The sequence below is a fragment of the Ornithodoros turicata genome, unplaced genomic scaffold (assembly GCF_037126465.1).
Source record: "Ornithodoros turicata isolate Travis unplaced genomic scaffold, ASM3712646v1 ctg00000850.1, whole genome shotgun sequence".
Classification (NCBI taxonomy): domain Eukaryota; kingdom Metazoa; phylum Arthropoda; class Arachnida; order Ixodida; family Argasidae; genus Ornithodoros; species Ornithodoros turicata.
In genome coordinates this window covers 892,136-1,180,493 of record NW_026999405.1, presented here as the reverse complement: position 1 = coordinate 1,180,493, position 288,358 = coordinate 892,136, and the positions used below count along the sequence as shown (strand labels likewise).

General features: G+C 45.9%; 3 protein-coding genes, 3 long non-coding RNA genes, 11 other non-coding genes and 1 pseudogene across 24 annotated transcripts; 4 read left to right on the top strand and 14 right to left on the bottom strand.

Annotated features, from left to right (window-relative positions):
- Positions 1–26,078: 26,078 nt before the first annotated feature.
- LOC135375306 (uncharacterized) lies at positions 26,079–28,996 on the top strand. Its single transcript, XM_064608044.1, has 2 exons — positions 26,079–26,220; positions 26,280–28,996. Coding segments are annotated over exons 1-2 (2,685 nt in total). The 5' UTR covers positions 26,079–26,219; the 3' UTR covers positions 28,964–28,996.
- Positions 28,997–29,369: 373 nt separating this feature from the next.
- On the top strand, positions 29,370–33,565 carry LOC135375307 (uncharacterized). 6 transcript variants are annotated; one of them, XM_064608049.1, is made up of 7 exons: positions 30,041–30,504; positions 30,579–30,740; positions 30,962–31,061; positions 32,232–32,264; positions 32,465–32,593; positions 32,695–32,809; positions 33,303–33,565. In XM_064608049.1, exons 2-6 carry the CDS (start codon positions 30,706–30,708, stop codon positions 32,734–32,736), a joined length of 339 nt encoding a protein of 112 aa, XP_064464119.1. In that variant the 5' UTR covers positions 30,041–30,504; positions 30,579–30,705; the 3' UTR covers positions 32,737–32,809; positions 33,303–33,565. The 6 variants fall into 6 exon arrangements, with proteins under 6 accessions (XP_064464115.1, XP_064464116.1, XP_064464119.1 ...); XM_064608045.1 differs by lacking the exons at positions 32,465–32,593; positions 32,695–32,809 and adding an exon at positions 29,370–29,784 and having other exon boundaries at positions 30,167–30,504; positions 32,232–32,321; XM_064608046.1 differs by lacking the exons at positions 32,465–32,593; positions 32,695–32,809 and having other exon boundaries at positions 30,035–30,121; positions 30,351–30,504; positions 32,232–32,321.
- Positions 32,310–32,795, bottom strand: LOC135375310 (uncharacterized). Its single transcript, XR_010417207.1, has 3 exons — positions 32,756–32,795; positions 32,451–32,585; positions 32,310–32,390 (listed from the first exon to the last, which is right to left on the bottom strand). It is a non-coding gene; the product is annotated as an uncharacterized LOC135375310 (long non-coding RNA).
- Positions 33,275–33,723, bottom strand: LOC135375309 (uncharacterized). The gene is made up of 3 exons (XR_010417206.1): positions 33,562–33,723; positions 33,431–33,493; positions 33,275–33,366 (listed from the first exon to the last, which is right to left on the bottom strand). It is a non-coding gene; the product is annotated as an uncharacterized LOC135375309 (long non-coding RNA).
- A 22,362-nt stretch (positions 33,724–56,085) lies between these two features.
- LOC135375311 (uncharacterized) lies at positions 56,086–192,290 on the bottom strand. Of its 3 annotated transcripts, XM_064608051.1 has the most exons (10): positions 191,975–192,287; positions 182,982–183,148; positions 160,722–160,790; positions 160,512–160,657; positions 147,513–147,547; positions 141,024–141,135; positions 140,564–140,626; positions 127,522–127,666; positions 110,582–110,716; positions 56,086–56,297 (listed from the first exon to the last, which is right to left on the bottom strand). In XM_064608051.1, exons 1-10 carry the CDS (start codon positions 192,060–192,062, stop codon positions 56,169–56,171), a joined length of 1,089 nt encoding a protein of 362 aa, XP_064464121.1. In that variant the 5' UTR covers positions 192,063–192,287; the 3' UTR covers positions 56,086–56,168. The 3 variants fall into 3 exon arrangements, with proteins under 3 accessions (XP_064464121.1, XP_064464123.1, XP_064464122.1); XM_064608052.1 differs by lacking the exons at positions 56,086–56,297; positions 110,582–110,716 and adding an exon at positions 122,646–122,884 and having other exon boundaries at positions 191,975–192,290; XM_064608053.1 differs by lacking the exons at positions 140,564–140,626; positions 141,024–141,135; positions 147,513–147,547 and having other exon boundaries at positions 191,975–192,289.
- On the top strand, positions 96,937–100,066 carry LOC135375304 (uncharacterized). The gene is made up of 3 exons (XR_010417204.1): positions 96,937–97,901; positions 97,975–98,481; positions 99,473–100,066. It is a non-coding gene; the product is annotated as an uncharacterized LOC135375304 (long non-coding RNA).
- Positions 134,032–134,103, bottom strand: Trnas-gga (transfer RNA serine (anticodon GGA)). Its single transcript has one exon. It is a non-coding gene; the product is annotated as a tRNA-Ser (tRNA).
- Positions 135,445–135,516, bottom strand: Trnaf-gaa (transfer RNA phenylalanine (anticodon GAA)). Its single transcript has one exon. It is a non-coding gene; the product is annotated as a tRNA-Phe (tRNA).
- Positions 135,759–135,830, bottom strand: Trnas-gga (transfer RNA serine (anticodon GGA)). Its single transcript has one exon. It is a non-coding gene; the product is annotated as a tRNA-Ser (tRNA).
- Trnas-gga (transfer RNA serine (anticodon GGA)) lies at positions 136,073–136,144 on the bottom strand. Its single transcript has one exon. It is a non-coding gene; the product is annotated as a tRNA-Ser (tRNA).
- Positions 136,387–136,458, bottom strand: Trnas-gga (transfer RNA serine (anticodon GGA)). Its single transcript has one exon. It is a non-coding gene; the product is annotated as a tRNA-Ser (tRNA).
- On the bottom strand, positions 136,701–136,772 carry Trnas-gga (transfer RNA serine (anticodon GGA)). The gene has a single exon. It is a non-coding gene; the product is annotated as a tRNA-Ser (tRNA).
- Trnas-gga (transfer RNA serine (anticodon GGA)) lies at positions 137,015–137,086 on the bottom strand. The gene has a single exon. It is a non-coding gene; the product is annotated as a tRNA-Ser (tRNA).
- On the bottom strand, positions 137,329–137,400 carry Trnas-gga (transfer RNA serine (anticodon GGA)). Its single transcript has one exon. It is a non-coding gene; the product is annotated as a tRNA-Ser (tRNA).
- On the bottom strand, positions 137,643–137,714 carry Trnas-gga (transfer RNA serine (anticodon GGA)). The gene has a single exon. It is a non-coding gene; the product is annotated as a tRNA-Ser (tRNA).
- Positions 137,957–138,028, bottom strand: Trnas-gga (transfer RNA serine (anticodon GGA)). The gene has a single exon. It is a non-coding gene; the product is annotated as a tRNA-Ser (tRNA).
- On the bottom strand, positions 138,271–138,342 carry Trnas-gga (transfer RNA serine (anticodon GGA)). Its single transcript has one exon. It is a non-coding gene; the product is annotated as a tRNA-Ser (tRNA).
- Positions 192,291–194,882: 2,592 nt separating the features above from the next.
- LOC135375317 (glutamate--cysteine ligase catalytic subunit-like) lies at positions 194,883–201,419 on the top strand (annotated as a pseudogene).
- Positions 201,420–288,358: the final 86,939 nt, after the last annotated feature.

Sequence of the window (288,358 nt, the reverse complement as noted above, 5' to 3'; positions counted from 1 at the left end):
CCCCCAAATGTTCAGTGGCACCCCCTAACTTTTTCGCCTGTGTACCCCCTACAGGGGGTGCCCTTGCGATTTCAGTCTTAGACACGTGTCGGTAAGGACATGGTAAGCTATAATGATGTAACCATAATTATGACCTCACATTTTTTTCCTACGGCCCTCTATACTTGGGATTCTGGATAAACCACTGCTTCTCAGACTACCGGGTCATGATGACTCATCATCTGTGATGCTTCGCCTACGTGTGCCGTGCCGTCAACCTGTTCAACCGCTCATGTCAACCACAGTCGCCCTCGATGCCCGCCTCTAGTGAAGTCGTGGGCATCATCTGCTTTATCGCCTGAGGAGGGAGTGATATTGCGGCCTGTGGACAACGACGAGGATGGACACGCGCCTGAAGCACCCCCTTCTCAGTTCTACCGGCGTGGCCATGAGGATAGGCTTGAACATGTCGTGAAAGTGCCAATTGTATTATTCTACACTCTTAAGTGCTAGAGTTTTTGCTGTCCATGATATTTCGAGGCCGCATGAATAACAGCCCTGTGAGGAATGGCGTGCTGCAATATTTAGGAACGGACAGACGAGGACAAAAGGTAAAACACAAGCGTCACTCACAACTGTAGTGTATTGCGGAAAAAAAAGGGAGGCATAAATACACAAACCGGTATCAGGCGACACATGACGACATACAAGACTTCACACATGCGGAGCGACACATCACCCTCAGTAGACAGCAAGGTGTGTAATTATTTCTTCAGGAAGGCAACTTCTTTATCAGACAGTTAAACAGATTGTTGTCGCACCAACTAACCCAAATATTGCACTGTGCTATCCCACCAACTAGTCCAACTTTCTGCACTTGTTCTGTGTGCAATGCCCTGCTGAACAGTCCAAAATGGTACTGTTAGGGACACTTCTAACTTTCTACTCGTTTCCGTGGCCTCGCTCCGATAAGCGTCACGCTAGCGGCCAAGCTCGCAAACAAAAAGTGGACTCGTCAGGGGGTGGCCGGGTACCGACAAGCGATCGCATTGCCGCACGAAGGCGTTGGAAGGACCGATTAAAAAACAATAAAGTAAAACGTAACAAGAGAAAGCAGACGCGATAACAAACCGCAATCTTTTTGCTCCTTACAAAACAGGGCACGGCACGTGACAACAGATTAAGATAGTGATATAATTCCCTCTCACACCGTCTGCTTTCCTTTTGTTACGTTCTTTTTCTTTTTTTTACACGTTCCTTCCAAGGCCTTCGTGCGACAATGCGATACCTCGTCGGCACCCGGCCACCTCCGGAGGAGTCCACTTTTTGTTTGCGACCTTGCCCGCTAGCGTGGCGCTTATCGGAGAGAGACCACGGAAACGAGTAGAAAGTTAGAAGTGTCCCTGACAGTACATATTCAATGCAATAAATCTAGAAAGCATGTGGGGATGAGAAATAGCACTTACCATGCACATAAATGAAACAGAGAGCATAGCAGAGAAGGACAAAAGCACAGAGAGCATAAAAAGGCATATCAGCAGTAGGGAATAGTGGCAGACAATCGAGACTTTTTCTAATCCAATAGAAGCCAATTATAATCCCATTCCAGCCCAACAAAAGCCACTTCTAAGCCAAAATCCAGTTCTACACCATGTGGTTGGACAATCGTTGCTCTGGCCCTTCATGCTAATCAGCTGACTTGGCTTCGCCCCTTAACAATTACTGGCAAACTTCAAACCTACTGATCGATGATTGATTAGCTCGGCTCAGCCCCTTAATGCTGATTGGCCTATTCCAAACCTACTGATCAATGATTGGCTAGCTTAGCTCCACCCTTTCATGCTAATCAGCTGACTTGGCTCCACCCACTTCATGCTGATTGGTCCATACTAAGCCAACTGATTGCTGATGGGTTCCTTCCCTTCATGATCATTAGCTTACACCTCTAGCTACACCTCTGTTCGTCTTTGCTAAGCCCACTGTTTGTGGCTCTACACCATTATGCCAACTAGCTAGCTTAGCTCCGCCCAGTTTTTGCCCACTCCAAGCCTACTAATCATTTATTGGTGTGTCCCACTTTCTAGACTTCTAAGATGCATGATTGGGTGACCCTAACTCCTCACGACCTTCACGTTGGTTGGCCCCGTGCTGAGCCACTCCGATCACTTGACTCCGCCAATTTCACCTCGATTGGATGGTTCTTTCACGTCGCCACATTCCGACACAGCCAGATGGCGCTGGACAGCGGCCCGGCTGCGGCTCTCATGGAGGAAGGAAACTAAGGAGAGGGCTATACGCACGGAGGGCCGTGGGACCCCTCTAGCGGTCGCTCTTGGCAATGCCACGTCCATCTAGTTGCGCGGTCACGTGATCCCAACCTGTTTCTGTTTTATGGCGGTCTGCGCGGAGGCTTGGAAGTTCAGGAAGTTCGCGGCTGCATGAAGCATTAAGACTTTCGGATTTCGATTATGGTGACCTGTTCCTGTCCAGGCTGCATTACCCGTTCATCGAGGAGCAGTGCGAAGGTCCGAATCACATTTCATGAGTAAGTTTTTTTGCAAAGACTGCTGAATTTCGGGAGTGCGTGTATTCGTCTGCGTTGTCGTCGCATCTAGAAACGTAGCTAAGCACCGTGTCGTCCATTTATTCCACGCAGCTTTCCGTCAGATAACACCCAACGAGATGCGTGGGTCTGCGCAATTCGGAGGACTGGCTGGGCACCGAAGCCGAGAACGAGCAAGCTGTGTTCGAAGCACTTTCGTGCTCAGGATTTCGACAGATCGTTGAACCGTGTGCGTCTCCGAGCGGGTGCTGTTCCCCAAATATTCCCTTGGTCTTCTCAGGTAAGTCGGTAACAATTTTGTGCGGTGCTTTGTTAAACGCATATATAATTGTGCCGGCGTATAAATTAAGAGCAAACGTACGACGTCACGTTGTTCAGACGTGGTCATCATCTGAAAATCCTTTAACCATTCGAACCTGCGGAAGTAAACTATATGGCGCTTTCGCATTTGTTCACTATACAATCTGAATTTTTGTGACTCGTTGCCGCAGCAGGAATATGACACCCTCTTCTTTAAATCTGCCTGTTGTGTTTCTGAAAGCAATAAATAAATAAATAAAAGAAGAAGATTTAACTCGCTTATTGAAAAGTATCATGTGACATGCGCTACTAACATTAATCGAGCAGCAGAACAAGAAACATCAAGTAATACATGCATTATGTGAAGTTTCTTGTTCTGCTCAAGGAATTAGACGTTCAAGATTTGAATTCTTTTGCTAAGGTCCTGAAAGTAGTTTTCGAACTCAGTTTAGTCTCAGTATTTATTTTTTTGTGTATTAATTTGGTTTCAACAATTAAAAAAATGAAATATTTCTCCTGTGCCATCTGACAATAGGAAGAACAGCCCACTCAGGAGACGATACATGGGACAAGCCACCCAGGCCCTAGTGTGGAATGCACAGCTGCTCAGGTCCCTGCCACATATGCAATGGAAGTTGATGTGAGTTGTCCTTTCCCATACCTTTTGCTACATTATGGGTTTTTGTATTTGCATTACACACATCAGCCACTCCGTTCTTTCCGGTGAACTGTTAGACTAGCTGTATTGTGGAAGATATTTGACGTCCCAAGCAGCAAAATGTACTGAAAGTCGAGTGCAATAGGGGTGGACGGGTAGGTGGAAGGCCTTGAACAGACTCGTGAAACTAAAGAACATTGATAAGACACATACCGTCCACCCCTATTGCACCCGACTTTCAGTGCATTGTGCTGCTTGGGGTGGTGCACTTGAAAGTACTTAATCTACTTGTAATTTCATCACAACATGGCAGTAAAGCCTAGGCTCAGTGGACCAGTTCAGCTTGTGCACAGAAAATGTGAGCACTTCCTATCCTGCACATGAAGACGACTCTAATGTGAGTGTCATGCTCATTTCCATAGGCACTCCACAGCAATATTTGAAATAAATTCTACAACTCTCTCCTCTATAGAAAACACTAGTAACAAAGTATATTCCTTATTTCTTACCTACATAGGGTAGTGCAGGATTCGACACAAACAACATTGCGCAGAATCCGTTTGAGGAGTATGTAAGTAGATACCTGATGTGATGGCTTCTTGAAATTGCAAGACAGTGGTAACCAAAATGGTTTGTTTATTTATGCATGATTACAGTGTACCCCATGCGAACCTGAGCATGTGTTCTTCATCGACTGTTGGGACAGCAGTGGTGTGTATACATTTGTCTCTCATGGATGGTGTCCATGGTTACATTAATCTATAATAATTTCATTGGTCACAACAGTGCAGTGGGATTATAGTTTAGAAATACATCATGTAGAAACAATATTTTTTTCTAGTCACTGTAATATATAAGCATGTGAAGTAATATAACAGAAGCATTCATCTAAATTGATATTTTCTTTATCTGTACATGTGTTGAAGTGTGACATATTTGTAATTGCCAGTCAGGAATAATTCAGATTTTGTAGCAGTTCATGACCCAGTTGCTGAAATAAATCATCACATAAAAACTATAATCTTTTACATTCAGGATACAAGGCTCTCCACATCAAGCACAAGCATAGTTGCATACAGTATACAGCAGGGGTTCTCAATCTGGACGTACATAGTTTGTTCTGCAGGGTGGGGATGAGGCTCCCTCACATTGACCTCAGCATTATACTGTCCTTATGTAAACATTTTTTCATCATGACAATATGTAGACCATCTCTGTAAAATAGCTACCACTCTCCTTTTTTTTAAATAAGTTCTCACTGGGTTCCTTGTTTCTTCACTGGTGCCAACTTGCTTCCCCGTTACATTCACTCGCCTTGACATCATTACTTAGCGTAACACATGTAGTTACTAACACTTGTTGCTGCACTAATAGTTCATTATCACACAGTTATGGTAACGAGTAAGAAGACAATCAGTGAGGTGACATATTTGAAATTTCAGCAGTGCTGGTAATTACAATCAAACATGTGATAACGACCACCTAAATATTTGACGGTCATATATTTATGCGTGACTTTTTGTAAATACAAATAACCTGAGGCCCAACACTTATGAGTGAATAAAAGCAGGGGTGGTGCAAGCATGTGATACATGATGTAAGTAATGGCTTGCATGCTGTGATTTTCTATATAGACAGGGGCAGTGTCATCACTATGACTAACCATGTGTCTTGCTGAAAATTTGATGAATTTCTGCAGTGGTATGAAAATAAATCTTTATATGGCGTGAATCATGATTTGCATGCTGTGATTTGTGTATGTTCAACTGGAGCAGTATGATTATTTCAACTAACCCCGCATGGCACTGAGAGTTTGATGAATTCCTGCAATTATGTGGAAATAAAGTTTTATATGATGCCGTTCATGAGTTGCATGTGTTCATTTTTGGCATGTTTCGATGTGATTGCTCTGCATAACCTTATGTCACATTGACAATTCAATGAATTTCTGCAGGTGAATACAAATAAAATTTTGACAATCAGCATGTGTGTTGATATCTCCCTGCCCATGTATCCTACTGGTGGGTAAGTGACTCACTTCGAAAGCAGAGACTGTTAACGTCCGACCTAAATGTACGCATGAAGAGGCTCACTGGGTGATAAAAAAGTGGCATAGTCTTGCCTTCAATGTTGCTTCACGAGCGGCAATTGGCATAGTTGATTTATTTGTTGAGGATCAATGTTGTTTGCAAGTTCAACATTTAAAACAAGTGGGTATAACTTTTTTCATATAAGAACAGCTCGAAGCATATCTGAAAATACACATTTGAGTGTTAGTAAGGTCCACGTAAAATGGACTGACTAATGTGTTTTAATTGTTAGAGCTGCAGTACTGTTACTAGGAGCCTCATATTTACTAGCAATCTGCCTACCTATCAGTCATGCTCATACAGAATTGTCTACTGCACTAGGAAACATCCCCAATGAAAGACACACCAGTTAAAGTTTTTTTGAAGCAAGAAGTGAGACAGATTGGAAATCTTCATACTGCGAGCAAAAAAACAATCAAGGCCCTACAAGAGCGACGTACAGCGACGTATGAAGCGGAGAATGGGAAATCTAGAAAATGTCATTCAGAACTTGACGGCTAAAAATATTCTGTTGCAAGAGAATGCGGATGTGTTATCAAATATAGCAGGAGCTAACAAAGATCTACTGCTAAGACAGACAGCTAAAAAGACAAGGCGACCACTCCCTAGAAAGTACAGCCCAGAGCTCCGTGCTTTTGCACTTACACTTTACTTTTATTCTGCAAGGGCGTACAGATATGTGAGAAGGACCTTTGACACTTGTCTGCCCCATCCTCGTACACTCAAAAAATGGTATCAGTCAATTGATAGTCAACCAGGATTTTCCAAAGAAGCCCTGAATGCACTTAAAATGAAGGTAGCAGAGAATCAAATGAAGGAGATTCCAACTCTCTGCAGTGCAATGACCGATGAGATGGCAATTAGGCAACATGTTGAATGGGATGGGAAAAAATCACATGGTTATGTAGACATTGGAATGCGTTCCAGCAGTGATGGCACAATAGCTAAGGCTTTGGTTCTGATGGTCGTCGTTGTAAATGGCAGGTGGAAGCTTCCCTTGGGTTATTTTCTCGTTGGCGGACTGTCTGGAGAACAGAAGGCAAATTTGGTAAAAGAGGGACTTTCACTTGCCCACGAGGCTGAGGCAGAGGTTGTGTCGCTCACATGTGACGGAGCATCTTCAAACGTAGCAATGCTACGAATCCTTGGGTGCTGTCTGGATGTCGATGCTGGGCTCAAGACTACATTTCCACATCCAGTGACCATGAACCCAGTTGCAGTCTTTCTCGATCCGTGCCACGTGTTAAAACTTGTCCGGAATGCCCTTTGTCACAAACAAAGTTTTGTGGATGAGAACGGCGGTAGGATATGCTCTGACCACATTGACAAGCTGCACCTTCTCCAGCAGAAAGAAGGAATTCATGCCGGCAACAGGTTACGTACCGCACATCTCCACTGGCAGAAACAGCCAATGAAAGTCAAACTTGCAGCCCAACTGCTCAGCTCATCAGTTGCAGATGCACTACAGCATTGCCGCGAACTTGATATTCCAGGCTTCAACGATACGGAGCCAACAGAAAAGTTCATTCGTGTCGTGAATAACTGTTTTGACATTTTAAACTCCACAAATATCAGGCAGTACTCATGGAAAAAGCCACTGTGTTCAGAAAACATTATACAAGTCCGGTCATTCCTTACTGATGCATCATCCTATCTGGCGGCACTGCGACTCACCAATAATGGGCAACTGCTCCTAGATAGCAACCGAAGAATAGGATTTATTGGCCTCCTCATTTGTCACCAAAGTGCACTACAACTGTATGAAAATCTCATTGAAAGGACATCGAAGCTGCAATATCTACCCTGTTACAAAGTAAGTCAGGATCATTTAGAATTATTCTGCGGAGCAATCCGTGCCCATGGATCATGTAACAACAACCCAACAGCCAGACAGTTAGCATCGGCATTTAAGGCACTGATAGTTCACAATGAAGTCGGTGATACGACCACAGGTAACTGCGTGCCGCTGGAACGTATCAGGATACTTACTGTGTCCAGTGCAGCATCGCCGCGATCTGAGGACATCATCAACTGGTCTGCAGACCGGCGGCAGCTAACTCTAGGTGAGGAAGATCTGGAACATGAACCCAATTCGGACCACGACTACATACCGGACCCCACAGACTTGTCACCGTAGCCGACACAGTCGTGGCGTACATAGCAGGATTTGTGGTGCGTTATCTGCGAAACCGCTTCAAGTGTGAAGTGTGTGTAGGTGCACTATCTACCCCAGCATCCTGCCTTCCTCAGCATTCACTGATCCGTCTAAAAAGTCTGGGGTGGCTTGTGTATCCATCAGAGGATGTCATCCAAGTATGCAAAAAGACTGAAAAAGTATATAGATCAACTATGCTAGCATCCAGACTGTCAACTGAAGCGCTAATGCAGAAGATGCTAGTGGATGTGCTCGATGTTACTGTTTCCACTAACATATTTTCAACACTTCGAGGATCCCACATGCTTGAACAAGGTCCCTTAGAGAACCATTTTTTCCATCTGATCAAGGGTATTGCACACGAATATCTAGATGTACGTCTTCATCATGCTGCAAGAACTTTAACAGCTGACCGTGATACACAGAGGTGTCGTCAGATGTACACTAAGCTGACATTATTCAAAGGACAGTGAGAGTGTGCTTTTGTAGGAAGCGATACAGTTGCTTTGCAAGGGTTGTAGGCACACTACACATATTAATCTATATTCAGTGTGTTGTCTGTTCCCTCTCAGAAGGGGAGAAGGTATCATCCTGCAAAATGCTCTTGTTTGTCTCTAATCATCATCTATTCTGCAGCCCCATTATACTAATTCATTTTACATATAATCAATGCTACTGCCCCATATGAGCGGGTAAGAACGTCTTTTTTGCAATATCTTAGAGTTGTATTGTTTGTTAACAACGTTATAACGTTATGTCACCTAATTTGAGTATTTACCGTGACATTATGCATACCTATGAACGTTGACGGCTACTCGCCGATACAATATATATATTACAATCCATCTTCATCACACCACTGGCCTTCAAGGAGTCCATTTTCACAACATTTTGAAGGGTATGGGGTATTTAGACATTTGCCACGTAATAAATCACAGTGAAAGTTCTCCAGAACAGAAGAGAAGCCACGATGACGTACGTAGTACTTCTAGCAGTTTGGTGATCCATTGCTTCCACGGTGAGATGTTCTATTTTGTGTTTCGACGGGTATGGTAACTTCTATCTCCAAAGAGGTTTTGAAACTGAAAGGTAGTTATTGGGCCGCTGCTCGCCTCCGTATTCAGGTGTCGATACGCCACGGGCATGGAGGACGCCATGTTTAATGACGTTTTGCAGTGACGTTTATGGGTCACGTGTGTGGGCAACTAACCGCAATGCCTTGCGCCGGGTCAGCACGGCCGCTTGCATTGGGAGAGGCGCTTAGGGCATCTCCTTAGTTTCCTTCCTCTAAGGCGGCTCTATATCTTAGATGTCCAAACTTACCTCCTAAGAGAAAAGACACAACAGAATTTATTTCAAACTTAATCTGGTACAACTGTGACAATTGATTCGGTCTCCTGCTGTTGGTCCAGCTACATCCTAGAGATCATTGGCCCATAATTCTATCAAGCCACTCATGCAACTGCTGATTGCTTGTCGGTCACTCCGCTACCCCATATAGGTTGGTAGACTCCAACTGCTGTCCACCTAACTGCAAGCCACTCATTGGTCACTCCCTGGCAAGCCACTCATTGGTCCATCTAACTGCGAGACACTCACATCTACCCAGCTGCTCATTGGTTCGTACTTCTAACCTGGCGCGTGGCCAACCACGGTGAGTTTTTTAGCCTCGCCATTCAGATTTCTAAGACCCTCATAGCCTCGTAGACCCCAACTGCTATTGATCTAACTGCAAACCACCTTTTTGGTCACTCAACTGCTATTGGTTCATCAAATTGAGAGCCACTCACTGGCCACTTCCACGCATCTCTACCCATCCACTTGTAGCTACCGTGGCTCACCAGCTCCCGTGGCTCAGTGGTTAGCGTGCTAGCCATGTCACGTCGAGACTGGTAGGTACGCGGGTTCGAATCCCGGTGCCGGGTGTGCTGTCTGGGGTTTTTCCTGGGCTTTCCTCAGACGCTTTCAGACATATATCAGGACGCACACTCCCTCAGGGCGTCAGTCGTGACGTTTCCCACCTCTGTGAGGTCGACAACGGCGAGCCCTTTCAACAGCACCCACTTGTTGGTTTATAATCTACCTTTTCAAAAAAAAAAGCTAACTCTCAAAATAAAGTGGTAGGCATGAGCATAGCACGTGTTCTCTTTCTATCCACAATAGACATGGAACGCTATTTTGGTTCTAATATCAAGACCGCGGAGCCCCAGGAAGCGACGGCGTCTACTTAGGCCACTCATTCTTTCGTGACATGCTCGAGGAAGATCGTAAGCAGTTCCCTGTGCCGCAGCAAATACAGGACTTCTTGCCTGCGCCGGATCTGCTACGTTCACGGGAAGCAAAGCAGCAGCATCCACCACTTCCGGAGGGCGGAATACAGTTGCAACATTAATGTCTGCAAGGTGCCAAATAACAGTTTTGTGCGACATTTTAAACCACGCCACTTTTTATGCCTGCTACTGATGAGGAACTGCATAAACCGTACGTTTCATTCAGAAATGAAGCAATGACGTAGGCGGTGAAAAACGACTTTTACGGTGCTGCTAGGGTACATAGCTAAGTACATGGTTTATCAGCTACAGGGGGACAAGAAATGTTTCTTGAATCTTCTGCAGTTTTGTATTATTGTAGTCGTGCCCGGCAGTTTTCAATCGCGGGGGGAAAAAAAGGGACGGAGCAGTATGTTCCATGTCAGCAGGCGAGGAAATGTTATTTGATCTATTTTAATGTGTTATTGTCCGACATATAATAATGTGCGTGTACCGTCAGGAAATAAGATGAAAACATATGTACCGCCTGTGTGTTGCTGAATTAACGCAGGTGTGTAAGGTACCGCAGAACTTCAACAAGATCTTTTGATAAAGCTGTATCACTCGTAAAACTTGTGTACCAGACCGCGGATCATAAATGGGGCACGTTCCCAGACTTAAAAAAAAAAGAAAACAGTGCATGACTCTTATTTTGCGGGCCAGTGCTGTCCGCGACTGGCCTTACTTCGAATGCGAGCTTCTGCTTCACGTGCCTGCCGGCATCGGCACATCGGCAAAACAGCTGCTCCATGCCTACGAGATCGTTTCGACATTTCTGCCGCGTGGTGAGCAGACATTTTTGGAAAAAAAGGCGAACTCTAGCTAGACATCACTGCGCTACAAAACATGTCTACCGAGTGCATTCATGTCAAGTGACCCACACGAATTTCTTGCCTGAGAGAATCCGCTGCTGGACATCTTACATCAACATGGTCCCTGGCGTCAGCCTACATTCTTAAAAATGAACTTCACCACAGAGCACACTCCTAGCCAACCATCAGCCCGAGTGACATCGTTCTCTCCCCTGATTTGTTGAAAACGGGAGGAGTACGATTTTTGCGACTATTATGCAGAAATTTTAATTGTCACAAAAACGCGTACGCCTCCCGTTTTCAACAAATCAGGGGAGAAAACGATGTCACTCCCGTGGCTCAGTGGTTAGCGTGCTGGCCATGTCACGTCGAGACTGGAAGGTACCCGGGTTCGAATCCCGGTGCCGGCTGTGCTGTCTGGGGTTTTTCCTGGGTTTTCCTCAGACGTTTTCAGACATATGTCGGCACAGCTCCCCTAAAAGTCGGCCCAGGACGAACATTTCCCCAGGGCGTCAGTCGTGACGTTGCCCACATACGTGAGGCCGACAACGGCAAGCCCTTGCACCATCACCCCCCCCTCATTTTTAAGAGTGTAGGGCCCATACTATAGCTCCTTCCTGCTTGCAGTGCTAATGAGGACGATGTATACACACACACACTATCCATAGAACATGAGTAAAGTTGTCTTCACCCCATCGCGCGTAAGCATTAGATGAAGCCCATCCCTGGAGATTTTACTAAGCGATGCTATGCAGTGAAGCTAAGAAGCGTTTTTCTCTACACCCGAATGGGAAAAATGATTTCAATATCTATGATCGAGAAGAGTTACTATGCACTGAAGGATAAGAGCGAGTTTTTGCCAATAGCTTCCCTCTAAACAATATACTCACGCTTCTGAGTAACACACACACAGAAATATTGATTCAAAATGCACTAAAGTTGTCGCGTTATGGACATATCCATCATTTAAAAAAAGTACCGAGCTTAAAAGAAAAGTAAGGATGTCAATGACACACAAATTCAAGGCATGCGCGAGCTTGCCACATGTACTTCCTGGGAAACAGCCAGAAACAGCAGAATATGCAGGAAAAAAGAAGAGACTCTAAGAATGCCCGCGATAAAAAGTACGGAATAAAATACTTTCGAAGCGTTGTGAAAGCTACGCCATCTATGCTGCCCCACCATGGGAGCCATCCGCTTTATATCGCAGCTCGCTTCTTCTGCATGTGAAAGCAAGTTGAAGCTTCATCTAGTAGAAAAGAAACTACAGGAGAGAGGCTCCTCAACGGCGCGGCTCGTTTGCGCTCTCTCCGTCGGAGCACTAGTATTCCACTTGAGTTCCCACAACGCACCGCTCTGGGCAGCACACCCTATAGAACTTGACAGTCGAATTACAAAAGGTATTCCGAATTCATCTTCGCCGGGCATGTCTTATCAAAAGCACTATTTTCAGATCGGCGAACGGTTCTCGATATTCTAACGGCGTTTTTCGGTTGGATCCCGGAAGATGCAGTACCGCACCATCGATAGGGCATTCGGTGCTGTGGACGGGATCGTACGAGTATACCACGAAATCGAGGTAGAACAAGGAGATGCGAATCTATTCAGGATATCACGTAATATCGACGAAGTCCTAAGAAGGTACGGCTACAAAGACATCGTGGGCATAGACATTTTTCAGGCTCTCGGTCTGCTGCACGTGTTAGTTTACCTCTGGAATGAATGATGTGGTATGATGTACAAAGCGGATGGCTGTCCTGCAAAGATCGAGAGAAATCCTGACGTCAAATAAAGCTATTTCCCCCGCACAAAAGATTTTTGAATGCATGAACAGACAGTTTCCAACAATCACCTCAATGTGCACGTGCTTACAACAAGGAATAGTGAAGATACTCTGCATAGGCAAGAGCGCTTACCTTCTGAGCTATCCAACGCGAGCACCGTGCTTACTGCACGCTCTAGTATAGCCACCCTCTCACTACCACAAAAGCGCATGCGCCTGGCTAGCCATCCGTTTCATATCATAGCCTAAAAAAATATAGCCAGAGGGATTGCCCTGTCCCATATACATGACTCCTCTGTGGGCCCCTGCATCAGGTCATTCACCTCAACATCTCCGGGATCATGGTGTGCTCGGCATAAATGAATGGCAATGTACGCATGTACGCACTGACCTGGTCACTTCATCTAAAAAGTTCTACGTTGAAATCCACGCAAAAAAATCACGTGTTAATCGAAAGCGGGGGTGATTTCACGTTTGTTCAGCCTACCTCATTCGATTCTTTTTTTTTTTTCATTTTTAATGCATATTGTTAACCTTAGGCATCTCGTCCTGCAGATGATGAAGGCATCTAATCCTTGTGGTGAATCTCTCATAGTAGGCTTGGATTTCGTGAAACACACTTGCTCCAATTAGCCTTTCTTGTTGCAGAAGTTGGAGGTTGCGTCTTCGAAACGACAGCTCTGGCCTCCCTTGCACTGTTCACAGCGAATGCAGGTGTTCCCTGTCCTGTTCGGAAATTGCTGTCTGGACTTCTGTTGCTTAGCTTTAGTTTTCGGATGATTTGAAGTGTAGTTAATACCTCTCGCAGATTCTTTGATCTGAGAAACGTTTTTGTTAGCCGCCTTTGCATAGGGCTAACTTCAAAGCACACTTGAGTGTCAAACGAGGATCTGCGAAGATCGCTTGATCCCTGATGCCGTACACCGGACGATCTCGAAGCATATTATCCAAATCGGTGAAATTGCAAAATTCACTGGGTCTTCGGATTTCGGTGATGTATTTCGTTGTGCTCTCCCCTTCGCGCTGATTTCTCTTGCGAAAATCAAATCGTCGAACAACCTCCAAGGGTTGCCGGGCAAAAGGTTCTGTTAAGTGACTTGTGCACCTCGTTATATGAACATCCCGACAATTTCCGTGGAAGCAGCAGAGATCGAGCCAGGGCGTAAGCCTCAGGTCGACACAGGGTTAAAAAGACTGACCTCCTACAACTTTCCTCCGTGATTCCACTTGCTTCGAAGTAGAGATTCGTGTGTTCCAAGTAGCAGTCCCAGGCGTCAGGCATGTTGGGATCGAACGGCACGATGTGTCCCAGGTACACTGGCGTTGCTCGAATGCCTTGCGAATTGGAATCTCCGGCGGCACAGTGGCTATCGTCGATTGTGGTAGTAACTCCGTATCCGTCGTCGCCAATCGAAGTGATCAGGGGTCCAGCAGGAGTCCAGCGAAAAACTAACCTACCTGTATTAGGTTGCCAATAAAAAGTGATTCTCGTGAATCTTGAACGCGCCACACGCGCTCGCTCCAGCTCTTGCGGTAGTAACCAGCCGCCGGCTCTAAAGCGAAACGCACCGCTTCCAAACTATTTCAGCTGATCTATGTATCCCTAATTGGCTACGTGACATATCTGCAAATATTTGGATGCTCATTGGTTTCCGAGAACTGGCGTCACTCTTCCTTCGCGCTGATTGGGCGAGAGTCATTTGATTGAGGCGCGAGGACCCAAACGGTCGGTCGAACCCTTGTGTTCTTAGACGCTACTGGGTAATTTAGAGGGTTTTGAATGCTTTAGATTTAGATGGTGGCGAACTGCTAATGTGAAAACGGAATGGCACATCCAGCGTTATTGTGATATATTGTGATGCAAGATCACAACAGCGGGAAGACGAACATGACAGGAATCCCTGCACCTCCAAAGGACGAAGAAATCGTTCGTGAGGAAGTCTGCACTCTTTCCGATGTCACGCAGGTGAACGGTAAGACAAGTTTGGTTACTTTCTTGCCGAAGGAAGTAATGTAGGTTTATCACGTTAAGTGTATTACGTACAATAATTACGAGTCACTCGGTACGAGCCCCCCACAGCTCTCGCAAAATCTGTATCAAAATCCGTGTTACTGCGCACGGAGCAATCCGTGCCTCTCCATTGGTCGGACGCCAGAGGCGTGTTCGGATTGGTTGCCGGAATTTGAAGACGGCACTTCGCGCTTCATCGCCAACGTGCTGCCTAAGTCTCGGCGATTTAATTTGAAATTTGCACGGCGGACTCAACACGACACTGTGTCAGTATAATGACTCAAATAAATTACTGTTCATTATTTTTCTACAGTTGTTTCGGAATAGCTTTACGGCATGCATGAGAGCTAGTAGACTTAGAAGTCAGGGGTAGCCGGTACAAGCCAGTATGAAAAGCAGAAGTCAGCAAGAGCCAGAACGGGTCAGGCTGCGAGCCGGACGGAAAGACTTTTGATTGGAGGGTCGAGGCAGCAATTCGCTGCATTCTCATTGGCCGTGTGAACTTCCCTATACACCGTTTTCTCGTGGACGCCGCCATACTGAAAGCGCAGCGCCGTCTAGCCGGGGAAACATGTTGAAAACTGTTTACCGCACAAGAGAGAGAAAGAAAGCACACGTGTCGTATGCTTCCTCCATGGTATCGCTTTCCTCCTTGCTGGAGTGCGCTGGGTGCGAAAGTGCTGGGTGCGAAAGCGCTGGGTGCGAGGCTGGCTGGAAAACGGTGTATACTATGGGCTCTATGGAGAGTTGCAGAGAGCTGGCAGTGCGTTGCCGTCACTTGTGCGTTTTGGATATGCCGCTAATCAAATTATGTGTGGTCGTGTTAGTTGCCCTCATGCACGTCGCAGCCGTTCATTCACTGTGATCTACGAACGTTTGTGACACGTGTGCTTTAGTGTTCAAATACGAAATCGACATTGATTGGCTATTCAGAGTTACGCATCATCAATAAATTGCTTGTATTGTATTTTTCAGTGCTCCCGCAGCCATCAGCAACGACACACCTGGCCCAGCTGTTTTCGAAAACTGTAAACCTGTACATACTGGGTGTGCGAACTGCGATAGGCTTGTGAACTGCCCTTCAGTGTCGAAGCACCTAAAGCTCCAGCGAAGCCCGTTCTAAGAACGGGAAAAGATATGTGCTGTAACTTTTTCGAAACAGTTCGCGAGGACAAATAAACTTGCTTTATCAACCGCTATCGCTTTTTGTTTTTCTGGAACAACACGTACACGTTACTGTACAGCAATCGCGGAAGAAAAACAGACGAAGCTGAGACTGGGGGGGGGGGGGGGGGGCAGATAACAGATGCAGATGCTGAGACTGGGGAGACGGGGACGAGAACAGAGCGACGAAGAACGCGAAGAGAGAAGTGAAAGGAGGTCGGTATGCGCATGCGCACTTGACCCTAGCTTTTTTCCCCCGCTGCTGATCTTAACCGCTGCGAGTGTCTCCCGGAGATCACATGGTTTGGTCACCCGCCATTTTCCCTGGAGTGCCGCGTCTATGGGATCTTTCGGTGGATGGTAGTAACCGTGGGATGTTTGAACACAATGCTGCCACGTATCATCTTTGAAGCGACCACAAGGAACAGTAACAACGGACGGCAAGGCGTCGAGTGGCGTGCTGGGATCCACGACACGCCGCGCTGATTGGCAAGCGATCCTTCTGGAAGCATCAATCTCAAAGACGGGCCGGCGGCCATGGAGAGGCTTCTGTATTTCCTTCTCTCCACCGACGCGTGTTTTCTACAATGTTCACCGCTGTGTATAAAAGCTTGTGAGCTCCCAGTCAGAGCATTATTATTCTTTTACGTTAGTTCTGTTTAAGAGCTATCGCTCTTGTGTTAACCAGCTAAGCAGCTGAATAAAGTGTTCGCCGATTTTTCGCCGTCTCGCTCGTCTGCTTTCACCCGTGACAATACATAACCGTGTGTTTCCACATCTGCTTCCTTAACCACTGAACGCACGCTGTTTTCGTTGCCTTGTAGCTTATTACAGCACGAGCGAAATGAATGTGCATGAGATAATAAAGACCGGAATAAATTAATTTACGGAAAACGTTGCACACGGCAAAAGTGCGTCGTAAAAAGAGTTCACTCTTTCTTCGACAATGCAGGTGGCGGTACACTGCCCTTTCGGAGCGCGACAGATAAATATTGCCACGAATCATCATCGCGAAACTTCCAGGGCAGGCACGAAACGGTATATCTCATCCCGGCGCATGCTGAAGAAGAAGCAAGAAGCTTCCAGACACATCGCCTGCTCTCTGGCAAACGCACGTGCTGTTTCTAGACTTTTCGGCGCGACGCTTAAATGCTTGTGCGCTCCAGGCTGGAGCATTCATTCTTTGGACTCACTTGTATTCAGAGAGCTATCACTCTTGTGCTTTTGCTACCAAGTGGTTAATAAAGCGTTTGCTGTTTATTCGACGATCGCCGGTTCATTTCGCTTCGTGACAATATGTTAATTTTTCGTGACATTTTTGGTGGAGGTGCGGGGCATTCCTTAGTAGTATAGACATAGACTGTATAATTTTCGAGCGGCATAAGAACCGAGCGGCATAAGAACCGAGCGGCATAAGAACCGAGCGGCACAAGAACCGAGCGCTATAACGGCCTCTTTTTTCTAATCCAAGATGGCCGATTCTAAGCCAACACAATCCAGTTCTAAGCCAACACAAGCCAAATCCAAAGCCATCTGATTGGCCGCCATTAGCTCCGCCCACTTCACACGTTGATTGGCCCATGCTAAGCCTACTGATCTTTGATTGGTTGACCGTAGCTCCTTCATGCTAATTAATTGGCTCCGCCCCCACTTCACACGCTGATTGGCTCATGCTAAGCCTTGACTGAGCATTGATTGGTTTATCGTAGCTCCACCCCTTCATGCTAATTACTTGGCTCCGCGCCCCGCGCCCCCCCCCACCGCTACTGATCGCGCGTTGATTGGTTCACCATAGCTCCGCCCCCCGCCCGTTTATGTTCATTACTTGACTCCACCCCGCCCCCCCGGCTTCACGCTGATTGGTGCAGGCGCGGCGGCAGCGACCCCAGCTGTGGCTTTATCTCAGATGTCCAAACTTACCCATCTGATTGGTCCATTCTAAGCCGGTCCGCGCACTCTCCCAGCCCCCCCATCTGATTGGCCGCCGCCACTGCCTTCACCGGCACCCACCAGACGGCCCGTTGCGGCCCTATCTCAGATGTTCAAACTTATACCGATTGGCCCGCCACCAGACGGTGCGCGGCGGCGGCGGCGGCTTCAGATGGTTCTAACCCAATGTCTCTATCTCATACAACCAAACTTACCTCGTGCCACCAGATGGCGCGACTCAGGTGCATCAACTCCACGCGGTTCCGCTTCGAGGCGTCACACGAGCGAGAGAACTTCGTCGAGATGTGCTGCCACATATTGCGCTCCCGTATCACCGCAAGCAAGTTGCGGGAAATCATACGCGAAATCTTGGACGAGTACCTGTCGGCTTACAGGGAGCAATCACTGCGCGAGCTTCAGGAACTATGTCAGGAAGAAATAAGAGTCCTGGAGACGATCATCAATCGCTCTAGGAGCTATGGATGAAAATAAAGATGCATCACACCTCGGTACACAGTCTGCTCGAGTTATTCCACGATGCGCATGCAGTTCCAGCACCCTGCTCGAATTCTCATCTCCGGCGCGTCCATGTGTGGCAAGACGGTGCTCACGCAGAATATAATGAGACACCCCGAATTATTTAGCATTCCACCGCAGAAGATACTCTACGTACGAAAGTATGCAGCCGGCTGGGAAAAGGATTTCGACGGTGTGGAGTTTATGGACAGGATACCCGCAGATTGGGATGAGCGATATCCCACTCTCATAGTTATTGACGATCAAATCACGGAAAAGGGGGTTCTATCGGATGTAGAGTCGCTGTTTGTACGTGGTAGCCACCATAAGAATGCGTCCGTGATCCTGATCACACAAGCCTTGTTCTATCACAATGCCGCTTTTCGAACGATATCGCTGAACGCCAGTTATATCGTATTGTTCCGGAACGCGCGGTCCGTACAACAGATCGAAACCTTCGGACGTCAGGTATTCGGGAAACAGGGGCTCTCCTATTTTCTCGACGCATATAACCAGGCGACGGAGAAGGCGCACGGTTATTTAGTTGTGGATCTGCACGCGCAAACACCTCCCTCTCCTAGCCTGCGAACGGGTATTTTACCGCACGACCGGCAGTTCCTGTTTACGCCCGCGAAATGACTGCCGATCTTAGAAGACATCTCACGCTCCTCAAAGTATTGGCCGCCAGCAAACCGACGCACCGCGCAGAGTTACTTAAAGAGCTCAGCTGCGACGACATTCGAATCCTTTCGGAAATCTGTCTGAACATTCTACGCGGAAATATCCCACTTTCGACGGAACTTCATAAAAACCTGAAGAAACACAAAAAAATCCTCCGCTTCCTCGCCTACAAGTCACTTCATAAGTGCCCCCGGCAGTTGAAGAAATATATTAGGGGACAACGAGGTGGTCTCATTCCCATACTTCCACTGCTCCTCTCAGGGCTATCAAGTCTCGTGGCGGGAGTCGCCGGGCGAGCGATATCCAAAGCCATCGGTCATGGCTCATAGAATAGAAATAGGTGAAGTTCTGAAATCTAACGATTCGGACGATGTAAAAGTGGGCAAAATACTGGAAGCCCTCTATTACTTGCTGAAGCCAGCTCACTATCATCCTCCTCCTCCTCCTCCTCCTCCTCTGGAACCTGTCCATTCGGAGCCCGAACCAGAACCCAATCCATTCGATTTTAATCTTCTACCCTCCGGCGTTGATAAAGCACGCGCGAAATCTGTGCTAAAAGAATTGAAGAAAGTTTTCACCTGGCAGGCGGATAATGTGCTAGTATATAGAGGGAAGCGAATCAATCGCTCAAACATTGTGGCTCTCGTGAGCTACTTAGCACGTCGTAGCGCGCTCATCAAGAAACCCCGCTGGTACAAAAAAGTATCGAAAATTATAAGCGCTCTGAAAATACACCGCATTGCTCGCTGGAGCAAATATGGGGCCCTATAGAAAGATCAAGGAGAAAGGGTTAGGTGGAGTGGATCGGTACCGACGTTATCACAAGCTCACGCGCGCAGAAGCCGTGGAACAGCTGAAAAAAGAAGATGCTTACACCCTTCACAAGCCAGTGAAGAAAAAATTTAAGCGGCGCTCCATCATCGCAACTCACGTGCGGGATTTATATCAGGCAGACCTTCTGGATATGCGCAAATATCAGAAATTTAACAAGGGCTTCAGGTACATCCTAACGGTCATAGATACGCTATCGAGGTACCTGTACATGGTCCCCATTCGCACAAAGCGCCCGCAAGACGTAAAGAAAGCCTTCCAACGAGTTTTCCGTCACGGAATTCCGAAGAATTTGCTCACGGATCGCGGGAGCGAATTTTGGGGTTCCCCAGTTCGTCAGTACTTTCAGTCGCTGCTAAATCACTATAGCACACAAAGCGGAATGAAAGCGGCCTCCTGTGAACGCGTGCAGAGAACAATTAGGGAAAGAATAGCCAGGCATTTCACTAGTACGGGAAGTTTAATTATATCAACGCGCTGCCGAAGATAGTGGCCGACTATAACGACTCGGTACACTCTGTCACGGGCGAAAAGCCGAAAAACGTGAACGCCGGAAATGAAGTAGCTCTGTTCAACAGATTGAATCGTAAGACGACCCCGCGCGAGAGCAAGTATAAATCAGGGGACCAGGTGCGGCTCGCGTTAGACCGCGGCGTGTTCGCCAAAGGCTACGATCAAAGGTGGACGGCCGAAGTGTTCGAGGTGTCGCGAACGAGAAAGACCGATCCGCCCGTAGTGTACATGAAAGATTCGACGGGAAAAGAAATACTGGGATCATTCTACGAGCAGGAGCTGCAGCCAGTCCACCATCTTTCCTCGTACGATAAGCGACTCATATCCGCGGTGATTAGAAAGAAGAAAATTAACGGGGTATTGCACTACTTGGTTCGTTGGTTCGGATACGCCAAAGATCACGATTCTTGGGTGCCCGCCAACGATGTCAGAAAATGAATTTTACGTGTATCTGCTCTCGAACGCCAGCATGGACCTGTACCCGTCCAACACGTTGAATGACTTCACGATCGCGTTAGATAAGCCGCTACACCTGGATGATTCGTACGTCGTCGGTCTAGAGGGATTTTCCATTCCCAACAGCTTCCTGAACGTGAACCAAGCGCCTGATAACCTGATAACGCTATCAACGGAGAAGTGGCAAACGAAACAGCTCACGTTCGAAGACACGGACACGCTACTGAATAAAATATTCCCCGAATATGGGATAGAGTGGACTTACGAGGAAGATCACTACGTGTTTAAGCTACCGTCGCGCGTGCGCTCGGCGAAACTAATCGACAGACCGCTGCATCTCGCCTTTGGAATCGTCGACATCGATGGAGATCACCGGGAGGGCGGTAAAGTACGCGCCGTCCCAAACGTGTTACCGCTCGCGGAGGAAAGAGCCGTTATGATGCGAGTTCGCCGGGTGATAGTGATCAATAACGATCTAATTTTAGAACCCCGATCGCTCATTACCGACACATTGAACGAATTCTTCAGAGCGACGAACGATACAGAATCACGGGTGGAATACAAAGACAACACTTACTCGCTTTCTCTCCCGACGAATTTCAACTTGTCGACCCAGTTCCTGGACCTCATTCAGGTGAAGCACATCCACGTTGAGGGATCCCGAAAGCACATCACGTGTAATCCCATAGTGAAGACGTACCGCATCCACATAAACACTCGAGAGACGGAAAGTCGGCGCATTTCACTTCCACCGAATTACTACGAAACACCCGAAGCTCTCGTGAGCGCCATCCATGAGCGTCTGCAGCCGGAGGCTTCCCTCACGTACGATGCATGGGCGAGGAAGTGTTCGTTGAGCTTGCGGGAAAACGTGTCGCTTACATTATCCGATTACTTTGCGTACCTACTGGGTTTCGGCGCGAAAACCGTATTTACGGAAAACGATACGGGCGTCGACGAAGTGACCATAGATCTTCCCATTAACTGTATTATGATATACACGGATCTCGTCACGCCCTCCGTAGTGGGGAACGGGCGGCATCCGATACTGAAATTAATTCCATTCGTATACGATAGAACGAAAGAACAACTGAGTTTCAGCTTTCTACCCGTTCAGTATTTTAAGTTAGTGCAGCGCGAAATTTCCTCAATCACCGTCTCCATACGCGACGACACCGGTCGCAAGCTACCGCTACAAAATCGCGGTAGATCGACGCTGACGCTGCACTTTAAGCATGTACACTGAAGCGGTACCAATCTACGGGTTTGGCGTTCCGACGGTATACAGGTCGCACCTGTACCAGAGGGGAGGCAATTTCTTTTCTCAGCTCGGGCGTTTCGCTATTCCACTCTTTAAACGCGTATCGCCCTACTTAAAAAAGACGGCTGTTGCGGCCGCTAAGCGCGTGGCCAAAAATCTGTCGGAGGGAGACTCTTTCCGAAGTGCGCTTAAAAGATCGGCGAAAGATACGGGCCGTGAAATTCTCCGCGACCTCGGAGGGGCTGGCGGGCGAAGAAAGAGGAGAAAACCGGACGTCTTCGACGGCATAAATCACGCTGGTTGCGCGGCCACAATTTAGTTGCGAGATGGACACGATTAACGTCGTACATCCCGACACTCCTCTGTTGGATAAGTCGGAAACACAGTTATTTTCCGTGCCGGGAACGCAGTGGCATATACTGAAGGGGGAATATGAGGTATTCTACCCGGTCGCTGACATATCCTCCGTCATAGAGTTCCAGCTTTCGAATTTGGGGCACCACTATCTCGATTTGAACTCCGCGTACATAGTGACGAAAGTCCGCATCGTACGTGACGATGGTTCGCTACGGGAAACACAGGCTGGCGATCGGACGACCTACGACGAGGTCTACCCCGTCAACGCGTTCGCTAGCTCGCTTTTCAAGAACGTAGCCGTCTTCTTGAATCAGACCATGATTACGAATAATGATTTGTATAGCTATAGAAGCTACTTGGATATTTTGCTTCACGCCAGCACCACGGAGCAAAATACCGTGCATAAAGCAGGTCTGTACACGCAAGAAGAAGCGCGTCAAACGGAAAACAACATTCGCGCTCGTGGACCGGCCGAACGATACAACCTCACACGTGGCGGCAAGACCATCGACCTGGTTTCCAAGATCAACTCGGACATTTTCCTGCAGCCTAAGCTACTCATATCGGGAGTGGAAATTAGGCTTGTTTTTTATCAAGGCTCCGACGCGTTCCGCATTATGAAGACCGACCAGGAGCAGCACACGCATAGAGTGGAAATCATGAGTGCCACTTTGTACATAAAGAAAATCACCGTGTCTCCCAGCCTATTCCTCGGACACGAAACGGAATTGCAGAAGCGCAAGGCTCTCTACACACTGGCCGGAAGTGAATCGCGTATTCGTTCGCTACCAGTTGGCAACCTGGATGCATGCCTGGAAGATTTATTTCCTGAGAAGATACCGTCTAAGGTGGTGGTCGCATTCGTGCCCACCCTAGCCTACCAGGGAGCATTCAATCGGGACCCGTACCGATTCGTGAACTGCGACATTGAGTCGGCGACGCTCACCGTGAACGGGACGCAGCGAATAGACACGTTCGACTTCAACAATAACCTGAACCACCGAAGCTACTTCAACCTCCTGGAGCAGCTGTGTGAGAAGCACGTCTCCTACGAATACGACCACTACGTTGGAAACAAGTTCCTACTGTACTACGACCTGGATCCCGATCAATCCTCCGTCCACCTGTCACCGATCAGGCGTGGAAACGTTCGTCTGCAACTCAAGTTCCGACGTGCCTTGGTCGAACCCACGACCGTATTGATACTGTCCGAGAGTGTGCGAATTATGTCCATCGATAAGAACAGGAACGTCACACTGGATTAGCGATGTTCGAGCAAGATATCGAGAGACTCCTGAAGTACAACGATTACACTTCGGCACTCTTCCGCGGTGTATACGCTCGAGACGATCGTCTGCCCGCACTGGATAGACCGGGTATGATCGTGGTGAACACCGATCGGCGACAGCAAGCTGGGGAGCACTGGATTTTGTACGCGAAAATGAAGGATGACCTCATCTACTTTGATTCCTTCGGATTGCCGCCCATCGAACCTGAGCTGAAACGCCTCACCGTCGACGAATATAATGATGTCTGTATCCAAAGCCTGTATTCTCCAATGTGTGGTGTGTACTGTTGTATCGCGGCGACATTGTTGGCGAAAGGGAAATCACTGAAGAGCATTGTATCCCTGTTTTCCGATAATCTCGCCGCTAATGACCTAAAATCAATAAAGCTGCTAGAAAAGTTGTTTGTCGCTTAAAAACGCCTGGCGTCCTTTATTCTCCCCCACGCGAACGCATAGAACACACTGTTTTTACCGTCGTGTTTTATTAACTTTTTGTTTACATGGCGCGTCGCTGGCCTCGACCAGCGACGGCAAATGGTTGCTGTTGGTCGTTCGTTTGCGGCGTGATAGACAGCAACCCACGTCCGCGACCCCTTCCGCGCTGCTCTTCAAAATAGCTAGGTGGAGGCGGTTGTGGTTCACTATAGGGAGGTGGTAATGGAGCCTCCGGGCCTCCCACCACAAGAACACGGATATGCGACCCTTCCGGCAAACGGTGACCACAGGTTGGGCATTGCATCTGAAATATGCGCGCAAGTCTATAGCTATTGGAGTGAAAATAAGTTGGTACTCACTGTTGCTCTTTCGGTGGTGAGACTGCGGCGGGTAACGCGAACCACCCCCACCGAGTATAAAGATTTACAACTTCGCGAGGGGAATTTTCTTTTTTCTTCTTTTTCTTCCGGATAAAGCGCGTCGTTTCACTTAGCGTGAACCCCTCCTCAACAGACAACTACGATTTATAGGCATTGGCTGGAAGCGTTTATTAAGCGGTAGATGATAGCGCGAAAGAAAAAAAAAAAAAAAAAAAAACATACATGGCTACGAAGCGGTGCTCCTCATATGCGGCGTGAGCAAAGCTGTTGGCTGTGATGGCACTCAGTAGAACAAAGAGGAAGGCGTAGAAGCGATGTTATGACCGGTCTATAGTCCAGCTATGGTTGAGCACAGAAGAAGAAGGTAGCACGTGCACTTGATGGCTCAGCTGTGGGGCGGTGTTGGTGGCAGCATCGGCGAGAGCGCATTCAAATCAATGCATATATATTCCGGCTCCGGCGAGGGCTGCAGTGGTGGCTGTGGTGGTGGTGATGTTGCGTCCCGTACCTTAGGTCCGATGACCAAAACGCGGAAGTGCGATCCTTCCGGTAAAGGCCGAGAGCAGGTTGGACAGTTCATCTGAAACACGTGAAAAAAAGCTATACCCATTGAATGACGTGTAATCTATTCAGTACTTACGATTTCAGTCTGGGTGGTTGCAATCGGGTGAGCAGTGGATGAGGTCTGGGCTCACGAGATCGTTTTTGTAGGCAACCCCTCCTTTCCACGCTCGCGCAACCTTGTTTCGTCTGAATGCGCAAACTTGTTTTGAACACGCTGAACGCACAAAGTTCGTGATGGTTGTTTATGTGGTGCCGTGATATAAAAATGTGGATCGTCTGCCGGCCTTCTAGGTTTTGAAACCGAAATCTGTTTACACCGTCTTGACAACATTTTCTGCGACTGAGCTCGCCACGGAGTTTGGTCGTGAAGTACGTTTTGATATTGGACAGGTGGCCCCATGGCGACCCAGTTCCTCGGAGAAACTTTGAAATATTTTTTTTTTTCGCTTGGGTCCGATGCGCGCGCGCGCGAAGGACATTTGGAAACTGCATAAGCGAACCCTTTGTTTTTGGCGCTTGTTTCGGCAATGAGCGGGTGGGCTCGTAGGGATATTTTCCTTCAGATAGACTTGTCTCATCAAGCACAACAGTTTACTTTTGGTTTTAATACGTGTGGCCTCGGAAAACATGATTTTCGAGGTGACCCAGTTTCTCGTTACATCACCTTGACGCAACATTTTTTTCGCTAGGGTCCGCCAGGATGGGTGGAAGTGCGTTTTTGATATTAAACAGATGGCACCGTCGTGTTGGGGCTTGTCTCAAGGTGACCCAATTTCTCGTTACATTACCTTGACGCAACTTCCCCGAGAATAAAACAAAGCTCACCATTCTATAGTATAAACTCATTTCGGCCATGAAGCGCATTTTGATATAAAACAGGCGACCCCAACGTGTTGGAACATGCAACCGACTCAAGGTGACCCAATTTCTCGGAGAAGACCTATTTACATTACCTTGACGCAACATTTTCTTCGACGGTGAATGCTCACCATTGCGACCGCGCGCGCGCGTTCTGATATTAAACAGATGGCCCCCAACGCGGCCTCATCCTCGAGGTGCCACATGATTTACGACCGCGTGGAAACAAGCGAGCCCCGACGTGTTGGCGCATGTAGCGTGGATGCCGGTTTATAAGCCGCGCGATCGCCTCAGGGGGGGAACAGTCTGCTTTCACTCGCTTCACAAGTAAGTTATTCCCTCCTTTACTTGTTGCACGTTTCTTACTGATGCGCGTTTATTTTCAGTGCCTCGGTGTGTGTTCTGCTTTTTTGATCCTCACGATATCGAGGATGAATCGGACGACGACGACGATTCTCGGGACGGCGCACCTCCTACACTGCCTGCTCACGTGATGCGATCTCACCCCGACGTGGATACATCCTTCCTGCCCTTCTTCCAGACTGACGCCGCATTTAGAGGTATCGTCAAAAGATTCACGCTATTGGCATCTGTTCACGATCAGGGAGTAGAGGATTTGCGACAATATTTAATGAGTCACTTTCACGATATGCTCGCCATATTGAGAGCGCAAAGAATACCCTTTAGGTTTTGCATTTGTTCCGATGCTTTAATGGTGAGGGAAACTCGGGGGGAGATAACCGCGCACATAGCCCACTTTATGGCGTTTGCTCGCGAAGTCCACAGCGATGGAGCCGTCGCGAATACCCTAATGGACGCGATTCAGGAGTCCATGGGACGCGTAGAAAATTATCAGCGGGAAGGGAGCGGGTTCGTGTCCACCGACGTCCAAAAGGTTCAAATATGCATTTCCGCGGTGAAAACTAAAAAATTCGGATGCAAAGGGGCACTTCCCGATCATTTGGCTACACGCAGGAACGTGCTGACGAATATTCATTTACCAGCACATAAGGAGGGTGAGTGTTTTAAATACAATACGCTTGCCCTCCTGCACCCGCAGGAAAGTAATTCGTGGAAAAAATGTGAAAACTATGCCGCGGAGTACTGGTGGCCTAGTCGCTTCCCCGTTTCCTACTCTGATCTGGACGAATTCGAAGATAAAAACAAGATATCCGTGTACGTATACGAGTACGTCGATCAGGGAGTGCACGTGTCGCGATCCCCAAAACTCGAGTATGAAAAGAAAATTCACTTATTGGCTGTAGATGAACATTTTTTCGGAATCAAGTCTCTCGAGCGCTTACTGATGAGAGACAACAGGCGTTTCGTATGCGAGCGTTGCACGCGCTCTTTTAACAAGGAAGAGAGCATGGCGAAACATCGTCGCCTGTGCGCGGACGTAAACGAAATCATATTGGAATTTTGCGAACCGGGCAAAAACTTTGTAGAGTTTACTAAAATACAGTACAAGCAGCAGTACAACTACGTCGTCGCGTTGGACACGGAGAGCGTACTCGCGCCCAGTGGTGTTGGCATGCAGCGTCACGTCACCTCGAGCTTTTGTGCCGTGCTCGTACGCACCCACGACTCGAAGGTGATGCGCATCAGGGCGCACCACGGTGAAGATTCCGCGAGGCAGTGCGTCAGAGCTTTGATGGAAATGCGGGACGAGATGATCGCCCTGAACGCCTGCCCCGCGGAAATGGTGCTGAATGATGAGCAACGAGCGCGGCACAGAGCTGCCACCCACTGCGCGTACTGCGGGCGGGAGTTCGCGCAAGATGTATCCCGTGTCCGGCACCACGACCATTCCAAGCGTTGTACTGCCGGCGAGACAAATTACATCGCGACGCTGTGCAACCCCTGTAACGTAGCGTGCACGACGCGGGAAAAACTGCCCATCATGGTGCACAATCTGGCCTACGATTTGGCCGGACTACTGCGGGAATTTCACCTTCTCGGGTGGAAGCGAGCTCCCTTCATCGTGGCCAGTTCCATGGAAAAAATCCGATCGTTCGAAATTGGCACCTTCCTATTCAGAGATACCATGCAGTACCTAAATTCGTCGCTGGGAGAGCTCGTGGAAACCGTCAAATCCATGGGGGGCGCAGAGGCGTTCCAATGCCTGAAGCAGGTATTTGGAGACGACTACGAAATTTTGCTTCGTAAAGGTGTATTCCAGTACAGCCACGTTAGCTCGTTCGCGGTCTATGACGAATTGGCTCTGCCGGCAAAATCCGCCTTCCGAAACGATCTGACGGGGGAGGATATAAGCGACGAAGACTATCAGTACGCGCTGCACGTATTTGAACGTTTTGGATGCTCGAATCTGAGGGATTATAATGCATTGTACCTGAAAACGGATGCCCTGTTACATGCTGACGTAATGCAGCACTTCCGGCGCCTGTGCTACGACGCGCGCGGATTGGAATTCCTTCATTGTGTTTCGCTGGCATCCTATTCGTGGCAATGCGCTCTAAATTACACGCGGGCAAAATTGGAGCTGATCATCGCCGAGGACATGTACCGGACCATCGAATCGGGTGTTAGAGGTGGACTCTGTCAGGCGAGCAGGCGTCATTTACGGGCTAACAACCCGCTGTGCAGTGGCTACGATCCCGATAAAGAGGAGGTGTACATATCGTACATAGATTGCAACAATCTTTACGGATTCAGTATGATAAAGCACCTCCCAGTCGGCGATTTCGAATGGGTCGAGGATTTTAGCTCCGTGGATTTTATGCGTCATCCCACAGATTCCGACGTGGGATACGTGTACGTGTGCGATTTGGAGTATCCAAAATCTATCCACGCGCTGACGCGGTACTTCCCCCTGGCTCCCGAGAAGGCGGTCGTCCCGAAGGAATGGCTCTCACCATTCCAGCGAGGGCTCCTCGAAGAGTTAATGTATCAGCCGGCGAACAGCAAAAAGCTGCTGCTCACGTGCAAGGACAAGGTCGAGTACGTGGTTCATTACGCGCTGCTCGCTCTCTATTGTAGACTGGGCATGCGGGTGACAAAAATTCACAGAATTCTAAAATTTCGTCAGGCACCATTCCTGCGTCCATAGAGATAATATAGGAAGACTCTAGAGAACGGCCGTGGCGCGCGGCCAATGCTTTCTCCCTACCGCGGGGTGTGCCCACCTGCGCGCGGCCAGCGGAGGCATAGACAGCGTTGCCAGACCTCTTTTTGCACGCTAAATGTTAGCGAAGTACTCGTTTTTGAGGGCAACAATGCGGATCTCTATGGCAACGTAAGTGAGAACGCCTCGGGCGTGGCGTTCGTCTGCTCTCATGGCCTCCGCATTGCTCGCCGAGCCGAGCAGGAAATATGTAAGCATACACCTATCAGTTGTTGTTTGCATGCATGATACAGACGTTTGTCGTCGTACCTTTGGGCAATTGCGTTGAACGGCTTCTTTTGGAATAATAGCTTGTATCGTGGCGTAAAAGGATAACGTGTGTCTTGTTGCACACAGTGAGGCCTAGCGAATAGCATGTAATGTGGATATATGACCGTTTAAGTGTTCGAACAAAGAAAGGTGTGTTTCCGAACTGTGCGTTTCCTCGAAAGGCCTTTATTTGCCGTGGTTGTTGGTCATTAACAGGGACAGCAGGCGAAATTCGTGATACATGTTACTGCCTGTGTATCACTCCTACCTTGTTCCGTCGTTTGCGCGTTATAACAATGCAACAATGTAGGAAAGCGTCGTAAACTGTTAGTGTTTTCATCAAGGCACACTGGTATATGTAAGAAGAAAAAATAAATTTTGGGTCGCAGGTCCACTTGGGGCGAGCGAAGACGACGACGATTTAGGGCATCTACTGATTGCGGAACAAGATTTGTTTCGTGAGCATCTGCCTCACTTGGGCACCACGACTTGCTTCTGTAATTCTTCTACTATGTTCTCTTAATCTGATGCCAGCATACTTTTGCAGGATCACTTTTGCCAGTGAAATTATGTGATCAGGCTCCTCTGCATAGTGCTGGGACAGTGGTAGCTTGTCACCGTGTGTTAGGATGAAGTGATTAAACGATTTCAAAACGATCGCCCGAACTACAAGCTTCACAGACCTCAATTTCTCGAGACGAAAGGTCTGCTCAGCGCTACACAGCAGACGTGTAACAAAGCCAGTATGGTTTAACCAGCCCTCCATTGTCCCTGAGCATGATGAGAACACTTGATGTCTCGTCATCTAGGAGTGTGTCCAAACAACCATTACAGGTGAGTTTTGAGGAGACAATTCTAACAACATATCCTCCAATATAGGCAACAATGTCCTCGCTGAACCTGCTGAGTCTGGATGATTCCCCGTAGTCATGGTCAGCACACTGTAGAAGGGCACAGATGTTGTCCTCTGCAGGAACTTCTGCAGTGGGAGTCTCCTCACCTGCACTTTCCTCCCTTCGCGGCTTGCCCTGGTGACCGAGTGTCTCTATGCCTTCCACTGTAGGCGCAACATTCGCAGAGCTTGGGGCCTGAACTTCAGCGTGTATCAGAAGCTTCCTGTAGGCATGACGGAATTGGGAAGCTGATGGGTTATTATTCCATCCTCCTCTTTGCCTGATGCAGCTGAAGAACAGTTCCAAGTGGTCCTGGCTGAGGCGGTACGTAGTGATGTAATTAGGGGAGTGCAAGGGAGTAATATAGTTTGTTCAAACATACTGTTTTCTGATTCTAGACCTCTACATGTTACCTGCATGCGCCCGCCTGGAACAGCGCTTCTGCCAGCTGTGCGACACTTTTTAGCGTAAAGGCCACGCTGATGACTGACATGCGTCTCCCATGCTGAGCAGCTAGCTCCCCGGATGGAAGTCGCAGTGTCATCATTCTTGACGACAATGTAAGCATCGTTTTTCCTTGCTGGGAAATTGTTCCATTGCGAAGTGGTGCCTTAAATCCTTTGCCAATGGGACTGTGCGAATTAAGCAAATCAAATGCTCTGTAAAAGATGTTCATGCTTTAGCTTTAGTGGCCACAGTCATGAAAATGAAAGGCCTACTCATCTACGTCGGCAATGAACGAAGCTGTTGCGTCACTTCCTTCAAATTCGGTCAATCCCAGGAGCCGTGCGTGGGTCAGGGCTTTGCTCACGGATGAACTTCGAGTCTGCGCTGCAAGGCGGACCTTCATGATCTGGCGGCCAAACTCAATATGGGATCTGGTGAGCTTGTTTGCTGCTCTGAGGCCCTCCTTCTCTTGGAGTTGCTGCAGCCTTTCAATAAAGGCCCACCTGATTGTCTAAGAAGGGTGAAAGTATACTTAAATTTGTTGGCAGGCAAGAGAGAAACTGAAATGGAAGCTAGGTGTACTGCATTCAAATGCAGAAAAGTGAGCTCAACTTATGCATAACGCTGGAACGTGGAGGGACCAGAAAAAAACTCGTCCATCCTTGTTCCCACATTATTCACAAGGGACAGTTGGTAGTATTGTCATCCTATTTGCTTACTCCATAGTGGCTGCTCTGTAAACACCTTGTGGTCCCCAAACAGGTTCCTGAGCAGTTTAAGACTGTGTGCAGCATCAAAAATTAGGTGTATGCTCTTGTCAGCATCAGCAGGATGGGAGAAAAATGTCCGAAAGTCCTCTGTGTTGTTGGCATGGATATGGCACCCCAGCAGTCGCCCCATCATAACATTAGACGATAGCCCGTCACAGACGACTGCCACGACTTCGAGCCCACAATTTGTTGGCTGACCATGATGGCTTCTGTCAGTAGTGTCTTCAGTACTTCCCCAGATAGCCCCTTATTTAGAAAATAGCCGAAGGGTATTTTCCATGGTGATGCCACGCCCACAGCCATAAATACCAAAGAGTCACCTGCTAGGGGCGCATCATCCGTGTCATGAGGTGTGTGGTCCTCCCCAAAATCAACGCAACCAATTAGCCGTCCAGTGGCCTTGTCTACTTCACATTTTTTGCGTATGCTCATTCCATCAAGCATGATTGAGCACAGCTTCTCTCTCCTCTCAGTTGTTTCATGCTTTTTCTTCAGGTGGTCTAAGACTTCCTGCGTGAAGCCAGGCCAAGCACCAATAACCTTTGACCATTCGCGGAGTGTGTCTACAGCTGGCATTGGGAATAGTTTTGAGACATATTTGTAGGCACGAGGTGAATAAAAGTGGAGTGTCATTGCAAATCTCCTAGTTTCTGGGGAATATCTACGGCCTGGCTTTTTCTTTCTCACGTTCTTTGCCCATTCCTTAAGTATCTCTTGTGGCAGTTCCCCAAAGGACTCCAGCTTTGTTTGAGCCTCCTCTGCCAACAAGTTCTTTTCCTTCAGTTCAGCAATGAGGCTTTTTAGATTTTTAATTTTCTTTTCTCTCCTTTTCAGGGTCAGTTGCAGCCGTCGACGGACACCACGCAGGTACTGGTTCTTCTCTCGAAGTTGTCTCATTCCTGTTCTTGGCGTTGTTTTGCTGTGGTAGGTGTGCTCCTTGTGACCCTTGGGTGTGATCGGGCTGCCCTCAGTATCTGTGTTGCTCACAGACACCTGCAAAGTTGCTTGTTGGTTAAGGACAGCATTCCCCAATATTTTCCATTTTAAAATTACCGGTTGTCGTGTAGGCGTGGTTTCATTGCATGTTTCCGGTTGTTGCTGCCCTGCTCTGGGGTCAGGGGACAAAACATCTAGAGAAATGTCCTCAAGTCGTTGTGTTTTGGGATCTGGGCTTTCCTGCTGACACTCCTGAAATGGTAGTAGGAACTGTCGCTGCTCACAGGAATTGGAATGCATTGTTTCGCAGTGGGCTATAGTCACAAAAGCAATTTGTCTGTGTTTTCATGTTTTTCAGCAGCAGAAGAACCTGACAGCAGAAAGCAGCAGGAATAAGAAATGACATACAGACATATACTCACTGCTTTCCGCTTTTGTGGCAGCTTACAGTAGGGATGGTCCTCATGGTCAAACACGTTAGCCTAAAAAATGTTTGCATTTATTTCTACAGCTCGGGTTACATGACGTTACACTGCATAGAATTCACGCTTTGAGAATAGTTATTGGAGCCTTAGGCCCACAAATAGGTATTACATTCTTGAGCACTAGTGAGGCATCATCATCATTATTATTATTAAGAAAGCTCATGTGCTCACAGGCAGTAGGATAGCCGGACTAGGGCTGGGGGTCTGGGCCCGTGGAATACTGCTTTCAGGCCCTTCCTTAGAAAAGAATGAAAAAAATCCTACATGGAAGCAGATGTATGACTTATTGACCAAGCCATTCTTACAAGCAGTGAAACAGGTTGAGGGGCGCTGGTAGTCTCTGCTTCCACAGCACTTGCCTCGGGCATCTCCTTGATAGAAAATTAAGACCATTAAAAAGGGAAGGAATCGCACAATCTATAGGCCAAGCCGTCCTACAGGTCTAGTTGTAAAAGCACGTAAGCAAGAATTCATGTCCTTACAGGCAGTGGAACAGCTGGAGAAGGGACGGCGGGCTCTGCTTGCTCAGCACTGGCTTCAAGCATTTCCTGGAAAACATGCAGTGAAGGCAGTCATACAGGGGGGTGGCTGCACAAACTACTATGTACTTACCAGGGAAACTGTGTCAGCACCACTTTCATCTCTTTCATCTGGCTGGCTGGCTGTTACTTGGCTCTAAAAAAGTTCTTCCATTATTATCTCCTTTTGTATCATTTTAAAAGTAATAAAGAATAACCGGATACCTCAGCAGTTCCTGGCCTCACTGTCATAGGGACCGCGTTTGCCTTCAGTTTTGCTGTCTGATGACCAGCGATGAAGCTAGAAGTGTGGAAGTGCCTAGAGCATACTCTCTGACCGCGTGTAGGAACGAGCGATTGCATGTCAAGTGCTTCCAGCCATCGGGAAAGCAGGTGTGGACCCCGCGGAAAACTGCGATAATATGTATCTCAAGATCGTGCCGTAAGTTTCGACAATATTCGTTTAGAGTGAACAACGTTTATAGGCGACTGCGCACGCCACAGAAAATACTTGTGCATGGACCCAGTGGACACTTACTTGTGAAATGACACCCCGCAGGATTTACTCTGCCTCATTTTGCATTTCACACAACAGCTGGGCATCTTTCAAGCTGTGTAACTGCAGCGTCCGCGTCTGACAAGTACAGAGCGATGCGAAAGCGAAACTACATGCCAGTTCCCTGCTGGTGCTCGATTGAGCCAGAGAACGTTGAGATCGCAATTTGACAGCACTCAGCAACTGAACTTGCAGACTTTTATTGACTTTTATCAACACTTTATTTCTCAATTTTGCACATTTCACCAAAACAGTCACAGATTTGTGACATTTAAACGAGTTTTGAAACAAGAGACGAGGAAGTCAAACTTAGCGGTGAAGCGCGCAGCCAAAGGCAACCCTGTTCATGCCTCCCAAAATGTCAGCGCCCTCGGGGGCACACTTTTCTTGCCGAGTCCGACCCCCCTGCCTGCGTCCCTACATTGAGGACAATGTTGCCAGACGCGTCGCATCGAGCACGACGTTCGAGAAAAATTTCTATAAAATCTCAAATAATGCGGTCTTCGGGCGTACGTTGCTAAATAAATTTAATATGCGAGACATTCGAGTAGCCTTCGATGAGGAGACGGCGAGTCGCCTCGGGAGTCAGGCGGAATGCGCGCGAATGGAAATTTTGTCCCCCGATTGTGTCATGTTCGAAATGCGCAAGAGAAAAGTGCGATGCGATTTCCCCCTGCAGTTTGGCTTCACGATTTTAGAACTGAGTAAGTTAACCATGTACTCGTTCTATTATGAAACCCTGCTGAGCAAGCTCACTTGTCCGGTGATTACCTGCTACTTTGACACGGATTCTCTGATCCTCGGCCTATTCTGCAAGGACTACGAAGATCAGTTACGCGCGATCGCCGACGACCATTTAGACTTGTCTTCCTTCGATCGTGATCATCCACTGTACAGCGAGAGGAATCGCGGTAGACTTGGCGCGTTCAAAAGTGAAACGGGTAGCGTACCCATCGAGGAAGTAATATGCCTGAAAGCCAAAATGTACTCCATCAAATTAGCCGGGGGAAAACAAATTGCAAGAGCTAAAGGGGTCAAAAAGAACATTGTGCGCAAACACCTCCTCCATGACACGTACCGCGATACCCTATTCAAGCACGCCAGCATATCGCACGAACAGGTGTCAATAGTGGGAAAGAAACAGTGCATGTACACCATCAGAAATGTGAAGAGAAGTCTGATGGCGTACGACGACAAACGATATCTCTACAATGACGTGGACTCCTACCCGTACGGAAGCTGCGAATATGGTAAGCTCGAGTGGATGACGTAGATAGCGAGATTTCACCTGGCATTCTTTCCCCCGCCGCCGCACAGATAATGCGGTGGATGAGTAGGAGTAGCGTCATTTGACCTGCGTCACTGGAAGGATGTGGTACCTCGTTCTCTTCTCGCTCGTCTCGTGCGCACTGGCGTTGGACGCCGGCAACTGTACGGCGAGCATCAAGCTGGAGAAGGATAAGCACACGTACGCGCACGAATGCCCCGGCGACATCTTGGCCATCAGAGAGTGGCACGTGGTACCTATGCGGTCCGGCATTAACCTGGACAGGAACGCTACTGGATCGTTGCGTACGTGCCTTCACTCGCTGGACGTGAGCGACAGCTACGAAGATATCCAGTGCACGCGGAAGTGCCAACTCACGGAGGACGAAATTTTTCTCAGCCGCTGTCCCGGAGACGTCTACATGATCCGTCACTTCCGTGGAACCATGCCCAGCATCAAGGGAATCAACCTCTCCAAAACTGCCATGCTTTTCCTCAAACATGTACTCAATAAACGTTGAAAGGTATTTTTTTCCCTGTCTGTTCGATCTCATAGAGCTATCTGAGATAGGTTAGAACCATCTGAAGCCGCCGCCGCGCACCATCTGGTGGCGGGCCAATTGGTATAAGTTTGAACATCTGAGATAGGGCCGCAACGGGCCGTCTGGTGGGTGCCGGTGAAGGCAGTGGCGGCGGCCAATCAGATGGGGGGGCTGGGAGAGTGGCTTAGAATGGACCAATCAGATGGGTAAGTTTGGACATCTGAGATAAAGCCGCAGCGGGGTCGCTGCCGCCGTGCCTGGACCAATCAGCGGTCGCGCCGGCCAATCAGAGTTAAGCCCGCTGGGGGGCGGGGTGGAGTCAAGTAATGAACATAAACGGGCGGGGGGGCGGAGCTATGGTGAACCAATCAACGCGCGCGCGATCAGTAGCGGTGGCCAATCAACGGGCGCGCGGAGCCAAGTAATTAGCATGAAGGGGTGGAGCTACGGTAAACCAATCAATGCTCAGTCAAGGCTTAGCATGAGCCAATCAGCGTGTGAAGTGGGGGCGGAGCCAATTAATTAGCATGAAGGAGCTACGGTCAACCAATCAAAGATCAGTAGGCTTAGCATGGGCCAATCAACGTGTGAAGTGGGCGAAGCTAATGGCGGCCAATCAGATGGCTTTGGATTTGGCTTGTGTTGGCTTAGAACTGGATTGTGTTGGCTTAGAATCGGCCATCTTGGATTAGAAAAAAGAGGCCGTTATAGCGCTCGGTTCTTGTGCCGCTCGGTTCTTATGCCGCTCGGTTCTTATGCCGCTTCAAAATTATACAGTCTATGTCTATACTACTAGTGTATTGCGAAAAAAAGGGAGACATAAATGCACAAGCCGGTATCAGGAGACACGTGACGACACACAAGACTTCACACATGCGGAGCGACACATCACCCTCAGTAGACAGCAAGGTGTGTAATTAGGGACGTGATATTTAGGGACGTGACAGACGAGGACAAAAGGTAAAACACAAGCGTCGCTCACAACTGTAGTGTATTGCGAAAAAAAGGGAGACATAAATGCGCAAGCCGGTATCAGGAGATACGTGACGAGACACAAGACTTCACACATGCGGAGCGACACATCACCCTCAGTAGACAGCAAGGTGTGTAATTAGGGACGTGATATTTAGGGACGTGACAGACGAGGACAAAAGGTAAAACACAAGCGTCGCTCACAACTGTAGTGTATTGCGAGAAAAAAGGGAGACATAAATGCACAAGCCGGTATCAGGAGATACGTGACGACACACAAGACTTCACACATGCGGAGCGACACATCACCCTCAGTAGACAGCAAGGTGTGTAATTAGGGACGTGATATTTAGGGACGGGACAGACGAGGACAAAAGGTAAAACGCAAGTGTCGCTCACAACTGTAGTGTATTGCGAAAAAAAAAAGGGAAACATAAATGCACAAGCCGGTATAAGGAGACACGTGACGACACACAAGACTTCACACATGCGGAGCGACACATCACCCTCAGTAGACAGCAAGGTGTGTAATTAGGGACGTGATATTTAGGGACGTGACAGACGAGGACAAAAGGTAAAACACAAGCGTCGCTCACAACTGTAGTGTATTGCGAAAAAAAAAGGGAGACATAAATGCACAAGCCGGTATAAGGAGACACGTGACGACACACAAGACTTCACACATGCGGAGCGACACATCACCCTCAGTAGACAGCAAGGTGTGTAGTTAGGGACGTGATATTTAGGGACGTGACAGACGAGGACAAAAGGTAAAACACAAGCGTCGCTCACAACTGTAGTGTATTGCGAGAAAAAAGGGAGACATAAATGCACAAGCCGGTATCAGGAGATACGTGACGACACACAAGACTTCACACATGCGGAGCGACACATCACCCTCAGTAGACAGCAAGGTGTGCAATTAGGAACGTGATATTTAGGGACGGGACAGACGAGGACAAAAGGTAAAACGCAAGCGTCGCTCACAACTGTAGTGTATTGCGAAAAAAAAAGGGAAACATAAATGCACAAGCCGGTATAACGAGACACGTGACGACACACAAGACTTCACACATGCGGAGCGACACATCACCCTCAGTAGACAGCAAGGTGCGTAATTAGGGACGTGATATTTAGGGACGTGACAGACGAGGACAAAAGGTAAAACACAAGCGTCGCTCACAACTGTAGTGTATTGCGAAAAAAAAGGGAGACATAAATGCACAAGCCGGTATCAGGAGACACGTGACGACACACAAGACTTCACACATGTGGAGCGACACATCACCCTCAGTAGACAGCAAGGTGTGTAATTAGGGACGTGATATTTAGGGACGTGACAGACGAGGACAAAAGGTAAAACACAAGCGTCGCTCACAACTGTAGTGTATTGCGAAAAAAAAGGGAGACATAAATGCACAAGCCGGTATCAGGAGACACGTGACGACACACAAGACTTCACACATGCGGAGCGACACATCACCCTCAGTAGACAGCAAGGTGTGTAATTAGGGACGTGATATTTAGGGACGTGACAGACGAGGACAAAAGGTAAAACACAAGCGTCCCTCACAACTGTAGTGTATTGCGAAAAAAAAGGGAGACATAAATGCTCAAGCCGGTATCAGGAGACACGTGACGACACACAAGACTTCACACATGCGGAGCGACACATCACCCTCAGTAGACAGCAAGGTGTGTAATTACGGACGTGATATTTAGGGACGTGACAGACGAGGACAAAAGGTAAAACACAAGCGTCGCTCACAACTGTAGTGTATTGCGAAAAAAAAGGGAGACATAAATGCACAAGCCGGTATCAGGAGACACGTGACGACACACAAGACTTCACACATGCGGAGCGACACATCACCCTCAGTAGACAGCAAGGTGTGTAATTAGGGACGTGATATTTAGGGACGTGACAGACGAGGACAAAAGGTAAAACACAAGCGTCGCTCACAACTGTAGTGTAATGCGAAAAAAAGGGAGACATAAATGCACAAGCCGGTATCAGGAGACACGTGACGACACACAAGACTTCACACATGCGGAGCGACACATCACCCTCAGTAGACAGCAAGGTGTGTAATTAGAGACGTGATATTTTGGGACGTGACAGACGAGGACAAAAGGTAAAACACAAGCGTCGCTCACAACTGTAGTGTATTGCGAAAAAAAAAGGGAGACATAAATGCACAAGCCGGTATCAGGAGACACGTGACGACACACAAGACTTCACACATGCGGAGCAACACATCACCCTCAGTAGACAGCAAGGTGTGTAATTAGGGACGTGATATTTAGGGACGTGACAGACGAGGACAAAAGGTAAAACACAAGCGTCGCTCACAACTGTAGTGTATTGCGAAAAAAAAAAGGGAGACATAAATGCACAAGCCGGTATCAGGAGACACGTGACGACACACAAGACTTCACACATGCGGAGCGACACATCACCCTCAGTAGACAGCAAGGTGTGTAATTAGGGACGTGATATTTAGGGACGTGACAGACGAGGACAAAAGGTAAAACACAAGCGTCGCTCACAACTGTAGTGTATTGCGAAAAAAAAGGGAGACATAAATGCACAAGCCGGTATCAGGAGACACGTGACGACACACAAGACTTCACACATGCGGAGCGACACATCACCCTCAGTAGACAGCAAGGTGTGTAATTAGGGACGTGATATTTAGGGACGTGACAGACGAGGACAAAAGGTAAAACACAAGCGTCCCTCACAACTGTAGTGTATTGCGAAAAAAAAGGGAGACATAAATGCTCAAGCCGGTATCAGGAGACACGTGACGACACACAAGACTTCACACATGCGGAGCGACACATCACCCTCAGTAGACAGCAAGGTGTGTAATTAGGGACGTGATATTTAGGGACGTGACAGACGAGGACAAAAGGTAAAACACAAGCGTCGCTCACAACTGTAGTGTATTGCGAAAAAAAAGGGAGACATAAATGCACAAGCCGGTATCAGGAGACACGTGACGACACACAAGACTTCACACATGCGGAGCGACACATCACCCTCAGTAGACAGCATGGTGTGTAATTAGGGACGTGATATTTAGGGACGTGACAGACGAGGACAAAAGGTAAAACACAAGCGTCGCTCACAACTGTAGTGTATTGCGAAAAAAAAGGGAGACATAAATGCACAAGCCGGTATCAGGAGACACGTGACGACACACAAGACTTCACACATGCGGAGCGACACATCACCCTCAGTAGACAGCAAGGTGTGTAATTAAGGACGTGATATTTTGGGACGTGACAGACGAGGACAAAAGGTAAAACACAAGCGTCGCTCACAACTGTAGAGTATTGCGAAAAAAAAGGGAGACATAAATGCACAAGCCGGTATCAGGAGACACGTGACGACACACAAGACTTCACACATGCGGAGCGACACATCACCCTCAGTAGACAGCAAGGTGTGTAATTAGGGACGTGATATTTAGGGACGTGACAGACGAGGACAAAAGGTAAAACACAAGCGTCGCTCACAACTGTAGTGTATTGCGAAAAAAAAGGGAGACATAAATGCACAAGCCGGTATCAGGAGACACGTGACGACACACAAGACTTCACACATGCGGAGCGACACACCACCCTCAGTAGACAGCAAGGTGTGTAATTAGGGACGTGATATTTAGGGACGTGACAGACGAGGACAAAAGGTAAAACACAAGCGTCGCTCACAACTGTAGTGTATTGCGAAAAAAAAGGGAGACATAAATGCATAAGCCGGTATCAGGAGACGCGTGACGACACACAAGACTTTACACATGCGGAGCGACACATCACCCTCAGTAGACAGCAAGGTGTGTAATTAGGGACGTGATATTTAGGGACGTGACAGACGAGGACAAAAGGTAAAACACAAGCGTCGCTCACAACTGTAGTGTATTGCGAAAAAAAAGGGAGACATAAATGCACAAGCCGGTATCAGGAGACACGTGACGACACACAAGACTTCACACATGCGGAGCGACACATCACCCTCAGTAGACAGCATGGTGTGTAATTAGGGACGTGATATTTAGGGACGTGACAGACGAGGACAAAAGGTAAAACACAAGCGTGGCTCACAACTGTAGTGTATTGCGAAAAAAAAGGGAGACATAAATGCACAAGCCGGTATCAGGAGACACGTGACGACACACAAGACTTCACACATGCGGAGCGACACATCACCCTCAGTAGACAGCAAGGTGTGTAATTAAGGACGTGATATTTTGGGACGTGACAGACGAGGACAAAAGGTAAAACACAAGCGTCGCTCACAACTGTAGTGTATTGCGAAAAAAAAGGGAGACATAAATGCACAAGCCGGTATCAGGAGACACGTGACGACACACAAGACTTCACACATGCGGAGCGACACATCACCCTCAGTAGACAGCAAGGTGTGTAATTAGGGACGTGATATTTAGGGACGTGACAGACGAGGACAAAAGGTAAAACACAAGCGTCGCTCACAACTGTAGTGTATTGCGAAAAAAAAGGGAGACATAAATGCACAAGCCGGTATCAGGAGACACGTGACGACACACAAGACTTCACACATGCGGAGCGACACATCACCCTCAGTAGACAGCAAGGTGTGTAATTAGGGACGTGATATTTAGGGACGTGACAGACGAGGACAAAAGGTAAAACACAAGCGTCGCTCACAACTGTAGTGTATTGCGAAAAAAAAAGGGAGACATAAATGCACAAGCCGGTATCAGGAGACACGTGACGACACACAAGACTTCACACATGCGGAGCGACACATCACCCTCAGTAGACAGCAAGGTGTGTAATTAGGGACGTGATATTTAGGGACGTGACAGACGAGGACAAAAGGTAAAACACAAGCGTCGCTCACAACTGTAGTGTATTGCGAAAAAAAAGGGAGACATAAATGCACAAGCCGGTATCAGGAGACACGTGACGACACACAAGACTTCACACATGCGGAGCGACACATCACCCTCAGTAGACAGCAAGGTGTGTAATTAGGGACGTGATATTTAGGGACGTGACAGACGAGGACAAAAGGTAAAACACAAGCGTCCCTCACAACTGTAGTGTATTGCGAAAAAAAAGGGAGACATAAATGCTCAAGCCGGTATCAGGAGACACGTGACGACACACAAGACTTCACACATGCGGAGCGACACATCACCCTCAGTAGACAGCAAGGTGTGTAATTACGGACGTGATATTTAGGGACGTGACAGACGAGGACAAAAGGTAAAACACAAGCGTCGCTCACAACTGTAGTGTATTGCGAAAAAAAAGGGAGACATAAATGCACAAGCCGGTATCAGGAGACACGTGACGACACACAAGACTTCACACATGCGGAGCGACACATCACCCTCAGTAGACAGCAAGGTGTGTAATTAGGGACGTGATATTTAGGGACGTGACAGACGAGGACAAAAGGTAAAACACAAGCGTCGCTCACAACTGTAGTGTAATGCGAAAAAAAGGGAGACATAAATGCACAAGCCGGTATCAGGAGACACGTGACGACACACAAGACTTCACACATGCGGAGCGACACATCACCCTCAGTAGACAGCAAGGTGTGTAATTAGAGACGTGATATTTTGGGACGTGACAGACGAGGACAAAAGGTAAAACACAAGCGTCGCTCACAACTGTAGTGTATTGCGAAAAAAAAAGGGAGACATAAATGCACAAGCCGGTATCAGGAGACACGTGACGACACACAAGACTTCACACATGCGGAGCAACACATCACCCTCAGTAGACAGCAAGGTGTGTAATTAGGGACGTGATATTTAGGGACGTGACAGACGAGGACAAAAGGTAAAACACAAGCGTCGCTCACAACTGTAGTGTATTGCGAAAAAAAAAGGGAGACATAAATGCACAAGCCGGTATCAGGAGACACGTGACGACACACAAGACTTCACACATGCGGAGCGACACATCACCCTCAGTAGACAGCAAGGTGTGTAATTAGGGACGTGATATTTAGGGACGTGACAGACGAGGACAAAAGGTAAAACACAAGCGTCGCTCACAACTGTAGTGTATTGCGAAAAAAAAGGGAGACATAAATGCACAAGCCGGTATCAGGAGACACGTGACGACACACAAGACTTCACACATGCGGAGCGACACATCACCCTCAGTAGACAGCAAGGTGTGTAATTAGGGACGTGATATTTAGGGACGTGACAGACGAGGACAAAAGGTAAAACACAAGCGTCCCTCACAACTGTAGTGTATTGCGAAAAAAAAGGGAGACATAAATGCTCAAGCCGGTATCAGGAGACACGTGACGACACACAAGACTTCACACATGCGGAGCGACACATCACCCTCAGTAGACAGCAAGGTGTGTAATTAGGGACGTGATATTTAGGGACGTGACAGACGAGGACAAAAGGTAAAACACAAGCGTCGCTCACAACTGTAGTGTATTGCGAAAAAAAAGGGAGACATAAATGCACAAGCCGGTATCAGGAGACACGTGACGACACACAAGACTTCACACATGCGGAGCGACACATCACCCTCAGTAGACAGCATGGTGTGTAATTAGGGACGTGATATTTAGGGACGTGACAGACGAGGACAAAAGGTAAAACACAAGCGTCGCTCACAACTGTAGTGTATTGCGAAAAAAAAGGGAGACATAAATGCACAAGCCGGTATCAGGAGACACGTGACGACACACAAGACTTCACACATGCGGAGCGACACATCACCCTCAGTAGACAGCAAGGTGTGTAATTAAGGACGTGATATTTTGGGACGTGACAGACGAGGACAAAAGGTAAAACACAAGCGTCGCTCACAACTGTAGAGTATTGCGAAAAAAAAGGGAGACATAAATGCACAAGCCGGTATCAGGAGACACGTGACGACACACAAGACTTCACACATGCGGAGCGACACATCACCCTCAGTAGACAGCAAGGTGTGTAATTAGGGACGTGATATTTAGGGACGTGACAGACGAGGACAAAAGGTAAAACACAAGCGTCGCTCACAACTGTAGTGTATTGCGAAAAAAAAGGGAGACATAAATGCACAAGCCGGTATCAGGAGACACGTGACGACACACAAGACTTCACACATGCGGAGCGACACACCACCCTCAGTAGACAGCAAGGTGTGTAATTAGGGACGTGATATTTAGGGACGTGACAGACGAGGACAAAAGGTAAAACACAAGCGTCGCTCACAACTGTAGTGTATTGCGAAAAAAAAGGGAGACATAAATGCATAAGCCGGTATCAGGAGACGCGTGACGACACACAAGACTTTACACATGCGGAGCGACACATCACCCTCAGTAGACAGCAAGGTGTGTAATTAGGGACGTGATATTTAGGGACGTGACAGACGAGGACAAAAGGTAAAACACAAGCGTCGCTCACAACTGTAGTGTATTGCGAAAAAAAAGGGAGACATAAATGCACAAGCCGGTATCAGGAGACACGTGACGACACACAAGACTTCACACATGCGGAGCGACACATCACCCTCAGTAGACAGCATGGTGTGTAATTAGGGACGTGATATTTAGGGACGTGACAGACGAGGACAAAAGGTAAAACACAAGCGTGGCTCACAACTGTAGTGTATTGCGAAAAAAAAGGGAGACATAAATGCACAAGCCGGTATCAGGAGACACGTGACGACACACAAGACTTCACACATGCGGAGCGACACATCACCCTCAGTAGACAGCAAGGTGTGTAATTAAGGACGTGATATTTTGGGACGTGACAGACGAGGACAAAAGGTAAAACACAAGCGTCGCTCACAACTGTAGTGTATTGCGAAAAAAAAGGGAGACATAAATGCACAAGCCGGTATCAGGAGACACGTGACGACACACAAGACTTCACACATGCGGAGCGACACATCACCCTCAGTAGACAGCAAGGTGTGTAATTAGGGACGTGATATTTAGGGACGTGACAGACGAGGACAAAAGGTAAAACACAAGCGTCGCTCACAACTGTAGTGTATTGCGAAAAAAAAAGGGAGACATAAATGCACAAGCCGGTATCAGGAGACACGTGACGACACACAAGACTTCACACATGCGGAGCGACACATCACCCTCAGTAGACAGCAAGGTGTGTAATTAGGGACGTGATATTTAGGGACGTGACAGACGAGGACAAAAGGTAAAACACAAGCGTCGCTCACAACTGTAGTGTATTGCGAAAAAAAAAGGGAGACATAAATGCACAAGCCGGTATCAGGAGACACGTGACGACACACAAGACTTCACACATGCGGAGCGACACATCACCCTCAGTAGACAGCAAGGTGTGTAATTAGGGACGTGATATTTAGGGACGTGACAGACGAGGACAAAAGGTAAAACACAAGCGTCGCTCACAACTGTAGTGTATTGCGAAAAAAAAAGGGAGACATAAATGCACAAGCCGGTATCAGGAGACACGTGACGACACACAAGACTTCACACATGCGGAGCGACACATCACCCTCAGTAGACAGCAAGGTGTGTAATTAGGGACGTGATATTTCGGGACGTGACAGACGAGGACAAAAGGTAAAACACAAGCGTCGCTCACAACTGTAGTGTATTGCGAAAAAAAGGGAGACATAAATGCACAAGCCGGTATCAGGAGACACGTGACGACACACAAGACTTCACACATGCGGAGCGACACATCACCCTCAGTAGACAGCAAGGTGTGTAATTAGGGACGTGATATTTAGGGACGTGACAGACGAGGACAAAAGGTAAAACACAAGCGTCGCTCACAACTGTAGTGTATTGCGAAAAAAAAGGGAGACATAAATGCACAAGCCGGTATCAGGAGACACGTGACGACACACAAGACTTCACACATGCGGAGCGACACATCAGCCTCAGTAGACAGCAAGGTGTGTAATTAGTTCTTCAGGAAGGCCACTTCTTTATCAGACAGTTAAACAGATTGTTGTCGCACCAACTAACCCAAATATTGCACTGTGCTATCCCACCAACTAGTCCAACTTTCTGCACTTGTTCTGTGTGGAATCCCTGCTGAGCAGTCCAAAATGGTAGATATTCAATGCAATAAATCTAGAAATCATGTGGGGAAGAGAAATAGCACTTACCATGCACATAAATGAAACAGAGAGCATAGCACAGAAGGACAGAAGCACAGAGAGCATAAAAGGCATATCAGCAGTAGGGAATAGTGGCAGGCAATCAAGACTTTTTCTAATCCAACAGAAGCCAATTATAATCCCATTCCAGCCCAACAAAAGCCACTTCTAAGCCAAAATCCAGTTCTACACCATGTGGTTGCTCGGTCGTTGCTCTGGCCCTTCATGCTAATCAGCTAACATAGCTTCGCCGCCTAACGATGACTGGCCTAATCCAAACCTACTGATCAATGATTTACTAGCTTGGCTCCACCCCTTCATGCTAATCAGCTGACTTGGCTCCACCCACTTCATGCTGATTGGTCCATGCTAAGCCAACTCATTACTGAGGGGTTCCATCCCTTCATGATAATTAGCTGGCTCTACACCTCTGTTCGTCCTTGCTAAGCCCACTGTTTGTGGCTCTACACCATTATGCCAATTAGCTAGCTTGGCTCCGCCCAGTTTTTGTCCACTCCAAGCCTACTGATCATTTATTGGTGTGTCCCACTTAACTAGAGTTCTAATATGTATGATTGGGCGACCATAACTCCTCATCACCTTCACGTTGGTTAGCCCCGTGCTAAGCCACTCCGATCACTTGACTCCGCCAATTTCACCTCGATTGGCTGGTTCCTTCACGTCGCCACATTCCGACACAGACAGATGGCGCTGGACAGCGGCCCGGCTGCGGCTCTATCTTAGATGTCCAAACTTACCTCGTAAGACAAAAGACACAACAAAATTTATTTCAAACTTAATTTGTCGGTTACTCCGCTACCTCATATAGGTTGGTGGACTCCAACTGCTGTCTACCTAACTGCAAGCCACTCATTGGTCACTCAAAACCACTCATTGGTCCATCTAACTGCGAGACACTCACATCTACCCAACTGCTCATTGGTTCGTACTTCTAACCTGGCGTGGCCAACCACGGTGAGTTTTTTTAGCCTCGCCATCCAGATTTCTAAGACCCTCATAGGCTCGTAGACCCCAACTGCTATTGATCTAACTGCAAACCACTTTTTGGTCACTCAACTGTTATTGGTTCATCAAACTGAGAGTCAGTCACTGGCCACTTCCACGCATCTCTGCCCATCCACTTGTATAGCTCCCGTGGATCAGTTGTTAGCGTGCTGGCCATGTCACGTCGAGACTGAGAGGCACCCGAGTTCGAATCCCGGTGCCGGCTGTTGCTGCCTGGGGTTTTTCCTGTGTTTTCCTCAGACGCTTTCAGATATATGTCGGCGCAGTTCCCCTTAGAAGTCGGCCCAGGACGCACATTCCCCCCAGAGCGTTAGTCGTAACCCACCTCTGTGAGGCCGACAACGGCGAACCCTTTCACCACCACCCGCTTGTTGGTTTATGATCTACCCTTCAAAAAAAAAAAAAAAAGCTGGCGCGGCTAACCCTCAAAATAAAGTGGTAGGCATGAGCATAGCCAATTCCTCCTGTATCTCTATGTCTGCCAAGTCAGCGGGCTCCCCGTTCTCTGCGTATGTCCGCCTTAGTATGCGGGGCCTCCGTCTGGTGGCGCCAAATCCCTAGGATACGCATACGCACCGAGTGATAAAAACGCAGCAGCGGTAGCTGCAGCAGCCGTCCGCAAGCAGAATTTATCCTCGCGTTGCGAGAAGAAGCCCTTCAATTCGAAGAATTTCGAAAACATTCGAAACGACAGTTCTCGCGACCCTCGGGAACTAGCGCCACCGCTGCATAAAGGGGGTCGCGGGAGAGGAGGAACAGGAAACGGGCGCTGGAGTACGGAGCGACCGTCTTGCCAGGCATTACAGATTTAGGAGGCATTGGCATAGCACGTGAGCATGTTCCAAGGTATATCTAAACTGGTAGCGAAAACAAGCGAAAATACCAAATCAGACCCATCGGCAAGGCCACCAGCAAGAGGCGCGAGCGATCCTGGGTGTTGACAGTAGAGGTACGGTTGTAAACAGAAAAACTTTACAACATGGTCGTGGCTTGTGTGTGTACTAATAGGTTATTCATAATTTCAATGTAGAAAAAGCTTTCTGTTGCCCCGCTCGTGCACATATACGAGATCATCTACCACTCCAGTACATTTCCGTATCCTGCTCCTTTGCGCATGTGTCACAGTTGGGTCTGTTTATCCGTGCGTCTCTGTATCCGTACCGTGTGTCCGTGCATCGTAATACGGAGATCGTACACTGTTTTGGTTAAACAGGAAGCGACGTTCATATCTCCGTGCTGTAAACCAAGATTAACACGAGTGAACAGATGAATACAATGATCCCATGTTGCTGGGCCCGCGAAAAAAAGATTGGACGAGCGGCCATGATGGTGTGAGTGTTAGCAGGAACCAACTATGTACCAACGATGTCGTGTTTTGTTGCAATGGAGCTATAACGGCCACTTATTGAATAAATGCAAACGTCTAATCACTAGGTGTACGTATAGCTGTATAGGTGAGAAATGGGCCTTATGTGAGCCTTCCTAATTTCTCTATGGTCATCACGATGCGTTTCTGCTTGGAGTTGTCAAAATCTGTGATAACTGTGTATTTGGAATTGATATGATTCATTAAATCTGCTATGCTTTATTTTTCTGTGTTCTCGTCTGGTATTGTTGACTGGGCGCGGAAAAGGGAATACAAGGCAAGCGAAGTGGGCCGGGCCAATGTAAACGTGCATGGATAATTATGCACTATTTATTATTCAAACTAGTGACGTCGTCTCTGACGTCATTTATTTACAACCGTAGTAGTCCGCGCAACGGATGGATGGCGCTGACCGTCTCTATCATGGCGTCATTCTGAAGACACAGGGGCCTATGGGAGTTACGCTACCTGTTTAAATATACCTTGCATGTTCTCTTTCTATCCGCAATAGAAATGGAACGCTATTTTGGTTCTAATATGAAGACCGCGGAGCCCCAGGAAGCGACGTCGTTTACTTAGGTCACTCATTCTTTCATGACACGCTCGAGGAAGCAGTTCTCTGTGCCGCAGCATCGAGCAAATACAGGACTTCTTGCATGCGCCGAATCTGCTACGTTCACCTGAAGCGAAGCAGCAACAGTTTCCACTTCCGAAGGGAGGAATACAGTTGCGACATTAATGTCAGCGAGGTGCCAAATAACAGTTTTGTGCGACATTTTAAACCACGCCACTTTTTATGCCTGCTACTGATGAGAAACTGCGTAAACCGTACGTTTCATTCAGACATGAAGCAACGACGTAGACGGTGAAAAACTACTTTTACGGTGCTGCTAGGGTACATAGCTAACTACATGGTTTATCAGCTACAGGGGGACAAGAAATGTTTCTTCACCTTCTGCAGTTTTGTATTAATGTAGTCGTGCCCGGCAGTTTTCAATCGCGGGAAAAAAAAGGGGACGGAGCAGTATGTTCCATGTCAGCAGGCGAGGAAATGTTATTTGATCTATTTTAATGTGACATTGTCCGAGGTATCATAATGTGCGTGTACCGTCAGGAAATAAGATGAAAAAATATGTACCGCCTTTGTGTTGCTGAATTAACGCAGGTGTGTAAGGTACCGCAGAACTTCAACAAGATCTTTTGATAAAGCTGCATCACTCGTAAAACTTGTGTACCAGACTGCGGATCAAAAATGGGGCACGTTCCGATACTTTAAAAAAAGGAAACAGTGCATGACTCTTATTTTGCGAGCCAGTGCTGTCCGCTGCAGCGCCCTACTGGCCTTACTTCGAATGCTAGCTTCTGCTTCACGTGCCTGCCGGCCTCGGCACACCGGCAAAACAGCTGCTCCATGCCTACGAGATCGTTTCGACATTTCTGCCGCGTGGTGCGCAGACGTTTTTGGAAAAGGCGAACTCTAGCTAGACACCACTGCGCCACAAAACATGTCTACCGAGTGCATTCATTTCACGTGATCCACACGTATTTTTGCCTGAGACAATCCGCTGCTGGACATCTTACATCAACATGATCCCTGGGCGTCAGCCTAGGGCGCATACTATAGCTCCTTCCTGCTTGCAGTGCTAATGAGGACGATGTACACACACTCACACTATCCACAGAACATGAGTAAAGTTGTCTTCACCCCATCGCGCATAAGCATTAGATGAAGCCCATCTCTGGAGATTTTACTATGCGAGGATGCGATGCTACGCAGTGTAGCTTAGAAGCGTTTTTCTCTACACCAGAATGGGAAAAATGATTTCAATACCTATGATCGAGAAAACTTGCTATGCACTGAAGCATAAGGGCGATTTTTTTCCAATAGCTTCCCTGTAAACAATATACTCACGCTTCTGAGGAACACACACACAGAAATATTGATTCAACATGCACTATACTTGTCGCGTTTTGGACATATCTATCTAAAAAAAGTACCGAGCTTAAAACAAAGGTAAGGATGACAATGACACACAAATTCAAGGCATGCGCGGGCTTGTCACATGTACTTCCTGGGAAACAGCAGCATATATGCAGGTAAAATGAAGAGACTCCAAGAATGCCCGCGATAAAAAGTACGGAATAAAATACTTTCGAAGCGTTGTGAAAGCTACTTCATCTAGACTGCCCCACCATGGGAGCCATCCGCTTTATATCGCAGCTCGCTTCTTCTGCATGCTGAAGCAAGTTGAAGCTTCATCTAGTGGAAAAGAAACTACAGGAGAGTGGCTCCTCAACCGCGCGGCTCATTTGCGCTCTCTCCGTCGGAGTACTGGTGTTACACTTGAGTTCCCACAACACACTGCTCTGGGCAGCACACCCTATAGAACTTGACAGCCGAATTACAAAAGGTATTCCGAATTTATCCTCGTTGGGCATGTCTTAACAAAAGCACTATTTTAGATCGGCGAACGGTCCTCGATATTCTAACGGCATTTTTCGGTTGGATCCCGGAAGATGCAGTACCGCAGGGCGCTCTGTGAGGATTTCATCGGGCTTAGATTCACCACCATCGATAGGGTATACGATGCTGTGGACGGGGACCTACGAGTATATCACGAAATCGAGCTAGAACAAGGAGATGCGAATCTATTCAGGATATCACGTAATCTCGACGAAGTCCTCTGAAGGTACGGCTACAAAGACATCGTGGGAATAGACATTCTTCAGGCTCTCGGTCTGCTGCACTCTAAAAAATATAAGTCCTTTTTGTGTGTTATTTGACGATACCCTGACTGACTCCCTTTTTGGTGTACATATACACCCTCTGGCAAAACTACACCCCTCAGAAAGGGTGTTGTCTGAACACCTCTTTTGGTGTAATCTAGCTGTACCCTAACTGACTCCTTTTTTGGTGTATGTCTACACCCCCAGGCAAGACAACACCCTTCAGTAAGGGTGTTATGCCGAGGGCAACAGAAACACAACGGTTAAAATAACAGGCATACTATTTATTTGGATTACCTATGATACACTGCATGCACTGCAATAAGAATTACATAGTCACCGCACGATACGAAACATAAAAGTATCCACCAACGTGTCGACCAAGATGAAGGTATTACGGTGAGGCCAAGAGATGTCCTGCCTCCGTAGTGAAAGAAAAAATGAACTGTGAAATGCCTTAATCAAATTAAGGGCGAACCACAAATTACATGACAGTTACGCAGATGGCTGAGGCTAGAGAATTAAGAGTATACACAAACACAGCCCTCGTCAACATGCAAGCAGCTCAAGACAGAAAGTAAAGCAATCGATAAATGATGATTGAATTTTATTGGCGCAAAAGCAACTCAAGCTATAATACGCCAAATCCATGGTAATATTGTGACTAGTTAAAAATAAGACGATTATACTAGAATAACGTAGAAATTAAGAAGCACGCAATCATAGTGTAGTTAAAAGACCAATGTCCCTACAAAGCTGCAATCGGTAAAGGGTCAGCGAAGTGTCGGTAGCGAGACCCGCACCCATACCTCTCTGATTTCTGGTCAAGTGTATTACCGATTACACCATGCTGACATCGCCAAAACACAAACTTGCCAGGGCCTTGTTCAGAAGACGCGCACAGCCATTGACCCAGCACATCTGACCGGAAATCAGAGGGTTGTGGCCTTGTGGTTTCATTGCCCGCTACCTCTTGCCTCTTGAGTTGTTGACTCTTACCCTAGCTGCTTTACTTGCTACCACAAGTTGCACCAACTTCGTTTGTTACGTATACCCCTTGACTTTGCCCAACGGCCACATGTGACCGTTACAACGAGACGCACACTGTTCTCTTATCTAATCTGTGCATTCCACTTAAGGTTCACACACAATCTCAAAATACCCGCTTCAAAGGCACCTTAATCAACCAAACAAGCAGAGAAGACAAAATACACCGACAACACTTACCAAATAGCACGCTGCAGCGAGACGCTCGGACAAGCTACTCGATCCGATGGGCACGGCGCATCTGTTGCTTGCATCCGTTTGAGACGCGGAACCATAATCCTTGCAGTGCATACTAAACTCAGATGGTCAAATGACCTGTAGTTCACCAAACGACCTCCCCAAAGAACACGAAAACTACCACAATCCACAACTCCAACCGCCATAGCAGGAGAAGACAGAGTAAACAGCACATTGTTGCCAGACCTGTCGTAGCGAAGCATTAGAAATTTGATGGCCACTACACCTTTTTCACACCAATTCTCGAAATTACACCGTGCAGAGTGGACATACACATATTACATCCATTTCAGACCAAAAATAGGGTGTATTCTTTTTCTTAAGGGTGTAACAAGGGAGTACAGCAATTGATACACCCCAAATATACCCCAATTACACCTAAAAAGGAGTTTTATTTTTTAGAGTGTGCACGTCTTAGTTTACCACTGGAATAAATGCTGTGGTATGCATGAGCAGAGAACTTCCAACGATCACCTCAATGTGCGCGTGCTTACAACAAGGAATAGTGAAGATTTCGCATACTCTGCATAGGCAAGAGCGCTTACCTTCTGAGTTATCCAAAGCGAGCACCGTGCTTACTGCACGCTCTAATATAGCCACCCCCTCACCACCACGAAAGCGCATGCGCCTGGCTAGCCATCTGTTTTATATCATATAGCCTAAAAAATATAGCCAGGGGGGTTGCCCTGTCCCATATACATCACTCCCCCGTGGGCCCCTGCATCAGGTCATTCACCCCACATCTCCGGGATCATTGTGTGCTCGGCATAAATGAATGGCAATGTACGCAGCTCTTCGAAAATTTCACCAGTCATCTGCTGACCCGGTCACTTCATCTGAAAAGTTCTACGTTGAAATCCACGAAAAAAAATCACGTGTTGATCCAAAGCGGGGGTCACGTTTGTTCAGCCTACCTCATTCGATTCATCTTTTCTTTTTTTTTCTTTTTTGATGCATATTGCCAACCTCAGGCATCTCGTCCTGCAGATGATGTTCTGGTCCTTGTGGTGAAGCTCTCATAGTAGGCTGGAATTTCGTGAAACACACTTGCTCCAATTAGCATTTCTTCTTGCAGAAGTTGGAGGTTGCGTCTTCGAAACGACAGCTCTGGCCTCCTTTACACTGTTCACAGCGAATGGAGGTGTTCCCTGTCCTGTTCGGAAATTGTTATCTGGACATCTCTTGCTTACTTGCTTTAGTTTTCGGATGATTCGAAGTGTAGTTGACACCATACACAGATTCTTTGATATCAGAACGTTTTTGTTAGCCGCCTTTGCAGCTAGGGCTAACTCCAAAGCAGACTTGAGTGTCAAACGAGGATCCGCGAATAATCGGTACTGGATTGCTTGATTCCTCATGCCGTACACCAGACGATCTCGAAGTATATTATCCAAATCGATGAAATTACAGAATTCACTGAGTCTTCGGATTTCAGAGATGTATTTCGTTATGCTCTCCTCTTCGCGCTGATCTCTCTTGCGAAAATCAAATCGTCGAAGAATATCCGAGGGTTGCCGGGCGAAATGTTCTGTAGGTTACTTATGCACCTCGCTATATGAACATTCGGATAACTTCCGTGCAAGCAGCAGAGATCGACCCAGGGCCAGGCCAACACAAGGCTAAAAAGACTGACGTCCTACGACTTTCCTCACCCGGGTCAGCGGTGTCTTTTGTTGGCAGGAAAGTGCGTTCGCCGTTCGCCGTCTTATCCGTGAATTATGGTGTCTTTGGTCGTGTTGTACTGTTTCTGGGCACAAGCATCAGTCCACGAACAGCCATTGGGTTTCAAATTGAAGTGTTGTCGTGAATTCTGGCTGATGAATAGGTCCTGGATTTGTAGACACTAACAGGTGGGCCCTCTTGACCGCATAGCACGCAGTATGTCAATCATCATCGCTGATGATATCACTCTGTCTCACGATAAACTGAGGAATGGGGAGCGCCTCGTTTTCTGTATCATCATTCGTTCCAATTGAGAGATAAAACGATACGATTCTGAAGGTTGGTTGGCCTAGAATTATTTATCCGACGAAGAGCGCTACCTGTTAGCGCCTAAAAATCCGGGCCCTACTGATGAACACGTTCGAGCGCCGTCGGTTGCATAGCGGTGAGAAGAAAACACGAGGAGTGTTCAAGTCATACCAGGACTTTCCTGCTCCTGAGTGTACAAATGGCTCGCGCTACTTCTTTTTCGTCATTTTCACACGCGACAGGCCTCCGCGTTCACCACGTGATAGTCCAATGTTTGTGCACACACAGAAACAGAAGACACGTGTTGGACTAGACGATCGACAACGAGGTGAACGTGCACATCAAACAGGGAATCGTCATGAAGTGTCTCGTGAATTAAGGCGTAAAGTCACCTGAAATTCACGGAAGACTTCAGGCTCAGTATGGCCACGATATACACTTAGCCGCAGCAAGGCATTTGAGTGGTGCAAACGGTTCCGAGACGGCCGTACATCAGTGCAGGACGATCCCGGCCGGGCGGCTCAGATCCCAGTGTCAGAGTTCCTCAGAACATCCAACTTGTGGAGCGCCTGATTCTCAAGGACCGACGGATAACACGTCTCGAACTGGCTCGAAAGACGGACCTTTCTGCGGGAACGTTGAACACTATCATTCATGAACACCTCCAGTTTCGGAAAGTTAGTACCCGTTGGGGTGCAGGCAGCCCTCCGTGTTTCACTGGCACAGAAAGCTGGAAATCTCCCCAGAGCTAAGGTAGCGGTTCGACACTGAAGGACAGCCGTACCACGTGCGATGAAATGTGGGTGCACCATTTCACTCCTGAGTCTAAACGCGCATTAAAACAGTGGATGCATCCGGGCTCGCCAGTTCCTAAGAAGCGGTACCCAGTACCCCTTCTGCGGGTAAGGTCATGGCCACGGTTTCTGTGACAGGGCTGGCGTTGTTCATGTTGATTTTCTGCCCAGTGGTACCACCATCAATATGCATACTACTGCCAGGTTCTCAGGGACGTGCATAAGGCGCTGAAGCAAAAGCGGCCAGGCCCGACCACCAAAGGAGTCCTCCTCCTACAGCACAATGTACGCCCGCATACCGAGCATCTCATGACACGCACCTTATATGAACTTGGCTGGGAATTGCTGCCACATCCCCCTTACAATCCAGACCTCGCCCCCAGGGATATCCATCTCTTTGTTGCCCGTTAATTTTTACCCGTTGCATTTTGTAGCTCACTTTGCGACATCCACGCAGCCTGCAGATATACCATAGAGAAAACCGAAAAAAAGTACCGGTTCAACTGTTTGGTTACTGGCGACCGCAAATATTAAAGCGCTGAATCCCGTAACCGTAACCGAAACTATTTTCAGAATTCTGTCGCTGAACCGTAGCCGTACCCGAACCGATATTTGTTTTAGTTTCAGTCTCTGCATAGAGCCGTTAGTAAGACAAGGTTCACGAGTAACACCAAATTTAGGGAAGTCTAATGCCACTTCAAGTGTTAATTGTCATTGGTGAAAACGCGTATTAACCTCCAAGTCCGACGAATACAGACGGGCGTATACACAGACGAAACATAGGCAAACGAGCCAAGGCGAACAACGTCTAGAGTCAAATACAACACCTGGAGCCTCCGCGCGTTTAAGGGGCAAAGTCAACATGTAACTCACGGAAAACCCAATGTGTGCTCAGCCCCTGGCGCTGGCACTCATTGGCCTTTCCGTATGTCGCGTGTTGACTCTGTTCCGTAGACGTAGCAAAGTGCGCGTCTAGTGGCGCTGCGACAAGGGGCGTTTTGTGGGTTCAGCCCTCGTAGGTTTGGATGTGCATTTTAGAAAGGGAGTATGATCCCCCAGAACCCCTCCCAAAATACTTCTCTCTGCGCGATTGTGCGATTCCTTTTTGTTCTTTTCTTTTTTTTGAAACATACATCATGCTTCAACAATTTCTGTTATGAACGCAATGTGCAAACCTTTATTCTGACTCCTGAAAACAGTGTTCCCTATTGCATGCAGAATGTCACATCTGTTTCTGGAACTTCGTAGTCGTCCAATTCCCACGCATTGATGACTGCCTTTTTGAAATGCTTGTATGTACGATGATGATGATGAGACACATATGTGTTGCAGATCTGTGGGAAACATAAGAGCAATATCAATGAGAATGCATCAAACTGAAATGAGAATGAGAGCACGCAAAACCCTACCCTGGCATATGACAGAACATCGAATGAGCGGTCACAACGAATGCAACAGTTCTGGCACCTTTGCTGTTTATACCTCGATGTGCCTCTTGTTTTCCTACAGGGTGTGAGCGGACAAAGTAGTCCCACATTAACGCAGGTAACACATTGCCTGCTTACTGTACGAGCTGCTGGTGGCGCACGGATGTACGCGTTTTTCGTGCTGACTGATAACAAGCCTCTGACCTTCGCGCTTGCAAGTAACAGTTCCCGGGACATACCTCGCGGACTTCGTCAACTCGCATTCAGGCTAAAGTTCACGACGATCATCCTCCACATCCACGGCAAAGAAAATGTCGTCACGGACGCACTGTCGCGAGCTCACATCAGGGCGTTACAAGTCTCTGGCCTTCTTTTGATCCGGTTCGCGGCCATGGCAGAACATCAACAAAACAATGAGCTAGCGCAATCGCGGTCGTCATCTTTCTTGTGCTTGAAAGACCATTCCGTACCCTATACAGAAGTGAAGCTTCTCTGCGATGTCTCCACAGGTTCTGATCGACCGTACACTCTCGTAAAAAATCGGATAATATTAATAACAGTAAAAAAAAGATGCGTTTTTTTACCCTTATCCAATACGTCAGCGCTGTACGGATAGATACCGTGAGGGATATTAAAGGTAAAAAATCGAACAACTTTTGGGCTCTCATTTTAAGAGCTAACGGTTGATTGTTTTTCCATCCGTCCTAACCTTACCCTTATATTAACGCTTTTTCTGCCTTCCATATGCCTCACAGTAAGAGTAAAAACGAAGGGCGTTGTGAATGACAAAAAGGCTACTTGACTGTCATCTTAATTGTCGTTTGGATAAGGAACAGCCGGGAACGCTGACTTGAGAAGGGGGGGCGGCGATGGCACAAAACAGTTTCACTTCTGTAGCATGAAACTGTTAAGTCATGGCTTGTTGCTGATCTAAAAGTTGTGGCAGTTAACAGTCAGGTACGCCACAATAGCTAGGAATACTGCACTGCAAAATCGTATGACACAGACAAACACGTCCATAACGTGAATAACAGATGTAAAACGCACGTACATACGCAAAGCAAGTAATATACAAGAGTTCTTGCGACGGTCAACAGAACAATAAGAAGCACGAGTGCGTCACTTGAACCGTGTTCACCCTCTCACCATAGCCTGCGTACGCCGCTATCTCATTTAAACCAGAACATCTGGATATATGGAAGTTTTTCTAGCAGCGTTAGTAGCACATATCTAAACCGCAATACAACAACTATTCATGAAATAATCCCGCTTTATTAGAGGAAAGAGCCCACAATAATAGATACATTTGGTTGTAGGATACTGCGCCTATGGCATGCAAGTAATGAAGTATAAGGTGCAGGAGAAAAAAAAAAACAAAGCATACTAGCCATAAACCAACAAACCACAATACCTACAAAACTTTAGACTAGTATGAAATGACATTAGTGTATCTTCACAAAAATTCACACGCAACGAAATATAAATTGTGGACCACCTATATGAGCTAGTAATTGAATTGGTTCACATTCATAGTGTAAAAACATTTAATGAGCGTTGTATCACAGGATCATCAAGGCATCTATAGGGACGCAGAATAGGAGACATATCCACAAAATAAAATCTATAGCAGACAGGTAATAAGCTAATTATTTATAACAGCTGAAGTGTTCAGTGTATTCAGACGTACCATTTATCGAGCAGCGCATCGTATGTAGTATAAGTAGTTACAACTTAACAAAACACTTTTACAGGTGAGTTGTGCTGGCTATACAGTATGCGTGACAGAGTAGTCTTCTGAACTTCTTTCAGCAGAGTGTCGCATAGTAGAAACTTCAGGAGCACGACTTAATGCAGCTGAGCGTGCATGCGGGGTACTGTGCAGTGCAGCATGGCTACGAAGAGCCAGTCCTGTTCCTGGGGATGCTGGAAACAGAAGTTTCTTATGAAAGGCGCAAAATAATGTGCTTGCTGGTATTGTCAAACGGCCAAGCATGTGTGTTCAACAGTAGATTCCAAAGATACGATACTGCTTGAAGTATTTCAATGAGAAAGCTAATCTCGGAAATATGCTAGGACCGTAAGGGATGCCGATAAGGTGTTCTTCGCCAGTCCTGAGTCATCTCCAGGAAATTTCTACATGAAGTAGTCACAAACGTAACATGGACTGTAAAACTATATACCATTCTGGAATCTTTCTCGTCCATTAAATAGCATTCATCTGGATATTGTTAGATGCGTAAATCATTTCATCATGTCATTCATGCGCTCCGTGGTATTGTCAGATGGCTGCAGGTGCCTCTGCAACAGTAAACACAGCGAAACTGCTAGTGTTTCTAGTGCTTAAATGGGAAAGCAGATCTCGAAAATACGGTAACGCCGAAATAAATCATGCTGATAAGGTGCTCTTTGTCAGACCTGAGTCCATCTCCGCAGAGGCCCCTTACACGAAATAGTCATAAGCATAACGCGGACTTAAAAGACCACTTTCCGTACTGGAAACACAATTATCCTTTAACATAACGTTTAGTTGAATATTGTTAAATGCATAAATCATTTAGCTCTCTAAGTGGCATTCTACACGTGTTTTGCATCACAACCACCACCACCATATACAACATCAGGGCCGCTTTTTACAAGTCAGAAAACCCATTTGCTTCCTGTCAACACACCGTGCTGCGCTATTATCAGCAATAATCCTACGAACTGCTATTACAAGAACGGATTGCGGAATCATTAACACACATATGACTTAACGGCGAGAAACGCACATCGGAGAAACGAAAATGAAAACGAAAGCGAAAAGAGTCTCACCTATAACAAAAGTATCTGATCATAGATGACCATCACACATAAGGCACCAGCACGGGGGCCGATGGGCGTATGCATATGAATTAGCAGCATGGAGATAGCTGGGAGAGTCACAACTGTTTAGGCAGCGTCCTCGTCCTCGGTCAACTACATCGTGCGACGTTGTCTCGTTCGATCCGAGTTGTTTCTGCCATACCTGTGACACAAATGAAGTCTGAAATTCAAGGAAACTCAAGATACACAGTCCAAAATGTGACGACTTACATTGCCAGACGGTGCATGATGTGAGATCATGAGACGCCAGGAGCCTGAACCACCGTTAACCAAGCGCAAGAAAAGACGCCTTGCACACGGAACTATGCATGTGTTCTCAGGAGGCAGGGCCCGCATAACAATTGAAAAACAACGAATAGACTCGTACTCCGACGCAGAGCCTCAGTTCATCAGTCAAGACGAAATCTTATGCGGAGGAATATAAGAGTAACTCACGTTTCCCTTGCCATTTACTCATAAATCTCCGCACTTTACGCTTACAGCGGGAGTGTTTACGGGTACTAGGAATAAAACACAGCATGACGGATACGGCGTCAGTCATTTTTGTCGAAATGTTTCTTTCGCGATAGTGTACGTTAGAGTCACTAAATACGCTACGCTTAGCTTATTTAGTGACTCTAGTGTACGTCCCTTTGAGCTTCCCTCGTCAAGTTTGCGACACTCTCCACAGATAATCCCACCTTGACGTTCGGGCTAGTCAGCAGCTCATCGCCACAAGATTTGTCCGGGCCAAGATTAACACTGACATTCGTTGAAAGATGAAAGTCACTGAAAAGGTTAGCCAGCTGTAGGACTCGAACCCACATCTTATCGTATCATTCCAGGCGAAAATTTGAGCTGGGAAGTCAACTGGTACCAGCTCGTTCCCAGTTCGCGCCAACTGGTGGTCAACTGGAACCAACTGGTACCAAACTGGTGGCAACTGGAAAGTAAACTGGTACCAGTTCAAGCTGGGCTGGTGGCAACTGGGCACTTTGTGGCACCAGTTCGAGCTGGACTGGTAGCAACTGGGAAGTGAACAGGTACCAGTTCAAGCTGGGTTAGAGGTAACTGGGAAGTGAACTGGTACCAGTTCAAGCTGGTCTGGTGGCAAGTGGGCACTGTGTGCAACCAGTTCAAGCTGGGCTGGGGGCAACTGGAAAGTGAACTGGTACCAGTTCAAGCTGGACTGGTAGCAACTGGAAGTGAGGTGGTGCCAGTTCGAACTGGACCAGTTTACATATTTGGGGGAAGTTTCGGTTTCAGTGCCAGGACAGGTTAATAAAGATTGCAAGACAAAGTTATAAAACGATCAGAAAGTGACTTTATTAGTAGTAATAATTATGTTTCAATTTTTGGTAAAGTTCCTGTTAACGAAAGTTATTTTGAAACTCTTATATTTGTATTTTGTGCGTTCCTGCTCCCGCGATGAATGATGCGTTTACTGTGCAACGGTCGCTTGCTTATAGCAGCGTGCTTGTACAGCGACTTTTGCCCGTTATGTTCTCAGCGTGATGTGTGACATAGGCGTTGATTTTGTAATCTAAAGGAGTTGTCTGCAAGTTACGACAGTGCGACAGTACAATGAGCGCCAGCGGCCGGGCGGGTGGCTGTTATAGGATTACAGCTTGACTACAACTGTGGAGACCGCTTTATCGTGAGTACTGAGCTTAAGTGCTTTTCCCTTGTGCACCATTTAGAAATATTACTTCCACTAGAACCTCTTCTCTCTGTTCCACGTCACATTCGTGGCATCTGCAAGTGCATGCCGTTTTACGAGTAATATCCGGTTTATGTTAACGTTACCAGCAACTTTTTCCATTCACGTTGTTGTTTTTGCTTTTTTTTCGTTCATTCTCATGTTTTAGACCCTTCACACCACGGATGTTGTCGAACCAGCGTAGCGCGCCAGAGTAGTACCCATTGGCCCCCAAAGCCGGCCAATCTCTTAGTTGAAAGGTCCAATTACTGCACAACGGAAATGTTGAGAGATTCCCGTACTTTCCGGGGCCACGACTGCTCAAATTGAGTGACTGTCCAGGCACACACTACAATTACATGTTGCAATTTAATGCATATTCACTTGTGCCTTTTCAACTTTCCAGAAACCTTAAGCTGCTGGGGCTCAAAGGAAAATACCGATCACTCGTGTGCTATTAAGAACATCTCAATACTTTGATGAATGATTCAAGATGTCCACAAGGCAGTCAAAAGGCAGTCAAGCAAGGGACCAATAAACCATGAAGTATTATCTATTCCATGTAACTCTGTAGTTCATCTACTCCTATAATTTAATTACGTTATAGTTATACTACATGTACATTAGAATATGTGTAATGTTTGACTACAAATAAAACGCAATTTTGCATTGCAGTTCTTTGGGTCTGCCGTTGCTGGGAACAGCGATCCTGCAAAGGGGCATCGGTTACATACAAGCTAACCTCTGTCCGAACAGGCCGCTCTAAGTGAAGCCACTTCAACTGGTCCCAGGTCCAACAATGAGGTTTGCAACCAGTTCCAGTCGAGACTGCGACCGGTTAGAAACCAGTTGTGCCAACTGGTACCAGTTCATCCAACTGGTACCAGTTCATCGAACTGGTCCCTGTTCGATAACACAGTTCGCCCAGTTTCAGTTGAACTGGTCCAGTTGCAACTGAAACTGGGCGAACAGTGTTATCGAACAGGGACCAGTTCGATGAACTGGTACCAGTTGGCCCAACTGGTTTCTAACCGGTCCCAGTCTCAACTGGGACTGGGTGAACTGTGTTATCAAACAGGGACCAGTTGTCCCAATTGGTACCAGTTGATCTGGGACCGGTTGAACTGGTCTCTGTTCAAAAAATTTTCGCCTGGGATTGTATCATCGTATGAATGTGTGTATGAGTGTGCAAAAATGTAAGAGTGAAAGGAGGATGAGTGAGAGAGAGTGACTGGTTTGTCCTTTCAGATGACGCACCCTGAAAGTCGCTGAGAAGGCGTGTTAGCTTAGCTCAATTGGTAGAGCCCTGGACCGGTAATCCAGAAGATGTGGGTTGGAGTCCTACAGCTGGCTAACCTTTTCAGTGACTTTCATCTTTCATCGTTAATTTCTTAGGCAACTTGAGGCCTTGTATGTGATTGTCCCTTCTATGTGGTTCCAGCCTCAGAACATCAGTTCTCTCATGACCGACATTCGTACCTGAGCCTCGTCGTGCGTACACTGCCAGAGAAGCAAAGTTCACCGCAATACCACCACCCCTGTGTCCGACATTCCGCTTCCGTCACGTCGTTTTGACCACGTTCATATTGACCTCATTGATCTGTTACCACCATGGAACGAGTCCACCTACCTCCTCACGTGTGTGAACAGGTTTTATACGCAATCCAGAAGTGATCCGTATAGCAGGCATCATTGCGTTCACCGTTGCCCAAGTTCTCGTCGCCGGATGGATTGCACGTTTCGGCATACCGTTTATCATTACAACGAATCGCAGACGCCAGTTCGAACCCCGACACTTTTCCTACTTGATGAATCTACTTGGCACGCCACGGATCTGCGCGACAGCTGACTATCCTTCGCCCATCGCGTTAGCTGAACGGTTCCATGGCAAGCTGAAGACTTCTCTCCGCAAGTCAGTCCATTAGTGCACCACTGCCGGTCATTTCCATTGACAAGCTGAGTCCTGCCTACAATGCTGACAATCCTGCTTCTACAGTGCAACCCACAATAGCACCATTGTCCCATGCGCCTCCTACCCGAGCCTCAACCCTCCCCGACCCTGGGAAGCGAACAGGGCACGTGGCAGCGAACGCCGTGCGCACTGGTCTCGCTACCTAGTCCCGTCCGTATACGCTTGACATCCTGATTGATACTTCGTCTGTCTAGAGGAGGGAGCCATCTGTAGCGACGACGATGACAGTTGTGATGCAGCTCACGCGCATCAGCATATCGCGCAGTCCACCAGCATTACTACCGCTTGCAACCCTCCGTTTACGGGAAATAGTGTGTCCTCTGAAACAAACACTCGACTTCTTTCATGCAGTAGTACATCAATGAGAAGATCAGTTGGAACTGGGCCGCAGAGGTTGCTACAGAACTCTTGTGTCTAACACTGCATATATACGTGTACGAGACACATGCGTTGAGGCATCTCTTTTGTTCTGCCGTAATCAGATAAAAAATAGAAATGCATGCACGTTCTTGCCACATCCTCGTCTGAAGGGCAAAGTAGAGATCGGGTCTGCGTGGAAAAACACGTCATAAGTCTCAAAATGGCGGCTAACTGGCGAAACATGCCGGAGAGTAACCGAAAGACAGAGGTGCGCACACAAAATTCCCATCCCATTTCCACAGAGAGAATTCTAATCTATTCATTGTGGATCTCTGTTTCTTCTGTCCCTCTGTGCTTACCTCATGGAAACCACGTTCAGTGTCCACACCGAACGACTATTTATTGCGAGTGTGCACGAAGACCACTTCCACCTAAATGCGATTTGATATTACATGCGACCTGTACGCCAGAAAGTTCTCACTCAACAATAAAAACAAGCAGTCTAGCGGTCCATGTGTTCGAAGAATAAGTTACGTATTTTGCATTAATCGCTTATTACTACTACCCGTACAAGTATTAGTCTCGTTGTCTAGTAGAGAATATCCTTATAAATATCCTTATCCTTATAAATCGGTAGCACATTTGCGCGTCATAATCTTTATTTGCTCCTAAATTTTACACTCAGTTTATAGTGGGGTCATTCCACACCAAACGTCCTAGAGGCGACGCTCTACCGTCGGCGATTTTGCTATAAGGACTCGTACGAATTTATTACTTGGAGAAAACCACCACAACAAAGGTTTTTTCTGCCATCGCAGAATAGTTGTCCCTATAGGTGTCCGTTTAAAGTTACGAGGTTAGCCTCTGACCACCCCTGCAGTCTACGCACGGCAAAGTGAAAATCATAGAGATACCGCAACTGTTTTGGTGCCACGGTAATGAAGAAGTGTTCGTCTCTCTATGTGAGCGTCACAAAATATTCTAGTTACTCGCCAGATGTAGCCTGAAGGCCATCCGAAAAATTCTTCGAGAAGCAAAGTTTCGGATTTTCTTTGCGCTACACCATTCGAAGTGAAGAGACACAGCTATATCTAACGTTGAGATAAGAATGGGTACTACAAGCGAAAGGAGTCTCGTTGAGAGGTTAAACAAAATACTAGGAGAAAAATATGCAAAAACGCGACTCTGATGAAAATGAGACTACTTTAACCGTAAATAGCAAAAATGCTGGAGTGCGTAAGATTCAAGATTTCTTTGATCTGTGTCACGTAAATGGTTCAAAATTAATTGGACCGTGAAGGCGAGCCCTGTGATACGGCCCTGTCACACCAACAACGCACTCCCATACACATAAAAAGAAAGAATCGTGCAATAAATGTGCACTTTCAGACCCGAGTTTCGACATCGTTATCCCAATATTAAGATCCGCACAACCGTTTAAATACTGAAAACTTATCAATGGTTCGTACGGCCAATAGGAAGCTCATTCGAGAGACGAGTACCAAAAGACGTCATTGACAAGAATCCAAAATTAGTGCCAAATGTAGGGTACTGAAATAGAACTGGTACATTTCTAAGGCAGTAAGCTGACTGGACATTTGGTAACCCTAGCTTATACAGAGGTGTCCGTGGACCCATAAAAGAAAGTATGCATGAGTAGCGAGATCTTATATTTTAGAAGATCAAACATGCTAAGAACAGGGAATAGACAAAACTCAAATGACACAGAATCTTGGGAATTGATTGAGAGCATAATTCTCGGGGCTCGTTTCTGGGCTAAAGAGAGTGGGTTGTGATGAGAGCTGTACATCAGACCGTACCTCAAGATCATAGTTTATATAAGAATGTACTAAAGCATAATAAAGCTTGAAAAGTGTCGTAGTCGGAACAAAGTTTCTTAATTATGCAGGTGCATATAAAGCCAACCAGACATCTTACTATGTACCAAGCCAACATGTAATTGGCAGTTGAGATTTTCTTGGATAATTACACCCAAAAAGCACACGCGACTGCCGCGACCGGCAGGACGTTTGAGCTAGAATGACCCTTCTACAGTTTTGTGAGGTTATCAATATACGAGACCTTAATGGCTTTAGCACCATCTGTACGCCTCACTTCATACAAACAAATTGATAACCCTTTTCTTTGGCTGAGTGACGGATTTGCCACAACAGTCTTGTTCTCAGCTGTCAGGTTATCGCACAGAAACACTGGACCAGGCCGTGTACTGGATTTCAATCTACTTCTCTGTCCAAGCCAAGCATCACGCGCCTTTCTGTCTTTAAATCGCCCCGTTGCGGACAGTGATTAATGAGCGCCCAGGCAAAAATCTGGACTGGTTCCAGAATGGTTCCATTTGAATGTGGATGGCCCCGGAATGGTTCCAGTTGAATCTTGATGGTCCCAGCTGGATTCGCAAGTGGTGTGGCTGGTTCCACATTGGTGAAATCAATGGTACCACTCTGGCCTCAAATGGTTCCAGAACTTAGACTGGGAGCCTCACAGGTACCATTTTCTTCCCACAATGGTCAATTGAACCACTTGAGATTCCAAGCTCGGCAACTTCACCTTTTGAGATCCGCTAGGGGAAGAAGAGTCCACTCTTGCCATATACCCTTCTGTTTTTTTTAGCCATTATTTCGATGTATTTTAGCACACGTATGATCTATATTTCTTGTTTTTTAACCGTCTACGTCTTCGATAAAATATATGCTGCAACTTCAATTCCTGCTCATATTCTCATCTAAAGGCAAATGTCATAAAAGGTACCAGCAAAATGCCGAAAGACACAATCAAAAGATGACACACTCCGCCAAATAATTAGAAGAACTAAAAACAAAGAGGTAATTGCACGGGCTGACCCAAAGCAGATGCAATAATTATGAGGGCGCCCTGGTGCGGCGGGAGGCCTTCAATTCAAATTCGAACGGTGGGCCGCGGGAGGGCGAGAGGGAGCAGAGAGAGCGTCAGGCGTCAGTTGGAACTTGGACGCGTCGTTGCGAGGTCGTTTTTTCTCTTCGGTTGCTGTGGCAGAGATCGGGCATTTCATTTGCACTATTTAAGTGGTTTTAGTGCGTTTTCTAAGACAACGTGATGACAATGAGTCATGTGAAACATATTGGCGATATCTCGGAGAAGTTTCGACGCTAGGAAGACACAGCGTCCGCAGAAGAACCGGACGATGAAACACCAAACGGACTGCACAGAATGCTTCTTCCGAAGTTAAGAGGTATAAGTGCTTACCGTGGTGCTTCGATTACTACTGATTATGTGTTCTATTTTAGGAGCTAGAGGAACCTGAGAAACATGGTTAAGACGAGTATAAAGATTAGGATCGTTTTGGTGAAGAGGAAAAGGGTACATGTCGCGACCTACATGGACGGAGGCGTCATCTTCTCTGAGAAAATACAGGTGTGAGGTGGTCAAGAAAACGCCATGTACACTGTTGTCCGTGAGTGCATCGCAAATTCAACGCAAGCACATGCCTCGTCTGGACGCAGTGAGTGATTACCCGTGCGGGACTTAGTACGTGAGAGATGTATCGATTATTTCTTTATTCTTAGTGTATGCTCATAGCAGAATAAACAATATTTACTTGAACGGTGTGTGCTTTTCTACGCATTACTTTTGGTCATGCATTCAGTGGTCCCATCTGCTAAGTGGTCGGATCCGAGACCACTTAGCAGAGGGGACCACTGGATAAATTCCATTGGTTCCACTTCAAGGGGCACCACCGTGAAACTGGTTCCACTTTTAACTGGTCCCAGCCAGTGAATGGTTCCACATTCCAAGTGGTTCCTGTCCAATAATCCACTTCGAAGTGGTCCCACTCCAGATTTTTGCCTGGGCGTGATGACTGCAACGATGTAACAGGAAGTTGTATGCATGAAATCAAAGGGAAACGAAGTGATTCTGCAACGATGCAACACGAGCACGTATGCACCAACTGATCGCATGGAACGAAGTGAGTCTGGAAACGATGTAGCTCGAAGTCACATTCATTAGGTGATTACATGGAACGAATTGAGATTATGCTATCGATGAGTTTGAGGAAAAAGTGATCTTCTAATCACTTTTTGGGACCTGAAGAATCACCTTTTAGAATTTGAACACTATAGTGTTCAAATTCCAAAAGGTGATTCTTCAGTATACTGATGAGTTTGAGTTTGAGTCATGTGCATGAACTGATCACGTGGAGATTGTCAGTACCCCAAGAACACAATGACCTCCTGTGTACGTCCGAGGAAAGTCATCAGCGGACAGGGATAACATCCCCAGGACTTCCCTACTAGGTCCTCAATTTGTTAGAAATGTGACAAAGTGAGACTCCCCGTCATATCCTCAGGACCTCCTATGGGAGCTACCAAATGACGCGGCTAGTACAATTCTGGGAGCAAGCAAATACCTTAGTGAATTATTTATTTTGGGAAGTGAGGGCACATTTGCAGCATCCAGTCATCGTGTGTGTGTTTTTATATATTTTCAACCTCGCTCACCAACTACCATTTGAGGTTTCTCATCTGTATTTGTTCAGCGTATTTCTCGTCACAAACAATGAGTGTCACAGTTTAAAAAGCAAAAAAAAAAAAGATGTATATAAAAGGCCCGTAGGCCACTAAGACCACCGAAATCGCTTAGAAAGGCATATGGTGCAGCAGCATTTCCTTTCCAAGACAGAACAGATACAACTTATTGCTTGTCTTGCGAACTTCAGCAGATTCGGGAGTCCTTTTCGCATCTCAGTCAAAACAAAGGGTGAGGTATCTAAGTTTAACTTGATTTTGCACATAACCAATAATGAACTGAGAAATTACTTGGAGTATTAAATCGCTATCAAGGTGTGTTCGTGTTTCTTACTGCTTTGGTTTGAAGCATGCATCGTAAGTGAAGCTTGAGCAGTGAAACGCTATTATTTTTTGTCTCTTCGGAAATAAAATGCTCCGTGCAACCTCCTGCCAGGGACCCTTTGCGGACACTCACGCAACAAGACCGCTGTGAAAGGTCTAGCAAACTGTATTGTACTGCACGTCGAACGCAGCACATGGACGGATTCCTTTAAAATCCGAAGCTCAGTATTTGCACCACTCTATCTGTCTTTATTTTATATTTTTGTTTGTATTTTTTAAATTTATGCATGAGCACTCCTTCTTTGATATTTTATTGGGTAATGAGAAATAAATCGGGAACTTGATAACTGCTAGCAGGTATTAAAATGCACAACGCAGGATTAAAGTTATTTACTTCTCCTGTGCTCGTCCTCCGGTTGGCGACCGCAGGATATACGCAAATGACAGTCACTGGAAGCTCCTATGATGACAGCCTGTGGACCTCCTCCGTTCATACCATCACGGACGAGGACGTGATGGCACTTTGAGAACATCCTGAGGACCGCGTGTGTTCTTGGGGTAAGAGCATGGGAAAAAGCTAAAATAACCTAAGCGGCACAATGTACTGAAAGTCGAGTGCAATAGGGGTGGATGGCCTTGAACAGACTCTTGAAGCTAAGGAACATTGATAAGACACATACCGTCCACCCCTATTGCACTCGACTTTCAGTACATTGTGCTGCTTGGGAAGATGCCGAAACGTGCAACACAAGTCTGGCTCCTAGCACAGCGTCGAATCCAGAAGGGGCCTTATCGCAAGGAATGTAACCTCGTCAGGCGCTCCTCTTTCCGTTGTGCCACCACCCTGGCGTGTCAAGATCCGTTCCGGGTGGTTGTTGCTGCAACAGACACCCCCTGGTTTGTGTATGTGTACTTTGTCTCTTTCCCTCATACCAGATGAGTTCATTGTAGAAGTTTACCAGTTCAGTACTACAGTCCACGATTGTCTTTGTCTCTTCTCATACCACCTGGCTCACTGTAGAAACTTCAGCGGGTATAATCGTCAGCACGAGCATTCACGTGTAGCAGCGACTTCGCTCCGCACCGGACTCTACCGATGCTACCTTCTAAAAGATATCCCCTCTCATGTAATAAGAAAGTCGTCCTATAACTTCCTTCATCAGTCAAGATCTGTCTGTGATGGTGCCCCTTTCTGAGAATCTCGACAAACACAGCCGATCAAATTGCTGGACATTCTGTTCGCTATCGCCTTTGGATATATGAACTCAAACCTCGCTGGTATTTATTTTTCTATTTATGTAATACTGCCAGCCCTTGACAGGCCGAAGCAGGGTGGTATAAGTTTGTAAGAGCAAAATAACAGCACCAGTCACAAATACATACAGAGGACAAAATTAAAAAAATGCTTCTATCTAATATAATACTCCAATCTAATCACTGTACGAACAACAGCACCCCAGGACGTTATAACAAACCTTCGAAGAAGCAGTGACGCTACTTTATCGGTCCAAATAGATTGGTTACAACTAAAAATAAGCTATAGGAAAAATAACAACAAACACTGAACTAGGCTACTACTTCAGTAGAAATCAGACAAACATGGCAATGGCCTTTCTGGATAATACTTATTGTACCAGGTGGTCAATGAGAGCCCAAACAAATCTATCTAATGAACTAGAATTGATTGACGATTCTGGAAGCCCATTCCAACCAAATACATACCTCTAGACAAAAAAAGGAAAAACTAACGAGTACTTGAAAAAGATTGGCATTACGTGTTTTGTTCGCTGAGCACCTGAGGCGCGATATCTTGAGTAAGGCTCAAGGGTGGATTCTACATTACTTGACAAAAAAAAAAAAAAGAAACACTTCAAATGGTTGACAGTAACGTAGTTTTCAAGAGACAGTATGTTTGCGCGCACACTCGGTGCTGAAAGAGACTGGGTATACTTAGCCGGCGTTCACATGGGGCAACTTTTCTCAGCAACTCGAAGCAACTCAAACCAACGTCGAGCAATTTCACACCTAGTAACTTGGTGTGAACACACCGGCGTTCACACCCAGTAACTTGGTAGCTCCACCCACAAGCAACCTTATGGCGGCCGGAGAATGTGGGTTCGAATCGAACTGGTGGAATCTTTTCTTTAGCTGCAGTATATAAAATTTCAGCCAGTTTTATTGCCCCAATAGATCATTATTATCTTCCAAAAATGGCAACTGATATGTTTCCATGAAGTTCGTAAAAAAAGAAGTTATTTCTCAGCTGCACCTGCAGGATTTGAACCCATGAACCCACGAACGAAATCCACAACGCCATCGGGAGTCAAGTGGCAATGCTCCCGTCGCTGATTGACCGGTGCGCGAGCAGCTTCTCAAGGTTTCGGTCCTCAGACGCTTTCAGACATATGTCGGCACAGTCGGCCCAGGACGCACATTCCCCCAGGGCGTCATTCGTGACGTTGCCCAGCTTTGTGAGGCCGACAGCGGCGAGCCCTTTCACCACCAGCACCACCACCTTTCGGTCGGGGAGCGATTCGCAGCAACTGTCAGCAACTCCAAAGTTGCTCAAAGTTGCTGGAAAAAGTTGCCCCGTGTGAACGCTGCCTTATAACAATTATAAGCAAACCTGAGAGCACTATTTTGGTGTGCTCTAGAATTTTAATATGTTGTTTTGTAAATGGAGCCCAAACGGGGCAAGCATAATCAAGGGTAGAACGCACCAGATCTTATAGACCAGTATCTTAACATCGGAGGGTGTTTACCTTTGGGTTATTTGGAACTTCCACAACTTAGGTGAAGCCTTGTTGCGGGTTGTTTCAATGTGTTTGCTCCACGATAAAGCAGAATTAATGTACACTTCTTGAAACTTATTAACTGCTCTCAAAGAATAGCAGTCTATATGCTATACACGTGGGAGCATCACGTCTTTTTCCTCCTCACGTGCAATCTTTACGCCATCTAAAAAACTTTCTCCATGTGATTATTTAATAAGATTTGGTCTTATATACGATTTATTCATGAGTAGATCACCGTGTCATTTAATGTAATCTAATGCCATGTCTAAAAGTGTAACAGGCCATGTCGGTCATTCCCCAGCAATTAACCACCTTAGAACATTACGTCGCCGAGCAGAAAGAACGGCACGTCGGACATGACAACTTACGGACATTGTGGAATACCGCCGGATGAAAGCTAAAGTAACACGAGAACTTAAGAAAGAGGGCAGGAAGCGTTGGCGTAAGTTTTGCCACCATCTTTCACCGTTTATTCCGGCCACGAAGATCTGGCGGACAATCCGATCTCTGAAGGAGGCGCCCCCTCAAAAGGATCCTCTCGCGGCCTTGGCTATCGTTAAGGGCGTAGACGAAAACACGCTATCGACGGACTTCTGTGTGATACTAACGACTCCGGCGGCTGCCTTGACGACGCCACTACACCGCAGTTTTGTCCACATGACGGCTGAACTTCACCAAGACTGGGCCCGTCCCTAGGAAGTTATGGACCACGACTTCACACTAATCGAGCTAAAGGCAGCGCTGAAGCTTGTGAACGCCGGCTCGTCCCCTGCACCCGATAAAATCACCTATGCCGCCCTGCGAAACCTTGACGGGCGGTCACTCCAAGCTCTCCTTCACGCGTATAATACGTCTTGGCAACAAGGACCACATAGATGGAAGGAGGCATTGGTTGTTCCCATCATGAAACCAGGCAAGCCCCCAAATGCCCTATCGTTCTTTCGCCCTGTGAGCCTGACAAGCTGTATGGGGAAACTGATGGAGAGAATGGTTTTGCATCGCCTCGACTGGTGGCTCGAAAAACGTGCGTTCCCTCACGAAATGGCTGGATTTCATCGCCACCGAAGCTCCATGGATCCAGTTCTCGACCTAGTCTCTACAGTTCAACATGCTCGTGCCCATCGACGGATCGTCCTATCGGTTTTCCTCGACATCAAGCGCGCATATGATACCGTCTCGCACATTTGTGCGCTGCACGCCTTGCGCTCGTTTGGGGTATCCGGTCGGCTCTTCATCTGGCTCCAAGACTTCCTTACGGACCGAACTGTCGCTGTTTGTACGTCCCAAGGCCGAAACCCTCAGCATCCTGTTCCTCAAGGAGTCCCCCAAGGAAGTATTCTCAGCCCGACACTCTTTAACGTGGTGATGGCTGGCCTACAATCAGTAATTACTCGCAAATTGTCGTTTTCCGTGTATGCAGATGACGTCGCCCTTTGGACAGTAGGAAAATCACGCCCAGCCATACAGCGCCGCCTGCAGCTCGCTTTAAATAATGTCCACACGTACCTCACGCACCTTGGGATGGACCTTTCACCTGAAAAGTGTGTCGAGATCCCTTTCACGCGCAAAGCTATGGCCAATTTCCCTCTTTGGCTTGGTGCAAAGAAGCTTGAGCCGGTACGCTTCCACCGCTTCCTTGGCGTGGTAATCGACTCGGACTTGCGCTGGGCCCGGCACATTAAACACCTTGAAACTAAAGTGCAGCGATGGCTCCCCGCAATTCAACATCTTTCTGGCTCAGGATGGGGCTGTGATCGGTGTTCCCTGCTCGCGGTTCACGCGGTGTTGGTGAGGGCGACTGTGCTTTACAGCCTTCCTATTCTGCACAGGATATCAACAACATCATTAAATAACCTTCGGTCCCTGTTGGCTCGAAGCCTTCGTCGATGCCTCGGAGTTCCAAGAATGGCTGAAACACGGCAAGTACTCGCTGAAGCTGGTGAGCACCCGATTGAGGTTCTCCGTGAACGTGAAACGGCTCGGCACTTCCTCCGTTTGCGTGCTCACATTCCCCGTCACCCGCTCGTCAGGAAAATTCGATACCGCCCTGAAAGCGACTTCTATCGAGTAGCGCAGAGGACACGCCAGACTCTCACTGGCTTCATAGCTAAGGACATTATACCGCCGGAAGCCCCCTGGTCTCTGCCGGTACCATCGACGTTTGTACGCCTCCCAAACCTTCTGGAAAGAAGAGATCAGGTCCACCCTCAAGTCCTCCGAGCCCATTTTCAGGCTCTGGTAGACGAGAAGTTTTCTACTTTTACGGCAGCATATACCGATGGCGCATCCCGAAACAACAAGTCCGCCTCAGCATTCGTCATACCATCCGAAGGCGTAATGCAGGGACGACGCCTTTCACATCCAACCTCCTCCACAGCTGCGGAACTCTATGCCATCCTTTTCTTTCTACAACACATCGCTGATTTTACACCGCAGGCAGTCTTCACAGACAACAAATCTGCACTTCAAGCAATTGAAAATTCCGGCATACGAGGCCCCTCCGCACCCCTAGTCACAGATGTGTTAATGTCTTACCACACTATCTACGCAGCAGGCCACAGGCTAGTTCTCCAGTGGGTTCCAGCCTATTGTGGTGTCGTGGGGAACGAGCAGGCCGACAGCGCCGCAGAAGCAGCACTCTCGTATCGGAAACGGACCAGTATTGTTATGCTGAGAGGAGACCGCCGTTCCATTCTGCGACGCCTCGTGACACCCCTGGCTTCCCGCCAATGGACAACCGACATTCTCCCCCCTCTATGTTGAGCAGAGTTGATCCAATGCTCGCTTTCCGCATGCCACAAAACACCTCTCGTCAAGATGCTGCATTAACCCACCGAATCCGCCTCGATGTGGCCTTTACAGCTCAGTGGCGTTACCGCTTGAGACAAGTTGACTCTCCCACCTGCTGCCACTGTGGTGCTCTTGAGTATCTAGAGCATACTCTTCTTCATTGCCCCCACTACCAACCTTCCCGAACCACACTCTCCGAGTCTCTTCGTCAGGTGGACTCTCGCCCCTTCTCTCTACCGAAATTGCTTGGTCCTTGGCCCAATCCAGCCCAGCAACGCTCTGCGCTCAAAGCTCTTTTGACATTTCTGGACACCATCAGACTTCGATCGTTATTGTGAAGGGGCTCGTTATTTTATTCCTCACATTCCCACCAGCAATGGGGTAGAGTATCACCTCTGGCAATGAACCTCCCCACTCTCCAAAGTCAAATTAAAGTTGTTGTCACCAGTGATTTTTTTAAAATCCTAACTGGGCTGTAGAAGTTAACGCTCATATCGTTGATAAAAGTACGGGACCTATAACCTAGCCCTGCAGCACCTCCGATAAGACGGAAAGTTATTCCGAGCTAACTTAGTCAATCTGCACAAACTGGTTGCTCTTGAACGAATAGGCCTCAAGCCATTTTGCTATATTTTGGTTTTGGTTTGGTTGGTATATTTTGGTTTGGTAGTGCTCTTTTTTTGTAGTAATCCCTTATGCGGGACTCGGTCGAATGCTGGAGCAAAATATGAGGGCTGAGAGGCTACGGCCTTGAGTTACGTCATATGACCCTGATGACTTCTTGTGTTCCTTGATCATAATGCTTTCTTTTAACTTTCCCTACACTTCTTTCTGCGTTCCATCATTTTTGTTATTTATGGTCAAAGTTGCCGTATTTTCGGCAAAGTCGCATCTTTGTGTATTTCTTTTTTCATCATTTTGTTTAACCTCGCAACCAGACTTCTTTGACTTGTAGTACCCATTCGTATCTCAACGCTAAAAATAGTTTTGTGTCTTTACTTATAGAGATGTAGTCCAGAAGAAACGCGAAATCTTTTTTCTCAAATATTTTTTCATACTGCCTTCAGGATGCATATGGCGAGTAGCCCGAATATTTGCGACCCTCAGATAGGTAAACGAACACTTCTTCGATACCGCGGCACGAACACAGTTGCGGTACTTTCATAATTTTGGCGGCGCCATGCATAGACTGCAGGGCTGGCAAGAGGCTCACCCTGTAACCAGGGGAGAATAACGGACGTATTTTCGTTTCCGTTACTGTTTCCAGTAATTGAACGGCTGTTACAGAGCAGCGGGAGGACAGCCCGTCCGGCTCTATATGCACCTGTTTTGTCCAAGTGCTGCTTCGGTGTCACGTGTACACACTACACAAGTAATTTTGCGTCGCTGGCATGCGCACATTTTGCGAGCCTTAAAATAAATAATGTTAGGACATATCTTTGGTCACTCGAAGTCCAGCAACTCAAGATGGGCGTAACCTTCATCCAATGTCGCGTTCATAGGCGGACGCTCTCAGTAGTAAATAATACTGCCATGGTTACGGTCAAATGACAAAAAAAAAGTACGAAATGAGTAACTAAAAATTGTAGGTTCTCATCCTCGTTCTACGGTGGAGTATAGTAATGTGTTGATGTCATGGAGTTTCGAGGACTGGGACGAGGTAAATGAGGGATGTACCATTGAGATCCATTATTGTGCCTTCTCGTGTACTATGTAGGATTACTGGGAATGGATTCACCAAAATACAAAAACAAAAATGGAAAGTTACTCAAATTCCATCGCACAACAGGAATAGCCATTACCGAATTCAATACCGGACGATAATTTTCGTTTCTGTTTCTGTTTCCGGTAATGGAGGACAGTGGTATGCGTTTCCGTTACCATCTCCAATTTCGGTAATATGCCGTTTCTGTTTCCGTTACCATTACCCTTCCCTGCCTGTGACTTCTTTGAACTTCGTAGTAGTGGTTTTATTGGTTTTATCCAAGTAACAAAATAAATTGTATAAATTGTTGTAACAAAATCAACGACGGTCGAGCGTCACTTCTGGGTCCCTATGCTGCGCTTTGTCGGTAGCGCGCACGTGTCGTTCGGGAGAGAGAGCAATGTGACGCAACGTAACCTCGCAATGGAAATTTGGTATTCCCTGTGCTCCAAACGCATCGTCCATTGACGATGCTGTCGCTCACGGGAACGACAGCTTAGTCCCTGTCGTTATGGTGGGCTATAGTGTCATAAAGCGAAGTGAATGTCTTTTGTCGTAAAGCGAAGCGAGAGCTGCCAAAATGGCTGCAATGCGCGTGGCTCTTATGAACGCCGCCACTGTTTGCGCTGGTGTTTAGATCGTACGACAACGCGTTTCTCAGACGTTTTTCGTGAAACTGTTTGACCGCGGAGTCTATGCATCACTATCATCCATCTCCAGATTATCAGCACAATAAACAAAGGTCTGCCTAAAGCTTACATTTCTCCACTTGTGGACTGTCGTGACAGGTCCTTCGCCGGTAATTTAGTATCGCGACTATTCCGTCCACTTCTTTTGTTTGTCTAGTTGCGTGTAGGCAGCAGGCAAAATGTCCGTGAATAAATTGCGGTGCTCGATCACGAAATGCAGTACCGTTTAATGTTATTCATGCGTCGAGCAAGAAGCGCGAGAGTAGTATACGTAGGGGGCAGGACGACGACATTGTTACCAGGGCCACCACCGTCGCGTCTGGCAGACTTCACCGGCGAATTTTTTCTGGCGCCCGGCGGGCGGCGCGTGGGCGGAGGGTTGTCCGTGCGCTTACCAGCGGGCGGAGGGCTACGTGAGCATATCGTTGCGTATTGTTCAGCCTGGGCCCACTTCTTTTGTGATTTTTCCATCTGGGCCCACTTTGCTCCCAATTTTATTCTGCTACAACAGGTGTACCGTGGACGGTTTACATGCAAGTATAACACATGCAAAGGTTATCCATACACAAAAGTACAAGTGAAAATATATTTAGTAAAGTCGATAGAGCCGGGAATCATGTTGTGTCCCTGTGTGAAGGAGAAAAACCCAGCCAAAAAATATGAAGCAGAAGAAACACAATACGATACACGTAATAAATATTATACTTATTACGCGGCATGATCCAATAGCACTGAAGAGGTATCACACAGGAAGAATCAAACACAATATTTTTTATCAACGTGTGACTACCTTCTCCTGCCCATTCGCCTACCGGAGGAAATACATGCTCCACGTGAAAATGGCTTCGGAGAAGACAGCCTACAACGCTGGGATGAAATAATAAGACGACGTAGAATCCGCATACCGCCGGAGAAACCATAAGGCTGCTGAAAGTTGCGACGCAATTAACAAAAGACGAGACAGCCGCACACTTTCAACCACTTTACTATGAATCGAAGTCAGCGTGAGAGTGACAAGAGCGCATCTCTGTGGTCGCTATACATGGCTTGCACGTGACGTCACACCATAGCTTTCCCAGTGCTTTTTCCCTCTTTCTTTAGGGCCGGTGCAACCCATCTATATGCGCTGCTGCTGCAACTGCGGCCAGCCGGCATAGAGCAGTCATCTCCACGCAGGCGCTCCCCGTTTCGGTTTCACTCTCTCCTTCCACTACGCACACGCAGTCCTAGCAGAAACGGATTGCTTCGTGTTTTGGTTCCTCTCTCATTTTTTGCACGTATTTATTTGAAAACGCTGCATAAAGGAAGCATGCACTGTGCTTACATGACCAGTACGTGGAAATGTTTAACTACCACGCTTTACAAAATTGTCCCCGTATCCACGCTTCTTGGGAAGAAGTGGAGAATGAATGTTTCAACAAGGAGAGTCCCCGTAACGAGCTCGTCATCCCTACTTTCCGCTATGTGATAGACGTGGTGGGCTTCGGCAATATAGGAGAGATCTCACCCGGGGGCGCTGCAAGAGATGGGGAATCGGATCTATGCCCATTACAAGAACGTTTCCATCACGGTTCAGGACAGACCCTTCGGACTGATGAGCAAATTTGTGAGCCCGTTCAACGCCGAATTCAACTACGTCTCTGCAGACATTGTTGACCTTCTTGCTTGTGCCATTGCTCATATTAACTACGCCGTGCGGATGCAGCGACATTTGCAACCAGACTACATTGTGAACTTTGTCATCGACTTACTGAAATACTGTTTGGTGATCAAAACGCAATGCATTAAACAGTCCGAATAACTTTGATGTGTCTGTGTGTTTTTTTTTGTTTTTTTTTCACAAAAACATCTTTATTGAATGCATAGAAAGACGTCTCTTGAGTTGGTTGATAGATGCCTGCACCCTCTCTGAATTGCCAGAACAGAAAAGTTTCGGGGAATCTTCACCGGAGCATTGTCATTGTGTGGGTCACGGCAACAGAATGATGGCGCAATGGTGATTCTTTTCATACATTCATTCCGCTACGACACTGCCACGATGACCCATGCTTCTCCTGTCCGAGAGAGAGAGCAACCCATGTGGACTAGAACTTTTATTCTCGATTATATGCGCGCTCATGAAGGACTTGCTCTTTGTTCCATGGTCATTCGATTCCTGACGATGACGACGCTCTCGGGTTATCTTCAAGATTTTCTGATGCGGCACAAAGAGAGAGTACTACTGTAATCCTATGCACGTCAAAACACTAGCAAAGCTTAACCGCATTTGCAGCTTCCGTAAGGGAAGGCTTGTACGGCATCCACAAGATAGTGCTTGTCATCGTAAGGGACCAAGCTCTTCTTGAGTCTCAAAATGGTGTACATTGTTTGCTTTATACTCTAGACGGTGCACTGCTTCTGAGAGACTGTCCTTTCGTTGAACAGAGAATCTCGGTACACTTCGTGCAATAAATGTTTCCTCAGCACGTCTTTCTTAACTCCTTTCGCTCTCGCGATCTGTTTGTGTATCCCAGCCAAAAGAAGGCTGTACATTTTGGCTTGGATGGATACGACTTCCTGAATAACAACCACCTCCCGTCTCATCTTTAAAGTACCCCACCTGGTTCACGTACTCGTCGTTGAAAAGTGGGTAGTCCTCTGGATAGGAGGACAGATCTAAGTCGTCCTCAATTTTTGTCAGCTGCTCTTCCAGGCTTTCACGTGTGAGAGAAAACTTATGTTGTCTATATCGCTATAGATCAATTACACTGGACACGTCAAGCGAGAAAAGGGTGACTTTTAGACGAAGCTGCACATTCGTTCTTTAGATATCTCTAGTATTGCAAAGCCCACGTAAAGCGGGTGCGTGCACTTGATGCGACGCTGTTTCATTTCGTACAAGATGCGCTTGTCGCTAAGAATGAGAAAATGTTGACTGTCGATGAAGCTAGCTTTTTCGGAGTGCACTTTCTTTGTCGTAGGCTATATGGTACCCTTTCATCTGTCTCACATTTTGTATTGTCCTACCGAACATACTGTTCAACATAGTTTTGTACAGAAGACGCTGGAATTTTGTGGTCGCGGCATTCCTCAACGTGCCATTTCTCTGCATGAAGTTTCGCAAAAAACTGTCTTGGTAGAACGAGTGGATGCTGTGAACACGTTTTGACACTTTTTTTAACACGTTTACAGAGCGAGCAATGCATAATGAACGACGTAGCGTTCTTTGTCGTAGCACATCAGCAAAAGTTTCTTTGAGGGAGGTACATTCAGCGCCAATGCGTGTTTCAAGTGTCGCTGGTGGGGGAGAGTTCGTTCGGGGGAAAATCCCTGGTGAGCGCATGCGCTTTCTCGAGATAGGACAAGTCTCCCACGTACATGTAACCCATTTCCGAATCGTGAGTAATGTTGAGAAAATCGATCTCGCTCCACCTCGAAGGATCGACCCACTCAAAACCACTTGTCGGGGGATGGAAAGTCATTGCGTACAAGTACAAACTGTTAATGTCAAGATACTGGACAAAAGTATTTTCTTTCTGGGATTCGTAATCGTCGCACCCCTCACGATTAGCCCGATCCTATCAGTAGAAGTTCTTACAAATGCCCCCTCTGAGTCCCTTCTCGATCGTTTCGTACATCTCGCGATCGCTCATGAGCTCGAGTTTGACTTTGGTGAGCTAGAGAGCGCTGCCCCACACGTAACTGGTGAAGGACACGATGCATAGGATATCCATCCCATGCGTCTCTAGCGCAATCTTCCTGAAATACAGTACGACGTTGCAGAGCTGACAGGCGTCGAGGGTGACGTAGATACGCGTGTAACCGCCAAGGTTCTTACATTCAAACAATTCGAAAATGTCGAGGGCTTACCGAGAGTCTTTGTCCGTGATCGTTTATGTCACTTTTGAAAGTTCATTTGGCGGTAGTGCGGGCAAATTGTACGCTTTGAAACTATCGACGAAGGTGTACGAATAAATGCTCTTCCTGACGAGGCATGGAAACAGTCACCAAACATTTGACAGTTACAATGAGACGCGCTCTCGCCGGGGAGGGTTCCCACCAGGTTCGACAAGGAGAGGGTGAAACACTGCGTGGTATCATGGAAATTGAGATCGCCAATGTTGAACCCTCTGATCTTTTCAGTACTCGAAGCTAAGATGCATGCTTCACCCAGATTTAGAACGTGCATGTGGCATATTGCAGGTTGTGCACGCACACGACGAGTTATTTGGTGTTACGACACGTACGGCTACACTTATCACACAACGTCGTGACAAAATTTGAACAACCGGGCTCTACAAAGCTAATGTGGTCGTGATGCGACACTTTTCCTGTATGTCAGTTAAATTCGATTCCACTAAATTTGCAGTGCGTTGCGCTCTCCTGTTGAAAGTGGTCTTCCATACTCATGACCAACGGCGAGGGACAGTGGTTCAACCTATTGATTTGATCGCAAAATCCTTTAAGCACGAGCAAGCGTTTTTCTGCCACATAGGGTCACAAATAGCCATCTAGGCCTACTATTTATCCGTCGCAACTTCTCACTACAACGATGCGGAACGAGCCCGTCCTGTGCACACTCGCGGCGTCCTTAACGAGTGCAATCTTTTCCACAACACTCTCCGTATGTAATACCGCGAAATAGGGATAGGGATGCAAGTAATAATCATAATCTTGTTGAAGGAGACGCTCTCCCCCACTTTTGGCTGCTCCAATGCCTCTCTCGTCCCATAACCGCTTATGCATTTCGCGCAATAAAAGTTGTCACTTTGTCCCATGAAAGTGCTAATTTTTTTAATGCCATAGAAATGCTCCCTAACATCGAGCAGATGGACTTTTTCTTTATAGAGCGTACAGGGAACCCGTTCCATCGAACTCGTCTGCTCGTCGAATATGCAGGTGTACACGGAGATTTTGTTTTTTCTCTCCCGTGGGTAATGTCTTCGTGTACGTCTGTAATGTGTCGTGTATACCTTGATTTGGTCCATGTATAGTTTAGGTCCGCCACTCGATTTCAACCTTGAAATCTATATACCTGGATGTAATTATGCATCATAATCATATATGTAATGTGCATCATAATCTTTAATTAATATGTGGTGCTCGGTTCCACAAATCCCTCTAGAGACCTGTGATTCACGGAAAGTTTCGGCAGCGGCGGCCATGCAATCTCCATGCGCCCATTGCTTACCTACTAGTGCCTACGCGCACCTCATCCTCTTCCCAGCATTCTCTTCGCCTGTTCTCTCTCATCCGTCGCTAGGAACGCATACCACTTCCGCTAGCAGACAGCAGCCGCGCGTGCTACGGAAGTGCATTTGATGCTTGTATTTGATTCAGAGTGGCCGCAGATGGACGTTTTTTTTAAGCGTCTACCACCAAAACACAAACACACCTTCTCTTATAGATATCTGAGTCTTTATTGTCCCCGTGAGGCGTTCAGCGTCCTTGCACTGGTGTGTTTGCTGTCAAGTATAGTAGCCCCGTCATTATTTCTTCACGACGTCAATGAAAACTGAGATATCTATAAGAGAAGGCGCGTTTTCGTGGCAGACGCTTCAGAAAAATGCAAAACCTCTATCTGCGGCCACTCTGAATCAAATGCGAGCCTCAAATGCACTTCCATAGCACATGCGGCTGCTGTCTGCTAGCGGAAGTGGTACGCGTTCCTAACGACGGGCGAGAGAGAACAGGCGAAAAGAATGCCGGAAAGAGGGTGAGGGGCGCGTAGGCAGTCGTAATGAAAAAATGGGCGCGTGGAGATGGCATGGCCGCCACTGCCGACTGCCGAGATTTTCCGTGAATCACAGGTCTCGCGAGGAATTTGTGGAACCGAGCGCCGCGCATATTAGTGAGTTTTAGTATACCGTTGATAAGGTTATCGTGCCTATCGGAACCAATCGCAGTGGTGCGTGACTCAGAATCTTATCCACTGATTGGTTCCGGTTGATACGGTTCGACTCAAGCCGCGTTATCAACGGTCTGCTAAAACTCTCTATTAATAACAGATTACGATGCATCTTGCATAATTACATCCAGGTATGTAGATTTCAAGGTTGAAATCGAGTGGCGGACCTAAAGTAGACACGGACCGTGGAAAGCAAAGGGTTGGCGGTGTCGCAGCTAGTCTCATCGATAATATATGATTCACGTTTGATATGGTATAACATTCACTTTGTGATTCCAATACCACTACTCAATTCTGCATGTATCCTGAAGATTCGTGCGTACTCAATGCAATTACACGGCTGGCCTCGCTTCCTACGGTGGACGCCGTTGCCTCCATCGGCTCGTTCCCCCGTTTGTCATCCCACGTGACTGTGCAAGGTTGGCAACAAACGGAGCAGCTCCACTGTAGTTAGGGGCTGAAATTCGTCCACTGACACTGTCCATGACCAACTGATGGCTGCGCCCGGGCGGTCACGCTCGAGGTTTGGAGAAACCCATTGACGGCGTGCCAAGTACGTTCTCTAGAGTCTTCCTATATTAACTCTATGGGAAGCGCAAATGCCTCTCAGCATGAAGGACGCAAGAGGGTTCAGGGACACGAGTTCCAAGGTTTCGGTCTCTACATTTCTATGGCAAGGTCACCGTATGGTCCTTGTCGACGCACATGAGCTTGGGACACTCGGAAATCAAGAGGACGGTGACCGCGTGTGGCAGAGCGTTAGGAAAGCGTAATTGCAGACGTCCGTTTCCCTTTCGCCACTCGTTCAAATGCGAAGGAGAAGAACACTGGTCCAAATCCAAGTTGAAGCAGAGAAAGAATCCGCTCGTTTTAAATCGATCGTATACGATCGATTTAAAACAACTATACCCAGTAAACTATACGCGTCTCAAAAACGTCCACAGGATATCCCACTTGGGATTTTAGGATATCCCAGGGATTAGGCTGAATAGCCCGTTGACGTCTCTGGGACACACAGAGGACCCGTCCCAGTCAACCACATCTGTCCTACGGATGTCCGGTTATTATCCCAGAACGAACTGCCTGAATCGATGTCCTATAGATCTCCGTAGGATACCCTTAAAGGATATCTAATGTCCCAAAATTATACAATGAACTACGGACGTCGGATGGACAGAGGACGTCGTGTGGGCATCCGTGTCAGTAGACTTCGCAGTGAAATTCGATTAGAATTAGTGCTGAGACTTCATTAAGCATTAATCTAGTGTACCTGGCTCGCAAATTTGCTTTGTTGGTGCTCGTGATCCCAAAATGTAGTTCATTACCGCGACGCATTTTTGACTGGGGTAGGAGATCATGCACGAAATCGAGAGCAGCTCACGGCTGGCAACAGTGAGCAGGCGGCCGTGGCGGTTGGTTTTGACCAGTTTGCCCGTCGATGAGTGTGTCAGCTACACAAGTTGGTACTTGTGCACGCTTCAGTTAAAGTATCGCTGAAGCAGCAACGTGTACAGGTAGGCTATGCAAAAACAGAACGGCGAGCAGACGCGGCTCATATTCGTCTTCCACAACAGGTCAGGCAGCAGGGAGCCGGCCGCCATATTGCGGTCTCCAAGTTATCACAGCAGCTGAGAACATCAGCTACGGATATGTCAAGCAACAAACGGTGTTCGCTCAAGCGGTAACATCGGTGATTGAGGTGGGTACTGGGTACACCTGTCCTGTTAGAGTGCCATATATTTCGGATAGCGAAGTGTTTTCAGGTAGTATTTCTGATTTGGATGTAGGTCGTACGGCTGGTTCAGAGGTGCATTTTGCGTTGTGACAAATCTATCTGTGTAGGTCTAGAACGACGCATGGAATTAACTGACGGTGACAAAATAAAGCTATGCTCAGTGTTGTGAAAGCTATAGCTAGGATGCTCCAGAAAAATCTGAAACCTGTTCGTTTGCAGTGAAGAAATGGAAGCTGACTTACACGCGAACTACATTCCTCCAGACTAAGGGACTGTAGCACTCACAGATGTGCCGCTTTGAAGTTTCTTATTGTGTAATAAACGTTCTTTGTTCTGTATATGCTGTCTTTACTGTGTAACCACCACAAGTAAATAAAATAGAGAAATAAAATCAAATCATATAGTACCTGTAGAACCCAATAAAAACCTGCCACAGCGTCCACAGGATAACCACAGAACGGCCCCCTGCATGCCTCAAATTATCCAAAATGTGTCCTCTGTTCGTCGGCCAGGATGTCCTGTAGACCGGTTCGGGCGGTAACATTGAACAAACTATGTTAGTACAATTTCCATCCGTGGGAAGTTTCCCGACGTCCTGAGGACGTCTGGTTATCCGAGGTCGTTAGTCCATGGGACATCCTAAGGTTGTATATGCCTGACTGGGGTATTTCTTCCGCATTTGCTGATCCTGGGAAGGTTCCAGGAATGTCTCTCAGGGATATTTGGACATATAGAGGACATATACAGGACGTATTAATATTATTGTATTTTGTTGCTTTTTGCAGTTTTTACATATTGTACGGAAATAGTACACTGCAATAGAGAACACTGCGTCAACAGACTCTTGTTTATTGAACACAAACCAAGTACACCGATGTTACGTGCACTGTAAAAAACAATGTTTCTAATAGTACAAAATATGATAATACAACATAAATATGCTGATAATTAACAATACAGGGTGACACTGATAAGACGCATAATAAGATGATGATAATGATAATAATAATAAGAAGAAGAATAACGTGATTGCTACGCCTCTTCAGAATCGTCACCCCTAAAGATAACCAATAACATAGTTCATTCAATCTATTGGGATAGCAGCTCAAATAATGCCGTCAATAGGCGTAAAGAACAACAACAAGGGGGAACAAATGCAAGACAATGACTTATCTCAGTTTCTTTCAGAGCATAGATAGTTACATGCCCGATCATTATAATTCCCATGAAAAAGCGAAAATACGTTTTTTTTCTCTTTCGTTATTGACTATGGTATGATACATGATGAGTCGTTACAAATATGATTACCAAATGTATTGGTATGAGAGTATAAAATAAATATTATTATTATGCAGGAATGCGTGAGATAAATACCACATCAAATAGGCCTTACTCTACATGCGAACGGCACATGAACAAATTGGGTGCGCAGTATGTTCAATAAAGACGGCTTTCTCATTCGTGATAAAGTTTGACAATATGTTGAGGGTGCAATGTAGAATCCACATAAATATTTGCTGCGTAACTAGAGTGACTCTTGGAAAATCAACGTTGTTCTCTATGTTCACAATCCACCACTGACCAGGTGCAGTTGAAACAGCGTTATTCAGTACTATCTATCTACATACAACATTAGTCAACAATAGAAAACGTACATTCTACGTTAAATCAACAGTCGGTGTTGGCTGGCAGCTTATTCTGTGAGAGCTTTTTATTTGTTCTGTTGGATATGTCTGAAGTTAGAAGTTATTTAGTTAAATGTAGTTTATAAGATTTTGATAGAAAAAGAATGAAATTGTCACGCATACTGATAATGCTGGAAATCGCTACTATTGATACAAGAAATCTTTACTGTAATGTAAAGAAATATCACAGTTGTGATATTCATAGTATATCCACAGAATATTCACTAGGGGATATTTGTGACGTCTCATTGTGGATACACAGCGGACGTTGTGAGAATACACGTGACATCTGTGACGTGTGAGATCAATTTGGGAGGTCTGTGGGATATTGATGGTTTCTGGGCTCTCTTCTTTCTGGCCAGTGAGCTTGACTAGCTGCCTTGGCAAGGGTTTGGAGCGCATGATCCTCCATAGGATCGACTGATGGCTCGAGAGGCACTCATTCTTCCCGCGTGAAATGAGAGGATTCTGACAGCACAGGTCTTCCATGGACTCCGTTCTTGACCTCATTACGTCGGTGGAAGAAGCAAGGGCGCGTAAGAAGACAGTGATGGCTGCATTTCTTGATGTTAAATGCGCTTACGACACCGTGTGTCACGCCTCCGTACTGCGTCCCTTCACCCAAGCTGTCCTACCCTGCAGAGCTATCTCATTTATTAAGGACTTACTCAATGGAAGGCAACTATTTTTTCGCACCCGTCAAGGGGATACACCGGCATGGACACCTCAACAGAAAAGTCTGTGGTACTCCTCTTTACGAGAAGGAACATGCATCCCTTCCCTCTTTCAGTTGCTGGTGTACAGTTGAGGAGTGTATCTTTTCATCATTTCTTAGGTAGACGCTGCGGTAGACGCCGCGGTAGACGCCAGGCTGTCTTGGGTGAAGCACATAGCGAGCTTGGAAGCCAAGGTTCACTAGTGGATTGCGGTGATCAGATATCTGGCAGGCATTAAGTGGGGCATCATGGCGTCGCTTTTGGCCTCCAGCGAGCTTTGGTTCGGGGGTCACTTGCATCAGATTGCCTGTGTTCAATGGCCTTTCACCTTCCTCAGTCCATAAGCCTCATTGCCTCCTTACGTGCAGTCTCCGAATGTGCTTGGGGGTCCCTCGGGCGGCAGAGACCAATATGGCCATTGCTGAGGCTAAGGAAGCCCCGCTTGAAGTTCTTCGCTACAGGAAGACGTGTCGGCAGTACCTCCGCCTTCACCATCGGCGGCATCCGCTAGTTATGAAGCTCGGGAGACGCAAGCACATCACCGTACATCCATGTGTCTCTCATCTGAAGACTAGTATACCTGATTTTGTGGTCGCACCCACAGCTGCCAGCATTCCTCCCTGGACTTTTCCGACGCCCTTGATCTCTCGTCGGTGCCTGGGCTAACAGGGAAGAAAGGCAACGTTGCTGCATGCATGAGGAAGCAGCTCGCTCTCCATATAAGCAGCTCATGCTATGAGACTTCCACCGCAGTTTTCGTGGACGGCTCAACCACGAGGGGAAGTTCGTCGTCTGCCTTGTTAGTCACTCTATCGTCTTCCAGTGGATCCCGGGTCACGTGGGCATACGCCGATACGAGGACGCAGATCGAACAGCCGCAGGCGCGCACCAGCACACCCGGCGTATCCCCATAACCTTGTCTCGGAGGGATTGCCGCTAAGTCGTCTCAGGCCTCACTGGCCCCATGATGCAGTGTCAATGACAACATTACATCACAACCCCATTCTCTGCTTTACTCCATTTACCCCACATAGTCCCTTACTCTCCTCCGCCGAATGACGCGTTCCTTTACCATAGTCTTCCATCCCATGAGACAATGTGGGTTTTACACCGGCTTTCAAGCACCTCCTCGGTGTCGGCGCGCCCAGCCCGTATTTTACGTGTAGTGTGCGTGGTGACCTCCATCACGTCCCCTTGGTCGGCGGGCAGAACGATCGCAAGCGCGCCCTCATGCAAACAACTCTTCAACGTGTCAATCAACGCCAGTTCGACTTAGCCAAAATTCTCGGGCCATGGTCGGAGCCCTCACATCTGATGCAAGGCCTACGAGCTGTTGCTTAGTTCCTCCCTGGACTAATGGACCGTTTCTCTGAGTGGACTAATGGACGAACTCTAATAGGACACCTCTCCATCATCATCACTTTCTCATCGCTTCCACATGCGCAATAGGGCAGTGTACCGCAATAACAGCGGAGAACGACCCACCTCGTAATTGTCCCATTTGTGTGTGTGTGCTCACAATACGCAAGCTTTAGCTCGCTCACTTTGACACGTGAAGATTTTAAGAACTCTTTCGTGATGACTGATAATTTCAATCGAAGAGATTGACATTTTGTATAAACACTACAACGTATTATGGATTCTCTGTGCCATGGAAATTAATAATTACGAACATTTTTCGAATGATTTTTACTTAAAACTCGAAGAAAGTGTCATTCCCATCGTCGGAGACATTTCGGTAACATGCTGAGGCGACGTTTCCTCGACGCCATTCCTGAAACCGAACGCGATTCTGCGTCCGACGCATTAGCGCGGTACCGCACGCGAGCGTGTTCCTTCCGCGTGTTCGCACGCGAGCGAGCGAGACGTGAGTGTGCAGGACTGAGATCACTTCAGGACATGAGTAAAGAGGCTTTAAACTACGAGTTGATAAGCCGGGTGAGGAAAGTTCAGGGGCCAGATGGGCAGGAGCTTGGTGAAGCCAGAGAGGTCCGGAGAGCCACGTAGGGTTTCATAGAAGCTGGGTGGCTGAAACTCTTCGCGAGAGCTAATCAGCAGGGTTCTGATGCCCGGGACAATGTCTCCAAAGGTCTGGAGGTCAAAATGGCGGGAGATTTGTTGGCATTGTCCCAACTCACGACAGAGCAATCATGGAATCGGTCTAGGCGTGGCATTGAGAGCGGGGGATGTTAAAAACTGCTGGCGTAGTCTGGATTAGTCTTGAGGATAGTAAGGTTGCGAGAAGTTCTAGTCTCGGAAGAGTTTGACGCTTTAAAGGTGCCACTCTAGATTTGGCAACGACGAACGAAGTACGTGCTGTGTCCGGGTTACGGAGGTAGACGACTGCTCCGAAAGCCAAGGGTCTTGCATCGCAAACTGCATGAAGGTCAAAACGTTCGAAGTTGGTAGGGACATCAGGATCCAAAAGCCGGGGTACCAAGAAGTTTTGAAGTTTCGGGATTTCTGAACACCGCGCTTGCCATTCGATAGTGTGTTCCGATGCAAGATCTGTATCCCCCCCCCCCATTAGGCCCTTTCCTCCCGTTTCCTCCCTCAGGCGTTGGAAAAGGATCTTGGCAGATATATGGCAGTGAGAAGCACCGAGGATCCAAATGGGTCAAATATGCGAGAGACGGTGCGCAAGACTTGTCGCTTTGTGCAGGGGCTAGACTTCAGGAATTCAGATACGGAAGACAGAGCACAGCATAGATCATCGGTCGTAGTGCGCCAAGTAACACCTAAGACGTTAACAGAAAGTGTCGTACCACGGCCTTGCTCTTCGAACTGTTTCTGAAGTGCAGGTTCGTTGGCGAGCCACCTGCGAAGTGGTAGATTTGCCTTATCAAAAATTTGAAGTTTCTTCGAACAACTGCTGAGCTTGAGGTCAGTCGTCTGCGCCAGTAATAAGATCGTCGACATAGAAGTTATCTTTCAACTTGTTGGTTGTCCAAGGGTAGTCCAAGGCTAGAGACTGTAGGTGATGTTGGATTGTGGCGGCCAGAAGGAAAGTGCTGCATGTGGCGCCGAACGTAACTCTTGTCGTGCGCCACACTTCAAGGGGAGGAAGATCTTCGTCTACTGTAGGTGCCACCTTATACCAGAAGAAGTGATGGTAATCCCGGTCTTGATTGTCGAGGAAGATCTGGAGGAAAGCCTTCTCTACGTCCGCAACGAGGGCGACCATTTGAGAACGGAAGTTGAGCAGAAGTCGCAACATGTCCGGATTGAGGTTGGGTCCTGAGGCGAGGAGATCGTTTAAGGATTGGGATCCTGGTCCCTTTGAGCTAATGTCAAAGACAATCCTCACTTTTGTAGTCTCCCTACCTTCATGTATTACGGCATGGTGAGGCATGTATTACGACATGGTGAGGCATGTAATACGCTTGAGGGACGAGTGGCGAAGAGTTTACCCGTTCTGCAGGGGCTGGGTCAATATATTGTCGAATAGTTATATCATATGTCTCGAGAAGGGCTTCGCTTTGACGGAGTTTTCTGGTTAGAACGTTAAGTCGTTTCAGAGCCAGCGACTGGTTATCAGCCAGAGGCTTCTCCCCTTCCATGGAAGACGAACAGTGTATCCTTGTTTGGATAACCGGGCTGTCGCCGCGAATTGCTGAATAACAGGATCCTCTTGAGATCTGGCGGACCAAGATATCTCATCAATCCGAAGATGTTCAATATCCCAAAACCATCCAACTCCTGACTTATGGTAACGTCTGTCGCCTGTACATGTAATGCATGAGCCACTTGGGCACGAGGTTCATGGTTCGATGGAGTAGGGCCCTGTTGGACCCAGCCGAAGATAGTTTCCACGACGACTAGACCTTTGTAAAGCTTGCGAACCTTTCCTGTTACGACGCTCCAGTAGTAGTCGCATCCTATGAGGAGTGAGATTCCTGGTATGTCGAGGTGATGAACAGTGTCGCCTGCCAATGTCATGTTTGATTGGGAAAGTTCCTTGATGAGACTTCCATCGGGAATTGGGAGATTTCTCATACATACACAACTCTCCAATCTCGAGTGCTTTGAGCTCTAAATGCTGTGCACCTAACGGTGATGTCAAAGAAACCTTGACACCACGTTATACGTTTTCGACGTGATACGTGATACGACGTCCCAAAGCAAATAATGTGAGCTCTTCGTAGCCCGACGTAGAACAGTGGAGTTTAGCAGAGACGTCCTTTCGGATGAAGGTGCGTTGGCTGCCCCTGTCAAGAAGTATGCGTATGAGTCTTTTTCGGGATGGTGGCATGGCAGAGGCCGCTGATCGTGCGGTCTGCAGCAAATGACTGAGCTAGGACTGACGGTAGAAACATTGATGGAAGCGCGACCAGTGAGGGGTGCCATATCCTGAGGAGACACTGTAAGCTTGTCAGCAAGTGGTATGGCAGAACGTGGAGATATCAGATTCTGTTCTACGGAAGAGACGTTTGTAACTTGCAGAGTCCTGCAGCATCAAGCGGTTAAGCGCTTACCATAGCAGTAGCTACAGGACAGATTTCTAGCGGTTTGGCAGTCCTTTGCCAGGTGCTTGTATTTGCCGCATATGTCGCAACAACCGGCTTGTTTCAGTTTAGTAATCTTTTGGTCAGAGGTTAGGAACATGATGCAGGTGGAAACAGAGTGCTGTTCTGAACCGCAGAGTATACATGTTTCTATTCCTTTGATGTGTGCGTTGTGTGGTTGCTGTAAGAGCGGCGGCTGAGGCGTTTCAATGAGAATGTCCAGGAGGCAGATCGAGCGCCGAACGTTCTCTGTTTTCGACTTCTCGTCGAAGAAAGGCGAGTAAGGACAGAAGGGTGGCAGACTCAACTAGAGTAGAGCTGTCGTGATGCAATTCCGAGGAAGATGCCGCTTGTTGGTTGTCCTCGTTGGCCTGATGCGATTTCGAGGAAGATGTCGCTTGTGGGTTATCTTCATTGGCACCTTTTTGTCGGCGGTAATATTGAAGTTCCAAATACGGATGAAGTTGGCGTAGCAACGGCGTGACGAGTACAATGCTATAGGAACTCTCCGGTGCTCGAAGGCTTTTCAAGTTTCGCATCCGTACTGTAACTGTGTCGTCTAACAGGCGAAGTTTGCCACGTCGTCGGAAGATCGCACCACTGGAAGCTCAAGGAGATGAGTCATGTGCTCCGATATCAGACGATCGGGATTTCCAAACTGCTGATGAAGAATTTGGATGGCGTAAGATAATTTTCCACAGTAAGATCAAGACCTTTAATTGCTTGTGATAACTGATAAGGTAGGATTTTGATAGACGCCAGAGCTGAATTGGTCCCAAAAGGACTGCCAAGATGACAATTCCCCAGTACAGAGCTCAGTTTGGAGCTTGGGTAATCGTGGCACGTTAGTGGGCAATTGCAGTGCCGTGTTGCTTTGGATCAGGGGTTGACGAGCTTTGTCAATCGTTTCAAGACTGGTGTTCGAAAGATGGCGGTTCGCCCTGAGGGTAGAATTGGCAATAAGCTCGAGGTACTGGTCACATCCTTCCCCCGTTTCGGTATCGATTTCCTCATCGTCCACAGTGGCTGAAATCTGATTATCCATACCTGCACATATAGCTACCTTGCTGGTTGGTGAGGAGAGAAAGCTTGAGCTCTAGATCTTGTCGAGAAGGGCTCGTTGAATTCAGGATGTCCTTGATCTCGTCGGTTAGTCTTGTGATCCTAGCGCGGAGAGGGGCCCGTTGTCGTTTTAAACGCTCCATGATTGGAGAATCATTTCGTTCAGAAGAGAAGAGGTGTGTATGCCTCCCGAGTTTCGGCACCAAAATGTAGGAAAGGATGACTCCAATTCAGAACTAGTGTTTAATCCAACACGAACGAGAAATGTCCACGAGCTTGAGCTTTGATGATTCACGAAGATGGGCGCAGGTGGGGTCAGGTGATCCTCATCCTCTTCGCAATTTCTTATGACCTCATTTGTTTACAAACAGGGAGGGGTCTATTGCTGGACATCAACGAAAACGACCTAAGCGGGTTGCACTCCTCCTCAGGCAACCTGCGCTGCACCTGCGTAATGCTATTTTGTGTCCGAAGTAACTTGGAAGTCACTTCGTCGTTACTTTTTTAAGTAACTCAGTAACTGCGAGTTACATTTCAGGCTGAAGAACTTCGTTATTAACGTACTTACATTTTGCACACGGTAACTTAACTTGTAACGAGTTCTTTTTGACGGGTAACTTCTCAATCTATGGAGATACCGCCACAGTTCGTTATTGTATCATATGTATATTCTGTGTGTGTGCGTGTGTGTGTTAGTGTGGATATCTCTAACAAAGTAAGGTTTATAGCCTCTGCTAGAATGAAAATTCTACAGTGTTCGCCTATCTAGATTGCGAGGATGATTTTATGGTGCTTCAAATGACACATTATTTTCCTCTGTTGTTTACGACTTGGAGAATGTGCCGCTTGGAGAAACCGGTTCGCTCTGATATTGTTGAACAAATTATTTTCTTATATTTACGCTAGTCGGTTTGACATTTATTAAATTTGTACTGTTTCTCGTTTTGCTTGAGTACTGTTTTGCTGATGTTAGCATAATATTTCTCATCTTGCTTCAAAACGATTGTCTAAGACCGGTTTGCACTGATATTAATGCATGTTCTTAGATTTTGCTGGCTACTGGTTGCTCTTCGGAATTGATTACTGCTAGCATCTATTTGCGATAATTGTTGAATAAAATATATCGCCATTGGATAAACTTGGCTGGTCATGAGAAAATCCCCGTTTGGGGACAGAATGTGAAAGAGATTGCGTTCCCTCACCCCTTGGAGTGACAAAGGATGTGCGGTTTCTTCGCTTTTGGGCTGTATACGGAGGGAGATGGAGTGAAACCAACCGGGCTCAAGTAGCGAAAGAGATTGGTTTTTCTCTTCGTACTGTGTCCGTTTTCTGTGTGTTGGATACCTCCGTCAAAGTAACGTGTATAGTGTCTGGTAGAATGAAAATTGTATAGTGTTCGAGTAGATTAGGTCGCGAGGATGATTTTATGATAGTTCAAATGATAGATTCATTGATAGTTCATTGTAACTTATTAAATTAGTAATGTTTCTCGTTTTAATAGATTGTTTCGCTATTATTTTCCTGCATGTATATTGCTACGAATCATCTTCGAGAAACTTCCAGGGCAAGCACGAAACTGTACATCTCATCCCGGCGCGCGCTGAAGAAGAAGCAAGAAGATTCCAGACACATCCCGCTTGAGGAGCAACAACAACAACAACAACATCGCCTGCTCTCTGGCAAACGTACGTGCTATTGTTTCTAGAGTTTTCGCCGCGAAGCTTAAATGCTTGTGCGCTCCAGGCTGGAGCATTCATTCTTTGGACTCAGTTGTGTTCAGAGAGCTATCACGCTTGTGTTTTTGCTACAAAGTAGTTTAATAAACCGTTTGCTGTTTATTCGACGACTTGCCGGCCCATTTCGCTTCGTGACGTTTCTGGTGGAGGTGCGGGGCATCGTTTGTTCAGCGGCCTGGAAGACCAGCTGCGACGAAGCAGAAGACAGCTTGGCCCGCATGCAGAATTCGGTCCATTAGAACCCCATAAGCGCAAGAAGAAGATGACTGCGGAGACCAGCACCCAAGTGGCGCAACCTGTTGCCACGCCCATAGCCCGGTCGCCGAAGACATTCAGCGGGGAGTATTACGACGACGTGGACGATTGGGTCGACCACTTCGATCGGTCGAGCGGATTGCCAGGTTCAACAACTGGAATGACGACCAGAAGCTCGTCAACGTCTACACTCCCTGGAAGGCACCGCGAAGACATGGTTCGAGAACCGGGAGACTTCTCTCGCGTCCTGGGACGTCTTCAAAAGCAAACCCTGTGAGGCGTTCGCTTTTCAGCAACGAGCTGAACGCCCTGAACATCTGCTCCAGAGACGGATTCAGCTGCCAAACGAAAGCGTTACTGGCTTCGTCGAAGATGTGCTGCGGCTCTTCCGGCGAGCTGACCCCAAAGCATCCGAGGAGAAGAAGATTCAACGACTCATGACGGGCGTAAAAGAAGATATCTTTCGCGCCCTGTCCCGAAATCCACCCGCCACGACCGACGCTTTTCTGGACGAAGCCGTCAGCATTGAGAGGGCCCTGCTCTCTCGCGCTACCGTCGACCAACGACACCAGGGCTACGAAGCTTTCTTCACGACCGCTGGACTTGACGTCGGATCGCTCAGACAGCTGATTCTAGAGGTGGTACGCGAAGAAGTACGAGCTCTCCTCTGTCCTGAGAAGGCCCAAGACCCTTTGTCTTCGATCGGTGCGATCATCAAGGACGAGGTTCAGCAGGCAATCCAGACGTCGTCAACCGTCAACCCCGACGACGAAGTATCGAGACCAACCTATTCCGCCGCTCTGACACAGGTGCCACCTACTCGTCCGCCGTACTACGGAAACCGTTGCACGCCTCCTCGGCCTGTCCAACCTACTCCGAGCGTCCCGCCACACACTCAGCTATTTCGCAAAACGGACGTTTGGCGGACTCCCGCTTCAGGCCGCTTTGCTACCACTGCGGAGAGGCCAACCACGTCTATCACCGATGTACCTTGGCTATCCCGGATTTTCACTCGACTCCCCCCACCCTCAGCGCGGTAGTCGCCCCGCCGCAATTGAAGACTATCTACGGCAGCAGAATGCTTCTGCTGGCTCACGACGCGACCTGTCCCCGAGCGTCCCCCACCGCAGCAGGTTGCCGGGAAGAGCATGTTCACCGTCACCGGCAAGACGACCTGTGTGGCGCAGCCCTAACCGGGAAAACTGAAGACTGCAGCTCCGGGAGGTGAAGCTGCGGACCGACGACAAGTTACAATTCCTCAAACTCGACCAACAGCAACGCAGCACCGCCATGACGCTTGAAAAATTACCAATAACCTGAAAATACTCATTGACGGCCATGAGATGATTGCGTTAATCGATTCTGGAACCGACGACTCCGTTATAAGTGGTACGTTGGCTAAGAAGCTTCGCAAGGTGCAAACAGAAGTGGGATGAGCCTGACATCAGGACTGCTCGTGGACACGTCGTAACACCGGCTGGCCGATGCACTGCAGTCATACAAGTGCGTGACATCAAATACGTCGTGAGCTTCGCCGTCCTGCCGAACTGCCCACGGGATGTAATAGTCGGAATGGACTTTCTAGTGGAAAATGAAGCAGTCATCGACTTCACAAATGGAGTTATCTCTTTCAGAACGCCGGCAACTGCGTAATAGACAAGTGGTGGGCACGAATAACCCCGGAGAAACGCGCAAACACAGACGTAACCGCCGTGACGAGTCAGCACGTCAACCTACCTCCCTTGTCTTCAGTCCTTGTGACCGCTACGTACGACAGAGCATCGACTGGCTGTTTGTTGGCTGAAGGCAACACGCGATCCCCAACTCCCAACTCCGCGAATGAGGAATTGGGATAGCAAGAGGAATTGTGCCCGTAAGAAACGGAATAGTCGAACTCCTGGTCACAAATTTTCGCACGGAGCCACAACACTTCACAAATTGCACGAAGATAGCCGCCATCGTAGACCAATACACCACTACGAATGTTTGTCTGATGGACGCTTCTCGCATCACGGTCACCGCGGAACACGAGGCCGGACATCTCGACGTAAACCCTCAACTCAATACAACTCAAAAGCAAACACTTCTCCAGATGCTCAACGATTTCAGTGACTGTTTCGCTGCATCGTCGAAAGTAAGACAAACGCCCATTGCGAAGCACCGCATCATCGTCGACGAAAACGCCCGTCCAATTCACTGCATGCCGTACCGGGTCTCCTGCAAAGAGCGAGAAACGATCTGAATGCAAGTAGAAGAGATGCTAAGAGATGACATTATCCAGCCGTCGACCAGTCCGTGGGCATCGCCGGTGTTACTAGTGAAGAAGAAGGACGGAACACTCAGGTTCTGCGTCGACTACCGGCTAACTCAATACTCGACTACACTAACTCAATAAGATAACGAAGAAGGACGTTAACCCATTACCGCGCATCGACGACACGCACGATCGCCTTCAAAACGCAAAATTTTTCTCTTCCATGGACCTCAAGACAGGGTACTGGCAAATCGAAGTCGACGAACGGGACCGTGAAAAGACTGCCTCCGTCACTCCGGATGAATTCTTCCAATTCCAATTCAAGGTTATGCCTTTCGGCCTGTGCACAGCACCAGCGACGTTACAGCGAGTTATGGATACAGTTCTCGCCGGGTTGAAATGGCAAACCTGCCTCGTGTACCTCGACGATGTTGGCGTCTTCGCAAGAGCTTTCGAAGAACATGTTGAACGGCTAAAGCAAATCCTCGAGGCTATCAGGACTGCAGGGCTGACGTTGAAGCCTCAGAAGTGTCGATTCGGCTACGAGGAACTCAGATTTCTCGGCCATCTCGTGAGCAACGACGGCGTACGCCCCGACCCCGAGAAGACGGCGGCCATCGCAAATTACCCAGTTCCTTCTAACGTGAAAGACGTTCGAAGCTTCCCTGGCCTTTGCGCCTACTACCGACGATTCATTCGGAACTTCTCAAGAATTGCGTCACCCCTGAATGCCCTCACGAAGGACGGATCCACGTTTATCTGGAGTGAAGCCCAGCAACAGGCGTTTGAAGACGCGTCTACAGACCGCACCCGTGCTTGCCCGCTTCGATCCAAACGCCGAAACAGAAATACACACCGATGCAAGCAACGATGGTCTAGGAGCGGTGCTCGTTCAACTTCACGATGGCGTCGAACGTGTCATCGCTTACGCAAGCAGAACGCTAACCAAGTCAGAGAAGAACTATTCGACGAACGAAAAAGAGTGCCTTGCACTCATATGAGCCATCACAAAGTTGCGTCCCTACCTGTACGGACGGTCGTTCAAGGTGGTAACAGACCACCATTCTCTGTGCTGGCTGGTTCAAGGGACCCCTCAAGACGCCTAGCGAGATAGAGCCTCCGATTACAGGAGTATGACGTAACCATCACTTAGAAGTCAGGAAGAAAACACAACCACGCCGCCTGCCTGTCCCGAGCACCACTCCAGCGACAGGACAACGGTTTCGAGGACGACGACGCCTTCCTCGGTCTAATGAGCGCGACTACCATGTCCACCCTTTAGGGTGTAATCCGGGTGTAACTGGGGTGTAAACTAATTTTTACTCCCAAATTACACCAGCTCGAAGAAACATCCTGGGATGAGGGGTGTTAAAATGGGTGTAATAATAACGTAACACCTTATTTACAACGTCCACTGAGCTCGGGTGTAAAAGAGGCGTAAAATGGGTGTAGCGGGCATAGAGCTTTTACATGAACTGTATTTCTTTTGAAACCACAATGATATGCTTCATGTTACCTACAGATGCATACAATAGGGCACCTCTGTAGAAATTTTGAGTCTACACTCTAAATCCTGCGACGAACATGTGCCGGTTAAAAAAGTTCCCTCAGAAAGTACAGCCGGTACACAGCCGTAAACGTCTGGAAGCAGCCGTATGAGCTATCAAATAGTAAGCTCAACGATCCTTATCGCCAAATATGTCTGCCCCGCTGAATAATATGTGTGCCTCCTGAGCCGTATACTCGTGTGCTTGTCGAATAATCCGTGTGCCCGCTGAATATGTGTGCCTTCGCCCCTTCGCCCTTCGCTGGAGCGTACTACGTTGTTCCGCGCTCCGCCCGTGAGGAGTGACGTGGCACCGCGTATTCCACCGCAGTGCATTCGTCGCTGCGTTCGTGCCTGTTATGTGCGCTGCAACCTCGCCTTTGAAAGGACGACAACCTTGCTTTTTAATTACAAGTTTAATGTTTGCTTAAGGTAAGTCAACCTGGCTGTGATGCAACGTACGACGCCTGCGTTTTACTTGTGTTTAACAATTGTTCTGTTGCAGACGATGGACACATTGCAAATGGCGGCAGGACGCAGGAGTGGATCGGCTACATCGGTGAAGCGACGATTTATATTACAAGCGAGGCTAATTGTATTCTTTCGTTATAGGTGAACGTGGGACTCTATCGACTGCAAGGACGTGAGTTACAAAAAGCTGTAATATTCTAGCATTAACGTTTGAACAATACCAGCGTGATGTTCACTTCGGTTTCTTTACAGGTAGTGTCCTGTCTCAACGGTCACGCATATGCGTGCAAAACTGCAACTGCTTCTCACATCGAAGAGGGGTCTGGTGCCACATGCTCGGACAATTATTCGTTGGCCATTTCGTTTGAGGAACTGTCGTGTTCGTCACTAAGGATGACCTTGGTTGAGCTTTGCAGTGCCAGCCTGGTGCATCGGAGGGGTTGTGCCCATGCAACGTGTGCTCCATATGTGTGTGTTGGGATTAGTGAACTGTGTATGCGTTCCATTCGGCCAACGATGATGTACTGGATGAAATTTAAAGGTATGTGCACGCCAATAAAATTTGGTGTTTCAAGTTCAATGTCCTTGGTGCATTTTTTCCCCTATTTTCTTCTTCTTCTTTTTCTTTTTTTGCGAATCCTGGAGATCATTTTCTTTAGAGAACTCGAGAGGCATAATGTGTCTCGCGTATTAGTTGGTACAAATATTCCTTCATTACGTCCGGTACACTGTGGCTCCTGGCGTCTGCAGCGATGCCGTACCAGTTGTTTCAGGGGGCACAGGGCACCTACAGCTTTCGCAGGCTGCCTCTTGAAGTCATCTGGTGCACTTCTTGAGAAATGTGCCAGTTGATCAGGCGGCACCTATCCGTCAAAGGGTTTAGAATGTACATTGTACCTATTTGAGACGTACTTGTCTGAAGTTTGAGTTTCGGGCTTTCACAGCATTCTGCAGCCTCTGTGAAGAGTTGTTGCAAGTAGTAAGCAGCAGGCAGGTCGGGAAAAATCTGCTGTGCCTGTTTTTTACTCACTACCTGCAGCATGCCGCAGAAAGCAGCGAAACCATGAAACCCAAATGACAGACAGTATGTCGTCAGCAGTACATGTCCAGCTCAATATGACTTTTTTTCAGAGCATTCAAGAAAACCTGTGAAGCGAAAAAGCCGCTGCTCCTTGAGGGCACATTAAGGTTTGGCACACTTTGATATACTGACGTCAGGAGTTTTAAAGCAGTGTTGCCCAGCAGGACTTTACATCATTCTTGTTGAATGTTTCTTTTAAGACCCCAGAACTAAGGGAGACCGAGCTTTGTTATGCAATGCACAAAGCAGGTGCTTTGTATCCTGGCAAGCAAGAGTTTCATGCCATATATAGCTTCGGTGGTAATTACGGTTCTAGTATTGATATGTGGTGTTTGTCTGGTTTGGCCTCATTAGCAATACAAAGGATTGTAACTGCGGTAGCAATTGGACCTCAAGCACTATGAAATAAAGAACCTGTATACTTGACCTACGTCTGGACTTTTCTTTTCAGGTGCATTTCCCAAATGCTGCAGTGGCTGTGCATTTGGTGCTCGTGGAAATTTCTTGTGTCCACAGTAATTAGCAGAGAGGCACTCCCCTGAATTATGTATGAGTAATTCAACTCCTCATTTATTGGACTGCGTACATGTGCATGGATTCACAGTTTCGGGCTGCTGGCATTTGTGAGAACTATAGCATCTATCTCTCAAGTAGCACACGTATTACTTGACAGATAAACAACACCTTTTTGAAGGGTGTAATATTACCAGGGGTGTTAAATTACACCCTAAAGGGAGTGAGTTATAGCACTTTTGGATTACACCCTAAAGGGTGTTTTTGAAGTAGCAAATTACACCCTTTTTTGAGGTTGTAGCCGGTGGAAAAGGGTGTAATATTACACCCTAAAGGGAGTGAGTTATCGCACTTTGGGATTACACCCTTATTACACCCTAAAGGGTGTAAAAAAATTAAGAGTGTACGACAACCCCGAATTGAAGACACTCGTCGACTATCTGGAGGGCCGCGCCGACAACGTTCCTTCAATCTTCCGATGATCACTCTCAAATTTTTCCCTACGTGATGGTGTCCTCTACAAAGAAAGCCACGCACCACAAGGCGCTACGTGGCTCCTCGTTGTGCCTGAAGACATGCGCCTCGAGATTCTTGAATCCTGCCACGACGAACCGTCATCAGGTCATTTGGGATACAGCCGGACACTGGCCCGTATAAGGGAAAAGTACTACTGGACAAAACTGGCAAAGACCATCCACCACTACGTAAGGACGTTCCGGGAATGCCAACGACGAAAAACGCCGCCGGTACGACCTTCTGGGTACCTTCAGCCAATCGCTCCGCCGTCGGCGCCGTTCAAGCAGATTGGGATGGATCTACTCGGGCCCTTCCCACGTTTGTCTTCCGGAAATCGTTGGATAATATTCGCCACCGACTACCTGACACGCTATGCCGAGACTAAGCCACTTCCACAGGGCACAACAGCAGAAGTGGCGAAGTTCTTCATCGAGAACATCGTACTACGGCACGGAGCTCCGACGGCCTTAATCACCGATAGGGGAAAGGCATTTCCATGCAGGCTAACACAAGAAATCATTCGACACAGCCACACCGCCCACCGGAGGACAACGGCGTACCATTCGCAGACGAACGGGCTCACCTAACGCCTAAACAAAGCCCTTGCCGACATGATTTCGATGTACGTCGACGTCGAGCACAAGACATGGGACGGAATATTGCCTTACGTCACGTTCGCCTATAACACGGCTGTCCAGGAAACAACGGGATTCACACCGTTCCGCCTTGCACACGGCCATGACGCATCGACTATGCTGGACGCGATGCTGCCGCACGAACCCAGTGATGAGGAAAACGACGCTCTGTACTTCACACAGCGAGCAGAAGCAGCCCGCCAGCTGGCCAGACTACGCATTAGTCAACAGGAACGCGTCGATGAAAGAAGATACAATTTGCGCCGTCGAGACGTACGCTTCAGTCCAGGCGACTTGGTATGGGTTTAGACGCCGATTGGACGACGAGGCCATAGCGAGAAGCTACTCGAGCGTTACTTCGGTCCCTACAAAGTACTTCGACGCATTGGAGACCTGGATTACGAAGTGGTACCCGAATGTAGCGCTCCCTCTCGACGACCCCTGAGGACTGAAATAGTTGACGTCGTTCGACTCAAGCCGTACTACAGCAGGTAGAGCTGTAGACTGGTCGGAAGGAGACAACATGAAAAAAAAAGAAGAAGAAGAAGGAGAAGAAACGGCATCGAAACTAGCCCGCCATAATCGAAACGATGCCCCGTCTACGGAGGGGGCAATGCCACGAATCCTCATCGAAACGGTACATCTCATCCCGGCGCATGCTGAAGAAGAGGCAAGAAGCTTCCAGACACATCGCCTGCTCTCTGGCAAACGCACGTGCTGTTTCTAGACTTATCGGCGCGACGCTTAAATGCTTGTGCGCTCTAGGCTGGAGCATTCATTCTTTGGACTCACTTGTATTCAGAGAGCTATCACTTTTGTGCTTTTGCTACCAAGTAGTTAATAAAGCGTTTGCTGTTTATTCGACGATCGCCGGCCCATTTCGCTTCGTGACAATATGTTAATTTTTACCCGTTGCAGTTTGTAGCTCACTTTGCGACATCCACGCAGCCTGCAGACATACCATAGAGAAAACCTTAAAAAAAGTACCGGTTCAACTGTTTGGTTACTGGCGACCGCAAATATTAAAGCGCTGAATCCCGTAACCGTAACCGAAACTATTTTCAGAATTCTGTCGCTGAACCGTAGCCGTACCCGAACCGATATTTGTTTTAGTTTCAGTCTCTGCATAGAGCCGTTAGTAAGACAAGGTTCACGAGTAACACCAAATTTAGGGAAGTCTAATGCCACTTCAAGTGTTAATTGTCATTGGTGAAACCGCGTATTAACCTCCAAGTCCGACGAATACAGACGGGCGTATACACAGACGAAACATAGGCAAACGAGCCAAGGCGAACAACGTCTAGAGACAAAGACAAAGACAAAGAACGGCATCGAGACGATGCCGCATCTACGGAGGGGACAATGCCACGAATCATCTTCGAGAAACTTCCAGGGCAAGCACGAAACGGTACATCTCATCCCGGCGCGCGCTGAAAAAGAAGCAAGAAGCTTCCAGACACATCGCCTGCTCTCTGGCAAACGCACGTGCTGTTTCTAGACTTTTCGGCGCGATGCTTAAATGCTTGTGCGCTTCAGGCTGGAGCATTCATTCTGTGGACTCAGTTGTGTTCAGAGAGCTATCACGTTTGGCTTCTTGCTACCAAGTAGTTTAATAAACCGTTTGCTGTTTATTCGACGACTCGCCGGCCCATTTCGGTTCGTGACAATATCCTGTTTACTTGTTGGATGATACTTGGCTCTCTGTTAGTGCTAGCTGTTGATCTTGTTGTGTTTCGCATTACTTCCCTGCATCTGTGCTATTCACTTCATAAGAAACTGATTAATTAAATTTGTGTCGTGTTGAAATATTCAACTTAGCTTCCCTATTGTGCTTGAAATTACTTACATCAGAACATGTAATTGAAATTAAAACTCCACTATTGTCACGACTCAGACTTTTCATAATAAAATTTGTAATTTTGATTGTAATCGTATTTATTACGTTCTTTGATTAAATATGCTATTCACTTTAATTCTGATTCATTGAAAACTTTTGTGTATGATTACCGTTATTACAAAATATTGTGCTTAATTATTTCTGTGTGATACCTCTTTAATGCTATTGGTTCACACCTGTAATAAGTAAGTATATTCTTTATTCTTTATTATGTGTATTGTATTGCGTCTCTTCTGTTTCATGTTTCTGGCTGGGTTTTTCCCCTTAATGCAGAATCAGAACATAGTTCCTGCCACTATTGGCTTTAAAGGGACTATGAAATGATTTTTTTCTCGTTCTCATCAGAAAGAAAACCTTTTTCCGAGTCTAGGACCAAAATTTTACCTTCATCATGCGAGGAGTATTCTCGGGAGCGAATTTAAACGGAGCGGCGAAGGGAGGACAGCTGGCGCCGCGCCGTGACTAGCTGCCGAGCGAAGACACAGCGGGCAACTTGACGGGACCACGGCCGGCTCGGCAACACGTCATCGTGACGTGATGCCGAGCCGAAGGATCTCGCCAGGAGCATGCGCCGTAGGATCCCGCGTATGCGTTCATCGGGAGTGGAAATCTCCATGAGGGCAGCTTCCGCGCGATGGTCGCAGTCTATCGCAGTCGCATAGTCGCATCCTGTGGTTTTCGCACGACCATCTCTATAATACACGACCATAACACTCGCCCGTTCGCCTATGGGACTTCCGTCCGCGCCTCATGGAGCGGAAGTGCCGTATTTCCGCGCGGAGCGCCCGCCAGGGGCGCCACTTGCGGGACCTAGAAGAGCGCCTGTTGTAGCTCAGCTGTGTGCAATATGAGTGGTCCTTGTGGTTAATTCTTCGTGCGTACATGTTTGTGTATTGTCGCAGGTTCTCTGTTCATGTAGAGCTAAGAGTTCTGAAACTAAATACTCAGAAATAGGCTGTGCTCTGAAGCGTAGGTGGCATGTAAAACTGTGAAACTCGCGCACTATGTACCGTACATCGTACACATAAACTTGACAGCAGCACCTTGTGTGTTGGGCCAGTTATCATGCGTTTATGATTGTCAGACGCAAGCGCGTTCTTTACGTTTCACGTGAGAGGCGTTCCGTGTTAACATACAGGGCAGTTACAGAGAATGGGTGAATGCGACCGTAAGAAGAAACTGTTCCTGGCAGAGAGATGACTCACACCTGTTACGACGTCCAACAGAATTTGTTGTATAAGCAGCACTTCAGTTTTAAATCAGCAGTTGCTTGTTTTGTTTTCCTACTTATTGGTCCCTTTTTATTTTACTTTTACACTTTTTTTCTTCTTTTGCGGTTTGCAATTACAATGCTCTGCTAACTTTTATTATGCTGTTCGGATAGAAGCCACCCTGAGAATTTTTCTTGATGGTGGCTTTTCTGCGACGCTACCTTTTGGTGCCTTTTTTGTGTTCGTTTTGCACTCCTGGGAGATGCAAGGCTGTGTAAACTTCGTGACCACTAAACGTAGGTACCGTAGCCACGGTGCCACGGCTGAGAATTTTGCGCTTTGCGCCGATGCTAAAGCCTTCGGCCTTGAAATGCCGAGAACACGCAGAGTTCGAGCTAGGATGCAGGCGAAAAACGATTTTCGATGGAGAGTTTTTCGCTGTTGTTGCAGACAATGGTCGCGGCTGTTACTTTGTTGTACGAAGTATCTTCATCAAATTGAATGCAAGCCTTTGCTCATCGGCACCAGTGAAGATGCTGTTCTCTTTTGCGAATCTGATTATACGACCGAACACAAGAATCCTAAGTGATGCAGTCAAAAATTTCTAATATTAAAATTACCGTGATAATCTAACAAATAAATGCTATTTTTCCTTGCTGACTTGTCATGTTCATCGTTATTTCTGTAATTCCAGATGACATCTTCATCAAAGTATTTATGTTACTAGTTACGACATTTGAATACTGTATATTTTATATTTAAATACTCCTATCGAAAAGTATTTATGAAGAGTATTTAAACACCCCTTTCAACAAAGTATTTTGTATTTATATTTAAATACTAAAAAAATGCATTTATGTCCACCCCTGGTCGGAGGCCACGGTTTATTATTCGTTTTTTTTGTTTTTTTTCAAAGAGAGATGCGTAAAAGGTACTCAGCTATATTAGATAAAACTGTTTATGGTACACGCTGCCATCCAAAAAGTGCACCCTATATGAAATGAAACATTCGCAATTCGCAATGAAGTTACTTGTGTCAAGACGCCGCGATATATTTCGAGCCACTTCTCCCGTAAGACAGCATTTGAGCGCGGAGCTCGTGGCATGAAATAATTGTGTTCGACACTGCTTTCTTCGGATTGCAAAGCGGGACGGTGCAGTACACCATCACGTCTGCACCAAGCACAAACCATGCACTGGAGACAAACACTGTCCACCGCGTGAAAAATAGCAAAAACCAAACGCGAATGACGGCAGCAACGGTATCCGCAGAGCATGCGTCGTCTGCCGAGGGTCCCGTATTCAGCGCCACAAACGCGCGGCGGCCGCTTGGCGAAACTACATCAGTGGCGCTGGGGCTAGGTGCGAGTGTGATGGTCGTGTGTTATAGAGATGGTCGTGGGTTTTCGTCGACATGCCGAGAAGATGTTTTATAGTTGGTTGCCCTAATTTACGTCAATATTCCCCTGGTATCCAATGTCTCATGCTTCCCAGTGACGAGACGGACAGCTTTTGATGCCAAGAAGCAATCAGACTACGGAGTCGAAAGACCATGTGGTGCCATCGACTGATCGTGTTTGTAGCGGACGTTTGCATGATCGAATTTACAAAGGGTACGCTGAATCTCCTCAACATACTGGATAACGAGCTCAGTGTCGTCTGAATCAAGGTGCAACACCATCACAATACCTGTCCACACGAGGGAAAGAACATCTACCTAAACGGCGCAAAGGTGTGAGTATTTTCCATTATTGGGGCTAACAAAGGTTTCTCAGTCCGTGTGGTTTAAATGCTATCATAGATTTCAGGATTGCGTGAATGGGTTAACTCTCATCTGCGTGACTCGGAACCTTGCGCCGCTTACCGCACAGAGAGAGTAAAAAAAAAAAAAAATAGAAGTTACCGAATCTAGTCCCTAAACTCAGGTGGTGCACTGTTGATAAAAGTACACTTCGTTTAGCATGATCTTAGAAACCATACTTCAACAGAATATTTATGTAATATGTTGAGCATACGTATCCATTCTTTTCTCTTCACTCAGTAGCTTTCATGCTTACAGGTGACTTCATCAGCGGAGCCTGAAACCCCTTAGGTGAGACAGCATGATCATTGTAACCGACTATTCAGAGCAGACAAATGCTGTGCACCCTCTTTTCAAATTCCTCTTTAATGCAGTGTCTTGCCTACCATTCGGGCTCTGTATATTGTTCACAAGTTTGTTTTTATAACTTTTTCGTTATTTGATTTACAGTTTGTTTTATCATGTGCACAAATATGATATTCAGGGGGACATTTTCTTGTTTACACTTCTTATCTTATAATCATTGCTCAGTTAGATTACATCATTTGCATTCACCAGAACTGGAATTGTATACTGTGTTATTTTCTTCTCTCAAATCAGGGCAGCCCATGTGTATGACAGCTGAAGTCTTTCACCAGGGTAACATGCCAGGGCAACTCCAGCATGTGCTCTGCAGGTCACCGCTAAATTAAAGGAACCTACCTTTGATGCACTATGTCCTCATGAGATTTTGTTCCTGCTACAACTCTGCGCTTTGTTTCACATTACCAAAAAATAACCCTACCAACCATTATCATACCAGTGGTGTACTGCTGTGTTCAACCAGTTCAACTTGCTCTGGGTATCCTGCAAAGCCGTGCAGCTACTTCAGCCCTTATTTGCTGGTAACACTGGTGCCAATAGTTGTTAGATGAGCTGTGTGACAGTGTAAAATAGAACATACCATGTGTTCTATTAAAAATAAAAATTATACGTGTATAGCATATAATGCGTATAGTAGATGTTACGTCTTAGTTAGTGTACTATTCTAGCTAAATGTCGACATTTCAGCTGTGTGAGCCTGATGCCCTCGTCCTTGACGCACATACAAGTGTGCCCACACCCTTGGAGGAGCCTGCATAGCGAGGACTGTGTCCCGGTGGCAAATAGAACAGTTCTTTCACAAAGAAAGCAGATTTCTGCCAGAAGGCCGACTAGCAGTTTACTTGAAATAGTACCAATTACTTGTCGTTTTTCTAATTGCAAAATATTGCGCATGCTACGTCAGTACTGGGGGTCTTGGCTTCTTTCCAGTTACCTCAACTGGTGACTTCAAGCTTACGTAACACAATAATATAAGAGGGCAATGAAGCAGGCGAACTGGTGTCGTGAGATTGTGTCCCCCAGTCTTAGGGTTATGGATGTATTACACAGTATTGGAAACCTGGTTGAACAATAAATTTGTTAAACGACAAACACTTATCAGAAATATATACAGTATAATGTAAATGTATATGCAGAATACTCTTGCACAATACGCCACAGCTGAGTTTTTGTAGGCATGATAGTTGGCAATGCTAAATGTTCAGATTTACGACGTCCTCAACATTGAATACATAATACGTGACGTGCTCATAAATAAATTATTGCATGAAACATAATCTTAGGCAAACAAGAAGTCCTTCGACGGAAGGAAATACAACCATCTGTAGAACAATAAATGCAGAGTAAATCAAAATTGCCTGAGGGCACGAAGCTGCTTTGAATAATAACAGTAATGATGACGAAGAACATGAGTTGAAACAAAGTAAAACAAAACATTAGACCACCCAGTCTTTTACGATAATTCGTGCAAACAAATCGAGCAACAAGGGGGGCATCTTCCAAATATCACAGTCGCACTTCACAACGCACTTCCTTTGTTGTCAGATTGCCAACACGTAAACATAACTGCAACTGACGTAAATATAACTGCAATGCGAAGCAACCACTAGACACTTTCCATTGGTGACAGCGATACAACCAATACACGTTGCGGTGAATCGCTAGAGGCCCACGTAACTCGTCAGCAAAACTCTCAAAGCCACAGATGTACTTGAGTTCCTTGTTGTGAATGGCCACAGAGCAGAGGAAGAATACATTCGATGAAAAAGTACAGCTCACATGTCATAATTGCCAGCTCAACTGTAGCAAACGATTCACACGCAAAAAGCTGTTCATTATAGCGTGTTATCCTAATGCCTCCAACCAAGAAAACGTAATGCTTCAACTTCTGGCCTTGTGGCCTTCCATGTGCGACTGGACGGCGACACTTGACAGCCACAGCGAGCTCGCAGCATTACTTGCCATTGCGCAACACCGGTGACGTAACGGGGCACAGAAGTGCGGTCCGTACAGTACACCATGGACGGGATAATGTGCGCGGGAGAGGAGGAACGCGGAAGAGACATTTCGAGCGCGCGCTCCTTGCAGAGTGGAGCGATTTCGTCCGGAAAAATTTGTGGCATATCAGTTTCTCGGCGGGAAAAACAGTTTCCAGCGAAAAAAAGTATGGGGGTTTTAAAATTTCATAGTCCCTTTAATAAATATATTTCATCTTGTACTTTTGTGTATGATTGTCCATTGTATGTCTATACTTGCAAGAAAACCGCCCACCGCACGGCTGTTGTAGCAGAAGAAATTACGAATGAAGTCGGCCCAGGCGGAAAAATTGTGAATGAAGTCGATCCAGGTTGTGACGGTACCATCGCTTGGCGAGGTTGGCAGCGCGCATGTCCCTACTTGCATGTAAACTGCGCGCGCGTCAGCGAAAAAAAAAATTGCGAATGAGGTCGGGCCAGGCTGAAAAAATGCGAATGAAGTCGGCCCAGGTACGATTGTGTCGTCGCTTGGTTGGGTTGCCAGCGCGTGTGTCCCTACTTGCATGTAAACTGCCCGCACGCCGCCGAAAAGAAAATTGCGAACGAAGTCGACCCACTCGGAAAAATCACCAAAGAGTCGATCCTGGTTGTAAAATGCGCGAACGCAAAGCCCTCCGGCAACGTGCCGCCCACCGATCACTTCATAAGAATCTGATTACTTAAATTTATGTCATGGTGGAATATCCAACTTAGCTTCCCTATTGTGCTTGAAATTACATGCATCTATCAGAAGTTGTAGTTGAAATTAAAACTCCACTATTGCAATGATGGTGCTCACGTATAGTTGAGTGAAAATGCAGCAAGAGGAGACCCGCAGACGGAGACATATACGACAGGAGACCCACAGAATCTGATTACTGCAGGTCTCCTGTCGTATATGTTTTAACCCACCCGTCCGCGTCTCTTGCTGCATTTTCACTCAGGTATCTAGTTCAACCAACTACCCCGCTACAACCCGCTTGCTCATCTATAGGACTGTTAGACTTTTTATAATAAAACTTGTAATTTTGAATGTAATCGTATTGATTAAGATCTTTGATTAAATGGGCTATTCCATTTTAATTCTGATTCATTGAAACCTTGTGTCTATGATTACCGTTAATAAAAAAATGTTGTGTTTCATTCTTTCTGTGTGATGTCTCGTCAATGCTATTACATCATACCTGTAATGAGTTAAGTATAATCTTTATTACGTGTATCGTATTGTGTTCCTCCAGCTTCAGATTTTTTGGCTGGGTTTTCCTCCCTCACACAGAGTCACAACATAATCCCTGGCACTATTGACTTTAATAAATATATTTCCACTTGTACTTTTGTGTATGGCTATCCCTTGCGTGTCTATACCTGCATGTAAACCGCCCAGCGTACACCGGTTGTAGTTGAAAAAAGTGCGAGCGAAGTCGGCCCAGGCTGAAAAATGACGAAAGAAGTCGACCCATGCTGAACAGTGCGCAACGATAAGCGCACGGAAAGCCCTCCGCCCGCTGATGAGCGCACGGACAACCGTAATGGTAAAAAGGGCAAGGGTGCAGGGCAGCTTGTACATAGTGAAAGAATGGAACCCGAGAAAGGGACAGAGGGACATATTTTTCTTTCTTTTTCCAATCCAATCCAATCCAAGGGACAGGGGAGGGACGTGTCCTGTCGTCCCTCCTCTGTTCCTTTCTCGGGTTCCATTTTTTCGCACGAAGAACCATCCGCCCACACGCCGCCCAACGCGCGCCAGAGAAAATTCGCCACTGAAGTAGACCCAGACGCGACGGTAGCGCAGCCCTGGCGGCAATGTCGTCGTCCTGCCCCTACGTATACTACTCGCGAGACTTCTCCATCGTCAACGCGTCGTCTTCTGCTTCCAAAACAAAGGGCATTCCACGTGATTCTCCTCCCGCTACACTATTGGATGAGAGCGCGACGTCTCGTTCCCAGACGTCTTAACACTCTCTGTCGAGTCTGTCGAGACTGGGAGGTACCCGGGTTCGAATCCTGGTGCCGGCTGTGCTGTCTGGGGTTTTTCCTGGGTTTTCCTCAGACGCTTTCAGACATATGTCGGCACAGTTCCCTTAGAAGTCGGCCCAGGACGCACATTCCCCCAGGGCGTCAGTCGTGACGTTGCCCACATACGCGAGGCCGACAACGGCAAGCCCTATCACCACCACCACCACCACCACCACCACCACCACCACCACCACCACCACCACCACCACCTCTCTGTTCGAAATATCCGCGGCTCTCGCTTTGAGGCAACTTCCTTCGTAGTTCCCTACCGGTTCCCTGGATTTCTACTAGTCTAACGTCCCCCATGCCGTCAGCCGTGACGTTGCTCACATGTTGGAGGCCGACCGCGGCGAGCGCTTTCACGAGCACCGCCACCACCACCATCACACGTCTTAACGTCTAGCGACAGTCAATAAACCAAGCGCACTACCGTTAAAGGCGGCACGGGAATTCCAAGACGGGCAAGTGTCGCTCCCGATGGTCGTAATCGCCTTCTACTGATACTCCTCTATCGATACAGTCGCTGGCGCTTCGACAGCTGCTCTTGGCATCAGGGCGCTAGGCATCGAATGACCCTGTGTAGAGACGCTTACCCAATACTCCGACGTCGCTTTCTTCACCGTTCCTACGGGTGCTGGACCTCCCACTTCATGTCCCTTTTCTTCTAGGCATGTGAACTCGCACATGTATTTTCCTCCCTCGTTGTCTAGATCCGTATCTGTGCTAGCCTGTAAAAATACGTGCACAAAAGCGTTATCATTCCAAAGTGGCTGTCACACATTATTGGTGAGTCCTTCAATGATACCCGAAAATGAGCAAATGACTTCTTATTGACGTATTGTTACTATTTTATGGCACTACTGCATTTCTGACGATTTAGCGACAATGTAATTTCTTCCTGTCGTTCATTCGTTTCTCTCGTCAATCACAATGAATGTTTGCAGTACCGGTTTGCAGGCTGTATCCCCAAATGATTTTAAATTCTAAATTGAGTAGCTAAAATATTTGCCAGCAACAAGACTGCACGGCACAGCCGGAAGGATGGAGCATACGTAAACATGTATGGCAAGACTCGCTAGATAACGATATAAAGGCTCTTCTCCATACTCTATTTTCTTGAATATCTATCTGCACGGGATACCGCTCCAACTCATATACTGCTTTTGGTACCAGCGGAGAAGAATTACCAAGCAAGGAATAGCGCAACATGTTACGGCTGATCACCTCGATAGTCATGAGACGTTAATGGCTTCGACCCCATGATGCTTTCTAGGCGAAGGCAAGGTGCATGGAGAGGGGGACGGAACAGAGCATTCGGGCAGTGAACACTAGGCAATAAAATGAGGATATTAGAAACATGACATTTATATGTTACGAGTGTGTATGTGTCCTTAATACATAACAGAGAAAAAGGAAATGCCCCTGGTTCAAAAGGTGGCAATTCGAGCATGATTCGTAAGGCTTTGTTTTGTAGTACAGCTCTGGTCAACCTTATAAATCACCCGGGGGAAAACGAGGTCTCGTTCCGTAGCGTCACTGCAGCAACCCTTGGAACCATGAGGAAATATTAAAGGCACAAAATTATTCTGTTTGTTTAACGCTAAGATTTTGTTAACTTAACATTCCCCTAGTGCCCAAAGGATGGCTGTTATCGCGCTGGGAAATGAGACCGAATTTTTGCCAGTGTTATTACTAAGGTTGACCGGAGCTGCGCAAACAAGGGATGAATATTTATCTTATCAGTAATGCCATATGCTAATAAGCCGCAACCGCCGGTTGCACCAATCTCGGCTCACGTGGTCGCTGCCGAAGTGCGGCTTATCGCTTGCGCTCCCTCAAAGCGCGTTCATTCGTGGTAAGCCTTCAAATGAGCATTGCATCAACGATTACGCACGTTGAAGCCCATCACGTTGCAAAACATAGTTCAAGCTAGGGCGTTCCAGGGATCTTTCTTCGGCTCAGATGAGTGTCGCGTTCCATTGACTTTTTAAGGTCACACGACCACATCACATGGCGACCAAACTGAACGATTGTGTCTGCATTGTAGTAAGAGGAAAGAGCACTCTTGTCAGTGGGTTTACCCATAGATTGAGAAGTTACCCGTCAAAAAAGACGCGTTATAACTTAAGTTATAGTGTGAGAAATGTAACTATTATACCCCCATAACCTAAAAACCCGAGACTGAGGCGGCAAAAAAATGGCTACACAGACAAGGTCTGTAATAAACTAAGTTAATAACGAAGTTCTTCAGCCTAAAATGTAACTCGCAGTTACTGAGTTACTTAAAAAAAGAACGAATTACTTTCAAGTTACTTCGGACACCAAATATCATTACGAAGGTGCAGCGCGCGTGAGCAGTTGAGTTAGACCTTGAGTTGCCTGCGGAGGAGTGCAACACGCTCAGATCGTTTTCTTATATGTCCAACAATAGACCTCTCTCTGTTTGTAAACAAATTACGTCATATAGTGTTCGACAGCGCCACAAATTTGTTAGAATTGAAGTACGCTCGAAGCTAGAGGTGAACAAGGTCTTATTTTATTTCGTTTATAACGTTATTTTATTCCCCACATTCCCACCAGCAATGGGATATATAGAGTATCGCCTGTGGCGATGAACCTCCCCACTCTGCAAAGCCAAAATAAAGTTGTTGTTTACCCGAAAGCCACGGTCTTGAGGGGATTGCGATATGATCCCTTAAAGGGACGCGACCCTCGGTCCTGCTTTTCTTTCAATGGGATGCAGTGAACAAGTGCCCGTTCATGGAACCCAGCCCTCTCCTTCCGATTTGTTTCGGTTTCAATCTGTCTACCAATGTCATGATGACATTTGTCTGGTAGAGGTCTATCTAACGCTTTGCATCTTACTCCCTGTGGGCGGACAATGGTTGAGCTGCATTTCAGTGGCAGCGGTTCTTACTTCCTGAATAAAATGCTGTCACACATTGATTGAATATCACGTTTTATGGAAAAAAATACTATGAAGGAACCGGAGAGAAAGCAAGAAAATATGTGGACGCGAGTGAAAAGCGAGTTAAAAGTAACTTGGAACTTAGCTTTAGTTACTTTTGCAAAGTTATCTGAAAAAGGAACGAGTTCCTCTGAAAGTTAACAAGGCGTTAAAGTACCGTGTTAAGTTACAAGTTACCAAAAAAGGAACTTAGTTACAGTAACGAGTTACTTGCAACGAGTTACCTCGAACTCTGGTTTTACCTAATTTGCATTTTCTACCTCAACAATAACAACGTCGTGAAATCCTGCGTGAATAATCTAGAGCTAAGCTCTGGTACTTTCTCTCACACGCGATATCTTAACAGCTGGTGTCTTTCCCATGTTTGTCTGGCGACAGCATATATTGGAGCCACACGAATATGCGGCACAGAACAGAAAGCAGCAGCGGTGCCAACTGCAGCTCAATAAATAATAAATGCATGTACACACAGTAATACTGCAACAGAAGTATTTATTGCACGGCAAGAACACAACTCGGTGAAACTCACTAGAATTACTTGTTCTTGTGCAGCTAAACTTTTTCACAGGAAAGGGTAACGAGAATACATTTTAAAAAATGTATAATGCAGAGCACGTAACAATACAGATTACGAAGTAAGACTGCTTCCTCCTGGTTATTGTGACATGGTTGGACTCCTAAGTTGTGCCTTCACGTCATTTTTGGGGCGCACTACTATACGACATTATTTTGTGGTGCTCAAGGCAGCGTACATTCTGTGCTTCCAAAACATGAGTGGGCTCCATGTGCACAGGCACCTCACACCAGTCAACATGCCCGCTTACACAAAACCGTTATGAGTTCTTGAAAATCTCATTGCATACCCAATCGTTTTGTTAGTTGCACATCTACCCGAAAAAGAACTGATGCACACAAACTGTTTCAGAAGCACAAAGTAATGAATAAATACCCTTCAAATTGATCCGTTTTTCCCAATCATTACATTTGGTGACCACGTTAGACATGAATCTAAATATACTCCTAAGAAACTGACAGAATCTACCTTAAGAAAGTTTATCTCCACCCAGGTGAGAAAATAAAGTGGAATTCCAAGTGAGACATAGTGGAATAACTTGAATAGCAAAGTGGGTCAAAGTGGAACCAATTCGTCAGCAAAGTGGTTTCAAAAGAAATCATTATTTTTCAAAAGTGTGTCCCAGTGGAAGTCAAAATGGGTTTGGCAAGAGCCCTTGTGGGCTAAACAGAACCACTTGGTCACCAAAGTGGTTTGAAATTAACTTTAGACGTAACCCACTTGGATGTGAAAGTGGGTTTGGCCAGAGCTGTTGTGGGCTGAACTGGAACCACTTGGTCACCAAAGTACTTGGTCATCAAAGTGGACAAAAATGGGACAACTTGGTCAGCAAAGTGGTATGAAATTATTTTTGAAAGTGTACCCGCTTGGAAGTCAGAGTGGGTTTGGCCAGAGCCGTTGTGGGCTAAGTTGGAACCACTTGGTCACCAAAGTGGACTAAAATGGGGCCACTTGGTCAACAAAGTAGTATGAAATCATTTTTGAATGTGTACCCACTTGGAGGTCAGAGTGTGTTTGGCCAGAGCCAACTGGAACCACTTCATCACCAAAGCAGGTCAAAAAGGGCCACTTGATCACCAAAGTTGTTTGAAATTATATTTGAAAGTGTACCCACTTGGAAGTCAGAGTAGGTTTGACCAGAGCCGTTGTGGGCTAAACTGGAACCACTTGGTCATCAAAGCAGGTAAAAAGAACCACTTAGTAACCAAAGTGGACCAAAATGGAACCGTACGCGATAATGAACAGCTTTTGTGTGTGAATCGTTTGCTACACTTGTGCTGGAAAGTATGACATGTGAGCTGTAGTTTTTCCTCCAAATGTAATCGTCTTCTGCTCGGCGGCCGTTCCTGTGTTCCGTTCCTCCGTTGCTATGAGGTTTTTGCTGACGAGATTCGTGGGGCTCTAGCGATTCACCGCAAGGTGGTATTGGTAGTATCGCTATCAGTAAAGAGGGCTCCCCTTCTGGAGGCTACTGCGAAAAACCTCTCTCCTGTAATATTTGCAAGCTGTCCACCTTTGTTGCTTGCCATGTTTGTACGAATTATCGATGCGAGAGACTTGGTCGTCTAATGCTTTGGTATACTTTTCAACTCGTGTTCTTCATTATCATTACTATTCTTATTCAAAGCAGCTTCGCGCTTTAGAGCGCGAAGCTGCTAGTGGGAGCTCTAAAGAACGACAACCTGTTCGGTTAGTGGCGAGAGCCCAACTGATGCTTTAATGATCGTGCTCGTGAGATGGTGCCTCGCACCAGTAGCGATGTGGATGAAGGTGCTGCACTGCTACATGTGCTGCACTGCTTTCGATGGGAGTGGTGTGAGGCCATCAGCAAAAATCCCATGACCCAGAAAGCCCAAGGAGGAGACGCCGAATTCGCTCTTGCTGGCGTCAATAATAATTCCGTACTCGGAGAGACGAGAGAAAAGCTTGTGCAGATGGATGATGTGCTCCTCATCGGATTGACTGGCCACGAGGATGTCATCGATGTATGCAAAAACAAATGGCAAACCTCTAATGACGGAATCTATGAAGCGCTGGAATGATTGGGCGGCATTCCGTAGCCCGAAGGGCATCCGTGGGAATTCAAACAAGCCAAACGGTGTTGTAATGGCTGTTTTTGGGATGTCGGCTCCCGCAACGGGTATTTGATGGTAAGCGCGCACCAAATCAAGCTTCGAGAAAATCGTCGCGCCGTGAAGGAATGGCGTGAAGTCATGAACATGAGGGATGGGATACTGATCGGGGATGGTAACCCGATTAAGCGCTCTATAGTCCCCACATGGCCGCCAGTCACCGGTTTTCTTTGGGACCATGTGGAGAGCAGAGGCCCAGCTGCTTGATGATGGACGAATAATGCCCATTTCCAACATGTGGTCAAATTCGTCCTTCGCAATTTTCAGCTTCTCCGGCGGTAGTCTACGGGGGCGGCAGAAGACGGGAGGACCTTTTGTCTCGATGCGGTGGACCACACTGTGCGGGACAGGCTTCGACCAATCTGGTGGGCGCGTGAGTTGAGGGAACTCCTTGAGGACGGCAAGGTAGGGATTACCGTCAGCTTGAAAGACTGACACGCCCAGAGACTGATGGGACGATCGTATGCCGGAGACAGTGAGGCTGGTGGCAGAGTCAATGAGACGGTGGTTGCGCATATCGACGGGCAGCTGATGGTTATTAAAGGGACCGAAAAGTGAAAAATAACCCCCATATTTTTGCCCACTGTCGTGCACAACATCGTTGTTTGATAAGATACAGAAAGCATTACTTCTCAATTCGGCATATTTTTTATGTATAAATATTTTGAAGATTGCCGGAACATGGACGGTGCTGCCAGCGAACGGCGAAAAAGAGCAAATTGGGTTTCAGGTCCAGGGCTCGCAGGGATTGGTCAACCCTTACCACGTGAGAGTTAATTTTGTAGAGAACAAAGCTGACGCACATTATCTTACAGCTAAACGCCATTTTAAAAATGACGCTCACTTCCATAGGTTTTACGTTAATAAAGGATTCAGCTACTTCGCCGCTACGAGCTACGATCCGCCGCGCGATCTGCAAGGCCGTCTGTGTTATCGCGTTTATTGTTTACCTCGTGGGTGGTCGTGTTGGTCGCGCGAAGAGAAGTGAATGACATGTTCGTGGTTGTTGTGTCAATTATTCGAGAGACCTACATATGCCTGGTGTAGTTTTGGTGTTCGGGGATGCAAAAATCATGTTCGTTCACCATCGGCGGCGGGCGTTTTCTACCACAACCCAAGCAGCACGCCAATATTGGTCCAATATTGGACCCATATGGGTTGCCAAGATTGCCAATATTGGCCCAATATGGGCTGCCAATATTGGACCAATATGGGGAGTGCAACCAGGCTCCATATTGGACCAATATGGGCTGCCCATATTGGCAGCCCATTTTGCGCCAATATTGCCAATATTTCTGTGATAACACCTACGGGGAGCCCGTGTAATAATAAAGCATTATGCTGTATAATATTCACTACTTTTGTATGATTTTTGCTTTTTTATTTCTGCGGATCTAATTGATCCACGTTCACATCACTGAAAAAAAAAAAGAACGAAAAAAAGGAAAGAAACACGGCATTGCCCAAACACACACAAAAAAACCGAAGAACAGGTGCCACGCCCGCGCTGAAGATCACAAGCAGTCCCACAGAACTGCCAATACCTAAGATCCCTCAGAAGCCTTCATTGCGATCGCAATATTCTGTGGACTAACAATTTCCACACCCGCTCCGAGAATACAAAGCAGCGAAACACTTTCGTGGCGGTGACGGACACACGCCAGAGCAATTTACACTGCTTGCAGCAACTTGAAATCACCTAACTTTACAGAATAGCCATCCCTTCTTATCAAACATTGTGTTTTTTACTTGACCTGCCGCAATTTCGTTACCATTACAGCACCCAGCGACATTTTAGCCCTATGAAACGTCCGTTCGGGCTGTCGCGCATGCGCATTAGTTGTAGGACGCGTGATTACGCTCAAACAACTCGCTTGCTCACAGTCGGCTCGACCGATTGGCATTGGCATCGCGAAGGAAGATGGCGGCGACTTTCAAGACGTGGAATGTTGAGGTGTCGAACTCTAGCGAACTTTACGTTGGGAATGCCAAGTACGTTGACTGTTTCGAACAATGTGTATCATCTGCGGGAAGTTGTTGAATGTAACGATGTAGTGAATAGGGTATTTCACACGCTTCAACGTTCAATCTTGCCGTGCTGCTTGGGCATTTGTGCAACACGGCTACGTACCCTGTTCAGTCAATATGGGGTGTACGCGTGCAATATGGGGCCCATATTCCCAAGATTTTCCCAATATTGGCTCAAAGTGGGCAATATGGGGCCCATATTGCCAGGATTTTCCCCATATTGGCTGAAACTGGGCAATATGGGGCCCATATTGCCCATTTTCAGCCAATATGGGGAAAATCTTGGCGAAACGGGTCCCATATTGGACCCGTATCGCCAATGACCAGCCAATATGGGTCCAATATTGTGTGCTGCTTGGGAAGATTCAACAGGAGAGTGCGCGAAAGCGAATGTGGTTCGAAACACTCGGTTATTAGATGTAGCAGTCGTGTCGTGTGTGCTGTTCTCATTTTGCTGCCAATGACTACGAAGATGCCGTAGAAGGCGAATTGCCAAGACGTCCGAAGCACACTGATGCTCAGTACCCAGTGATTTTGCTTCACCGAGGTGACGAGTTCAACACAACGTCTTAGGTATGTACAGGCGTCACACATGTATAAATTACAATATAGCGACGACGTATTCCATTTCACTTATGTTATCCTACTTGTCCCGTACTCAACATTGTCAACATCAACAAATTCAATTTTAGGGGCCTTCCAGTGTTGAAGTGGCGCAAGACTGCTTCGTGTGTGTGTGATCCAGGCACTCAAGTTGACATGACAGAAATGGCTGAAAGCAGGTATGCAAAGTCCACAGATGGAAGCACTAGATTTGTTACGTGTTGCAGACTTTGCGACATTTTTTTAAGTCTTTGGACAGGTGCAGAACATTAGTATGACGTCAACAAGGGGAGAAGAAACCGATCAGAACTACTAGATTGTTTGAAGGGTACAAGAATACTTCCTGTTGAGATGTAGTTATGACTTTATGACTAAGGAACGCTAATTAATTTTCTAGAGATGCATCCTCTACACTTGAATGCCCAGTGAAACAGCAAACGTTCGTTGTCTTTGAAGCCCCACTACTGGAATTGTTCAATGTGTGTCAGAGCTGCAGTGAGCCATGCAAGGTTACCACATCACATTGGTCCTAAATTTGCAGAGTTCCCCTATCTAGGACGCAACTGTCATTTCTCTTTATTGCTTTTCCGATCCTACCTCCTCAGAGATTAATGTTGTTCACCATACACTGCATGGCACTGCCTTTCTCTATACTCATGCTTTTGGTTTCTTGTTCTGTTGAATAAATCTTCACTTGAGTTTGCAGCCATCACGCTGTCTACTGTGTTTGCCCCTCATCAATATTGATGTGCTGAAACGGTATAGCACATCAACATGCCAACAACCTACCAAACAACCTTGGCTAGTCCTACTTTTGGATGGAAACTACACGATGTGGTAACATCCACATGTAGAAAGTTTTAGTCGACGGAGATTTGCTGTTTTTGTACAACCTTCATTGTACATTTCTTTTGTCTCACTTAGCATGCCTGAAGAAATGTTCTGATCTTCATCAAGATGACAGGTCATTGTTCGATCTACAGCATTATTGTTCCTGTAGTCTTTTCACCAACAGAGAATACAAAAGTGAACAAATGGTAAAATACAACTAGCTCGTTAAATTCAAAAGGGAAAGACGAAACTGTTTATACTTCTCTTGTTTATTTTGTTGCAGGTTTTACAACTCTATCACGTACGTCAAAACATCAGAGGGCAGGAAGTCCTACTCTGTTTCCTAAATCCCTGGACAATAAAAAAGAAAGATATAGTTTGAGTTGTGACAAAATGTTGCTTCTGCTCTTATATTATATTTCAATTAAATGTTACGATGCATTTGTAGTGTACACTGAAGCCAGTTTCAATTTGCAGGGCTGTCAAAAGTACTTTACAAAACTACATCTCAATTACAGTAACAGAGAACTTATGCAATAAATTATTTAGCCATTTTGGAGTACTATGCACACCAATTGTGCATGGTTAACTTTGAACCTAGATCAAGGGTTAATAATACTTGAAGTCAGCTCTCAAGTCCTTCTTTACAAATGTTAGTTGGTGACGTGATAATGAATCAGTTGCAAGTACTCCGTTTGGCAAAACAGAGTTGACTAAGTGTTAAATCCCAATCTTGGTTCAATTATTAGTTGACATTTGGAAACGTGGTCACTAAGAAGTATACTAAAAGGTTATGAACACAGTTCAGCTGAATGACACTGATGAAAATTATCTTACTTACTCCTCATATATACAATTGTGACATGAGTATAACCTACAAATACATCTATGCCCACAGGTTATTTAGCCCTCCAGGAACAAACTTGTAATTATAATATGCTGTGACAGCAAACAAAAAGCAATGAGAAAAACTTTCAGCAAACAAGAAATGAAAATATGCTGATAACATTTCTACAGGTCGGCGCACTGATGGGAAAGCATCCCTAATAGCATGCATGACGCAGATCGAGATCCAGTGGAGTACTTTATATTGTATTTTCTCGGAGCACCCCATATCCTTCTTGTGAATGGCCGACAGGTGGTATAACGGAATTTCCTGCAGAAATAAGGGTTTTCCGTCCAGTTTGCCGTTCAAGTAGCGCGTAAAGACCACACGCCGCTGCCGTGTATGTTGCCACGCTCTTCGGTTTCTCGGATGTATGTAAAAGACATTTGCAGTACTTCGGTGTCAAGGCACAGTATTTCGAAATATTCGTTAGTTCTGATGCAATCGTCTGTCTGCTTTTCACACGCGTTCTCTACCTCTCGGCAGCAAAAACCGTAGTATCCGTCGGTTTGCATTTCACACGTGAACACCTGCACGACGAAAAAACAGCGCTTGTTTCGGCTTACACAAGTGCTTCTCCCTGATACATGGAAATTTCACAAAGCAGTCCATGTTCACGGCACGGTGAGCTACTGCTGAGGACGAATGTGACTCCGATTGATCTCTGGACGCGGAATCTTCTGCTGCGAAGAACACACTTTCGAGCACGCTAACCCACGAACAACAGTTCTGTGTGAGCGACAGTTCTCGAACGCGAAATTCATGCGCACTCATGTTCAAGAGGCTCGACATTCTCGACGTAGAAAGTGGTCACAAATGCCCACTGCCATTTTCGTTTTCGCCGGATTAGCGCCCGGAAGTGCGCGTATTACATGCGTCCTCGACAGATGGCGCGGGGTCATGCAATTGTTGATAGACTGCACGGTTTCCTACTAGGTCCCTGGACATGCAATTATGGAAAATTCGATTACAGAAAAACTACAGCGACTTCAGCGGAGTTCTTTGATATTCGAACTTCTGAAGGTTCAAGCTTTTCGCTGAACATAAAGTTTCGATAGGTTTATATTCACTTTTCGGTCCCTTTAAGAAAGTCTGCGCCGAGAACGGGGTGAGAGACAGCCGCAACCAGGAAGAGCCAACGGAACACACGGCGGAGACCCAGGTTCAATGTGAGGGAGCGTTGAGCGTACACAGGGATTTTAGATCCGTTAACAGCGGTGAGGTGGAAGAGAGGTGGCTGGTCGTCGTTCGTTTCCGCTCGCTGGCAATACGCTCACCTCCGCGCCGGTGTCCACAAGGAAGCGGCGGGCTGATGTTTTGTCCCGTATATAAAATAGGCGACTGGACTGGGAGGATGGACCATTGGTCGCCATCAATGGCCCGCGGGCGGGTTTCCCTGCTGCCAAGAACATGGTAGTAGGCAATGATGGGCCTCGGCGCCAAACTTGCGATGGTACCAGCAAATCGTCGCCGCCGGGCTTTCGTCGCGGTCTCTGCTGTTCGAGCGGCTGGGAGAATAGCGCCGTGGACTCCGACTGAAACGGCGGCGATGGTAGGGTTGACGAGTTTGCTGCGGTGGATCATGTGATGCTGCAATTAGAGAGGCAAGCGCGCGGAATTCGCGGCAAAGGTCTTCTAATTGCGGAGAGCCAGAAGAGCTTGCCGCTGCAGACGGTGTTGGAAAAACGGGGTGTTGTGGTGCAGCGGTGGCAGCGATGGACGGTGTGGCGACCTCAACAACCGCATCTGCGAGCGTAGCCAGCTCTGTCGAGTGACATGTTCGCTGCTGTTGCCAGAACCATTTGGACGTTCTGTGGCAGATCTAAAAATAATTCACGGAGAAGAACGCCGTCCATGGTAGCGGATTTGTCGCCAAGCAGCTGCCGCATTCGGCGAAGTAGCTGTGCGGGGCTGCGGTCTCTCAGCTCTTCAGCGGATAGCAGTTGTTGAAGGCGGGACCGGCTGGAGGAGGTAGTGCGTTGCAGCAGGGCTTGCTTGAGCTGGTCGTAAGGCGTGGTTGGCGAGGGGTTGGCGAGGACGTCGTACAACTCATCGGCCGCAGTTGGGGTGAGGGCGGAGGTGACGTGGTAAAATTTCGTCAGTTGTGATGTTACGCCAGCGAGATGAAATTGAGCCTCCGCTTGGATAAACCACACGGCCGGGTTGCGGTCAAAAATTGTGGTAACTTGACAGCCACTGCAGATAAAGATGGGTTAGATGTAGGCGGCGGTAGGGCTTGATGGTCGACGGACATGGCGGTTAAGGATGATGTTCGATCCTTACGTTCGACGTTCGGGTCACCATTGTTGGGAGCTCTGAGGAACGACAACCTGTTCGGTTAGTGGCGAGAGCCCAACTGATGCTCGTGAGATGGTGCCTCGCACCAGTAGCGATGTGGATGAAGGTGCTGCACTGCTACATGTGCTGCACTGCTACACTGCTCTGTAATTTCAAGCGATTCTGATTTTTCCTGCATTTCGGGGTCTGCTGACAGGACGGGGTGGCCGTATTTCCTTCCGTCAAAGGACTTATTGTTTGCCTCAAGAATATGCTTTTTGCTAGAATATGTGTTTTATGAGGTATTCAGTGTTGAGCACGTCGTAAATGTTAGCACTTAGCATTAACAACAACCATGCCTACGGAAAATCAAGCGTACTCTGCAGCGTATCCTGTCAGAGTATTCTGCACATCGTATTTATTTCTGATAGCTCTTCTTGTTTAACACATTTAATATTTAACCAGGTTTCCAATACTACGTAATACATCCATAATGGATCCCGTGTCTGAGGGACGCAGGCTAACGACACCAACTCGCCTGCTTCATTGCCACCTTATACTATGGTGTTTCAAGTTTGAAGTCACCGGTTGAGGTACCTGGAAAGAGGCAGAAGCTCGAGTAGTCACGTAACATGCCCTATATTTTACAATTCAAGAAAAAAAGAGAAGTAATTGGTTCTATTTCAAATAAACTACTTTTCTTATTCTGGCGGAAATCTGCCTTCTTCGTAAAAGAACTGTCCAATTTGCCAGCTGGACAGAGAGTCCTCAGCTGTGCAGGCTCCACTTGAGGGCACCAGGCTCAAACAGCTGAAATGTCGGCATTTTGCTCCAATAGTGCGATAACTAAAATACACAACAGCTAATAACTGAAACATCTACATTTAGGTATTATATGCTCGGCATGCATAATTTTTATGCGTATGCAAGCACGGGATGTATTCTATTTTACATTGCGACACAGCTCATCTACCAACTGTATTGGCACCAATGTTATCAGCAAATATGGGCTGAAGTCGCTGCACAGGCTTTACAGAATGCCCAGAGCAAGTTGTACTGGCTGAACACAGCGGTACACCACGGATATAGTAATGGTTGGTCAGGTTATTTTTGATAATGTAAAACAAAGCACAGAGTTGTAGCAGGAACAACAACTCCTGACAACATGGTGCATCACACGTAGGTTGATTTTTGAGGCGAACTGCAGAGCACTTGCAAGATTTGTTCTGGCATGTTACCCCGGTGAAAGACTACAGCTGCGATACACTTCTGCCGCCCTGGTTTGAGAGAAGAAAAAGTATAACACAGTATGCAGCTCCAGTTCCGGTCAATGCAAATGGATGTAATTCACCTGAGTAGTGATTATAAGTTAAGGAACCAAAGTCTGCACTTCTTAAAAGCAACCTAGCTTATTCAAGTGTCAGCAAGAAAATGTCCTCCTCAATACCGTATTTGTATACATGATAAAGTAAAATGAAATCAACTAAAAAAAACTTGTGAACAATATACAGAGCCCGAATGGCAGGCAAGACATTGCTGCAAAGAGGAATCTGGAAGGAGGCTGCACAGCATTTGTCTGCTCTGGATAGTGGGTAGCAGTGATCATGCTATCTCACTTCCGGGGTTTCAGGCTCCCCTGAAGAAGTTACGTGTAAACATGAAAGCAGATGAGTGAAGAGAGAAGAACGGGTACATATGTTCAATATATTAAATAAATACTCTATCAAAGTATGGTTTCTAAGATCATGCTAAGCGAAGTCTGTTTTTATCAACAGCGCACCACCTGAGTTTAATAACTAGGTTTTTTGTTTTTTTTTACTCTCTCCCTTGTGAGACGTAAGCGGCCGTGAGGTTCCAAGCCGCGCAGATGAGAATTAACCTATTCATGCAATCCTGAAATCTGGGACAGCATTTGGACCACACGGACTGAAATATTTTTGTTAGCAGCAATAACGAAAAGTGCTCACACCTTTGCGCCGTTTCGCTTGATGTTCTCTCCCCGGTGTGAACAGGTATTGTGATGGCGCTACACCTCGTTTCAAACGACACTGGGCTCCGCACCCAGTACGTTGAAGAGATGCAGCGTACCCTTCGCAATCGCAGTAATGGAAATGTTCGCTACAAACACGACCAGTTGATGGCACCGCACTGCGTTTCCATTCCAGCGGTCCGACTGTTTTGTGCCATCAAACGCTGATCGTCTCGCCACTGGGAAGCATATGACATTGGATGCCACGCGAATATTGCAACCAACCATCCAACAGCGCCTCGGCATGTCGGCAAGAACCATAGGATGAGACTGCGATGGACTGCGCCAGTCACGCTGAAGCTGACCGCATGGAGATTTCCACTCCCGGTGAACGCATTCGCGGGACCCTACGGCGCATGTTTCTTGCTCGACCACGACATTTCACGATGACGTGTCTTGGACACGGTGATGGTTCCACCAAGTTGCTTATTGCGTCTCCGAGCGGCAGCTCGCCACGGCGCGGCGCCAGATGTACTCCCTTTGCCGATCCGTTTAAATTCGCTCCCGAGAATACTCCTCGCACGGCAAAGGTAGAATCTTGACTCTAGATTCATAAAAATGTTTTCTTTCAGATGAAAACGAGGAAAAAATCATTTCATAGTCCATTTAATAGAAAGAATTCAAGAGGAGAAATAAACTTGCTCTATCAACCGGTGTTCGAGGTAACTCGTTACAAGAAACTCGTTACTTGTAACGAGGTAACTCGTTACTGTAACTAAGTTCCTTTTTTGGTAACTTGTAACTTAACTCTTGTGCCGTAGTAACTTTCAGAGGAACTCGTTCCTTTACCAGGTGACTTTGCCAAAGCAATTTAAGTTCAGTTCCAAGTTACTTTTAATTCGCTTTTCACTTAAGTCCACGTATTTTCTTGCTTTCTCTCCAGTTCGTTCACGGCATTTTTTGCCACAACACTGGATATTCAATCAGTGACAGTATTCTATTCAGGAAGTTAGAACCGCTGTCACCGAAATGAATCTGAACCATTGTGCCCTCACAGAGAGTAAGACGCAAAGCGTTCGAATAGACCAATACCGAAAATACAGAAAAACGTCATCATGACGTTGGTAGACAGACTCAGTGGCGTCGCTTGGGTACGCGTCACCCGGTGCAGGAGCTCTTTGCGTCAAACCCACCCCACCCCATGCCCCATTAACGGATACCTTTCCGTGCCAGGCGATTCACGATAAATAAACATATTACACCACACTCAGAAAAAAAAATTGCCTCGCAGAGAGCTCCTCATGTTATTTTTGGCGTCATCGTGCCACAAACAACGGGAGGAAGCGGCAGTATTGGTACGGCGCGTCACCCCTTCCGTCGCTTCACCCCGTGCGGACCCCACCCCCCTAGTGACGCCACTGGACAGACTGAAACCGAAACAAATCAAAAGGAGAGGGCTGGGTTCCACGAACGGGCACTTGTTCGCTGCCTCTCATTGAAAGAAAAGTAGGACCGAAGGTCGCGTCCCTTTCAGGGACCATCGTAATCCCCTCAAGACCGTAGCTTTCGTGCGCATCCTTGTCCCCCTCCAACTTCGAGCGTAGTTCAACTCTACCAAATCTGTGCTGCTGTCGAACACTATGACGTCAATTGTTTACAAATATGGAGAGGTCTATTGTTGGACATAAACAAAAACGATCTACGTGTGTTGCACACCTCCGCGTGTAACTCGGTCTAACACTACCTCCTATCCTGCATCTGGTACCTCTCACAAAGACTCATCCTCCAACGCCACTTGCGACAACTTGGCTACCCTAACGTCACTTTGGCCACCCTGCTCGGCAGGATCCTGCACAATCAGGGGGAAGTTACGACTACCCTCCTGAGCTTTCTCCGTGCCACCGGCCTCTCGACCAGCCTCTAAGGCCCTTTTGAGTGGCTGTGTGCGTGTGGTGACTTCCTTTGTTTTTTTTCTTCGTTTTCTTTTTATGGAAGGAATAGCAAGTCGGCCTATGCCTGACCAACCTTTCCTCGCTTTTTTTTTCAGTACGCATACCCCCCCCCCCCCCCCCCCCCCCCCCACATACACACCTCAAAGTCTAATTCAACTGCTCACGCGAGCTGCACCTGCGTAATGCTGTTTTGTGTCCGAAGTAACTTGGAAGTAACTCGTTCTGGTTTAAGTAACTCAGTAACTGCGAGTTACATTTCAGGCTGAAGAAATTCGTTATGAACTTACTTACATTTTTCACACGGTAACGTAACTCGTAACGAGTTCTTTTTGATGAGTAAGTTCTCGATCTATGCTATCACCCACAATCACTTTTCGTTTCTCTGTTTTGGGATAACACGTACGTCACTTCAGTTCAGGGGGGATGGACAAGAGGAGACGAGAAATTGGAGGAGAGAAATGAAAGGAGATTAAGAAAGGAGGTCGGTCTGTGCATGTGTACTTCGTCCACGTTACTCTTGATCGCAATGAGTGGCTCCTGGATATGACGTGGTTTGGGAGCCTGCCATTTTCCCTGAACCACTGCGTCTATGGGAGATTCTGGCGGCTGCACAGCTCCAGCAACCCACCAGCAAGCTGTATACGGAGAATGGGGAAGCCATAAACTTGTCCACGCCCACAGTTCTCGTGGTGACATATATCGTCCAAGATCCGAAAAGGGACAAACAAGCGCTGACTTACGTATTCTGCTTCAGAAAATCTAGTTTTCTGTTCCGGTATTCAAAATGCACTGGCTTATTCCGATACCATGTCGAAAAAATGAAGCTGCACTATACAATACCTTGTTTCCAGTGTGGATCGCTCGCATCCTCTTGCGACTCGCGAGTTAAACAAAAAAAAACTTTGTTGGGAAATAGCTCTTACCACTTGCTTTTAGAACATTATTGAATTGGTTAGCACTCATATTTCTCCTACAGATTGTAAGCGCTCATGCTACAAATAAGTTAGAAGGCAACCACCAGCACAATCAGCGAGAGCGTCGCGGTCTACTAATTCAAAATATTGTAACGATGCCCACCATGCAGTAGAGGAGGCGAATATCACTGTAGATGCAGTAACCTACCGGACTCCTGGTAGTGTTGTACTAAACGTTTCACTTAGCAATTGCCTCATTGAAAACGACAAATTTCATGTGAAAGAGTCCCCGCACAGTCAATGTGAGAAAAGAAATCAGTGTCTCTCACTTTTCTTGTACGCTTTCACTGTTTCGCCTGCTACGGTTGACGTGTGAGTAATATGGGATTGCATACTCACTACCTCCCTGCCGTTGTAACGCTTGCAAAGAGGTTCTCTGCGTAGGTTGTATATTCCGTAGAAAAGGGGCAGACAGCAGGTATTCATGGTGTTGTAACAGAGGACAGGCTCTCCATTTGAAACCGCATTCCCGGTGAGAGATTGTCTGTGAAAATATGACATAGACATTTGCTGTGTGATTTTCTTCCGCTTGTCCGTTTAATAAAACATATTATGTAGGAGCATGTTAAACCTAACAACAACATATCAGGTGCTGAAGGAGAACTTTAGAATATATTATGTTACATTTAACTATGAAAAAAGCATTTGTTAAACATAAGCATAGCCCCATGAAATTATCGCACTTCTCTAGAGCAGAAAGGACACGACCTCGGTGGTGGTGGGTCATGCCTATACCTGGAGCTGCACCCACTTTTTCAGCTTTCTGACCAATGACGTCTTCAAGTATGGGCCACTATCAATCAACCTATCTTCACTGTTTGTCACCCTATTCAACATGGGCAGCGCTAGAGTCACTAAATAAGCTACGCTTGAAGCGTAGCTTATTTAGTGACTCTAGGCAGCGCCATTTTCGGTGGCAAGTGGATTGGATAGGGTTGAAATGGATACATCTCGCGATCTGTAAAACTAGTCGATTTTTGGTTCAAATTTGATGAGCGCCACCTAGGGAGCGTAAGGCACGTCGGGAACTGTCGTCTGCTTCCGTCGTTGTACCGCTGCTGGCAGAACCACCTGCTGGTACATCTCCTGTCGTCGGCACGATTTGTTAACTTATCTACATGAATAGATGAATGGGAGTCTATACGAATAGGCAAGAATATCTATTTCTATAAGATTCAGCAGGTGACGATGATGATGATGATTTGGAGTTTATTGGTGCAAAGGCAGCTTAGGCCATAATGCACCACGACAGATGTTGGGTATCTGCTTAGACTGAAATTTAATGATTGTATTAAAACCAAACAGAAATCGAAATGGCATAGTGACAGAAATGAGACTGGTTACAGATTATGCAGCTGGCTAATGTCCTTAAAAAACCTAAAAACACGTACGGTGGCGAAGAGAGGTAATTCATGAAAATAATGGTTGTGTTAAGTAAGCGCCCCAGAGTGCGAGTGTTTCAGACTCCACTCACTGAACGCGACACAAGAACCACTCGCGCACCCGGGAGTGCGAGACTCCGAGCCGCTGCCGCGCACCAGTTTTGAAATGGGGGCTTTGAAGAAGACGACAAGCATCCGGGTGCTTGAGATTTTCCGTCACGTACGTCCTGTTGGCCGTCGGCAGGACGACCTTCGAAGTGTGGGTTCGGAAGCAAAATACAGACTTAAAATATTACCCAGTGCTCCGTAAGCTGTAATATTTTTATAACTGTTATCGTGATTTTGTATTTTGCGTATATATTAGTGGGCAACTTCCACGTGGATATCGGCAGTTATTCGCGGGAAATGTGGTGCTTTAATCCGGACATCTTCACGCCATGCAACCGTCTTCACAGCAAACATCTCCTATGACGTCTGTTGCAACTTCCCATCTGCTGTATCTCCTTTGCTGTTGCAAGATGTCTTCGCAACCATAGTCGTCTCTTCCATCGTTACTATCGGTTCAAACTTGGTCAACGTTGAAAGATGAAAGTCACTGAAAAGGTTAGCCAGCTGTAGGGATCGAACCCACATCTTCTGGATTACCGGTCCAGGGCTCTACCAATTGAGCTAAGCTAACACGCCTCTCCAGCGACTTTCGGGGTGCGTCATCTGAAGGGACGACAAACCAGTTTCTCTCTTGTTCTCTCTTTCTCTCAGTTTCTCTCTTGTTGAACAGGTGCCGCTTGCGTCGATTTCCGTCGTATGAATGTGTGTATGAGTGAGGAAAAAATGGAGTGAAAAAAATGGAGTGAAAAATGGAGTGAGGAAAAATGGAGTAGGAGTGAAAGGAGGGTGAGTGAGAGTGAGTGAGTGGCTGGTTTGTCGTCCCTTCAGATGACGCACCCCGAAAGTCGCAGGAGAGGCGTGTTAGCTTAGCTCAATTGGTAGAGCCCTGGACCGGTAATCCAGAAGATGTGGGTTCAATCCCTAGAGCTGGCTAACCTTTTCAGTGACTTTCATCTTTCATCGTTGATTTCTTAGGCAATTTGAGGCTTTGTTTGTATCTGTCCCTTCTATGTTGTTCCAGCCTCAGAACTTCAGTTTCTCTCTTGTTCTTAGGTCAACGTGTCCTCCGTCTGTGCTCTGCAAGAGCAGGCCACAGGAAGCAGCATCAGGGACATCAGGGAGGGCGCAGTATAGCGCTCCAAAGTTGCTTTTCGCTGGTAAGTGGCCGCTCCGGGGGGTTCATACTCCCGATCTGAGTGCGCCAAAAGAGGGGCACCTACTTAACGCAACCAATGATGACGCTCAACTTCGTAAAGTCAGCTGCTCCCCACTATGTATGCACTGTGGCGGCTCTTCCCCGCAGTAATAAAAAGCAGTGCGTCAGATGGCTATGACCAAGACTTAAGCGACTTAAAATGATGCCCTAGAGGTGGTTTTCGACTCTGCAATAGAACTTTCCGCTTCTCTGCTTAATAAAACCGAAGTTTATTTTGATGCTGGGTGTCCCAGTGCTGTTGCCATGTGTTGGTTATTTTCGTCCTGATGACCCTGCAAAGTTCCTAAACAGGCACAATGTGAGAAGAAAGTGGAGCTCTCGCAGCAGCGTCTACACGTTCATTCCCGGGTATCCCCACATGACTGCGGTGCCCAATAGAAGCTCAATCGGAGACCTTGTTCTGCTTTGTTGGTTGAATGCTTTGTTCACTAAGTATTGTGCAGTCAAGATCAGGTGATTCTTTTGTTTGTGTAAGTTGCGGATAGCTTGGAGGGAGCTGAGGGAGTCACTGTAGATAACTGAAGATCGAATCTGTTGTTCCAGGATATAGTTAACTGCCAAGATGACTGCATAGACCTCAGCGCTAAAAATTGATACAAGGTTCACGAGTCGACAGGATTTTGTACAAGATCCTGTTACCGTTGCACAGGAAACAGCAGTGGCTGTTTTCGAGCCATCTGTATAAAATGCTGTATGCTCTCCAAAAAGTATCCTTAATATGTATGTCCTCTTGGAGAACAAACAGAGGAGTGTCCTGTTTACTATATTTCATCAGGGTGTAGTTAGATTGTGGAAGTGGCTATCATGGGGGAACGCCTTCATCAACATCGAAAGCTGGAGTGTGATACTCAGGAAACCCACAATCGTCGATTCCCTGTAACAGACGCATTCTAAAAGGAGGGACAACACTGGGCTTGTTAAGAAAAAGCTGGTTGAACCGTGTTTCCTTCACACAACGCAGAGCTGGATGGTTCGGTAACCCCTCACCCTGAGTGCATACGATATTGAAAGGTTCGTCCACTGTCTCTCCAAAGACCACTTATAGCCTTCAACATAAATGCTTTCGATTGGTGTCGTGGGGAAAGCGCTAGTTATCAAACGCAGAGCCTGATGATGTAACGGATCAAGAATTTTCAGAACTGATTGGCGAGCAGATCCATAGACACTGGAAGCATAATCCAGTCTAGACCGTATACAGTGGAAATATGAATCTTAAATGTAATGTGTCTCGATCTGCTCCCCAGGATCTGTGAGATAGTAGCTTTAGGAGGTTCAGGAACTTCATGCATTTTGCCTAAATATTTTGAATGTGTGGTAAAAACGTAAACTTGCTGTCAAAGGTGACCCCAAGAACCTTGTGTTCTGATTTGACCTGGGTCTCGCGACCGCCCAGATTTTAGGGATGGTGGTGGAAACATTCCTCTCACCCTGAAAACAGGACTGACAGAGTTTTCTCAGCCGATAGTTTAAACCCGTTTTCAGATGGCCACTTGTTGAGCCCGTTTATTGCTAGTTGCACTTGTCGTTCGAACAATGTCAAGTTTGAAGAACAACAAGATATTTGTATGTCATCTACACAGAGAGAATACGATATCGAAGGTGAGTTGGTACATGCCATTGAGTAGATTTTGACTAAAAATAATGTAACACTGAGAACAGATCCCTGCAGGACACCATTCTCCTGACAGAAAGGATGCGATGACACAGTGCCCAGCCGGACCCTGAATTTTCTGTTTTGAAGAAAATCGGCGAACATCTACGTAGGCTTCCCCTTGTACTGAAAGAATAGATGTCTTGAAGAATACTATACCTCCATGCAGTGTCATATGCCTTTTCTAAATAAAAAAGACGGACAAACAGGCTGTTTTCTGACAAACACTCAAGAATGGTCGTCTCCAAACGAATGAGGCGTGTGTACTGTTTCCATCTTTGGTTTGTGTTGAAGCACTGCCGAGAATGATTTATGTGTAATGAAACGGGATAGTCTCTTCATTGCTTTGGGGTAGTTGATGTTTTAGTAAACTTCATGCGTAAAATCTCCTTTTCTAATTTCCACTTAGGGCAAGACCTCGACTAAGAGGGGTGATCATTTATGCAGTTCACACAGCAATCAGGGCCTCTACACTCTTCACTATCATAGCCCTGCTGCCCACAACGAGCACAACTTGGCGACCTGCAGCTTGCAACTTCAGCAGCGTGCACGAAGCGGTTGCAGTTAAAACAACGGAGAGGGTTTGGGATATATGAACGGGCTTCTGCAGACAAATATACAGAGTCCGAGGTAACTCGTTACAAGTAACTCGTTACTGTAACTAAGTTCCTTTTTTTTGGTAACTTGTAACTTAACTCGGTACTTTTGCGCCAAGGTAACTTTCAGAGGAACTCCTTCCTTTTTCAGGTAACTTTGCCAAAGTAACTTAAGTTAAGTTCCAAGTTACTTTTAACTCGCTTTTCACTCACGTCCACATATTTTCTTGCTTTCTCTCCGGTTCCTTCATGGCATTTTTTCCCATAAAACGTGATATTCAATCAATGACAGTATTTTATTCAGGAAGTAAGAACCGCTGCCATTAAAATTAAGCTGAACCATTGTGCGCCCACAGGGAGTAAGATGCAAAGCGTTCGAATAGACCTCTACACGACAAACGTCATCATGACATTGATAGACAGACTGAAACCTAAACCAATCGGAAGGAGGGCTGGGTTCCTCGAACGGGCACTTGTTCGCTGTCTCCCATTGAAAGCAATTGAAAGAAAAGTAGGACCGAGGGTCGCGTCCCTTTAAGGGACCATGTCGTAACCCCCACAAGACCGCGGCTTTCGGGCACGACCTTGTTCACCCCTAGCTTCGAGCGTAGTTCAATTCTACCAAATTTTGGCGCTGTCGAACACTATGACGTCATTTGTTTACAAACAGGGAGAGGTCTATTGCTGGACATAAACGAAAACGATCTAAGCGTGCTGCACTCCTCCGCGGGCAACTCAAGGTCTAACTCAACTGCTCACGCGCGCTGCACCTGCGTAATGCTATTTTGTGTCCGGAGTAACTTGGAAGTAACTCGTTCTTTTTTTAAAGTAACTCAGTAACTGCGAGTTACATTTCATGCTGAAGACCTTCGTTATTAACTTTATTACATTTTGCACACGGTAACTTAACATGTAACGAGTTATTTTTGACGGGTAACTTCTCAGTCTATGCAAATATACAATCTTCAATTTAGCAGACAGTGAAGGACGGTCGAAGGTAAGGACTACATTTTTGGTGGTAATATATTCATTTTTTTTTTTTTTTTTTTTTATCGTGAGCTTCCGAACATCGATTACTGCCTGTTCCTTCAAGTTTGCAACGATCTCCTCTACAGGGACGTCGATCAACTCAGTGACAGCTACCACCTCACTACACGTGTTGAGTGTCTTATGCAAGGAAGCGGTTATAGTTACACCCAACGTGACCTCTTTGCAGTCTGCCTCTGGCGTACACTGGACGAAAAGATCACCAGATCGCTTAATTTCGGTGATTTCGTTGGAGAGGGAAGACACCGGCTTCTCAATAAAGAAGGGCGGCATTTTTTCAAGTGGTACATTTTGTCTTCTTCCGAAGATGTAGAAGATAAGGCTATGTGTTTGGACACGAAAAAATGTTGGTTTGATTTCGAGACTTCGGTCCGGGGACGTTTGCCACCCCGATCGCAGCTGAGAAGAAATGTTTTACCATGCAGATCCGATTACTAGGCATTCCAAAAGTACTATATATACATATGGGAAGGCCCATGAGTTTTAAGGAACACCCGTCGACCAGGGCTTGACCAAGGCCCAGACCGCCACGGCTCAAGGGTTCTATCCATCACCTTAAATCCCCTCGGCACGGTATGGATAACACCTTAAGACTTGGGGCTGGGGCCTGTGCTGACGCCACTCACCAAACACAAGCCGAAGCCAGTGCCCCCTGAGGACACACAAATTTTTACAGCACAGTGCCTTTTTTGTTATGACTTCGTTGTGATCGCATTGTTCACAAGGTCTAACACCGACGATAAAACGTATTATTTTCGGTTAGGTATCGATAGCGGAGCATCAGCTGAAACTGATTTTCGAGAAACTTGTATGGGAATTAACGAATGCAAACAACTCAGGGAAAAGAGGTGCTGACGCCAGGAATCGAACCTGGGTCTTTTGATTTCCGGTCAGATATGCTAACCGCTACACCACACCAGCACGCCGTTTCCCTTGAGCCATTGAGTGCCTCAAGTACGGGGGGACGGACAACCAACCACGCTATTCCCATTCTCTCTTACATCTTTCTCACTCACTCTCTCATTCAGACACGAGGCAGGGCGATTGTAAACGACGTAAACAACGAGATTTGGCCGAGGCAGACCAACAATTAGGGACGACACAAACAAGTAAGCCTCAAACGCCCAGAAATTAACGAATGCAAACAACTCAGGGAAAAGAGGTGCTGACGCCAGGAATCGAACCTTCGTTCGAGCATTCGTTAATTTCTCAGAACAGAATCAGAACAGAACAATGCGTTGAGTCGTATTCTACTTTTGAATGAATGCAGCGTATCGACGGGGGATGTTTCGTGGCATCCGAAAAGCAAGCGTTGGATGAACTGTTACAGGCATACATGTCACTGGCACAGGGGTGCCATTAGTTGTCGAAGAATAGAACGACGGTAATGCAATACTCGCTCGTCTCCTCGATGAGAGAGCTGCTCCTGAGGCGCCGTCCGCCTGTGCATTCCATGATACACGAGAATGTGCTGGAACCCACTGGAGATCCAACCTGAGGCGTACTTTGTACACATACTGGTGAGCCATTGGCACATATGTCACTAAAGGTGCCGCTTATGCCTCTGTTTTCGAGAGCTTGTGGTGCATATAGAGTCGATACACACTGTTCATTCTCTCTCAAAATCAGCTATATTGTGCAGAAGAATTCTTCTGCACAATATAGCTGATTTTAGCCAAGAAAGTAGGAATAGGATTGCCACGTGTTGCTATATGCAAAGCTGCTGGAACCAGGACTACGCACAACTCCAGTGACATTCCATGTCAGAGGGCCACGTGCTTTGGAGCGATGGAGCTGATTGGAGTAGGCGCTAATCTGTCGTCCGATTTTCGGCCCAGAAAAGGTCATTGTCAGACAGGGTCAGACATATGCCGCCACACTTCCATTAGAAGTCGGCTTAGGACGCGCATTCCCCCAGGGCGTCAGTCTTGACATTGGCCATCTCTATGAGGCCGACAACGACGAGCCCAGAGCTGCATATTAAAACGGAGTCTAGCCATTGGGAGGACTCACAAAAAGAGACTCGACCTATCAATCACAGTTTCGCTCCTCTAACTGGTTTGCTTTTTACCAAGGGAGCTGTCATGACACGTGATGAAAATGTTTTCACAGACTGCTGTGATTTCACGTTGCAGCTGTACATTCCCATACAACGTAAACAACGAGATTTGGCCGAGGCAGACCAACAATTAGGGACGACACAGACAAGTAAGCCTCAAACGCCCAGAAATTAACGAATGCAAACAACTCAGGGAAAAGAGGTGCTGACGCCAGGAATGGAACCTGGGTCTTTTGATTTTCGGTCAGATATGCTAACCGCTACACCACACCAGCACGCCGTTTCCCTTGAGCCATTGAGTGCCTCAAGTACGGGGGGACGGACAACCAACCACGCTATTCCCATTCTCTCTTACATCTTTCTCACTCACTCTCTCATTCAGACACGAGGCAGGGCGATTGTAAACGACGTAAACAACGAGATTTGGCCGAGGCAGACCAACAATTAGGGACGACACAGACAAGTAAGCCTCAAACGCCCAGAAATTAACGAATGCAAACAACTCAGGGAAAAGAGGTGCTGACGCCAGGAATCGAACCTGGGTCTTTTGATTTCCGGTCAGATATGCTAACCGCTACACCACACCAGCACGCCGTTTCCCTTGAGCCATTGAGTGCCTCAAGTACGGGGGGACGGACAACCAACCACGCTATTCCCATTCTCTCTTACATCTTTCTCACTCACTCTCTCATTCAGACACGAGGCAGGGCGATTGTAAACGACGTAAACAACGAGATTTGGCCGAGGCAGACCAACAATTAGGGACGACACAGACAAGTAAGCCTCAAACGCCCAGAAATTAACGAATGCAAACAACTCAGGGAAAAGAGGTGCTGACGCCAGGAATCGAACCTGGGTCTTTTGATTTCCGGTCAGATATGCTAACCGCTACACCACACCAGCACGCCGTTTCCCTTGAGCCATTGAGTGCCTCAAGTACGGGGGGACGGACAACCAACCACGCTATTCCCATTCTCTCTTACATCTTTCTCACTCACTCTCTCATTCAGACACGAGGCAGGGCGATTGTAAACGACGTAAACAACGAGATTTGGCCGAGGCAGACCAACAATTAGGGACGACACAGACAAGTAAGCCTCAAACGCCCAGAAATTAACGAATGCAAACAACTCAGGGAAAAGAGGTGCTGACGCCAGGAATCGAACCTGGGTCTTTTGATTTCCGGTCAGATATGCTAACCGCTACACCACACCAGCACGCCGTTTCCCTTGAGCCATTGAGTGCCTCAAGTACGGGGGGACGGACAACCAACCACGCTATTCCCATTCTCTCTTACATCTTTCTCACTCACTCTCTCATTCAGACACGAGGCAGGGCGATTGTAAACGACGTAAACAACGAGATTTGGCCGAGGCAGACCAACAATTAGGGACGACACAGACAAGTAAGCCTCAAACGCCCAGAAATTAACGAATGCAAACAACTCAGGGAAAAGAGGTGCTGACGCCAGGAATCGAACCTGGGTCTTTTGATTTCCGGTCAGATATGCTAACCGCTACACCACACCAGCACGCCGTTTCCCTTGAGCCATTGAGTGCCTCAAGTACGGGGGGACGGACAACCAACCACGCTATTCCCATTCTCTCTTACATCTTTCTCACTCACTCTCTCATTCAGACACGAGGCAGGGCGATTGTAAACGACGTAAACAACGAGATTTGGCCGAGGCAGACCAACAATTAGGGACGACACAGACAAGTAAGCCTCAAACGCCCAGAAATTAACGAATGCAAACAACTCAGGGAAAAGAGGTGCTGACGCCAGGAATCGAACCTGGGTCTTTTGATTTCCGGTCAGATATGCTAACCGCTACACCACACCAGCACGCCGTTTCCCTTGAGCCATTGAGTGCCTCAAGTACGGGGGGACGGACAACCAACCACGCTATTCCCATTCTCTCTTACATCTTTCTCACTCACTCTCTCATTCAGACACGAGGCAGGGCGATTGTAAACGACGTAAACAACGAGATTTGGCCGAGGCAGACCAACAATTAGGGACGACACAGACAAGTAAGCCTCAAACGCCCAGAAATTAACGAATGCAAACAACTCAGGGAAAAGAGGTGCTGACGCCAGGAATCGAACCTGGGTCTTTTGATTTCCGGTCAGATATGCTAACCGCTACACCACACCAGCACGCCGTTTCCCTTGAGCCATTGAGTGCCTCAAGTACGGGGGGACGGACAACCAACCACGCTATTCCCATTCTCTCTTACATCTTTCTCACTCACTCTCTCATTCAGACACGAGGCAGGGCGATTGTAAACGACGTAAACAACGAGATTTGGCCGAGGCAGACCAACAATTAGGGACGACACAGACAAGTAAGCCTCAAACGCCCAGAAATTAACGAATGCAAACAACTCAGGGAAAAGAGGTGCTGACGCCAGGAATCGAACCTGGGTCTTTTGATTTCCGGTCAGATATGCTAACCGCTACACCACACCAGCACGCCGTTTCCCTTGAGCCATTGAGTGCCTCAAGTACGGGGGGACGGACAACCAACCACGCTATTCCCATTCTCTCTTACATCTTTCTCACTCACTCTCTCATTCAGACACGAGGCAGGGCGATTGTAAACGACGTAAACAACGAGATTTGGCCGAGGCAGACCAACAATTAGGGACGACACAGACAAGTAAGCCTCAAACGCCCAGAAATTAACGAATGCAAACAACTCAGGGAAAAGAGGTGCTGACGCCAGGAATCGAACCTGGGTCTTTTGATTTCCGGTCAGATATGCTAACCGCTACACCACACCAGCACGCCGTTTCCCTTGAGCCATTGAGTGCCTCAAGTACGGGGGGACGGACAACCAACCACGCTATTCCCATTCTCTCTTACATCTTTCTCACTCACTCTCTCATTCAGACACGAGGCAGGGCGATTGTAAACGACGTAAACAACGAGATTTGGCCGAGGCAGACCAACAATTAGGGACGACACAGACAAGTAAGCCTCAAACGCCCAGAAATTAACGAATGCAAACAACTCAGGGAAAAGAGGTGCTGACGCCAGGAATCGAACCTGGGTCTTTTGATTTCCGGTCAGATATGCTAACCGCTACACCACACCAGCACGCCGTTTCCCTTGAGCCATTGAGTGCCTCAAGTACGGGGGGACGGACAACCAACCACGCTATTCCCATTCTCTCTTACATCTTTCTCACTCACTCTCTCATTCAGACACGAGGCAGGGCGATTGTAAACGACGTAAACAACGAGATTTGGCCGAGGCAGACCAACAATTAGGGACGACACAAACAAGTAAGCCTCAAACGCCCAGAAATTAACGAATGCAAACAACTCAGGGAAAAGAGGTGCTGACGCCAGGAATCGAACCTTCGTTCGAGCATTCGTTAATTTCTCAGAACAGAATCAGAACAGAACAATGCGTTGAGTCGTATTCTACTTTTGAATGAATGCAGCGTATCGACGGGGGATGTTTCGTGGCATCCGAAAAGCAAGCGTTGGATGAACTGTTACAGGCATACATGTCACTGGCACAGGGGTGCCATTAGTTGTCGAAGAATAGAACGACGGTAATGCAATACTCGCTCGTCTCCTCGATGAGAGAGCTGCTCCTGAGGCGCCGTCCGCCTGTGCATTCCATGATACACGAGAATGTGCTGGAACCCACTGGAGATCCAACCTGAGGCGTACTTTGTACACATACTGGTGAGCCATTGGCACATATGTCACTAAAGGTGCCGCTTATGCCTCTGTTTTCGAGAGCTTGTGGTGCATATAGAGTCGATACACACTGTTCATTCTCTCTCAAAATCAGCTATATTGTGCAGAAGAATTCTTCTGCACAATATAGCTGATTTTAGCCAAGAAAGTAGGAATAGGATTGCCACGTGTTGCTATATGCAAAGCTGCTGGAACCAGGACTACGCACAACTCCAGTGACATTCCATGTCAGAGGGCCACGTGCTTTGGAGCGATGGAGCTGATTGGAGTAGGCGCTAATCTGTCGTCCGATTTTCGGCCCAGAAAAGGTCATTGTCAGACAGGGTCAGACATATGCCGCCACACTTCCATTAGAAGTCGGCTTAGGACGCGCATTCCCCCAGGGCGTCAGTCTTGACATTGGCCATCTCTATGAGGCCGACAACGACGAGCCCAGAGCTGCATATTAAAACGGAGTCTAGCCATTGGGAGGACTCACAAAAAGAGACTCGACCTATCAATCACAGTTTCGCTCCTCTAACTGGTTTGCTTTTTACCAATGGAGCTGTCATGACACGTGATGAAAATGTTTTCACAGACTGCTGTGATTTCACGTTGCAGCTGTACATTCCCATACAACGTAAACAACGAGATTTGGCCGAGGCAGACCAACAATTAGGGACGACACAGACAAGTAAGCCTCAAACGCCCAGAAATTAACGAATGCAAACAACTCAGGGAAAAGAGGTGCTGACGCCAGGAATCGATGGGCTCTGTGGTTCACGACAAAGTCCTTGGTGGGAGAAGAGCAATTTCTGGGCATCTCGTCTTGTAGTCAACCACTACAACGTCAACAACAACAACAACAATTCAGCGCACGCAAAAGTCCAGTTCTTGCTCGCTGCTTACGATCTTCGTCGAGCTTATGATTAAAGGATGCATGTCCTACGTGAACGATGTTGCTTCCTGGAGCTCCACGGTCTTGATATTACAACCAAAATCGATTTCCATGTCCATTCCCCAAGACGTCAGTCGTGACGTTGCCCACGCCCACAACGGCGAGCCACCATTCACGTCAAAAGTCGCGGCCGTTTCCAGGCACAGCCTCCCCTATTTTTTCGGTTTGCCCTCGTATGTTGTTTAGTCTAGGAGGGTACGGGTAAAACGTGTTATTTCTTTGCCGCGCAATGCCAATATTACGAACATGCGTGGTGTGTGCACCGTTGCATCTTGCCTTTCTGGAATGTATTATGGCACAGTATTTCGTTATCTTTGGTTAAGTTTTGACTACTATAACCAGATAATTGTTGTTTGACCTCAGTATATCTTGTACCTAAGCTTGATTACTTCAGTCGTTCGTGTTCACGACGACACTATTTACTAGGTACTACTGGTACGCATATAGTTTCTTTCGATTTACGCCGCCCCAATGTGACCGAGTGAACGGCCAGGAGTCTGTACTAGGTACCGCTACTACTTGTCATGTTGAAGTTTTCAATAAATTTCAAATTCAAATTAAAAGAAAACAGACGAAGGAGACAACCAGTCGGCTGCATGATTGGTTGATTATACCTTGTGTGTATAAGTATACGGATCCGAGCTGAGGGCTTACGTGGCAGACGGCTCACCTGTATGCGTTCTGAATGTTGAGGCAAACATTGTCGGAAGGATTGTACACTTCAACTCCCATCCTGAAATGCACAGCATCAAGTGAAATGACTCTTCAGCAAATAAACACGTAAGGATTTATACCTAAATGTACAAGTGCGACACTTTCGAGTACCGACAAACCTGATATTCAACAGGAAAACCGTTATGTAGTTTACCGCAAAATCTCTCTCTGTGAACGCAATGTAGACCAAAATGACAAGCGAATTAGCGTGTTTGTGTGCTGCATTATGCGGAGAATTGCTCGATGCATGTGCACCTTCGGAGAAATCTCCATACTCCAATGCCATGATCCTCAATGCTAATCGCTGAAAGTTAAGTGGCCATTACTGTGCAGAGAAACGTACTGGTCCTCTGTTGAGTGGTGATATATACAAGGTCGAAATAATACGTTCGCGAGAACTTGGTTTCAGCACTCACTTGGTTCCCAGCCCCCATGCAAGGTCGTCGTATGCAGAGTAACTAAAGGCTTGATCAGTGAGCACAATGTATTTGTCCCGAGTGCAAATTCTGGACTCGTCTGGGGAGTACACTGCAGATATGCATGAACAACCAGTTAATACAATGTTGATCTTAGCGCACACACACACACACGCATGGAGTGATGACGTGATAAGTCCATTCACCACGTCCATTTGCTATTGTTTATTATTTTCGACAGTTTGCTATTGCCGCAGAGGAAAGTCTTGCTTTTCAGCGAACGTGATGGTAACACTCCGTTTATTGTCGATGTACCATCGCTACCATCGTCAGAACACTTAAGTGCATTATTCAGACGTGGATCAGCAGGCAAGAGTCCTACCCCACCACCTTCATAATTCATCGTGAGAATACGTAGCAGTCATTATTCTTATCCTTTACTGTAATTCATTGTGAACGATAGGCGCACCAAAAAGATGGAGTCAAGACCAAGGGGACAATCATAAGTTCAACCTATGAACACTCACTTACAGCAACCAACTCATGAAACAGAAGTCGCAAAGAACACGCACTTACGGGGAACAAGTAAGGCCTCTTTTACACATCCAGAATTTTTCCTTTCCCTGGCCTGCACTCCTGTCATGTTGTTATTATTTACTTTAATATTTTTTTACTTTACTTGGCTATATGAACTTTAAGATACGAAGTAAAAAATAAGCGATGTCAAGTTGCCGGTGGTGAGTAAACCAAAGAGTTGTAGCGCTACAGACGACGATGCTCTCATGCCGTGCAAGCTACAGTTTCGGTGCGCGGGGCGCGCGAAAAAACAAACAAACAAAAAAACATTCACTTGTTGTGATCAGCTGGCGGCTCCGGACCTCTTTCTTTCACGCCCTTCATTGAGGACCGCACATCTGGTGACCCTGCCGTTTCGTATGGCCGGGTGCACGAAAAGACATTCGTCTCTGGGTGCGCGCCTGTACACTGTGTCAGCTGTCCTCAGTCGAGGTCGTGAAAGAAAGAGGTCCGCAGCCGCCAGCCGATCAGAACAAGTGAATGTTTTTTGTTTTTTTTTTGCTCTTGTGTTGTGCAAGCGACAGTTTAGATGCGCGGGGCGTACAGAGTGATGTTAAAAGGTAAGAGCAACTTATTTATTTCCACATAGTAAACAAGACTTTCGTGCACGAGACTGCACTTCGTCAGGGTAATATACCTATATATATATATATATATATATATATTTATAAGTCCCAAACATATATATATATATATATATACAGCGTGTGTGCAGAAAAACGTGACCCGCATTTAGGCACATAGCTTGTTGTCAACCTAACTAACGAACGTCCGGTGGCGCACGATGGCGCATTTATGCGTGCCAAATCTGCAGAAAAATTGTGGAAGCCATACTCAGCTTAAAAAATAAACGGAACAACGAAAACGTCGGCTTCCGTGCATCAGAATAGGGCCACATGGTGGACAACAGGGTGTATGTGAAAGGGCAACACGGTGGACGTAGGAGAGTTGTGTTCAAGTACCGCTAGGGGAGCTATCTCACATGGATGCTCATCGGCAGTACCCCTAGCGGTGACTGCACATAACTCTCCTGAGACCGAAATGCACTACCATGCACTGTCACGACCGCCCAATTCTAATGCATGGAAGCCCATGTTTTCGCGCTCTGTTTACTTTTTTACGCTGTGTATGGCTTCCAGGATTTTTTTTTGTAGCTTTCGCACGCATAAATACGCCGTCGTGCGCCACCGGAAGTTCCTCGGCTAAGTAGACAACGAGTTACATGTAAAAATGCGGGTCACGTTTTTCAGCACACACCCTGTATAAGACAAATAGGTTAATATATCAGACGGCTATGAAGTTGAATAAAAGTGAAATAATAAGACGTGGACTACAGATTACAGGAACGTTAAAAAAACTAATTTGTTTAATGGGCAATTTAACACATAAATTTAAAAAAAGAATGGTCGACGTTTCGACAGTGGCACTGTCTTCGTCAGGACAAAAGAGGTACAGGTCCCGACAAAAGTTTACAGAACACGCAAGCGGTGTATTTTCTTCTCGGTACGACACCCTGGCGGCAAGCGGAAGCTGGCGAAGTCAGGCCAGTTCACTGCCTCAGAGGGGTGGACGACTGCGCTCTTAGCGACACACAGCGGTAGTTTCGGTATGATTACTGTTGTATGTGCCCGTGGAATGAGTTGGATTAAACTGTTGTGCTCGTCAACAACTCCGACACACTCAGCATAGTTTTGGCGCTCTATGGCCTTTGTTGCCTTTGTGCCATTAAACACATAATCAATCAATCAATCGTCAACAACTCGTGACTCACGTCACTTGTTTATCAATCAATTATCAATGTCAACGTCAAGTGTTTATCAGCTCGTCACGCGTCGTCCATAATAAGGCAACTCTTCACCAGATACCTTTCTTTGTCTTCTCTACATATCCTGTCTTTCCAATAAAAGCAATACACGGTAAAGTGTTGCCACTATGATTCATCCTTGTTACCACGATGATAGCGGCGAGCTCCCTGTCTCAACAATCGTTGAATCACGTGTTGTTGATGAGCACAACAGTAAAATCCAACTCACTTTGCGGGCACATACAACAGAAATTATACCGAAACTACCGCTGTGTGTCGCTAAGAGTGCAGTCGTCCACCCCTCTGAGGCAGTGAACTGGCCTGATTTCGCCAGCTTCCGCTTGCCGCTAGGGTGTCGCACCGAGGAGAAAATACACCGCTCGCGTGTTCCGTAAACTTTTGTCGGGACCTGTACAAGGGTTGCCTATTGCAATAGGTTCCCTGGGTGACGTCACAATCGGTGCAAGTATGCCACGTGGCAGTTGTCTGAGTCATATTCTCGAACATTCCGCAAGGTGAAGTCCGGGTGGTGATGTAATCGTTCTTGGGGAGCCAGCTCAGGTGAGCTGTACTGAGGCCACAGCTGAAAAGAAAATAAAAGGAAAAAACGGAAAAGTATATCCCATCTAGGCGAACAGATTCCTTACTGTTGAAAGTACACCGGTATCTTCGTTAATGATTGATTGGAATTTGTAAATGAGGTAAGACTCGCGTTGTTCCCTCCTCTATCAGAGCTAAAGTTTGATTGAAGAATAAAAAGCGCGACGTCATTTATTGAATGATCAGGCTGGTTGAAATGACGAGAAACAGGAAGATTTGGCTTTTTATTAACGTCCGACCGGTGGTTGTTGAACCTGATCCGAAAAGATGTTTTGGTTTGGCCTACGTATTGTGCTTGACACGCGTTGCACTGAATGGCACAAATGACGTTGGATGAATTACAGTCAAAGTCACCATGAATTTTGACGAAGAAATTAGAATTTGTGCCGTTAAGCACATGGGCACTTCGCATTAGTTTGCATATTTGACATCTGCGGCCATTGCACGGGTGGCAGCCTGCCGTCGGACTTGTCGGTCGGTTGACTTTGTAGCTGACTAGATTATCGTGGAGCTTTTGCGTGCGCCTGTATGCCACACGTGGGGGTTCCGGGAAGATTTGTCGCATGCGCTCTGACTGACGAAGAATACCTGGGTGGCGGTTAAGTATACTGTTGATGTTGGAAACATTATTGTTGAATGTTACAGCGAGGTTGACGGAGCCATTGTCTGATTTGCGGTTGCGGTTTTGGAACAGAGCTTTGCGATCTGCCCTGCGGGCCTTCCTTATTGCGTCCTCAACTAAACTGGGTGGGAATTGGCGACTGATGAATGTTTGCTTGAGTTGGTTCAAATTTCTATCCAGATCACTGCTCTTTCAATCTCTCACACTGGGGGTAAAGGAAAGCCGCTTCTTTGAAGATGCGCAATAAACCAAATAAAGAAAAAGTGGCGTTCCTTCACGAATGTTTTGCGGACGATCTACCGAACGGATTTTTGTTCTGAAAACGGTTTTGGTATCTGGTGACGGAAGAGATCAGATGTTCTCATTGGAGCAACTTCGTAGCTTTTATAATTAAAAAGTTAATTATTGAAAATTAATTAAGACATTGCCTTAGGAGTCTGTTAATGCCCCCCCAGGGAGTGCCCTTCAGCATATGCTATATTGCAATTGATTTCATCTCGGGAAAAGTGTTTGATATATTTTTTAAAAATCTGTTCACACTTGGCGTGGACACCCTGTATATATATATATATATATATATATAAATAATATAATAAAATCCGCAATCAATGAAGATCCCGGTGTACTGTCAACAGTTAGAAACTTAAACAATTAGCTATCCTCCGTGTCGCCCTGTTCTTCTTCTCTTTCAGATACGGCTGGAGGACATCCCCGCACTACGGACAATGCTACGGAAAAACCCGAGAGATGACTTCGCCTTACATGGGCTATTGATGAAGCAACAGGGTCACGAGAACAACGCCCAAACGACGACTTTCTGAGGAGGCCACCTAAGGCTCCCAGATACGATGATCTAAACCACGGACTCCCAGATAATGATTTCACCACGGACGACGCCTTTGGAAGAAAGACGATGACCCCCAGCTCTGACTTCAGAAGATCCCGGAACGTCAGGGCAGTGACACCACACCGGACAGCGACAAACGAAACTTCCAGAACGTGACTCATCGACGAACGCCAGGTGGCGCGAATAGACAAGATTACGTCAGCAAGCTGAACCCATTGGCCTTGGACAGTTTTGTTGCGTTTTCTGTCCCGAAGAAGGAGGAGCTTCCCTCCGAAACGTCGACCCTTCCCCATTTTCCTATATAATGTTTTAATTATGCAAAATAAACATTTGTTTGTATTCTATTAACACCTCAAATCCGTCGCTGTGTCTCCTTTCCTTCCTGGAAAGAATCAGGGCCAGAGGCGGAATAGAACCCGCTGTGTGAACACTGATACTCCCAAGATCACATAACAGACGTTTGCCCTATGTTAACAGGAGGAGGGAGTACCAGTGGAACCCGCGAGCCACAGTCTTCAACCGCCTACTGGTGAAGCTCTGCCGGAACTCGCCCGACCTGTGCTACCTGGACCACCTATTCCACAAGCGACGACCAGCCCGGGTGCTTGCAGCTGACGGCCTTCACCCGAACTTCTACGGGGTATGGATGATGAGCCGCAATTTGCAGGACCTGGTGCCCCGGCTACTACGACGACTGCCACCGCGCCGGCGTGACACACCTCCTATCCCGGATCGTACGTGACCCACCATAGAGGAAGCCGGCATTATAGGACAACGACGACAAGAACGGACGGCAAGGGCATCTCGACGAGAATGACTAACCGCCGGTGAGAGTACCCATTCCCATTCGAGTCGCCGGCCTTCACCTAGCACACAAGGTTTCTTGAAACTTGGAAAATTATCCGACAAATCCGCTCGATATTACTCCCATCATACCGCGTTAAAATCGTACAAAGAACAGAACAAAATCCCCAGAGGACTTGCTATAAAAGTCAGGCCAACGTTCCACCTTAAATCAGCACATCAAGATAAGTGGGAGGGAATCTTAAACAACGCTTCCAGCGCTTTACTGGACGTTTTAATTGATCACTGTGAGGACTCCCTACGTCAGGTCTCTGGAGAGGTTGAAGACATCCGTAATAGAACCTCCCTAACCGAAGCCCACCAGTCGGATTTGGATAAGTTCGCAAAAGATAGGGCAGAAACACTCCTGCAGCCATAGAAGCCATCTTAATCTGTAATATTGAAATTCAAATACGTCTAGTGTCATTTACTTGTTTCTTTAATGGCTTTTTCCCCCTGCATTATAATGCACTGGCTTGCACTGTGGCATTGAGGAGTGCTCAGTCACCCTCCCAGGTGTAGATCGCTCGCAGAGCGACCCCTGGACCAATTCCGAACGATCCGCAGCTTCCCAGAGCTGACGAGCCGCAAACACGGCGAATCACGTGTCCTCTGGTGCTGTCGCATCGTACCATGAGTATAGATATATACACATGCATATTATATTATATTATATATATATATATATATATATATATATATTGAAAAAATAGCCGGAGCTCTTTGGCTGCACGTATAGCATATGTTTGTAACTCAAACGTCGCCATGCCAGTACTGGACAGCTGTTTCAGCCTTGTTGGGCCTCATCAACAGTACGCAGGCAGGCAACGTTTGAGTGGATGGCGTCAGAAGGTCGCGTAAGGTCACGTATATATATATATATATATATATATATATATATATATATATATACATGAATGTATAACTGAGTACAGATATATATATATATATATGTAACCAAAAGAAGTGCAGTCTCGTGCACGAAAGTCTTGTTTACCCGATGTGTGAATAAATAAGTAGCTCCAACCGTTTAATCTCACACTATGATATATGAACTTTAATATGTGGTGTACAGGAGATCCACATGCATAAAAAGGAAACCTTGCATCAAATGAATTTGGATACGCTGAGGGTCACTGTCGTTTTTGACATTGAGTAATACATCAGGATAGCATGCAGTGTATGTGCCCTTCTTACCTTGCGCACCATAGAAGCTGAATAGGGAACTGTACCTGGAAGTACAAAGTATGCCAAATGATTTTAATGGTGATGCAATGGGCAAACTCGATTGTATGAACAGAGTCAACTTGTGCTGCTAAAAGACGCTGCTCGAAACAGCAAACAAACATAACAAACGCATTACTTCAAAGCACTTGCAGTATCCCATTGGGAAATCAATGTGGGAAAGTGAGTATGAAACCTCATTCGAAGAAGAGAGGAACAGAGCAAAAGATATTAAACCGTGAATGATGATGCCGCAGAAGAAAAAAAAAAGTGATACGCAGTCCATCATTTTACACCTTTATTTGCTCAAAAAAGGTGTACTCTTATAAAAACACCCTTTTCTATTCCGCAAACGGTGCAAAAACAGCATCACTAAACGTGCAATATCGACATACACCAGGTTTCATCCAATGTCGATCGTTAAAGGTGTAAAGTGAGGTGTTGAAAAAGGTGCTTACCATCGAATACACCTTTTTTACACCCCACTTGAATTTGAAGTATGGTGTAAAAAATGGTGTTTTATTTCGTGATAGAAAAATTATGCTGGTTTCACAGCTCCGCTCAGCAAGTAATCACATTATAGACGATGGCCCGAGTTAAAAACACAGTATCTGACAGGGAGGGATATTAGAAATTTAGCTTATATGTCTCGGCCAGTGGTCTCGGTATGCTGCCGCGCGGAAGCTTCTATTAGACTATTTGCGAGGGAATATTTGCAAGCAAATAATTCCATCATGAAAGGTGTTTTCAATTGAATACTCCCCTTTTAAATGTGTTTTTGTTTTTAAACACCCGTTATAACAGTGTTTTATTAGGAATACACTTAACTAAAGGGTGTATTAGAAAACACCCATCATTTGAGTGTAACGGCAACACCAAAAAGGTGTGCGCCATGGCACAAGCCATTTACACCCAAAAAGTGTAAAAAAGTTGACTGTGATATACTGAGCGGAAGGGAAAATTAAGAAACGCAGCAGATCACGCGCGGCAAACAGGGTCTTCGAGGACGGGAACAGTCATTGCGACTTTGCTAAAGCAGTGTACGGGCGACTGCATAGCTCCTCTAAGGAAACGCCCTTGTTATCTTGTCTATGTCAATAGGATAGCTCTCGAAATGAATCGCAAGTTTTACAGATATTAAAATTATCTCCTACGATAGACTTATCCTGGCTGACCTTTCGTTTAATCTCTGTGAACCCTCCCTTTAGTTCTTACAGGGAGTCTATTATTTCAGAGAAGCGAGAGATAAACTGCTGTTATGATGTGACTCTAAACAGCATAGGCATTATCGGCCAAGTTCTTGCAACTTGTACGAGTACATCGGCTTCGGGGTGTACAGAACAGGGGTCATCCTTTAAAATCCGATAGTTGCCATTCTCCTGCTTTCGAGACACAATCATGTCATACTTGGGCTTGCGTGCCGTCCTTAAATGATACTCAATTTAGAACGCCAGGAAATAAGAGATATGTGAAAGGTTATTAAATGAAAGAGGAAAGGTCAGCTAGACAAAGAAGGGAGGAAACAGCTAGATTGCATTGGGATATAGTCATTGTACTCTGTCTCACCAAATCTTCCCGGTTAGGGGACCGCATATGGGCGACGCCGTGTGGCGAGCGTTAGTGACGAAGCGGCGTACCCAAGCGGTAATCCGGAGAACCGTGCTTAGATTGCTGTAGCGGTGCAAATCGAAAAGAGCCGGCAACCTGAGCGAGGGAGCGGGGCAGACAGTGGTCTGCGTGACGCGTTCTTCATCTTGGGGGACTGGGGTGAAGCTTGAAGAGGGCAGAGAAGGCCAGGAGTCGGCCTGCATTGTGAGCCAGTGTGGGCCGTGCCACCATAGGGGTTCGGCGGCGAGTCGCTGAGCAGACACACCGGGAGTGACAAGATCAGCGGGGTTCTCTTGTCCGGGGCAATGACGCCACGTGTGACCGGCAGAGATGCGTTTGATTTCGGTGATGCGGTGCTGAACAAAGGCACGTCTGGACGGTAGGTCGGCTGTGATCCAGTGTAATGCTATTGTAGAATCGGTCCAAAAATAAGTGGGCAGAGATGTGAGCAACGGAAGTTGCCGGATGTGAGCAGCGAGCCTTGCGGCGGAGAGGCACCCGATGAGTTCAACGCGAGGAAGGGAGATGGATCTTATGCGGAGCCATCCGGCCCTTGCTGATGAGAAGACTGCAGTTCCAATGGCCTTGGGAGGCGATCGTAGGCGCGCCGATTGGCGTCAGCGAAAATGTGAAGATCGCCGGACGAATTCCCGAGGTCACATTCCGTTGTCAGGTGGCGAGGCAAATGTATGGTGTTGAGGGTTGGTAACTGCGAACACCATTCGCTCCAACCGGAACTTTGCTGGGGAGCAGCCGGGGCATCCCAACCGTAACCGAGACTGCACAACGACTGAAACAACAGGCGCGCGGATATAGTGATGGGGGTCAAGTACCCCAGGGGGTCGAAGATGCGTGCTATGGCGTGGAGGATGGTCCTCTTGGTGACAGGGTGATCTGCGATGTACACGACGACCGAATCGACGTCGAAGAGTGTTTTGGCTGGTTGATAAAGCACTGGGGTTTTTTCCAGTGTTTTTAATTGAAAGGTGCATGAACACTCGTTTAAAAGAACATTCAACTAATACCTCTAATAGATACGGTGCATTGGGGGACCACTTATTGACATGTGGGTGTGACAATGAAAAAATGGCTAGGAAGCAAGCGAGCTGGTGAAGATGATGCATAATGTAAAAGCCCCGAGACTAGAGAACACGAAGGGACAGACACAAACCTGACTTTGTGTTTGACTTGACTTCGTGTTTGACGTGTGTGACTTGTGTGAAAAGACATCGTGTTTTTGTCTGTCCCTTCGTGTTCCCTAGTCTTGGGGTTTTTACATTATGTGTGGGATGTCAGGCGGAATTCCAAAAGCAAAAATTTTGTTCAGGTGTAAAAAAACGAAGTAGCCTTCTCTTTCGAGAGGCGCATGAGAAAAAAAAGGCAGGTAGTAACTGCGTCAGTAACCACTGTATTTATCTTTGTGATGTAAACAGGAAGTCCAACATGAGAGCGAATAGGGGGGAGAGGAGGTCTCATGTATTTAAGGCATGTTTCACAAAATAAAAGTTCTTTGGTTGGCAGTTCAGTGTAGTGTCCTCATCTTTTCTGTGTTCCGTTCTCATCTTTTCCTGCGCAGGGGGTTTTATCGCTTTTAACTATATTAGACGTAAGATGTGAAACAGTGATTACGTTAACAAAACATATGTACAAATGAAGTTTACTTTGTTGTAGATCACTGATTACAGATTTCTTAACAAAATTTGTTTGCTTCGCTTTCACATGAGTTGAGGCATTCATACAATTAAGAAATCTGTGCAGCTATAAAAGATAAGTAAATGGTTTGTATTACACGTTACTAATATCTGCGAAATTCATATTCACCCACCCATATGTTGCTTTTGCGTCATTGCGTACACAAAATGTGTGCACACATAGTGGCATTACTGTGCTGGACGTAACTACTTATTGCCTTGAAGTAAAATTTGTTTATGTATGGACATGTACAACATATCTGGCATGAGCTCTGTCATGTACCATGATCGTTACCTGTGTTTGACTGGCACGTCGTTCCGAGGAATTGTGCCTTCACTAAAATATCTCACTTGTGCACTTCCAAAGCGTTGTCTCTATACGAAAATCTAAAATGCACAGATGACAAGTGGTTGCAAAGCAACATATGGGCTTTGCCTGTATGTATGCTCATCACAGTGAAGAAGATTTTCTCCAATAAGAAGGGATAAGCTATATTGAGACTGCTTTCCAGAAGCAGAAGTATGCTGTTCCCACTGTGGTCAACCATCATACCAATATACGCTTAGTGTAGGCTACTCGTTTTGGTGCAGGAAGAGGGTGAGAGTTCGTCACTGCTCCATTTTAGAACTGAGCTGCTTCAGTAATCACGATAGGATCGGGATCTCCTCTGGTCCATGGAGGCTTCACATCAGGATTCTGCCATCGAGGTGTGGTCACATTTCGTGATCTTTTCTGATCTGATCACATTTCGTCTGCATTCATCAACCTTAGCAGTATTATAATGCGGTGTGTTGAACGTTCCATCCTCCCCCTCCTTTACAAACATATAAAAAAAAATTCAGACAGACTTTGGCTCAACATGTAGTTCCAGATGTGCCTGCATATGATAGATATGTAGCACGCGAAAACACGCAACCACGAAAGCGAAACTATCATTCTAGCTTGTATATGCGTTACAAAGCGAGCGTTACAACAATCGCCAAGAATGTCCAAGGCAACATGGGTTAGTTATTACTAACTTTTACATGTTTGCTGCATAATTTTTCAAGAAATGCGTTTGCTTAAGCAAATATGACAAAGAGACAACAGCGGCGTTTTTTTTTTTCCGCCGTAACTGGCGAACTTCGGGTTTCCGGGTCTGGCAACTGCGTTCTACAAGATGGCAGCCTCCGCTATTTGACGCTGATTTTACGGCAGCTTGATCCACCTGGCGTCAGCAACACAGTGGACTTTGTATTCACAGTGCACACATGTATCAGATATTTGAATCGGTGCTTTGTGTCAAATAAATATTTATTTTAGCCGAAACAAGCTTCAAGGGACTCTGACCAGAAACTGTGGGAGCTCTTTCGTACTTGCAGTCGATAAAGCACCCAACAAGGACTCTCCATGCGAACATTCATGCATTAAAACCCCGCGGTTTCTCTAAACTCGAATTTTAAACATTCGACTTCATCCGAGTGCAACACGCCTAGCGTCAAACCGAGAAAACATACGTTTATATAGAATATCCACCCCGGCCCACCATCAAGATGACGTCAACACGGGGGCCACTCGCGACACCCACAATTGGCTCAAACGCGTCACGTGGTCACGCAATACCTGTCAATTTTCTTCATGAAATGGCGTTTCTATGTTAATATGTTTTTATTACAGAGCCTCAAAAAGAAAAATATACCCTGCATTTATCACCTGCAACAGTTTCTACGATTTTCTTTTCAATCTGTACACGCGTTCCATATATGCTTCCGTATCCGGTCAGCTGTAATGGACGCCGTATGCCGAGCTTGCGAACTGCGAACTTGTGTGACTCCCGGTTCATCCTCTTTGTTCGGGTCATTGGGTTGGTGTTGGAGTTGGTCGCCATATTCTGAACGTTTCACCTATCGTTGCGGTGTACTGTTCTTGATCTGCTGCGAAGCGACGAACCGCAACGGCAGTCACTCGCCTCAGCGAAATTCTGTCTGCTGCATCTCAAAGGAGCATGGGGACCTGATGATACCTTCAACTAAAGAAACCAAGTGTGTTCTCGTGTGGTCCTGACGGAAAAGTAGTTTCAACAAGGTTAGCAGATTTATTTTTCAGATCCAAGTCTACGTACTGAAAACCATGCAAGTGCAGTCGATCATTCTCGTAGCTGTTGTGTAACGCGTATGCTTTCTTACGTATCCCACAGAACCCTCCACTTTTTCAACCAAGTCATCTTTATGAGATCCTTCTGATGGCTTCTTACTAGGCTATGCCGCTCCGAAGCATTGAGATGGGGAAGCGTCGTGGTAGCTGCACCTCCGCTTTCGAAAGATGAAACAGTCTTTCCACACTGTGCTTACTGGCTTTGTATAGAGTCTGGCAAATTCGACAGACTTGGACTGCCTTTTTCAAGAAAGTTTGAAATGTAAGTATGTGTATATTGGTTTCACATATCCACCACATATTGAGCGTGTGTATGATTGTACTTTATATGCTACAGCATATCAGCGTACATTATTATTCAACACGTAGTGTGGCAAACTCGACATCAGTCACACAAAGCCAACAATTGCCTTTTCTTCAATTGCTTATTTTTATCATATCATGTTTTTGTCTATATTTCAATTTACCAACCAACAAAGTATATTATTTTAGTATAATCGTCTGATATTTAACAAGTCACAGTTTTACCATGGTTTTGGCGCACTATAGCCCGAGTTGCTTATGTGCCATTAAATTGAATCATCATCATCTTCAACTGCCATTACTCAATTGAAGTGCCAGGTGAATATAATGATATGGCGAAATATATTTTTTGCTGTCATCCTGGAATTGCTCATTTCAGAAGAATAGTCACCGTGAAGTTTGTTTTCGTTTTCGGAAACGTGGTCCACGTAGATGTAGTATTTTTTTATTTTGTAAGGGCTTTTGACACTGTGCTGTATGCTCGCGTGTTGGCCAAAGTAGCCTAATTAAAATTTGATCCTGCTAACTGGATATGCAGTTTCTCAACTAACCGTAACCGTTGCGACACCTCGCGAGGAGAACCTATCATATCGCCACCATGCAGCATTTGTTATTTACAATCGCTTCACATTTTAATCTAGTCAAAAGCAAGGCCTTTTGGTGATCGGTCTTGTGTGATTACATGCCCCTCCGTTATGTAAGCCCACACTGGGTTTTTCAACCTATGAGAGATAAATAAATATATTTCCAAGTACATTGATTACAAGGCTCGTTATTCCATTTCGCCACTCTACCCCAAGCAATTGTTAGAGTAGTGGCCCAGGGTACTAATCATCAGGGCCACTAATCATCATTCAAACAAAGTTCATAATGTAAAATCCTTTACTGAGAACACCGGCTTAACACAACAATTAAGAATAGAGTAAACGTTTCATTGCCTATCCAGTTGACATCATCCCTACAACAGAGAACAATCAAAAACAACATCAAAGGAATCAAATCGGTGGTGCGCATTCCTTTCATCCAACGTATTTCATACGCTATTTGGAGGGCACTGTGCCCATCAGGCATTTTGACTGTGCATATCAAGTTGAGTGCATAGAATGTGATGCAACCTACATTGGCGAGATAGACAAAAGACGCGGGACAAGACTAAAAGAGCACACAAGGGATGTTGCCAGGGCTACTAGTGCTTAGCTTAACTAACCAAGACCGAATTAATCTACCATTGCTGTCCTAAGGGACATATATTTTGATGGTGCAGTAACCTTTGCACATGACTAGCGATGGGGCCCTAGAAAGTTCTTAGAATCCTGCTTTATCAGGCGTGATGCTTCAGCCTGTAATACAAACCGTGGCCCCCTATCGGATGTGTATGATGCCCTCTTAGATAGGCTGATGTGCTCGTCTTTGGCCTTTGTTGTACTGATGATGCCACCTGGATAGGCGGCAAAACGTTTACGCTCTGTTCTTAATCGTTGTGTTGAGCGGTGTTTGCAGTAAAGGACGCTGCATTATGAGGTCGTCACCCGGCTTTTGGAATATATTTTCAAATAAAGTTGTTCTTTTACAAAGCTCAATAAATTGCAGAAACCATTCTCATTGCCTATCATTTTGGGGGTGCCATTCTTGCAGTCACATGAAGCACTGACGACAATGTAAAAAGTAAAGGCAGTCTGATTTATGTTCTTGCCGACATGGTACAGCATATGTACGAGGTAGCTCCATTTCAGAAGCCTGAGAACACTCAACGCAATTAGTGTGCTAGCATCAGATATGGTGTACAGCATTACATATTTGCTTCTGCTAGGGCAACCAAGAAGGGTGGATAGAAAGGCAGTCACTACCTGTTTCCACAAAGGACACTCAAGATTCATTAGCAATTTCCTCCAATTGAGCCAAGGCTTTTTCTAGATTACTAGAACATGGGTACCTGGTTATAAATAACAAGAATTCATCTACCAGAGGTCAGTGTTTCACACACCCTGCTCTCCATCAACACTATTAAAAGGTGTGACCCCCAAACCTGCAAAAAATTCCTGGAGAGTCTTTACTGGACGCTGTTGCTGTCCCTCTCACCAGGTGCTCTCTATGAACCTGATTCACAGTTCTGGATGCACTGCCTGAGCTAACTTCAGCATGCTTTCCCAACACGAATGGTAACTGCTATGAGGAGTGTTGTACTTACTGAAAGCAACATGAAATGCTGTACCTTGACAGGTAATGTTGATATCCTTCTTAAGACCGTAGAGAGATGTTCCTTGCTCCCTTTATCCCAAATTGTACAATCAGAGGCAAGCCCACTTGCCACCAAGCCAATGAGTTGTTCCTCACAGTCAGTGCAATCAAGGGAATCTATCACTGAGGCTCAGAAAAGCTGTTCCAGCCTCAGAACATCAGTTTCTCTCTTGTTCAGAAAACCTGTTTTCCATCGGGATCTGCTCCAGGACTGAGCCGTGAGTAGCCCCGTGAAAGCACCAGGGTTTCTTCGATTTTTAGATGTGCCAGCTTTTGTTTTCCTCCCCCTCCTCCTTTTTATGTAGTAGCTGATTACTTTAGCCTTGTACTGCTTTGGGGATTGGAGATGATGTAACAGGTGGAACTAGGCTTTAGGCAAAATGAGGCAAAGTGTGACTATGTACAAATCTTCTGAGAATGATAACGAAAGGAAAGTTAGGTAGCAAGTGAGCTGGTGGTGACGATCCATGACTTGAAAACCCGAGACGAGGTAGGGACGATAACAGACAAACACAAACACGGTCTCTGAGACCGTGGGATCTGAGACCGTGTTTGTGTTTGTCTGTTATCGTCCCTACCTCGTCTCGGGTTTTCAAGTCATGGATCTTCTGAGAATGTTTATGTATCATTCACACAAAGAGAGGATAGGTGTTACATCTTTTTCCGGTTTTGATATTTATTTATTTATAAATATATCTCAAAGGCCCTCACAGGCATTACATGAGGGGGGACATTAACATGGGTCACTTAACAAATACGGAAGTTACAAGGAACATACATATTTGGAAGACAGACTCTGTTTTTCGTTCGTTCATCAGTCTTGCTCAAGAAATTGTTCACTGTAGCAATGGTACACAATGTCACGAAAGGAGTGCTTATCTATCGTTCCGCAAGACTCATTAAAAAGGGCTAGAGTTGTGTTTCAACACAACATATTGAACTCATGAACTCATCCTGAGAGCTATAAATCATCCCAAATACAGATGCTGAATTATTTTAAATGCTATAGACGAGCTGTGCGAAGAGGTACCTCCAGTTAGAATCTTGGGTACTTGAAGCCTGTGGCATTTTCTGTGGGAAAGGCTTGCCAGACCCTCTTCACTGCACAGGCTGGGATGACCATGCTCTTGTTTTTCCCAAGCTTGTGCCATACTCACCTTGCAAACTTGCGATACCCAGTGTATCTGCATCGTCTACACAGATGTACATAAAATATAGTTTAGGCAAATAGGTAACCGGTTACAGTACAGTGTGTGTGCGGTGTCATTTCTACATGTACCTGAGAGCAACTGCAGTTTACCTGCCCACACCCTGTACATTACTACACATGCTGTGTTCTTTTAGAAACCAACATTGTTTTACTTTTCACTGAATCGACAATCAAGAACACTCAATATCGCTAAAAGCCTACGCTAAAACCTTATGCACAGGGCAATACATAAAAACGTGACTCAGGACACAGCACACTGACAATTACAAATTTGCCTCTATTGGTTTTCGCCAGTTCAGGTTTGTGTACTGTACAGTTTTTTTACGTGCTGCGCACTGTACTGGAGTTTTTAACGGGTTTAATGCAGGACCAAACCAGTTTTGGGCGCCCAAATTTTAACATCGTTCGACATGGACACATGTGACTTACCTTCGAATAGTCGCTCATAGGTTCGCGCTGCCCACGGAGTTCAATATGCGACCTTCAGGACAGCCATATTGAAGCATAGAAGTTGGAAATCTTCGTGGGTTGTAATGCACTAATACTGCAGTCAATTGGCAGTGTTTTGGAGCTCCTGGCAGCACAAGCATTCGGTCTCCTTCGGCATTATGACACACCAGCCACACCGGCACCATGAACAGCAAGTGCGTATTAAATATCAGAACACGAAATTTCAGAGAACGTTTACGTGTTCGATCACAGTGTGCGTTAAAAAGCTCATCGCTTACCTGAAGACAGGCGACTCATGCTGTTTGCTCCATCTGTGACCGATGTTCGTAGAGCTCTAACTTCGTCTCGCATTCGCGGCATCGGCGACGTTTCGAAAGCCTATACCGAGCTGTTCAGCACGCGGAATTTTCTTCTCGATCGCAGAAAGGTCAGAAAGAAGTTCCGGGCTCGAAGTCTCCGCATTTCTTCCTTCGACGTCCATATTGAAGATCGCTTTCCGGACGGATGACGGCGCTCTCACAAACTCACTAACAACAGAACTTCCGGTCCGGGCGCCCAATGAAACGTGGACCTCGTGCTTTCGTCACGCACACGGAAATTGGAGGATGTCCACTACAAAGAGGCTAGATTTCGGCCCCGATTGCGCGAGTTGAGGAGGAAAAGCGAAGCCAGTTTTCAGCTCGCCTTTTGGCAAACTTTGCCGCCGCGCACAGCCAAAATATTTCGCGTGTGGCTTGGAGGCATATTATACCTTCGTAATAGATGCAAACGAAAGATTTGTCGAACTTCTGGTCAGAGTCCCTTTCAGTTATTTTGAATATCGGGTAACGGCGGTAGGCGGTGAAATCCGGTAGAAGTCGATGGTAGCCAGAACCGGTCGAAAGGTCAGCCAAAGTTAAGGCTCCTGATTGGCCGACTGGCATTGCATAATTTCTACAACGTCATTGGTCGTGTGCCCAGTGTTGTGTGAATTATCTCAAACTATGGGCAGCTGTCGGAGCCTGCAGCAAACTCATAGCTAACAACATGGAGAGCGACAGGAACCGGAAGAGTACTCGGCTCTGTCTATAATCTTACGTATTACTGGCAGACCGCGCGAATTCATTAAAAACATGCATATTGTATTAGTACAGACATTATTCGCGCCTCCGATTAAATTATTTTTGTTTACCTTCGTAGTTTGCCACTCAACAATGACGCTCGCATGTGTATCATGAAGGGCTCAGGGTTGCTAACACATATTTCGTATTTTTCCCGCCTTCGCTACCATTTATATTTACCTTGGTCTGCGTCTCGCTAAGGCGTCGCTAAGGCTGGACGCAACGCGTCGAGTACAAATTTAATATTCAGCCTCGCGGTCGTCCATCAGTCTGTGCACGTTGCACGAAGCGAGACCATCAGGAAGCTCGGATGATATGTGCAGCAGGGAAGGATATGACGGTAATGGTAACGGAAACAGAAACAGTATATACCTAAATTGGAGTTGATAACGATAAAGGAAACGGAAACGCATACCACGGTCCTCCATTACTGGAAACAGAAACGGAAACGAATTTATCGTCCGGTATTGAATTCGGGTAATGGCTATACCTGTTGTGGGATGACATATGAGTGACTTTTCATTTTTGTTTCAGTGTGTTTTTGTTTTTATGACTCCATTCCCAGTAAGGCTCTAAATACTACACGAGAGCATGGAAAGAAAGCGCAATATTGGATCTCGAGGGTGCACAACGTCGCTTACCTCGTCCCAGTCCTCGTAACTCCATGACATCAACACATGACTGTACTCCACCATAGCCCCAGGATAACAGGCTACGATTTTTAGTTACTTATTTTGTACTTTTCTTTTCTTTTCATTTCACCGTGGCCATCGCAGTATCATTACTACTGAGAGCGTCCGCTTATGAATGCGACATTGGATGAAGGTTACGCCCATCTTGAGTTTCTGGACTCCGAGTGACTGAAGACATGTTCCTACTTTTTTTTTATCTTGCAGGATGTGCGCATCCCAACGACGTAAAATTACTTGCGCAGTCTGTACGCGTGACACCTAAGCAGCACTTGGGCAAAACAGGGTGCTGATATAGAGCCGGCCGGGATGTCTCCCCCACGCAGCTCTGTAACAACTGTTCGATTACCGGAAACAGTAACGGAAACGTAATGGAAACGAAATTGAAAGGGCGGTACCAGAAAGGGGATAACGGAAACGAAAATATAACAGTAACGAAAATGGAATCGGTAACCAAAATACGTCCGTTATCCTTCCCTGCTCTTCAGTCCCGTCAGGTAGGTTTCTTTTGCCCGCATGTGAGCCAGATTACCTGAAGGCAAGGATAGGAGGGCAGTGTATGCGTGGCTTGTGTGGGCTGTTCTATCAAAGATGACACATGGTGGGCTCAGAGGCAACGACAACGCTAATGAAAGGTCACAGACAAAAACGAGAAGTCTCAACGCAGCGAGGGGCGGATGTGTAACATTCACCGTCTGGTCACCGTTTTTATTCCCTGTGTCTTGATGTACTTGTGTGCACTTGTGGGTTGATTGCCTTCGATTACAGGGAATGCGACGCACCATTGGAGCCATGCTCCCTCGGCCCCAAGGTGCCCCAGCTCAAAGTCAAAGTGGCCCAGCGCAGTGGCGATGTATCCGTCGGCAAACTTTTTTTTTCCCTCGCGCTTATCAAAAAGTACCCTCGATATTTTCTTTATATGTTGTACGGTAAAGTCCATCGCATACAATGACGCAAACTATATTGTTCCAAACCGACATCCACATTCCGAATTTTGCCTCTGAACATTGAAGATTTAACTAAGAATGGCTACTTTACCAATTTCTAATACATTATTAACTACACCCTCAGTTCTGCGATTTTTGTACCTGAGCAGTATGACGAGAGCTACCAGCGAAAAAAATATTGACGAAAATTCAGCTGACCCATCAGGCGCAGGCAATGACGGGGGAAGGTAAAAAGGGGGAATTTCGCTGCGATTATAAAAGAGACCACCTTCTACAATTTAAAACAAACCCCGAGCCTGTAGGAGATCCCGGAGCATATCAACAAAGCTTCGGGCGATTCGTGGTTTTTAGAAGGAACTCACTCTTTAACGGCGCCTGGAGCGACAACGGCTACCACTAGAACATAAATATTTTGTCACGTGATATTATAGATACGCAGGATGTGCCACAATTTGTTTCGGCTCGAATGGTGGTAGGTTGAGCGCACTCATTGGATCCTTTCGCGTGGAATGACCGAGGTGCTATGGGCACTTTTTGATTTCGTAGGTCCGAAACACTCTTGAAACGGGCGATGAGGTTGAAATATTCTATGGCAAGCTTACCCCGTGAGAAAAACCACGATATCCGCCGCGTCCACTTCGGGATTCAGGGCAAAAAATTCCTCGAATGTTACATTTTCCAAATGAACACTTATCTGCCCGTCTTTCACAACTTTGGGCAGGTATAATTCTTCTTCCTGAGCGGTAAACTGAAATGAGAGATTATCATTAGTGCCTGGTATTAGAACGTTGGCCTGATACAACAACACTTACGATACGTGTTCCTATGACCTTGAGTTTGACTTCACAGCCATGGAACCTTTCTCTGAAGTGATACACAACCTGTAACGATGAGACGCATTACAAGATCACAAAAGGACAGTAGTCATAACAACCCTGACCACATTTCCTGCAAGGGTAGATGAGCATGCAGGATTAGTCAAGCAATCATTATTACACGTTTGGATGGCACATTAAAAATAGAAGACTGGCTTCTCCGACCCTAGTCATTGCACATGGATAGCCATTTGTCTAAAGATTCATGACAATTTTTTGTCTGCGTTATTGCACGGTAGAAGATAACTAAAAGTAAAACAATATTTAACCTAATGTAATCTTTATGGAACGTCACGCTCGAACATTTCCGTTGTTGTTTTGAAGAATCAGGAAGGGGTCCTTTGTCCGTCCGTGTTTCTTCGCGTTTGCAACCATGTTTCTTACAAACACGATCTACACCTTCTCGCCATTTTTTGTTGTATATGTGCCTATGTGCTTCGTGAACGAAACCCACTACAAAAACTACAAAAACGTGGAACGCCGTAATCCTGTTCTTTTCGATGCTGTGCCACCTGTGTGCAGCTTTACAAACACACTACGCAGTGAGAGATCGGGAAGACAGACGCCGTCAGGGTGTCTTCACTGTTTCTTTTTTCTTATTTTTTTTTTCTACAGGACCGTAACATAACGGAATATTGCAGTAAAACTGCTGACCAATTGCTATGAGTCTTGGAAGAAGGCAAAATTGAGTACATCTCCCGACAAGTTCTGCTGCATTGAGACTGAACTCTCGTCTCAGCTTCTCAAAAAAGAAAAAAGAGGAAGTTGCAAAGTTCTGCAGCCATAGTACCTCCCAAAACTGTTTCATGTGCAATACACTTTGATGGCGAGAGAACATAGGGACGAAAAGTGACATGGGAGCAAGGCAAGTATTTGGACAATGAAAAAGTGGCTAGGAAGCAAGCGAGCTGGTGAAGATGATGCATAATGTAAAACCCCGGGACTACGGAACACGAAAGGACAGACACAACTCGAAGACTTCGTGTTGTGTCTGTCCTTTCGTGTTCCCTAGTCTCGGGGTTTTACATTATGCAAATATTTGGATTCCAGCTTGACACATAAATATATTATACAGGAGCCTAAATACATGTTCTCTATAGCACAAGGCATCATAAAGTCACACTAGAGCCGAACACGCTTCATATTGCCTCTGTACCACATGCAAATCGTGGCGTTCACGAACTTGTGGATAGGCCTTTATTCGTGAATGATAGTAGCAAGCAAATAATATGACTTAACGAGTAATGTGATATTCCCTTCTGTCTTAACCCCTCTCCCACCACCAATTTTTCAACCCCCACCCCACCTTTTTTTTTATTTTTCCTTTAACTCACACATGAATAACAACGCGCGTAGAATAGAATTTTCAATAGACAAATTCAATTACCATTCATTCCCATGAGAGAAGAGAGGACTAATTCAGGAGGAGTCAAATTATCGTAAAAGTTCGTCATTTTCTATAATGAGAGACATGAAAAGAAGCGCACATTCGCAGAACTCCACTTTCTCAACTTATTTAATAATATAAGTCGCTACAATTTATTAATGAGGCAGTCCATGTTCTGTAACTGCATCAGGCCATGAGCGCGACCGCCATCACGGGTTGCAAAGCATCACATCAGGTGGCAGCACCGTCGTCATCACGGCGACTTCCGTGGAAAAAACAGGGGGTCGGACTCGCTCAAAAAAGCGTGACCTTACGGGAGCTGCCATCCTTGGTCATGGAAGGTGTTGCCTTCCGTTGGCCGTGGTTTCGTTTTTGCCATTTCCGGTTCCCGTTGGTTCGCAGAGCAGCATGAAAATGGCGATTTACTGTGCGTACTCATCTTTGGAATTCTGTTGCCTTCGGAAATACAGGCCTACATTCGTTACGATGTGCAACGGTGTATTGATTTCACTCGCAAAGCATACAAACGCCACTTCAACACGTCATAGGCGGTAAATGTCTTCATCCGAAAAACAAAGGGTTGCCGGTGTCGCAGGTAATCTCATAGATAAGGTATGATTCATGTTTGATATAACAGCATTTACCTTGTGATTCCGATAGCACTACTCAATTCTGCGCATTCCCCGAAGATTCGCGCGTTCCTGGTGCGTACTCAACTCAATTACACGACTGACCTCGCTTCCTACGGTGGACGTCATGCCTTCGCCGGCTCCTTCCACTCTTTGTCATCCCACGTGACTGCACAGGGTTGGCAACAAATGGAGCAGCTCTGCTGTAGTTAGGGGGCTGAAATTCGTCCACTAACACTGTCCATGACGAACGGATGGCTGCGCCCGGACGATCACGCTCGCGAATAGGAGAATCCCATTGACGGCGCGCCAAGTACGTTCCCTAGAGTCTTCTTATATTAACTCTATGGGGGAAAATGTGCTATGGAGGGGAAAACACGCGCGAAAACAGGCGCACACGGGATATTCACCGTCACGAACACTTGCGGGCATGCGCTGATGAGAACAGCAACAAGGGAATAACTAACATGTTTGGGCATGCACGGACAAGAATAATAACAACAACAAGGGAAGACTTTCTGCTAATCGCAACAAGTTAATCACAAAAGATACACTTTCAATACACGCTCTTAAGTATGATGCAATAAGACGCAACAAGACAAGATGCATTAAACCGACAACTCACCGCCATCGAAGCATATCTATACGCACACACCGTTCACTATTTTGTTCACATGGCTAATGAGTTCACCAACGTAAATCTAAAAACGTAGCGAAGGCGGGAAAAAAATACGAAATCTGACCCGGCAACCCTGGCATTTTGATGCGCAAGTGAACCTGGCTCTTAAGAGGACAAATACGAACGTAAGCAACTTTTCTTTTTTACATCGATGAAATAAGTTAGGTGTGAACTAAATACTTGCTCGGTTATTCAATATAGTAAAAAGTACCTCCTTGCCTGCTCGATGCGTACGTCAAAGTCATGCAGCGTAAGCGAGTTTCCGCATCCCGCTGCTCACCGGGAGCTGGGCGTGTGCCGTTCAAGTTTCTCCATTTGTTGTGCCGCACGGACTGCTTCGCATTTTTGGCGTGTATTTATTGCTATATCATACAATAACACCCGGGGATTTGAAGGTAAGCTGAACGTGTAGTAGAGAAGCTGAACATAGAATATTCCCTATTGCGAGCCCCGGTAAATGCGTGAGCGATGTCCAGGTACACGCTTTTTACCCTTTTCTTAAGGATCCTACCAGGTGAGCACCTGAAGAAGCATTGTTGTTTCGAGAAGCGCAGAGAAGAAGTGCACATACATGCGTCTGCGGTTATGCCCATTTCGAAGTGTCTAGCGTTCCGTCTAGACGGAAGCCGAATCACTGCAGTTAGTGTTCCGTTCAAAGTACGTCGCCTCTCAGTGGAGCGGTTATGGAGTAATGGGTTGAGCTCCTGGCTGTAAAAGTGGGGTTCCGCAGTTCGAATCCGATCGTATGGAATTTTTCCCCCTCTCCCTCTCTCTGCGTTTGACTGAGCATCCGTCGTGACTGAGGTTAGGTCATATAGGTCTGGCGAATACATATTCCATGTGTTGAGAGAGTCCACGTAGACTGCATCTGTCGTGACTGAGGCTAGGTTAGCACGGAACGCTAGCAACAGACTTCTCATCTACGCACACTTCAACTGATTAGCATTGGATATGACGCGATGCCTATAGACCGAAAAAAAAAAAAAAAAAAACTGTCCAACAACCACATGAGATAGTTTGCTGGTGCGTAAATGATATTGTGTCATTTTCTGCGCTGTTGATGAGTGAACATCTGTCCGCATTGGTAAACGTCAACTGAGGTGGTAAACACTCAAAATATTAAGCACGTGCCTCGCTGTTTCTGATATTGGGCGCGCGAATTTGAACGGTGTGCACCACACCACCTCACGCAGAGGCACGAGCTTGTCGCATAATTTCTGCTTCTTCTCATATTTGGATGGATACTGGAGTTATGTGGTTTGTCAGGTGGGCACTTGGGGCATGAGTATGGGCTGGCTTTCTTGCTTGCTTCTGATTGCATTTGAACACGGTGTTGCAGTGAACTGTGGGGCTTCGTGTTTCACAGTCTGATGCATGCCTGGGATACCCGCCAGTTCTTGTATATTATCTTGCATACATTTTTGTGTAACAGCTACTTGCTATGGGAACTATTTAACAGGTGGTGGCATGGCTGGAATTTTGTGACGTGAAGCTCCGGAGCTGTTCTGTTTCTTTGGCACCCCGCATTGCTCTGTGCACAACACTTTGCACAGACTGCACTTTTACGCACAGGAAGGCTCAGGTGGGATGCAGTCCCGACATATAGATGCTCTTCATATAGTGCTGGTAAGTATGGTGTAAACAAAAACAGAACTGAGCAATGTTTTCTGTGTCTCTGTCCTTATATCAGCATGACCACGAAAGGAGTAAAGCAGATGCATGTATTGTTGTACAGATGTAGGTTGACACCATATAGCGTAAAGCAGAAGCATTGGGGAGGACAGCAGAAAACATGCCATCATCTTGGCGCCCAGCAGGCTCGTCTGTGATGAAACTGCGGGGACAGAAGGTTATACAGGGAGCACAGGGTCACCAACCTTACCCCTCCGGGATCATCACCATCGCATAATAGTAGAGGTACATCGACGTGAGAAAATGGCATAACCTGAAGCTGGTTTAACCTTTTTCATAATTTGACTCGGTGCACATGAAGACCACGTAAATGCTCCTGGGGAGCTCAGAAAACCTGTCTGTGTGCGGACTGCTTTACGCCTTACATTATGCCTTTTCTGCTTTGCATTGTGTTATTTTGAATGTCTCAGGTTGACTGTCATATGCATGCACCATGTACATGCACACTTGCTACTTTTTGCCCTCCCTCAGTGTCTGAGAATTGCTACCTTGATCTACTCAACACTTTTTAAAAAGGTGGAGCAATCCATGCAGCATTATGACAGATGTACCAGATGAAGTAACCCTCCATGCCCTTTCACGTGCCGCCTTGTTGTGTCCCTATTTTCACTTGTGATCAGCATGTGAAAGTTACAGGTGATATACAGGTTGTATATTGAGAGTTATTGCCTGTGGTACCATCTCATACCAGTGGCATATATTTCATAGTGCACTCCCACAGATTGTAGACTTGTGTTGCAGTGACGTGTGATGGTGGAATGGACTAGCTTCTTTGAAAGGTTTCCTGTAACCCAAACTTGGGCAGGACCCTTATGAGGTCATAAGTGCACCACACCATGTCTTGTACTGTGCATAGCGTTGTACATGCTGATTGCGGATCCTGTAAACGTCAGGCTACCACACACAAACATCTCAATGTTCGCACGAGTTGTCATATGTTACTATGGGTGATTTGTCATTAAACGGTTGGCAGTGCACTGTTACATGAAGTTTTCTTTGTCTTGTATTGCATTGCTCTCTTCAGAGGGATACTTCCATGGTCAAACAGGCGACCCATCCATCTTCGAACAACTGTTCGACGTCGCGATGGAACCCGTAAAACGATGCGCGTGAGGGGTGACGGCGGAAAGGGAAGCAAACGGAAGCACTTGAACCGACGTCACAGCTGACGGTCGTTGTGACGTCACCGGATGTCATGAGTGACGTCGCAATTGTAGTTGTCCGCACAACGGATGGATGGCCCTGACCGTCAAAAGACTGCGTAGATTTGAAGACGCAGGGCCTTATGGGAGTGTCTCTACCTTTTTACATATACCTTGATGCATTCCTTCAGGCTCTCTCGCCCGTTGTCTGCGCTGCAACCTCGCCGTTGACAAGGATGACAAACGTGCGTTTCATTACACGTTTAATGTTTGCTTAAGTACAAGAAAGGTAAGTCAACTTACCCAAGCAGCATGCCAATATTGGTCCAATATTGGACCAATATGGGCTGCCAAGATTGCCAATATTAGTCCAATATGGGCTGCCCATATTGAAAAGCCCATTTTACGCCAATATTGCCAATATTTCTGCGATAATGCCAACCAACGGGGAGTCCGTGTAATTATAAAGTATTATCCGGTTTAATATCCACCACTCATATTACTTCTCTCTTCTTTTTGCGTTTTCATTTTGACTGGTCTCATAGATCCACGCTGCATAAAATTACAAAAGCAACATTGCATCACACCAAAAACGAAGAACAGGTGCGACCTCCGCCTTGCTGAAGGACACAGGCAGTCCCACGGAACTGCCAATGCCAAACGTCCCTCAAATGCCTTCATTGGGGTCGCAAAATTCTATACACCAAAAATTTCCAACCCGCTCCGAGAGTACAAAGGAACGAAACGCTTTCGTGACGGTGGCGGACATATACAGTAAATCATTTTACACATTTATTTGCTCAAATAAGGTGTATTCTTATAAAAACACCATCTTCTATTCCGCAAAGGTTGCAAGAAGAGCATTACTAAGGGTGTAATATCGACATACACCACGTTTTATCTAATGTCGATCATTACGGGTGTAAAGTGGGGTGTTGAAACAGGTGTTTACCGTCTAATACACCTTTTTACACCCCATTTGGATTGGGAATATGGTATTAAAATTTTCGTGAGAGAAAAAATATGCTGGTTTCACAGCTCCGCTCACCAAGTAATCACATTATAGACGATAACCTGAGTTAAAAACACAGTATTGACAGGGAGGGATGCTAGAAATTTACCTTATATCTTTGACTCGTTACAAACGTGGGTGTTAGTTGCAAAAACGCATTCCCGTCACCGTTACGAACGTTTCGCGCCCCACCGCATGTAACGAACGTGCTCCAACAAATTGTATTTCAGTATATGATCCATCCGACACGCCAATATAGGCTACTGAGTCTACAGTGTAAACTGAGAGGTTGTATCCTCCCAAATCAGTTTCAAATAAACGAGTTGTTATGTGTGTTGCCAGATTATGTGTAACAACAACAACAACAACAACACAGCACACAGCGAGCACAGTTCTCAGAATTGTGAACTTGTACGCTCCGGTCCGCCGGGGTGACCGTACGGAATTTTTTAGGGGACTCGATTATATTCATGGTGGGTAACCCAAACCTTGTGATTGCGGGGGACTTTAATTGCACTATTGACGGTCATGGGAGTGGAAGCAGGCCTGTAAACCAGGGCCTGTTGCAATTAGTTGGCGGCCTAGGACTCATAGATGCATTTTCGCACATAAATCCTGGAGTTTACCAGTACACGTGGTGCAATGCTCAGGGTGCACATAGCCGACTTGACCGTTTGTACGTTTCTCCTTGTTTGGGTAGCCATGTTTTGAAATGTGATGTGCTTCCCTCTGGAGATCTTTCTGATCATGAGGGTGTGCGTCTCTGGCTCACTGGGTTGCGAGGTTCTCGCTCCGGATCCGGCTGTTGGAGGCTTTGTGCCGAGCTACTGCGAGACACAGAAATTCGTAACGACGTCAAAGCGTTCCTTGTTGATCGCTGCGCTGACACTTTAGTCTCACCGGAATGGTGGGAAGAGACCAAATTAGGAGCCGCGAGACTTTTTCGTCAATGGAGAGCTAGGCGTGCAAGGGAGAGCCGGGAGGAATTTGTGCACCTCCGGCAAGTGCTGTCTATTTTGCGCCATCCGGCAATGTTCAAGCCATGCAGGACGTGCTAGGGAGGCTAGCCTCTCTGAGGTTACGTTTCTGGGACCAGTTTGCGGCAGCACAGACTGTCGAGCGCTGGTCGCGAGAAGCATATTGCTCTCGCCTTTTGCTTGGCCGCTACCTCCAACCCAGTGTCATCGAGCAACTTGTTGCAACCGACGGTTCGGTTCAGGAGCACCCTGATGGAGTTCGATCACTGCTGCGTGATCATTTTATGGCGCTTTTTGACTCCGTGCAGCCTGCCGACGTCGAGGGTCGAGCGTTTTTGCCGGACGCACGACGTATTAAGCTCAGTGCAGCTCCGTTCTCTGTGGACGAATATACTGCTGCCGTCAAAGCTCTTCACACAGGAAAGTCTCCCGGTTCCGATGGCCTCCCAGCTGAATTTTATAAGTGCTTCTGGTCTACTCTTCGGAGGCCTTTGACAGTTCTGTTGAATCAGGGCTTGGCACGACATCTCCTCTGTCCGTCCATGCGTGAGAGCATTGTCACCTTGTTGTGCAAGGATGCTTCCAAAAAAACAAGACCCAAATGCCTATCGTCCTGTTTCACTGCTTAATACTGACTACAAAATTTTATCAAAAGCGATTTTGCAACGCATCTCTCCAGTTCTTGGTACAGTCATTCCGCCTTTCCAGGCCTGTGCTGTCCCTGAGCGGTCCATCACGCTTCATACGCAGGGTTTAAGAGACGCCTTGTCCTGGGCACATAGTCGGCGGCGACCTTGTGTTTTAGTGTCGTTTGACCAAAGGAAGGCCTTTGATCGTGTGCTTCATGAATACATGTACCGTGTGTTGGAGGCGAGTGGGTTTGATCGCGAGATCATATCGTGGTTCCGAGCACTGTATGCTGGTGCGTCAGCTTCCATTGGTGTCAATGGGGGTGCCTCTGCTAACTTCCCCATAAAGGTTGGTGTCCGCCAGGGCTGCCCCCTGTCACCGGCACTGTATGCCCTAGTGTTTGGCACGCTTTTAGAGTCCCTCGCATCCACGGTTGCATCCCGGATGCTCGCCCTCCCGGGCACATCTGCGTTACCGCTTTTTGCGTATGCAGACGACCTATCTCTCATCCTGACCGACGAGGAAGCTATCGGGAATGTTCTCCAGGTAATTGACAGCTACGGTAGCGTTTCTAATGCACAGATCAATAGAGATAAAAGCGCACTACGTTTCGTTAACCTCATCCCGTCGTGCTCCGCACCCTTTGGTATTCCTGTGAAGAATGCCGTGCGCGTTCTTGGGTATGATTTCCTGCCTTCAGGAATATCTCCCAGTACCTGGGCACGTGTCCATATGCGTAGTATTCCTGTGCTCCGGGACTTGAAAGAGGTCGTACTCCCCATTACCTGCAGAGCGCGCCTTGCTGCGTCTTGGTTTCTGAGTAAATATTGGTATTTAGCCAATATCTCCATCCCTCCGCGGACCACTCTTCGGACCGCTACACGTGCGGCGTTTCAGTTTATCTGGGGCGGTTCTGTAGAATGGGTATCGAGAGGTCGTATGTATCGGCCTCGCGTAGATGGCGGCCTTTTGGTGCCCGATTTCAAAGTGAAGTGCCTTGCCTTAGGTCTGCGCGCGATCTTTCAGGGTCTCCTAGAGCAGCGGCATCCTGCTCAGGGTCTACTAACTTTTCTGTTAGGACCCGACATTCGTTTTCCTTTTTTCTTTTTTTTCTGAGCTGACACACACTCCCGCGCTCAGAGTGCGTGGCTCCCCACCTGAAGGCATACGTTGTGGCAATGCGCAGCCTGCGAGCTTCTTTCCCTGATGATGATATAACATCATGGCCTGTGCGGCGCCTTTACATGGCACTTGTTGCGCTTAATCGGCCACCCCCGAACTCGACGCGTATTCAGCGCCACATAGCGGGGCGTACGACCACTGCTGGCTGGCTGGACGCCCGTCTAGCCAGTCTTCAGTGGCGCTTAGCGCATGACGTCTTGCCGCTGCGTGAGCGTTTTTCCCGTTTCGGTATAACGTCACCCGGCTGTCCCTTCTGCGAGTACAGGGAGTCAGCAGAGCATGCTTTCAGTCTATGTTTGTTGCCGGGTGCCCTGTGGCATCGTGTATATAGCAGGCCTCTATAGCCTGACGGATGTTGAGTGGAGCACAGTTCGTGGTCTGTATCCCATCCCTGTCTCGCGGCGGGATAGGCGGCATTTTGTGCTCTTGGTGGTCGAAATCAACTACCAAGTGTGGGTTTCACGCTGTCGACGAGTGCACGAGCAGCAGAGCCGCAGTGTGCAGGAGATGATTCGGCTAGTTAACGCGGAGATTCGCAAAGTTCTTTGCAGGTAGCGTGCGGTGCTTGAATCACTTGAGTTTCACCGTCGCTGGATGACCTCTGACATCCTCTTCAGGGTGGACAATGACACGTTTCATATTAACCTAAGAGGTGTCCACATCCTCGTGTTGTTCTCCCACTTGCAGCTTTCCAGTGTCATGGACTGTAGCATGGCGAAACGGACACGTATAGCAATCTCTGAACAGCCTTAGTCGCTGGGCGAGAGTTGGTATTCAGAATGTTGTTCGAGTCTGTTTGAGATGCTACACTCTAAATCGTTTCACACCTTCAAGGTGTAAAATAGGTGTATTAACAAAGATCGCACCCCTTTCACACCCTACAACTTTGTTTTGGAAGTTCCTGAGGGTGTAACGTTGGTGTACTCCACCCTCAGGTGAAATATGATGATAGTGTGTCGCATGGGTGTAGAAAGGGAGTATGTTTGTTTTCGTTCACATGAGCAAAAGTAAATATAGACAACAACAGGGAACAGGAAGTTACATTACAACAGTGCATGGCCTGGATTTACAACAGGTCTACCATCTGGTAATGCATGCATATTTAGAGGATCTGTTGAGATAGTGCTTAAATTTCTTAAAACATGTTGCTCCTCATTGCAAGACAGAACAAATACATGATAGTGCTCATCATACTCAACTGTAGTTAATGTTTGTATGAGAAAAATGGTATCAGAGTTAATAACATGTATGCCTGCAATCTCAATAAACGCGGGTAAGTCCTCCTCTGAAGATTCTTTGGCAACAACAGCCAACAGCAAATGTGTTATCATTATCAACTGCACTTTTCACATAGACTATAGATTCTGCATGAATCTCCTTGGAGCCATCAGTAGATGTGGCATTTCTGATGAAGGGCTGCGACCACACATACATTTGATAAAATTGATGTCTTCTTGCTAATGAAAGGGTTATCTTCTTAAAATGTCGAGTTTTTCTAGCAACATCTTTAAAATGCTCGTGTTTCCCTTCGAAACGCGTACAATCATACAGATAGGAAATGACCAAACATCATGATGAGTCGCGGATAATGAACAACGTAATGCATTTTACAGGGGTTAGGTATTTGTGGCTACAACACTGCAAAGCCTTGAAGAAACGAATAAATGCAGCGTTCTAAGTAATGAACATGCATATGGGGGAGGTGCCTGCTCATGAGAAGGTCTACAGTTTCACGAAAAGCTATATACAGCTGCCACGCTTCATTGCAATCGTTTTACACCTTAAAGGGTGTAAATCAAAATGTTCATGGCGCACACCTTTTAAGGTGTATTTTAACACCCTCATGGCACTTGGGGTGTTAAGGGTGTAACGCCCAATAAAACTGCTGGGTTTGTGGCAATAAGCTGGTAACTGTGTATTCACAATTACCAGCATATTGCGTATAATCAATGTCATTATGCGTATAATCACATTGAGGGCCATATATGTATGCACATCAAGGTGACTAAATATGTGTACTAAACATGCACAGCCGACATACAGACAATCACGTATGGCGTGGCAGCTGTGCATGGCAATGAAGCGTGGCAGCTGTATATAGCTTTTCGTGAAACTGTAGACCTTCTCATGAGCAGGCACCTCCCCCATATGCATGTTCATTACGTAGAACGCTGCATTTATTCGTTTCTTCAAGGCTTTGCAGTGTTGTAGCCACAAATATGTAACCCATGTAAAATGCATTACGTTGTTCATTATCCGCGACTCATCATGATGTTTGGTCCTTTCGTATCTGTATGATTGTACGCGTTTCGAAGGGAAACACCCGCATTTTAAAGATGTTGCTAGAAAAACTCGACATTTTAAGAAGATAACCCTTTCATTAGCAAGAAGACATCAATGGTCGCAGCCCTTCATCAGAAATGCCACATCTACTGATGGCTCCAAGGAGATTCATGCAGAATCTATAGTCTATGTGAAAAGTGCAGTTGATAATGATAACACATTTGCTGTTGGCTGTTGTTGCCAAAGAATCTTCAGAGGAGGACCTACCCGCGTTTATTGAGATTGCAGGCATACATGTTATTAACCCTGATACATACCATTTTTCTCATACAAACATTAACTACAGTTGAGTATGATGAGCACTATCATGTATTTGTTCTGTCTTGCAATGAGGAGCAACGTGTTTTAAGAAATTTAAGCACTATCTCAACAGATCTTCTAAATATGCATGCATTACCAGATGGTAGACCTGTTGTAAATCCAGGCCATGCACTGTTGTAATGTAACTTCCCGTTCCCTGTTGTTGTATATATTTACTTTTGCTCATGTGAACGAAAACAAACATACTCCCTTTCTACACCCATGCGACACACTATCATCATATTTCACCTGAGGGTGGAGTACACCAACGTTACACCCTCAGGAACTTCCAAAACAAAGTTGTAGGGTGTGAAAGGGGTGTGATCTTTGGTAATACACCTATTTTACACCTTTAAAGGTGTGAAACGAGTTACAGTGCACGGCTGGAAGTCTGCCGTGTTCACGGTCCTGCTTCCCGCAGAAGCAAGAACGTCGAATTGTATGTCTCGGCCACTGGTCTCGGCATGCTGCCGCGGAAGCTTATATTACACTATTTGGGAGGGAATATTTGACAGCAAATAATTCCATCATAAAAGGTGTTTTCAATAGAATACTCTCTTTTTAAGGGTGTTTTTAAACGCCCATTATAACAGTGTTTTATTAGGAATACACTTAACTAAATGGTGTATTAGACCCATCATTTGAGTGGAGAGGCAACACCAAAAAGGTGTGCGCCATGGGACAAGCCATTTACACCAAAAAGAGTAAAAATGTTTACTGTGTACGCCTCAGCAACTCACACTGCTTGCAGTAACTTGAAAGCACGTAACTTGAGATGAGAGCCATCCCCTTCTATCAAACATTGTTTTTTACTTGACCTGCCGCAATTCCGTTGTCATTACAGGAACTAGCGACATTTTATCCCGTATGAAACGTCCGATCCGACTGTCGCGCATGCGCATTAGTTGTAGAACGCGTGACTTTCGCTCAAACGACCACGCTCGCTTTCAGTCGGTTCGGCCGATTGGCATTGGCATCGCTAAGCAAGATGGCGACTGCTTTCAGAAAGTGGAAAGTTGAGTTGTCGAGTTCTAGTGATGGTTGCAATGGGATTGCCACGTATGTAGACTGTTTCCAACAATGTGTATCATCTGCGGGAAGTTGTCGGATTGAAGTGGCCATTTCACACCCTTCAACGTCCAATCTTGCCGTGCTGCTTGTGCATTTGTACAACACGGGCGCGTACCATTTTCTGCATTTTCAGTCAGTATAGGGTGTAGACGGGCAATATGGGCCCCATATTGCCCAGTTTCAGCTAATATGGGGGAAATCTTGGCGTAACGGGTCCCATATTGGACCCGTATCGCCACTGACCAGCCAATATGGGCCCAATATTGTGTGCTGCTTGGGTAGCTGTGATGCATTGTTCGACGCGTGTGTTTCACTTGTGTTTAACCATCGGAGTAGGTTCTGTTGCAAACGGTGGACGCATTGCAAATGGCGACAGGAGGGGATCGGCCACATGCGTGAAGCGACGGTGTACATTATAAGTGAGGCTAATTGTATGTTGGACTGTATCGATTGCAAGGACGTGGGTCACAAAATGGTGTACTGCTCCAGCATTGACGTTGGAACAATGCCAGCCTGATATTTACTTCGGTATCTTCACAGGTTGTTTCCTGACTCAACTGTCACACACACGTGGCAAAATTGCAACTGTTTCGCACATCGAAGCGTGTCTGGTGCCCCTTGCTTGGACAATTGTTCGTCGGTCACTTCGTTTGAGGAACTGTCGTGTTCGTCATTAAGGATGGTCTTGATTGAGCTTTGTAGTGCTAGCTTGTTCGGAGTTTCTACAATTGTGTGTTCGATGTCTAAAGGACTGCCTGGTGCATCGGATGGATTGTGTGCCCGTGCAACATCGGCTTCATATGTGTGTGTGTGGGGGGGGGGGATTAGTGAACCGTGTATGCATTCCATTCGGCAAACGATGATGTACTGGATGCAATTTAAAGGTATATCCACGCCAATTAAATATAGTGTTTCAAGTTCGATGTCCTTGGTACGTTTTATTGGCTCGTGTATTACGGAGTATGAGTAACCCTTCAATACGTCCGGTACACTGTGACTCCTGGCGGCAGCAGATATGTCGTACCAGTTGCTTCAGGAGGCACAGAGCACCCGCAGCTTTCGCAGGCGTGGCAGGCCCCTTGAAGTCATCTGGCACATTTTTTTAAAAGATGTGCCAGTTGATCAGACGGCACCTATGTGTCACTGGATTTAGAGTGTACGGACGTTATCTGTAATTCAGCATCGCACACCAGGTGTCCACTGAACATTTCACACCGTGCTCGTGTGTTAGGCCAGTGGTCAGCCTGTGTCGGATCCTGACACAACTATAGTTGAATGCGGCCTGATCGTGGCAGAGAGAGAATATTGGCAGCAGACCCCTGATGGGTATAACTCAGCTCCAATGTTTGTATATAAACAGGTATTCTCTCTCTCTCTCTCTCACTCTCGCCAGGAGTTGCTATTACTTGTCATATGGAAACACCGTTACTGCCAAGAACAGGACGTCGACGCGAGAATAAACAGGAAATTTCACTGTTTTAGTCCATACAGTGCACGGATGAAGACCAAATTATCTTGGCTATGGGCCTTCCAGCACGTTTTGGTATACAGGGGAAAGCTGTGAAGAGAATGTTCGGCAGGTGACCACCCATCCAGCTCATACCACACTCAGCTCATACTGGGACAACTTACAGCAAGGCAACTCATACCAATATACTCTACATCTCTATACTAATCTCATACAGGGGCAACTTATACCAAGCGAACTCATAGCATCCCATACTAATTGAAGTTGCGGCGGGGAAGACCGTACGAGGAAAAAAAATATCAGAGAATGTGACTTGCAGTGAAGGAGATGTACGAATCCCCAGAAGAACAATTATACTGAAGCACAGTGAAGGGTCGTGAGGTGGTTTGAGTAGGTGTACGGCACCAACCCGTATTCCGGCTCGTCACAATGTTATCTGCAAGGGGTCCGCAAGCGGATGCCCTTTTTTTTGTTGTTGTTGTTTTGTTGTTTTGTTTGTTTTTTAGGTTGTTTTAGCTGCTGTATTTCAGGCAAAGCTGATGCCGCCCTCACCTCATACTAGTCTGGACTCGTCCCATTTGAAGTGTCATGGAGAAATGCTGAGAAGAAAATACAGAAAGTTCACGATACCCAGTTTATGGAAGCACATTAAAGAAACATTGAAAAGTAATAGAAAAACTATTGGAACTGCACCATGAGATCTCTGATTATTGGTCCCCCCTTTCTCCATTTAGTTCCTTTTCCAAATTCCTCATTTAAAATGTGGTGCTCTGCAACGACCCTTCAATGCGCTTCAGTAAATGTTATTTCTCCTTATATGGTCATTTCCGGCGCGACTTGAATTGGAATGAGACGTGTGTAGTACGCAAGGTGTGCGGTACAAGTTCACTTGGTATGATTTGTCCTGGTGTCGGCTCTCCTGGTATAATTCGTCTCGTCATGAGCTGTCTTGCTATGAATTGTCCTGGGGCCCGATCTTCAACTTGTGGTTATCCCATAACGCGCATTAAATGCACCACTTCAACCTGTCATTCCACACGAGATCTTGCGCGAGCCTATCAAATATAACTATAACGATCGCTATATTAAAGTTGAGTGTAATGAGTTGCCGAGGTATGAGTTGAGCGTGGTATGAGCTGTCCCAGCATGAACTGTCTGTGCAGGTAGGGTTCCGCTTTTTCGGTGTTTATGTTGGGCATTTTCGGCATTTATACGTTTTACCAAATTCGAAAGTTTTCGGCATTTTAAAACATTTGTGCAAAGATAGATTTCGAAATATCCGCAGCTATTATCACCGGGCAGGGCTGCACAGGGAGAAACTACTGGAGAAGTGTGTGTGTGTGTGTGTGTGTGTGTGTGTTTTTTTCACGCGTTCCTCTAAAATCGGGAATAAGTTCCCGCGAATAACCCTGGTCACATGAGGACGAAAATCGTGTGGCGTTCGACGCTATACCGTGACTACCTTGACCCTTTCTACTCCAATGCAGCGTAGGCAGTTTAAGCAAGCCGCAGAAGGTCGTTTTATCCCATCAGGCAAGATGTAAAGAAATGAAAATTGATTATGCATTTCTTACTCCTACAAACGCATTACTCTGTACAGATATATCACTATACCACGAATCCGCAACATGCCTTTCCCGGCATTCTCAAAACCAGCTTGTATGGTAGTACGACATCTCAACCGAACTGTTCCGTGCCCTCAGTGATAATGAATGAGAACTGTTAAAATGAACTCGCTGACCTCCACACGGCCAGTACTATGGCCTCCTGCATAGGGTTGCCACCAGGCCGGTATTATACCGGCACGGCCGGTTATTTGCACGCTCTGCCGGTTGCCGGTAGGAAGGTGATACCGGCAGCCTTTTGCCGGTATTTGCGGCTCAAGACCTTTCATAAGGGCTTTTACGGGGTTTTCCCTTCAACATTTCACTACAGCTTGAATAATCTGGAGCACAGACCCAACTCCGCAGTCACCAGTCGTTTTCTTAGTTATTCATTATTATTATTATTCATTGTTATTATTATCATTGTTATTCATTAAGTCTTGTGTTCGGTGGAGACAAGAGCAGTGGTTGTGGAAGGCTGTTGGTGGTTGTGTCGTTGTGTCGAGCTGGTCGAGCCATCTCGAACGTTCCTCACCCACTTTCTCTTTCCCACGAGCCTTTCCTCCTTCCCCTCTATTCCACCTCCTCTCCCTCAGCCGGTATTTTTCACTGCGAAAGGTGGCAACCCTACTCCTGCAGGGTCCCTAAAGGCCATTGTACAGGGCCTTTCCTCCCAAGTCTGTGAGGAGAATAAAGGGATTGACCTAGAACGCCGCCATCCCCGTGAACAACGGTGTCTTAGTGCGTGCCGAAGTATGCCCGAGTATTGACGGCGGCACCATATGTAAGAGCAAAGCACTCCCGTAAACCTGTGTCGCGAATTTCAGTTCTCGCGAATCACTCCTCAAACCAGCTTTATTCGAAAACGCGCAAAATTTCCACGCGGAAAAAAAAATGACTTCGACTGTAGCCCCTTGAAAACTGCGTGCTACATGGTGAGATTATTAAATCAAAATTGGCATTTGGGGTCGTTTCCATATTAGAAAACAAAGATGGGAACGACCTCACGGTGAGTTCATACTCAAATGAGTAAAGTCTCGGACCTCAGGAGACCGTTATCGTCTCATATTCAAGTGGAGACCGAAATTGAGATCGGCAGCACGGCAACTAGCGAGCGGAAACTACGTCATGCGCTCAACCGTCCAATGTCGTGAAGGATAGTGGTGCTCCCTAAAAATCGGATGTCAGAGCAGGCTGCTGTGTCGACCAGCTCCGGTGGCGTGGTGCTCCGTAAAGCTCGGATGTCAGAGCAGGCTCCTGTGTCGACCAGCTCCGGTGGCGCAGCGGTAACGCGTGCGCTTGGAGACTGGGAGGTCCGTGGTTCGAATCCGCGGGCCGGCTGTGCCGTCTGGGGTTTTTCCTGGGTTTCCCTCAGATGTGCAATAGGCGTATGCCGGCACAGTTCCCCTGAAGTCGGCCCATGGACGCAGCTATCCTCCCCCCGAGCGGATTCCGCTCGGTCTTCCACTTCACCCTTTCCTCTCCACGACCTTTCCCTTCCCGAGAAACATGCCGCCTAATCAGGCAGGCAGACCTCTCGGGTTCCTCCCAACGACACTCCTCCTCCTCCTCCCTCGCTGCTGTGTCGTCGTCTTCTACCTCTTTCCAGTCGCGTCAAAGTGTAGGAAGGCCAAATATCAGGCCACCATTTCCGTTTTCTTTTTTTTTCTCACTCTATTAAACATATCCCCCCCCCCCCCAAATATCATTGTACCGCAAATCTGTGCAGTTCCGGTATGCTCACGTAGCATTATTTGATCTGCGGAAGGCATATATACGAGGGGTGTTCAAGTCAAAGAGGGACTTCCTGTCTTCTGAGTGTACAAATGGCTCGCGCTACTTCTTTTTCGTCATTTTCACACGCGACAGGCCTATAACAGGCCTCCGCGTGCATCACGTTGTGGTCCAAAGTTTGTGCTAAACAGAAGACACGTGCTGGACAAGATGGTCGACAACGAGGTGAGCGCGCACATCGAACAGCGAATTGTCGTGAAGTTTCTCATGAATGAAAGCGTAAAGTCGCCTGAAATTCACGGAAGACTTCAGGCTCAGTATGGCCACGATAAACTTAGCCGCAGCAAAGCGTTTGAGTGGTGCAGACGGTTCCGTAGATCAGTGCAGGACGATTCCGGCCGGGCCCGGCTCAGAGCCCATGCAGTGTCAGATTTCCTGAGATCATCCAACTTGTGGAGTGCCTGATCCTCAAAGACCGACGGATAACATGTCTCGAACTGGCTTGAAAGCGGACCTTTCCGTGGGAACGTTGAACACTATCATTCATGAACACCTCCAGTTTCGGAAAGTTAGGGCCCCTTGGGTCTCGAGGCAGCTCTCCGTGTTTGACTGGCAGAGAAGATTGGACATCTCCCAAGACCAAAGGTGCCGTTTCGACACTGAAGGACAACTGTTCCTTGATGGGATCGTCACGTGCGATGAAACGTGGGTGCACCATTTCATTTCTGAGTCTAAACGCGCATTCAAACAGTGGAAGCATCCGGGCTCGCCACCCAAGAAGTTCCGAAGCACCCCATCTGTGGGTAAGATCATGACCACGGTTTTCTGGGGCAAGGCTGGCGTTGTTCATATTGATTTTCTGCCACCATCAATACTGCATATTTCTGCCAGGTTCTCCGGGATGTGCATAAGGCGCTGAAGCAACAGCGGCCTGCCTCATCACTAAAGGAGTCCTCCTCCTACAGGACAATGCACGCCCGCATACCGCGCATCTCACGACACGCACCTTACAGGAACTTGGCTGGGAGTAGCTGCCACATCCCCCTAACAGTATAGACCAGCGATTTCCATCTCTTCGGGCAACTAAAGGCGTTTCTTGGGGGCCGCCACTTCAGCTGCGACGACGAGGTCAAGAATGCGGTCCGATCATGGCTGCTACGCGCCGGTAAGAATTTCTACGCTGCTGGCATCCAAGCCCTCGAGAAACGCTGGGACAAGTGCATTAGTGCAGCTGGAGATTACGTCGAAAAATAAAACTAGCTTATCGCCTGTAAGCTCATTTTACTTTTGCGAAAAATGAAAAGTCCTGGGGGCTTAATCGCTTCATCGTCGTTACGGTCGTTACAAGTTAACGAGTGGCGGAAGATTCAAAAAGGTGGGCACGTGACACATTGTGCGTGACTTGTACCATGGCCTTCACGTATCACGCGAAGAGCGCCGTGCACGTGCTTTATCACGTGCCCACCTTTTTAAATTTCCCGCCCACCTTTTTGAATTTCCCGCCACGCGTTAGCTTGTAACGGCCGTAACAACGATGAAGCGATTAAGCCCCCTGGTTTGACTTGAACACCCCTCGTATACAGCTGCGCTTTTCAAAATGGTGACAAATTCTGTCGCCTGCGTCTTATTCAGTGCGCAAGGTCATAGAACAGAGTGAAGGCTTGCACAAGTAACTTCACCAGATTGTAAAGTACCTCCGTTAAAAAAATGGACAGTAAGCTTCGTGTGTCTGTTGTTTTGCATGTTGGAGAGGATTACATATCGACTGACTGTATCTCATCGCTGCCTCTTATCGGTTGAACGGCGGTGAAACGGAACCCAAATTAGACAGAATAAAGGTTACAACTCCCAAGTGAAGACGGAAAGTGGAACAAACGAGAGGATGTCATTAGGTGAAATATTTCCAATTTGACAACAAGTTGCAACGAAATTCACAATATATCAGTCCATTTCATGTGCGAGTGATAGAACTGACGGTTCGCGAAACGAACCAATTTGAAAAAAAAAAAAGAAGAAAAAACGGTTCGAACCATTATAGATGCCTTCCGGAGCTGAACCGGAAGTGAACCCTTATCATCGAACCTAAACCCGAACCTAATCGATAAACGTTTCGGTTCGATTTAGTGGCTCAGACACTGTGCACGAGCTTGAGATCGAATTCAGGTGTGAGATGGATTTCAAACCGCTTTATGTAAACGGCCCCTGATCTAATCGTGCAGGGTTATCGCTACACATTTACCAATGACAGAGCTAGTAGGAAAATATTGGAGACGCAAAAAATAATAATAACAATAATTTCCTCGTTTCAGAGACGCCAGGCGTACTTGAACCCGGTTTATCAAGTAATAAGTGTTCGTCAAATCTCGAAAACGCTGTACCCTAGGTATGAGTTGCGGTAGAGTGGACCAGCAGTGTGTGTAGTAACTTACTATTTTTTTTTTGGGGGGGGGGGCAGCAAGCGTCTTGTACGGCTAACCTTTCCCTAGCCATTAAACATATGACTCTTCCCCTTTGTTGCGGTTTTTCTTTGATTTGTGGGCTAGTACCGCAAACGCACTGATGCCGGATCGACATCCCACGCAATCGTGATTAGACAGCGATTGTGATCGCCCTCAGGTACGGACAAAGCGAGTCTCAGCGACGGAGATCAACAACGCAGACACTTGTCCCCGTTCGTGAACATGATTACACACCTCAAGGAGGGTTGGCGCAGGCGCAGTGGCTTCGTTTCACCCTTACCTTCTCGCTACTCGCACTGCCGGTTCCGGGCTGGCAAGATGGCGGCGATGACAGCGGCCCGCACGAAGAAAGCAATATCGACAAACGCCGAAATAGATGAAATGCCGTTTGCATTAATGTGCATTTCTTTCAAGGAGACATCCTAGACCAATGTGTTATTTTAATGTGGAACATCAGTGGGTACAGGACACCGGTAATTTCGTGCGGAAATGACGTCAGTGTCCTGGCTTCCGTGTCAAGCACCTCACAGGTTCCGATAGGCGAGGTGCTTTGTGATCACTGCCTGTTTAAAATTGGATTCACAGACGCTTCAGAAGCAGTATGGGTGGCTGTTGCGCTTTTGTGAAGGGCTGACTGTTCCATTCAGGACTACAATGGCAGGTATTGCTTGTCGCAGTCGTTATACTCAAAGTCACATTTCGTGCGTGCTTACCGTCGCTAAATTAGTTGATGTACATACACAGAAAAACACGGTCTATTAGAGGCAGTTCTCACTTAGCGACGCCCGACACGACGTCGTGAACGGGCGGCGGAAGCAGATGTGCATTTCCGCCGCCCCGTCAGCGCGCACGATTTTCGTGTTCCCACCACAGTGGCGTTCCGTCGTCCAAAGCAGACGAAAACTCCGGAGGCGTGGCCGTTCTGTGTCACCTAATGGGTCGCGGTCGCCAGTATGTCGTTCTCGGCAGCTCTCGCCGGCTTGGTGAAAAAAATCAACATGCATTTTTTTTTTTTTTTGCACTACGTTTCTTTTCTCCCAACGCAGGAAATGCACGTCTATTTCCGCCGCCAGCACACGACGTCGCGTCGTGCGTCGCCAAGTGAGAACTGACCCTTAGTCAGGTTCTGATAGTCGCGCTTTACCGCTTTCTAAAGATGTTTCTAGAGCCAGGCACATCCACCTCCAGCACCCCCAAGCGTGCATCGTCGGCTAGTTTAGACACGGAAGTCGACACTTTTCCCATGATTCTTAGAAAGGTCGGGTCATCTATTGTGTGAAGCTTCCGCCAGAGGGCTGCAAATGAAAACGAACATGAAGCGCGGACGGGCGCAGCGTGCCCAGCGGGATTGCGCTAACCAGGATTGCGGAACCGATCCAGATTGTGTTCGACCTCAGTGGCGGATCCAAAGGGGGGGGGAGATACCCCCCCCAAAACGTCAGTTTATACATTGGATTTCCCTCTTCCCCTCCCCCACTAGGCGCTCCGACGAAGAAACCGCCCCCCACCCACCCACCCACCCCAAAACGAGTGTCTGGATCTGCCCCTGTCGACAGTGCGTTTGGGGTATAAGAGGGATTATATGGGGTTTGGGAGAGGAAGAGAAAGAAGCTTCGTCGTGTTCTGCGTGCGCTTCCCCACTTACTGCTCGAATTTCTCCTTTGTTTTTCTTTTTTTTTTTTGTTCGAGGTTTGACGGAGTTCATTAAAACGGGTCTACGGAGCAGCGCTGCTAATCATTCTTTTTCTGAGTGGAAGCTTAGGTTTTCAGAATACCATCAGTGTACCTGCCTTTCTACCGGCGAATTGAAAAACTGCTGCAGTACTCTCACATTTTGCTCACCATTACACTGAACTTCGACCCAGTATGAAATAAAAGATGAACGTACCATATTTAGATATGACTGTGCGTAGAGGTCAAACTGCGTAATATTTTCGGATCTGGGTACAACTCGTTGGAGGGGGTCAAAGTGCCTGTCGCCAACAAAGTACACTGTGTACGGGCGCCATAAATACATGGTGCTATCAGGATGGCTCTCCCGGACAGGTACCAATTCTGAAATGGTGAAGAAGAGAAGTAATCAGGTTTTCATCACCTACATGTCGTCATGATGCACACAGAATCCAAATTGCTGTAAAAAAGGCAGCGCACCATCCGTGGTACAGCATTGGTGGCCAACACAATGTACGTTGACACGTTGTTGGCTCTTGGTACTATTGACCCTATGAAATAGTCAATCTCGGTATAATAGGGAAGCGGTTGAAATGTAGGAATATCGTATCGGACTTGGACATTTCCAGGAATCCGACACGGCATGCTAGATACTCCTATACACTATTCTTTGAAACATTGTGTGACGGTAAAACCAGGGTGTTAGAACATCCTGACCCCCGATAATTGTTGGAAAGTCAGACTATATTTCTATCGTATTTGCAGGATTTCATTAGTACTTGTCGATTTATGTTTTTTCGGGGGTCTCACAAAGGTGCACAACACTCGCCGGGTCTTTCTACACGGTTGGTGTGACCAGCCCTGTAGCATGTCGCAGGACCCACCACAGTTGCTCATGCGAGCAACTATTAGTAGCCTCTACTTGCACGTTAACACCCGCAGTATGGGCTTTCTGGATAACATATTTGAACGAAAAACTGAACTTGTGCAAACATCCCACTATTCATCTTATAAATACTCTTATATCGCCCACAACGTGTGAGATAAGCGTTGCTAACGAGAAAATGCACTTGACGGCCCATAGCCCTTCCTGCGAATGACGTTCGGACCGGATAGTGTTGATACCTTCCATAGATACAGTGTTGATACATCCATCGTATGAATCTAACCTTAGGGTTATCGTCATCAAACATATCCTCTGCCCCCCGCTAGGAAACCCATTTAGACTTTGTGCTTTGTTCACGGCAGCCAGTCGCACCCAGCTGTTTCTTGGTATAACGAAATTTCCTTTCGCTAACATAAACGTCAACGGATGAAAATACAGTACAAGTAACCTAATGTGAGCGGAAGTTGTAGCCCACCAGATAGAGGCTAATGCACTGAAGAAAGACGCACCAACATTTCTCTCTTCAAACGCTGCAACACACGGGTTCGTTTATAAATAACTTTATTGAGCTGCATTGACCCGGCATGTTCTTCTTAAAGCATAACTTTAAAGTAACTAGGTTACTTTGACGTGGTGACTGTAGCTGTAACTCAGTTACTGTTTCTACACGTTACCTTTTTGCGAAATAAAAGCGTCTTGTACTCCAGGGCGAGAGGATGAGATCGGGTGCCTCGATGACAGGCGTCGCCCGCAGGGTGGAGACCCTGCTCCAGCAGACGCCATATAGGGCGAGGCTATAATTCCGAGAAGAAGACCGCGGTGTAGCCGCGGACCGTTGTAGAAAACGAACGTATACCTATTGCCAACATGCTTGAATTTTACTGCACAACAAACAGCGAGCACATCCAAATGTTCGACCCAACTTTCGCACCCGAGGGTACGTCTACGCTGCGAGCGGCGCTGTCCATCGAGCACCCTAGGGTGACAGTACCGTCAGCGCCGGAATGCATGTGAGGAGGAGAGTGGCGTGGCGGCCTGCAAAAGGCAACCCCACGCGCCACTCTTACGGCGGGCCATAGCACCAGTCAGTTGTATCGGCAGAGTCCCGCAGTGATGTCACCCGTTGAGAAGTTCCGTATCACATCAGGAAACTCAATGCACAGCAAGAGATTCCATCACCGTCAGTACCATGTGGGCGAATGCCACGCCTCAGCAAACCCAACAAGAGGCGAAGAGAACGGTCCCCATCCCCATCTTCCGGTTTCCTTCTCACTCGATGTGGCTTTTACAGCTCAGCTGCGTTACCGCTCGAGACAAGTTAACCCTCCCAGATGCTGTCACAGCGGCCTTCTAGAGCACATTCTTCTTCATTGCCCACATTATAACAACCTTCCCAAACCGCACTGTCCGGGTCTCCGCCTCGCCTTTTTCCCTATCAAATTTGCATGGTCCCTAGCCGAGTGCAGCCCACCAACGCTGTGCGCACCCTTTGACACTTCTGGACACAATCGGACTTCGATCCTTATTGTGAAGGGGTTCATTATTTCATTCCTCACATCACTACCAGGAACAGGGTAGAGTATCGCCCTCGTTGTTGTTGTTGTTGTTCACTGTTGCTTGAGAGCCTGTTTGCTTCAGCAGAATCAGGTACAGGAAAACTGAGGAGGCAGGTTCATGAAAGCCACGTGCTTTGTAGGGAAGGACATGATTTGCGTAGGCGATGATCTTCTGGCCAGATCAACCGCGTTGTGGTCAAGATAAGCCACAGAAGAGTACGTGCTGACCTGGTTCAGTGGTTAACCTGCTCGCATTGTCACGACTGGGAGATACCCGGGTTCGAACCTCGGTGCCGGCAGTGCTTCTTAACTGCGAGCGCATAACGCTTATGGAGACACTCAAGCCTTCAAGCCAACGCTGAGCCCCTTCCATGGCTGCTTCACCACATTGTAAAATAAGAGCTTCTCGCTTTGCACCAACAAAAGCTGTAAGCGAAAACTACAGAGAGAGGTCGTTCCTTGATACACGACAATCGCGTTTAATTATCAAAATATTCTTTTCCTTCTCGCACTAGACACACTAGCACACCTCAAACAGCCCATTACGTGGACCTCATTTCAAAGGAGCAAGAACCTGACGGAGCGCGAGCGCCACGCCGCGGCCCCAGGCTCGAAGAATCGGAACGATGCTTTCTCAACGGTGGCGCGGCAGTGTTCGGTCTCCTTAGGGCCAGTTCTCACTTTGCGACGCCCCACGCGACGTCGTGAACGGGCGGCGGAAGTAGTGGTGCATTTCCGCCGCCCCGTCAGCGTGCACGATTTTCATGTTCCCACCACAGTGGCATTCCGTCGTCCAAAGCAGACGAAAACTCAGGAGGCGTGGCCGTTCTGTGTCACCTTATTGGTCGCCAGCATATCGTTCTCGGCAGCTCTCGCGTGCGTTGTGAAAGAAATCGGCATTGCAATTTTTTTGCCTCGACGTCTCGCCTCTCCCAACGCCGGAAATGTGCGTCTATTTCCGCCTCCAGCTCACGACGTTGCCTGGGGCGTCCCCAAAGCGAGAACTGACTCTTAGTTCCCTTCCGTGGTCACGTTGAGAACGGTGAGTCCTTTGACTGGCACCGCCACGGATGGAAGCATCATCTGGTTACGTCCTCGGAGCCTTTCCATACCAAAATTACTTTATGGATGCCTCACCAATTCTGGTCGTTGTAGGGATAAAGAAAAAAAGAGGAGAAGAAGAAAAAAACAGCTACGCTTTGAATTGTAACTGCAATTGTAATTGTAACTGTAATTGTAATTTTGCAATTTCACGTTACCCCTGAATGTCGGCACAGTTCCTTCTGAAATGTGACCATGGGCTCTTTCTTGCTGTCCTACACTCTAAGAAAAAAAAGGAGTACTTCTATTCCTTTTTGGGACTAAATGCTCTGCCACAAAAAATAGTCAATTTCGGGAGTAAATGCACGGCAGTAAATGAATGTCACAGAGTGAAGACTGCATTTCACGCGCTGTCGTAAGCGTCCCGGGTACATAATTGGTGCGCATGCACGAAAATACTTTGAAGCAAACCGTCAACCGTGATATATTGAGTGATATAAAGTCTTTTGCCATACTTGGGCACAATTTGCGAAGAAAGGACCGCTGTTTCTTACTCTATGTGCGAGGAAATTCGCTACGTTGTCTGAGTTATACAGCCTTATGTCGTTCAAAATGATCAAGGGTACATATTTACGTAGACTCTTGCATTCAGGAGACCATTCAAGAAGTTTAGTGAAAATTTGCAGTCCTGGGGAGTAAATGTCGGGTTAGGGGGCTAAAATGGGGAGTAATTCCAGACTAGGGGAGTAGAAGCTGCAATTACTCCCCGTTTTATTCCTTTTTTTTTTCTTAGAGTGTACTAGAATGGGTCCACGGCTCTACGGCGCTTAGCCACGGTTGCTTCACGGCGCTAACACAGACTTAAAAGAATAACATAAAAAAGAATTCTGACCAAAAAGGCGAATTATTGAATTTCAGTGAATTACACTACAGGCACGGACAGGTACGAGGCCCTGTAATGTCCACCGAGCTCAAGAAGCCATCGTACGTGTAGTGGTGCGCCAGACTTTTTTCTAAAATTGTCTTTCGATTGAAAGAGGTCACCTCGTATATACGCATACCGAATCCAAATACCTACACAAACGGTGCGGTTCATCACGATTGTGAAATATCAATTAAAACATTACGAGCTTTGAAGTTGAAAAGTTCTGCAAATAAAATTTAGATATTAGAGTTGCATTTTTTTCCTCCCTTGTAACTTCCATCGGCGGCTCACTTATAAATTACTGTAAAGATACACATAGCGCATACATATAAGGATAACGAGACCTGGGCGCAAAACATAAAGGGATTTAGAAGCTACTGATTACAAGTTGGGGTTTGTTAGTTTGTGCCGTTTTTTATCCGTACATTAACCAGGGTGCACTCTAAATCGTTTTACACCTTAAAGGGTGTAAATCAAAATGTTCATGGCGCACACCTTTTAAGGTGTATTTTAACACCCTCATGGCAATTGTGGTGTAAAGGGTGTAACGCCGAATAAAACTGCTGGGTCCATGGCAATATGCTGGTAACTGTGTATTCACAATTACCAACATATTACATATAATCACATTGAGGTACATTTATGTATGTACATCAAGGTGATTAAATATGTGTGTAAACATGCACAGCCGACATACAGAAAATCATGTATGGCGTGGCAGCTGTGCATGGCAATGAAGCATGGCAGCTGTATATAGCTTTTCGTGAGATTGTAGACCTTTTCATGAGCAGGCACCTCCCCCATATGCGTGTTCATGGCCTAGAACGTTGCATTTATTGGTTTCTTCAAGGCTGTTTGGTCCTCTCCCAGCTGTATGGTATATGCGTTTCAAAAGAAAACACCAGTATTTTAAAGATGTTGCTAGAAAAACTCAACATTTTAAGAACATAACCCTTTCATTAGCAAGAAGACATCAATTTTATCAAATGTATGTGTGGTCGCAGCCCTTCATCAGAAATGCCACATCTACTGATGGTTCCAAGGAGATACTACTTCAACATGCCCCCAAAACAATTCAGAGTTACATTCATGACCGTGATATTCACGCAGAATCTATGGTCTATGTGAAAAGTGCAGTTGATAATGATAACACATTTGCTGTTGGCTGTGTTGTTGCTAAAGAATCTTCCGAGGAGGACGTACCCGTGTTCGTTGAGATTACAGTTGAGTATGATGAGCACTATCATGTATTTGTTCTGTCTTGCAATGAGGAGCAACGTGTTTTAAGAAATTTAAGCACTATCTCAGCAGATCTTCTAAATCTGCATACATTACTATATGGTAGACGTGTTGTAAATCTACGCCATGCACTTTTGTAATGTAACTTCCCGTTCCCTGTTGTATATATTTACTTTTGTTCATGTGAACGAAAATAAACATACTCCTCCCTACACCCAGGCGACACACTTATCACCATATTTCACCTGAGGGTGTAGTACACCATTGTTACACCCTCAGGAACTTCCAAAACAAAGTTGTAGGGTGTGAAAGGGGTGTGATCTTTGTTGATACACCTATTTTACACCTTTAAAGGTGTGAAACGATTTAGAGTGTGGACGTGTATCAGCTTACAGCAATGACGGCGCTATCCCAGCGCTAGACAGCCGTTTCGGCCTTACTGGGTATTCCTCACCAGTACGCAGGTAAGCAACGTGTAACTATGTGGTTTCAGAAGGCATTTTTGTATTGGAATGAACGAGACTTACCCATGGCGGTGCACTGTAAATTTCAGAACACCTTTTTAGGTGTGTTTGAGGTGTAATTAGGGTGTAACATTGCATATACTCCCCTATTACACCGTCTATGGAAAAAACAGTCACCAGAAGTGGTGTTAATGGGGTGTTAGTGCTTCGAAACACCCTCTTTCCAACGTGTTATCACATTTTGGTGTAAATATGGTGTAAATGAACAACCTATATACTAATCAGACTTTTATTTGGGGGACATCCACAGTGGGTGAAACATGTGTTCCAGTTTGACATTTTCTGAAGAAAAGGCAATGAATGGATATGTGGCGAATAACGAATTACCTTCTTGTGCTGTCAGTACCTAATATTTACGACATGACTTCATCATTAGCTAATACCATAAAGTAAAAAATACTTGTCCTGCCCAATGTTTTTGTGGACATTATGTCAGATGTCAGCCCAATACAGTGTGGTAAGCAAGTGCAGTGCATATTCAGCAAAAAGGAATTACGATAAAGGATTGGCAGAGCAAAAAGTTGTGTATTCACAGAACAGAGGAAGAGAGCATTTGCATAACGAATACAAGGGTACATACTGCACTAACAAACAGGAAACCATGAAGAACTGTATGTTCAAGTGAACAAAATTTGTACTAATATCTGTATTTATTATATTTTCATTATATTTTCCGATATTTTATTTTATTTTATTTATTTATATGTATTCATCTGTATCATCCGTATCATTTATGTATCTGTATCAGTTTGGCTTACAGTGGTTGCTGGAATTAGATTGCTGGGATTCCAAAGCCCAGCCATGGCATCTTCAGACTTTCCTTAGACGCGTTCGCGGACTTCATTTCGCCGTGTCTCATATACGACACATGATGCACTCCATTTACACCCTTTCCAGAAGGGTGTACAGATTTCACTGGGTGTAGGATTACACCAAAAAGGGAGTCAGTTATGATACCGTTGAAATACACCAATTTGGGTGTAAGGAATACACCTTATCTGAGGGGTGTAACTTTTCCAGAGGGTGTTGATATACACCAAAAAGGGAGTCAGTTATGATACCGCCGAATTACACCAAAAAGGGTGTTTTGAAATTTAGTGTGTGGAGGGATGTCTTGAGACTGCGGTGCATAGCGCGAAGACGATAAAGCCAAGGTAAACGGCGGAAAAGGTATGGAGCATGTTTTTGCTTCCAAAGAGTGTGATGGACAGAGGGGTTGAGTCTCGAAGGGACTGAATATCAAAAGCTACACCAGGAGGGATGTTCGCTACGTGCCGGAGATATCACTTTAGGACGATAGAAAACGGAGAATCTGTGGGCTCAAGATTAAAGGTCGACAGCAAGGTGACGAATTGAGCAAACTAAGTGTGCTGACTAGCATTCACTAAGACACAACCGAGCTCGGTGATACCTGTAGACCCGTGCGGTAACATTTTAATTAGGTCCCGTTTTCTTGCAGCTTTTATTCACGTGTTTTCGACTCCGTCTCGAAAGTGTGAACTTAACAAATGATTAAGATTTCGCTAATTGGCAGGCTCACGGCACGCGCGGGAGGCACTCGAACTTAATGAGCTTTCAGCAGTTTACATTGGAAGAAACTGCTTGCGAAAATGAAGGAGCCGACGCACATTTATTAGCTCGTGACCGTTACGAAATGCCGTGTTACAGGTCACTCTAAGGAAAAATATTCGAGTCTGCCGCTAGTAAAACTGTTCTCCTCTTACCAGCTGTGCAGAACGATGAGCTATTGTGCAAAATATCCGACTCTCGTCAGCGCCATCTGTGAGAACGGACTGGGGAACAGGAAACCGAGGCACCGAGAGTACACGTCTAAGAAAAGGAGTAATTTTACTCCTTTTTGGACTAAATACATTTCCACAAGAAATAATCCCTTTCGGGAGTAAATAAATGTCACAGAGTGTAGACTGCATATCACAGTATGTCGTAAGAGTCCCAGGTACATAGTTCGTGTGCATGCATGAAAATACTTTGAAGCAAACCGTCAACCGTGATATATTGAGTGATATAAAATCTTGCGCCATACTAGGGCACAATTTGCGAAAAAAGGACCGCTGTTTCTTACTCTATGTGCGAGGAAATTCGCTACGTTGTCTGAGTTATACAGCCTTATGTCGTTCAAGATGATCAAGGGCACATATTTACGTAGACTCTTGCATTCAGGAGACCATTCAAGAAGTTTAGTGACAATTTGCAGTCCTGGGGAGTAAATGTCGAGTTAGGGGCCTAAAATGGGGAGTAATTGCAGACTAGGGGAGTAGAAGCTGCAATTACTCCCCGTTTTATTCCTTTTTTTCTTAGTGTGTACTAGAATGGGTCCACGGCTCTACGGCGCTTAGCCACGGTTGCTTCACGGCGCTAACACAGACTTAAAAGAATAACATAAAAAAGAAATCTGACCAAAAAGGCGAATTATTGAATTTCAGTGAATTACACTACAGGCACGGACAGGTACGAGGCCCTGTAATGTCCACCGAGCTCAAGAAGCCATCGTCCGTGTAGTGGTGCGCCAGACTTCTTTCTAAAATTATCTTTCGATTGAAAGAGGTCACCTCGTATATACGCATAGCGAATCCAAATACCTACACAAACGGTGCGGTTCATCACGATTGTGAAATATCGATTAAAACATTACGAGCTTTGAAGTTGAAAAGTTCTGCAAATAAAATTTAGATATTAGAGTTGCATTTTTTTCCTCCCTTGTAACTTCCATCGGCGGCTCACTTATAAATTACTGTAAACATACACATAGCGCATACATATAAGGATAACGAGACCTGGGCGCAAAACATAAAGGGATTTAGAAGCTACTGATTACAAGTTGGGGTTTGTTAGTTTGTGCCGTTTTTATCCGTACATTAACCAGGGTGGACGTGTATCAGCTTACAGCAATGACGGCGCTATCCCAGCACTAGACAGCCGTTTCGGCCTTACTGGGTATTCGTCACCAGTACGCAGGTAAGCAACGTGTAACTATGTGGTTTCAGAAGGCATTTTTGTATTGGAATGAACGAGACTTACCCATGGCGGTGGAGGCATGTCTTGAGACTGCGGTGCATAGCGCGAAGACGATAATGGCAAGGTAAACGGCGGAAAAGGTATGGAGCATTTTTTTGCTTCCAAGGAGTGTGATCGACAGAGGGGTTGAGTCTCGAAGGGACTGAATATCAAAAGCTACTTCAGATACGATGTTCGCTACGTGGTGGAGATATCACTTTAGGACGATAGAAAACGGAGTATCTGTGGGCTCAAAATTATAGGTCGACAGCAAGGTGACGAATTGAGCAACCTAAGTGTGCTGACTAGCATTCATTAAGACACAACCGAGCTCGGTGATACCTGTAAAACCGTGCAGTAAAATTTTAATTAGGTCACGTTTTCTTGCAGCTTCTATTCACACGTTTTCGTCTCCATCTCGAAAGTGTGAACTTAACAAAGGATTAAGATTTCGCTAATTGGCAGGCTTACGGCACGCGCGGGAAGCACTCGAACCTAATGAGCTTTCAGCAGTTTACATTGGAAGAACGTACTTTAGAAAATGAAGGAGCGTATACGCACGTTTATTAGCACGTGATCGTTACGAAATGCCGTGTTACCGGTCACTCTAAGGAAAAATGTTCGAGTCTGCCGCTAATAAAACTGTTCTCCTCTTACCAGCTGTGCAGAACGATGAGCTATTAGTGCAAACTATTCGACTCTCGTCAGCGCCATCTGTGAGAGCGGACTGGGGAACAGGAAGCTGAGACAACGAGGAAGACACTAAGAAAGGAGTAATTTTACTCCTTTTGGGACTAAATGCATTTTCACAAAAAATAGTCCCTTCAGGAGTAAATAATGTCACAGTGTAGACTTTACAGTCTGTCGTAAGAGTCCCAGGTACATAATTCGTGTGCATGCACGAAAATACTTTGAAGCAAACCGTCAACCGTGATATATCGAGTGATATAAAATCTTGCGCCGTACATAGGACACAATTTGCGAAGAACGAAGCGCTAACGGTTTCTTACTCTGTGAGGGTGTAAAATTGCTAAGTTGGCTGAGTTATACAGCCTTATGCCATCATATTGACCAAGATCACATATCTACGTAGGATGTTTCATTCAGGAGACCATTCGCGATGTTCAGTGACAATTCGCAGTCCTGGGGAGTAAATGTCGGGGCCAGGGGACTAAAATGGGAAGTAATTGCAGTCTAGGGGGAGTAGATGCTGTAATTACTCCCCGTTTTACTCCTTTTTTTTCCCTTAGAGTGTAGAAGGACGATGATCAGCCATGGTAACAGCAAAAAAGAAACCAAAAGAAACGAACTTCCACCAAGCTGTTCAAGGAAAAGTACGGGAGTCCGATTAGTAACAAGTACTGGGCGTTTAATGACGATGAGGAGTATTTACGAAAATGGTGTTTAATCGAGGATGGTAAAAGGACGAAGAGATCGTCGTCGAACGGGTATCCTAGGGGATAACGCGAGGCGCACACTTACAACGTGACGCACAGCCGTTGAATAAAACGTTGGCACTACTTACACACATTGACCAGGGGTACATGACAGCTGCGGATGACAAAGACGTGACACAGCCCCTTCTAATAAAATGAAATGCACCCATTTCATGATCACTGTTGAAAGAGTGAACACCTTTTGAAGTTTAAAGTTTATTTTCTTTCTAGAAATACAAGTTGCACTTGTGTTTTTATGGACAGGTCCTAGAGTTGGTGCAGGGATCAATAGTTATCGAGCAGGGATAATATACACGCCCAGCCACTAATTATCAGATCATTAGCAAATAAGAAATAGAGTATAATTAGTATAATTTAACATAGTTTTACCACATTTATTTAGAAGTTATCACACCACCAACTCGCTGAAAGAGGCGACAACCAAGGTTCACAATGAATAAATGACTTACATGCGAAGTGAATTACATGGTGTCAGTGTGACTACACACGTCGATTTTGAAAGAAATAAGTGATGACGTCTTTCCAATGTGAAGCGGCGATGAGTTCCAGCTTCTGCTTGAAAAATGGGAGAACTGAAATACACAATAGTGGTTCGACCCCATGGAGTATTTGAAAGTTAGTGCAGTGCACATCTTCTATGTGACTAAAATATAAATGTCTACTCCGCTGCTGTTAAAGCGAAAAAACTCGAGTGAAAACTCTCGCTGGCTCGGAGAATAGGGTCGCGATGATTATACTTGGGATAATTTTTTTATTCCAGTGCCAGCAGGATATATTGAGAAAGATTTCGACTGTGTGAGGTGAGCACAGGGCCTGTAGAGGGGCATCAAAGCGCAATGCTCTGTTGGGTACTGAAGCTTGCAGTCAATGATGTTGGGATTTACTCTCTTGGGCCACTCTGGACCGGCTACGGCAAGCATGAAACCGCCATCACCCCCAAGCATCACCACCTCCAGTATCCGCAACTGTTTCTGTTCATTTGCATCCGACAGGTGATGCACCCTGCACTCCATAACCTTTTCCGATGGACTCTTAGCCGTACCGTGTATTCACACAAGCGACATTCCCCCAGAAGCAGAAGATACAGAAAGCGTCCTAGCTTTCTGCTGTCGCGTGAGCGCGAGCGCTGAACGTCGTGTCTTCACGTGCACTGCATGCCAACCGTGTGGAATATCCTACTACACAGCCACAAGATATTCCGTGGTAGACGACAAGAAGACACGCTGATGGTGTCGTCTGCTAAATACGCAGTACGCCACTCCCGATATTCCACACCGTGTGAATGCTCCGATAGTGGTGTTTTTGCTTTTTCATCCACTAGAATATTCCGTGAGGATGTCGCTCGTGTGAATACACACGTAGTGGAAGAAGTGTCGAGCACCCTCGATGCCGGAGACTGAAGAAGAAGAAGAAGCAAAAGCGCGCAGTACAACGGACTCTCGCATTCTCTTCTAGGCCATCAAGTTGAACAGTGGAACGCATAAGGGCCTTGCGTTCACAATGGGTTTGCTTTCTGAAGGGTCGCCACTCTCTTGGGAAGAAACAAAGCGGCTCTGTGAACACGTCCGCCATCATGGGATCCTCCAGTTCATCATCCAGTACCACAGCTCGAAAAACCGCAAGCATGATTGCCTGCGCTGGGGCGACGAGATCGAATACATGCTGGTTCGGTTTGATCACGAAAATCGTCGAGCCCAGCTCTGCCTAAGGGCCGCTCAACTGCTGTCCACCCTCAACGAAAGAGACGGCCGTGACCGTTCCAGTGTTCCTGGCATCCAGAATTCGCTGCCTACGCCATTGAAGCCATTCCGAATGCTCCGTACGGGGACTTGGTGTCGCATTATAACGTTGTTGAGCACAACATGCGGGAACGCAGAGCCGAGGTACGCGCCCTGCTCGCGAAAGATGAAGAGATCATGTGCATAACAACGTTCCCAACGTTGGGCTGCCCACAATTCACTTTTCCGGTGTACACACCGTCGCTGAAGGCTGCCCACATGCCGTCCTTGTTACTGCCCGAGGAGATGGTGTTCCCGGCTCATCCTCGCTTTAAGACCCTCGCTCGTAACATCAGAGAACGACGTGGGAGACGTGTCGTCATGAACGTCCCAATTTACAAGGACGACAATACAAGGTGGCCTTTCACGGAAGACTGGAGAGCGCTCGGAGATGACGGAGAAGCTGAGAGATCTGCCCGACCAGGCCACGTCTACATGGACGCGATGGGCTTCGGAATGGGAAATTGTTGCCTGCAAGTCACCTTCCAGGCATGCGACTTGACTGAAGCCAAGGACTTATACGACCAACTGGCAAATATATGTCCTCTTATGCTGGCTTTAAGTTGTCGCGTGTTGAGTGAGGCCAGGAGACAAAAGGCGTCAAGTCGGACCAAACTATTTTATTGACCGTTCTGGCCGGTCGCGTGTTGAGTGAGGCCAGGAGACAAAAGGCGTCAAGTCGGACCAAACTATTTTATTGACCGTTCTGGCCGGTCGCTCGAGTAGAAGAAGAAGTAACTAGCTCGCGTCTCGTGAGCGCGAGATGGCAGGGCACAAACAGGGTCATGTGGCCAAAGGCGATGTTGGTGCAGCTAGTGCTGCTACATCATCCTCCCTCCCCTGGAGAAAGATGATGCTGAAGCTGCAGGCTGGATAGTGCGGTGCAGCTCCCACGATACGTGCTTGCTTGAAGCTGGGCGCAGTGGGAAAGATCGAGATATGGCTGAGGGGGCGGTACGATCGTCATGCTGTGTGTCAGACTTGTTCGAATCTGAAGAAACTTCCAGCTGGGTGAAATGCGCCAGAGATGAGGGGTCTAGGTGAGCGGGCTGCAGTCTATCGATGGAAATGTTGTCCTCGCGGCCATTAAGCTGTACACGGTAGAACTTGGCGTATCGGTGCAGAACTTGAAAGGGGCCGTCGTAATGAGGCTGAAGAGGCTTACGAACGGCATCCCGGCGAATAAAAACATGTGTACAGCTTTCAAGCTCTGGGCTGATGAAGGGATGGCTACGAAGGCTTCGTCGGGTTGGGGAAGGGCAGAGCTGGGACATTGTCAAACGGAGTTGGTGAAGGAATGACGATGGCTCGGCTGCTTCGGGGCGCACAGGATGGAAGAATTCTGACGGCAAACGTAGTGACGTCCCGTAGACGAGTTCTGCACTGGAGGCGCCGATGTCTTGCTTGAGGGCTGTCCGAATACCGAGCAGCACTGTAGGAAGAGCGGCGAACCACTGGGTACGCTCACGCGCGCAGGAGAGGGAGGCCTTAAGGTGACGGTGAAAACGCTCAACGAGCCCGTTTGCTTGGGGGTGGTATGAGGTGGTTCTTATACGATGTGTGCCGAGGGTCTCCAAGAGCTGGGTGAACAGCCTGGCTTCAAACTGGCGGCCGCGATCTGTGGTAAGGGTAGCAGGCACACCGAAACGGGCTATCCAGCCGTGCAGGAAGGCTTCGGCAACGGTCTCGGCGGTGGAATCGGCGATGGGAATTGCTTCTGGCCACCTCGTAAATTTGTCAACGCATGTTAACAGGTATGAATGACCATGCGACGGGGGAAGCGGGCCCACCAGATCGATGTGCACGTGCGAAAATCGGGCGTCAGGGAGCGGGAATGCTGCTAAAGGTGCCTTGTTGTGCCGGTTGACTTTCACACGTTGGCAGACGAGGCAAGCGCGGGTCCATGCCCGAACGTCGGCGTTGATCGATGGCCATATAAAGCGGGTGGTGAGCAGCTTCTGCGTGGCGCGGATACCAGGGTGGGCTAGGGCATGCACGCTATCAAAGACAAGGCGACGGAAAACCTGCGGAATGAACGGCCTGGGTCTGCCCGTGGAGATGTCGCAAGTTAACTTGAGGAGCGATCCGGGCAGAGGCACCTCTTCGAAAGAAAGAGTGGTGGCAGAATCTCGCAGTTTCCGAAGCTCTTCGTCTGACTGCTGCGCCTCGGCGATCTTGGAATAGTCCATCGTCAACTTCGGAAAGGTGACAGCATCGACGTGCATCCTGGACAGAGCATCCGCTACAGGGTTGTCGGTTCCGTTCACGTGGCGAATGTCGACGGTGAACTCACTTATGAAGGCCAGCTGCCGGGCTTCACGGGGAGTGTAACTGTCGGCAGCCTTGGAGAGGAACGCGTAAGTCAAAGGCTTGTGGTCTGACAGGATGTAGAACGTTCTTCCTTCGACGAAATACCGGAAGTGGCGGATGGCTAAATAAGCAGCGAGCAGCTCACGGCCAAACGCGCTGTAGCGGGACTGCGCTGGAGAGAGCTTCTGCGAGAAGAAAGACAAAGGTCTCCACTGCCCGTCGATGTACTGCTGTAAGACACCGCCAACAGCATGGTCAGAGGCGTCAACCATGATGTTAGTTGGCGCGCCGTGTTTCGGGTAGACGAGGACAGTAGCGTCTGCAAGGGCTTGTCTGGCAGCGAGGAAAGCGGTGTTCGCTTCTTCCGTCCACGAAAACGGCGTTGAAGATGGCGTGCCGCGCAGCATGTCTGTCAGAGGTCGCAAAATGCGCGCACAGCAGGGAATAAATCGTCGATAAAAGTTCACCATTCCCAAAAACTCTCGCAGCTTACGCAGTGACGTTGGCGTTGGGAAGTTGCGTATGGCAAGAACTTTGTGGTCGAGAGGGCGGATGCCGTCGCTGCTGATTAGGTGCCCGAGGAACTCCAGCGATGGCTTGCCGAACTCGCATTTTTCGGCGTTCACAACAATGCCGAACTCTTGGAGACGCTGGAAAAGCGCGCGAAGGTGGTCTTCGTGCTCCTCGGGGGACCCGCTGGCAACGAGGATGTCATCTATGTAGGCAAACGCAAAGGGAAGGCCGCGCAGCACTTGATCCATAAAACGTTGGAAGGTCTGGGCGGCGTTTCGCAGACCAAAGGGCATCCTGAGATATTCGAACATGCCGAATGGTGTAACGATGGCAGTCTTGGAAACGTCGGAGGGTTCTACTGGAATGTGATGGTAAGCTTTTACCAAATCGACCTTGGAGAACATGGTCATGCCGTGGAGATTGGAGGCGAAATCGTGGACATGCGGGATGGGATAGCGATCTGGCACAGTAACCTTATTAAGGGCTCTGTAGTCGCCGCACGGCCTCCAATCTCCGGTCTTCTTCGGTACCATGTGCAAGGCCGATGACCAACTGCTGGAAGAAGGCCGGACGATTCCAAGCTGGAGCATGTGTTGGAATTCCTTTTTCGCAATGGCGAGGCGCTCGGGGGCCAGGCGACGAGGACGGGCATGTACGGGAGGACCTGTAGTGACAACGTGGTGAGTCACTGTGTGCATCACGGGCTGCTCGGTGTTACATGGCTTCAAGAGGGATGGGAACTCCTGCAGGATGGCGGAGTATGGACAGTTTCCAGCCTTGAAGCGGGCGATGCGGCTGCACACTGAATGGCGACAGGGAATGCCGTTGACGCGAAACCGGGTTTCTGCATCCCAGAGCAAGCGTTTTTTCATGTTCACCATGAGACCGAAATGGCTCAGAAAATCTGCTCCCAGAATAGGGTACTGCAAGTCAGCCACAAGGAAAATCCATGCGAAGGAGCGGCGGAGGCCCAAGTCAAGAGTGAGGGAATGCTCTCCGTACGTCGCAATCGGCGTGGAATTAACAGCTTGCAGGGTGCGGGACGTTGGCTTGCGTGGTGAACGAAAAAGAGAGGACGGAAGCACACTGACGTCAGCGCCGGTGTCAACAAGAAACTTTAGTCCGGAATTGTTGTCAAGAACAAAGAAGAGGCGGGATGGACGAGTGCCAGAGTCACCAGCCGCCATATCTAGTGACTGGCTCGGGAGTTTCCCTGGAAGGTGCATGGTGGTGTACAGTTGCGAGCCTTGGTGCGGAAACGGCGATGATACCAGCAAATTCCAGCTGGAGATGGGGAACGTCGATGCGCGAAGCGGGATCGGCGTGGAGACGGAGAAGGACTGCAGTGGCGGAGGGCTGCAACCTCGAGCTGCAGGTTGGAGATCTGTTCCACGAGCTGAGAAAGGTCCACTGCTTGCGGCGAGCTGGAACCAGTAGCCGTAGGCGGAGAAGGGGGGTGCGAGGCCACAGCTGCGATCTGCGGTGGTGCCATTTCCATGATCTTGTCGGCAAGGTTGGCCAGGTCGTTCAGGCTCATGGTGCCAGCAGCGGCTAAAACCATGCAGACATTGGCCGGCAACCGCTGGAGGAAGAGTTGGCGGAGCAGGGAATCGTCGATTACGGCGCTGTCGGGACGGTCGCCGAGCAGTTGGCGCATACGCCGTAAGAGCTGAGAAGGCGCGCGATCTCCGAGTTCTTCTTGGGTCAGCAGGCGCTGGAATCGCTTTTGCTCCGACATAGACGTCCGGCGAATTAATTCAGTCTTGAGCACGTCATATGGTGATTGTGTCGGTGGGGAGGCAACCAAGTCGCGCACCTCGGAAGCATCAGTAGGGGAAAGTGCGGCAACGACGTGGTAGAACTTCGTCAGTTGGTCACTGATGAGAGGAAGGGCGAATTGGGCCTCAGCTTGCCCGAACCATACGACGGGATCGGCGGCCCAAAACGTCGGCAGCTTGATAGCGACGGCGGAAACTTGCGGTGGGGGCAACAGGGGCGCCGCAATAGCGGGCACCGCAACGTTCTGTTGCTGTGGTCCTGGGACTTGCTGGACTGGCGGAAAGTGGCCTGCTGGTCCTGGGAGAGGGCCAGTAGCAGAAGGGGGTCCAGTGGCCATCACGTCCGGGTCACCAGTTGTCGCGTGTTGAGTGAGGCCAGGAGACAAAAGGCGTCAAGTCGGACCAAACTATTTTATTGACCGTTCTGGCCGGTCGCTCGAGTAGAAGAAGAAGTAACTAGCTCGCGTCTCGTGAGCGCGAGATGGCAGGGCACAAACAGGGTCATGTGGCCAAAGGCGATGTTGGTGCAGCTAGTGCTGCTACAAAGTGCAAGCAGTCCTGCTTTTAGAGGCTACCTTGTCGACACAGACTGCCGTTTTGACGTCATAACTCAGTCCGTCGGCGACAGAACGGATGAGGAAATGGGATTAAAACCCTTGGGCCCCGACGAGCACCTTATTAAACGACCTCGCTACGCGAGCATCCCTTGGTACCTTTCCTCAAAGGGCCAGCACTTCAACGACGTCCCAATGGCTTGCGACGCAAAAGTATACCAGGCACTTCGTTCGGCAAACGTAGAGGAACCATTGGCGAGACACCTGTCGCACGTCTTCATCCGTGATACTCTTTGCCTCTTTAGCGAGAAACTGAAGCAAGACGACAATATCGATTTTGATCACTTTGAGAACCTGCAGTCGACAAGCTGGCACTCCTTGCGATTCAAACCCCCGCCACCTAAGAGCAGCATCGGATGGCGAGTCGAGTTCAGGCCTACAGAGCTGCAAATGACAGAATTCGAGAACGCAGCGTACGTCGTGTTCGTTGTGCTCCTTACCCGGGTAATTCTCACCTTCGACCTTGACCTCATCGTGCCCATCTCGAAGGTGGACGAGAACATGAAAATCGCGCAGAAGCGGGACGCTTTCCTGACAGAGAAATTCTGGTTCCGTAAGGACATCCTCACCCACGGCTGCCCGTCCTCCGTGGGAGGAGTACCCGATGAGAGCGCGCCGGAGATCGCCCACATGACAGTATCGGAGATCATTAACGGGAAGGGAGTTGATTTTCCGGGCCTTGTCCCTTTGATCCGAACGTTTCTGACCGGTGTCGACCAGGTAGACGTGGATACTTACTGCACGCTACATCAATACCTCACCCTCATAGAGAAGCGCGCTTCTGGGCAGTACATGACGGCGGCGCGATGGATGCGGCATTTCATCATGACTCATCCGGAGTATAAGAAGGACTCCGTGGTAACGGACGGTATTAACTATGATCTTGTCATGCGCATGCGCAAGCTGCAGTTTAACTTCTGGTCTTGCCCCGAGCTGATCGGCACTCCTGCCTCGCGGACGAGCCATGACGTGCCGGACAGCTGTAGTCCGTATAAAACATAGTGCACCAAATAATTTGACCGACGGAATCCTTGTCTAGAATAAAGATTGCAAATCAAACCGTGAGCAATGAGTATATAAAATCGATATCCAGGTTTGCTTTTGTTATTATTTGCTTCTGTTCGTTGATATCTTTATGTCAGCGTAAGAACTACGTCATCGTGCGCACCTATACAAATGTTACTGTTTTTATAGTGACAAAAATCTACACAGAGGCCCTTACTGCCGCTAAGTTCTATACGGTGAGGCTGACATCCTGACGGAAACCTTACGTGAGTACTGAACGGCTAATTAAGGGTCAGCTCCGGGAGCTCGCGCCATTCGTGCGGTCTCCCCACTGGTCCCCACTTCTCACACTGCGCCATCTAGTTAAGACGGATGTAATCCTCCCCGGCGCCTCAATGTCATACGCACACGCATAGCCCATTGTGAAAAGGTCCATAACGAAGGCGGCTGACGAACTTACAGGCGTAGAGGACCCGTCGGTGTAAACGGCAGTATGCTCAGCATATACGCTTAATGGATTAGTCTAGACTCACAAAAGTTTGTTTCTGTTTTTGGTCGGTATAGGATGTTAGGCAGCCGAAAACAGTTTTTCCACAATTAGTGCTATCGTAGCGAAATTGGGACGCCTGCAAAAGCCCCCGAATCTCCTGTGTGCGAAACACACTCCTTCGCCTTGACAATAGACCCGTGATGAGCGCCTCCACGCGCGTCACTATGTGACGTGAGTGGTAGGGACACTCCTCATCGGACCTGGGATCACATGATCCAGGTTAGGAACACAGCGCAGGCCGGAGCGTCTGCTACTGCTTCGGAGACTCCGGGCGTTCTCCGGCTGCGTGATGTCCGAAACGGAGGATTTGAAGGCTGTCAACGACATGACTTCGATTTTTGGGACCGCTAACGCCACGGGAAGAACGAGTGGTGCAGCCCGAAATTAACTGTGTGTTGTACAGCGATACTATGGCGATACCGCAGTGCTTCCTGACAGTGCAGACTCTCCGATCGTTTTCACCGCACAGTTGGTTCAGTGGCTAACAGGCGGCGCCACAATACCGTCGTCATCGCTTGGTTTCTGCAACTGTGAGTTCTGAGATAGCACAGAAGTCACGGATATATTACTCTTGCAACTTTATTTTGTCAGGCTGCATATATGCTTTGTGGCTGCATTATGAAGAAATGACTAAGAAGCAAGCGAGCTGGTGAAGATCATGCATAATGTAAAACCCCAAGACAAAGGGACATAAAGGGACAGGCACAACATGAAGTCTCAATAATCGAGACTTCGTCTCAAGGCTAACACTCAGCTGAGACCTGAGACCAGTGGCGTAGCCACGGGGGGGGGGGGGGGGGGGCTCGAGCCCCCTACCTGCCACGGACCGACTCATGCAAATCGCGCCAATCTTAGGAGATAATATATGGAGGGGGGGGGGGGGGGTCGCGAAAGTTATTGCAGTTCATGGCGTCTATCTAAGCAGCACTGTTGAATGGTTTTCAAAGTATGAGCTTTTCAAAATACTTCCAATCTCGTGACACCAGCTCACTGGTCATGCACCCTATACATGCCTATACATGGAATCGTATTGTGAACGCCCAATTTTTTTTTTTCATCCGCATTTTGCGGTGTGCACAAGTATGCGTGTGTTGTCGCAGCCAGGTTCAGCGTGGGGGGGCGAGTTTTCGTATCGAACCCCCCCCCCCTACCCCTCCCTTGGAGGTGTGGCTACGTCACTGCCTGAGAGTAAGTCTTGAGACTTCAGTTTGTGTCTGTCCCCTTCTCGTACCCTATAGGTGAAGCTCGCTATATATCCCTAGCTGGTGAAGATGATGCATAATAATGAAGATGATGCATAATAAAGCAAGGTCGACAGCTGAGTCGTCCATTGGTGGCCGGGGAATGTTGAATATTTCTAGAGGTGTCGACATCTACAGCGTCATCATCACTGTGATAGCGAACGAGCACGCGATATCACATTATGTTTTCCTTCCTTTTTGGTTTCATCACGCTCTTCAGACATAAAACTACTGGCTATACTTCGTCCAAGTCTGCGTACTAGTTTCTATGCTAGTATCGGGGTTTGACATTATGCGTCAACTGCATTATGTCACGCTTAATACTTGTAATCAGGGAAGGGTAAGGGTAATGGTAACGGAAACAGAAACGGTATATTGCCGAAATTGAAGATGGTAACGATTAGAGCCCTGCACGGGCCCGGGCCCCCGACTCTGCCCGCGGGCCGGGCCGGGCTTGGTACTGGATGTGTGCTCCCTGCCGGGCCGGTCCCGGACCGACAATATGCGCCAACATCGCGGGCCGGGCCGGGCCCGGGCCTTCAAACATGTTTCCGAGAGTCAGGCTCGACCGGGTCACGCAGCTCCACGCAATGGAGGACTATTAGTTCATGTCATCACGTGCTTGCGTCATTCCTGTGTACAGTATTTGCAAAAAAACAAGCAAAGGACACAAAGGAATTATGCGTATGATTCGACCCTCTGTAACATCCTCAAAGCTACTTTACTACGTATCTCACAAACACGTTCGCACAGCTTGGTGAGAGGGGTAAGGATTGGGGGGAGTTTATCGACAGCACCCTCTACATCCACAAAAACTTGGTTGTGTAACGATAATGCGCTTTCCTGCGTGCGTCCTGGATTTAATTTGGTCCCATGCTGTTGTGGTGTCAAACCAACAGTTCTTGTATGTTTGTAGCCGTCTCTTATCTTCTTATCAATTTGCTTATAAATTATTGTGATAAACGCTAGAAACGCGTACGTCACGTCTGAAAATACTAGGCCGGGATCTACGCGCTGAGTCACCGGACCCGGCCGGGCCATTTTTCGATGCGCGCGGGCCAAGTCGGGCCCGGAAAAGTCGGCCCGTGCAGGGCTCTAGTAACGATAACCGATACGGAAACGCCTACCACTTTCCGCCGATACCGAAAACGGAAGCGGAAACGAAAATTGTCTTCCGGTGTTGAATTCGGGTAATGGCTATTACTGTTGTGCGGTGACATTTCAGTGACATTTCATTTTATTTTTGCATTTTGATGACATCATTCCCCGAAATGCTTTAAATACTACACGACAGCATGGAAACAAAGCGCAATATTGGATATCGAGGCTGCATCACTCGCTTACCTACTTAATTGTGACATCACGTACCTATAGCTGACATCAAGACATGAGACTTTCACAACATAGACTCCACGCACTCTACTCCACCATACCACGAGGATGACAGCATATGCGATTTGTTGTACTTTTCTTCATTTCACCGTGGCATTATTGTTATAACTACTGAGAGCGTCCGCCTACGAACGCAACATTGGATGAAGGTTACGCCCATCTTGGGTTGCTGGACTCAGAGTGACTGAAGACATGTTCACTTCTCTAAAAATCTTGCAAGCTGTGCCATCCCAACGACGTAAAATTACTTGTGTAGTGTGTACACGTGACACCGAAGCAGCACTTGGGCAAAACAGGGTGCTCACCGAGCCGGACGGGCTGTTCTCCCGCAGTTCTGTAAAAGCCGTTCCGTTACCGGAAACAGTAACGGAAGCGTAACGGGAACGAAATTAAAAGCTGGTATCAGAAACGGATAACGGAAACGAAAACACAGCATTAACGAAAATGGAAACGGTAACGAAAATACGTCCGTTATCCTTCCCTGCTTGTAATGCATCAATCCGTAACCTGTGGAAAAAGAAAGGAACGAAGGAGAGAAATGAAATACAATATGTGGATTACGTATCTAGACAGTCATTCTCCAATCATCATTTTATTTCTGTTCGAGAATCATGGTGTTGAAATATTCACAGATTTTTTATTTCTATTATTTCAGGTGCTTACATTTTTTTGCCTGTTATCAAAGAGGTAGTCCTGTATCGTCCATGGCTTTCCGAATATGATGAGATAATGCTGATCAATTTGACCACAATGAACAGCTTCCTCTCAATGTGGTAGAGCCTTGGTTTTGTCCAGGCTGGATGATAAAGTGTGCGCCGTTCAAGAGCGTGTGACTGCACTGGGCGCACTTTTTCATACGACAAAGGGCTTGCAACGGGATGACTCGTCCTTGTGAAGGGACTGGATGCGGTGAAGCCTCCTGTAACCTCGGGCCCGAGGTCATTCCCTTTGGGTAAATTTGGGCTGGGGAATAATAGGGGCCTTCTTCGTGTGCAAATGTTTGCGAGACCGTAAAATGTGATCGATAAAGTGCACTAGTAACACTCAGCAGGTCGGACTTACGACCTTTGTGAAAGTATTACACCTTCAAAAGTGCTATAATACATGTAAGACCTGTATTTTTGTGTATTATAATATAGGTTTTACATGTATTATACACATACATCTTGAAAATGGCTGTTAGAATGCTTAATACAAATACTCAAATGTAGTGGTAGCAAAAAGTAGCAAAAGTAGTAGCAATAGTACTACAATTAGCGTTCCCGGTTTTGCGGTGTTTAGTTCATTCCAGATTCCGTTGGAAAAAATCAGTGGGACTTCACCGACCACGAATTTGTGGTTTTCGGTGGCTATATTTTTAAGGGATAGAGGATTGGCGAAAAACGTCGAGAAATAAAACAGAACCCCTCTGTACGCACACACCGAATATAACGCGTTACAACAACTCATACTGCAGATACTGGGCGACTGTGGTAAGCAACAAAGCTAACCTGACATGTGGTACTTTGGCTTTCTTCTAGCTTTTTTGAGTGTCCACATTGTATATTTATCAACGTTGTCGCAGTTATACACATAGTATTGGCAAGCGGGACTGTTAGGTGTATTTACGACGATAGATTATGTGTTATCCTGAGCCATGTCCACATTCAAACGTTCCCTTAATACGTCAGCATCTGCACACGAGGTAATTTAGGCCAGCTGCGTCCGAATCTTCCAATTCACTATACCGTATATTCACACGAACGACACTCCCCGAAGAAGCGGAAGACGCGAAAACATCACAGCTTTCTGAGCGCGAGCACTCAACGTCCAGTATTCACGTACACTGCTAACCGCGGGGAATATCCTGAGACACAGCCACAAGATATTCTGTAGCAGACGACAGGAAAGACGCTGAGGGTGTCGTCTGTTAAGTGTCTTCTGCTAACGCCACTCCCGATAATCCACCCCGTGTGAATGCTCAACAGAACACGGGATGGAACTTCGTCTCCGTGAGCAGTGTTTTCTCTCCCGTTAGAATCTTCCGTGAGGATGTCGTTCGTGTGAACACACAGATATTCCGTTGCGTAGCCTTCTACTTGCTTACGCTCTCGTCCCGTCCTCTCGCACATAACACTCCAAATGGCAACCAAGCAGACAACAACTAGCAAACATTATCAGGAAATGACACGGGATAACCAGGCATTTTCTCTACATGGATTACCTTTATTCTTACCCGTGTCGAGCATTCGGCCTCTATGCCACGTAACCTGCTCCAGTACATAGCGGATTACATTATAGCCTCTAGCACAGCAGCACAGCGAGCGTGTTCAAGTGTCCAAGTGCCGTTTAACAGGTGCTCCAGGAGCAGAAACTCGTAGCGCCCGAGAACGAGTAAGAGAGCAGTCACTTAACGCGCCCATTGATTCAGGCCTGCACGCAAACCGAGGCTTTCGCACGTCACACTGGCATACGAAGCCCCGAGAACAGTTGTCGCTTGCCTCGTCCATTAGAGCAGTAAATAATACTACACAGATATCACTGTAGCTGGCAATGATGTCAGTGGTACTGGTACGCAGAATGGTCGCGGAGGACCCATGTGAGGCTTGTCCTGTACTTGCTGTCTCGCTGAAGTCAGGTCGTCCGTGACGTTGGCACCGTTTTGAGGTCTGTGTCGTGCACTGCGTTGATGTGCACGCAATCCAGCTAACTGGCTGTACGCACGTTGGCACACCAAGCACTTGTATGGCCGTTCGCCTGCAATAGTTATTGCGTTCATCAGACATTTTAATGGTGCTGTGGGTAAGAGAACAGGTGGCAAACGCACTACCGGTAATTGGGATTGCTTTCACTACTATGTTGAGCTTTCACTGCTACATACTTTCGAATTCTCGGGTCATATCCCTAGAAATAAAGAAACGAGTCCTTTCCTACGCGATATTAAATGTATTTCTTTAATGCATTTTGAGCGACCCCGAGATGCCGGAAGCAGTCCCAGAAGGCTTTGGATAAAAGCTATTCTCAGTGAGTTCTGAGCACATTTCGACCAATAACTAAACTGGATGCAAACTATTTGATCGCTCTCAACTGACAAGTCTGATACAAATACTAGTTGAGTGCGATAATAAAGAATGTGAAGTACGTATATTTCATCATAATGTGCAACTTTCACCGTCATCTAGTGGCTGCACGGAAAGAAAAAGGACATCATCTCGGATGTATTAGCAGGACACGATTGCGCACCGAATTGTAAGTTCGAAAATGCTACCCCACTCACACCTTCCCCCCCACCCTAACACACACCTACACACAAAAAAAGTTTCCAGGTAAGACACTGAACCCAAACTCATCAGACGCTAAATGTAAATCAGAAGTACGTGCAGGTACCCATACACCGTACTGTGACCATCCGTGCTCTCACATTCTCAAAAGTAAAGTTTATAACTGTGCGAAGAAGTTGCAGATTGCTTATCTCCATCCAAAGACACTTAAATCGCTTCTTAACACGCTTCGAACCTCCAAACATAGAGGCCGCCCCTACTAGTACGTATACAGTGGTACAGCAACCACAGCAACGCACCGGGTTTTTAGGGTTTTCCCGCCGGCACCGCCGCGGTCTCACATCTGTCAGGGTTTGGAATTACGCTATCCGAGAACACTATAGCTTGTTTTAGTTCCTATGCTACGAAGGGTACGGATGAAGAGCAGATGAGTGTCTTCCCTTCGTACTGGTGTGGTGTTAGGGCATCTGGGCCACGGCGGACGTAGCTCGCTCATAATTTACATTAATAAAGGTACTGTTATTATGATTAAACCCCAAAGCATTACACATCGCGAGTGTTTAATTTAATTTAATTTAATTATTGATGGGTTTAGGTTAGTTACTTAATTTATTTAAAATTGGCCCAGAACAGATGTTATTTAGTGTGACTCAAACCTACAGGGTGGGTGCTATAAAAGATCAGTCACATTCTCGCACGTGACGATATACCTACTTGACAGACAGACTTCTACTGCCACACAGGCAATCATTTTGTGCCAGAGAAACCTATACGAAAATATCGTGGTTACCAGCCATTGCGTAACAAAACAAATAGGGCCACGCAAGCTTTCGTCTTCATGTATTACCTATGCGCTATCGCTCCGCGAGTCTGCGATGTCGATGCCCATGACGTCACGGTGAAGTTTCTAGGACGCTGCTGATTGGCCAAAGGAACCACATGCGCCCGGGAGGGCTAAACAGCTCCGATTTCTCTATAAGACGTCACACTTTTCGTTGGGGATGATCTTGGTTTATCGACGAAAGAGAAACGGAAGTTTAACGCAATATGTTTGTTGAAGTTTGAACTATTCGGTTCTCGTATAAGTTCGCTCGTGCGAGCATCCTGGAAACGTTTTTCTCATTGTGCTCAAATTACGATCTCGCGGAGTAGAAAACTATCGTGCGAACTGCGAGTGTCCTCGAAGAAATGGTAAATTTAGTCACGCGGCAGCTACTATAGTCTAAACTACCGTGAACGAAAGGACAACGACAACGACGCCTCAGCACGCGTACGAACTTACATCTTCCACTGTGAGGCAACTGGAGCACACACACATACAGCAGCAGTGGCACCCGGACGGACAATGATCAGGTTCGTTCCTGGTAACGTGTGAGACTCCACTGTTATTAGACGTTAGAGCTTCTATGGGGCCGCTCAAAACAGCACATTAAAGGAGCAGTCCAGAGGCACACAACTTTGTTTCTGTTTTTGGTCGGTACGGAATGTTAGGCGGCCAAAAATAGTTTTCCCACAGTTAGTGGCAACCGTAACGAAATTAAGACGCCTGCAATAGCCCACCGAATCCCCAGTGCGCGAAACACCCTGCTTCGTCTTCACGATAGACACGTGACAAGCGCAGCCACGGGCTTATAACTATGTGACACGAGTGGTAGGGACGCTCCTCTCATTGGACCTGGGATCACAGGATCGAGGTAAGCAACACCGCGCAGGCTACTGCTTCGGAAACTCCAGGCGTTCTCCGGCTGCGTGATGTCCGAAGCGACTTTTTTTTTTTTGGAGCCTAGCCCCTTTTTAGACAGAGCTGTCTAAAAAGGGGCTAGGATATTTAACAAACAAACAAACATTTTGACAAAATTTCGGGCTGCACCACTCGTTCTTCCCGTGGTGTCAGCAGTTCAAAAAAAGGAAAATAAAGCATATACGCAGCCTGACAAAATAAGCTTGCAATCACAAGAGTAACATATCCGTGGTTTCTGTGCACTCTCAGAACTGACAGTAGCAGAAAGCAAGCGATGACGGCGGTATTGTGGCGCCACCTGTTAGCCACTGAAACAACTTGTAGCTTTTACCTATAATAGCTCTATGGTGAGCTAGAATGACTGGTGTGCTTACCGACCTATCCAATGCATGGGAGCGCTTGGTCGCGGCATTGGCACTCGACCACGTGCGATTGTTTACATGGATGCGCTGAAGCTCGCTGCGCGCCTTGTGGAAGGATTTTTGTGGGGATCCGTGGTACCCTTCTGTTTCGTATCACATGACCTTTCCGTGAAATGCAGAGGATCGCACCGCGCCGGCCGAGAAACGGAACAGTGTCGATGGGTGGTTTATCAAGAGCATCACGCGCTCAAAGCAAGGTCGTTGCTTGCTGAGGTTATCTCTCACCCTCTTGCAATTGATAATTTGTTGATTACAACAATGATCATAAGCGATTCAACAGTGGTCGGTCTGTGCATATCGCCGTATTCTCGCTCAGACCTGAGTGATATTTGCGCTTCGGGCAACCCTTCGAGTAGGATTGGCAATGCGTTGGGCGTTCGCTCGCACCGCGTGCACAATCTATAAGCATCTTGTACAACTTGTACCCCGCCGAAAATCTGATAGCCTCCTCAGCCGGAATTGTATCCATAACCTGACCCCAAGCAACTGAGGGTTTTAGTAAGGGGCCCTCCATAGATCACTGATTGTAAAATACGCGTACAGTTGGTTAGACGAAGTGCGATGGCTATTCCTTGCAATCTAACTGTGCTTGTTTTCTCGCATTCGAAATCGGCTATCGCATAAGGACCGCGTCCAGGCGCAAGTATGCAAGGATTGTGTATCGAAGGCAAGGGAAGGGCCGTTACAGGACCTCACAGTATTACCCGAGACAGCACGGTTTCAATAGAGAAAGCAGCAGCAACAAATCGTATATTTTCTCATTTCACAGTTTTCAGAAACCGTTTCTCACAGTGATTCGCAGGTTAGAGCGCAGGAGACGGATTCGTGCGTAGTGCAAGAATTAAGGGTTTGTGATGCGTATTCTTTCGCGTTTTATTAGGCCGGTAAGTGGCCGGGATAAGTAGGGAAGCGCACCAAGTGTGCGGATAAACAGTTTTTTTTCACGGTTTAATAACGGGTCAGATAAACCCTCGTCGCTTCGGACACTGACTGGGTGACAAACGTAGGACTTTACAGACGATTGCTTTACAGACGATTGCCTCATCAAATACCGCGATTATATGTATTACACCGCAATGTAGTTGATGCGATATAAATTACATCTAACCATGCGACATTATCTTCACTTGTGCCGAATTTCTGAAGAAAAATACTAAATTATGCAACAGCTTCGTTTGCAGCGGACACAGAAAACTTTTCTTTAAGAACGAAGATGACGAAAATAGCAGCCACGCTCGGCAGGTATCATGATACCTGATAACAGCGCGACGATGTCTTTCTGGAAGTGATAAAGATTAGTGATATTACGGGGGGGTAACCCTGAACGCTGTATCAAAATAGGACGGTAGACACCGTCTGCGTAGCATAAAAGGTGGTGGATACTACCGAGCGATCTACCTGCCTGTCTGGCGGCACATGCTGCTGGGGCGGGGGGGGGGGACGTTCTGGACCGACTTCATAGGCAACTGAGCTGACATTTGTCTTAAAGTGTACGAGGAAAGCCCAGCCTCAGACAGCACAGCTTCCTCCGAGATTCGAACCCGGGTCACCTCCCAGTCTCGGCATGCCATGTCAGCATAAAGGGCACCTCACATTCTAACACATAGTGACCCCCAGCACCAGAAGGGACGCCGCAGATCTACCAGCGTTAGGGTGTGGCCCGGACTTGACCCCCTTTGGAGTTGCTGGTTCTGCTGAAGCTATCTTCCAAAATTTGGGCGGATTTTTTAGGAAGACATCTGCTCCTGAGCACTAACGTTATGAAAGTTCTCTCTCTCTCTCTTTATCAGTCATGATGTAGTTTGCGAACTTGGCTGCTCTGTGGTGGCGTCCATGAAAGCAAAGTACAGGTCACTGCTCAGCATGGAGCGAACACCAAGAACTGTTGCGCTGAGAATGCGCCCCCGTTTTGAGAGACGCTCACCTCAGCCAGTATAGGACGAGTCTATTCTGCTGGAACTGTTTTTGTTTTCCCCTTTGGTACGGGTACCAAATTTACAAAGCCGGGAAAGGGAGAGAGCAGTGACACAGTGTATAAACCCTGTTCTGAAATCGTAAGCAAAAACCATTGCTTCTACGACGAAGGTATAAAAGAGACAGTGTTCCTACAGGATGTGACTTTCTGTCTAAACAGGATCTCACCTTCTACTACCTCTAGTACGATGTTCGCGACAAATACATAGTACACCCCGACTTCTGCTTGTCAAACGACGCGATTAATAAGGAGATGTTCTTCAGCTTGCATAATTTGATGTCAAGAATTGGCTGAGGTATCTGACTGATTTTCCAAATACTCTGCATCTATTAGTACATGACGCTGTTTTTGGAAATGGCGCCTTAAACAAAACTTCAGGGCCACGAGTATGGAACGATTTGTGTGACCTTCAGAGCGTGTGTCACGATGGTCAGTCTGTCGCGCCCAAAACTTTATACATTGTGCACCAGTGTATCATTGCATTATATCACAAGCGCATCATGTTGGATTGTACAACAATGGCGTGTAACACATCCTGCAGCCAAAATTTTAGCAGCCTTCCAACATGTCTCAAAACGGAGGTATATTATTACCAAACAGGGGCTGGGCATATACAGACAAGCAGCAAGCAGCAAACCAGTATGTACTTTGCTGTCAATGCAAACTACCTCAAATGTACCTTTATGACTATCGAAGTCACTTCCATGTACATTAATTTATACATAACGTATATGTGTGATGTACCCAAGGAGACTGGAATGGAATGCCTTTGTGCTACCTCACAAAACATGTGAGAGCTTCACACAGAATTGTACATAACGAAAATACTCTACTCAAGTTACTTTACCTTAGGTGCTTTTGGGAGTAACTTGGTATCTTACAAATACTTTTAAAAGGCAGTATTTATTATCTTGACTTGAATACTTTTTTAGTATATTAATATACAAGATTGCAGCAGTGAAAGTCCACTCCATTCCTCCCTTTTACTTATTCATTTCTTTTTTCTTTGAGTTACATATGGCTAGGCGAACACCCTCTCGAAGAAAGTATGTAACTACAAGGTCACTAATTACCTAAAATTCATTTATTAACCTCTTTAATTAGGGGATTTCGCGCAGAAGCGATGTAGCAGAACCAGAGATATTCCTTATCCCCCGAAGAGAATTATCTCCCGATTATCCCAAGAAGGAATCGAAAGGCATTGAAACACTGCCTTTACAGCAACTTACGCGAACTTCTTCGTCCGCTGTAATCATATCTCCGAAGCTCCGAAGCGTGACGTATCAGCACGCCCACATTTTTTTCTCCCTCCCCCTGTATCTACTGGATTGCTTCAATTTCGGCCATCGCAGGAACTCCCTGGCGCTCCCTCTCTGCGCATGCGGTCACGTGGCCTTGAGGGCGCAAGAAGCGGCAGCGGACCGAGCCCTTGGTAGCCACCTATCGGCAGGCCCGTCGTCACGACCCGGTTTCAGTCGCCGTTCAGCACACCATTCATTGTAGCTCACCACAATATTATAGGTAAAAGCTACAAGTTGGTTCAGTGGCTAACAGGTGGCGCCACAATACCGCCGTCATCGCTTGCTTTCTGCTACTGTCAGTTCTGAGAGTGCACAGAAACCACGGATATGTTACTCTTGTGACTGCGAGCTTATTTTGTCAGGCTGCGTACACGCTTTATTTTCCTTTTTTTTTAGAAAACGTGATAGAAAACGTTTAGAAAACGCGTTTTTTAGAAACGCCTTGGCGAACGGAAGCGCGGCACGCCGCCATTTTACACCCTCGTCCTCTTCTGCTGCGCAGAAACTTACTTGCGTATACCGATGACGAAAGCTTGCATAGTCGTATATATTTGGTTACACAGTGCTTCGTAGGTTTCTCTTGCATAAATTATTTGCTCCGAGGCAGAGGAAGTCTGTGCGTCCAGGAGGTATCGCATCAAGAAGGTATCACGTCTTGCACAAAAGTGTGACTGACCTTTTAGAGCACCCATACCCTGAAAGGGGCACTAAAACGCAAAAACAACTTGCTCTCGAAAGAAAGTCCATGTTTCAATTAGAAAATTAGTTCACACAGCGCTACCGTTTAGAAGAAAAACGCAGTGAAAACAGGGCCGTCTTTGACGGCAACGAATGGAATCCACAGGAAGCGACGATTGGCAGCATCCAATGAGAGCGCAGGACAAGCGCGTGCTTACCTATTGTGGCCGTGTGGATTTGAAACGGGTCCGATTGTAGTATACCGTATATGCGCGGCATGACGCGCCCTACTTGATTTTTCAATACAGACTCACTGAATTGTAGCCTACAACAGTTCTCGCAAATGTTCCAAGTAGTAATAGGGGGTATCGAGGGAGACCAGATGTCAGTACGTTCCATAGGTGTCTGGTTCGAACCCCACAGCGTCTGGGACACCGTCGCGTGTGCGGAGGGCGCGGCGCCTGTGCGGAGGGTTGTCCGAGCGCTTATCGGCGGGGGGAGGGCTGCGTGCGCGCTTACTAGCTCACATTTTTCAGCCTGGGCCAACTTCTTTCGTCATTTTTCAATCTGCGCCGAATTTTTTCGCGACTTTTTCCCGTGCGCGACAGGCGGCGCTCGGGTGGAGGGCTGCTGCGGTGGGCGGAGCGTGGCCGGAGGGTTGCGTGAGCGCTTACTTGCTCACATTTTTCAGCCTGGGCCGACTACTTTCATCATTTTTCAATCTGTGTCGACTTCAATCGCAATTTATTTCCCGCTACAGCAGGTGTGCAGTAGGCGATTTACATGCAAAGGATATCCATGCACAAAAGTGACATTAGTGTACAAGTGTGCAAGTGAAAATATATTTATTAAAGTCATTAGTGTCAGGAATTATGTTATGACTCCATGTGAAGGAGAAAAACTCAGCCAAAAAAATCTGATGCAATAGCATTGATGTGGTATTTTATTAGTGATAATCACGCAAGTTTTCAATTAAACAGAAGGAGTAGCACATTTTAATAAAAGAAGATATTTTTAATCAATATGATTACAATCAAAATTAAAAGTTTTATTATAAAAAGTCTAACATGACCACCATAGCGGAGTTTTAATTACATAGTTCTAATATGTAACTTCATGCACAACAGCTAATATTCCATTATGATACATTTAATCAAAGAATATATTTTTAATCAATATAATTACAATCAAAATTAAAAGTTTTGTTATAAAAAGTCTAACATTATTATACGTGACCACCATAGTGGAGCTTTAATTACAAGTGCCGATAGATGTATGTGAACAGCAGAGAACCTGGAAGACCATGGGACACGAACACAAGAGGAAATAAAATCTATAACACTACAAAGAAGATATTCTTAATCAAAACAACAGAGGAGGAGAATAATCTATCATTTTAACTATCAGAAAATCATCCTCGTGGCTTCCCCATACAATTTTCGTTCTAAGAGACACTACTTTGTTTTATGAATTCAACACAGAAAATATATTTAAAAAATGAACTTCAACACATAGCACGCTCCTAACCAACAATCAGCTCTAATAATATCTGCCCTGATTTGTTGAAGACGGGAGGCGTACACCTGACAGCTATGAACATTTTCGAGCACAATAGGGAAGATTATTCCAACATTACACAATTAATCAATTTCTTATTAAGTAAACAGCATAGACATACGGAAATAATGAGAAAAACGATCAACAGCTAATATAGAACCAAAACACATCACATAAACAGCAGACACATGCAGGAAAATAAATGAAAAATAATCTATCAAAACGATCAACATGCACGAATGAATGGCAGAGAAACACTTTGAACAGTACATGATGAATAATTTAATACAGCACAGAGCTCACGCTGAATAGCAGAGAAACAATCTAAACGGCACATCTGCCAACATGTAAACAACAGACAGGAAAATATTACTGAAACAAGATCAACAGCTAATAGAGAACCAAAACACATCACATAAACAACAGACACATGCAGGAAAATAAAGGAAAAAGAATCTATCAAAACGATCAGCATGCACGGATGAATGGCAGAGAAACACTTTGAACAGCACATGATGAATAATTTAATACAGCACAGAGCTAACGCTGAATAGCAGAGAAACAATCTAAACGGCGCATCTGCCAACGTGTAAACAACAGACAGGAAAATATTACTGAAACAAGATCAATAGCTAAAGAGAGCCAAAATCCAACACGTAAACAAGAGGTACACAAAGGATAAATAGTTGAAGAACAATCTAACAAAACAAGAAACATGCACGGATGAATAGCAGAGAAACACTCTAAACGGTGCATCTACCAACGGTAAACAACAGACAGGAAAATAATTGAAAAATAATCAATCAAAACGATAAACATGCACGGATGAATAGCAGAGAAACGATTTGAACGATGCATCTGCCAACGTGTAAACAACACACCAGAAAATAATAGCGAAACAAACTATCAAACATTACAATTTGGAATAATATATCTTTTGAACTATCATAAAATCAACCTTGCGAGCTAACAATATAGAATTTTCATCCTACTCAGGCACTATAAACATTACCTTGACAGAGCTATCCAAACATGCACCACAGCTATGCTTTACAATAATTACAACCAGACTTGAGACCAGGCGGGGTCACTCTCTCCCTCTATGCAGCCCGGTGGGGTCACTCTCTCCATCTATACAGCCCAAGCATGGAACCTGTTGTCAATCTGTGGGGGTGGGGAAATCCTCTCTCTTTTTCACATTCTTTTCTCCAAAAGGAAATATTCTTAGGATCGGTGTACAGAGACGAATTTTTTATTGATCGCCAAATAGACATTGGAATTATTCGACTCTCAAGAACACAATAAGAATTCTATCAAAAACAATAGAACGCAAAAAATCTAAGAATAGACTTTCTAAGCAAACGAGAAAATATTATCGGTGCAAACAATACTCAACAAGAAACGTTGCATTTAATGTATTTCAGATCAGACACAACTATTAGGCAATCATTATTCTCAACTCACAAAATATCAATCGAGTGAAAGTCAAGTTTATTCAATGACAGAAACAATACTCATTCGAAAACGAGAATCAAATTTAATTACGTCGTTTTATGTTAACTTTGCAATACATGCAGAAGCCACAAACAACTCATCTGAAATGCAAATTATTGTGTTTGCTATAGCGGACATCAACGCACACAACATTCCAATCTAGTAGAATATTTTTATTAATATCAATCGAGTGATCATCTGAAACATAGTCAAAGCAGTAATTAATTTAGGCAAACATTTTCCTAACCAAGTGTGCAAATACATCACAGAAACACGTCTTTTTCATTGAGGACCCAATAGTGGAAACAAAATATCAATCGAGTGAAAGTCAAGTTTATTCAGTGATAGAAACAATACTAATTCGAAAACGAGAAACAAATTTAATTACATATTTTTTATGATAACTTTGCAACAGTAATTTCTACATGCAGAAGCCACAATCAACTCATCTGAAATGTAAATTATAGTGTTTGCTACAGCGAAAATCAGCGCACACGACATTCCAAACTAATAGCATATTTTTATTAATATCAATCGAGTGAACATCTGAAACAAAGTCAAAAGCAGTAATTAATTTAGGCAAACATTTTTCGTAATCACGCAGCGCAAATATGCATAACAGAAACACGTCTTTTTCATTCAGGACCCACTAGTGTAAACGAAGTGAGAGAGGGAAGCTGAGTTCCCGTACACTTTCGTTAAGGTTACACCCGCAGGGAGTAGGGGAATCCAACAACGGTCTTGGTATACAAAGCCATAAACCGACTCCAGCAAGTCAAGTTAGGGAAGGATGGGCTCTAGCGCTGTCTTGTACATAGAATCATTGAAAGCAAACATTTTTTTCCTTACACATCACATCTTTTTGTAAATTGAATTTCATAATTCTCACGGCAGGTGGAACATTTTAAACGCGATAATAAATTTTGAATAAATAAAATTACCACCAATATGATTTAATTAAATGTCGAGGCGCACTACAAAACAGAACAGACAATTGCTATACATTGTAGAGATGGACGGATTTTGTACTTGTTACCATACGTCATGGGAGGACCTGATAAAAAGCTGCTTCGAAAAGGAGGAGCCGCGAAACGATTCATTTATCGCTGCATTTCAATACGTCCTAGACATGGTCGTATTCGGAGATATGGCACAAATTATGGAATTCAAGATGCGAGAACTTGTATGTCGAATCTACAATAGTTATAAAAATATTTGCACGTCAACATCGGACGGACCGTTTGGATTGATGGTGGAGTTTTTGAGGTTTGCTAACGAAGAATTGAAATACACTAGACCAAACGTAATTGTAATCATTGCAATGGGCATTGCATTAATCAAGAAAGCAATCAGATCAAATTATCACATACAAGCAGTCTATATCGCACGATTCATTACGAATTTGTTGAAATTACACCTAACGGTTGAAATGGAAAGTACATAAAAAATCTTATCACGTGGTATATTCCACCCTAGAACCTCTATACATTTATTTTATTCTAACAGTCAAGGATGTCGAATGAACAAAAGTTCAATATTGTGGTGCAAGGTCTGATGTATCATCACTTATTGAAACTCAACAAATATATCAATTGCGGTGGGCCACCGGACGATTTTCATCTAATACTCTCTTGTACGCCATTCAAGATCTTCATACAAAGAAAGGAAGCATCAATAAGAGACTGCGCAAGTTCGTCGCAACAAAGTGCAAGTTGTTGAAGCAATACAAACACGGCGACAACATATCACCTGCGTTAATCAACGCTGGATTCAAGCGCCCAATAATCAGAATAAATTACTTGATGTCTTCGGAATTCATCAATCAAGACAACAAACGAAAACTTCGGAGTTTGGAATAGAATTGTAATTTATCGAAATAAACAAGTGTATAAACGAATGCAAACAACTCAGGGAAAAGAGGTGCTGACGCCAGGAATCGAACCTGGGTCTTCTGATTTCCGGTCAGATATGCTAACCGCTACACCACACCAGGAGGTGTGGTGTAGCGGTTAGCATATCTGACCGGAAATCAGAAGACCCAGGTTCGATTCCTGGCGTCAGCACCTCTTTTCCCTGAGTTGTTTGCATTCGTTAATTTCTGGGCGTTTGAGGCTTACTTGTCTGTGTCGTCCCTAATTGTTGGTCTGCCTCGGCCAAATCTCGTTGTTAACAAGTGTATAATTGAAATAATATTTGTATTCTTTGTCATCCTTGTAATGTATTCTACACAGCGCAACGAAAACAGCTTATGACCAGGTTGAAGATTGCTAAGGAGACACTACGTACAAGGATCTTCGCATGGAATCAGCGCTGGCAATCAAAGAGATTTTTACACGACCACACTCTATACAACACCGACACCCGAAGGAAAGAATTGTAGAAAAATCGATAATAGAAATTTAGAGGCATGTTACATCAATATTTGTTTACAAAGAGGATCACTAATATTTTGCGAGAGCTTATTTTACGAATTAAATTGCACAGTGTATATATTTTCTCAAACTATTGGACAGTTGACAATACTATATTGAAAGGAATCTATTATCAAATGACGCGAAGGTGGAGTCTACAATTCTAATCATCATAACATGCGGCACACAATTCCAATAAGATTTTGGGGGAATCGAATCACACAACTGTCATCAGAAATGTTTAACCAATGAATATGAGCACTATGCATAAGATATGTAATTATAATAAGTAAATATTCCTTTTGCAAACGTAACCAAAGCAGCACACATAAACGTAGCTTCAATTCACAGAATGTACCCGAGGCTTTTAGTTAGCCATACTGAAAAACTACGAGTCTTATCATTATGTCACGGCATATGAGGCACTACAAATGGAAGGACATACATTAATTTTAGAAGATTTTAGCTCGTAATGAATCAAAACGTAATCTTCAACACCAAAGGTTCGTGTTTAAATTTTCAAAGTCAAAACTGTACACTCTTTCTTACAATTTTTTTAAGATGTAGATTAAAAACCTGTCTATATAGTCACACATTGTATACAAGGTATTTGTTTGTACATTAATTGATAAAATTTATCAGATCACATTAACGGAGCAGCGGAGACTATCAGTAAGTGTTTCATTAAAATTTGAACTGCTACCGCAATTTACGAACTGAGTTGTAGAAAGCGTAATTTAACAGCTTTAGCTGGCTCACTTTGATACGCGAAGGTTTCAAGAACTCTTTTGCGATAACAAAGAATTTAATCGAGTGTATTGATGTTTTCTATATACTCTATAACGTAATGTGAATTCTCCACGACGTGGATAGTAAAAGTTATGAATATTTTTCGAACAAAATTTACTTAAAACTCGGAGAAAGGGTCACTTTCACTCGATTGATATTTTGTGAGTTGAGAATAATGATTGCCTATTAGTTGTGTCTGATCTGAAATACAATAAATGCAACGTTTCTCGTTGAGTATTGTTTGCACCGATAATATTTTCTCGTTTGCTTAGAAAGTCTATTCTTAGATTTTTTGCGTTCTATTGTTTTTTGATAGAATTCTTATTGCGTTCTTGAGAGTCGAATAATTCCAATGTCTATTTGCGATCAATAATAAAAAAAAATTCGTCTCTGTACACCGAACCTAAGAATATTTCCTTTTGGAGAAAAGAATGTGAAAAAGAGAGAGGATTTCCCCACCCCCATATTGACAACAGGTTCATGCTTTGGGCTGTATAGATGGAGAGAGTGACCCCACGGGGCTGCATAGAGGGAGAGAGTGACCCCGCCGGGTCTCGAGTCTGGTTGTAATTATTGTAAAGCATAGCTGTGGTGCGTGTTTGGATAGCTCTGTCAAGGTAATGTTTATAGTGCCTGAGTAGGATGAAAATTCTATATTGTTAGCTCGCAAGGTTGATTTTATGATAGTTCAAAAGATATATTATTTCAAATTGTAATGTTTGATAGTTTGTTTCGCTATTATTTTCCGGTGTGTTGTTTACATGTTGGCAGATGCATCGTTCAAAGCGTTTCTCTGCGATTCATCCGTGCATGTTTATCGTTTTGATTGATTCTTTTTCAATTATTTTCCTCTACGTGTCTGTTGTTTACCGTTGGTAGATGCACCGTTTAGAGTGTTTCTCTGCTATTCATCCGTGCATGTTTCTTGTTTTGTTAGATTGTTCTTCAACTATTTATCCTTTGTGTACCTCTTGTTTACGTGTTGGATTTTGGCTCTCTTTAGCTATTGATCTTGTTTCAGTAATATTTTCCTGTCTGTTGTTTACACGTTGGCAGATGCGCCGTTTAGATTGTTTCTCTGCTATTCAGCGTTAGCTCTGTGCTGTATTAAATTATTCATCATGTGCTGTTCAAAGTGTTTCTCTGCCATTCATCCGTGCATGCTGATCGTTTTGATAGATTCTTTTTCCTTTATTTTCCTGCATGTGTCTGTTGTTTATGTGATGTGTTTTGGTTCTCTATTAGCTGTTGATCGTTTTTCTCATTATTTCCGTATGTCTATGCTGTTTACTTAATAAGAAATTGATTAATTGTGTAATGTTGGAATAAGCTTCCCTATTGCGCTCGAAAATGTTCATAACTGTCAGGTGTACGCCTCCCGTCTTCAACAAATCAGGGCAGATATTATTAGAGCTGATTGTTGGCTAGGAGCGTGCTATGTGTTGATGTTCATTTTTTAATATATTTTCTGTGTTGAATTCATAAAACAAAGTAAGGTTTGTAGTGTCTCTTAGAATGAAAATTGTATGGGGAAGTCACGAGGATGATTTTATGATAGTTAAAATGATAGATTATTCTCCTCCTCTGTTGTTTTGATTAACCAATGTATTGTTATAGATTTTATTTCCTCTCGTGTTCGTGTCTCATGGTCTTCCAGGTTCTCTGCTGTTCACATACATATATCGGCACTTGTAATTAAAGCTCCAGTATGGTGGTCACGTATAATAATGTTAGACTTTTTATAATAAAACTTTTAATTTTGGTTGTAATCATATTGATTAAAAATATATTCTTTGATTAAATGCGTCATAATGAAATACTAGCTGTTGCGCATGAAGTTACATATCAGAACATTGTAATTAAAACTCCGCTATGGTTGGTCATGTTAGACTTTTTATAATAAAACTTTTAATTTGATTGTAATCCTATTGATTAAAAATATTTTCTTTGATTAAAATGTGCTACTCCTTCTGCTTAATTGAAAACTTGCGTGATTATCACTAATAAAATACCCCTTCAATGCTATGCATCAGATTTTTTGGCTGAGTTTTTCTCCTTCACACTGAGTCATAACCTAATTCCTGACACTAATGACTTTAATAAATATATTTTCACTTGTACTTTTGTGTATGGCTATCCTTTGCATGTAATTCGCCTACTGCACACCTGCTGTAGCTGGAAAAAAATTGCTATTGAAGTCGACACAGATTGAAAAATGATGAAAGAAGTCGGCCCAGGCTGAAAAATGTGAGCAAGTAAGCGCTCACGCAACCCTCCGGCCACGCTCCGCCTACCGGTAAGAGACTCCACCCGAGCGCCGCCTGTCGCGCACGGGAAAAAGTCGCGAAAAAAGTCGGCGCAAATTGAAAAATGATGAAAGAAGTTGGCCCAGGCTGAAAAATGTGAGAGGGTAAACGCGCACGCAGCCCTCCCCTCGCCGATAAGCGCGCGGACAACCCTCCACACTGGCGCCGCTAAAGAATATGAAAAAGGTGTTTTAATTTGATTTCATGTTTCAGCTCCAGAGTCGCCGCCGCCGATATGTATGTATTATTGTGTGTGTGTGTGTGTGTGTATTATTAATTGACAATATCTTTTCAGCTTACACACCAGTACCAAGACCAACGTCTGAATGTAAGTAAAAGTTATAGCATAATTAGAATAATAAATGATGTTCACTTACAGATTACTGGGGTCCGTCGCCACAGTGTATGTATTAATGAAATGTATAAATTGATATTAATTTAGATTCGCTTACAGATTACTGGGGTCTGCCACCACAGCATTGTATGTATTATTGAAATATAAGTGTGGTTTCATGTAATAACAATATCCACTTTTTCAGGTCAGTGCTGTCTCCAACGTGAGTTATCGTGTGGTAAGCAAATGTGACGACGTTACTTTTATGTTTTCTTTCAGGATCAGAAACAAAAGAGTTTCTAAAAATGTAATAATAGAGACATTGAATGAAATATTTAGAGGGCAATAAATGTATATATTCTTTATTATGTGTATTGTGTTTCTTCTATTACAGGTGGTGAAGGTTTTTCGGCTGGGTTTTTCTCCTTCACCTGATTGGCATCACAATTGGCACAATTGGCTTTAATAAATATATCGCAACTTGATTGGCATTACAATTGGCATTAATAAATATATTTTCACTCGTACTTTTTGTGTATGACCCTTCTTTGCATGTCTCTGCAAGTTATAACCACGCGGACAACCCGCTGCATACGCGCCGCCCGCCGATAAGCGGGAAAAATACGGGAGTGAAGGGGTCAATAAACGCGCCTATAACTAATCCCGCTTTTGTCTCGGCCAGACCAATTACTACTCACTCTTGCTGTCACACAGCCAAAAGAAACTGATGAGTTTCATCTTCCTCAGATGGGTACCAGCCCAAAATTTCTGTTGACATTATTCCACAAGCAGAGATATTTTCTGCAGTATCGCAATTTGCAGTTGTATTTGCACGTGGGCTTATCACTCATCAAAGTTTACAGGGTTCTGAAGTTCAACCAAAAGCCCTTTCTCCGATCTGATGCGGTCTTCAATCACCATCTTTGAAAACGAGCAGCAAATGCCTTCGAAACCTCCTGAGCAAAACTTGGAATTAATAGCGTTTACGGAGGTACCTGTATATCACCACATACTTACAGACAAACACATGCTACAATCCATAACTTAAAAACCCGAGACTAGGGGACAAAACACGAGAGAGACCTTTTTGTGACCTTGTCGGTGTTGTTTTCTTGTCCCCTAGTCTCGGGTTTTAAGTTATGAATCTATACCACCAGCACGCTTGCTACCTCTCTATCCTCTCGTTCACATGCTCAAAGTCTTATGCACGCACAACCCAAAAAAGTGTTCCCACCTCTGAGCTCCCACATCATCCTCTCCCACTTCTCGCAATCTGTGCTCCTCATTCTTGAACAAGCTGATGGATAACTCTAGCTATGACACTAACAGTCCACTATATCCTACGAAAAATAAGATGTTACTAGAAAAGTTTACAATCGAACTGCCTCGCGATCACACCCCCGGATTCTGTTGTCTAAAACAAAGACTGTACGCCCTTGAACTGAGTAGCAAAGAAGTACAACAATGCAAAAGGTACGAAACATTCTAAAGCACAGAAGCTTCTCTATTCCATGCACACCAACGGTCTTTAGTATGACAGAATACACATGGTAAAATTGGAACCTGATTGTACACAAAGAACAATGTGAACAAAGGTTGCTCTAGTCCTTTGGAAACAAAGTGATACAATTGTGCAGATGAAATTGAAACGTTTCTTTTTGGTTTTTACACTTAATGTATATGGATTGAACATTTGTAGTCAAGGATTCGAGTATCACGATTGTAGATGATTGACAGCATCATCAGGATAGCTGTTGCCTTTTCTATTCTTGTTTTTTATATCAAATATTTAACACTGAAGGAGTGTTAATGATTGTACATATCTTCATTCGACTTGTTCAATGTATTTTTTTCTCTTTCTTTTGTACTTGATGTGAACGAGAGATTTGTCACTTGCTTAAATAATGAAACATTTTTCAAAGGGTTTTCAAAAATGAAATATTGTAACGTGTGCGAACAACGATGACTGCCGCGTCGTGTGCGTGGTCGCACTTTTTGGCACTGACGGTTCCCCCAGTTTCCTACACCTTTCAAATGGTGTAGGTGCCACATTGATTCCCACCATTGCACACTTTCAAGTTCGTACATGGCTCCCCTGCACTTCAGCCGGCAGTTGCGTGGACTTGAACCATAGCCTCCAATGGCGGGTGACGTCGACCATGTATACGCTGTCCCAAATTCCGTCCCCAATGGTCCGACATCCACTGCGACTACTCCTGTCCTCTTCCTTCGATGTTATTCTCGACGTGATCTGAGGCTTCAACCTTTTTAGGAAAACGAGGGGAGGACCCAACATCTTGGCTCAATGGCTACACTCTAAAGACTGAACTTCACCGTATATCACGACCTGCGACAACTATTGCCACGAATGATTGGGTTATCGCTTCCGATTCGAGAAGAGAGGGAGGCGCATGCCTTTCCGCGTCAATTATAACATATCCAAGTCAACACAAAAAGGCGTACGCCTCCCTCTCTTCTTCCACGAGAAGCGATAACCTTATCATTCCTGGCAATGGTTGGCGCAGAGCATGCCATGCGGTGAAGCTCAGTTTTTAGAGTGTAGGACGTTTTGCTTGGCGAATGCCATCTTTTACTGGTCTGCAACAGCGAATATATGGTTATACGAGGGTGGTTCCATAAGTTTCCGGCCCGACCAACTTTTAATAGTCATAGAGACGAAACAAGTGTATCACTTTTCGACATAGTCACCCTGAACTTCAATGCACTTTTGACACCTTTCAACCAGCATTCTTGTACCCTTGAAAAAATAGTCCGAAGTTTTGTCCGCAAAATGCTGGAAAACTGCCTCTTGCACCTCACTATCGTTTGAAATCTCCGTCATCTCAGATCCCTCTTCAAGTTTGAGAACAGGAAGTAGTCACTCGGTGCCAAATCTGGATGTAGGGTGGGTGGTGGATTTCTTCGAAGCCGCACTCCTTCAGTGGAGCCTTGGCAACAGAAGCCGTGTGGACAGGGCATTGTCATGGAGAAACCGGACACCTCGATTCAACCTGCCGCGCCTCTTTTCCATGATGGCGTCTCGCAGTCGGTGCAGGAGTGAAGCATAATAAGTCGCATTCACTGTGGTGTTCCTCTCTTTGAAGTCGATGAGGAGGATCCCGTGACAATCCCAAAATATTGTTGCCATGATCTTCTTTGTGGATTGTGTAACCATGGGTTTTCTTGTGGGTGCTTCTCCTGGTTTGCGCCATTCTATCGACTCCTTTTTCGAAAGGGGATCATAGTAGAGCACCATAGCCTCATCCCCTGTGACAATTGACTTCAATATTTCTTCTTCGTTCTCTTGACAGAGCTCCGAAAACTCTTTGGCACAGACGACGAGCTGTTGCTTTTGAACTGATGAGAGAAGTCGTGGCAGTCATCTCGCACTGACCTTTTTCATGTGAAGGCCCTCGCCGATGATGCGAAAAACGGTTGTTTTGGAAAGCTCCAGCCTTTCTGAGATTTCCTTCACCTTCAGACGCCTGTGGCTCAGCACTTCCTCCTCGACAAGAGACATATTTTCTTGTGTCACCACTTCCACTGGACGACCATCGCGTGGATCATCTTCAATCGACTCTCGCCCCAGTCGAAACTGCTTAGCCCAGTTTCTTACCGATGTGTACGACGGAGAGGCTTCCCTGTACACGTTGTCCAGTCGCGCTTTAATTTCTTTAGGCGAAAGTCCCTCTTTCGTCAAGATTTTATCACAGCACGGTACTCGATCTCCAACCGACAAAAGCATGGAGAGGGTTGAGGGAGGTGCCCCGGCCCTCCAACAGATGGCGCCACGCGTCCTTAATCGCATTTTCAAATTCTCGCGCATTTTCTACCTCGGGCCGGAAACTTATGGAAGCACCCTCGTATATACATATGAGATGTATGTGGATATGGTTATATATGATATGGATTACATTTAAGCTCCATTATGGAAGAGGTTCCTAGCAATGGCCAATTATTGAAAACAAAAGACATATTATTAAACACTGACGCAAATAAAAGAAATATTGAGTCTTCTGCGCTCCACTATTTTGTTATTTACGGTTAAAGTAGCTGTATTTTAGTCAGTCTCAGTTTTGCATATTTTTTCTCCTATGATTTTGTTTGACGTCTCAACATTAAACATAGTTGTATCCCTTCACTTTGAATGGTGTATAGCGCAGAGAAAATCCGAAACCTTTCTTCTCGAAGATTTTTTTCCGGATGGCCCTTACACTCTTAAAAATGAACTTCACCGCATAGCACGCTCCTAGCCAGCAATCATCTCGAATGATATCGTTATCTGCCCTGATTTGTTGAAAACGGGAGGCGTACGCCTTTTTTGTGACACGTATGCGGTTCATAATTGTCACAAAAAAGGCGTACGCCTCCCGTTTTCCACAAACTGAAAACGATATCATTCAAGATGATGGCTGACTTGGAGCGTGCACTCTAAAAACTGAACTTCACCGCATAGCACGCTGTGCGCCAACCATTGCTAGGAATGACAGGGTTATCGCCTCTGATTCGAAGAGAGAGGGGCGTACGCCTTTTTGTGTCAGTTTGGATATATGATAATTGACACAAAAAGGCGTGCGACTCCCTCTCTCCTCGGATCAGAAGCGATAACCCTATCATTCGTGGCAATGATTGGCGCGGAGCGTGCTATGCGGTGAAGTTCAGTTTGTAGAGTGTGCTATGCGGTAAGGTTCGTTTTTATGAGTGTAGGATGCACCTGCGAGTAGCTAGAATATTTTGTGACCCTCAGATAGATAGATGAACACGTCTTCATTACCGTGAGGCGAAAACAGTTGTGGTATCTCTACGATTTTGACTTCGCCATACGTAGACTGCAGGGGTGGTCAGAGGCTAACCCCGTAACTTTAAACGGACACCTATACGGACAACTATTCTGCGATGGCAGCAAAAACCTTTGTTCCGGTGGTTTTCTACAATTACTAAGTTCTGCAGAGTCCTTATAACAAAATCGACGAGGGTAGAGGGTCGCCTCTAGGATATTTGGCGTGGAATGACCCCACTATAAACTGAGTGCAAAATTTAGGAGCAAATAACGATTATGAACCGCAAATGTGTTACCGATTTATATATGGATATTCTCTACTAGTCAGCGAGACTAACACTTGTTCAGGTAAGAATATTAAGCGATTAATGCAAAATATGTAACTTATTCTTCAAAGGCAGGGACCGCTAGGCTGCTTCCTCTTAATGCTGAGTAGACAACTTTCTGGCGTACAGGTAGCATGTGGTATCAAAGCGCATTTAGATTGAAGTGGTCACCGTGCGCACTCGCATTAAATAGTCGTTCGGCGTGGACACTGAACGTGCTTTCCTTGAGGTAACCACAGGCAGTTAGAAGAGAAATCCACAACAAAGTGATCGGAATTCTTTGTGCTTTTCCGTGTGCACCTCTGTCTCCGGGATGCTTTCATGCTTGTTTCACCAGTTAGCCGCCATTTTGAGTCTTATGAACGTACTTTTCCACGCAGACCCGATCTCTACTTTGCCCTTCAGACGACGATGAGGTAAGAACGTGCATGCATATCTGTTGTTATCTGATGACGGCAGAATAAAACAGATGCCACAACGCGCGTGTCACATACAATGTTAGTCCCACCATAGTCGTAGTAATCTATCCGCCCAAGTTCCAACTGATCTTCCCCTTCTGAAACTTTTTATTCAGCACAAAAGAAGTAAATATATTACAATATAAATCTTATACAGTATAGTATAGTATGCGTCACAGTAATAGTATACAGTAAGTATATACGGGGTGTCACAGGCAAACGTGATCATATTTTTTAAAAATATATCTATCACTTTCTCTGAGATGAAATGAATTGCAATATAGCATATGCTGAAGGGCACTGGCTAGCAGGACATTAGCAGACTCCTAAGGCAATGTCTTAATTAACTTTTTAATTGTAAAAGCTACGAAGTTGTTCCAATTGAGAACATCTGATCTCTTCGGTCACCTCATATCAAAGCCGTTTTCAGAACAAAAATCCGTTCGGTAGATCGTTCTCGAAAAAAATCGTGAAGGAACACCATTTTTTTCTTTATTTTGTTCATTATGCATCTTCCAAGACGTGACTTTCCTGCACCCCAGTTTGAGAGAGTGAACGATCGCAATTGCCGCCTCGTGCGTCGTAGATGATCTTTAATCTGCGGAAAGAAAACAAATGTATCGGGTGACTCTATCGCAACTGTCCTTATCTTGGGTTGCATTTTCTGTTTTCTTTGAATCTTTTTTCAGGACGCAAGAGGCGATAGTGTGCTGTTTCCCCTTTCACATTAGGGATGAAGGAAATACGCGCCTCCGAAGATGCGCAATTAAAAAATAAAGGAAGAAAGGTGTTCGATTTTTTTGTGAACAATCTTTTTTTGTTCTGAAAACGGCTTTGGTATCAGGTGACCGAAGAGATCAGACGTTCTCAACTGGAACAATTTCGTAGCTTTTATAATCAAAAGGTTAGAAAATTAATTACCGCTAATTAATTGACAAGGGGCGACGAAAAAATATTTTTGGATAAACCACACAACTATCAAGCACGTACAGTTGGTTCCATTTGTGTAGAGCGCTCCGTTTTTTCTTTAGCCACTGGTTCACTTTCGGTTGGACACCCTGTATATATATATATGCAGTAATAATATTAGAGGGACTGCAAGGTAACCCTATGATTACCTTACATCAATGGATTATGCTAAGCTAATCCATTGATGTGCTAATACATGAAAGAACACGACTCTTTATTTGAGCGGCCATATTTCCCGTAAACGGAAGGTAGTGCAAGCGCTCCTGATATACTGCATTATCGAGATACATCCAGTCCGTAGGTTGATAAGGTTTATGTAGGGAGTGACTTTTTCGAGATAAATCCCTTACTCAGATTCAGGGGTAAAAATCGGGCGCTATTTTGAAATCTGTAATTCGGGAAGAAATCGGGCTATTATCGTGCCTTCAGGTGTTTTTGTTTCTCCTCTTGTCGATTAAGTCCTTTCCCAATCTCTCTTTTTTTTTGGGGGGGGGGGGGGATCGTGACCTTCCAGCGGTAATCCCCGAATGAATAGACAGTGTTGACACACATAGGTGTGTTGCTGGTAAGCAAGTGACCCATTCTTGCATGTGTTACACGTGGCGACCTATGTTCGTCTTCAGTGGAAACGCACTTGAGGATTTTATTGTGACTGGAATTCGGGGAGAAATCGGGTTTAACCCGAATTGGTTGGAGGTCAGTTCGGAGGGAATAACCGGGCGGAATCTGGTTTAAGCCGAAAAAGTCACTCCCTAGGATTATTCTGGCAGTAATGCTGATGGACTGCGCGATATGCTAATGCGCGTGAGGCGCATAGCAGTTGTCATCGTCATCGCTACAGATGGCTCCCTCCCCTAGACAGACGAAGTATGAGTCAGGGAGTCAGGCGGGAGCGGAGTAGTATAGGTGCGAGGTCAGTGCACAGGACATCGCTGCCGTGTGGCGTGTTCGCTTTCCAGGGTCGGGGAGAGTTGAAGTTCGGGCAGGAAGCTTCGTTTCTGTCGAACGTACAGCAGGAACAAATGGGAGCGAATGAGACAACGTCGCACGATGTAGTTGACCGAGCACGAGGACGCAGTTGTGATTCTCCCAGCTACCTCCATGCTGCTAATTCATGTGCATACGCCCATCGCCCCACGTGCTGGTGCCTTATGGATCATTTTGTTATAGGTGAGACTCTTTTCCCCCGCTTCCGTTTTCACTTTCGTTTCTCCGATGTCCGTTTCTCGTCGTTAAAGCCTCTGTGTTAACGATTCCTCAATCTGTTCTTGTAATAGGAGTTCGTATGATTATTGCTGATAATAGCGCAGCACGGTGTGTTGGATGGATTTTCTGACTTGAAAAAGTGGCCGCGATTTTGGGTAACGTGGTGGTGCAAAACACGTCACTTCTTAGCGAGCTAAAATGATTTATGCGTTTAACAATATTCAACTAAACGTTATGTTAAAGGATAATTGTGTTTCCAGTGAAGAAAGTGTTATTTGAAGTCCGCGTTATGCTCATGACTATTTCGTGTAAGGGGCCTCTGCGGAGATGGACTCAGGTCTGGCAAAGAGCACCTTATCGGCATGATTTATTTCGGCGTTACCGTATTTCCGTATTTCTGCTTTCCAATTTAAGCGCTAGAAACACTAGCAGTTTCGCGGTGTTTAGTGTTGCAGAGACATCTGCAGCCATCTGGCAATACCACGGAGCACATGAATGACATGATGAAATGATTTACGCGTCTAACGATATCCGGATGAATGCTATTTAAATGACGAGAAAGATTCCAGTATCGTATGTGGTTTTACAGTCCAATGTACGTTTGTGACTACTTCATGTAGAGACCTCGTGGAGATGACTCAGGACTGGCGAAGAACACCTTATCGGCATCCCTTATTCCGGTCCTAGCATATTTCCGAGATTAGCTTTCTCATTCAAATACTTCAAACGGTATCGTATCTTTGGAATCTACTGTTGAACACACATGCGTAGCGATTTGACAGTACAAGCAAGCACACTATTTTGCAGCTTTGATAAGAAACTTTTATTTCCAGCATCTCCAGGAACAGGACTCGCTCTTCGTAGTCATGCTGCACTGCACGATACCCCGCATACACGCTCAGCTGCGTTAGGTCGTGCTCCTGAAGTTTCTACTGAGCGACACATTGCTGAGAAGAAGTACACAAGGCCCTACTCAGTCACGCATGTACGGCCAGCACAACGCACCCGTAAAGGTGACTTGTTAAGTTGTGGCTACTTCATAATAATGATGCGTTTTCTCGATAAATGCTATGCCTGAATACACTGAACTATACTTCAGCTGCTATAAATAATTAGCTTATGACCTGACTGCTCTAGATTTTATTTTGTGGATATATCTCCTATTCTGCGTTCCTATAGATGCCTCGATGATCCTGTGATACAACGCTCATTAAATGTTTTTACACTATAAATGTGAACTAATTCAATTACTAGCTCGTATAGCTAGTCTACAATTTATATTTCGTTGTGTGTGAAGTGTTGTGAAGATGCACAAATGTCATTTCATATTAGTCTAAACTATTGCAGGTATTATAATTTGTTGGTTTATGGCTAGTATGCTGTTCTTTTTGTTTTCTTCATTTATGTTAGGTCACGTGCGCCTTATGCTTCATTACTTTCATGTCATAGGTGCAGTATTCTACAAACAAATGTATCTACTATTGTGGGCTCTTTCCTCTAATAAAGTGGAATTATTTCGTGAATTTCTGTTCATTGCGGTTTAGATATGTGCTACTAACGCTGTCAGAAATACTTCCATATATCCAGATGTTGTGGTTTAAATGTGATAGCGGCATACGCGGGTTATGGTGAGAGGGTGAACACGGTTCAAGTGACGCACTCGTGCTTTTATTTTGCTCCTATTGCTCATTATCCCATTTTTTACGAGAGTGTACGGTCGATCAGCACCTGTGGAGACATCACAGAGAAGCTTCACTTCTGTATAGGGTACGGAATGGTCTCTCAAGCACAAGAACGATGACGACCGCGATTGCGCTAGCTCATGGTTTTGCGCCATGGCGGCGAATCCTACCGTAAGAAGGCCAGGGACTTGTAACGCCCTGATGTGAGCTCGCGACAGTGCGTCCGTGACGACATTTTCTTTGCCGTGGATGTGGAGGATGATCGTCGTGAACTCTAAGCTGAATGCGAGTTGACGAAGTCCGCGAGGTGTGTCCCCGGCACTGTAAATTGCAAGCGCGAAGGTGACTGGCTTGTGATCAGTAAGCACAAAGAGCGCATAAATCTGTGCGCCACGGGAAGCTCGTAAAGTAAGCAAGCAATGTGTTGCGTGCGTTAATGTGGGGATACTTTGTCTGCTCACACCCTGCAGAAAAGCAAGAGGCACATCGAGGTATAAACAACAAAGGTACCGGAACAGTAGCGTTCGTTGTGCCCGTTTTTTTTTTTTTTTTTGATTCCCTATCATATGCCAGAATACGGTTTTGCGTGCTCTCGTTCTCATTTCAGTTTGGCACTGGCATTGATATTGCTCTTATGTTTCCCACAGATCTGCAACCCATATGGCTCTCATCATCATCGTACATACAAGCATTTCAAAAAGGCAATGTTCTCTGTGTGGGAATTGGACGACTACGAAGTTCCAGAAACAGATGCGACATTCTGCATGCAATAGGGAACACTGTTTTCAGAAGTCAGAATAAAGGCTTGCACATTGCGTTCATAACATCAATTGTTCAAGCATGATGTACCGATAGAAATCCTACGGCAGATGGAAAGCATTCGCCATTACACGCGCCTCAGAACGCACCAACATCGTCATCCCCTTCTAGCAAAAATTTATCGGCGAAGCCGAAGTGCTGTCTTCAAGTGTCTAATGAAAGTGAGGCCCAGGCTTCCTCCGTTATTATTCCAGCCATCAGTTCCCACAATGCCTCCGTGGTCGCTTGCGCTCCCCTCACTCTCCCTATTTGTCCCTGGCCTCAAGGTTCCAAAGCATCAAGTGCCACTTTTAGTTCTTCAGCAGTTGGCAGGGGACATGATGCACCTCAATTATCCTGACCACACTGTTCATTGATGAATCTTCCAGACGGGATGGTTCGTCGTCTGCTTTCGTTGTCCCGTCTAATGCAGTCGCACGTGGATATCGTCTGTCACAACGTACGTAATCAACATCGGCGGAGCTGTATGCCATTCTACTGTTTCTGCAGCAGATCTCCCAACTTCCTCGGCGTGCCTGGGTAGTCTACGCCGATTCGTGGACTGCTCTGCAATGTGTGGCAACCATGGGGCTCCTTGGGTATCTAGCCTCAATCGTGTAGACATTCTCCACTAAGTTCAGCGTCTACATGATGAAGGTCATCATATATCCCTGCAGTGGATTCCAGGTCACTGCCGTCTAGGTGGCGATGAGGAGGCTGACAGAGTAGCAGCGGATGCCCATAAGTCCCCTACAGCCGTGCCCATTGTGCGGTCGAGAGGTGAGAGGATGGCCCCACTAACTGCATGATTTCAACCCTTGGCTCTGCAGCAATGGCGCCAGGACATCACGGCTCAATTTCTCATGCATTCGGTAGATCCAAATTTGTCGTTTTCTTTCCCTGCCCGTCATTTCCTACACCATTTTTCCTCCCTCGTGCGTAGACTCGGGCTAAATGTGGCTCTCACACCGCAATTCAAGTTCATGATCAGAGGCTGTGACACGGGCCTCTGTTCCAATTGCGGTGTCGTGGCGACCGCAGAGCACATACTTATGGAATGTTCACTCTACTGCCCGCAAAGGCTGATATTGTGTGATGAGCTTGCCCCTTATCACCAAGAGGCCGCTCACATTTGCTGCACTCATTGGCCCCTATGAATTGCTTGGCGGAGATGCTACATCGCCGGGTTCTTCACCTGTTCATGGACTTCCTCTCGTCCACTGGATTTCTCCAGGCTCTAGTTCTTTTTTGTGTTTTCATCCTTCCTTCATCATCTTCACATAATGTTCCACGTGTAATGGGGTAGGGTACCGAACCACCGCGGTGAAACACCCCATCTCATCGTCATCATTTATTGTTGTTGTTGTTGGACATTACGTTCATAACAGGAATTGTTGAAGCATGATATTTGATTCCACAAAAAAAGAAAAAAAAGAGAGAGGGAGGCGCACAATCGCGCAGAGAGACAAGTATTTTGGGAGGGGTTCTGGGGGATCATACTCCCTTTCTAAAATGCACAACCAAACCTACACCCCTTGTGGCAGCGCCACTAAACGCACACTTTGCTACGTCTACGGAACAGAGTCAACAAGCAACATACGGAAAGGCCAATGAGTGCCAGCGCCAGGGGCTGAGCAATCATTGGGTTTTCCGTGAATTACATGTTGACGTTGTCCCTTAAACGCTTGGAGGCTCCAGGTGTTGAGTTTGAGCCTATAGACGTTGTTCGCTTTGGTTCGTTTGCCTATGTTTCGTCTGTGTATACGCCCATCCATATTCGTTGGACTTGGAGGTTAATACGCGGATTCGCCAATGCCAGTTAACACTTGCAGCAACATTAGACTTCCCTAAATTTGGTGTTACTCATGAAACCTACTGTCTTATTGACGGCTCTATGCAGGGACTGAAAGCAAAACGAATATAGGTTCGGTTACGGCTACGGTTCAGTGCCAGAACTCTAAAAGCGGTTTCGGTTACGGGATTCGCCGTTTTAATATTTGCGGTCACCAGTAACCAAATAATTGAACCGGTGTGTGCTTTTTTTTGTTATCTCTATTATGTATCTGCAGGCTTCGTGGATGTCGCAAAGTGAGCCACAAAATAGAAACAGCTAAAAATGAAAATATTTATCTGTTGCGCTCCGAAAAGAAGGTGCACTGCCAGTTGCGAGATCAAAGAAAGGGTGAACGCTTTCTTGGACGCACGTAAATTAATTGATTCCGGGCTTTATTATCTCGTGCACATTCATTTCACTCGTGCTGTAACAACCTATAAGGCTTGAAAAAAACGGTAATGTGCCAAGTAGCACATGGTGGAATAGTAGACCCAGGGATAAATTGAGACTTTAGGGGTAGGTCTAAAAGTAAACGTCTACTAGATCTCTACGGGGTGACATGTTTAGTAGAGTAGTTACACGTTTAGTAGTAGGCAATTGGCAAGTCTACTAGACCTTTACAGTTTTAGATGTTATTTAGACATGTACTAAAATGGTAGACGAGCCACCCCGGAGACGGTACGGGCTAAAAATATCCCCTTTGCGTCATATATCAGCTCATATGAAGTGTAGACCACACTTACAGACTCTCAAATTTGTGATTTTCTTTTTTTTTACGTTTGTAGGGGGGATATGTATAGGAAAAATATGCTGAGAGGTTGAAGCTACGAGGACCTGCTGCTCCGCATTCGTTAGCTGCGGCTGCAAACAGCGACGGCGAGAGGCTGGGGTAGGCGGGGATGGCACCCAGTGGCAAGGGCCACTTCAGGACGCAGTATCCTAGAGCTGTTCTAATCATGCGAGGAAGAAATACTGCACGGTGTCATCACGACGGCATCGTATGTTTAAAAACGAGATGCCTCGTGATCACATTCTCGGATTCTGTTGTCTAAAGCCAAAACTGTACGCTCTCGAACTGAGTAGCAAAAAGCAGCACAACCGTGCGAAAAGTGTGAAACATTCTGAAGCACACAAGCATTTTTATTCCATGTATACCGACACTCTTGAGTATGGCAGAATGCACACTGTAAAACAGGACAGTAGTAGGGGATGGACTCCCATAGTGCACAACGCTCAATTGGCCTGACCACGATTTAATTAGCAATTAGAGCTAATTGGGATCCCCCACATTAATCAGCATCCTCCAGGGAGCCACCACACTAATTGGGGAGCATCTAACTCGTGTCCAGACCAGCTGAGCGTTGTGCACTATGAGAGTCCATAAAAAAGAAAAAATAGATAGAGATAGAGTGGTGAGAAGAAGTTTAATTGAAGATCAACGACACCATCTTGAAGAAAGCGGTCCGGAACGGCCGCTGACTATCGCCGGGCGACGGAGCACAGAGGCAGGTTGCAAAGCATCGCAGCTATGACGACAAGTTCCGGACATCCTGTGACTTCAGCTGTGACGCCATCATGACATGTCTGGGCAGGTTAGGACAGCTCTGGACATGTGAAGAGAAAAACACTCATAATACAGAGGCTGCGAAAGCAAGGGTACGCTAACCATCAATAGCAATCAACAAAAATAATTAGTTACACAACAAATCATCCCACCACAACAGGAGCGCAGAACGATGCGACTGCTCCATCCGACAGTCAGGCAGAGTAATGTTTTTTTCTCCTGTATAAACTCTGCAACCTCCTGTATAACAGCTGCACTCCCTAGCGGCTACTTTCTCAACTAATCTCACGACAAAATTATTAAGAATCACGCCTGCGCTATTCTCATTCCCAAGGCAGAAGAAGATAAAAAATGGCGGGAATGCCCGGACAGCAGCAACCAGCGCCCGACGTGCACGGGCATGAAAATTGCAAACAAAGCGGGGCAAAGTTGGTGAAAGCATTAGTTACACAACAAATCAGCTCATCACAACAGGAGCGCTGACCTATGCGACTGCTCCATCAGACAGCCAGTCAGAAACTGAGCGAGCGTGGGGACGAGTGCATGTCTGCTCGCCGCGACAGCCAGCGAGCAACTGACTGGGTCGCCGCGCCGCGGCAGCTACGCATACGCGCGCGCTCTTAGCGCCCTCTGCGGCGACCACCTGCAAGAGGCTAAGAGAAAAGAGCATTCCTGCACCCTGCTCTTTCATTGCTCATTGGTCGTGATGTCATCCCATTGTCCGAAGGCTACACCGATTTTTTTTTCTCACACGGTCGGTCGGCACAACTGGACAAGGTCAATCTGCAATGAAGCCATGGCATGACGTCATCATGCACCTGCGTGGCTCAAGGACGCGTACGCTCTAGACAGGGGTCCTGTTATTTATTGAATAACTATCCCAAGATTATTTCCTTTATTCTTCTATAACGATTGCATAGGAAACTATTGCGAATTCCAAAGTCTTACAAATGAGACTTGCAAAAGAACAAAATATCCTAACACGTAACTCCATCAATGGCTAATAAGAGGACTAGGCACTCAACAAATCAACACAGAGTACAGGTAACAAGGAGCGCAGGACGATGTGTCTACTCCATCCGACAGCCATGCATGGAACTGAATCTTAATGCTTTTTCTCCTCTATAAAGTCATGCATGTGTCTCTCTTGCGGTTGATTTCTGAACTAATTTAATCGCAAAATTATTAAGAATTGTTCTAGCACTATTCCCATTCAGGGCAGCACTATCAACATTGTGAAGACAAGAATGTTCCTTGTCAAAAAAGAAAAAGAAATACTAACCGTCAACAAAGAAAAGCATGCATGTCGGGGCATGTCAGGACACGTCAGGACAACTCGCACGACTGCTGGGCAACAGAGGAAAACAAACACAGAGACACTTGAACAGAGTGAAAAAGACACTCACCATAATTTTTCACGTTCACCGCATTCCCTCATTGTAAATCCGTTCGTCACAAAATCCACCACAATCGTCACACACCATTCACCGGTGACGAACCACACATCCACCCCCCATCAGAGGCAGACGGAACCTCACCGAATCTACGCTCTTCCACTGACGGCCAACGCAATTGCTAGGAGCAGAATTAATGTGCCCACACCCGCCAGTGTCCAAGAAAGAAGTGAATCCTTGCGCCCCCTGCAGGCCGTGCTCATTGGTCGTGACGTCATCCTATTGTCTCAGGGCTACACTGTTTTTTTCCACTAATGCTCCTCTGGACAATGTCCACCTGAAACAATAGTGTCGCGGTATGACGTCATCATGCAGCTGCGTGGCTCAAGGACGCGTACGCTTTAGCGAGGGGACCTGTTATTTATTGAATCACTAGCCAAAGATTATTTCCTTTATTCTACTATAACGATTGCATAGGAAACTATTGCAGAAAAACACCATACATGAGAGGTGATTGTAGGATTTAAGCATTTCATTCCCAAAGTCTTACTAAATTAGACTTGCAAAAGAACAAAATATCCTAACACCTTTAATGCCTACATACAACGAGCTAATCGAGACATGTCCATCCCTTCCGAGAGCCAGGCAGAAAACTGAATAATGTCGCTTTATTCCTCGACTGGATAAAGCCATGCACCTGTCCCCCTTGCGGTTAGTCTCTGAACTACATGAATCGCAAAATTATTAAGAATAGCACTACTCCCATTTAAGGCAGCACTATCGACATCGTCAAGAATGTTGCTTGTCAAAAAGAAAAAAAGCTACATGTAGAAGGAAAACATGACAGAACAGGTCAGGACATGTCAGCGCATGTTTGTCAGACTACAAGGGGGAAAAAAGCAAAGAGAAACACTTGAAAACCAACATCAAACTATTTTTAAGCACACGCACTCCTCTTATTCAAAAACAGTGCTCATCATAAATCTGTCCAGAACGATACACACCATTTTTTCTATTGCTACACTTTTTCCAGTAACGGTCAATGCATTGCTACAGAGTGTATGACGTCATCACATCCTGTCTGAAGAAGACAGCGGCAAAGACAAAGACTCCTATTATTTATTGAATCGCAAGATTATTTCCTTTGTCCGATTCTTAATGACGTCCACTTTTACAATAAAATTCAACAAGCACCGTCCATACCCCAAAAGCTCATCATGGTCATTAGAATCACAACGCCAGTAAACTACCACTGCTCTTTTAAAATAATAAGTGAGACCACCCAACATCATCACCATGCTTATGTAATACATGACCCTTTCTATGTTCGCATACTCATTGTCTGAGGCTACACCTGCGAGCAAAAAGGCGCGAACGCCGGGGGGCAAAGTTCCATTCGCGCACGATAAAGCACAACGGGAACATGATGGCATTCCCACCATATTAATGATTTTCTAACTTGCATTGCAGTTTAGAAAAACTACTACTACAAAACTATAGTTTTAGGAGTCTACTAAAATTCTACTTTCTATGGAAACTATAATTGCCCTATTACTTGGATCGCTATTAATGAAGCGCTCCATTTTTTTCTCTCTTCCCATTTCAGCCTTGTCATGCAGTGAAGCAGACTCACATCCAAAATAATTAATTTACACTGAGGGTGCCGTGCTTCAGGAATTCCTATCCTGCGCTCAGATGCAACCATTTCTTCACGGATACCTTTAACAGCTGTCTTCTTCAACATACCGAGCTCCTAACAACATCTAACAAACAATCAGAGAAACCCTCTTCTCAGCTGTGCCATGCGACTTTCTTCTGCGTAAAATCGGTGATTTGAGGAAGAGAGCAGCGAAAAATTACGCGCACTTGTGCTTGACTAAAAAAAACCTGAAGCATATGCTAATAAACTAAGAAAAAGACACTCATGTTTGTTATCTGATAGTGCCACACACACAGACGCATTGCCCTTGCGTAAAGAAGGCACAGGACAGGGATACACACATTTCCTTAGGTGAGCAGGGAAAAGGCTTAAGACCTCAGGTCACCACACATCGCCACGCGGCTAGCACAACATGACACCAACAGGATAGTAGCAGCGGGAAGAACTGCAACACTGCTAAACAAGTCCAGACATGCCATGATGACGTCACAAATCAGGAAAAAAGCACGCACAGAGGACAAAGCACGCACGCACAGAGGACAACGCATTAAACACACGGAGCGCTCAGGAATAATTGTAGCGTTACCGCACATCGCTACGAAGCTCAACGTCTAAGACAAGACGACAACACTGAACAACAACACTACTGAACAACTTGCAACACTACTGAACAAGTCCAGACGTGCGACATCACATACAAAACACTGCTCATCGGGGAAAAGGCCTAAGCCTGCGGCGGATCATCATAGAGCATACACAACTTCATTTTCTATTTCGCGTAAACTAAACGCGGTCTGCTTGGAAAACGGCGTACAAATTTTTCTTATGGAGCAGAGAAATATAGAAATTTCTACTTCGTGCTCAGATACCAGCATTTCTGCTCAAAAACCTGCAAAATTAAGCACTGCTTACTTCGTCAAGATATCGAACACCCAACAAAATCAAACAAACAACCTCACTTCCACTGATAGAACACTACTCAGGTTTTACGCAGAAGGCTTTCTTCTACATAAAAGTAGAGAAAATAAGAAAAGAGCAGCAAAAAATTACATGCACTTTTGCTCGCATAGCTATAAGAGAGAGAAAAAAATAACGACGCAGTCGCTAAGGAACTGTGACAAAGACACCCATTTCTGCTATCAGATAATTATTGCATAATGCTAAATACTCATTTGCATTGTCCCTGCGTGAAGAAAGCACAGGACAGGGATACACAATCTATCTTAAGCGAGCAGAGAAAGTCACTTCTACTCGAACAGCTTAATACCATAAAGCATAAGTCTGAATTTTTGCAAAGAAAATAAAGCTTGAACAGCGCTACGAACGTGACAGACACATACTAACAAGCAAACAAACACTTCTATTCATTTCTATTGATAAAGGCGTAAACCACACTACAAAAACAAAGCACACTGCTTCAGGAAAGCGTATCAAATGCAACGAAACAGGACCGGCTCTCATAAAATAGCCTGCCCAAAACGAAGACTTCACCAGGTTCGCGAGGTAATTCCATTAAAAACGCTCTCGGTCTATCCTACAGATAGCAATGCAAGCGCTGCTACCCTTATTTTTTAAACCACTATTCCACGCAATAGTACATAAATGTATTACTCGGGTCACATGAAAAGGCACACACAAAGAACTTACTTATCAAGTGGGATCCCTGGTTCAGAAAAGCGCGCGCGATCTACCTCGTCCTAATTATCCTACCATCGTCAAAAGATGGCTCACTCTTGTATGCGATCGCAAAGCGATAGACAACAATAGACTACATAGACAACAATAGACTACAATGTCAGCTCTGCTTCCGTTTAAGTGATAAAACAGTGCGCCTGCCCGGGGAAACGGTAACGGATCACGCGCGTCCTAAGCGCGGGCACCGCGTTGCGCTCGCACGGGGAATCGCGCGCGTCGCGTGTCCAAACCGCGAGAACGAGCCCGCGTGCGGCTCGCGTGGGGCGCGGTGCGGGCGCACTGTTTTATCACTTAAACGGAAGAAGAGCTGACATTGTAGTACCCTGGCGATAAATCTTTTTATTCCAGCGCCAGCAGAATGTATTCAGAAAAGGCTTCCGGTGTGCAAGGTCAGCCCAAGGCGTGTTGACGGGAGCGCACTGCTCTGTTGGGTCTCTATAGTATACTTGCAAAATATATGGGTGCAAGAAAATAAAAGGAAAACGAAGAACAGAATTCACTCCTGTATGATGATCGCTGCGTAGAAGCACGGCACCGTTTTCTTCGTGGAGGTATAGCGAACGTGCATTCCTTTCTTTCTTTTTTGGTTCGCGTCGGTCGAGTGGCGATATCCTATAACATCCAGAACGAGGACCTATCGCTTTGCGATCGCATACAGGAGTGAGCCACCTTTTGACGATGGTAGGATAATTATTGACCTGAGGAATAATATGGATTTATGTGGTTGTGAGAATAGACTGTGAGAATAGACTGTGGAATAGAATGTGTGTATCCCTGTCCTGTGATTTCTTTACGGAAGGGCCATGCGTCTGTCTATATCGTCTGTGTATGTGGCACTATCAGATAACAGACAGTAGTAATGACTGGACACAGACTGTCCGCAACTCTACAAGGCTTCTGGACACGTTTAATTAGCAATTAGAGCTAATTGGGACCCCCCACATTAATCAGGACCCACCAGGGAGTCATCACACTAATTGGGGAGCATCTAGGACGTGTCCAGACCACCCTGTGCGTTGCGGACAATCTGTGTCCATAAAAAATAAAAAAATAGGTAGAGATAGAGTGGAGAGAAGGAGTTTAGTTGAAGATCAACGACGCCATCTTGAAGGAAGCGGCCCGGAAAGGCCGCTGACCATCGCCGGGCGACGGAGCACAGAGGCAGGTTGCAAAGCATCCCAGCTATGACCACAAGTTCCGGACATCCTGTGACGTCAGCTGTGACGTCATCATGGCATGTCTGGGCATGTTAGGACAGCTCTGGACATGCAAGGAGAAAAACACTCGTAATACAGAGGCTGGGAAAGCAAGAGTATGCAAACGATCAATAGCTAACAAGAAAATAGAACTAGTTACACAACAAATGATCCCACCACAACAGGAGCGCAGAACCATGCGACTGCTCCATCCGAGAGGCAGGCAGAAACTGACTCGTAATGCTTTTTTGTCCTGTATAAAGCCCCGCAGCTGCACCCCCTAGCGGTTACTTTCTCAACTAATCTCACAACAAAATTATTAAGAATCACGCCAGCGCTACTGCCGTTCCCAAGGCAGAAGATGATAGAAAATGCCGGGGATGCCCGGACAACAGCAACCAGCACTGGCACGAAAATCGCAAACAAAGAGGGAACAAAGTTGACGAAAGCATTAGTTACGCAACAAATCACCTCACCCCAGCAGGAGCGCAGACCGATGCGACTGCTCTCCGTGACAACCAGCCAGAAACTGAGCGAGCGCGGGGAGCGCACGTCTGCTTTCTGCGACAGCGGAGAGAAACTGACTGGGGCGCCGCTACGCATACGCGCTCCTAGCGCCCTCTGGGGCGACCACCTCCGAGAGGCTAAGTGAGAAGAGCATTCCTGCGCCCCCTGCTGGCCGTTCTCATTGGTCGTGAGGCTAAGAGAGAAGAGCATTCCTGCGCCCCCTGCTGGCCGTTCTCATTGGTCGTGACGTGATCCTATTGTCTCAGGGCTACCCTGTTTTTTTTTCCACTAATGCTCCTTTGGTCAATCTACAATGAAGCCACAGTATGACGTCATCATGCACCTGCGTGGCTCAAGGACGCGTACGCTCTAGACAGGGGACCTATTATTTATTGAATCACTATCCCATGATTATTTCCTTTATTCTTCTATAACGATTGAATAGGAAACTATTGCAGAAGAGCACCATGCATGAAAGCTGATCGTAGGAATTCCAAAGTCTTACTAAATGAGACTTGCAAAAGAACAAAATATCCTAACACGTAACTCCATCAACGACCAATAAGAGGACTAGGCACTCAACAAATCAGCACAGAGTACGGGTAACCAGGAGCGCAGAACTCAGGGCAGCACTATCGTCAAGACAACAATGTTCCTTGTCAAAAGAGAAAAAAATACTAAGCGTCAACAAAGGAAAGCATGCATATCGGGGCATGTCAGGACACGTCAGAACAAATCGTACGACTGCTGGGCAACAGAAGAAAACAAACACTTGAACAGAGTGAAAAAGGCACTCACCATCATTTTTCCTGTTCACAGCATTCCCTCATTGTAAATCCGCTCGTCACAAAATCCACGTGCATCGTCGAACACCATTCACCAGTGACGAACCACACATCCGCACCCCATCAGAGGCAGACAGAACCCCACCGAAGCTACGCTCTTCCACTGACGGCCAACGCCAGGAGCAGAATTTGCGTGTCGAGACCCGTCAGTGTCCAAGAGAGAAGTGAATCCTTGCGCCCCCTGCAGGCCGTTCTCATTCGTCGTGACGTCATCCTATTGTCTCAGGGCTACCCTGTTTTTTTCCACTAATGCTCCTTTGGTCAATCTGCAGTGAAGCCACGGTATGACGTCATCATGCACCTGCGTGGCTCAAGGACGCGTGCGCTCTAGACAGGGGACCTATTATTTATTGAATCACTATCCCAAGATTATTTCCTTTATTCTTCTATAACGATCGCATAGGAAACTATTGCAGAAGAGCACCATAGACAATAGGAGATTGTAGCATTTCATTCCCAAAGTCTTACTGTACAGGAAAAAAATGGTTCAGCAAGACATAAAGTCACACACCTGTCCCCCTCGCGGTTACTCTCTGAACTAAATGAATCGCAAAATTATTAAGAATAGCTCAACTCCCATTCAAGGCAGCACTATCGTCAAGAATATGCCTTGTACAAAAAGAAAAAAACTACATGTAGAAGGAAAGCATGTCAGAACAAGTCCAGGCATGTCAGCACATGTTTGTCAGACAAGGGGGGGGAAAGCGAAAAGAAACAAAGAAGGAAACCAGCATCAAACTATTTCTAAGCACACGCACTCCTCTTATTCAAAAACAGTGCTCATCATAAATCTGCCCAGGACAATACACACTATTTTTCTATTGCCACACTTTTTTCCAGCAACGGTCAATGCATTGCTACAGACTGCGTGACGTCATCACATCCTGTCTGAAGAAGACACCGACAAAGACTCCTATTATTTATTGAATCGCAAGATTATTTCCTTTGTCCTACTCTTAATGACATTGATTCTCTCATTAAAATTCAACAAAAAAGCACCCCGCATATTAACGATTTTCACCCCAAAGGCTCATCATGGTCATTAGAATTACAGTAAACTGCCACTGCTCTTTTAAAATAATAAGTGAGACCACTCAAGATCACCTCCAGGCTTATGTAATACATGACCCTTTCTATGCTCATACATTCGTTGTCTGAGGCTACACCTGCGAGCAAAAAAGGCGCAGAAGCCGGGTGGGCAAAGTTCCATTCGCGCATTGCAAGCATAAAGGCGGGAAAGCCTGGGAGCAAAGTTCTATTCGCGCATTCCAAAGCACAAGACAGAACACCTTTACGGGAAGACGATAGCATTCCTATACTATATTAATGATTATTGCATTGCAGTTTAGAAAAACTACAACTAAACTATAATTTTAGGAGCCCATTAAGATTCTACTTTCTATGGAAACTATAATTGCCCTATTACTTGGATCGCTACTAATGAAGCGCTCCAATTTTTTCTCTTTTCCCATTTCAGCCTTGTCATGCAGGGAAGCAGACTCATATCCAAAATAATTAATTTACACCGAGGGTGCCGTGCTTCAGGAATTCCTATCCTGCGCTCAGATGCAGGCATTTCTTCACGGATACCTTTAACAGCTGACTTCCTCAACATATCGAACACCCAACAAAATCAAACAAACAATCAGAAAAACCCTCTTCTCAGCTGTACCATGCGACTGTCTTCTTCGTAAAATCGGTGATCTGAGGAAGAGAGCAGGAAAAATTGCGCGCACTTGTGCTTGACTTAAAAAAACCTGAAGCATATGCCAATAAACCAAGAAAAAGACACTCATGTCTGGTATCTGATAGTGCCACATACACAGACGCATTGTCGCAAAGAAAGCACAGGACAGGGATACACAAATTTCCTTAGGTGAGCAGGGAAAAGGCTTAAGACCTCAGGAATAATAGCAGAGTCACTGGACATCGCTACGCGGCTAACACAAGATAACAACAACAAGATAATAGCGACGGGTAAAATTGCAGCACTGCTAAACAAGCCCCAACATGCCATCATGACGTCGCAAACCAGGAAAAAGAAGCACGCGCGCGCACACAGCAGCTCAGGAATGCACAAGGAGAGGTGCTTTATAGGAATTTCTACTCCACACACTCAGATACCAGCATTTCTGCACAAATACCTATAACGGCTGACTTCCTCAACATATCGAGGAAAGCGAATACTGACACTCAACATATAACAAAAAACAAACAAATTCCATTCTCATGAACTCTCTCCTCTGCCGAGCGGCTTTCTCCTGCTCTACCTGCATGCTGACTGTTTCCCCTCATCTACATTCTGAGTAAAAGCCGTGAAAGAAGAAAAGAACCGCGAAAAATTACACGCATGTGTGCTCCAATAGCTGTAACTGCAAGAAACCGTAGCGCACGCCAATACACTGAGAAAAAGACACCTATTTCTGCCACCAGATAATTCTTGCATAATGCCACATACACAGTCGCATTACCCTTGCGTAAAGAAAGCACAGGACAGGGATACACAAATATCCTTAGGTGAGCAGGGAAAAGGCTTAAGACCTCAGGTCACCACACATCGCCACGCGGCTAGCACAACATGACACCAACAACATACTAGCGGCGGGAAGAACTGCAACACTGCTAAACAAGTCCAGACATGCCACGATGACGTCACAAATCAGGGGAAAAAGCACACGCATGCACGCACAGAGGACAACGCATTAAACACACGGAGCGCTCAGGAATAATCGTAGCGTTACCGCACATCGCTACGAAGCTCAACGTCTAACACAAGACGGCAGCAACAAGATATTAGCGAAGGGTAAAAATTGCAACACTACTGAACAAGTCTAGACATGCGACATCGAATGCGAAAACACTGGTGATCGGGGAAAAGGCCTAAGCCTGCGGCGGATCATCATAGAGCATACACAACTTCATTTTTCTATTTTGCGTAAACTAAACGCGCTTGGAAAACGACGTACAAATTTTCTTAGGGAGCAGAGAAATATATAAATTTGTACTCCGTGCTCAGATACCAGCATTTCTGCTCAAAAACCTGCAAAATTAAGCTCTGCTTACTTCGTCAAGATATCGAACACCCAACAAAATCAAACAAACAACCCCACTTCCACTGGTAGAACACTATTCAGCTTTTACGCAGGAGGCTTTCTTCTACATGAAAAGTAGAGAAAATAAGAAAAGAGCAGCGAAATATTACGCGCACTTTTGCTCGCATAGCTATAAGAGAAAAAAATAAATAAAAGAACGACGCACACGCTAATAAACTGTGACAAAGACACCCTTTTCTGCTATCAGATAATTATTGCATAATGCTAAATACTCATTTGCATTGGCCCTGCGTGAAGAAAGCACAGGACAGGGATACACAATCTATCTTAAGCGAGCACGGAAAGTCACTTCTACTCGAACAGCTTAATACCATAAAGTCTGAATTTTTGCAAAGAAAATAAAGCCTGAACAGCGCTACGAAGGTGACAGACACATACTAACAACCAAACAAACAAACACTTCTTCGAGTCTGTATTATCTTTTAAAAAATAACGAAAGCACACATAAAAAAAATCAAATCGGCTAGGTAGCCTACCAGACGTTGTGCCTTTAAGTTGGCTGCACGCAATGCGCGCAAGCATGCTGTGAAGCCAACTTGCGGTTTTGCTGGATGCATATGAAGTCCGATTCCAATTGGAAATCGCGCTAAGGACGTGCCAAACGTGGAATTTTCGCAAGATTAATCCCAATACCTGGAATTCTGTTCATTTTAGCGGGGATGCTGGCGCTTGTGCTCCATTAGTCGAAATTTTCGAATATTCGAATTTCTCGATTATCAAATTTTCGAATACGAATAGGGTTCGAATATCAACAATATTCGAACAACATTCGAAATTTCGAATATTCGCACACCTCTAGTGAATACTGACACTCAACGATATATATAACAAAAAACAAACAAATTCCATTCTCATGAACTCTCCTCTGCCGAGCGGCTTTCTCCTGCTCTACCTGGATGCTGACTTTTTCCCCCCTCACCTACATTCTGAGTAAAAGCAGTGACAGAAGAAAAGAACCGCGAAAAATTACACGCATTTGTGTCACAGGACAGGGATACACAAATTTCCTTAAGTGAGCAGGGAAAAGGCTTAAGTCGTACCGCTCAGGAATAATCGGAGAATCACCGCTTATCGCTACGCGGCTAGCGCTTGAACAGCGCTACGAACGTGACAGATACATACTAACAAACAAACAAACAAACATACAAACAAACAAACAAACAAACAAACAAACACTTCTATTCATTTCTATTGATAAAGGCGTAAACCACACTACAAGAACAAAGCGCGCTGCTTCAGGAAAGCGTATCAAATGCATCGTAATAGGACCGGCTCTCATAAAATAGCCTGCCCAAAACGAAGACTTCACCAGGTTCGCGAGGTAATTCCATTAAAAACGCTCTCGATCTATCCTACAGATAGCAATGCAAGCGCTGCTACCCTTATTTTTTAAGCCACTATTCCACGCAATAGTACATAAATGTATCACTCGTGTCACATGAAAAGGCACACACAAAGAACTTACTTGTCAAGTGGGATCCCTGGTTCAGGAAAGCGCGCGCACCCGCGCGCACACATACACAGACACACAGTCACATTTTCACACTCACAAACACAAAGTCTATTCTCACAACCACACAAATCCATATTATTCCTCAGGTCAATAATTATCTAACCATCGTCAAAAGATGGCTCACTCTTGTATGCGATCGCAAAGCGATAGGTCCTCGTTCCGGATGTAATAGGATATCGCCACTCGGCCGACGCGAACCAAAAAAGAAAGAAAGGAATGCGCGTTCGCTATATCTCCACAAAGAAAACGGTGCCGTGCTTCTACGCAGCGCTCATCATAGAGGAGTGAATTGTTTTCTTCGTTTTCCTTTTATTTTCTTGCACCCATATATTTTGCAAGAATACTATAGAGCAGAACGGACAAATGTGAACATCATTCGCTACACACTGTAGCTCTCATAATTTTTAATTCATGTGTTCATAGGTCTTCACTAAGTAGGTGAGCCGATAATGACTCAAAATGAAATGAAATCAAATAAAATAATCATTCCAGCATCGCTGGCTGCAAGCTTGGGTACCCTGCTTGGGTCTGCTGGCGCTGGAATAAAAGATTTATCGCGAGGGTACTACAATGGTGAGCTCTGCTGCTGTTTAAGTGATAAAACAGTGCTCCCGAACCGCGCCCCACGCGAGCCGCGCGCGGACCCGTTCTCGGGACGCGACGCGCGCGATTCCCCGTGCGAGCGCGACGCGGGCCTCGCGGTTTGGACGCGCGCGATCCCTTTCCCCGAGCAGGCGCACTGTTTTATCACTTAAACAGCAGCAGAGCTCACCATTGTAGTACCCTCGCGATAAATCTTTTATTCCAGCGCCAGCAGACCCAAGCAGGGTACCCAAGCTTGCAGCCAGCGATGCTGGAATAATTATTTTATTTGATTTGATTTCATTTCATTTTGAGTCATTATCGGCTCACCTATTTAGTGAAGACCTATGAACACATGAATTAAAAATGATGAGAGCTACAGTGTGTAGCGAATGATGTTCACATTTGTCCGTTCTGCTCTATAGTATTCTTGCAAAATATATGGTTGCAAGAAAATAAAAGGAAAACGAAGAAGACAATTCGCTCTCTGTCACGTTCGTAGCGCTGTTCAAGCTTTATTTTCTTTGCAAAAATTCAGACTTTATGGTATTAAGCTGTTCGAGTAGAAGTGACATTCCCTGCTCGCTTAAGATAAATTGTGTATCCCTACCCTGTGCTTTCTTCACGCAGGGACAATGCAAATGAGTATTTAGCATTATGCAATAATTATCTGATAGCAGAAATTGGTGTCTTTGTCACAGTTTATTAGCGTGTGTGTCGATATTTTATTTTATTTTATTTTTTTCTCTTATTGCTATGCGAGCAAAAGTGCGTGTAATTTTTCGCTGCTCTTTTCTTATTTTCTCTACTTTTATGTAGAAGAAAGCCTCCTGCGTAAAAGCTGAATAGTGTTCTATCAGTGGAAGTGGGGTTGTTTGTTTGATTTTGTTGGGTGTTCGATATCTTGATGAAGTAAGCTGCTTAAGTTTGCAGGTTTTTGAGCAGAAATGCTGGTATCTGAGCACGGAGTAGAAATTGCTATATTTCTCTGCTCCCTAAGAAACTTTGTACGTCGTTTTCCAAGCAGACCGCGTTTAGTTTACGCGAAATGAACTTATGTATGCTCTATGATGATCCGCCGCAGGCTTAGCCCTTTTCCCCGATCACCAGTGTTTTGGCATTCGATGTCGCATGTCTAGACTTGTTCAGTAGTGTCTTTCTTGCTGCAATTTTTACCCTTCGCTGATATCTTGTTGCTGTCATGTTGTGCTAGCCGCGTAGCGATAAGCGGTGATTCTCCGATTATTCCTAGGCGGTACGGCTTAAGCCTTTTCCCTGCTCACTGAAGGAAATTTGTGTATCCCTGTCCTGTGCTTTCTTTACGCAAGGGTAATGCGTCTGTGTATGTGGCACTATCATATACCAGACATGAGTGTCTTTTTCTTGGTTTATTGGCATATGCTTCAGGTTTTTTAAGTCAAGCAAAAGTGCGTGTAATATTTCGCTGCTCTTTTTCTTATTTTCTCTACTTTTATGTAGAAGAAAGCCTCCTGCGTAAAAGCTGAATAGTGTTCTACCAGTGGAAGTGGGGTTGTTTGTTTGATTTTGTTGGGTGTTCGATATCTTGACGAAGTAAGCAGTGCTTAATTTTGAAGGTTTTTGAGCAGAAATGCTGGTATCTGAGCACGGAGTAGAAATTTCTATATTTCTCTGCTCCCTAAGAAAATTTGTACGTCGTTTTCCAAGGAGACCGCGTTTAGTTTACGCAAATAGAAAAATGAAGTTGTGTATGCTCTATGATGATCCGCCGCGGGCTTAGGCCTTTTCCCCGATGAGCAGTGTTTTGTATGCGATGTGATGTCGCATGTCTGGACTTGTTCAGTAGTGTTGCAATTTTTACTCTTCGCTAATATCTTGTTGTTGTCGTCTTGTGTTAGACGTTGAGCTTCGTAGCGACGTGCGGTAACGCTACGATTATTCCTGAGCGCACCGTGTGTTTAATGCGTTGTACTCTGTGCGTGCGTGCGTGTGCTTTTTTTCTCCTGATTTGTGACGTCCTCGTGGCATGTCTGGACTTGTTTAGCAGTGTTGCAATTCTTCCCGCTGCTAGTATGTTGTTGGTGTCATGTTGTGCTAGCCGCGTGGCGATGTGAGGTGACCTGAGGTCTTAAGCCTTTTCCCTGCTCACCTAAGGAAATTTGTGTATCCCTGTCCTGTGCTTTCTTTACGCAAGGGTAATGCGGCTGTGTATGTGGCATTATGCAAGAATTATCTGGTGGCAGAAATGGGTGTCTTTGTCTTGGCGTGCGCTACGGTATCTTGCAGTTACAGCTATTGGAGCACAAATGCGTGTAATTTTTCGCGGTTCTTTTCTCCTTGCACTGCTTGTACTCAGAATGTAGATGAGGGGAAACAGTCAGCATCCAGGTATAGCAGGACAAAGCTGCTCGGCAGAGGAGAGAGTTCATGAGAATGGAATTCGTTTGTTTTTTGTTATATGTTGAGTGTCAGTGTTCGCTTTCCTCGATATGTTGAGGAAGTCAGCCGTTATAGGTATTTGTGCAGAAATGCTGGTATCTGAGTGTGTGGAGTAGAAATTCCTATAAAACACCTCTCCTTGTGCATTCCTGAGCTGCTGTGTGCGCGCGCGTGCTTCTTTTTCCTGGTTTGCGACGTCATGATGGCATGTTGGGGCTTGTTTAGCAGTGTTGCAATTTTACCCGCTGCTATTATCTTGTTGTTGTTATCTTGTGTTAGCCGCGTAGCGATGTCCAGTGACTCTGCTATTATGACTCTCCAATTATTCCTGAGGTCTTAAGCCTTTTCCCTGCTCACCTAAGGAAATTTGTGTATCCCTGTCCTGTGCTTTCTTTACTGCGTCTGTCTATGTGGCACTATCAGATACCAGACATGAGTGTCTTTTTCTTGGTTTATTGGCATATGCTTCAGGTTTTTTAAGTCAAGCACAAGTGCGCGCAATTTTTCGCTGCTCTCTTCCTCAGATCACCGATTTTACGAAGAAGACAGTCGCATGGTACAGCTGAGAAGAGGGTTTCTCTGATTGTTTGTTTGATTTTGTTGGGTGTTCGATATGTTGAGGAAGTCAGCTGTATCCGTGAAGAAATGCTTGCATCTGAGCGCAGGATAGGAATTCCTGAAGCACGGCACCCTCAGTGTAAATTAATTATTTTGGATATGAGTCTGCTTGCCTGCATGACAAGGCTGAAATGGGAAGAGAGAAAAAATTGGAGCGCTTCATTAGTAGCGATCCAAGTAATAGGGCAATTATAGTTTCCATAGAAAGTTGGGCTCCTAAAATTATAGTTTAGTTGTAGTTTTTCTAAACTGCAATGCAATAATCATTAATATAGTATAGGAATGCTATCGTGTTCCCGTAAAGGCGTTCTGTCTTGTGCTTTCGAGCCTTTATGCTCGCAATGCGCGGATGGAACTTTGCCCACCCGGCTTCTGCGCCTTTTTTGCTCGCAGGTGTAGCCTCAGCCAACGAATGTATGAGCATAGAAAGGGTCATGTATTACATAAGCCTGGAGGTGATGTTGAGTGGTCTCACTTATTATTTTAAAAGAGCAGTGGCAGTTTACTGTAATTCTAATGACCATGATGAGCCTTTGGGGTGAAAATCGTTAATATGCGGGGTGCTTTTTTGTTGAATTTTAATGAGAGAATCAATGTCATTAAGAGTAGGACAAAGGAAATAATCTTGCGATTCAATAAATAATAGGAGTCTTTGCCGGTGTCTTCTTCTTCAGACAGGATGTGATGACGTCACGCAGTCTGTAGCAATGCATTGACCGTTACTGGAAAAAAGTGTGGCAATAGCAAAATGGTGTGTATTGTCCTGGGCAGATTTATGATGAGCACTGTTTTTTAATAAGAAGAAATAGTTTGATGCTGGTTTCCTTCTTTGTTTCTTTTCGCTTTTTCCCCCCTTGTCTGACAAACATGTGCTGACACGCCTGGGCTTGTTCTGACATGCTTTCCTTCTGCATGTAGTTTTTTTCTTTTTGTACAAGGCATACCCTGTTGGAAATTTCTACTTGACTCCATATGGTATTATGACACCAGGTCCTACATGATGAAGGAACCTACATACAAATAGGATCCTGTTTAAAGGGACCGAAAAGTGAATATAAACCTATCGAAACTTTATGTTCAGCGAAAAGCTTGAACCTGTAAAAGTTTAAATATCAAAGAACTACGCTGAAATCGCTGTAGTTTTTCTGTAATCGAATTTTCCATAATTGCATGTCCAGGGACCTAGTAGGAAACCGAGCAGTCTGTCAACAATTGCATGACCCCGCGCCATCTGTCGAGGACGCATGTAATACGCGCACTTCCGGGCGCCTATCCGTCGAAAACGAAAATGGCAGTGGGCATTTGTGACCACTTTCTACGTCGAGAATGTCGAGCCTCTTGGACATGAGTGCGCTGGAATTCCGCATTCGAGAACTGTCGCTCACACAGAACTGTTGTTCGTGCGTTAGCGTGCTGGAAAGTGTGTTCTTCGCAGCAGAAGATTCCTCGTCCAGAGATTAATCGGAGTCACATTTGACCTCAGCAGTAGCTCACCGTGCTTTGTGACATGTGTGCACATGAACTGCTTTGTGAAATGTCCATGTATCAGGGAGAAGCACTTGTGTAAGCCGAAACAAGCGCTGTTTTTTCGTCGTGCAGGTGTTCATGTGTGAAATGCAAACCGACGGATACTACGGATGGATACTACGGTTTCTGCTGCCGAGAGGTAGAGAATGCGTGTGAAAAGCAGACAGACAATTGCATCAGAACTAACGAATATTTCGAAATACTGTGCCTTGACACCGAAGTACTGCAAGTGTCTTTTACATACATCCGAGAAACCGAAGAGCATGGCAACATACACGGCAGCGCCGTGTGGTCTTTACGGGCTACTTGAACGGGAAACCCATATTTCTTCAGGAACAGCATATTATAATAATTACTAGTTTGTTCCTGGAGGGTTAAGTAACCTATGGGCATAGATGTATTTGTAGGTTATACTCACGTGTCAATTGAGTCTCATGTGAGGAGTAAGTAAGATAATTTTCATCAGTGTCATTGACTTGAGCTGTGTTCATAACCTTTTAGTATACTTCTTAGTGACCACGTTTCCAAATGCCAACTAATAATTGAACCAAGATTGGGATGTAACACTTAATTAACTCTGTTTTGCTAAACGGAGTAGTACTTGTAATTGATTCATTATCACGTCACCCATTAGACGTCACCAACTAACATTTGTAAAGAAGGACTTGAGGGCTGACTTCAAGTATTATTAACCCTTGATCTGGTTTCAAAGTTAACCATGCACCATTGGTGTGCATAGTACTCCAAAATGGCTAAATAATGTATTGCATAAGTTCTCTCTTACTGTAATTGAGATGTGATTTTGTAAAGTACTTTTGACAGCCCGGCAAATTGAAACTGGCTTCAGTGTACACTACAAATGCATCGTAACATTTAATTGAAATATAATATAAGAGCAGAAGCAACATATTGTCACAACTCAAACTATATCTTTCTTTTTTATTGTCCAGGGATTTAGGAAACAGGGTAGGACTTCATGCCCTCTGATGTTTTGACGTACTTGATAGAGTTGTAAAACCTGCAACAAAATAAACAAGAGACGTATAAACAGTTTCGTCTTTCCCTTTTGAATTTAACAAGCTAGTTATGTTTTACCGTTTGTTCACTTTTGTATTCTCTGTTGGTGAAAAGATTACAGGAACAATGATGCTGCAGATCGAACAATGACCTGTCATCTTGATGAAGATCAGAACATTTCTTCAGGCATGCTAAGTGAGACAAAAAAAATGTACAATGAAGGTTGTACAAAAACAGCAAATCTCCGTCGATTAAAACTTTATATATGTAGTTGTTACCACATCGTGTAGTTTCCATCCAAAAGTAAGACTAAGCAAGGTTGTTTGGTAGGCTGTTGGCATGTCGATGTGCTATACCGTTACAACACGTCAATATAGATGAGGGGCAAACACAGTAGACAGCGTGATGGCTCTCAAACTCAAGTGAAGATTTATTCAACAGAACAAGAAGCCGAAAGCATGAGTATAGAGAAAGGCAGTACCCATGCAGTGTATGGTGAACCACATTAATCTCTGAGAAGGTAGGATCGGAAGAGCAATAAAGAGAAATGACAGTTGTGTCCGAGATAAGGGAACTCTGCAAATTTAGGACCAATGTGATGTGGTAACCTTGCATGGCTCACTGCAGCTCTGACACACATTGAACAATTCCAGTAGTGGGACTTCAAAGCAACGAACGTTTGCTGTTTCACTGGGCATTCAAGTGTAGACGATGCATCTCTAGAAAATTAATTAGCGTTCCTTGGTCATAAAGTCACAACTACATCTCAACAGGAAGTATTCTTGCAGTATTCTAGGAAGTATTCTAGTAGTTCTCACCAGTTTCTTCTCCCCTTGTTGACGTCATACGAATGTTCTGCACCTGTCCAAAGACTAAAAAAAATGTCACAAAGTCTGGAATACGTAACAAATCTAGTGCTTCCATCTGAGGACTTTGCATACCTGTTTTCAGCTATTTCTGTCATGTCAGTGCCTGGATCACACACACACACACGAAACAGTTTTGCGCCACTTCAACACTGGAAGGCCCCTAAAATTAAATTTGTTGATGTTGACAATGTTGAGTACGGGACAAGTAGGATAACATAAGTTAAATGGAATACGTCGTCGCTATATTATAATTTATACATGTGTGACGCCTGTACATACCTAAGACGTTGTGTTGAACTCGTCACCTCGGTGAAGCAAAATCACTGGTTACTGAACGGCAGTTTCCTTCGGACGTCTTCGCAATTCGCCTTCTACGGCATCTTCTTAGTCATCGGCAGCAAAATGAGCTCAGCACACACGACACGACTGCTAGATCTAATAACCGAGTGTTTCGAACCACATTCGTTTTCGCGCACTCTCCTCTTGAACCTTGTGGTAGAAAACGCCCGCCGCCGATGGTGAACGAACATGATTTTTGCATCCCCGAACACCAAAACTACACCAGGCATATTTAGGCCTCTCGAATAATTGACACAACAACCAAGAACATCCATGACTTGAAAACCCGAGACGAGGTAGGGACGAAAACAGACATACACAAACACGGTCTCAACCCGTGTTTGTGTATGTCTGTTTTCGTTTGAGACCGTGTTTGTGTATGTCTGTTTTCGTCCCTACCTCGTCTCGGGTTTTCAAGTCATGGATCGTCACCACCAGCTCGCTTGCTACCTAACTTTCCTTTCGTAACCAAGAGCATGTCATTCATTTCTCTTCGCGCGACCAACACGACCACCCACGACGTAAACAATAAACGCGATAACACAGACGGCCTTGCAGATGGCGCGGCGGATCGTAGCTCGTAGCGGCGAAGTAGGTGAATGCTTTATTAACGTAAAAGCTATGGAAGTGAGCGTCATTTTTAAAATGGTGTTTAGCTGTAAGATAATGTGCGTCAGCTTTGTTCTCTACAAAATTAACTCTCACGTGGTAAGGGTTGACCAATCCCTGGGAGCCCTGGACCTGAAACCCAAGTTGCTCTTTTTCGCCGTTCGCTGGCAGCACCGTCCATGTTCCGGTAATCTTCAAAATATTTATACGTAAAAAATATGCGGAATTGAGAAGTAATGCTTTCTGTATCTTATCAAACAACGATGTTGTGCACGACAGTGGGCAAAAATATGGGGGTTATTTTTCACTTTTCGGTCCCTTTAATTGTGGGTCCTACATGCAAATGCGATCCTACATATAAACAGGATCCTATTTGGTTGTGGGACCTACATGCAAATGCGATCCTACATATAAACAGGATCCTATTTGATTGCGGGACCTACGTTGGGTCCTACATGCAAATAGGTTCCTACATATACGCTAAAATGGCGGAATACCAAGTCTCTCGTGGTGATCCCGTATAATTTGTGCACCCTATTGTGCTGTGTATATTAGGAAATAACAAATCATGCAGCTTCTTTCTTTTTTTTATTGATATCGTTCATCATCCCTCTGACATGTCTGTTGAACAATCACACTCTTGCCTGATGTACAGCGTCTTCAACACCTTTACAGATCATGCTAGATGATAGCTCTAAGATATATTTCTTGTAGGCACCTGAAACAATAAAGCGAATTAGGAAGCTAGATTTAACAAGGGATAATACCTTATGTGTCACATAAAATGTGCCAAAACCCGTGCACAGGTTAACCAGACTTCCCACATATGCTGTTACTTGAGGTCCAAAGACAATTGTTTTGTTTGTTAGCAGCAAGATCAATTAACTATGACAACTGGGGCTACAGCAAGGGTGTCAGTAAGGCATTACCTGAACAGGGTGAAAACAATGCACGTTGAGTTATAATATCCGCGATTATTTACATTCTGTGCATATTTCTTCCACACTCGGGGAAAATATGCATGACTCAAGCTGAGTTATTATGAATTAATGACCAAAAAAGGAAGATCTGTATCTTTAGAGCACCGGTACCCTGTAGCAGGGCCGCTGAAGCATCACACATGATATCTTCAACCTGATGTTAATTGATGATACAGGTTAACCAACAGGGTAAGAGCACAAGATTACAAATGGAGGATAAGGCAATAGGTAACAATAAGGTAATAATCGCACTGAGCGGATAAAGTTATAGGAAACCCACACGCTAGGAAGAATAGGATTGATTTCTTAATAAATCAATCAATCAATCAAATCAATCAGGAAGAATACCAAGCAAAAGGTGCACGAAACATGGCATTACATGCACACAACTAACCTTCAATTAACGAAATCCAACGGCTTTCGGTCTTCCAATGTACACACACAGAAACAGGTCCAGATACCACTAGTAAGGCATGAAATACAGTCACAGCACTGCGGGGCACCAAAACCACCAAAACTACGACGAAAGACGCTTCCCGAACGAGAGCTCTCTGGACACACGTCCGAACGCTTCTAAGATTTCCCTTTCAAATGAGCTGGAGGCATTCCAAGCTCCAAGGCCGCGCCGCCTGTAACGGCTCTGCTCATCTCCTCCATGCTCTCCTCGCGCTACATCCAGAAAGCAGAAAGTCGCGCGTACGGGCAACCAGCGCCATTGGAAAGAGGACGTTTTCCCCGTCAAAATAAGTCTTCAATCACATTTCTACGCCAACAAACAACCGATATCGAAAAAAATGCCCCCAGCCCCATGTATAACGAGCCGCTGTTGTCATGTTGTCCTCACTCGAGAATGGAGAGAGATAGAAAGATCCCGCAAGTTTCTAGCCGTTCGGTGTTCGGAGTGCACGAATCCGTTAATAGGTGATTCAGATCTCCCGCAGGGTTCAAACCTAAAAACAGGGACGAAGGTTGCAGAAGGAGAGTCAGCCTAAGGAATTTTGGGAATAGCGCCATAACCTGTAGTAAATAGACGGGGGGTGCGAATTGAAAAGTTGTAGAGCAAAGAACGGAGAACGCGCATCCAAAATTTCCAGTAAATTGGACATTAGGTAAGCAAGATTACGGCACTAAGGGAACGGCACCCACGGAAGCGTCTCCGAGCGGGCGTCAGCCAGACTTGCTGGCGCCAGCGCCATGACCCTCCAACTCCAAAGCCCATATCTGGGGAACGGAAAGTCGCGCGCTTACGGAATTAAAGCGGTTAGTAAGAGCACGTCGAGAGCTTCAAAACTATGTCAAACACGACTCTGTAGGTGCAATGGAAACGTTTTTAGGAAAAAAACGGCCGGCAGACCCATGTATTGGGAGGAGTGTAAACACGGAAACCGGTAGCTCGAGAACCAGACGACTTTGACAGCTGTAGTAAATTTTGCCACGTTCACCGAGTTGAGGCGAGTACACTCCAGAAAGATGAAAACTGTCCGACGCGGGCTTCCTTCCGAAAAAGGGCCCCAAAGTTTAGAAAAACAGAGTTACGAAGGCGTCTCTGTCCACAACCCCCGAACCGCTAAAGACCGATCCATGGTTCCATTTGACCGATCGTAGAGCGACTCAAGTCCTACTAGGACGGAAATTCTGGCGTCGACCTGACTAGCGGGGCGGATGTTACGGAGCTCCGAATTATCGGAAGTGCAGACGAAGGCCTGGAATTTCCAAGTATCTCGACTACTTTTAGGATTTCCTGCCAGCCGTGAGCGTGCACGTGAAGGGGAAGGATTGGGAAATCCGTCACAACAAACCGCGTCCTGATAGAACAGGTTTAGTCCTAGATATTAGACCGAGAACCCCATCGACACCGCAATGTCGCTCGATGGGGTTCACCCGCCACCTCGACCGGTTGCGCATTGCTGTCGAAGTCTGTGCTTAAATAGCACTGAAAGGGATGCACGCATCATTGTATGTTTGATGTTTCGTCGACTAGTAATGGACATACTCTATGCATGTTCCATAAATGAATGCAACCAGTCCATTCAGTTGTTTTCAACCTAAAAATATATATCATGGCAAACATGATTGAACATGACTAGTTCGTTCTGGGCCCCAGTTTTGAAGGATATATATATGCAATCAAATAACGTTTGTTGCTGTGTTAATATATCACTTCCATATCTCAAAATAATTCCCCACGTCATCCCCACATGAAACCAAACAGGTCGCGTAAGATTTCCTATAACTCCTTTCTGATGCCTTGAAGGATCCTACAAGTCTCCTCGTAGCCGGATATAGGCAATGTAGTGTCCTACAACTCTCCTATATTGCCACATATGGGACAAGTAGGACACCACAACTCTCCTACATAGCCTAATATGAGACATGTAGGATCGTATGACTCACCTATATGTCAATGAATATAGGACATGTAGGATCCCACAACTTTCCCACATGATACAAAATAGGACATAAAGGATCCTACATCAATTTGTATAGGATAAATAGGATCGCATACAACTTATTTGGCTCTTTTTCAACAGGGAAGTAACAACAGTAACAGTAGAGGTACCTTAACAATAACAGCACCCTTAATTTATGGCTCTAGTTACACATCTGAAAAACTAATCTACTCGAAATAGACAATGAGTTAGTAATCATGACTTAGTAACAATAACCGTAACAACACCATTAATTTATCAGTCTAGCAACACATCCAGAACACTCTTAACAGCTCGAATTGACATCAAATCCAACGAATCAGTTGGCAAAGTATTAAATATATTAGGAACGTAGTAGCGCCGCAAACCCTTACCATAATTTGTAAATATTCGTGGTACATAGTAAACTTCCGGACATCTGAGGCCATAATAATATGGACGACTGGTCTTAAACCTGTCAATCCAAAAAAATTTTAACACAACAGTTCTAATAAATAGATTCTTAAAGGAAGACATTCGGTGTAAACGGAACATATCAGCACCTTCCAAATCTGACCCAAGAAGTTGCCCATACGATAAATTCCTAAGTGCAGTTCTGAGGATGCGATCAATTCTATTCCCCCATTCCGTAGAACAGTTAGAGAATAATGTAATACCATATCGCAAACTAGAGTATCCTAAGGACTGCAAAATCACTTTTCGTACTGAGTAAGGTACATAAGATTTTTCATTATACAATAGGCATGAAACAGCGCGCAATTTTTTAGCCACAAATGCCAGGTGCGTGTTCCATTTCATATCACTATCAAAGTGTATACCTAAGTGTTTTATTGAGGAAACATATGTCATAGCCTCACAGCTACAATCAGTGCAATCTGACGTATGAAGATGAACTGGTAAATTGCATGCTAGGCGCTTTAGCGGGTTATGAAAACAGATAAGTTGCGATTTTACGGGATTAACAGCAATACCATTTTTATGAAACCAATCCATCGCCAGGCAAATATTAGATTGTAAAGATTTCACAGCTTGCAGATAGGAGACGTGAGTTGTGAGTAGCATGGTATCATCCGCATACTGGTAAACATGAGCGCCCTTAATTGCTTCATACAGGTCATTAACATATATGTTGAACAAAAGCTGTCCTAAACACGAACCCTGTGGTACACCAGCACGGACAGGAGTGAAGTTACTTAATGTTTCTTTTATCTTGACCCTCTGTGTTCTATTGCCTAAGTACGACTCGAACCATCTAAGGAATGGACCCCTAAATCCTATGGCCTCAATTTTTTTTAGCAGATGAGTGTGATTTATCACATCAAACGCCTTAGAAAGATCCACTGTCAGTGCTGTCGCAATAAGATTGTTATCTAGTGCTTCGTACACTACGTCTGAGAGGTCTTCAAGAAGTGCCAAAGTACCCTTACCCTTAACAAAACCATATTGGGTTTTTGAAATAAGAGCAAATCTTTCTAGAAATGAACTTGCTATTTTAAAAACATGTTTTTCCATAATTTGAGAGATTGTAGATAAAATTGAAATTGGACGATAATTTGCCAACAGGTCACGTCTCCCACCTTTATGCAAAGGACGAATAATAGAAGTTTTCAGCGCTGTAGGAATAATTCCACAATGAAAAGTGCCGTTAATAATATATAGTAATACATCCTTCAGCACAGCAAAATTGCGCCGTAGATCACCAATTCTTATGCCATCTGCACCAGCAGACTTGTTAGTCCGGATGACAACATACGATGAGAGTCATGCAGTCGATTCCGCAACGACAAGCCATCTGTTATACTACAGAATTGTACACTCATCTAACGTAAATCTCAATCAAAACTGTGTATCTATCTAGGAAATGTTCTCAAGATCGTCCAGACATCTTATCTTGATTGCTGTTTCGCCCTCAGCTTTTCTGGCAAAGATTTTGCCATTCCTGACCCAGGCAAATTGATATTGTTTCTCTTTACACCATTTCCTTGTTTTCCAAAACAGTTCTCGGTTCTGCAGTGTCAAATTCTCATTGAAAAAGATTCTGGATCCTGACCATTCGAGCCGTCGGTTCTCTGACCTTGCAACCATCCAAATATTCTTTACATCAATGGACTTGAATTTAACTATTATATTAGGGGTTACATTCTTTTTAGAAGGGAGCCTGTGCACCGTCAGCACATCCTCCTTGACAAAAGCAGTTATTTCCAGCTCCTGAGCAACCTTTTGCAAAATTAGGCATAAGTCCTCATTTTCTGAATAGCCAACACCGTGAATTTCCATGTTGCAGTTGCGATTGTGCTGCTCACTCTCATTTAGCGCTGTCTTTACCTCGTGAAGAGCTTTAGCCTGCTCACTCATTTTAACTTCCAAACTGACTACCCTATCCTTCAAGCTTTTTACTTCCTTGCTATGTTCAGTAACAGTGGCATGTATTTCATCATATTTAGATGATAAATGTTCGATCCACTTCTCAATAGACTGCACAGTTTCAAATATGGCGGACATTTTATGAACGGCGTCCTTAATTGACATCAGTTCATTTATCTTCGCCGAAATTTGTTTGAAGTTGTCGACAGCAGATTTTAAAGGTAGTAACTCGTCAAGCTTTTTACTTATTTCCGTAATATCTGCTGTTTGTGACGACTGTGAACCTCGACTATCAGAAGCACGGCACGTACGGCCATCTCCAACTTTCTCTTTTTTCATTACTCATTGATTTAAAAGTTCCATCTGCCACTCCTGAACATTGCTGTCCCAGATGATAAGCATAATTGCATCCACAGCATTGCAAAAATTTCCCATCTCTCGACAAAGATCGATTACATGCTATACAATCTGAGTGGGACATTGCGATTCACAGGGCACTGTACAATTCACTATATGAAGTCACAATATGCAGTCAGTGGCGAAACTAATGACAGGAGATAAATCAATTTGCCTCACCTGTCGAAGTAAGCAAAAAGGGTTAGGCACAGAAGCGATGTATGCCACTGACTGCGAAGCCCTCCATCGCAGACCGTCCTTTTATGGCCGAGAACGAATGTTGCACATGCGCGCTGTTGGGGAAACTGTGATCCAGATTGCAGGAGCTGATGTGAGAGCACACTAATAATAATAATAATAATAATAATAATAATAATAATAATAATAATAATAATAATAATAATAATAATAATAATAATAATAATAATAATAATAATAATAATAATAATAATAATAATAATAATAATAATAATAATAATAATAATAATAATAATAATAATAATAATAATAATAATAATAATAATAATAATAATAATAATAATGTGCCCAAGAACAGCCGAAGCCTTGCTGTTGGCGCACGCAGACAATGTAGTATTTACAAATATATACACACACATATATACATATATATATATATACAGATTAGGCGAAACATAACATAACATATTCAGGAAGAGGAGCGTAATGGGAAGACATTCACAGTGATACATATAATACAGACATGGAGATATACAGTACATAGTACTAAAAGGGGGAAAAACTGTACAACTTCATGTGTTAGTGAGTGAACGCAAGAGGAGAGTTTTAAAAACGTTTGAATGGGAGGTAAAGATATCAACAGAGGGGTGAATTACGTTTGTCATGTGTTGAATACGTACGATCGGATTTGCAGGCATATGATGGGATAAGTACAATATATTCGTGTGTCGGGTTACATTGACAGGTACGGCGATATGAAGCTGATGTAATAGGGATGGTGTATCGAGAAAACTGTGTAAGATCTTATAACAGAGCATAATATCATGAAAACGGCGTCGCGTTGAGAGTGGTTTTAGGTTAAGAAATGACATAATAATAATAATAATAATAATACCTTTATTAATAATACCTTTATTAATGTGCCCAAGAACAGCCGAAGCCTTGGTGTTGGCGCACGCAGACAATGCAGTATTTACAAATATATACATACATACATATACAGATTAGGCGAAACATAACATAAAAAATTAACGAAGAGGAGCGTAAAGGGAAGATATTCACAGTGATACATACAATACAGACATGGATATATACAGTACATAATAATAATAAAAAAAAGAAAAAGAAAAAAACTGTACAACTTCATGTGTTAGTGAGTGAACACAAGAGGAGAGTTTTAAAAACGTTTGAATAGGAGGTAAAAATATCAACAGAGGGGTGAATTGCGTTTGTCATTTGTTGAATACGTACGATCGGATTTGCAGGCATATGGTGGGATAAGTACAATATATTCGTGTGTCGGGTTACATTGACAGGTACGGCGATATGAAGCTGATGTAATAGAGATGGTGTATCGAGAAAACTGTGTAAGATCTTATAACAGAGCATAATATCATGAAATCGTCGTCGCGTTGAGAGTGGTTGGAGGTTAAGAAATGACATTATCTCAGTATACACATACATTCTAAAGTGAGGGCTTTTTCTTAAGAATACGCTATGTACAATGTGTAGAAATTTCTTCTGGACAGATTCAATCCGTGACGAGTCAGTGCAGGAAAGAGAGTTCCACACTGGAGACGCGTATTCCAGTCGCGGTAAAATTAAGGAACGATACAGGTGAAGAAATACAGAGTGTGTGGAAAAGATTTTGCATGTATACGTGAGCAAGCCAAGAATTTTGAGAGCTGAAGACCGAACGTAAGAGACATGATCATGAAAACGCAGCTGGGAGTCGAAAATGACCCCCAAATCCTTCAGTACATCGACACGCTTGATGGCATCGGAACACATGTATGTATTGCATATTATGTTAGTTTTTCTGGAGTAAGTCACATGTTTCGTCTTCAATGGATTAATAGTCATCCCATTTTTAGAGCACCATTCAATTACAGAATAAACGTCAGTTTGTAGCTTGTGAACGTCATTTGGGTCGTGGATAACTTTGAATATCTTCACGTCATCGGCGTACTGAAGAACATTAGAATGACGAATATGCCCAGCTAAATCATTAATAAATACATTGAAAAGGAGCGGCCCCAGAATTGAGCCTTGAGGAACACCTGAAGGGGGAAAGTAAGGAGAAGAAAAGGCACCGTGCACCTTTACGACACAGCATCTGTTACTCAGAAACGAAAGGAAGAACGCAATGAGGGCGTTTCCGAGACCAGTCATATGAAGTTTGTGAAGTAAAATAGTATGGTCCATCATGTCAAATGCCTTTGAAATGTCAAAATAAATTGAATCTACTTGTCCTCGTTCTGAGACACAAGGAGCCACGACGGACATAAACGATACAAGATTGGTGACAGTGGATCTGCCTGGCATAAAACCATGTTGTTGTTCACATATCTGCGACTTGAGAAAAGAAAACGTGCGATCATAGATTACCTGCTCAAACACCTTTGAAAACGCGCACAGTAGACTGACAGGTCGATAGTTTGACACATCTAAAGGATCGCCAGACTTGTGGACTGGTACGACAACCGAAGTTTTCCAGCAGGTGGGGAACACAGAGTCTCATAGAGACAGGTTGAATACATGAAGGAGGACGGGTGCAAGGAGGTCACCGTAGGCTTTAACGAATACTGCAGGAATTTTGTCGGCCCCTGGGGTCAAAGTAGGTTTTAGCTTCCGAATAGCTGCGATGACCTCCTCGTAGGACACTGCTATACAAGGAAGGTGATAAGATGCGTTCGACACGGAGCTCGAATTCGCAATTTGCTGTGCGTTACCGCGTTTATATATTGAACAAAAATGTGTAGCAAAGAGCTGAGACATCAGGGTTGGGTTAGAAGATACCCCACCGTTACTGTTCAAAGCGCATAGACTGTTTTCGTTTTTAGAAAGACGCACTTGTTTCCAAAATTGTTTAGGATTACTCTTGAGATCCATTTCAATGGATTTGATGCGATTGGCATAGTCACGTGATTGTGCCTGCTTAAAGAGTGTCCGGTAGTGAGCAAATAGTATGTAGTGTGTTGTGGAGTTATGCTTTTTGAATTGCCGGTGGTGGAATTTTTTCTTCTTTAGGTAAGATCTGGTCTCCTTCGAGAACCAAGTAGGGTATCTATGAACATTATGTATGGTCCGAGTGGGGACAAAGGAACTTATACCTGAATGAACAATATCTGTAAATAAAACAGCAGCACTGTTAGCATCAGTGGCATTGAATACGGGTTCAAAATTAGCTGCTGCGAGATGATGATATAGACCAACGTAATCTCCTCGACGAAGATCGAAAATATCGGATGCTACATGATGATTACGGAAAGAAGTAGGCACGGACACTGCAAAAGAGGGGTGATATTTGTCTGGCGGAATCAGCGGGGAAGCAGGTCTAACAGACGTAAAATTGGCCGAGCGGACGAAACAAAGATCAAGGAATTGTCCCCTATGGTTGGGGACAGTGTTAACTTGGGAGAGTGACAAGAAATCGGCAAAGTCACGAAGACAGTTTACACCGTTTAAACCGTAAGACGGTTGAGGAACGGCAGGGGAAAGTTGTGGAGCTTCGAAATGAGGTAGATTGAAATCACCTAACATGAAGATGTCACAGTGTCTATCAAGTAATGGCTCCAGGGACAGAAGGTACTGGGAGAGTTCTGACGGATTAAACAATGGTGGGAAGTAGTGGACACCCACAAGTAAGTTGGGGTCATTGAGGCGATGAATTTCTATCCATACCGACTCAGGGTATTGCTCCAAGTCGCGGCGACGTATAACTTTCAAGGCATTGGACACTGCAATTAGGCACCCACCGCCACGTGCAGTAGCTTTCCCAGGAACAACGCGATCTGAACGGTACACACTATAGCAATCGGGAAAATAGGCGCTGTTCGGGATAGAGTCATTTAGCCAGGTTTCAGAAAGACAGATGATGTCGTATTCGCACTCACACACAGCTGAGAAAAAGCTCGAACTCTTCGTACGCAAACCACGCACGTTTTGATAGTAGAGACTTGCCCACTCATTCTTGACTGCCATCCGTGGGAGCATGTTGGTCGGAACTGTAGATCATGCTGCTGTGGAGCCGACCCCTGAACTGCTTGACTAAGCAGCCAGAGGGCCACACCGCAGGATCGTGAAGGAGGTCAAAGGCAGCGTCGTCGGTTGAGATGTGGAACGAGGCATACGTTTCGTAACGTGATTTTAACTTTGTGCACTTGATAGACGAGGAGTCAGTTTTCTTTGCGACGAATGCAGTGGTGTCGTCTACAGTTGTCGCAGGAAGGAGCTTGGTGACGAATAGTGCCTTGTTGGCGCGGCGCGGTTCCACGGCACTTAGGCCTTCGGAAATCGACGTGCCGAAGAAAGCTCTGGGCTGAGGTGCACGTACGTTGGGTATTTCAGTCGGCGACATCTCACCGTTAGAAAGACTTGGTGAAGATGTGTTGCCTGCCGGTAGTTTAGCGGCCTGTGCCGCGAACGTGACTCCCGGCATTCGAGTCAAATCCTTAGATGGGGCCGAAGTAGGGAGGGAGACCGGTTGCGACGACGCCACATTTGCACGAAAATTCGGAGTGATGGCTGCATCCCTACGAAGAGAAGCTTTACGCAGTTCAGCTCGCAGAGAGTTGATCTGAATCACCATAGCCGAAGAAGATTCGTGAAACTCCTTTTTGAGTTGGGCGTTATCACGGCGGAGCGCGGCCACCTCGTCGGTCAGGAAGGAAATCCCCTGAAGGGCAGCTTGGAGTAGGGAAACAAGGTCAAGGCCGTCCGGTTGGGGCAGGGAGAATCCCGGTGGGGAAGCCGGAGACGATGGCAGGTTGGTCTCGTTAGGCCTAGTGGTCACCGAAGGCGATGGCACAGAGTCACAGAGCGGGCATAAAAAACGACTTACGACGTCCGGAATTTTGGCATCATCGGAGGTAAGGTTCATGCATTTAGCATGCACCCGTTTGTCGCACTTTGTACACTTCAGAGTAGATTGTTTACCGTAAAACGGCAGAGCGCAGATGACACACGTGTCGGCACTGGGCGCCATCTTGAATAATAGAATAATGATAGAATAATAATAATAATAATAATAATAATAATAATAATAATACCTTTATTAATGTGCCCAAGAACAGCCGAAGCCTTGGTGTTGGCGCACGCAGACAATTCAGTATTTACAAATATATACACACATATATACATACATATACAGGTTAGGCGAAACATAACATATTCAGGAAGAGGAGCGTAACGGGAAGATATTCACAGTGATACACACAATACAGACATGGAGATATACAGTACATAGTACTAAAAGGGGAAAAAACTGTACAACTTCATGTGTTAGTGAGTGAACGCAAGAGGAGAGTTTTAAAAACGTTTGAATGGGAGGTAAAGATATCAACAGAGGGGTGAATTACGTTTGTCATTTGTTGAATACGTACGATCGGATTTGCAGGCATATGGTGGGATAAGTACAATATATTCGTGTGTCGGGTTACATTCACAGGTACGGCGATATGAAGCTGATGTAATAGAGATGGTGTATCGAGAAAACTGTGTAAGATCTTATAACAGAGCATAATATCATGAAAACGGCGTCGCGTTGAGAGTGGTTGGAGGTTAAGAAATGACATTATCTCAGTATACACATACATTCTAAAGTGAGGGCTTTTTCTTAAGAATACGCTATGTACAATGTGTAGAAATTTCTTCTGGACAGATTCAATCCGTGACGAGTCAGTGCAGGAAAGAGAGTTCCACACTGGAGACGCGTATTCCAGTCGCGGTAAAAATAAGAAACGATACAGGTGAAGAAATACAGAGTGTGTGGAAAAAATTTTGCATGTATATGTGAGCAAGCCAAGAATTTTGAGAGCTGAAGACCGTACGTAAGAGGCATGATCATGAAAACGCAGCTGGGAGTCGAAAATGACTCCCAAATCCTTCAGTACATCGACACGCTTGATGGCCTCGGAACACATGTATGTATTGCATATTATGTTAGTTTTTCTTGAGTAAGTCACATGTTTCGTCTTCAATGGATTAATAGTCATCCCATTTTTAGAGCACCATTCAATTACAGAAGAAAAATCAGTTTGTAGCTTACGAATGTCATTTGGGTCGTGGATAACTTTAAATATCTTCACGTCATCGGCGTACTGAAGAACATGAGAATGACGAATATGCCCAGCTAAGTCATTAATAAAGACATTGAAAAGGACCGGCCCCAGAATTGAGCCTTGAGGAACACCTGAAGGGGGAAAGTAAGGAGAAGAAAAGGCACCGTGCACCTTTAGGATACAGCATCTGTTACTCAGAAATGAAAGGAAGAAAGCAATGAGGGCGTTTCCGAGACCAGTCATATGAAGTTTGTGAAGTAAAATAGTATGGTCCATCATGTCAAATGCCTTTGAAATGTCGAAATAAATTGAATCTACTTGTCCTCGTTCTGAGACACAAGGAGCCACGACGGACATAAACGATACAAGATTGGTGACAGTGGATCTGCCTGGCATAAAACCATGTTGTTGTTCACATATCTGCGACTTGAGAAAAGAAAACGTGCGATCATAGATTACCTGCTCAAACACCTTTGAAAACGCACACAGTAGACTGACAGGACGATAGTTTGACACATTTAAAGGATCGCCAGACTTGTGGACTGGTACGACAACCGAAGTTTTCCAGCAGGTGGGGAATACAGAGTCACGTAGAGACAGGTTGAATACATGAAGGAGGACGGGTGCAAGGAGGTCACCGTAGGCTTTAACGAATACTGCAGGAATTTTGTCGGCCCCTGGGGTCAAAGTAGGTTTTAGCTTCCGAATAGCTGCGATGACCTCCTCGTGGGACACTGCTATACAAGGAAGGTGATAAGATGCGTTCGACACGGAGCTCGAATTCGCAATTGGCTGAGCATTACCGCCTTTATACATTGAAGAAAAATGTGTAGCGAAGAGCTGAGACATCGAGGTTGGGTTAGAAGATACCCCACCGTTAGTGTTCAAAGCGCATAGACTGTTTTCGTTTTTGGAAAGACGCACTTGTTTCCAAAATTGTTTAGGATTACTCTTGAGATCCATTTCAATGGATTTGATGCGATTGGAATAGTCACGTGATTGTGCCTGCTTAAAGAGTGTCCGGTAGTGAGCAAATAGTATGTAGTGTGTTGTGGAGTTATGCTTTTTGAATTGCCGGTGGTGGAATTTTTTCTTCTTTAGGTAAGATCTGGTCTCCTTCGAGAACCAAGTAGGGTATCTATGAACATTATGTATGGTCCGAGTGGGGACAAAGGAACTTATACCTGAATGAACAATATCTGTAAATAAAACAGCAGCACTGTTAGCATCAGTGGCATTGAATACGGGTTCAAAATTAGCTGCTGCGAGATGATGATATAGACCAACGTAATCTCCTCGACGAAGATCGAAAATATCGGATGCTACATGATGATTACGGAAAGAAGTAGGCACGGACACTGCAAAAGAGGGGTGATATTTGTCTGGCGGAATCAGCGGGGAAGCAGGTCTAACAGACGTAAAATTGGCCGAGCGGACGAAACAAAGATCAAGGAATTGTCCCCTATGGTTGGGGACAGTGTTAACTTGGGAGAGTGACAAGAAATCGGCAAAGTCACGAAGACAGTTTACACCGTTTAAAACCGTAAGACGGTTGAGGAACGGCAGGGGAAAGTTGTGGAGCTTCGAAATGAGGTAGATTGAAATCACCTAACATGAAGATGTCACAGTGTCTATCAAGTAATGGCTCCAGGGACAGAAGGTACTGGGAGAGTTCTGACGGATTAAACAATGGTGGGAAGTAGTGGACACCCACAAGTAAGTTGGGGTCATTGAGGCGATGAATTTCTATCCATACCGACTCAGGGTATTGCTCCAAGTCGCGGCGACGTATAACTTTCAAGGCATTGGACACTGCAATTAGGCACCCACCGCCACGTGCAGTAGCTTTCCCAGGAACAACGCGATCTGAACGGTACACACTATAGCAATCGGGAAAATAGGCGCTGTTCGGGATAGAGTCATTTAGCCAGGTTTCAGAAAGACAGATGATGTCGTATTCGCACTCACACACAGCTGAGAAAAAGCTCGAACTCTTCGTACGCAAACCACGCACGTTTTGATAGTAGAGACTTGCCCACTCATTCTTGACTGCCATCCGTGGGAGCATGTTGGTCGGAACTGTAGATCATGCTGCTGTGGAGCCGACCCCTGAACTGCTTGACTAAGCAGCCAGAGGGCCACACCGCAGGATCGTGAAGGAGGTCAAAGGCAGCGTCGTCGGTTGAGATGTGGAACGAGGCATACGTTTCGTAACGTGATTTTAACTTTGTGCACTTGATAGACGAGGAGTCAGTTTTCTTTGCGACGAATGCAGTGGTGTCGTCTACAGTTGTCGCAGGAAGGAGCTTGGTGACGAATAGTGCCTTGTTGGCGCGGCGCGGTTCCACGGCACTTAGGCCTTCGGAAATCGACGTGCCGAAGAAAGCTCTGGGCTGAGGTGCACGTACGTTGGGTATTTCAGTCGGCGACATCTCACCGTTAGAAAGACTTGGTGAAGATGTGTTGCCTGCCGGTAGTTTAGCGGCCTGTGCCGCGAACGTGACTCCCGGCATTCGAGTCAAATCCTTAGATGGGGCCGAAGTAGGGAGGGAGACCGGTTGCGACGACGCCACATTTGCACGAAAATTCGGAGTGATGGCTGCATCCCTACGAAGAGAAGCTTTACGCAGTTCAGCTCGCAGAGAGTTGATCTGAATCACCATAGCCGAAGAAGATTCGTGAAACTCCTTTTTGAGTTGGGCGTTATCACGGCGGAGCGCGGCCACCTCGTCGGTCAGGAAGGAAATCCCCTGAAGGGCAGCTTGGAGTAGGGAAACAAGGTCAAGGCCGTCCGGTTGGGGCAGGGAGAATCCCGGTGGGGAAGCCGGAGACGATGGCAGGTTGGTCTCGTTAGGCCTAGTGGTCACCGAAGGCGATGGCACAGAGTCACAGAGCGGGCATAAAAAACGACTTACGACGTCCGGAATTTTGGCATCATCGGAGGTAAGGTTCATGCATTTAGCATGCACCCGTTTGTCGCACTTTGTACACTTCAGAGTAGATTGTTTACCGTAAAACGGCAGAGCGCAGATGACACACGTGTCGGCACTGGGCGCCATCTTGAATAATAGAATAATGATAGAATAATAATAATAATAATAATAATAATAATAATAATACCTTTATTAATGTGCCCAAGAACAGCCGAAGCCTTGGTGTTGGCGCACGCAGACAATTCAGTATTTACAAATATATACACACATATATACATACATATACAGGTTAGGCGAAACATAACATATTCAGGAAGAGGAGCGTAACGGGAAGATATTCACAGTGATACACACAATACAGACATGGAGATATACAGTACATAGTACTAAAAGGGGAAAAAACTGTACAACTTCATGTGTTAGTGAGTGAACGCAAGAGGAGAGTTTTAAAAACGTTTGAATGGGAGGTAAAGATATCAACAGAGGGGTGAATTACGTTTGTCATTTGTTGAATACGTACGATCGGATTTGCAGGCATATGGTGGGATAAGTACAATATATTCGTGTGTCGGGTTACATTCACAGGTACGGCGATATGAAGCTGATGTAATAGAGATGGTGTATCGAGAAAACTGTGTAAGATCTTATAACAGAGCATAATATCATGAAAACGGCGTCGCGTTGAGAGTGGTTGGAGGTTAAGAAATGACATTATCTCAGTATACACATACATTCTAAAGTGAGGGCTTTTTCTTAAGAATACGCTATGTACAATGTGTAGAAATTTCTTCTGGACAGATTCAATCCGTGACGAGTCAGTGCAGGAAAGAGAGTTCCACACTGGAGACGCGTATTCCAGTCGCGGTAAAAATAAGAAACGATACAGGTGAAGAAATACAGAGTGTGTGGAAAAAATTTTGCATGTATATGTGAGCAAGCCAAGAATTTTGAGAGCTGAAGACCGTACGTAAGAGGCATGATCATGAAAACGCAGCTGGGAGTCGAAAATGACTCCCAAATCCTTCAGTACATCGACACGCTTGATGGCCTCGGAACACATGTATGTATTGCATATTATGTTAGTTTTTCTTGAGTAAGTCACATGTTTCGTCTTCAATGGATTAATAGTCATCCCATTTTTAGAGCACCATTCAATTACAGAAGAAAAATCAGTTTGTAGCTTACGAATGTCATTTGGGTCGTGGATAACTTTAAATATCTTCACGTCATCGGCGTACTGAAGAACATGAGAATGACGAATATGCCCAGCTAAGTCATTAATAAAGACATTGAAAAGGACCGGCCCCAGAATTGAGCCTTGAGGAACACCTGAAGGGGGAAAGTAAGGAGAAGAAAAGGCACCGTGCACCTTTAGGATACAGCATCTGTTACTCAGAAATGAAAGGAAGAAAGCAATGAGGGCGTTTCCGAGACCAGTCATATGAAGTTTGTGAAGTAAAATAGTATGGTCCATCATGTCAAATGCCTTTGAAATGTCGAAATAAATTGAATCTACTTGTCCTCGTTCTGAGACACAAGGAGCCACGACGGACATAAACGATACAAGATTGGTGACAGTGGATCTGCCTGGCATAAAACCATGTTGTTGTTCACATATCTGCGACTTGAGAAAAGAAAACGTGCGATCATAGATTACCTGCTCAAACACCTTTGAAAACGCACACAGTAGACTGACAGGACGATAGTTTGACACATTTAAAGGATCGCCAGACTTGTGGACTGGTACGACAACCGAAGTTTTCCAGCAGGTGGGGAATACAGAGTCACGTAGAGACAGGTTGAATACATGAAGGAGGACGGGTGCAAGGAGGTCACCGTAGGCTTTAACGAATACTGCAGGAATTTTGTCGGCCCCTGGGGTCAAAGTAGGTTTTAGCTTCCGAATAGCTGCGATGACCTCCTCGTGGGACACTGCTATACAAGGAAGGTGATAAGATGCGTTCGACACGGAGCTCGAATTCGCAATTGGCTGAGCATTACCGCCTTTATACATTGAAGAAAAATGTGTAGCGAAGAGCTGAGACATCGAGGTTGGGTTAGAAGATACCCCACCGTTAGTGTTCAAAGCGCATAGACTGTTTTCGTTTTTGGAAAGACGCACTTGTTTCCAAAATTGTTTAGGATTACTCTTGAGATCCATTTCAATGGATTTGATGCGATTGGCATAGTCACGTGATTGTGCCTGCTTAAAGAGTGTCCGGTAGTGAGCAAATAGTATGTAGTGTGTTGTGGAGTTATGCTTTTTGAATTGCCGGTGGTGGAATTTTTTCTTCTTTAGGTAAGATCTGGTCTCCTTCGAGAACCAAGTAGGGTATCTATGAACATTATGTATGGTCCGAGTGGGGACAAAGGAACTTATACCTGAATGAACAATATCTGTAAATAAAACAGCAGCACTGTTAGCATCAGTGGCATTGAATACGGGTTCAAAATTAGCTGCTGCGAGATGATGATATAGACCAACGTAATCTCCTCGACGAAGATCGAAAATATCGGATGCTACATGAAAGAAAAATAAAATGGTTATTCCGGCTTCGCTAGTTAAACAAAGTTTATATTGCTCAATGAGTTGTTCGCACAAACAAAAGGTGGAATAGCTTTTATTTGGTCTGGCTGAAGGTGGCCTATGTTTGGTCGATACTTTAGCCTGGTTTGTGCACTATATCTCGCCCGAATGTTTGTTTCTGTTTTTCGTGGTTGTGGTGGAGTGATGCAGAAAAGTATCAAACTATACGAAGGGAGTTGCCTCAGGACAGGAGCCGCCGATATTTCGAACAGAGACTGTCCTTCTTCTGGGCTTCCGATATAGAAGAAGAACAGTCTCTGTTCGAAATATCGGAGTCTCCTGTCCTGAGGCAACTCTTCTCCTACTTCTCTACCGGTTCGCTGGGTTTCTACCCATCTAAGTATCAAACTATGTCCCCTTCGTGGATGTTCGAGGCTATCAGAAAAGTACTGTACCCTCTAAGAAAACAAGGAGTACTTTTACTTTTTTGGGCGGCTAAATGCATTGCCACAAAAAATAGTCCCTTTCGGGAGTAAATGCACGTGAGTAAATGAATGTCACAGAGTGGAGACTGCATTTCACGTGCTGTTGTGAGATTCCCAGGTACATAATTCGTGTGCGTACATGAAAATACTTTGAAGAAATCCGTCAACCGTGATATATCGAGTGATGCAAGATTTTGCGACATATATAGGGCACAATTTGCGAAGAAAAAAGCGCTGTTTCCTACTCTGTGTGGCTGTAAAATTGCTAACTTGGCTGGGTTATAGAGCCTTATGCCATCAAATTGACCACGGGCACATATTTACGTAGACTGTTGCATTCAGGAGACCATTCGCGAAGTTCAGTGACAATTTGCAGTCCTAGTGAGTAAATGTCGGGACTAAATGTCGGGTTAGGCATAGAAATCTTACGGAGAGAGGCTAGAAGGAAAGCTGGGGAGGAGGATCGGAGTCGAGCAAAGCACTCGAACGGGGCTCTTCCCTCTCTCAATGTATGCGCTCGGAGGCAGCCATATTGAATCAGCCGAGGAAACGTCGTGTATTTCCAGCCCGTGAAAGCAGCCACAGTTCCAAGAACTGTTGCAACACTTGCTCGGTTGCTCCTCTGCTTCCGTCGGCTACATATTTTGTCAGTGTCCGCCCATATCCAGGCTTGTAGTCAAGGCTAGTCAAGGCTGGTTTAGGCAGCGGCAGCGGCGGAGACGGCGTCCCAATGTGGCGTCCGTGTCGTGTCTGTTTCTTCGTATGTGTGTGTGTATGTGTTTTCCTATATCTTACGGTTTCATGGGTTCTGGCGGTGTGTTACTGTTCCAAAAACATTTTTGGCGTTATGTTTGTTGTATGCTTACTGGATTCCTTTGTTTGCATGCGCCGCGGCAACAGTAGCTGATTCAATATGGCGTTCCCCTCGCCCGTACGTCCCAGTTTCGGAGGTTTCCTTCTAGCATACTCCTTAAGATTTCTATGGGGTTAGGGGACTAAAATGGGGAGTAATTGCAGACTAGGGGAGTAGAAGCTGCAATTACTCCCCGTTTTACTCTTTTTTTTCCTAGAGTGTAGTAAGTTTTGATGTCTTCCTCATGTTAGCTGGGATATAAGATAAAACAATGGCAACACATATACTGAAAATGATGCTGGGAAACTTGAGCAGTGCAAACGTTATTTTCCTTTTCTGCCCAATCCACCTGTATTGACAACATCCATAATATTGAGCTTCCAAACGTATGGTCTACCTCGAAAACGGACAGAGCTGTGTGTATACACCATAGATAATGCGTATCAAACTCATAAAAATTCAAAATGATTTTGATTGATGCTTTGAAGAATAGCTGAATTACTACTCGTGTACAGTAATTCAGTTCGCATTAGTGGTTTTGCTCAAATGCAGCTGATCTGGCATATGCGCATCCCTCCGAGGACAGGAGATCGTACACTGTGGTAGTGGTACTGGTGGAAGAACATGCTGTTGTCGGCCTCACATATCTGGGCAACTTCACGACTGACGCCCTGGGGGAATGTGCGTCCTGGGCCGACTTCTAACTGTGCCGACATATATGTATGAAAGCCTCTGAGGAAAACCCAGGGAAAACATCAGACAGCACAGCCGGCACCAAGATTCGAACCCGGGTACCTCCTTCCCAGTCTCGACGTGACATTAAGTAATCTAAAAACAGAACTTCACCGCATAGCACGCTGTGCGCCAATCATAGCCGCGAATGATAGGGTTGTCCCTTTTGATTCGAGGAGAGAGTGAGGCGTACGCCTTTTTGTGGCAATTATCATCTATCTAAATTGCCACAAAAAGGCGTACGCCCGTCTCTCTCCTCAAATCAGAAGCAATAACTGTATCATTCATGGCAACGGTTGGCTCACAGGGTGCTATGCGGTGAAGCTTTGTTTTTAGAGTGTAGGATCGGTGTTCGCAGCCAGCACCGGGAGTGGAGATGGCACTGAAGAATATGAGTACTGCTCGAAGAGAAGTTGTCGTCTTCAGAAGCTGAAACACTGTCTTGCCTTCCCACAGCCGTGTGAACTGCAGTTCGTCCGATTTCCTTCCCAAAAAATACGAGTCATGCTCGCTGTGGCGGCGTGCTGCTGTATAAATGCCGCGCTTGCCCCTCACTTTTGGGATTTCCCGTCTTCCTGCGACAAGGAACGCACGAACACACGGTGAACTTCTGCTAGGATCCTAACCTTGAGGAATGTCCTTTCCCAAACATAACAAAACCTCCCGGGGTGTTCCTATGGATATCCTTTCACGGAAATTCGGATCTCCCTGGAAGACAGACGTCCCCCACACCTCCGAGTGGGCACGGTTCGAACTTCCCACAAATATCCGTCGTTTGTCCTCATAGGATGTTACATGTAGGAGATATCTGGACATTGCACGGGCTTACTTATTTACATGCACACGTTGTGTGGATATACAAACATCCGTAGAGGAGAAAGATATTGATCCTCAGTTTTCGTAGAAATCAGCATTTTTCTGCCTGCCATTTTGTTTTAATCCCCGCCTCCGCACCTTTTAATTTCTGTTGCTCCTGTTTGTTTCTAGTAAATGCCATGAGGAAGAATGAATGCAGCATTTTAATAAGAAAAAAATATATATGAAAGCTCCGAGAAGACCACCCATTCCCAGAAGCTCACTTCGAAAGGCAGTGCCATTTTCTTCCAAAGAGAAAACAGATACCATATACTGTTTGTCTCGCGAGCATCCCCATATTCCAGATACCTTCCCGCCTGTGAATCAAAGCGATGGATGAGTTGTTTAAGCTTAATGCGATTACGCACGCGTACAACAACGAATTGAGAAATTGATCGGTGTATTAACTCGCTATCAAGACAACGTCTGTGTTTCTTACTGGTTCTGGTTAGAGACATTCAACTGGTACTTCGAAAGTCATACTTCGCAGTGCTACATCGCCCCCAGTTTCTCTCTCTCCCGCAATAAATGATCCGTGTAACATCCAGACCAGTGTTGCGGATTTGGCGGCTCAAATCGTATTTAAATCAAATCCACATTTTTTCTGAAGGTAGCAAATCAAATCCAAATCAAGTCCGGATTTAATTTTGACACGTTAAATCAAATCCTTTCAAATCTGGATTTGTTTTTCCGGACTTGATTAAATCCGCTTTTAAATCGGGATTTATCGAATCTTTTGACAAATCCGGGAGCCAAAATTCGTGCAGTAGCGTTACTAGACCTATAACCGTGTCTACAAATTACTAATACTGCACGCATTCACTAACAGCACTTAAATAACAGCGTGGCGTGGCACAAAGAGCAATAAATTTCGTCTGATTGACAAGGATATAAAGGGCCAACCTATCAATCCTCTGGCCGAAATTTTATTCCTATTTTAGGACAAATTTTTGAGTTTAGAAAGACATTTTCGGTTACGCCTGCTCGGCCTGCTCTAAACTATCAGTCACAACGTATCAGCCTGTGTCAGGGGCGGATCCAGACGCTCGGTTTGGGGAGGAGGGCAATTTCTTTGTCCGAGCGCGTAGTGGAGGAGGGGGAGAGGGACATTTACTGTATAAACCCAGGCAGAACACCATCTCCTACGGCCGTCCGAAATAGATCCCAATGTCCATATCCGAAAACTGACCTCCGTGGGACTGTCCTCGGATATTTATGGAGGGATATCCGTAGCCGTATATCCGCAGGAGGTCTTGTTGTGGCTATTTCACGGATTGACCGAATCAGCTCCATGATGGGATGCTGTACGGATCATGTATTTGAAGAGAGAGAGAAATGCGGGACGATGTAGCACTGCAGAAATTCGACTTTCCATGAACCAACTCACTTTCTCAAACAACATCAGTAAGAAACAGGGACATTACCTCTACTCCGACTTAATACGCCAAACAATTTCTCATTACGCCTTTGTTTGTGCACGCAATCGAATTAAACTTAAGCGGCTCACCCTTCATTTCGACTCACAGGCGAACAAAGCTCTCGAATATGTAGAAACTCGCGAGAACACCCATGTACAGTGTCTGTTCCCTGTTTGGAAGTGAATGTAGCCTCATTTGCAAAGCATTTCGGCTGAGTGGCCCAATCTCCCCCCCCCCCCCCCTTGTTCCTGTTTTTCCTTCTTTTCTTGTTTCTTTCTTTTTTTTTTTTGAAACGCCGCGCTCATTTTTCCTCGTGGGAAGTAAAGCGGAGCAACAGAAAGTGAAACGACCGGCGACGGTGGCAGTTGTTAAAAAAATGGCGCAAAATCCGCTTTATATTTTACTACAAAGCGTATACTGACTTCTGAAAATTAAAAAAAAAAAACAGTAACACGCGCTCGGAGATACACGCTACATCCCAGAGAACTCCGATTTATGTCCGTATCTCCTGGTTATATCCGCAAAGTGGACGTTCGTAGGAAGTTCGAAGCCCAGCCAAGTGTGGTATATCCGCTGGAGGAATTTCATTATCCTGCGGATATCCGTATCTCCGTGAAAGTATATCCGATGGACATCCGTAGGACACAATTTTCTGACTGGGAACTGACGTTTTGTGGGGGGGGGGGGGGCGATTGGGGGGAGCAATTTCGCGAGTTGCTTCTACTTACAGCCGTCTGCTCGCTCTACCACAGGAGCAATATAAATGATATCTATACCATTTGATAGAGAATGAGTTACCGGTTCTAATGAATCTACCTTCAAGGGAATGCGTGTACCCGCTCATGAACAATAAAAGTTCGAAATCGTACATTTTTTGCCGGAAGTGCTGTGTTCGGGAATTTTTTCGTAGCGCCCCTTTAAAATAGGAGTCACGGAACTTTTTCCACGTGCTGTCTTGAACCCATAGTTTTTATCAGCCACATTTGAAGGATGTGGTAAAACAAGAAGCGCGTTGCTATGAGGTCCAAAGTTGGGAAAAAATCCGAACCAACCTTCCGCCTCTCCATATCGGAAACGGTTCATCTGATGGAGCTCGAAATTGTTGCATTTGTCATCAATTGAGATGCTATCTAACATATATTTTTTTCATGGAAATTAAAAATTGTCAATTTCCCACCCTTGTCGATTTAAAATGGAACTATCCAAGAGTGGACAGAGGCGACCTCACTGTGTCACCTCTAGCGTTCGCACGCCCCGTGCGGGCAACGGGCACGCCGAGCGTGCTCCCTCGTAAATGCTGAAGACGCGCAGCCATTTCGGATCGTTGGGATCGTTGAATGTGGATGTTGTATTTCACGCGCGACCAGCCGCCGTACGATTAACTGGAAGCTAACACCAGCCGCGTTTTGGAGGGCATGAGTACTTCCCCCAGAGCTAGGCAGTCCCGAGCATTGCCCGAGCCCAGAGCTGCGTCGGCCTGCAGTGTGATAGCATTAGATTCCTCCTCACGAAAAAAACTCGTCCTCCGACATTTAATTCCCCGTTGGCTCAGACGGCTCTCCTCGCCGGCGCGTAGCCGACAGCTGGCCACTCCTCCGCGCAATGCCAGTGGAAGAGGAGCGCAAAGGGAAGCCCAACGAAAATACATGTAATGAATGAATGATGGGAGTTGAGTTGAAGGCATCCAGAAAGAAAATAGTAAAACTTTATCGAAAATAAGCCGCACTTTCTGTTGCATTGCCAACACGTAATTCGTTAAGTGTCCTTAAATTTTTGTGTTACACCAAAATAGAAAAAGTGATACTGATAAAAGTGTATTGAATCGTAGATGACTGGCTCACTCTGGGAGGGGCGGTGCACAACCCCCATCTCCATCATCACGTATCGTGTTGGTGTTGGCTCGGGCTTCACGGGGCATGAACAGTGTGGAGTTGGTAGGTATGGTACACCTTCCCAAAAGCGGATTTTGGGTCAGGGACGTCCTCGTCATTTAGCACTGGGCGAACACGCCTGAGTGAAGGAATTCCTATCGCGGGCCTAGGCTCAGCTACGCCCAAAAACACACGCCTGCGTCGATTTCTACCATCAGTACTCAAAAGACCACACGTCGTTGGTTACTGTACCCTGGGGGTCACAACTAAATGGATCGTTAATAAATCGCGGGACATGTTACGAATACTTATACTAAACATGTAGCCCATGGGTCTATTTTAATGCTGACGTTTCGGGGCTTTGTAAAAATGTACCTCGCGGCGTACAGACTGTTGTAATCAAGGAGGAAAAAAAGGTATGCGAGGAAGAGTGGCACATCTTGCCATGATTGTCCGTGGGAGTAGGAAAGGCTTGCCTTCCCGAAATCACGAAATGATAGGATATGATATATTTATTGTTCGTTTTTACTTTGTTTTCACGTGAATGCGTGTACCTATATGGGTTCAATATAATGGCGAAGACCAAGAATTTCGCGACATGATTTGGTAAGCTTGAAGCGGGTCGTGCTTGAAGACTCAGCTGGAGGTCCACGAGAAAGGTGCCGTCCAATCGACAGAATAACATTAACTGCGTTCAAAGAACTGCACCTGGTGTTCCCTCGGTGCGGTGAGGGGAAGTGATTGAAACAAAACGGCTACTCCCGTCGCTCTGGGTAGAGGACGCCGCTAGTGCGTGTGCAGATTTCAGACAAGGTTACATTAATTCGCGTAGAATGTGAAACGACGCTTCGCTCAATTTCAAATCCATGCATCTTGTGAGGGAGCTTGGCGAAATCCACGCGCAAATCCGCTGAAAAGGGGGCGATTCAATCAAAATCAAAATCATTCGCGGAAAATGCGATTGAATCCAAATCCCAATGATGCCTGGAATATGCGATTGAATCCAAATCCAAATCAGTAGTGGAAAATGCGATTCAATCCAAATCCAAATCCTGCCCATATATATATTTTTTTTTTTTTTGCGCAAATCAAATCGCAAATCAAATCCGCCAGCCCTCCGGTGGATTTAAATCTGGATTGAAATCAAATCCGTGGATTCAAATCCGCAACACTGATCCAGACAGGGATCTAACTCGGACAATTCTTGAAACAACCGCGACCGGACATCCTGTGGATACAGATCCTGGGACGTCCATGTATGGGGCTCCCAGTGATATCCGACGGATATAGATTTCCGGATATGGACCTTGGGATTTGTTTCGGACGTCCACAGGAGAAAGTGTTCTGTCTGGGTTAGCGTAGCCTTGACAGTGCTTGTGTCACGTGCTACTGACGTAAACTTTTTTATCAGCGAAATGCACTACCAGAGCTGCACCAAAAGGAATTGCCTCAAGATTAGGATCCTAGCAGAAGTTTCGTGCAAGCGGGCCCTGATACACTGGAGCGAGACACAAGCCACCGATCGCGCAACCAGACGCGTAGCAAGTAACCATTGAAACCCATTCATACGCTATCGTGCTATTCCAAAACTGTGACGTGCTGTTCGCACATCACTCAGAAACAAGCGCACGCATTGTTTTGGTAGGCGTCATCATTCTGCAAGTGGACTTCACCTAGCGCACAAATGCATTAGATGAAGCCCACTTTACAAACCTACCAGTACGGCTAAACTGTACGTACGCTTCCGCCAGAAATGGCGAAATGTAACCCTTTCATGCCAGGTGAAGCCCACCTTACGGAGCAGCTTGTGTTGCTTCATATCGTTGTCTCCCCTTCGTATTCTTTGTAAAAGTATGTGCATTTTTAGCACGATTTCTACGCCTCTTTTTTCAGCGTAGGGCAAAGAATTCCCGAAGGGAGAGGGGACAGAAACGTACAACCAATAGACCCAAGACAATAGCATGAGGACAATAGAATGCTTCGACATGCAGACGGTCCTCTGATATTGTCCAAATGATTAGACGATATCCGAGCATAATTCTTGACTACCTGCGAGCGTATACGAAGAGGGGAGTCAAGTCCTGTAGATCACATAAACAAAATACAGAAGCCGACACTGAAGATTTTTGTTTAAGTTTAATTTGTACAAGCTTTCGCGTGGAGGTCCACGCTTCCTCAGGTACAAAGTGAAGTGGTGACACACATAAGTATATGTAGTATAGACATATACACTGCTGTACAAAAAAAGGGGAAGAGGAAAGGAGATATGGTGCCACATGTCTGTGTACAATGAATAGCTGGGCAGACGGATAGGTGACCTCTAACCGTTTAAGAACAGTAAAAGGTGTTGTTGTGAACAAAAAGGCTCGCCAACCCAGTTACGCGGAAGGGGGGTCAGGAGTATGGGAAACGAGTGGCCCAGAATGGACAAAAGGGAAGGTTACGGATTATCTAACGGAGTACCAGACGATGACTGAAAGTGGGGATTCAAGAATTGTGCACAAATAACAACAACAACATATATATTGTGATGATGAAGTGGCGGTGATGCCTAAATTTACATCAGCGGATATAACGAGCCAGGACTAAGATTCAGACCATTTGGTGTGAGACACTTGAATTGCGAAATTAAGTAGGACTCTCTATTCTTACGTTTAATGTCGGTGCGGAACCCAGATTCTAGCAATATAATTTTCAAATCAATTTCAAAATCGTGATTAGGTTGATTGAAGTGAATGGCGACAGGAGTTTGGCGGGCATTTAGGATATCAAATTTGTGGCCATAAAATATTTTTCTCATTGTGTTGGAGGTTTCACCGATGTATTGTGAATTGCACTTGCTGCAGAATATCAAGTAACAAATATTGGGTGAATTACAGTGGAGTGAATGACGAATTTTCAAACAGAAGTCACCCAAAGTGCTACGGGCAATGGTGGACGGCGCGATAAATTTACAGGTCTGGCACCGTGTACTACCACAGGGATAACAACCCGGCGAGCGCTTCATCATGCATGATGACGTGAGGATGTCGCGCAAATTTTTCGATCTACGGAATGCTACTAATGAGGGAGTGGGAAAAATTTCCTTTAATTGCTCGTCAGCATGTAATATATTGAGGTGGCGTCTAAGAATGGAATTGGTATTGACAAGTGATTTATGATATGTGGTGGATAAAACTACATTACGTAAGTCCTTTTTGCGTTTCGGGGTGAATAAGGACTCCCTGGATAGGCTAGATGATTTGGCATACGAGTCATGGATGAGTTCAAATGGGTAATTTCTTTTTTCGACATCAGATACCATTTGCTGAGCATGTTTTACAAAATCAGTCTGATCTGAGCAGATTCGTTTCAGCGCAAGAACTGACCATATGGAATACTCCTTTTCTGGTGATTGGGATGATAGCTTTCATAGTGGAGATACTGGCGCTTGTCCGTTGGTTTCTTGTATAGTTCAGTGGTCAGCCTACCAGATTTACATGACACTGTCACATCAAGGAAGTTGATGGATGACCTTGAATAGTTACAGGTAAATTTAATTTTGCTATGCAGAGAATTGAAGTGATCAAAAAATGACTGCAGAGATGCCTCATCACCAGACCAGAGGACAAAAATGTCGTCGATGAACCTGAGATATATAAGTGGCTTAAGGGGGAAAGAATTGAGGGCTGAGTTTTCAAAACGACCCATGAATAAATTGGCATAATTAGGTGAAACCCGGGAGCCCATGGCAGCGCCATGAATTTGGACGAAGTGTTGATCGTTGAATATGAAGTTATTACAGCTAAGAACTAGTTCTAAAAGGGGGATGATAGCGGGCATGGTAAGAATATCGGAAGGGTGAGAATTAAGGAAGTGTTCAACAGCAGATAGACCTTCGTCATTGGGAATGTTAGTGTATAGCGAAACGACATCCATTGTTGCCAACAAAATGTCAGCATGGTTACTGAAATGGTCATGGACAGCGTTAATTTTGGAAAGGAAATCGTTTGTGTCTTTGACAAAGGATGAGAGAAGGGGTGGGATGTGTTTGATGCAGTGGTCAGCAACTATGGATAATTTCTCTGTCGGTGTGTTTATTCCTGAAATAATGGGTTTCCCAGGGTTATTGGGTTTATGAACTTTGATCAAAAGATAAAAATTACCTGGTGTGACGTTCTTAGGCCGCAAGAATTTGGAAATATGGGACGGGATAAGTTTACTAGTGACGAGTTCATCAATTTTCTTATTAATAAGAAGACAAAAGGAAGGGGTTGGATCCTGATCGATAGCTCTGTAGAATGAGCGGTCACTCAACTGCCTGTCTCCTTCCGCGATGTAGTCGGATGTATTGAGAACAACTATACCGCCACCGTTGTCCGCTGGTCTGATAATAATGTCATTACGGGCTTTAAGATTTCGTAGCGCTACTTTCTCACAATTAGACAAGTTATCAGTGTGTACAATAGATTTCGAATAATTGGTCTTGATATCCTTGTGAACGGCCTTGATGTAATTGTCAATAAGGGGGCTAGTTCTAGAGGAGTCCTGCGTCCAGCTAGAGGGGTTTCGGAAGGGCGCAGCATCTGAGCTAGGTTTATCGTGAAAGAAGCTTTTCAGGTGCATTCCCCTACCTAAGTTGTGCAGATCGTGCAGAATTTCAAATTCATCAATATTACGCTCCGTAGGTACAAAACTGAGACCTTTTGAGAGAACACCAAGTTCAGCCTCGTCGAGGGTCACATCAGAAAGATTAAAGACGGTGTTATGGCCAGCCTTCGTGGAAAATGGTTCAGAATTTATCACGTCACAGATGCCATGCGCTAAAATGGGAGATAGAATAAGATTATCACGTTTCGATTTTTTGGTTTTGATTTCGTGAATTTTCTTCAGCTTATTGGCAGTGAATTCAGAGAGATTAAGAACTTCATGTTGAGAGAGTTGGTTCGCAAGCTGTTTGAGCTGGTTATAAATATCTTTCAAGACGTAAGAACTTTCCTGTCTGAGAATTTTAACCAGTTGGAGCGACGCATTCTTGAGAGCGGTAGCCCACTTCGTAGAGCTCAAGGCGGAATGGAACTTAAAAGACGGCGTGATGGACAATGATAAACCTTTGGGAATTATACGTTGAGATATACAATCTGTATAAAAACTAAAATTAGACAGGAATCTAGCTTTCCTAGCCAAAAGTTTACGCGCTTTCAAGAAGGGCACTGAATGACGTTCATTGTTCTGTATAAGTCATTGTGTCCGGCCGGACCTGCGTTGTCTAGACTGCTTACGTGTTGTCATAGGGAAGCGACGGCCAACTCTCCTCTGTGCCCCGGCTGGAGGAGAAGAGCGTACTTGAGCAGACGCACCACGCGAAGTAGAAAAAGTCCTTGGTGAAGAACCCACGTTCACACAGTCAGACACCCCTGGAGATGCATCGGGGTGAAGTGGGGATCGCAGGTGGACTCCGGCACTACGGTTAACACACTCCGCAGGAGAGAAGCTGATTACGTTGTCAGCGGCTGGAGAAGAGGCCGGGGGACTGTTGATGGGTGAAGCTGGAGCTTGTGGAGAAGAGGTCTTGGGCACAGGGGTTGTAGGAACCAACGCAGGATGGGAAGCAGAAGGGGCTGGTTGGTCGTTGCACGAGTTCAGTGAAGCAAGAACGTCGGCATAACGCGCAGTCGTGGCGTCGGTTGTAGAAGTGGATGGTCTCTGATCGACGGGGAAGGGGGGGGGGGGGAATCTTCCAGACGCAGCTCAAAGGGGGAAGACGTCACAGCTGGGGGTGGGAGGTCTTGCAAGATGTGCGTGAGGATTCCCCTCTTCCCCTTTTTTTGTACAGCAGTGTATATGTCTATACTATATATACTTATGTGTGTCACCACTTCACTTTGTACCTGAGGAAGCGTGGACCTCCACGCGAAAGCTTGTACAAATTAAACTTAAACAAAAATCTTCAGTGTCGGCTTCTGTATTTTGTTTATACTACCTGCGAGCCTGTGATAAGTCGGTTGTCACCAGCATCAAGGTCAACGCGGCGCAAAGAAAGGTAAAACAAGAGGCGGGAACACTTGCTCCTCTCCCCGAAAATACCGTGCACTTTTCTTTGCGACAATCAAGCAGGCGGGGCTAAAGCCGAATTTTTACTGCTTTTTGTAGACTATATCTGTTGCGATACAGTGCATAGTTTCGGTTGGGTGTGTGGTTATCAGTGGATGACTTCATATTTCTGTGAAAAAAAAGTGAGGTTCGCTTGACAATTTTCAAAGTTCAATTGAAAAATAAATTTCCCGCAGTTAAAAATTGTCCAAAACCTTCCTCAATCGTCGCAAAAGTTTCTAGGAGGTAATTGCCGAGAGTCCGACAATCCTCCGGCGAGTACGTAGCCATTTAGAGTATTTTATCACCTAAGGTGAAACACCCTGTATAGAGGTCTTAGATGGTACGTTTGACGACTCGTGACGCATATCTGGCCGTATTTGCCTGAGTCATTGCTAGCGCAATCGACAAAGCCTGTAAATGCAGTTGTAATGATAATTTTCAAATCATCGTACTTTTGCCAAATCACGAAATCATTGTACTTTCGACAAGAACAAAAATACAAAAAAGAAGAAAAACACCACCGCTCGCTCACTTCTATAAATTTGTAAATTCTATAAATTTACCGCATTTATTGAAAGCATCAAAAAGTATTTCAGTTTCTGGTGCTCCAATGTCAATTTCTTCTTCGCCTCAAGCTAATCATGAACGCGAGATTGCCTTCCCTATATCCGTGCTACACCCTCCACCGTGCACCGGATTACTTGGACGACTCGTTTCTTATGAGCATGTCAGTGGCTTCCATTTTGGTATTTGTAGGTTAGGTTAGGTTAGGTTAGGTGAGGTGAGGTGAGGTGAGGTGAAGTCAGGTGAGGTCAGGTCAGGTCAGGTCCGGTTCGGTTGGGTTGGGTTGGGCTGGGTTGGGTAGGTTAGGTTAGGTTAGTTATACGCTGGGTGTTAGTGCCCGTCACAGGACACACAAACTTCACGTTGTGGTCAGCTGTTGCGTACTGCAGATTCATGTGTGTCCCGTTGACCTCACGCAGGTAGCTTATGCATCTGTAGTCCTGTCATTCGTCTGTCGCTACCTTCGTGCCCGGTGCGAAGCCCTGCCGAATGAGCGGGCCGGGTGTAAAGAGATATCGTCAAAATGGTTTGAACATTATCAGAGCCTTCAATTGTCCTGATGCTTGTCCTGTGCATACATGTCCCGTGTTCATCTGTTGTACGTTCTAACCCACTCGCCTCCCCGTGAATGGATTACTTTGCCCTACGCTGGAAAAAAAAGTCACACGCACGCTCATAGTACAGACGGAGAGGCGAAAAGAAGCGACGTTGCGATCACTGTCCCGTAATGTTTGTTTGTTTTTTCTTCGCTCGCTTTTGTCGATAGTACAAAAAATACAAGATAGAAATGCGCAAGTAAACTTACAAAGGAAAGAGAAAAATAAATAAGAAAAGAAAGCGTTCCAAAAAAATTCACATACTTTTACAATACCAAGGGGAGAAAACGACACGGAGCAACATATGCTGCTCCTTAAGGTGGGCTTCACCTGACATCAAAACGTTACATTTCGCCATTTTTCGCGGAAACGTACGTACAAATCTAGTGTTAGCGTGTTAGCGCAGCGGTCAAAGTACGCGCGCACGAGAGCGAGGAGGGCACGATACCCGCGGCGGGCGAGACGGCCGGGGAGTAAGACAGAGGATTCCGTCGGAAGCATTCGACGCTACACCTTTGGCAATGTCAGACGTTTGTCTTACGTATGAAAGTTTCGTTTTTTTTTCTTCCTACTTCCGATTCCGATTCCATTTTTATCCGACACTAGCCATTCTGGTAGGTTTGTAAATTCGGCTTCACCTAACGC

Bases quoted from the DNA above. Each gene is read 5' to 3' on its own strand.
- LOC135375307 (XM_064608045.1), top strand. From the start codon at position 30,706: ATGGAAGTCGCAGTGTCATCATTCTTGACGACAAT. The intron at 30,741-30,961 runs GTAAGCATCGTT...GGTCAATCCCAG, and splicing joins TCATCATTCTTGACGACAAT to GAGCCGTGCGTGGGTCAGGG. The intron at 32,322-33,302 runs GTAGGTGTGCTC...ATGTCCTTACAG, and splicing joins CTTGGCGTTGTTTTGCTGTG to GCAGTGGAACAGCTGGAGAA.
- LOC135375311 (XM_064608051.1), bottom strand. From the start codon at position 192,062: ATGCTCCATACCTTTTCCGCCGTTTACCTTGCCATTATCGTCTTCGCG. The intron at 160,658-160,721 runs GTAAGTGTTGTT...CTCTCATTTCAG, and splicing joins AGGTCATAGGAACACGTATC to TTTACCGCTCAGGAAGAAGA. The intron at 127,667-140,563 runs GTGAGCCGTCTG...ATATTTTCACAG, and splicing joins AACATTCAGAACGCATACAG to ACAATCTCTCACCGGGAATG.